A 288358-nucleotide genomic window follows, 5' to 3' on the forward strand; every position below is an offset into this window, starting at 1 on the left:
TAGAACATGTCCTTTATGTCAACAGAGAAGGCGCTGACATTTCTTAAAGGTTTCTCCTGAAAAAATTCTAGCCCAAACAAATACCTTAGTGCGAAACCATGCAGCCTGGTTACTTTTTACAAAGACTGTACATCTACGTCAATACGTCTCCGCTATGCTAAAGGTCTCTATTGTTACGCATTCCATGACTGGTTAAAGTGAAATACTCAGGCATCTTCGAAAAAGAAATCAAAACATCGAGCAGAAAAACGCTGGGAAATTAGGAACTTGTTAAGATACGTATGTCGCACGCGAAAGAAATCAACAGCCAAGGGAACCGAGCAAAGCATAGAGGAATGCTCCTTATTTTTTCTGACGGTGTTAATTAGAGTGGAAAATCAGCTTCGCTATCATTTATTTAGAAGGAACTCTTACAGTGAGAAGAAAAGGCAATCACACGTCGTCGGTAAGATCCGAACCCACAACGTCCGCATGTAAAGCGTAGCGTTCAACGAACTGGACTATTGAGGCAGCGGTCCCCCCTCGTGCTTATAAATACAGCACAACCTCGTTATAACGAAGTCGAAAGTACTCCACGATTTCTTCGTTATAGCCGTTGCTCCGTTATAACGGCACATGACATCTGCTGCAACTTCCGCACGCCAGCGGGCTTACCTGCCGCTGCGTATACCGAGGACATAATGGCCGGAGTTTAGTGTATCGCCGATGTGCGTAGCAGAAGCGACAACATGCGGACCGAGCACCCACCACGTGGCTGAACATACGCAAATGTCAGCCTTGCCAACGCGAGCCTGCGTATTCCGGCCGCTGCCCGCGTGGACTTCCAAGAGTAGGAAGGAGGCGTTGGAGAAATTTATTTATTTATTTTATTTATTTATACATACTGCAGCGCAATTATATGCGCTATGGCAGGAGTGGGAAAAACAAAAAGCAAAATACTAAAGGTAACAAAATACAACAAAATGTACAAAGTGAGCACAATAAAGTTCAAAACACACAAAAAGTAACAAACAAGAAAGGAACTGTTAATGGCACGGTAGGAATATTCAGGTATTATGTGTCTTCCATGGCAGTTATGAAACTTTGAACTGGAGATGAGGGAAATTGGATCCGGGTAGAGAATTCCAGGCTTCTATTGAAAGGGGAAAAAAACTGAATTTGAACAAATTAGTACGTGCAAAATATGGTATTAAATTTAGCTCGTGATGACTTCTTGTAGATTATAATAATGGTAGAAATAATGTCATAGAGGACGGGGACCTATTCAGGGCATTCAGTTGTGTTTCCTAGATGCTAAAGCCGATAGAGGCCGCTGCAAAAGAAGGCACGTGCAGTTATTTAATTGGGTCGGCTTCGCCGCGTAGCTCGCGAGCATGCGGGCCACAATACTTCACCGCATAACAGGAATGTCTTGTGAAGAATGCATACACTAGACCGCAGGCTATGACGGCCGCCTTCTGTTCAGAGGAAATTTCCCGGCGCTTTAATTTTACGCCGCTTGCCTCTCGGAAACTCGGCGAGACCACGATGCGGTCAAGAACGTCATTTGTACTACTAAGCGATTTTAACCGTACGACCGTAGTCCGAAAACGGAAATTACCCAACATATGGAACCAGAGAAAAAAAAGTGGTAAGGTTTTAACTCAGCTAAACTGAGTAGCCGTGCAAAAACATGTGTTTAGCCTGGTTAACTCACGGTTTTGCTCTGCTGGGTCATCGTTACGGAAGTTGGGCACCGTTACAAATGGACACACTCAACTCGAAGAGGCCAGTGGTTCGTTATACCCCGTTGTAGGAAAATTTCACTTCGCAAAAACAAGAACAAAATACATGCGCTTGTATGGAAGATTCAAAGGGGAATGGCTATCCTTTCATACATCGATTATTTAATTATCAACCGTCTCGCTATTGCGAGGTTCGGGTTATATACGTGCATTGCGTATAGCTTAACTACTGTCTTCTTTAGCGTCGAAACACTGAATGACACGAAAAGTAAGCACATTATCTCAAAAACAAAATTACTGGAAGGTCATGGTGCACTGCTAGAAACTATTAGGTTGATAAAGAATCTCGTAAAGAACGGTTTAACCAGCACAGCTCATCATGTCATGAAAGCTCATCAATTAAAAACTTAAAAAGTAAGATGGTTTGCTGATTGGCACCAAATGTCTCCAACCCTTTTCGACGCCGATCCCAACGTCAGCAGAACGAATGGATCTTACACAGAAAACAGGCAAAAAAAAAACAGCAGGAATAAGCAGCATGAAAGGGAACACCTTATTTGCATCCAGTCAACGATTATATCTAAAACATCGCTGGAAAGGATCCTTTTTTTTTTCTGCAGTAGTTATCCTTGGGACAAATGTTCCGCTTAATATAATTTGAATTTCCGAAGGAGAGGGGGTGTCTTGAATGAGAACTGAGTTTTTCCTTTGAAGCTAGGCTGCTGGCCTAGTTTTGACATTTTCTTTTTTTTTTTTGCAAAGTATGCCATAACTAATATAATGGCTTATTCTGGCCCTCCTTTTTCAACATCATATAGATACAGCGCGCCTGCCATATCTTTGTGAACTGTAGATGCCGTAATCTCTATACTTAAATGCAGTAAATTATATCACCTTTCTAATTACAATAGGCCATTTTCCTCACAGTAATATTCAACAAACTTCTTGAACGTATGTCTTGAACAGTCATCAAGTATACCTTCCACGACACAAATTGATTTGGTCACCGGGCAGTTTCCAGAGCTGGCGATATTGTGAGATGTAACTGTGCGAACTAGTCGCTGGCCTTCATTTGGTAGCTCATGTCTCATTATGAACTTATGTCACATTCAATGGCCTATCGAAAGCTTCAGACAAATCTTTGCTGAACCGTGAAATGGTGTAGTCAAGAGTTCGACAAACATTCGTCTGACCTGGCATAAGGCGTTGAAAAGAAGCAATGAAGTCACTGACCAAGTCAAGGCGAAGTACGGTGTTTCAGAACCCGTACGGGTTCCGAAAGGACGGTATTGAATTTCAATGGGCAGCCCTTGTTAAAATTCCTTTCTTGGAAAGACTCGTTCGAAAGCCTTCGTGTGCTCTTTCAATACGAAATCAACATATAAAAATATGCGTTCTCATTTCAGACGACATATTGACGAACAATCTGCGTTCCTCTAGGAATAAAGAGCAATTTTATCACATTCTGCTCTGAGGTGAAGCAGCCTTCGGGATGCAGGTGAGGTTATTTAGTCCCATATCCCCAGAATTTCAATTCACTATCCAAAAATCAAGAGATTCAGTGCTGATACAATTTTCTTTTCTGGCAGCCCTAACTTCGTACGCTGCGATAAGATTTCAATTTTCTTTTCTGCATGAGGTGACCTGGTGATATCATCACCCTATTTTGTCCAAAGACGAAAATTTAAATTGTGGTAGTCTGGATTTGCCTAAAATAAGAGCTAAAAGCATCCTAAGCCTTAAAGTATGTAAGGTGGAAAAGGAATGCAGTTGTTAAAAAGATGCTGAGTTTGTCGATTTGAAGACAGTCCCGGCTATACTTTGCAATCCGTATGTGGGTTTCGCCGCACTGCTAGCAAAAACAAGTGTTTTTTTCGTTGGCGGTTCGAAAAGCAGCTTTGCCACATTGCTATTTTGTTGACGGGAGTACCCCACTAAACTACAGCGCTTCTGACGGCCGCCAGGTGGCTCCAGCGGACGATGTCCCGGAATCTTCGGCATGAGTGCAAACTGTGCAATGGTACAGTCTGTAGTGATCTGGGGGCGCGAACTTGAATAGACTTGTCAGGAGATCTTGCAGCTTCCTTTGTAATCTACCCGTAGTGCCCTATGACACAGGTGTATAGGTCATTCTTTCCTAGCAGCTCAAGGATGTGGGGATTAAAAGGGGGAAATAAACACGTATTCCCCGTTTAAGCGCGGCTGACACAGTTCAAAGCCGCGCGGACCCCACCCCGTGGTCGCGAGCGCTACCGAGCACACGCCGACCACGGCGGGCCTTGCTCTGTGGGAACAAAGGAACGACACACTGGCTGACACAAACAAGGCATTTATTGCTATAACAACAATAACGCCAGCTAGCAACAAAATACACTGTGGAATCGAAGATGTCCGACTCACCAGCACGGCTACGAGCGAACGTTCGCCCACGGTAGGGCAAAGGGAAGATCCGAGGCCCGACGGGACGGGGTGGCGGGAGCAAGTTCCAACCACAAGACGCCCGCGGCGAAGAGCGGACCGGCGCGCGGAAACGTCCGCGTGCTTCCCTGTCCCAGGGAGAAGAGAGCCAGCTATCCCCCGCGCGCGCGCAGCAAAACGCCATCCGTGGCGCTGGTGTCGCTGCGACGCGAGCGCCCTCCTTTGTTAGTTAGAGTAACCAAACTGAGAAGGGTGCGTTGCGGGAGAGATAACTACAGTGGGGTGCAATGCTGGAAAGTTAACGCAGGGGACGAAGGCGTCCCCACATCCCCCCAACCTTAAATAGACCCACGCGCCTGCAAGTTACATGCTATGGAGGAGTCTCCTGGTCTTCATGCACTTGAGGCAGGTCGCGCAGCGGAGGTCACGCCGACCGAGTGCACGCAGTCTTCCGCGGTATTCCGAAGGCGGCGTGAAGGTCTCCGCTGGGACGACTCGCATGGCCCGCGGACTATGTGTCCGCAGGCCCGCGAAGAGGAGGGCCGGTTTACCACTGCAGGCCAGGATTCTGCAGTAGTCTGCAGGGTAACAGCAGCCAGAGGTGGCTGCTGTCTGGTCTCGCCACGGCTGCCCCGGATGGATGCGGCGAACAGGATACAGGCCGCTCCGTCGCAGCAGGCGGCAGCGAGACGATGTGCCCACGACAGCAAGCCGGAGTGGCTCCACTGGATCTGCAAAATTTCCGAAACACACTCCGCATGCCTTTAACGTAGGTCACGGGAGGGGAAACGGCGTACACAAGGGCCTCGTGGCTCAAATGCTCAACTCGCTAGCAAAACGTGTCGGGCGGCTGTGCAACGCAAAGTTCGAGTGAACAAAGCCTTTCTTGAGTTGAACGAGAATGCTCAGTTCATGCGAGGTTAAAAAAACGGGTGGGCCAGCAAAGTGCGCCCCCTCTCAATACCACGGTCCGGTGGTCGTGTCACTTTTGACAAGGTGCAGGCAGCTATGAATAGCCTTAGGCCTCACTACCATAGTGAAGGTCGACGACCCCCAACAAAAGAAAGACCCGAAACGGGTTTCGTGCGCGCAGCCGCGAGGAGACATCAGCGTTGTGGGATGGTCCTACCCCACTCACTGCACGAAGCAGCTTCTGAGTGATCGGCGCCCACCGTATCGGACGGTGTCGGAACGCCCGGTGCCGAGCTGCAATACCAGCGAGCTCGTGACGGCACCCGTGGCCCCAGGCCACCCGGCTCCCGGAGCCGCGACTCCCAGAGTCGAGAAAGAGACAGCGAGAAAATATATACAGAAAACTCGGACCACCCACGCGGCTTCCGTACTCACTCGCTTCGGGCTCGGCAACTCCGCGGGCGCTAGGCCTCGCGCTCCCTCGATGCGGACCAAGTGGTTCTTGAAGAAACTCGAGGAAGAAAACTTCACAAAAAAAAACATGCTGAGCATGTCGAAAAGTTCAAACATACTGCAACGCAATACACCTCGCACTCAAGAAAGCATGCCGCAGGTCCTAGCGATCAAAATTCACACTAGGCCTACCACTTGTCAAATCCGGACAAAGAGCGTTCCTCGAGCCGGACAGACAGTCGTCCAATGTTCCAAGAGCAGGCCCCACGTTGGGCGCCAGATGTGGGGTTTAAAAGGGGGAAATAAACACGTATTCCCCGTTTAAGCGCGGCTGACACAGTTCAAAGCCGCGCGGACCCCACCCCGTGGTCGCGAGCGCTACCGAGCACACGCCGACCACGGCGGGCCTTGCTCTGTGGGAACAAAGGAACGACACACTGGCTGACACAAACTAGGCATTTATTGCTATAACAACAATAACGCCAGCTAGCAACAAAATACACTGAGGAATCGAAGATGTCCGACTCACCAGCACGGCTACGAGTGAACGTTCGCCCACGGTAGGGCAAAGGGAAGATCCGAGGCCCGACGGGACGGGGTGGCGGGAGCAAGTTCCAACCACAAGACGCCCGCGGCGAAGAGCGGACCGGCGCGCGGAAACGTCCGCGTGCTTCCCTGTCCCAGGGAGAAGAGAGCCAGCTATCCCCCGCGCGCGCGCAGCAAAACGCCATCCGTGGCGCTGGTGTCGCTGCGACGCGAGCGCCCTCCTTTGTTAGTTAGAGTAACCAAACTGAGAAGGGTGCGTTGCGGGAGAGATAACTACAGTGGGGTGCAATGCGGGAAAGTTAACGCAGGGGACGAAGGCGTCCCCACAAGGAAAAGCCGCAAGAAGGAAGAAACTCGCATCGATACCAGAAATGACAGTCACACATAAGTGCGCTTACCCGGGACGCACGCAAGAATGGCGATCAGGTGAACTGGAGCAACGGAGAAAAATTATGCAGAGCGCGGAACCAGACGACACGCTCTTTACTGAAGTCGTCACTTATCCTAACGATGTCCGAAGCCGCAAACCGGACAGAAGGAACAACGTCACTCATCTACATTTGGTCTTTGCGACACAAGTTTGGCATTTAAATTTTGTCCACTCGTCCTGTACCCTCACTGTGATCAAAGAACCCGCACGAGTCCCCAAACACCATACTTCTCATTGCCATGGCCAGCTGGCTGTACTGCTTCTTTACAAACGTCAAATAAAAAACTTCGCAGCCTAATATCCTCAGTACCGCTCTTAAATGAATTATATGATTCGATAGCGACCGCTAGATGTTGCTTTTGAAGATAAAATCACTTCACCGTTACCTCAGCTATAACCTCTTTCACAAAGCTCCCAGCATCAAACACTTGTCCATCCAAAAACATATTTAGTTAATCTACAGCCCTCATCTAACGCCTACGTAATGAATACATTCAAATCCCTTCAAAACAAAGCTATCGGGTTCATCACCAGAGCCTTCTAGAACTTCCGGGATTAGTGGAATAAAAAGCGCTATCAGTTTACGCTGTCTGGAAAAAATGGGTCGCTTTCATTCTTCTCGCCGTTCATACTTTCAGAAGTATTGCCAGATTTATCATCCCTCTCTGCCTCTGAAGGTTGCACTATTACGCGCTTGGATCAAGACCTAGAAGTTCCGGTCATATTAACTCAATGTAGCTTACATCGTCATTCACATTTTTTTTTTGGCCTCTCATTGTTCGAACAAGCTGCCCCATAGCACTACACCGGTGCCAAACCCAAGTGAGCCTGTTCACGGATTGATGCCCTTTAGTTATCTTAAACATCACACCCTTGCCGCATTAATTTCCTGTTATGGTTAGTGACGTCACGCGGACTCAATCCGAAAAGGAAATGATGTTTGGTTTTGGTTTGGTTTTTCGGGGTTTAACGTCCCAAATCGACTAAGGCTATGAAAGACGCCGTAGTGAAGGGCTCCGGAAATTTCGGCCACCTGGGGTTCTTTAACGTGCACTGACATCGCACAGTACACGGGCCTCTAGAATTTCGCCTTCAAAGAAATTCTAGCCGCCGCGGCTGGGATCGAACCCGCGTCTTTTGGGTCAGCAGCCGAGGAAAAGGAAGTTAATAATAATGAATAAATAATATTGTATTCACCACCGCACACAGCTGATGCTGAATCACGTGTTACGCAGTGGCATCCGTACTGCAGGTTTTATTATTCAACTGTTCCTCACAACTATGTAACTCCCAATAAGGGCGTTGAGAGGATACCCAGAAATGAATAAAGAAGTAACTAAAAAAATAATCCCTAAAATAATCCCGTGCGTTTGCACTGGACACGGGCGTTTATCAATGCTCGCCTAAACAGCTGTGCTAGTTTGGAACACATTATTCAATTTCCTCACGATGTGCACAGCAATGCGCCGAAAGAGGCCATCTTTATGACTTCAGTGAGTAATTTGAATCCGGAACGCCTTAGCACCCCGCTTCAATTACTCCGGCGCAGAAATGCAGCGCGGTCGATTTCGGCGGCACGATTTCTTGGGCGGCAGTTTCCTCCACGAGCAGTAGAAAATCGCTTTGCGAACTTTACCAAGCTATCAGTTAAATGCGACGAGTGTAGCCGGCAGCCATACATTGCTCTCTTAGCCATTACTGCACGCCCCTTGTGGTTTGTTCGAAAATGAGCCCCTGGCCACACACCGCGTAACTATTACACACCCGCAGCGGCAGAGCGTGTAACGCAGAGTGCTTCCATCCATCTTCGTTTGAGAGTTCAATTTCTGCCCTGCCGCAGGAAACGATCCGGGGACAAACAGTCACGACCCTCGGACAGCCGGGCTTATCGACTACGCATTTGTTATAATAAGAGCTAATGGATCGCAGGCTTCGCCCATAACCACAACAAGGCGCGATACGCAAACGTCTGGTTTTTGACGACAAAGGCCCTGCGCGATAACCTGCTCGATGTTGTATGCAGCGCATGCCGCGGCTGCGCAAGTAGGCCAGCGTTCGGTGCGAACAATTAATTAGGGGCGGTTCGTTTGCGCGTCTGGCTGTTAATCAGGACGACAGGACCAGTTTGTTAAGTGCAGCCAACAAAGGAGGCTCGTGCGTGCCCGCATAAGCGAAACTCGTTGTCGCAGTAAACCACGTGAGCGTGTCGTTTCGCTTAGGTCGTTAGACGGCCGTCCTGTGGTTTGCCGGCGGTTTAAAAGCCGTGGAACCAAAAATACCTTAATTGGCGCCTTCTGGGACACAGCACCGAAAGCAAGCACACAAACAAGAAAAAAGCACAAGAAATAAGAAAGCATGAAACGAGCAGAAGCGCTGAAAGGAGACGTAAGAATTCACAGGCCAATTACTGTATTAAGCAATGCGTTATCAGAGTGCAGCTGTTGTGGGCAAAAGACAATCACTGCTCGAGGTAGTGACCACGTCACCATCTTTGCATTGCTAAGATTATTGTGAGATTAGTTGCAAATTTCTTGTTTTTTTCGGATTTCGACGTTGAAATCACCAGCCATAATAGCATGGAGAGGAACTGTCAACGTCGCTTGGTGATGTGGTCCCAAATTCTGAGAACCAATCAGAAGCATCAAAGAAGTCACATGAGTGATGACCAGTAACCAATCAGAAGTGTTGCACCAATAACGCGAGCGGTTCGTGGTCATGTGATCTACGAGTGGCCGCTGTTGTGACCGTACTTCTGACCACGTGGGCCCGATCAAGCAGCTACCGTGAACAATCAACGAGGCCGACAACCTCGCGACGGCGGTGGGAAGTGGGATGCTTGGAATGCCCCTCCGAGCCTCAGCGGATTAGTGTAGCAGGAATGTCAAGGGCCATTGTCAGCAGTAACCCCAGCGAAATTCCTTGAGCGGATTAGTGTAGCAGGAATGTCAAGGGCCATTGTCAGCAGTAACCCCAGCGAAATTCCTTGAGCGGAGGTGACCACTTAGCGGCGAAGGCCGGAGACGCGCCGGAGGTATTGTTCGAGCGACCACAGCGGAGGCGACGTGCCGGCGCCGGTCACGCTGGCGGTTAATTGAAGAATTCTGTGTCCCCGACTCGCGTTCTGGGCAATCGGCGGGGAAGCAAGTTCATTCACCTGCTGGAAGACTTCGGGAGATTCCTTTCCCGCAGGGCTGGATGAGTCAGCATCTCCCCCTCTCATCGACCCAGCTGCGAGAGAGTGGAAAAGCCCGCACCTGCCCAGCCGTGGGTGGTAACAAGAACGTCCCCTTCGGTCCATCCGATTGGACAGTGCTCGTCGAACATTATTCCCCAGCCAGGGATCTGGGGAATCCGAACGATATTTAACTCGGCCGTGAGTTGGCCAAGAGAAGCCTGCTAGCTCCAGTCGACTACGGTTGACGAAGACGCTCCCCTTCCACTGAGAGCCATTCTCAGTCCCGCTCTATGTAAATAATGTAAATAAGTGTATAAAGCGTTTTTCCTTCACTTCCCCTACTCTCCGTCTCCGGCCCACGTTCCTTCCTCCTTCGGCACAGCGGCGGTGCCCTTGGACCCGATGCCTGGTGGGACACGCTACTAGTACGGCAAAACATATCAACTGGTTGGCAGCGGCGGGATCTTCCACGCTTGGTCCTGGCTTCAGCAGTGGTGAGCGCTTGACTTTCTTTAAGAATCTGCCAGGCTTGATAACTCTGGAAATTTATCACTACCTGTAGATTGTTTTTCTGCACGTGCTCGCTTAAGCATTTCACGTAGCAGCTTATTTTTGAAAGTCCTTGTTCGAGAATTGCCATGGATTTGAGCAAGCTAAAGAAGCCAGAGTTGATGTTGCTGTGTGAAAAGCTGGGTACTGAGGCCAGGAAAAGTCACAGAAAGCCGCAGCTGATTGAGGCTATTAAGGAATGTGGTGCTAAGGAGGAGGGAGACAAAATTTTGGAGACCTGGGAAGTCATTCAGGAGGGAATCAGGAACGCTAAGGAGGAGGCCGACAGGGTTGAAAAAGAACGCAGGGAGGAGGCCGACCGGGTTGAAAAAGAACGCAAGGAGGAGGCTGACAGGATAGAAAAAGAACGCCTTTACCGCAAGGAAGCCGCTAAGGAGGAGGCTGACAGGATAGAAAAAGAACGCCTTCGTCTCGAGGAAGCCGATGAAAGGCAACTTGCTTTAATGCATTTGGAGTTGCAAATTTTACTGGCGAAGCGCGCCGAGAGGAATTCGACATTAAATCAGGAGGTTTCGGCGCGAAGTGAAATTAAAATCGTGAATGAAAACTGCGTGTCTTTGCCCATTGCCCGCGTCGCAAACGAGAGCCCGCTCGGGGTGCGTCTGACCGAGGCAGCCATCTCCCAAAACCTGCCTAAGCAGCATCACTCGATTTCCTCAAATCGCTCGGATATGCTGCCCAAAGAAAAGGGCCTTTGTTTTGGAGATAACGCTGCGCAGGTCCTGACCACTTCGAAGGCTCGTGAATTCGCAGCGCCAGCAGAGCACGTAGTTGAAGAGGGCAAACCTGACAGCGACTGTGGAGCTCCAAGCCAGAGCGCGGCGTTAGCTGAAAAGCGCGATGCCGCGCAGATTTCCCTTTCAACCCAGAAAGACGTAGGCGCAGCGCAAAAATGTCGTCCTCCAGAAAGCAGTCGCGCGCTGAAGGAGGCAACTGCAAGTTCTATTGTAAGCGAGGAATGCGCCTCAGCGCTGCCTCGAAACAATGATCAGTTCAACGATGAGGGAACGACAGCCGCTCGCGACCGAACACCCGAAAATGAGTTATGCTCCACTGAAACCAGCGTGTCTTTGCCCATTGCCAGCGTCGCGATCGAGAGCCCGCTCGAGGTGCGTCTGACCGATGCAGCCGTCTCCCAAAACCTGCCTAAGCAGCATCCCTCGATTTTCTCTAATCGCTTGGATATGCTGCCCCAAGAAAAAGGCCTTTGTTTTGGAGATAACGCTGCGCAGGTCCTCACCATTTCGAAGGCTCGTGAGGTCGCGGCGCCAGCAGAGCACGTGGTTGAAGAGGGCAAACCTCAACCTGTAAGCCCGAGGCCTGTAAATTCTCACGGTGATGATCTAGAGCAGGCTTCGTCACAAACAGACAATGAGGCGAACGCCGGCGACTTTACCCGTGATGGCTCCGCGTTACCTATTGACGAGCCAGCCCAGGACTTACTCACTGGTAGCACAGGGGTAAAGAGTACCGACAGTAGTGCAGGCTATAGTGAGTCTTCCGAAGCAGGCGCAAGTGATGAGCTGGGGCTAGGTGAGGAACTGATTACGAATCTAGTGTTGCCCCACTCAGATGGCTTTCTCGAACTCCTTCGTGTGGACAGGGAAACGTTCACCGCTGAGCAAGAGAAAGACCAATCTCTACGCAACTTGAGTCACCAAAGTGACATAGGTGTGTCACGGAAGAACATACCTTTCCAGCTCCGTTCTGGCCTGCTGTACCGCCAGTATAAGGATAGGAAAGGTATCCAACACGACCAACTTACTGCCCGCGTCGCGAACGAGAGCCCGCTCGAGCTGCGTCTGACCAAGGCAGCCGTCTCCCAAAACCTGCCTATGCAGTATCCTTCGATTTTATCAAATCGCTTGGATATGCTGCCCAAAGAAAAGGGCCTTAGTTTTGGAGATAACGCTGCGCAGGTCCTCACCAGTTCGAAGGCTCCAGGATTCGCAGAGCCAGCAGAGCACGCGGGTGAAGAGGGCAAACGTGGCCCTGTAAGCCTTATAAATTCTCACGGTGGTGAGCTAGAACAGGCAATTTTACAAACTGATGATGAGGCGAAGGCCAGCGACTTTACCTGTGACGGTTCAGCGATTGCTAGTGATGCGCCACGCAAACCAACTGCGAGGGTTTCCACGGAGCGGCAGCGCACAGAGGTGGCCAAACGGGAAGAGTTAATTAAGGGGAAAGTGCGGCTCTTGTTGACTGCTCGACTGAAATCCGAACCGCGTGGCCGCCCCAATTTGGCACCTCGGTGCTCAAGAGTTCGCACCCGCCCCGTGGGAACACAAGCCAAGAGAACGCAACGCGCGAACCCGATCCGAGAGAGACGGATACGCTGGCACGGCATTCGCACTCGTCCGTTCCCTTCTCGCGTTCTGCTTTCTGAGCGTCAGCCAAACTTCAGAACCACGAGACTTGGATGAGGAACAGTTAAGGGTCCCAAGCTGAAATTCCTAGCCTTGTGTCCTGTTGCACCTGCTAGAGCAGCTATCGGACCGCGGCCGCGCAGGGGGCGGCTGAAGAATAGGAAGCAGTAAATTCCTCTGATCGCAACGCCGTTTGCAGACGGATTCGAGGAATAATCCCGTCTTGAGTTGAATGCTTGTTTCTTTTGTTCATTTAACTCTCCTGTACAGAAATGCAAGCTGGAATTCCTAGCATTATGCAATGTCTCATCTGCTAAAGCAGCTGTCGGACCGCGGCCGCGCAAGGGGAGGATATGACGCATAATCTCATATTGAGTTTAATGCTTGTTTTTTGTCTTTTGTTCATTACACTCTCCTATGCGAAATGAGAGCGAAATTTTGGAGATTGGCATTGCCGGACTCAGTTTACATGCGTTGCAGTAAAGTGCGAGGTAATGGAAACGCTGATGGCCTCAGCCGAAGCTTTCCCGTGTAATGCCCTTTCCTGACTCCCCGGACGTTAATCCACTATGCAAATTTGTATTTTGTTTTTTTGCTTTAGCGGGAATCATTTTTGTCTGTTTTGTATGTGTGTTCAGCAGCTCCACCTTCCCTTTGTGCTCTCACGGGCGGTGGCTTTCTGTGACAAAAACCGTGCTACGGCACCCCCCCAAAATTTTAGGAAATTTTTCCCTTTTGGCTAAACAAGCTCTGTGTATTCTGGTTTGGTCAAACTTGGAAACTTTCGGAGGAGGAAGTAAATTTCACGCGACAGCTCATTTTCTCTAAAGAGACTTTGTTGACCGAAAACAGCTTGGCAGTTCTTAAAGTCGGTTTGGCGCTTTCTGCTTGTTGGGCTTTGGACTTTGCTGGTTGAGCTCGTTACAGCTGTCAACGAAGCAAGAAGAACCTTTGGGCCCAGCTGTGACCAAAAGCCGAACGGACACAACTCCAGGTCTCTGCGCGCAGCAGCGTTGGCTGCAACCACTACGAGACCTCTTCGGGCGGCGGACGAGCTGTTGTGACCGTACTTCTGACCACGTGGGCCCGATCAAGCAGCTACCGTGAACAATCAACGAGGCCGACAACCTCGCGACGGCGGTGGGAAGTGGGATGCTTGGAATGCCCCTCCGAGCCTCAGCGGATTAGTGTAGCAGGAACGTCAAGGGCCATTGTCAGCAGTAACCCCAGCGAAATTCCTTGAGCGGATTAGTGTAGCAGGAATGTCAAGGGCCATTGTCAGCAGTAACCCCAGCGAAATTCCTTGAGCGGAGGTGACCACTTAGCGGCGAAGGCCGGAGACGCGCCGGAGGTATTGTCCGAGCGACCACAGCGGAGGCGACGTGCCGGCGCCGGTCACGCTGGCGGTTAATTGAAGAATTCTGTGTCCCCGACTCGCGTTCTGGGCAATCGGCGGGGAAGCAAGTTCATTCACCTGCTGGAAGACTTCGGGAGATTCCTTTCCCGCAGGGCTGGATGGGTCAGCATCTCCCCCTCTCATCGACCCAGCTGCGAGAGAGTGGAAAAGCCCGCACCTGCCCAGCCGTGGGTGGTAACAAGAACGTCCCCTTCGGTCCATCCGATTGGACAGTGCTCGTCGAACATTATTCCCCAGCCAGGGATCTGGGGAATCCGAACGATATTTAACTCGGCCGTGAGTTGGCCAAGAGAAGCCTGCTAGCTCCAGTCGACTACGGTTGACGAAGACGTTCCCCTTCCACTGAGAGCCATTCTCAGTCCCGCTCTATGTAAATAATGTAAATAAGTGTATAAAGCGTTTTTCCTTCACTTCCCCTACTCCCCGTCTCCGGCCCACGTTTCCTTCCTCCTTCGGCAATGCGGCGGTGATCCTGGACCCGATGCCTGGTGGGACACGCTACTAGTACGGCAAAATATATCACCGCTAGACGGGTTACCCAACGGCACCTCTCACGCCTGGAGTGAGGCGCCAACATCTCCGCTGTACAAGTCGCACCCATCGGAAGGAGAGTGCAGTTGAGAGCGGTGTGATTATCCCGCTAAGGTGCCTTGTACTATATTCTCCCATTGTTTATTTGTATCATTACAAATTAATCATACACTACATAACATTTTGAAAGCTAGCAATATATCATAATATCCCTAGGGAAACTACTGGAAAACTTTTCTTGCCGACAAACACGACACAGAGAAAAATGGTACATTCCTACGCCGCGGGTACATTATAATACACAGTCTTTATGCTATACTTTGCCTGTTTTGTTAAATAGATTGGCAACGGAACATTTTGACCCGGCTAATCAATCTAACAAGTCCGGTAAGCGTTTTCGTCGTAACCAAGGTTCCGTTATAGGAGTATGTGATACAAAGCATGTTGCGTGCGATTGAGTTGCATTTTTTCATCGCATTGTACAGTGTGTACTGATGCGGTGACTTTTTCTAAAAGGCTGCGGTGGCCTTCAATTTCGCTGCATTGCCACATTTTTTCTAGGTACCAGGACCCTCGTGAAGCTGTTGAACACAGCTTTTCAAAAAAAAAAAAAATTCAGGGTGGCACTTTGTTGACCTAAAGTGCGGTGAGGCGAATGCCTTTGCGTTTGGGAGGCATCCGTCTGATTCGACGTACATATGCTTGGCAGGAAGCCGCGTAGCCATTAGCACGCTCAGCTGTGGAACGGAAGGTTGGTGGTTCGAATCCCATCGTGCATAAAGATTTTTTTCTGGTCTGACTAGATGAGCGTGACACCTCTGCTGACAACCTTCTGTCGACAACGATGAGGCATCAAAGGCTTTCGCCATAGTAAGCTGAAACTGAAACAGTCACTGGCTGCACTGGGGAGACACGATGTTCAGGTTCACCGTTCAAGGTTCGGGTCTTCAGCCTGTCCAGTCGTCTCTCCTGTGTCTTCCTGTGCTCGTCATTTCAGCGCACGCTATTTATTTGAAGATCGTGTATCAACAATCAAAGTTTTACTTCAGCCCACGGTGGAGTACTTCAGCCCCAACTGACGTGCTGGTATGAAGGCAACATACCGCTGACGGGACCGTAGTGCCATCTGCTGATGCGCGGAAGAAAATATAAGCCTGAACGCATGGCCTCCAAGATCACCGTTTTAAGCAGGCCTATGAGGCCTGAGGAACCGAAGAATGGTGAAAATATTCCATGGTTGACAAGTGCAATGGCGCCCATACGAATTTGTTCTCTTTTATTTCTAAAGGCAACGAGAAATGATTGGGAGATAATTACAAAAGGTAGTCAATAGCCTCGTGCTCTAGGCGACTCCTTTATTCATGGATAACGATGGAAAAAGGCAATCACGACAGATGACGATGAGGACCGAGGCTAGAGTATGGTATGGTATGGTATGGTATGGTATGGTATGGTATGGTATGGTATGGTATGGTACGGTGTGGTGTGGTATGGTATGGTGTGGTATGGTGTGGTATGGTGTGGTATGGTACGGTAAGGTATGGTATGGTATTGTACGGGTATGGTATGGTATGGTATGGTATGGTATGGCATGGTATGGTATGGTATGGTATGGTATGGTATGGTATCATCATCATGGTTCATCAGAATTTCGAGAATTGTTTCTGCGTCCTGCTGCCCACATATCTTCTCGTTTAGACCACCCATTTAAAATCAGCCCCATATTCGCGCGCACAAATTTGTTCAAATATTCACCTCTTTTACTTGGCATCTCACAATGGAACAATTTGCCTGCAGACGTCGCCTCTATATCTAATCATGCATCTTTCCTCAAAGCTTTAGATGATATCTTATGTTAGGCTGTTTTGATTGCCTTCTTGTTATTGATGGTTTTAGATTACTTATCTCGTTTTTTTTCTTCATGTACTGGGCTGTATTCATTGCTGTATTGCGCTCCCTGCCCGGTATTGTGCGTGCTTATAGCTAATTCTGTTATAGCCTTGTGTAATCGTTCAAAAATATATATCTATTGTGTAAATACACAGGTTCCAAATTATTTTATTTCTCCCTACATTTTTTTCTTTTCTATATTTCTACGGTTATCTTATAAGTGCGTTATTACTTGTGTGCATATATAACCAGTTTTGAATTGTATTCCCCCCCTATGTAATGCCCGAAAGGGCCCTTAGGGTAAATAAATGAAATGAAATGCTTGCTTGTTACCAGACGCTTCGGTTTCACGAAGGCTTAGAACGACATGGTGTATGAGGGCTCTATCGTCACAAGCGAAATGATATTGTCACGTAGTTTTTTTTTCTTCATATTGCCGCGAATCCTTGAAGCATGAACAAATAAACACAACAAACAAACGCTACAAGGATTCGCGGCATTATGAAGAAAAAAAAGAAACGCCTAGACTTTTCACTCTCTCTCCTGAGGGTAGCTACACCACATCTCCGTTAATAACAATATTAGCCAGGCTGGATACACGCCCCCATCTGTAAACAGAACATTGGTTCCCTGGTGAACCATCATGCTGCCGCATAAGACCATCGAGTTTTCCTGCTATTTTCAATAGGCGAATGTCTGGTTAAAATACTGCCATCGCGGCGAGCCATTTATGCGCGCCGTAAACTCCTCGAGCAGAGGGTAAAAGCTTCAGAGTGTCGATGACGTAAATTATCAGTGTCGCCTTCATAATGCAAGATATTGATGTCCTAGTTGATATTGATGTCGATGTAAAAAGAGTTATCGCAAATGCCCCATGTTTTAATTTCTTATTTTATTCTACTTCCTACAATGGCCAAAGGAGCCGCCGTAGTGGCTCAGTTATGGTGTTCGGCTGCTGACCCGAAACACTCGGGTTCTATCCCGGTCGCGCCGCCGCGGTGGCTCAGTGGCTATGGTGCTCGGCTGCTGGCCCGAAAGACGCGGGTTCGATCCCGGTCGCGGCGGCTGAATTTCTTTGGAGGAGAAATTCGAGGCCCGTGTACTGTGCGATGTCAGTGCACGTTAAAGAACCCCAGGTGGTCGAAATTTCCGGAGCCCTCCACTACGGCGTCTCTCATAGCCTTAGTCGCTTTGGGACGTTAAACCCCATAACCAACCATCTATCCCGGTCATGGCAGCTGAATTTCGATGGAGGCGAAATTCTAGAGGCCCGTGTACTGTTTGATGTCAGTGCACGTGAAAGAACCCCAGGTGGTCGAAATTTCCGGAGCCCCTCACTACGGTGTCCCTCATAGCCTGAGTCGCTTTGGGACGTTATGCACCATAAATCACCAGCACCGCCACAATGGACAAAGGAAATATGGAGTACGTAAGATGCATCTTCAACTCTAGATAGTGCATATATTATCCGTAACAAATCAGTACAGACATGATTTCAAGGACATCGGGTAGTGGGTCCATGCAGGACGATATGTCACCTTTAACTATGGACATAACAGACTTATCCCGCTAATTCATTGTGTGTGATACAGCGCCAACTAGACGACTGACAAAAACAAGAAAACAACACAAACGAGCGCTGAATACAGCGCATCAGAATACAGTTGAGACGTGCTAACTAGCAGGCTGGTTAACTAATTATGAATTGTTAACTTTTCAACTATTACAGTCAGGCTTCCTAATTATTGAGAGGCGAGCAGCGCAGCGTAAATGATATTCATATGAGTTTTTAAAATTTAGAAAACGTGGTTACCCTCGGCGCTGTGGCCCAACAAACTTTGACTATTTCGACTAGTTACCTGTACTGGAGTGGCTGCTTTACCTGCAAGCTGCTCGAAAGCGCATGTAGTCAAAATGGCGGGATGTAGTCAAAATTTGCTGGGCCACAGCGCCTAAGGTAACCGTGTTTTCTAAATGCTAAAAACTGATATGGATATTAATTACGGTGGGCTACACATCTCTGAATAATTAAGAAGCCTGACAGTAATAGTTACAAAGTTAAGTATTCAATATTAGTTAACTTGTTAGTACGTTTTAGCTGTATTATGATGTACAACACCGGTGATAAGTGATAACGCTATGCCAAGAAATGCGCTCTTCTAAAGCAAAAAGCATATTTTTAAAAATTATGTAAAACCTTAGGTGAAACACTCTGTATATGTGCTCCCATAAGAAGGAAGCCAACAGCCGCCGAAACCTAGGAGCATGGGGGAACGAATCCTTTTTTACGTTTGGCTTGTTGATCAATGGGAGAATAGTATATGGCATAAAAAGTTACACGTACTTACTTCCTAGAGGTAAAATGCGAAATTGGAAACGCTTCATTTGGTGGAGATTTATTTCGAGCCGACGTTTCGAGCAAAGCCTGTCCTTTCGCAAGATTGAAGTTACATCTCAATGAAGCTTATAACACAGCCTAACTATACTCACAAGATAGCAAGAACTCCTCGCACCCAATTTTATCAAACACTGCATGGTTCAGAGCGTCAGGGGCACATCATTAACCTCTCAGACGCACGCCTAAATAACAAGGAAAAATCAGACCTGCCACGTGGACCAAAATTCTGTTCAGGTGCGGGCAAACGTGATGAATACCAATTACCAAAGGATTTCGACATCTTCTCTCGAGCTCTGAGACTCCGCCAATGCTTTGCCGGCAAACAAAGCCAAAATTGCAACTCATTTACCCCGTCCCAGCAATAGTTGACACCAACACCCGTTAGAGATAAGCACCTGGACATGTATATAAATATAATAAATTGCGAGGACACTTTGGCAACTAAAGTTTTGAGAGGCGAAAGCCGAGGACACTATTCCGTGACGACTTCCGGCGGATGTGACGTCACACCGTTCCCGTGGCTATATCGATACCCAAATCATACATATTTCGGGGATCTTAAGTGTTAATTACGCTTAATTACACATTTTCCCATCTAATTTTACACAAATCTGACGTTTTTCCGACCATTATGTGACAATTTTCACTATGCCGTGACGACTTCCGGTGGATGTGACGTCACATTGTTTCCGTGGCTATATCGACGTCCGCGCTATTTCGATGCAATTTCTACATTTTATTTTATAATTAATTAACTAATTAATCTACAGACATCACACTTGGCTTCTAGGTTCATTTTTTCCTCTTCTATCTGAGGCAACCATTGGTTTTCTTCTATCTTCCTTATTTCCCGAGTTAAACGCGTGTGACACGCTTTGTTAACGGACGACAGTATGAGCCATTAAAGGCTTTCGCCTTAAAGGGACACTGAGGAGAAATTGAAGTTGGCTTGTATCGACAGAATACCAGCTCCTGATTACAAAAACGCCACTCATACTGACAACAAAGCTCTTGTAACGTAGAAAAGAGCAAGAACCAAAATACAGGTATCGCCGCCACAGGCCAAACTCGCAAGTACAAGCGTCACGACGTCATATAACAAAACAGTGTTGCTAGAACCAATGGTTCTAGCAACGCTAGGACACGAGAAGCACAAATTACTGAGGCGCAGCCAATGCATGCGCAAATCTCCTTGACGTCGCCAGATGGCGCCACGTGCCGGGCAGCTACGCGCTCGCCTGAAGCATACACGGTACACGGTATGCTAAAGGTGTCTATTTGCGAGAACTTCGTTGACGACTTCGAGAACGAGATCCATCGTAACGCTCGCAAAACGCCGGTGCAAACGTAAGCGAAGCGACTGTAGCGACGGCCGCAATAGCCGATAGATGCCTTCAACGTGCGGCCGGCTGTAGCTTTCTTTTCGGCCATGGAGGAAAAAAAACTGAGGAGGGAGCGTCCGGCGACAACCTTGAAGCCTAGTCTTAACAAGTAAAGATATAGCAAAAAAAAGAGAGTGTGTCCCCCCGTGATCGCACCACGTGATAGCGGGCGGTGAAGTCTAGCCCCGCTGCGCGCGCGCATGCGCCAATTAGCGCGGCAGACTAACTGTAGATCAACTTCCTTGCTGTAGACGCTCGCGCCGCGGGTCGCGCATACGCGCGCACTAAAACATACCGGAATCAAAACATAAAGGACCGGCTCGGAGAGCGAAAAACTGAGGGAGAAAACGACTTCAAAACACTCTGCTTGCGAACGCTGGCCGCGTGACGTCATGCTCCCTCCTTAGTTTTTTTTCCTCCATGTTTTCGGCTGCTGCTAGGCTGCACTGCTGGCGGCCAGAAATCACGGAGTCTGCATCACGTCATGTCACGTCATGTTTCACGTCACTTAGTCCTCTGTCGTCATAGCCGAATCCCAAGTTTGAATCACAGCGGCGGGAAAAACCTTTTCAACTTCGAATCCAAATTTCTTAGAAATAAATGCATTTTTCGCTGCCGGCCAAGTGGCAACAAAGCCATGACATGCCGAACTATCGGATTTTGCTATAAAAAATATATTAATAGCGCTCTCCTCAGTGTCCCTTTAATACAGCGGGGCACCCTTCCTTCACGCCTTCAAGACACATAAACCCGAACCATCCAACCAACCAGCGGACCATCCAACGGAAGAATATACTCGCGTGAGTCAGTCTCTTTCTCTCGAGGGTGGAAAGGAATGAACGAGAAACAACGAAGTAATCGCCGTCTGGCGTTTGAAAACGGACGGCGTGAAGGTGGCGCGGCAGACGGTCGAAGAACGCCTTGGAGGGAATTTAAAATCAGTGACAATAACGAACAAGAATTTGTACTGCGGCTGAGTGACAAAACGGGAGATCAGGTAACCACGATTTAGCGACTGTCAGTGTTGCTATGTGCAAACAAACTCATTGCCAGGAATTCGGTTCAAATGCTTGTAGGCTGCCATCACGTGGGGAATGGCTTTGAACATTCAAAACTAGCACTTTGAAATCATCCGCGATGCAAGAAATAATTACCGAGTGGCTGCCACTGAAACGCTATAGGCCGCTAAGCTTAACGTCATTGGCTGGACGCTGTCCCGAATTCCTGGTAGTGAGAAAAATTTGGGAGACTCTGTCGCTTGTATTAAGCATGAAATGCTTTTAGCCCCCGTTGTCGGCAGTGTGGTGACGTCACGCCGAGACCGAGAGCCATCATCCGGGCACTGAAATCCACTCATCCGCGCACTGAATTCCAGTCATCCGGGCTCTGAAACGAGAACATCCGGGCACCGTACGAGACTTCACGAGATTTAACGAGACTCTCTAAGCCCTCCTACGCGACCGGCATGAAAGCGCCGGTTGGTCTCCAAAGGAGTCACAAAAAATAACTGCTGCCAGTGCCTTCTCAATGTTTATCAAGATACCAGTCGCTGTTCGTTTGATAATGCACGGAATTATAATTTCCGATTTCTAACAACGCGTGCAAAAAGCACATAAATGCCACGATACACTTCGTTGTCATACGTGATCTCTTAGGGGCTTCGCGCATCGAAGCAAAGCCGCGCAGGCGCACAGGGGCCCGGGGGAGAAGCGCTGCGTTCAAAGGGCAAGGCATCGCGCCGAACGGGTGGTGGCGTTCCTCCCTTCCATTACGGTGCGATTCGGGTGTCCACCGAGATGGCAGAGAGAGAGAGAGAGAGAGAGAAAAACTTTAACAGGAATTCGGGGCACGCCCCAGGGTCCCCGAATTAGTGCGCCATTTCCTTTCCTCAAAAAACCTTGCGTTCAAATGGCAAGGCATCGCGCTGAACGGGTGGTGGCGTTCCTCCCTTCCTGTACGGTGCGGTTCGGGTGTCCACCGAGATGACATTAGGCCCGTAAACATTTCATGCTTACCCTACTCTCGGTTACGGGAGAGGCAGAGATTTTTTAAGCATGAAATGCTTTTAGCCCCCGTTGTCGGCAGTGTGGTGACGTCACGCCGAGAGCCAACATCCGGGCACTGAATTCCAGTGAACCGGGCTCTGAAACGAGAACATCCGGGCACCGTACGAGACTTAACGAGATTTAACGAGACTCTCTAAGCCCTCCTACGCGACCGGCATGCAAGCGCCGGTTGGTCTCCAAACGAGTCACAAAAAATAACTGCTGCCAGTGCCTTCTCAATGTTTATCAAGATATCAGTCGAGCTGTGCGTTTGATAATGCACGGAATTATAATTTCCGATTTCTAATAACGCGTGCAAAAAGCACATACATGCCCCAATATTTAAGCATGAAATGCTTTTAGCTCCCGTTGTCGGCAGTGTGGTAGCTTCACGCCGAACGGGTAGTGGCGTTCCTCCCTTCCTGTATGGTGCGGTTCGGGTGTCCACCGAGATGACAGAATTACTGCGCCATTTCCTTTCCTCAAAAAGCGTTTCGTTCAAAGGGCAACGCATCGCGCCGAACGGGTGGTGGCGTTCCTACCTTCCTGTAAGGTGCGGCTCGGGTGTCCACCGAGATGGCAGAGAATTACTGCGTAATTTCCTTTCCTCAAAAAGCGTCGCGTTCAAAGGACGAGGCATCACGCCGAACGGGTGGTGGCGTTCCGCGGACTGCCTGGCAGCGCTACAACACACTGTCGCGTTCCACTCCTAAAGGCGAAGCTTAAGCGTCATTAATTAGCAGTTTATTAGTATTTAGTCATTAATCAGTCATTACACACTAATCAGTAATTCGTCATTACTTCGTCATGTATTATGTGTGACGTAATTCAGTGGTAACATCACCAGTGTCACATACGCAAAGTGGTGCTGAAAACGCTTTCGCCTCTACGCACTTCGGACAGTTTCGAACGCGCTGCATATACATTCTTGTCAGGCCTGCGTCTCGTCGTGTCCGCGTGCGCTTCGCATTATGCCCGTAATCATTTCATGCTTACTCTACTCTCGGTTACGGGAGAGGCAGTTTTTTTTAACTAATAAAGGTGTTCCCATCTGCGGAATTTCAACCATGTCCTACATTAATTGAGTATATATATTTATAACCTTATGACAGCTGATGGAAAGCGAGACCAGTGAGGCCGCCTTTTTCCGAGCGCTGTGTTCTCGGTGCAATTCACCACGCTTTCTAAATCAGTTTTTCTTTTGCAGTGGATGGAAGGCATGCAATGAATGAAAGGCCTCTTTGATACATTTACTTCGGTTCAATTCAATTCAATTCTTATCATCCGCCCGTCTCTCTGGCTGTCTCCGGCGACAATGAATACAATGCGCAATTGAAGTGAAAAAGTAATCACAACATATATGATGTGGCATTCGAATGTTATCACTGCATCACGATCGTCCGTGGATAAAAAACTGGCTATGGGTCCAAAAAGTGTTTGTATTTCCTGTAAAAGAAATTCGAAAATAAATTGAAATTGAAATGTCACAATGCACGCATGCTGCAATAAGACCCGCAGTACAGAGGCAGCCTCCAAAAACTCTTCGCGCTCAAAAAGTGCCCGTTAGTCATGTGTGTTTGGCGACGTTCTTTTTTTTTTTACATATAGCACCTCGTATTTACGTCGACCTTTCTAATCCAAAGATATAATCTTTTTCGGGTATATCGATTTGGTGCCTGATAACGGCTGTGCTTACATGGTCCGGCGAGTGTTTCACTGCAGCGAGGAAATCTCCTGTTCGCATGCTCTTTCTGTGTGGCTGGCACCAGAAAATCACTCACTGACCTCAGCGGCTCTTCTACCTCGTTGCGCACATCCATGTTACAGCGTTCCAGAGACATATTTTTTACAGAAAAACCCTGACAACGTCTGAATGTGCAGGCGAAGCATTCAGGCAACACAGCAAACCACGCGGTTTCCCGCGCCCATTACTCCAAGAATAGTTCGCGGAGCCGCCGCAGCTTGGCGTCGATTTAGTGACAGTTGTCAACAGAACCTAAAGAACCTCGTCTATTAATGCGCTGGAATTACTGGTCGCGGCGAGCGATTTCAGCGATGTGTGTGTGTAGGTCGAATTCGAACCCGGGAATTTCTCGTGGGAAGCGAGTACGGAACCTCATATCCACGACGAGTGCTTATTTTTTTCCCCCCTTTATTGCCTGTTGCGCGTATACGTACAAAAACACTCCAACCGTGTCGACTGGTTTGACGTCAAAATTGATGGGCTTTCATTTCAACAAGAACACCCATCACTTCAGTGACTTCATCACAGAAACCTTGGTTCTGGAGATGTCACGCAGCTCACATGCATTCTCAACAAAATAACTGCACACCGGGCGGACGTCAGGATCGCAATTTCTTACTGCCATTCGAGCCCGCCAGATCGCATGCAGGCCAAGAAGAGAAGAAAACACGTCACATGGGTTCAATTCCATCTTGAGTGCGAGAAACCGAATTCCTGTGGGTGTGAGCGAGAGGCCTTTTTTAAGGGTACGTTGCAAGACATTCCAGAAGAATACCGCGTCCCAGCAATCGAGAGATACAGGTTCCGCACTCTGTTGTTTTCTACAAAGCAAAGCAACTAGTCGCCCGTGGCAGAAACATGCATCTTTCTCTTGTATCCAAGTTCTGAGAGGCAACGCATTGTATGCAGAAGGTTTTAACTTTCGCTGGGACCATCATTTTCTTAGCCTGTTTTAGGACAACTTTATGTATACCTCGGCCTCCGCTGTACAGGAACCCATACATTGGCTCTGGACAGATGATGTCTACTATATATTAATTCAACTGTTTGTGTTTCGCCTTGTTGAGGTACTGCATTGAAAATCGCGCTCTCAAAATTCTACAAGCACTGACGACTTCCCGAAAGTACCCGCTAACCGCGTATCTGAGACAGTCTTTAGAAGAAAGGATTGTGTTTGGAAGAGCAGGCGAGAGGCGCACTTGCAGAAATGGGCGAAGAAAAGGGTCGCGTTGGTTTATGATACACAAAAACTGGGACATCAATTGTTTCATAGCGAGATTAGGTAGCTCCAGGCATCCATCAGCTAAAGGCCGGAAAAGGTTGCAATGACGTGTTTTCTGGAAAGTTGATTTCCATACAAACGCCGCAAACACTCAATGAATTTTCCTTACATTCGCTCGATTACAAGAAAGAAAAAAAAAACTGGAGGGTGTGGCACAACTTGGCAAACAAGAAGACAATGCAAATAACCACCCGCTCAAATACCGACAAATCTCCACTTCCATACCTATTCCACTCCTCTTGTAGCTCCCTGGTTCTCGCGTTAGGCGCATTATTTTGATCCTGAGCAAAGGGGATCCCAAGGTAATTGCGCAGCACGCGAAAAGTTAACATTTTCGTAAACTTCAGAACGGCAGCTCCATTCGTTATGCCATAACCCATAATCCCGATTAATGCGACAACCTATCACGTCACAAAAGTCTAATTGCACTGCTAACCCTGTCTTCATCGACACAAAAAAAAGCCGTCATCAGCATAGCCCAAAATTTTGAGTTAGCGCGACTTTAATGCAGAACCTCGTATACGTTACCGCTCGCAGTTATTTTCACACAGAACGGTTCCAAGTACAGAGCAAATAAAAGTGGGGGAGAGTGGGCATCCCTGCCTCACTGCCGAGCTACTGGGATGCGTAGAGGTGAACATAGTCATTGCGGCAAGACAGCAGCAGTTGCGGCGGAAAATTTCCATGACGTCATCTTAGGTGGCATGAATAAACGGTTGACGAGATGGAAAGCTACCGCGCGCTTGCCTATAAAACCTTCGCGTGTCGCCCAGTCGCATCGGGTTCGCGCCAGACATCGACCGGGCAAAATTGGCAGTGCCTTGGCGTGTCTTAAGGACGCCACTGTTGCAAATAAAAGCTTCTAAAGAATAGGAATGATGCAGTGTGAACAAGACGGTAGTGACAGAGCTTCAGCCGGAAAGTGAATAATAGAAGGTGTTTGCAATGGCCAGCAAAAGGTGCTTGCGGTGGTTTTAAAAGTTGCCAAGCAATCGTTAGTGTGGTCAGCTGCTGCTTGTTAGCGCATTCAAACATTGCTCTTGCAGAGCATGGGCTGTCATTTTTTAGACACCTCGTTGTACATTGTAGCCGTAAGATGCAAAAGTGAAGTGCCTGGGCAGCCGCTGCCGTACTTTCAGTGCACGAGTTGTTCTAGACCAGATCAAGCAAAAAAAAAAAGCCCATTCAGATGAATAGGTGACTGAACGTGGTCTGATATGACCGGTGCTCAAAACATACCGCCCTTGTGGAATAACCCTTGTGCTGGCGTTAGGATTTCCACGAACCACGAGGAGGCTGCCATTGATGTAGGGTCCAGGACGTCATCAACAGCGTGTGACCTCCAGTGGACCAACCACGGGGCGCTGCTAAAGTTAATAATATCGGGACCCCTAAAATTTGGAACATGGCCCACTGTCGAAAATTCCCGAGGACGCCAAAAATTTTTGAAGAAGGCCCACTCCAGGAAATGGATTAAGGTGAATTAGTGAGTCGGATTAGTATAATATCATATAACATTATAATACCCATACGACCCAATATAACCAGTACCTAGTATAATACGCATATCTTCAGGTATAGGCGTTGTGCCGTACGTCTGTCTTTAAGGAGGCGCAGCAGACAACGCGCGAGACATGTAGAAAAGTGCGACTGCAGTGCTCCAGCGACATCCACGGCAGCCGCGCTAGCTAGCGGCTGGGTATGGGCAGCAGCGAAACCGTCTACTCTAAGAACTTTGCCTATGAGATAAATGGGCAACAGCGCGGCGCGCTCTGAAGCGGAGCCTCTCGCTCTGCAGTGAACTTGTCGGTGCTACTGCGTTTTTCTGCACGTTAACTGTCTATATATACTGGGTAGAGGGCATTTGCTTTGTCTTACCAAAAACAAAATGGATGGATGATAAATTTTGCCTGGTTTTTATTTCTTTGGCCGATTCGGCAGCTCCTATGCCTAAGGAGAAACATCGGATTGTTGCAGAAATGGTTCACTTTATGAAAACCAGATGGCCCCAGTATCACCACAGTTGTCGCGTCTGCGTTTGCGTACACTGAACGAAGTGAAAAAAGGAATACTGTCCCACAACATGCTTCTGTTTACTCTGCGAAAACGTGCATTCGCAATTCTAGAACTCTCTTTTAGCTCCCGGAGCGTCCCGCATGATGGTCATGTGAAGTGTCTGGCAGCATGAACTCGCTCCTCATGTGGACGGTCAGTCGCCAGCGACGTGTCACTACGCCGGCGCGTTTGGCATGCCAGAGGTGGCTTTTCGGAGTCACAGTTCTGGATAGCCACGCTGCCGTGGCTCTTCTGCGTTGAGCGCGTGAGTAGGCTCGTAGGCTAGTTTACAGACATCAGTGGGTATAGTGCGTTTTACGCCATGGTGAACCTCAGAATATTCGTCTGCGAAGTCTCCCAACGCATACGAGAAGCGAAACACAAAAGCAGTTTTTAGCTAATCCCTTTCATTTTTTTTAATGAAGAAAAAAGAAATGGCCTACAACGGCATCTTGCGGTTCTTGCAGTGCCTGCATAAAAGGAAGAAAAAACAGAAATAACCCTCTGCACAGAGGTCCGATCACAGTAGCAGCTTATGTTTAGCGATACTGCGGACGACAAGTCGCCACGCCGACTTGCTGCTTCAGCTCGGCAGCGAATAGCCATTGTCTGCCGAGAGACCGCAGGCCACAAATCCTTTCCTCTCCTTTATCCCCTCGAGCTAAACGTGAAACACTGAGTGGCGATCAGTGGCTGCAGCCGACGCCATCTGTCGCTGCAAAGTAATGAGTAGCTTCATGCATTATTTTCTTTTTTAAGTATACACTTCCAGCCTTTACGTGCAGAAAATAGAACCCAAATATTGTTCTTATATATTGAAGCCCACTGGATGAATGAAGCAGTTTTTTGTTATATTTTTACGGTGGCATCTGACGCACGATCAAAAATATGGCTGAATTTTTCTTTTCTAGTGTTCATTTCATCGGCAAAGAGCAATGGTGCTGCGCGTTTTGCAGCGGCAACTGGAGCGCAGTGACATTCTGTCGCCGCTCAAAGCCGAATCAGAACTGACATCCGCTTCTGGAGTTGAAATGACTTCAGCTTGTTCACTTCTGAGGCGTTGCATTTCATATTTAGCCGCATACTACATCCAACAGCACATGTGACCTCCGCCGCACGTGTGTCAAATCGTACACCACATGCGCCGTACGAACGTTTGTGCCCTTCATGCGTGCATAGCGCGTCCGTACTCTTGCGCCAAAGCTGTCACTGGCGTGTATCCTCACCCCCCTCCCATCCTGTTTTATTTTTTACGACGAAAACAGTGAGTGTGCGTCGTGAGACCAACTATAAAGTGAAAGCATAATTGCTTGGCTGGCAGTATATGTGCGTCCAGGCCATTCGGAGCAGCTCGACCTCATAGTGCTGGCGGTGACGAGCGCCGCAGGTCTGACTCGGAACCTCCGGTGACAACATCAGGGTCAAAAGAACAGCTCACCGACTTCGGCGCAGGTAAATCTCTTGTGATCTTGGAGGGGTTTGTTTTGCAGGGACTTCCCCGGGGCTGAACGACGTCACCCGTCTGTGTAACATGTCGTACCCAGATACTCCAGGGCTGGCAACGTGTCTCAGGAATGGGCCATTGCCAGTCCGACAGTCACTGAAGTGGGCCCGGGAAGCAAGGTTGCGATACATTGTGGAAGTTTTGCCGTTTCTTTTTCAATGTTGACTGATGTTTTGCATGATGGGAAGAAGGAAAAGCAGCTGGCACATTTTCACCAAAGATATGTTGCCGGCTGTCATAACTGTGCTTGTTCTTCGAAATAAAAATTAGTTGACAGCCACCGCCCGTCTCGAGGCGCTCCGCTCTGTCTACGTCCTCCCCTTTTATTGGCAACAAATGGCAGAAGTTGCGTCTGGCCTCTGTGAACGTGCCTGCGGTGCCTGTACACTAGCTTCGTAGGAGCAAGCGGCGAAACAGGTCAGGGCCGAAGCGATGGGAGTGGTCGAGCAGGTTGGAGCTTTGTGCTAAGGGGCAGAAGGTTCCTAGTTCGATTCCCGGCATCGGTAACCGCATTCTGCAAAAAAAAAAAGCCAATTCCAATGAGTAGTTACTTCCTTATTGCAAAAAATAAAATACAGGTTCCTAGCCTCCTAGCCCTCCTTCAGGACAAAGAAGTGACAGCGACAGATGTACAGAACCCTTTCTCCATCGAAAGTGCGCCTCCTTCAAGGACCAGTTCAGGCGGTACAATGCGACAATTCCACTTCAATTCCATTCTATTTTATCTCTTTTCTCGCTCTTCGCCATTGGCTGAAGCGACGCCACACCCCCGACATCGTGACCTTGAGATGATGATGAAGAGGGAAGGACGAAGAATGGAATCGAAATGAAATAGTTATATTACAACGGCTCTAGATTGCGTCAAAGATGTTAGGAAGCGCCCAGACCTGGGCTCACCCGGGCGACCTCATGGTTGCGACGTACGACGCCGGCACCTATAAACGTCGAGGCAACCTTTAATCCAGCTATGATGTGGGAAGACGCTCAAGTACAAAGGCGTCGATATACGTTAGAATTCCATGGTAGTCCAAATCAGTCCCGATCAGTCTAAATCAGCCTCTGTCTCTCTGTGGAAAGCGGAAACGGTTAATTATAGCGCTAGGGTTGCCGTCAAAGCCATCATAACTTTGGTCGCCCCAGTAACGGGGGTAACGTCCTCCTCATCCAACGTTCCCCCCCAGTTCCGGGCACAGGAGGGCCTGCTCCACCGGATGCATGTTTACGGCTGTTCGTATAATTCAGCGCGCAAAAACCGGCACCTGTGCGTAAAGTCAATGCACGGGGATGATATCAACTACCTATATTATATGATGTGCGGGCACAGAGGGAAGCGGCTATCGGAGGCGCTTACTTTACGCAGATGAAAAAGAGCCCTGAATTTGTTTTTACAATCTCAGTGGTGCACCAAATGCAAGTCGTGGACGGGCTTTCAGTTCGTAACGGGGATACACAGGCTATGGAGGAAGTAGCGATAGCCCTAGCCGCAACGCACTCCGCATCGAAATACATAGGTACAGATTTAGACCTTTTTCAGGTGCGCGCGGCCATCTTTCGACAGCAGCGCCGTCTTGCGTGTGGGCGATTTCTCCGCCATGTTGGCTTGGGTGGCCGCCGCTGCAATACAGGCAGCGAGTACTCGCCGCGCCGTTCAGCCTTATCCGAGTGTTGATTTTTGCATGATTTTGACCTGCAAAGTGTGGCACTGTATGCACTGAGCAACTGTGAACAAAATGGCCCGTGCTTCGGCGAGTGGCGACGCAGATGTTTCCCTGCAAGTTGTGCCAAAAATCGACATTGGAGGTGCGCTTCTACGCAAGTCTACGCAATTCATTTAACGGCTTTCTGGTATCTATAATGGAGGCATTTATTAATGCGAGCACGAAACTTGCTGAGCGCTTCTATGTTGCAGTTATAATTATAAAAGAAAAATTCAGGGGTACTTTGACTGTCTAAAGTGCGTAGAGGCGAAAGCGTTTTCCGCACCACTATGACTGCTTCTGTGGCACTGGTGGCGTCACATGTAATTGAGTACTAATTACTAAGTGACGACAAATCACTAATTAATGGTTAATTACTGATTTGTGCCTGAATATTAATTAACTGCTAATTAATGACGCTTAAGCTTCGCCTTTAGGAGTGGAACGCGACAGCGTGTTGTAGCACTGCCAGGGAGTCCACGGAACGCCACCACCCGTTCGGTGCGATGCCTTGCCCTTTGAACGCTTTTTGAGGAAAGGAAATGGCGCACATCTCGGTGGACACCTCAACCGCACCATAGAGGAAGGGAGGAAGTGGGAGTGGAAGAAGAAAGACAAAGATGGCCCGTAATGAAGAAAATGAAAATTGTATTTGAGGAAAGGAAATTAGGTAGTAACTGTCTCACACATCTCGGTGGACACCCGTCAAAACTCAGAGGGGCACTTTTTTTTACCTAAAGTGCGGTCACTGATGTGTGGTTAAGATGTTAAGCTTCGCCTCTAAGAGTGGAACGCGACAGCGTCTTGCAATGCTTCCACGAGTCCATAGAACGCCATCGCCCATTCGGTTCTATGCCTCGCTCGTCGGTAAATTGGTTTTTGAGGAAAGGAAATGTATCTGTCTCTCATATCTCGGTGGACACCTAAACCTCGCCGGAAGGGAAGGGAGAAGGATCGAGTGAGGGAAGACATCGTATTCACTAGACGCACCTTTGTTCTTCCCAAACCATAGAGCTGGCATGGCGGAGTGAATAGCATGCTCGTATCGCACTCCGAAGACCGGGGTTCGATTTCCGAGCTCGACCAATTTCTTACTCGGTTTTATTTATTTATATGGCCTGACTAGAAAAGTTAATTAGGCTAATTGAGTAATTAAGCAATTAACTAAGCTCAGTCCCACTTACTTGGAGCATCACTATACGATCCCTTCAATTGGTTGCCTGGGTACTAGCCAAAGTACAATTGGCCCCGTTTGAAATTCGCGCACTGTGACGTCACGACCGTTCCGACCAACTGAAAAGCGTGACATTTCTGTCGACAACTACTGCTTACAACGATGAGATATTAAAGGTTTTCGCCTTAAAACCGCTCCGTTCCAAGCTACTGTCAAGCGCTCAAGCGGTCTGCTCTGCGTTGCGCCGGTGACACGAACAGATTGAAACTGCGTTCTTCCGCGTCTTTCACTACATTTTCCCTCTGCATTGTCCTAAAAAACGATACTTTCTGTAGTGCTACATGGAGAAGGCACCGCAGGAGCGCATAAGCGCACAGAATTCTGTTGCGGCTTTTGGCTTTGCATAAATTTCTTGATTACTTCGTACTAACGGTAAAATAACTGGTGAAGCGTAGGGTGGTGGTGGTGAAAAACTTTAATCAAAGAGAGCTTGAGGGTAAAAAAAAAACAAAAAAACCCTGCTGCATGGTCGGTATCCTTCGTAGGGTGGTCCACTCTTAGCGTGAACATGCGAGTGTGTGGCAGCGCTCTTCGGAGCGCCAGTGCATCCGTCGGCGCCGCGCGTCGAAGCAAAGTGTCGCAGAAACAGAGGAAACTGGATTTGGAGCATCGCGCCGTCTGACATTTCGCTAAACTCGGAAAAAGGTGTAGTAGAGAGGCATCTGGCCTTCGAAAGCGTTGTAACTTATACACTCGAAACTGGTTCACCTGCTGTGACAGTTCCTGAGGGGCGTATCTGCTTGGTCCGTCTCGGGTGCGGCCTCTGCTTAATGGCGAAAGAGCGAGAAAGCGCGTGCGTGTGGTCGGGTAGGCATTGCGTGCCTGCTGATTGCACGTCCCTAATAGGCACATTTTTTTTAAACAATCGTCACTTTGCCTTATGGTATCAGTTGAAAATAGTATTTGATCGAAGCATGAGGTGTCACGATGCAAGGTGTACACGTCAAAGCTGCGGCCTTCAGTTTTTTAAGTCTTGCTGGTTTACCGGATATTTACTGCAAGCAAACAGCTATGGCATTTGTACAATGCATCATGACTTTCAAGTACTGTCAAATAGCTATGTTTACAGTGCCGTTGTCGTTAATAATCAGTCGCCAGTGTCGGCAGTTATAACAGAAGTGTTTCACGTAACCCGTAGTGCTGCTGCATCAATTACCCAAATTATTACTTATGTTTTGATTTTGCAAGGGTCACCGACGACACATATCTTAAAGACATCAGCAGTAGGTGCTCGCGTGTAATGTATGTGTAACTGAAACAGCCCGCAACCGCACTGCCGCCGTGGCTCTCTGTGTTCTTCACACTGCTCCGCTTCAAGCTGCCTTCGCTTCCGGTAGTTGTTTGGACAGCAGACGACTGCGCAGTGGTTTCCCGAAGACCTCGTTTCAGCTTTAATCGCACATACTCTCAAATCGGGCTACTACAGCTAAGCAACCGCATACAGTAAACACGGAGAACCGCAGAGAACGCACGGGATGCACGGACACCGCCTTTCCGAACCAGCCAGAGAGGAGGAAAGCAGCATGGCGGTGTTCGGCGCGCTGGGAGCGAGGTTAAAACTTAAAAAGGTCTATAGAAACTATATGCGTGGCAGAATCACGCCGCTAGCCTGCAAAATTCTTAGTCAATGTAGGACTTCAGCTGAACGGAAGGAATTAATATGGGTACCAGGTCACTAGGGAGTTGAAGGAATCGAGCGCGCACACGCTTCGGCCCGAGCTTTTCTTCCCCGGAATCCTTCTACGTCCTCCCTTACTGATTCAGGCTCCCCCTCTCCGTTAACAACATATTAAGAAATCTTACAACATTTGCGCCTTGAAAGGCAGACACTCTCGAGGCCCGCTAAGGGTCATAGTAAATCAGAAGAATGTCACCTTCGCAGGCTACAAACTATGTCTTTCAATAATCCAGCTAGGCTTCACGCCATTGAGCCCGAGTCCTTTTCGGCACAGTGCAAATTTTGTGGGTAGAAGGCAAACTTATACCATATGGTATGGGCTTGTCAGAAAAATGACAGCATTGACGTCATAAATCAGCCAATGCGGGAGGGCTGGGAGGCGGCCCTGTCCAGCTCGGACCTCGAGGAACAACGAGCCCTGGTCGCCAGAGCACAGGCAGCGGCTTTTATCAACGGCGTCCCGGACTAGGGACCCTATCAGCCTTCCCTTCAACCAGTGTTGTCGGTAACGCGTTACTAGTAAAGGCGTTACCGGTAACGCGTTACTTTTTTTTGGTAGCTTAGTAACGTACTCGTTACCATTTCGGAACTGTAACGTCAACATTTTTCGGTAACGTGAGGTGTCACGTTACTAGTTACTTTTTATTTCAATTGTTTCTCTCCGCCTCTTTTTTAAAAAACAGACGCCGAAAATAATTTTCCAAATAAACAAAATCTACCGGCTTTCTCAACGACCCTTGATGCGGCTCGCATGCATGCCAAAAAACACCTGCCCTTGACGACGCACTCAACTAAAAAAAAAGCACGAACACGCAATCACACACCTGTCTTCACCCCAAACTACTCACACACACAACTCTTTAAAGAGTGGACGCATGCCGAGCCACCAATGGATCATTTGCAGAAATCTGTAAGTCAGTTTCTGCGTAAGCTTGTTTTTCAACCAAAAGGTCTTGTTCCCAGGCGACACTCTCGCATTCATGGTGGAAGCAGTTCCCTCTTCTGAGCGAACTCAGGAATGTAGCCAGTTTACTTCAAGATGGCCCCAAGAGAGCGCCGAAAGAGTACAATGGTACAACCCGGAAAAGGGGATTGCAGTCAACCGGCTGTTTTTATCTGCAACTGCGGCTACGGTTCTGGTTATTGAGTTCCTAAGCGAGCGAAGCTGACCTTGAACACCTTGACGGAAACACTCGCATTTTTGCGATAATTATGCAGGTTCAAGTAAAAAAAAATTGTTTATGTTCGCAAATATATATTTTACAGAACTATGACATTTAAGCATTTCTTTATTGATACACAATTTCCGCGTAATTTTGTAAGCAGAAGCACACCTGAATTACTATAAATTTGTTGAGTTCAGCTATGTTTTCTTTGTGAAGTTGGAATTATATGAAGTATGAGCTTTATAAAATTATCTTGAGTTCTTACAGCGAAGACGCTCTGATTAAAATTTATGGCCATGGAGTAACGGAAAAGTAACGTGCGATACTTTTTTTCGGTAACGGTAACGGTAACGCGTTAACATTTTTTGCAGGTAACGTAGGGCGGTAACGCGTTCTTTTTTTCTTAGCGTAACGAGTAACATATTTAGTTACTTTTTTTCGGTAACGCCTACAACACTGCCTTCAACTAAGGCATTGTGGCTTTAAATAAACGTTTTCACCATCATCATCAGCGAAAACTGTTAAGCGCCCGTTCCTGAGTTTTGTGCCCTTCTAGTTGCAGTAGTAGTAGTAGTAATAGTAGTAGTAGTATTGGAGTAACCATTCACTCGCCGGAAAAAGGGACTAAGAGGGGGCGAGAGGTTTGTCCTTTTGGGGACTAACTGAAGGTCTAACTGTTGGCCCCCTTGGAAAGCGGTGCAACAGTTAGCCCCGGGAGCAGACGTTTAATGAAAGAAATGCAAACGACGAGCAATTTCCAGCTTGATTTAGAGCGGGATAGTTCCCGACAGAACTTTACACATATAACAACGATAAAGGAAACAGAAATAAACACACATGAAAACACCAGGATTCGAACCTACAACGTTTGGATTAGGAGCAGAGCGCGCATATGGCTAGGCCACTAGAGAAGACGGTGGGAGGTAGAAAACAAAAGCCTTATATGCGAAACACACACACTGTCTGTCTCTACCACTCGCATTGTTGTCAAACTGATTGCTCTTTAGAGCACAGTATGGTGATTTTGCTGTCATGATCTTGTAACCAGCTGCGGTAAGCTTTAATGCGCACGCACAGTGCTCTAAATCGCGTTCTTGGCCAAGAAAGAAGTGCGGTATTGTGTGTACATTACGACCGGAACTTCACAACCGCAACAGTTATTTTCTTTTCGTTTCTTTTTTTGCGTATTAGGTGGTCTGATTTCTGGCGTTGGAAGCTGCACATTACAACATGTAGTAAACAAATATATAGGGCCGTGGTCCACTTATTTTTTTGTTACTGGCGGACAGCGTTGACAGGGAAATGACTGCTTGCCACTCACCGTTTCGCTAAGTGTCGCCGATACGTACACAACATCACATAAGCTCGTAAACAAACGGCAACGATATGAAACTACGTGTACTCGCACAACCCTAACCTTCACAACTCACATTCGACAGGTATTGAAGTTCGTAGTATTTGTTTATGCAGCTGCCCAGCTGCCAGCCGTTTCGGTTGCACGGAGCCCTTTTCTCACGCAAGAGACTATCCGCTCCGTCACGGGCAGCGGCGGTGCTCCCACTGGCCTTAGACGACGTCCTGCGCTTCAAAAATCGAGTGCTATTGCAGTCGAGGTCTTCTCGCCCGATTTTCGCGTGCTGCTATGCTGCAATTCACACGCCGTTAGTCTCTTTCTCGGCAGTTAGTCCCTTAAGTTCGCGCACGGCGCGCATTTGTGGCAAGAAGAGTGTCGTGTGCAAATTTAGGGACTAAATAATCCGTTTTGACGACCTAAGTTTCCTTTGCTCCCTCCTGGGCCGGTTTTTTACGTGGAGTGTTCATGAGAGCACTCCCAAAGTGGTTACCGTGGAAGAAGGGAAGTATGCGGAGAGCAGAGGAATGCGTGACCAGTGGGTGGTCACCACTGGAACCTTCCGCAGGGTAGTTACCATGGGAGAAGGAGGATATGGCGGGAGAGAGAGAGGTATGGCGAAAGCGCAAGATTACGCATACAGAGGGTAACTACCGCAGAAAGAGGAGGATATGGCGAGAGCGAGGAATGCGCAACCGCAGGGTGGCTGCCACTGAAACCATCCCAAGAATGGGTACCGTGGAAGGCGGCGGGATATTATGGCGAGAACGAGGAATGCGCAACCGCAGGGTGACTGCCACTGAAACCATCCCAAGAATGGGTACCGTGGAAGGCGGCGGAATATTATGGCGAGAATGAGAAATGCGCAACCGCAGGGTGGCTGCCACTGAAACCATCCCAAGAATGGGTACCGTGGAAGGCGGCGGGATATTATGGCGAGAACGAGGAATGCGCAACCGCAGGGTGGCTGCCACTGAAACCATCCCAAGAATGGGTACCGTGGAAGGCGGCGGGATATTATGGCGAGAACGAGGAATGCGCAACCGCAGGGTGGCTGCCACTGAAACCATCCCAAGAATGGGTACCGTGGAAGGCGGCGGGATATTATGGCGAGAACGAGGAATGCGCAACCGCAGGGTGGCTGCCACTGAAACCATCCCAAGAATGGGTACCGTGGAAGGCGGCGGGATATTATGGCGAGAACGAGGAATGCGCAACCGCAGGGTGGCTGCCACTGAAACCATTCCAAGAATGGGTACCGTGGAAGGCGGCGGGATATTATGGCGAGAACGAGGAATGCGCAACCGCAGGGTGGCTGCCACTGAAACCATCCCAAGAATGGGTACCGTGGAAGGCGGCGGGATATTATGGCGAGAACGAGGAATGCGCAACCGCAGGGTGGCTGCCACTGAAACCATCCCAAGAATGGGTACCGTGGAAGGCGGCGGGTTATTATGGCGAGAACGAGGAATGCGCAACCGCAGCGTGGCTGCCACTGAAACCATTCCAAGAATGGGTACCGTGGAAGGCGGCGGGATATTATGGCGAGAACGAGGAATGCGCAACCGCAGGGTGGCTGCCACTGAAACCATTCCAAGAATGGGTACCGTGGAAGGCGGCGGGATATTATGGCGAGAACGAGGAATGCGCAACCGCAGGGTGGCTGCCACTGGAACCATTCCAAGAATGGGTACCGTGGAAGGCGGCGGGATATTATGGCGAGAACGAGGAACGCGCAACCGCAGGGTGGCTGCCACTGAAACCATTCCAAGAATGGGTACCGTGGAAGGCGGCGGGATATTATGGCGAGAACGAGGAATGCGCAACCGCAGGGTGGCTGCCACTGAAACCATTCCAAGAATGGGTACCGTGGACGGCGGCGGGATATTATGGCGAGAACGAGGAATGCGCAACCGCAGGGTGGCTGCCACTGAAACCATCCCAAGAATGGGTACCGTGGAAGGCGGCGGGATATTATGGCGAGAACGAGGAATGCGCAACCGCAGGGTGGCTGCCACTGAAACCATTCCAAGAATGAGTACCGTGGAAGGCGGCGGGATATTATGGCGAGAACGAGGAATGCGCAACCGCAGGGTGGCTGCCACTGAAACCATCCCAAGAATGGGTACCGTGGAAGGCGGCGGGATATTATGGCGAGAACGAGGAATGCGCAACCGCAGGGTGGCTGCCACTGAAACCATTCCAAGAATGGGTACCGTGGAAGGCGGCGGGATATTATGGCGAGAACGAGGAATGCGCAACCGCAGGGTGGCTGCCACTGAAACCATCCCAAGAATGGGTACCGTGGAAGGCGGCGGGATATTATGGCGAGAACGAGGAATGCGCAACCGCAGGGTGGCTGCCACTGAAACCATTCCAAGAATGGGCACCGTGGAAGGCGGCGGGATATTATGGCGAGAACGAGGAATGCGCAACCACAGGGTAGCTGCCACTGAAACCATTCCAAGAATGGGTACCGTGGAAGGCGGCGGGATATTATGGCGAGAACGAGGAATGCGCAACCGCAGGGTGGCTGCCACTGAAACCATTCCAAGAATGGGTACCGTGGAAGGCGGCGGGATATTATGGCGAGAACGAGGAATGCGCAACCGCAGGGTGGCTGCCACTGAAACCATCCCAAGAATGGGTACCGTGGAAGGCGGCGGGATATTATGGCGAGAACGAGGAATGCGCAACCGCAGGGTAGCTGCCACTGAAACCATCCCAAGAATGGGTACCGTGGAAGGCGGCGGGATATTATGGCGAGAACGAGGAATGCGCAACCGCAGGGTGGCTGCCACTGAAACCATTCCAAGAATGGGTACCGCGGAAGGCGGCGGGATATTATGGCGAGAACGAGGAATGCGCAACCGCAGGGTGGCTGCCACTGAAACCATCCCAAGAATGGGTACCGTGGAAGGCGGCGGGATATTATGGCGAGAACGAGGAATGCGCAACCGCAGGGTGGCTGCCACTGAAACCATCCCAAGAATGGGTACCGTGGAAGGCGGCGGGATATTTTGGCGAGAACGAGGAATGCGCAACCGCAGGGTGGCTGCCACTGAAACCATCCCAAGAATGGGTACCGTGGAAGGCGGCGGAATATTATGGCGAGAACGAGAAATGCGCAACCGCAGGGTGGCTGCCACTGAAACCATCCCAAGAATGGGTACCGTGGAAGGCGGCGGGATATTATGGCGAGAACGAGGAATGCGCAACCGCAGGGTGGCTGTCACTGAAACCATTCCAAGAATGGGTATCGTGGAAGGCGGCGGGATATTATGGCGAGAACGAGGAATGCGCAACCGCAGGGTGGCTGCCACTGAAACCATCCCAAGAATGGGTACCGTGGAAGGCGGCGGGATATTATGGCGAGAACGAGGAATGCGCAACCGCAGGGTGGCTGCCACTGAAACCATCCCAAGAATGGGTACCGTGGAAGGCGGCGGGATATTATGGCGAGAACGAGGAATGCGCAACCGCAGGGTGGCTGCCACTGAAACCATCCCAAGAATGGGTACATTATGGCGAGAGCAGAGAAATGTACCAGTGTCCGTCTGCGGCGCCCGCGGCGACACGTACCGCCCAAGGCAGAGCAGCGGTGGCACCGCGCGCCTGAACGGCAGGCAGAAGAGCACCGCTGCTCGAAGAAGGTGCATGTATGGCAAACTAAAAATAGTGCAGCATAACTGCACAGATATGAAGTCGATCTCATAATCTCAACCTCAATGTACTGACGCGTGCTCATGGGCGAGCGGACGACGAGGACGAAGTGGGTGTTGGTAAAATGTTGGACGAAGTGGGTGTGTGTGGCTGGGAGTGAGTCAGCCACCTTGTCGGAGAGCAGTCTTATGTGCTGTCCCACTGCCATTGTGGCAAGTGCTCGTTGCGCTTTCTAATGGAGGGCTGTTGGGCACATTCCAATTCCTAGCTCCTCACCCCCCAGAAGGTGGTGGTGGTGAAAAACTTTAATATGCAAAGAGAGCTTGAGGGTAAAAAAAATTCGCTGTGGCTTAGCTTGGTTAAGCCCGGTAATTGCGAAAGCAATATCCATACCTACGCCATGGTTCAGCTGGTAGTGTAGCTGGTGGTGGTGCTTGTGGTTAGACTTGTGGCGATGCATCTGTTATACAATCCAATCCAATCCAGTGCAATGCAATCCAATCCAATGTAATCTAATGTAATCTAAACTAATCTAATCTATTCTAAACCAATCCAATCCAGTACAATCCAGTCCAGTCAGGCCGCCGTTCATGTGCACCGCCGTCGCACACGGACGGCGCGAGTTCGCGAAGCAATGTTAAGCCGCTGGTGGTTGGCACAGCTACTGCTTTCTAGCGACGTGAGTCGAGCCTAATCTCTTCAGCATAACGCCACAATCGCGCTCCTAGCGGAGAGCGCACGAGTTAGGCGCCGGTGGTGGCACCGCCGCGGCTTGCGACGGCGCGAGTCGGTCGCCCTTCTCTTCGGCGTGATGTCACACGTGACGTCACACAGAGGTCAACTAAAGGTCAATGGTGGCACGGCCGCGCCAAGCAAAGGCTGAAAGTGCAAGTAGTAAAGCTTTCGCTTTAAAACCCTGCTACATGGTCGGTATCCTTAGTCCGGGACACCGCACGACGAGGCCCCGTCTCGCGCCCGCTTTACTAGAGCCCTTTGAGACTCCAGTGTGGAGCAGTTGAGGAGGGCAGTCTCCCATGCCCCTCGGGTGGGGGTGGGGGAAGGGAGAAGGTGAGGATTCTGAGTACATGCCCACACCATGTGAAAGATATCGCAGATCTCTCCACAGCGCGGGCAGCGCCCATCTGTGTTCGGATCGAAGTGTTTTGCTATGGCAGGACAGAGAAGAGTTCCTGTCTGCAGGCGCCGCAGAGTTCGCTCCTCCGCCTTACTCAGCCCTTTGGCAGGTACTGGGTAGAGACGGTGGCTGTCGCAATAATGAATTAGGATTTCGCGGAACCGCAGAAGCGGTTTATGAGCTTCTGAGCCAGGAGGGCTAGGATGAGGAGCCCGGTGTGTGAGCGCTCGGGCGGCCGCATCAGCGGCCTCATTGCCTCGTAGACTCTGGTGGCCAGGAGCCCAGATCACTTTTGTGCGAGTTGGATCGGCGGGAGCGTGTCTCAGAATTTGGGATGCAAGAGGTGATATTTCGCCTGCAAGATAATGTTCACAGGCCCGGCGAGAGTCTGTGATAACCGTTCTCGATTTTGGATCGGCGGCAGCGAGAGCTATTGCGACTTCCTCCGCTCGTGTTGAATTTGGGGCCCGAAAAGATAGTCCATCGACATTCATTCCCCGGTGGACTACGGCAGCCGTGAAGAATCCCGTGGGTGACGGCCCTGTGATGTCCACGTAGTAGAAGCCCTCTTTATATCCATACTGCCTCTCAAGCGTGCGAACCCGCGCTTGTCGTCTGCCTTCATGTGAAGCCATGTCCATGTTACGCGGGAGCGGAGCGACCAAGAGCATGTGGCGCCACAGCACCGCGATGTTCTCCGTCCCCTCTGGTATGCATGTGTGTTGGATGTGTAAGCGGTTTAGCAAGCGGCGCCCAGGAACCGTCTGCGATAGCCGCGTATATTGGTTCACGAGGTCGGCCTCCCGCAACTCCTGATAGGAGTTTACCACTCCCAACGCCTTCAGTTTGGCGTTGGAGGTAGCCACCGGGAGGTCCAGTACTCGCTTTGTTGCCTTCCTGATGACGGCGTCAATGCGCTCGTCTTGTTGTTTGGTGGTGCGTAGGTACGGCACGGCGTAGAGGATCCGGCTGGTCACGAAGGCATGGGCGAGCCGTAGCGCGTCCCTGCCCCGCAGACCACCCCGCCTGTTGGAAACACGGTGGATCATGCGCCCTACCTGTTCACCTATATGCTCTTGAGTTTTGCTATAGTAGAAGGCCGGTCGCAGTGCAAGCCGCCGACTGCAAATTAAATTGGCAAATTGGTTGGTAAATTGGTTTTTGAGGAAAGGAAATGGCGCAGTATCTGTCTCACATATCTCGGCGGACACCTGAACCGCGCCGTAAGGAAAGAGAGGAAGGTGGGAGTGAAAGAAGAAAGAGAGAAAGAGGTGCCATAGTGGAGGTCTCTGGAATAATTTCGACCCCCTGTGGATCTTTAACGTGCACTGACATCGCACAGCACACGGGCTCCTCTTGCGTTTCGCCTCCATCGAAACGCGGCCGCCGCGGTCTGGTTCGAACCCGGGTACTCCGGCTCGGTAGACGAGCGCCTTACCACTGAGCCACCGCGGCGGGTAGACTGCAAGGTCATTAACCCGAGTTTGGGCCCCTTGTCCCCTACGACCAGAGCTCCAGCTGCTAAGCAGAGGGCGGTTGCGGCAACTGCGGCTAGCGGCGGAAGCGGACCCGCTCAGCTCCTGGTCCTCCAGCTGCGAACGCCGCAGACTTTCCATGGCGAAGTGTTCGAGGGCACGGACGACTTGAAGATACAAGATACAAGATACAAGATACAACAGCTGGGTTGCGGAGCGGAAGCTCCACAGTGTTTACGCGGACGTGGTGTGAGAACCACGAGGCAATATTACATTCTTGGGAGCGGTTTCGTAGCCAGCTGCTGGCGACCTGTGCCAACACCGACCGACGGGAACGAGCCGAGTCTGCGTTGCAATCTAGGAACCGCCGACCGAATGACAGCGTCGCAGTGTACTATGAGCACATCACCCGCCTGTTCAAAAGGGCGGATTCGAACTTGACCGAGGACAAGAAAGTGCGCCAATTGATGCGTGGCATCACGCAAGAACTAATGCCTGGATTTGTGCTCAACCCACTTGGCCCCATTTTGGAATCTCTAGCGGTGGCCACCACCATCGAAAACACCTTGCATCAACACTCTCGCTAAACCCCGACGTAAACACCATGTCACCAGCCATCTTTACGTCAGGCTGCGGCGGCCCCGCCGACTCCCGGAGGGAGCTCGTCCGTTGTGTTGTGAAAGAAGAGCTGCGCTAAGTGCATCTCTCTGCACTGCCACCGACACCGCAGTTTCCGTCGTTAGCGGCAGTTATTCGAGATGAAGTGATGCTGTCGGTCCCTGAACCGGTTGCGGCTGCTGTCCTACCTCCGGCGCTCATCCCGCAGACGTACGCGTCGGTACTCCGGCAGGACGGCGGCCACAACTCCTCCAGTGCCAAAACAGCTGCGTTCCAGCCGAGCCTTCCCCACCCCGTGTCTCTCCGCTGGCGTTGTAGGTACGAATTGCGCACAAAAGACACACGCAGGAAGAAACACGAGGAAGACTGAAAGAGCGCAAACTATCAACTGGTTTTTGTTCGATTCAGTGCCGCTTAATAGGCAGTGTGCACACGCGCCTACAGAGAGGGGACAGAGAGAATAAGGAGGCAAATCAAACCCTGCGCGACAATCCATCAAAAATGCTCAAAAAGTTCTTTTCCGCCTTGTACAATGAAACGGAGGTGTCACACAGTTATCGCCTCTTGCCTCGATGTGGTATGCTTCTAAAAGCTCACGGGATATTTTGTCATTGCTCCTGCCCAGAATTCTGATATTTCTAAGCAGTGGCTCACAACCGGTGCACAACAGTATGCACCAACTCGCCCAACAAGTAGTTCTTAACTCTACGCTGGCCGAAGCCAGACTTCGGAAGACTGCCGTGCTGCGGGAGCCCGACCACCTTCCCCTCTGTTACGACGGCGGCGAGGCTGGAAATATGTTGTGGCTATGTCCTTGGCCTTCGTCAGTTTCATCCGAGGGCCCCGTGTCTGCGAAATGGTGAACGTCCAGGCGAAATCAACGATTACCTGTCGACGTGCCGGGATTACACTGATCTCCCTCGTCCTGAGCATTGCTCACCTACCTCCGTCCGCTATCGTTTGCCGAGCCCCCGTCGGGAAAACTAGAACCAGCAGTCTGCGCAGGTGAGGCCGCTGACGAGCGAAGAGTCGAACATCCTCCATCGCCTCTCTCTTGAATGCGTATGCTTTCAACTGAGGTTTACTGTTCCCAAGAGCAAGAGTTTTTCGAGATTGGTTTTAACAGCACGACATGATTACCGCAGATGACTGCCAGCGTCGCTATCAGCCGAGCTGTCGCAGCACCGCTGGAACCATGCAGCTGTTGGTGCTGCTCTCTCCGGATTTCGAAGCAAAACTCCGGTGTTTATCGGTTTTGTTTTCCTCCGGTTTCATGAGAACGGCGGAAGCATTTTCACGGGGAAGAATTTTCGCCTAAACACATACGTACTATACTACATCTTGCGATCGTGTATGGTGGCTATTCTAAGGATTTTACTGAACTTTACAACGTTTATGCTTTCAAGATTAAAAGCAGACGTCAGATTAGCAGGCGCATCATATCATGCACCACCGAGGCTTACTTTGGGGGAACTGCAAGCATGACGCTGCTGCCGTGTAAACGGCGGTGGTAAGCCCTTGTATCGCTAAAGGACTCGAGCGTAGTTCAATACAGTGACCATCTATAGGAGACCTCAGAGCATATAATCCCCATATTTAGGAGCCAAAATTAACCTTTCTTGAAAGTTGTTCTGTTCAGTGTCATTCGACAAAATAGTGATTCAGTAAAAATTAGAAAAAAAAAACGAATTCCTTTGAATCGTCCGCTGGACTAGGCAAAGTTTGCGGTCGCTATGACTTTAACACCGAGACACTTAGTGACTGCTTTGACATGCCTACCCCAAACCCTTCAGTGCACCTGCTTCGGGCAAAAATCAGCATGCAGAATATCGCTGGCGAAAAAAAAAGAAAGAGAAAGAAACGCGTTGATGTAGCCATTAACGGCATGCATACCAAGTGTAATCTAGAAGCACAGACTACAGAAGCACATTTAAGCACTGCGAAATTACTTGGGCTTAATGTGAAAAGAACAAAGCTAAGAATCACTAGAGATAAGTATGTATCCTGAAACAAACGTTGCACGAAAGTTTTCGGGGTGCGTACACAGGTATCGACACAAAATCAACTGAAAAACAAAAGTGCTCAGAGTGCCTTTGAAGCGATGCGCATTTTATTCGCTGTAACCCGCGAGAAACTCTTACCCGGAGAAATTTTTTTAGAGTACAGTTACGTCTCACAGCTATCCTTAGGGAGTCACTACAGGAGCTTTGCGGTTGTATTCTGTAGGAAATGTATCCCCACATGCCGGCTCATTTATACGCCGCTTGGCATTGCGGAAAAAAATATTTGACCCTTATTCGGGCATCGACAGTTGGCTACCACGCTTGCCATCTGGTCTGCGCAGTGAGTAAACATCAACCAACTTTACATACGCTACGAGCATCAAAGCTGCACTGCGTTAATCAAATTGAAGCTTGCTCGGCAAAGCAACGAACAAATTAGCCTCAACCGGATTTGCCGCACTCGCCCATCGCTTGAATTCATCTCTGCAGACGCTCTTTTACGTGCATCCACGGCGGAAATAAGTAGAAAACACTTCTTTCATAGCTCTCTGCAATTTGGCACGGGCAAAGGACGCGATATGCCGGCGGTTTCGACGTTTTTTCGTTTGCCCTTCTGCACTGACAGCCGCGGTAGCAAACTTCTTCTCACACGGTTAGTTCGCCGATGGCTCCTAGGGTGCGCTAGAAGAGGTCGGGGGGCTAATAGCGCTAATATCAGCCGATATAGAAGAAGTAATCGAGAACCGCCCCATGGAAAAGTGGGATTATAATCAGTTAGAACTGCTCATCGCTACAAAAATGAAACAAGTGAAAGGAGTAAACCGCTGGAGAGGAAAGAGGAAGCCACGAAGCTGGTGGAATATGGAAATTAAGGAGGCCATCGAACAACGACGGGTGGCTTCAACACAGAGAAGCAAAGAGGGCGCAGTTACCTGAAGAGGAAATAGGCGAAAAATGGGAATGTTATCGACAAAATGAACAGCAAGTTCAGGTCCTAGTCCAGGCTATAATGAAGCAGTCCACTGATAAATGGCTGGCTGAAGTTCCCGAGGCAAATAAAGGGGGGCCAAGAAAATTCTGGAACCATATAAGCTTGTTGAGAAAAACAAATCAAAGAACGCAGAAACAGATTATAGATGCTGAGGGAAAATGTTTAGAGGGAGGCAATGCTGTGAACTACATTACGTCATTTATAGCTGCGTCTTTTAGCAACGACAATGGGGTAATCTCCCCAAGTGAGGCGGCAACACAGGACAGCACAATAGAGAACAGCTTAGAACTGACTAGTCTTAACTGGGAAAAGGCGGAAGCGAATATTCCTAAAACCACATCCGCAGGGATAGACGAAATTCCAATTAAGCTGATTAATGAACTTGGCCCAAGAAGCAAGGAAGCGCTGATAAAAGCATTGGATACAGTCATAACAAATCAGCAAATTCCGCACAGCTGGAGACAGAGTAAAATGAATTTGATTTATAAAGGGAAAGGAGATAAGATGAACATAAAATCCTTCCGTCCGATTACGATAACATCTGTTATGTACAGGCTGGTAATGCAGGCGGTGAAATTAAAAATGCAGTCATGGGTAGAAGGTAATCGGATACTTGGAGAACTTCAGAATGGGTTCAGAAGGGGTAGGCGCTTAGATGATAGCCTGTTCGTGCTTACCCAACGCATAGAAATAGCTAAGGCGGAAAACAGACTTCTGTTTTTAGCCTTTCTGGACATAAGCGGTGCATACGATAACGTGAACAGGGAACTCCTGTGGAGCATATTGAAAGATTTAGGTATCGGTCATGAGGTAATTGATTTTCTAGAGGAAATCTACCGAGATAATGAAATTGAAATTACATGGGCAGGGAAAAAAAGTACCACAACTGTGGGGGTGCACAAAGGATTAAGGCAAGGTTGTCCTCTATCAGCGCTGCTGTTCATGCTATACGTGATAAATATGGAAAGAAGACTAGAAGAAAGTAATCTAGGTTATAATCTGTCGTACAGATTAGGCGGAAATGTAGTTGAGCAGCGACTCCTGGGTTTAATGTATGCGGACGATATTGTACTGTTAGCCGATAGCCAGGAAGATTTACAAACTTTGGTTAATTGCTGTGGAGACGAAGGAGACGCTCTAGGATTCAGTTTTAGCGCAACTAAATCAGGTGTGATGATTTTTAACGATACAACTGATCAGGTTCTTACAATACAACGCCACGAAATACCCAAAGTGGCCGAATACAAATACCTCGGGATATGGCTAAACGAAGGGCAGATATACATGGAAAAGCATGAACAGGGCAAAAGGACGAAGAGACGCCGGGATAATGAAACATAGGGCATTATGGGGGTACAACAAATATGAAGTACTAAGAAGTATTTGGAAAGGAATAATGGTGCCGGGACTCACTTTCGGCAATGCGGTTCTCTGCTTAAGGGCAGGAGTTCAGTCGAGATTAGACGTAAATCAGAGAGCTGTTGGAAGATTAGCACTAGGTGCCCACGGCAAAACCACAAACGAGACAGCACAAGGGGATATGGGCTGGGCATCGTTCGAAGCACGGGAAGCTAAGAGTAAGATACTATATGAAGAACGCCTGAGGAAATTGAACGATAACAGGTGGGCAGCTAAGGTATTTAAATATTTATACAGAAAGAACGTTGACTCGCAGTGGCGGAAAAGAACTAGAAAACTAACCAGTAAGTATGCCGGTCATGAGGACGTAGAAAGAAAGAGCATTAAACGACAGGTTAAAAACGCGGAAGTTAAAAATTGAATGAATTCAATGGAAGAGAAACATAGTGTAGAACTATATCGATACTGGAAAAGGCAGATCAGGAAAGAATTTTTCTATGACAACTCAAGAGGCTGTGCCCTACTTTTTGAAGCTAGGTCAGGGTGTCTTAGAACGCGCAGCTACAAAAAGAAATTTAACGAAGCAGATGACACATGTGCAGTGTGTGGTTGATCTGTGGAAACAATTGAACACTTCATAATCAAATGTGATGGTATCCATCCGGATGTCGATGCAGGCACAGTCACTCTTCCTGAGGCCCTAGGGTTTAAAGATAACAATGGTCATGTAAATAAATCTGCAGTGGAAGTTAGCAAAAAGCGATTGGAGGATTGGTGGCTGAAAAGCAGAGATGTGGCATAAGGTTAGAATTGTAGGAAACCGTCGGTAAAGACGATGGCGAATCTTAATGAGAATTGCCAACACAGTAAACAAAAAAATAGTAAAGAAAGAAAAGCTGAGCATGGTGGCAATTGCCACCCAAGGAGGATATATAAAACTTGCTGGAGTGGAAGCCGCCTATACGCGCCTATGCGGGAGAGTGAAGCCTTGGCGGCCATCTTGCCAGTGGCAAAAAGCAGCAGTGCGCAACCGCGCTCGTGCTTCTTCGCGCTGCCTATGAAGTTGCTCGCGCTTACAAAACAATGAAAGCAAGCGGTTGGGGTTGTAAACGTTTATTTTTCATCCATCAGCAGCCAACTGGCATGTAGAAAGCAGTTAACCTGAACAAATATTAAGGAAAAAAAGCTTAATAATCAGACGCACAGTAAAAATAATGGTGAGAGGCAACCTACTGGTGATTGAAGATAACCACCCTTGACAGAACTGGTCTGACTGATCGATACCAATCCCGAAGTGTTCGCTGTGACGGAAGGGCACCATTGAATTTGGATCGGACGTACTCGTATGCGGCTGGAGAATAAAAATGTAATGTCAGCGTGAACGCACGGAGCTCAGGTGGGTACTTGCCCTTTTGTTCGTTGCTTGCCCTGCACAGAAGTTGTTGAATGTCACTTGAAAAGGCAGATGCAAACACGTGCGAGCCTTCCTCGGACAGGAGTTTTCGTTCTCTGATTTCTTTTATGATTTCTTGTGCTGTCTCATTTCTCTTCGCAAGCCTTCGCTTCGTTTGCTGCAACATCTTAATTTTCTTCTTCAACTGTGTTATCTCTTCTTCAGAGGCACTGACTTTGTCCTTGTACCATTGTTTGCTCGGCGAAAACGCATTTGATGGCTCTCCAACTTCAGGCATTTCGCAGTCTTGATGCTTGCGCTCTGAACGCTTCCTTTTTACCTGAAATGGACACCACATATTTTTGTTCAGTCTCAAGTAAGAGAAAAGTGTAGCTGCGAAAGCAAATGGGTTTCATTTCTTACCATGAACTTAGTGCTTCATAAGACGATTTTACAGAAGGGTGAAGGGCGCTTCCATATTACCACGCAATCACAATAACTGTTACCACGCAATCACAATAACTTCTTTTCAACAACGAAGCAAAAAAATAGCGCGCACGGCACTCCTTTTTTCCACGAACACAATTTTTCAGCACAATACTAAAAAAAAAAACCACTAGCGACAAGAAGCTCAGACGTTTCCTTCCATTTGCTTCCATCCACTATCCGACAAGAACCTTCGTCGAATCTCGACTTCGGCAGCCGTATTAATGCCACGAACACTTCTCACGTGAGAAAGGCGAATAATTCTGCCTAGTGTGTCATGGTTTAACATTCTCCAGTAATACTCACGGGCTTCTGTAGGTGCTGCGGAAAAGCAGGAAACACAGAAGGCACACTTCCCGCGCGCAGCCGCGTCGTCTGTCCGGTGCGGTCAAAGCACTCGAGCGCGAAGCGTACGGAGCACAGGCGATCTCCATCTTTTGCATGCCATCTTTCACGGCGAACGGCCCGCTCCCACAGGCTCCGCAGCTCGGGATCTTTTGGAAACCTGCCAGTAATTTAGGCACTATTATTTGTTGCACACATCTACCACATCAGTTTGCGCCGCTCGACAACGCGCGCGTAGGGCTCAATTGAACACGTTTTCGTGTACTTACAGGTGGAATGTGAGGCCACAACCCTTCTTCAGCCTGTTTGCACATCCGTAGGCAACGCAAGAGGCAACCATTATCAAACCGTTGGTGTTTGCATGCCCGTCGCGTCAGCTTGCACTCAAACAGCGCGCCAAAGCAGCAGCGCGAGCCGGCGTTATGCCGGCGTCAAGCGCGCTTTCTGCCACTGGCAAGATGGCGGCGGCCGGCTTCACTTGACAAGCGCCCCCTCCACTCCAGCAGTTTTATATATCCTTGTTGCCACCAGCCCGTTTCAAAGGGGGCGCTCATATCCATCCATCCATCCATCCATCCATCCATCCATCCATCCATCCATCCATCGGGAGAGGTGGGGGGAACTTTAGCACAGGTTCCGTGTAGAACTCCGAGAAATTGTTCCGCAGTGAGCATATGCTCCCTTCGTAGAGCGAGAAGGCAAACTTCTGAGTCACTTGCACCGATATCCAAACAATGATGATGATAGCGACTGTACATATAGCGGACGACACCAATCAATTATCAGCCCTACCGGCTGCGTTATCACAGAGACAGAGGTGATTTCTCTAAGATACAGGTACTCTGGAGTAAGAAACAACGTCACAACAAATTCTTTTGTTTTCTTTTCTGTATCGACAGCTGCCGATAAGGGTGGAGGTGTAGCTGCACACGTCGGAAGCATGCCTATTCGATTCAGACGACAGCAAGCGTGCTGAGCTGAACCAGTTTCAGGAGTGGCAGGACGTGTTCTGCAGCTAATCGGTAAGCGTGACCCGACATCGAATTAATGGCGTATTTAAATCGGCGATTCTGAACAGGCCTCTCAGTCTGTAAAAAAGCAAGATGTCTAGGGAGTCTAGGGACCATACTGTCGTGGTCCAGTCAGAACTTGGCATACGAATCCGAATCGCCGTTTGAAACACGCTCTTCGGTTTCGAAGAGCAAGAAAACTTGCCCCGGATCGCCGATTGAAGTACACCATAAGAAAGGCACTCGACAATAGCGTGTAGTTGGGTTAGTTGATGCCTATTCCAGAATATTACAAGAGAGGAGTGAGTTAACGCGAGACACAGAAATAGGCGACGCGACACCGTGTCTCCTATTTTGTAGCTTCTTCTTATGTCCGCAGTAAGCACAACCCGTAGTTTCTTATCAGGTTCTTGTATTACGAAACTACCCTTTCGAACTTCGCTCACTGGGTGTCGAGCTTCCACTTGAGCCTCGTCGTATTGGCACTGTGTTAGAAGGCAACACCACCCCTTCTTTGTTCTGACACTCTTTTAGGAACTAAGAATACGTACTACTATTGTACTTAGTTCTTCGACATACAATTGTAGCCGCAATGTTCTGCAGCATTTGCAAGCGATCTTAAGTAAGTTAGCTGCAGAATATTACGCGAAACAAAAGATGTCTGGCTAATTGGTGCACTTTATGAAAAGCTGTGAAGATTTGCGCGAACTGTACGACGTACCGGTACTCGGGACGAGCTGTCAAAGTTGAGCGCACCCAAGCAAACCAGGATGCTGTGTTGTGCTGTGTTGGATTTCATGGCAGATAAGCGACTATGGCTAGAACACAAGGTTAAACTGGGATACTGGGTTACTCATATCCACAACTGAAAAGCTGTTATAAAATGTGCTGCCCCTCCCGACCAGCAGTGTTATTTGCCTTTCTAGTCAAATGCTCTAAAATAATGCAAACAAATATTTTTATTTTACTGCAGCGGAAAAACTTCTTCATATATATGGCGTTGTGGGATACCCTGCCCATCGTTATTAAATATTCAAATGCATCAAGACATTTCAAAAAGCAAGCTAAAACTGCACCCGATCTTCTCAAAATAACCACGTTTAGTATTATTCTTTTCTGCGGTTTAGAGGCACGCGGCGTGGTTCTGGCCTTGGTTGATGTAGACGTTTGCTTTTATATTTTTCTTTCGTTCTTCTTAGCAGTACTGTCGTATATGTTCGAATGCTGTTAATCTGACATAAAATTACAAACAATAAGACTTGATACCAACATTGTTAGATGGACTTCTATGTCTTCTAACGCACCTTCAGCAATATGTCACCACTAACAACGTCAACTCCTCGATGCATCCTGTACTTTCGCGCGTTCCCAAAGGCACCGTCCTCGGGTTGGTCCTCGCTGTGGCCCAAAATATTTTGACTATTTCGACAAGTTACGTACTCTGGAGGGGTTGCTTTGCCTTGAAAGCGCATGCATTTTGACGCGATATGTAGGTAAAATTTCTTGGGCCACAGCACTGAGGGTAATTGCGGTTGCGAAATTCTAGAAACTGGCATAGATATTACTTTCGGCAGGCTACACGCCTCTCAATAAATGAGGAGACAAACAGTAATAGTTAAAAAATTTAACTATTCAATATTAGTTAACCAGCCTACTAGTTAGCCCGTCTGAGCTGCATTCTGAAGAGCTACACCGCTGACACCGCTGTGCCGAAAAAAAGCGGTCTTCTTAACCAAAAGACTATTTCAAAAGTTACAGAACATCTTTGGTGAAACACCCGCTATGTATGCAAGGTGTTCTACACCAACATTGACCGTGTCCTGCCATAGCGGCGGACGTGGGACAAAGTAGGATACACAGCTACCGGTCTAATGTTTCTAACAATGCACCACTGGTGTACTTTCGGGGCCATGTTGTGTTTGATTGCTTGTTTCTTTGAAGCCTGCTTCTTGGCAGGCTGCTCCCCTTCCATTGGTATGTGGGCAACCTGCCCTGTCAAGTGTGGATGTATGTGGATATATATATATAGCGAAGTACACGCTTCGTTAAACGAAACATATTTATTCGACTCGACGTTTCGATCAGAAGACCAATCTTCTTCAAGAGTGATTTTACATTGCTGATGTTTCCCCTTTTATAGGGGTGGGCACAGGACAGGTAAGTAAGAAACACAAAGCACATGTGCTTTGTGTTTCTCACTTACCTGTACTGTTCATAGGGAACATTCGGGGGTGTGAGTAGAAGGAAAGAAAAGCGCAAGTAGGGCTTGGGAGGGAAAGTGCGAGCCTGTAGTTGTCGCCAGGTCGTCTGTTATTGTAACCCGGCCGCAGCGGCCGCGTTTCTATCTAGAGAGAGAGAGAGAGAGAGACAAAAAACAACGAAACGAAAAAGGCGCCAGTGTGCTGTGCGATGAGAATGCAAGTTAAAGAACCACATGTGGTTGAAGTTACACCGAAGCCCTCCATTACGGCACCCTTTTCTGTTTCTTCTTTCACTCCTACCTTCCTTCCTTCCTTACTACGGGGAAGCTGGATAGGAATAGGGACAATAAAACCAGTTTTCAAACCAAAAGACAGAGTTGCAGACGACAATCAGAAATAGGCAAACGAAATCTGCGAGCAACATGACTCAGAGTGATTTTTATGTGTCACCAGTTATGCTTTAAAATAGAAAAACGTTGTGTCGTGTGCTCCGTAGAATTTATTGCTTTATATAGGTCTCCACGGGGAATCGAGGAAGGCTTTTACCTCCCTATCCTTTTCCTGTTATTCTACCACTACCAGGGCAAGTGTTGGTGTCAACCGGATATAACAAGTGCGTAACACATGCGCCGGTTGTTTAGCCAGAAAAAACAGGCTATTTACCCAGACGGGCGTCTCATCAGGTAGGAGAACGTGTAGCGTTGAGCGAAAGCAAAATAGCATGCACATCCGCAGTTAACTCACGAGTCAACCCAGACAGACGTTTAAATTGAAGCACAAAATACCGACGCACATACAAAAAGAAAGCGCGTAGCAGCCGGCGACCGTACGTGGAAAAGTAGAAAGCTGACATTGTCGACGAAGCAAGGCTAACCACGCGGCATTCAACCGGTGCCCAAACTTGTGCGTTTTATGCATTTAGTCTTGGTGGTCGCAGCGGGTTACACAACTTGCTGACACGCTGGTGAAGGGCTTGCGCAGCGATCCTCTGGTTTGGATTCTGTATATATAGCGTGCCTTATATCATCGCGCCTATGACTACAGGCGCACGCAAATATCAGAATCTGCCAAATCCGTACTAACATATTCTGATTATTATCTTCTACAACCGAGCAGCAGCAAACTTTTTCGATCACGATTACTACCCGGCTCTAATGTCGTATTCCTGAACCTGCTCCTCTACCTGCCCAAATCTAGCATGGCGATAGATACTCTCCCCTCTGTGCCCGTGCTATGCTGAACAAGAATCAATGGAATATTTTCTGATCTCGTGTCGTGTGTTGCGCTCACCGATAACAGGGTTCCTGAAAATGCTGCTCCAGCAGATTGCGTTAATCAAGCTCCCATATTGTTATCTCCATTGAGGCAACCTGTCGGCCTCTTCGAACCCGGCCGCGGCGGCCGCGTTTCGATGCGGCTTCATTTCGATGGAGGCAAAACGCCAAAGCGCATATGTGCTGTGCGATGTCAGTGCCCATTAAAAATCCCCAGGTGGTCGAAATTATTCTGGAGCCCTCTACTACGGCACCTCTTTCTCTATTTCCTCTTTCGATCCCACCTTCATTTCTTCCGTTACGGCGTAGTCTACAGAGTAATGGTACAGTAATGGTCCACCTAGATATGAAACAATTACTGCGCCATTTCCTTTCCTACCGTATGCCGAGGACGCAGTCTCTCACCTACCTAGAGGCATTGAAGACAGACCGTCCTCGTGTTAATCCAGTGAACAATACGTTCACAATTAGTACTCTGGCGGGTACCACACCACAGAAGTATGTCGCCCTGAAGAATCTGCAACTCGAAGATCAGATCTTCGAGATGAGAGCCAGCTTCCCAAACACTGAAGACTCTGTCCGAGGAATCATCTACCAAGCCCACAGCGGTGAAAACTACAGGAACATAGATGGCCTGATCACCTTGAATCCGACCGTTCCGATCGTAGACGCCCGGAAGCTGCGAGAGACCACCTCGATCAACCCCGTCACGGGAACCAAGATACCCCGGTCTCTGCTTCCGAGGAGGCATGTACACCTCCCACCCATTCCATATTAAGGTAGAGTCACGTTTCAACTGTGGTAACACCGATCGTCGCATCGACGTAATTCCGAAAGCGAAGACGAATCTCTCTCACTGATGCGGGAGAAGCACACACCGAAAGACGTCCCGAGCTGCACGCCGATATGCATCATCTGCTGTGGGTCCCACATCACGGAGAACATGAAACGCGCGTCCGAAACCCAGCAAGAGAAAACAGTCAAGACCGAGATGAGCTATTTTGTGAGGGCGGCCGACGTTCCTCGTCGAGAGGAAACCTGTGCAGTAGAAGATCAAGATCCAGCTACAGGCAGCGGAACCAGACACCGGACCATGGCTACCGGATGAGCCGGAGGCGATCTACGTCCTTCCCGCCACTTTAAGGAAGAAAATGGAGACAGGAAGGACCTGCAGCGGGCAGGTCGAAAGACAAGCATGTGAGCGGGGCACAAGTAGCCTCCCACTTTAACCAAGGTACATCTTCACTTTCGTCGCAGGAAGTCCTAAGAGGCTGGAATAGGCAGCGTGGGGCTAACTTATACGCAGAATACGCTGAGCTCCACATGATCAGGGGGAACTCATCTTCCCACCGCAGCCCTGCTTACGAAAAAGACGGCAATCTCAGCAGTTAGGGTAAAGGAAATAGACTTCCTTGAGGAGAGACTAGCTCCCCTCTTTCAAGCCTTCGATTACAAGATCGAGGAACTCCTCACTGTGTTCATAGGTCACGTCAATGGCCACGTAGACGAGCGTTTTAACTCTTTCCCAGTCCAGATTAGCGGCCACGTGGATGCTATAGAAACGCGTATCAGTAATACTCAGGCCACACAAGCCACCTCTGTAAACGAGGCAAAAGCCCTGGAGAATAGAGTGCATGCCCCCTGTGCTTCGGAACCATTCGATCCTCCGCCGACTGGGGGTCCCCATCCCCAGAGAGCCAACCCCATTAACCAAGCCAATCTCCACTATCGCGGTAAACCATAAAGTAATAAGAGCATATGGCAGTGGCATTGCAGGGGTTTCGCGCTGAGTGCGCCAATCTGCAATTTTTTAACAAGAACCTTGGAGCAGAAGCTCCGCACGTGATAACTCTGCAGGAGGTCCGTTGCGAGGTGAAGCAGTCGGGTTATAAGCTATTTTCCCCCGAGACATAGTTAAACCATACAAGGGTGTCCTCGTTCAGAGGAATCTGATCGCGATCGCATACCCGCTCGACAGTACTGACTTGGACTGCCTCCTGACTGAGCTCCTACCACAAAACAGAGGCATCTTTTCCCTATACGTCCTTAATGTATACCGTAATCCGGAAGCTGACCACGTCCCAATCATCGCTGTCCTAAATTAGGCGGTCAATTGGCCAGGCCCTGGTCCTCTGCACTCATGGTGGTGGGGGATTTCAACGCATATTACACAGCTTGGGGGTACAAGAGGAATAGTAAGACGGGCACGCATTTATGGAACCACATATAAGACACAGGTTTCACCCGGTACACGAACACCGCGGCGTCTACACGGATAGCAAACAGTGTAGGAGCGAACACTTGCCCGGATCCTACTCTGGGCGAGAATATTTTGAACGTAGAGTGGATCAACACTCTGATAAATTTTGTGAGCGACCACTACACCATCATGCCCGTCATTGCGCAGGGTTCACTGAAGGGAAAGAACAGGAGACCGGCCTCCGTTGCGGACTGGGATCGGTTCAGAACTTTAAGGGAGCGAACTGCTTCTGAAATAAACGACAGCCTGGAGGATTGGGCCTCGAGTCTGAGACAGAGTGTGGAGATTCCCACCGAGAAGACTTACGCTCCGGAAGAGATCTCATCGGTAAACTGTTGTCTCCTCCATATGCGACAAACATACGAGAGCCTTCAGCAGAGATGGCTCATTAAAGAAGACAAATTGTAAGCTACTCCTTCGAATATATTGCTCGACTAGCTAAGCAGACCTAGAGCCAAGCGTAGAATGGGGCCAAGTCTGTGATCAATTTAGCGGTAAACCGCCGCGGTGGGTCATTGGCTATGACGGTAGGCTGCTGACGCGGGTTCGATCCCGACCGCGGCGGTAGAATTTCGATGGAGGCGAAATTCTAGAGGCCCGTTGTCGCGACGCCGGGCGGTGGGCCCGAGTCGAGGGTAGCGAAGACCAGCGAGGCGTCGAGGGACCTCGGAGGCGAGGAGCTCTCGTAGGCGAATTAGAATTTATTTACATCTTTACAGATGGAGATTTCAGAGAATTCTGCCTCCTACGAGGCGGAAACACCGGGTTTTAAGCCTTGTAATGTCCCTAGGTCCCTAGGCAGGGAATTTGTTGTCCTTAAGCACGCACCAATCGAAGAGCACAAATTGTCATTCTTTTCACACAGCACCATAAAGGCCCGCCCTCGAATTCCTGCACGTAAGCCACAGCACGTGAGCACACACACCACCAGCCTTCCGCCGGCAACCGCTGTTTCTCACGCTGCGAACTTGGAAGATCGTGTTCTCGGCGTGTCCGCTCGTCCTGTAGGCTTGCTTCTCAGCGATGTGTACGTTTCTCCAAACGGCGGGTTTCGGTAAACCGATCCCCGCGCGAAGCCAGCGTTGCTTGCGTTATGCCCACTCCGTCGCACCTGGGCGAGGTCGCCGTTCTCGGGTAGCCTTGTGTTGCTTCTGCCTCATCCGGACACTCGAAACGATGCGAACTTGAGCTCCGTGTACGGCCACGCGCTACGGCAACCCTCGTCGACGCGTGCTTGTTTCCAGGCCATCGTTGCTATCCGCCTTTATGCGCTCCACGGTATACTTGTCATCAACGAGACGCACCGGCGCCTTCGTAGACAGTTCAGACATTACACCGTGTAATGTGCGATGCCAATTCACGTTAAAGAACCCCAGATAGTCGAAATTTCCGGAGCTCTTCACTACGGCGTTCCTCTTAGACTGAGTTGCATTGGGATGTTAAACCCTCAATAAAACAATAAACAAATTTAGCGCTAAACTGGAACTGAAGGATGGTATACTTGCCGCGCTATCTTTTAAACCCATAGAACTGCAATTCAGCCCATAGGAAGAACATAATGCGCATCCTTCACAAGAACCCCCTTCCTGAAGACGATCATTTCGAGGAGCTGCAAAACACACTTAGACAGGTCCCCAAAAGGCCCCTCTCGAGCTATGAGGGTAGCGCCAATCATGGACTGGACGAAAAAACTACGGAGTCGGATGTGCCAGCAGCCTTTCACAGACTTCGTACTTCCTCCGCTCCTGGCCAGGATGGAGTCACTAACCTCAGCCAGCGCCACCTCGACAAGAAGTCAGTGAGTGCGCTCACCAACTTCATGAACAAGTGCTGGCGTGAAGGGGAATTCCCTCAATCCTGAAAGCACGCGAAGGTTGCCGTCATTTCGAAACCCGACAAGAAGCTAGCCTTGGATAATCTGAAACCCAATTCACTTACATCATGCATAGGTAAATTGGTGGAGCACGTGTTCTTCAACCACGTCCATAACTACATGGACGCCAACAATCTCTTCCCAGACACCATATTAGGCCTCTGACCCCATCTCTCGACCCAGAACACTATGCTTCGCGTTTCGGAAGAAGTGCTTAGCCCAGTCCATAAGAAGAGGATAAGGGCCATTCTGGCTCTTGATATCACCAAGGCCTCCTACAATGTCGACCACGAGGCAATCCTAACCTTCCTCTCCGACCTCATTGTAGGCGAACCAGTCCATAGCTACATTTAAATCCTTCCTGTTTGACGACGACTGGAATATAGCTGGTATAGAGTTACAGCGGCTGCACTCGTTTCGGTCCGCCACCGCAGCTGTAAGCAGATGCAAAACGCAGCAAGCAGAATTTTGAGAGCAGGCGCTCATCCCTAAACCTCCGCGTATCACAATGGGGCCATTACTCACGCTAGCATTGAAGTGCCGTTACAGAAATGGCGTCGTTGTACATTTGTTTTGGCATTCTACAGCTATCTAGTTTAAACGCATCAAGTAAGACTCCACTGCTCCCTAACCTGGAACAACCACGCAGAGCAATTTTCACAAGCTGATTACTTTACAGAAGCGAGTTTTGCGCATATTTGAAAACTACCATAGGCATCCCCAATATTTAACGACAGATCCATTGCGCAAAAAATATTCACTGATAAAGGCGAACCGGTTATACTGTTGTAGGCTTTTGTAACATGTCCAGAACAAACTTTAGAGCATAACAAACTCGCCTGCATATTATTGCTTCCGTAAACAAAGCAGAATTCCTATAGTTAGAACAAATTACCAGAGGCAACACGTACAGCTTAAAATACCTTCTTTACTAAATCGCAATGAAAAACTGCTAGATTTCAATAAGCCAATTCTAAGCGAAGAATGTAATAATGTAAGAAGATCTTGAATTCATTTCATTAATTTTTTTTCTAGTGCTTTGTCAGCATACATGGCGTTTCAGTGTTGCTTCTTTTATCCCTTTTGTCCCGCAAAAAAGGAAGGGAAAATTTTCACACCTACGTAATAATTTCACTGTGCATGCATGACCATGCTTATTTAAAATGGTGCTGCCAATTGAAATCTGTTTTTTTTTTTTTTTTGTCGGGCACTTTGCATGTTTTGTTCGCCTGAGAAGGTTCCTTGCCGAGTGTTCTTAGGTTTTTCCTAGATTTCTTGAAACAAGGATCTAAGGCCGTTTGTAATGCATGCACATGATTTGTGTTCGTAGTTGTGGTTTTATGTTTCTGATGCCTATGTGCTGAACTGCATACGGAGCAGAGGCCTTTGTCAGGCTTCTTGCCTTTGCTCCGGTTTCTGTAAACCAGAATGAAACAAATAAAGGGGAAAACAGAATTAAGTGCTTAATGAACGCGCTTAGTGAACTCCCCTCGCGTAACGAACGCATCCCATCTATGGCGCGCAGTCTGCTGCTGGTGATAGGGAAAGCTAGAAAACGCCTTTTTTGAGCGCAATAATATAAAGCGCCGTATGTCCTATGTAAAGACTACTATATCTCCCTTTACAGGACGAACAGCCAATAAAAATGTTCAGCGATGAATCCGAGAACCGCAAGAAACAACGCCTGGTCGCTAAGAGCTCTGCCATGTTAAGGATTGTAGAAACTGGCTGCAGCTAGGCTTTGTACTGGATGCTGAGTGTTGTTCTAGAGTGAGGTCTGATTGCTCTCTCTTCAGGCAGCATTATGGGCCGCTACTTCAGTTATAGTAAATGCGCGCTTAAGATAAAATATACTGACCATACCCTATAGCACGGAAGCCTTGCTGAAGAGTGCCTTTCGTTTTATTAGTTTTAGCGTAGCCCGAAAGCGGTCCGGCAAATGCGGCAACACGTTGCCGTTGCTACCGTTGTCAGGCTTGCCTAGTCACATTTGCCGTACGGTGGTGCTTGCCGTGTTTACCGTACGTTGCCGTTTGCAGTTGCCGTGTTTACCGTGCAGTGGGGCTAACAACTCTCGATTTTTAAGATGAATCATACCGGATGAAGTATTTGTTCCACCAGCATACTTTATGTCCCGTTTTTACCGCTTCATTATTTTTCTGAATATTTAACCTAACATTACGAACGCACATCCCAAATATTCAAATGAACTCATTTCCGCTCCGTTGGCTCAGTATACCAGGTGTTTCAGAGAAGCCCGGCACAAATTTTTAAAATAGTGTTTTTGACCTTCGTCTCAACACAACTGCAATAAATGGGTTCGCGGACTTGCAGTCGACCGCGATCCTGCAGCGACATCCTCTGCGGCATGGTTGCGGGGCAGGTCCCTCGGGTCGCTAGAATTTGATCAAGAGCCACTGCGTTCATCCGCTTCTCCTTTCGTACAGCGCCTTCAGCGTCTATCGGTGGATTAGAACGCAGTTCTTTGGCGCCCGTTGCTGCGTTTCGCGGCGTCGCCGTTGTCCCTCGTAACCAGCTCCGCAGCCGGGGCAGCGCGCTGCTCTAGCTGCGCGCTCTCCTGGCGCCATCATCCGCACGCCCAAGCCGAAAGGCATAGCCGCCGCTGTTCGCCACTGCGTGTACCCCCTCTAGCCCATCATGGCGTTGTCGGCAGCGGCGAGCAGTCTTCTGCTATGGCGTATCACTCGCAAAGCGATCGCTTTCCGCAAAACGCTTCCTCCCTCCCCTTCATCAGGCTCCATTGCTCGGCTTAAGCAGCTGTGGCGGTGGCGGCATTGAAATCCAGGACGATGCAGAAGCGTACGCGGACACGACGAGACGCAGGCCTGACAAGAATGTACATGAATATGCAGCGCGTTCTAATACTCCGCGAGCGTGTATACATCTGCCTGCCAGAGGGGGAAAAGGGCCTGAGCCAGGGTTGCCGTTGGGAATTTTTCAAAAAGAGCCAGAACTGAAGCTAAAAGTAGCCAAAAGTAGCCACGCCACCTGATCTTGGCGCCAAATTTGTAGCCAAGTAGAAAAGAACCGTTATTATAAGCAACTTTTATTAATGAACAATAAATAATATCATTTTGAATCAACACAAACACACAGAGTAAATAAAGAGCACGGAATTTTGGGCCTCTCGCTCGGCCTTCAAGTATCAGGTACGTTGCAAATAAATAAAAGTTCAGTCCGCGTAGTTTATCTAGAGTAGATAGTATTCTTGCTGGAGTAATTTTGGCACATTCTATTCAACAACTCAGCAGCAACGTTAAACGATGATGCTGTTTTTTCTTGGAATCGTAGCCCAAATTTGATTCACAGAATCGCCATAAGCAAGTCCAGCTTCATTTTGTTACGGATCTCTGTTTTCGTCAAGTTCACGCAAGAGAGCACGCGCTCTGCATCAGCATTAGAAATTGGAAGGACCAAAATTTTCAGTGCTCCTTGCGCCAGGTGTTGAAAAGGGCATCCGCCGCAAGTGTCCTTGTACGATGCCGCTGCGTGCCAGAAAGTCAAACATGATGTGCGATCAAGTGCACCGCCAATTCTCTGCTGCTGGCGTATTTCAGACTCCAGTTCGTTGGAGGAATATATGCATCGAGGACGCGCGCGCGCATCAAGGGGACCAGGACAGCAATGAGGACAGCAAAGCTTGGAAATAATTGTTATGTTCTGTTCTTGCTTGCTATTGTATGTGCAATTGCAAAAAAAAAAAATGGCTAGTAAATGCGCCAAAATAGAAGTTCAAAGTAGCCCTCGCCGAGGGCGCGCATCCAGGCACCCTAGTGAGTGCTAGAGTTACTGTATATGCTACCAAAGGTGGTAGCATATACAGTAACTCTAGTGAGTGCAGTACCGCAGCGCCATCCTTGGGGAGGCCGCGAAAGCAGTTTTTCAGCCGAAAGCCGTTCTCGCCCTGGAGCTCCCCTCTTTCTCTAAGCGGCCTTCTCTCAAAGCCCCTAACAGATCACGTATGACAACGAAGTGTACTGTGGCATGTATGTGCTTTTTGCACGCGTTATTAGAAATCGGAAATTATAATTCCGTGCATTATCAAATGCCCAGCTCGAGTGATATCTTGATGAACATTGAGAAGACACTGGCAGCAGTTATTTTTTGTGACTCGTTTGGAGAGCAACCGGCGCTTGTATGCCGGTCCCGTAGCAGGGCTTAGAGAGTCTCGTTGAAACTGGTTCATCTCGTACGGTGCCCGCATGATCTCGTTTCACTCATTCATGGTTTAAACTGCGCGAAGGAAACAAGGACAGAGACAGAAACACACGTACACACTGAGCGTTTCACTGCCCGGATGAGTGGAATTCAATGCCTGGATGTTGGCTCTCGGTCTCGGCGTGACGTCACCACACTGCCGACAACGGGAGCTAAACGCATTTCATGCTTAATACTGCGTGAGTCAGGCGTCTCCCCGTTTATTTTTTATGGTTGTGTAAAAGTAGTAAACAAACTTCATGTGCACGGCGCAGCTGTGACTCCTGTCGGCTGCCCTTACTTTCGGCGCCACATTCTTCGGCGCGCCCTCGTAGACGCCGCCGCCATAGACCCCAGAAAGAGGCGCTCGCAATCAGAACAGCCACGGCAGGAGTGCGGCGGCGAAGGCGGCCAGCCGCTTAGACCGAGCCGACGCCAGGTGCACGAAAGCGATGCCGCCTCCTCTCCTTGCGTAGTGGTGTCACGTCCGCACGGGGACGTCGGTTGCTCGTACACGGTTCGGCTCGCGTTGCGGTGACACAAGACGTCTCAAAAACAAAAAGGCACGCTGGCACGCGAAGGCCTTCTTCCCGCGGTCGCGCTTACAAGCCCCGTCCTCCGTCCACACGAGCCAACGAGCGCGCGCAGGGCTTCCATCCATCCGCGTGCATGTGGTTTTGTGCGTCATCGCCTGCGCCCCGCGCGAGGTCTTCCACCCTGGGTCGAATGAAGTGACCGGCGCGCAAGCGCGGTGTGCCCTCACCCACTTCTTCCTCCTCCGAGCTGTCTCCGGCTCCCGGCGTCTCACACGGCAGGTTAGTCCAGCGGAATCGAGCGTTGAGTTACGCGCGCAACGCGCGGCTGGCCGCATGTGTTCAGCATCTCCTGACTGCACGTTAGCGATTTGAAAAGCAGCGCGTGAGTAGGGTAGGCTCCAGTCGCAAAACAGCGTGAGAACGGGCTACCTGCTTAAAAAACTGATAACGACCAATGCACGCTGACTGGCTGCAGGTGGACGGCAGCATACATGCGTCACGAGACGGCGCTGCAGGCCAGGCTTGTCTGTACCTGCCGCATGCTATCAGACTGCATAGTTTGAGTCAAAAACATCGCTACTTCCGTGTATCACGCTGACCGCTAGTGTACGATCGAAATCTGCCAGAGGGCGCCTGCTCCTGGCCCTGTGCGACTGGAGCTAAGCCAAGGAAATAAACGGGCAAAAAAAAAATTGTAAGAACATTCGGGACGAAACGAATTCATTTATCTTTTTTCCTTTTCTCAGCGCAGATCGAACAAGAGAGACAGGTTGGTTAGAAACAGCGTTAAAGTTAAAGGGAGTGCGTTTTTTGCTTCCCGGCTGTTCTCCTCGTCCAAATCGCGTTGTTTTCGAATTGTACCGACCAGATTCAATGTCCGTCCAAAGCTCGAACAAAAATGATGCTTAGCCTACAGCGAAAGCATGGTCGGAAACATGAACACGAGCAGGTCAGTTTGATCACGTTTCACTTTAAAATGCAGCTGCCGCAGCCGGGACTAACCTTGCGTTGCGTGTGGGGGGAGTGCAGGACGCGACTATAACCGCTGTGCTTCCCTCCTCGTCACAGCGTAACGCGTGATGCTGCGTGGTGTGACACTGACTCCGCCGTTGTTTAGATATCCCCCTACGTTTAGATATCTGACAAAGCTTTTACAGCTTTCGCTGTAAAACACACGTTACACAGCATGTAGGGTGACGCCTCCTCTTGTACCCAGTCAGCTGTGCGAGAATCCCAATGGAGCATTCGATCCAGCACGAGATTAGTGAAAATGAATCTCCGAATCGCGTGCCTTTGGCTATACTAACGCTTTTATATCAAACCAAAGCGGCGATAACTAGGTTCATCAAAACCACGCAGGTCTCTTCTAAGGTGCGCGGTGAACAACTGGGAAACTTTGCGACAGGAAGTTTTCTGCCACGCGGTAAACGTGCTCCAATATTCCACTTGTTTCCTTATGCGCCTCAAGCATCAGAAAGTCCACGAGCGTGGAGAGACATCGAAACCATTCTGAATAACGACTAAAACTATAGCTCTTTCGCGAGATCAGCATTTAATCTATATATCTACATGGAAACGAAACTAAGAAGAAAAAGAAAAACCTTCAGCCTCTTTCGCCGCCCATTACTCAAAACTGACATCGACCATCAGATCAGGAATCTTATTCTGGCGATTTATTTGGTGGTGTGTGGTACAGAGGGCAAAACACCTATCCAGAACGCCTGCCTACGTTGCATACTCCGGACCCTGAAAGCAGCTGCCAAAGCCGCAAGTTTAGCCACACACACAAAATTTCTCAATATTACCTAGAAGCTAGATGGGAAAGTGGCGCTGTGGACCCGCCGCGGTGGCTCAGTGGTTACGGCGCTCGGCTGCTGACCCGAAAGTTGCGGGATCGATCCCGGCAGCGGCGGTCGAATTTCGATAGAGGCGAAGTTCTAGAGGCCCGTGTGCTGTGCGATGTCAGTGCACGTTAAAGAACCCCAGGTGGTCGAAATTTCCGGAGCCCTTCACTACGGCGTCCCTCATAGCCTGAGTCGCCTCGGGACGTTAAACCCCAATACACCAAACCAAACCAAAGTGGTGCTGCGAGAGTTGATCCACCATGAAGAGGCGCAAGTATGCAGGAAGATAAGGTTTCATGTTTGGCTTGCCTATTTAAAAACGTGTTCCACAGAATCGGGAGTACGACACAACAACAGCCGACGAGCCAGGCAGCTTGTCCTCCTTGACCCCGTCTGGTGAGTTAGCGCGACGCACATGAAAACACGCGACTGTCGCATTCATGAGGACGCGGATCACGTGCCGCCGGCACCATCGCTCTAGAGATAATGCGCTACATGTAAACTCTAGCGCGTCGCATTACCCGTGATGTTCTAGGAAATGTCATGCGCTCCTGTCGCCTTCATGTAAAGGCGGCTTATGACAGCAACAACTGCACTCTCTTTCAAAGAGCTCAGCTGTCATGCACTGATAAAGTGAAGTGCGCGAGGAACCTCCAAGTCTGCCATAAACGTCAGATGATGATGCGCTATCATTCGAAAGCAATGAACGATTACATTGTCGAACCTCGACCCTTCATAAGCGCTACGCTTTGCTTCAATGCAAGCGACGACACGCGCATGCAGATACGACAGGCGAGCAGCAAACGTGCAGCGGCGATGCTGGCGTAGTGTTCCTTTTTTATTTCTGCATATCTCTTCCTCTCGCAATATCTGGGGAACGTGTGCGAGTAATGTTTTTACGGCTAGCGTGAATATTCTCAGAAAGCTACGTCCGCATGCAGATACGCGTCGCGCTCACCGGTGAAACTGGAGTCAGCAGGATGGCTGCAGACTGTGACGACGAACTTCAGCAAAGAAAGAAATTATTTGCGCAAGCCGTGTATATTGAAAACACATGTGCACGTATGGGAATTAACAACCGAAGGCACTCAGCTAGACCGCAACGCCGTCCATTTTGTGGTGGTGGCACTGTCGACGGGTTCCAATATGCGCTTCCCGGACGTGGCCATATTTCTCGCCGGACCTTTGTGTGCATCTAGCTCCAGTGCAATGGAAGCGGCAGCAGAAGCGGTTTGCAACAGCCCAGAGAGGAGGTGTTTTTTTTTTTACATCTTCGTGTGCACGATCGAAATATTTGTACAAGCTGGCATGGAGGCCTAGCTGGCGACAAGGGCGTCCGCAGAACTTTTTCCAGGGGGGGGGGGGGGGGGGGGGGGGGGGGCCTGCACCCGATGTCCGGGGATGGGGGAGGCGGTAAGTTTGTAGTTGTTTTCAACTAGGGCATAAATAATATCCGAAAAATTCCAAACAAAGGGGGAGGGGCGTTGCTCCCCCCCCCCCCCCTTTGCCCCCCTTTCCGGACGCCCATGGCTGGCGAGAAAAGGTCGCTATGTCTTGCCATGCCGCTCCATAAGCTTTCAAGTACGGGGCTATCACCCTCAACGCCGTCATCGGGCCGCCACTACAGCTCTACAGCTGTAGGGTTGTCCGACACTGCCGCGGTTTGTTCTGTCGCGTTGTCGGCGCTCGCGGTGTAGGACGTAGCGCGCTGAGCTTGTAAGGCGCGCATGCGTGGCTTCGGCAGGGCTGCAGGGCTTTCGTTGTCTTGGAGGCGCGGAGCGACTTCAAGCACTAGAGCATCCTGTCTTTCGGTCTTCTTCCACCAGCTCTTGCCGCTTCGTGCTTTTGTGTAGAGCTATAGCAGAGCGCCTATATTTGACAACTTAATGCGAACGGAATATTTTGCTGCATTCGGTTTTGGTAATGTGTATATTTGTACAGCCGACAGCAAGACTGAGGTCGAATACGGCGAAGCACTGCTGTCACTTCTGTGCTGTGTGTAGGTTCAGAGCGTTCGGTAAACCCCTTAGCATAATGTTAAAGAAGGAGAGAGACCGTTGTATGTTATGTGTGATGCATGATTTGTTTGTCTTGTTCAGTGCAAATTATTTCACCGTCACATGTACTCATTCTATCACCGCCCGATTTCGACCGAAGCGGCGACCTTTAATCAGGTACGATAGTATGGACGCCGGGACACGCGGGAGTAACAGGGAACCAAGAGGCGGACAGGATACCTCGAGGGTACACTTATTACCGAGCATCCAAAGTAGGCGACCTCGAGGGGAACGAACCTGTACCCCAAGATTATTCGGCGATACTAAACTATTACAAGGGCTGCAGAAAGCGGTATCCACCACCACACAACTTAGCAGAGAGGACTCTGTCGCGTGGAGGCAGCTACAAACGGGCTCGTACCCGAACCTACACGTACTCAACAAAATGTATCCCACACAATACACTGACAAATGGCCTTGGTGCCAAGAACCACCCGCGCTGTACCACATAACGGGGGCATGCCAGAGGACAAGCGTGGTATTTTTCCCAACAGCGCACGAAACACGGACAAAAGGGGGAGAATCGACAACACAAGCGCTGACTTCAACTGAAATTTATTACGGAAAAGGAAGAGTATATATACATCTTCGAAAAAACAAACAAACATAAACGGAACCGTCATACAAGGCGTGAGCCAATAAGCACGTGTTCAACAACAAAAACAAAAGCACACTCTGGCCAGAGGAAGATAACACAGGACGCGTCCTTAATCGCGCTAACAATCAAGATGGGCACCCTTGAGGAAATCGAGTTCATTCTGTGACATCACTATAGAAGGCCGACTGACACAAGTGTTTCCAGAATTATGCATGTGATAAGCTGCCATTATTTCTCTAGCCAATTGGTCTTTGTGTCTAAAAAGAATGGTTGTGGCACAAAAAGCAGGGGTGCAACCGCAAGAACGGCGGTGCAGTGCGAGGTCAATAGATGACTTTGTCGAGTTGTTATCGCAGGAATTGGAGTGTTCTTGAAGCCTTCGCATCGTCCAGTCTGGCCAATATAAACGGCACCGCAGGAAAGCGGAAACTTATAAACAACTCTAACACTGCATGAAACGAACTTCGGTCGATGCTTGACCTGACATCCACCCGTTTTTCCACGTAGGCCAATGTCAGATCTCCTTTTTTGTTGTGCACAGATGCCACTCAACGTATTTGGTGCGGAAAAAACAACCTTCACGTCGTATTTGCCCCCTGTCTTCTTCAACCCATGGGACAACCTATGGACATACGGGACGACAGCAACCTTTTTTGGGTCACTGGGAGTCTGTTGCTTTCTTGCGCCACTTTTTACCAGTCTTATCACCCTTTCACACGCTATTGTTATGAGGTGATCCGGGTACCCAGTCCATTTCAGCCTAGCCAACTGCTCAGATAAGCTATCATTGATCATGTGGGCGCAGGACTTGTGAACGGCTGACCGGATACAAGACACCAAGATGCCATCTTGTGCTGGCAGTCTCGGCCACGAACTGCGAAGGCCTCGTTAGATTTTAATTCAGGTCACTCTAAGCTTGTAAAAGATGGTATCTTGGTGTCTTGTATCCGGTGTCGCTGTGCGGATAAATTGTGGGGCTGGTTTGGTGAGCATACCGATAAAGATTAGATCTTTAGAGAAGAACTAAATACTGGGAAAACTCTGCGCTTGTAATCACTGCGTGACAGTGCCATCCTTCTTTTCTTTTTCTTCCAAGGCAAACAGCTAGCTTGAACCTAACGTACTCCTTGAAAGTACGGTTTGGCTGGTCTGGTTTGTGGAGGTTTAACGCCCCAAAGCGACTCAGGTTATGCAGGACGTCGTAGTGAAGGGCGTCGGAAATTTCGGCCACCTGGGGTTCTTTAACATGCACTCACATCGCACAGTACACGGACTCGTGAAAGTATCAGCGGCACATGTAGTAGCCTAAGCCTATCTTCAACCGCATTCCATGTATGGCGCCTGCAATCTCGCAGGACGTTCCACATCCGCTGTCATGGCGTTAAGTCTTAACCAAAGCCCTAGATATAGGCTTGTTTTTTAGAAAGCTTATCAAGGTACTCTAGTCATTTAGTCACAAGCAGCGGTGCCAATTAACACACTAAGTGTATACGGTTACATATGCTTGTACACATATATACGCACCCAAGGAACTACACGGATGAATATCCACTGCTGTAGTCCACTTGGTAATAGACCACCGGACGGGAGATGCTTAGGTCGCGGGTTCACTCCCCACCCAGGGTGTTGTTTCTCCGCTACAATGAATTTAGCGCATCAGACAGACAAAACAAAATGCAGTAGTTTCCATTTTGCAATAACATTTTTATCTTTACGGGTACTTTTCCTGATTTCAATAATATTTTGACCTCTCTTTCTCGTGCTTGGATATTTATAACAACAAACGCTCAATAAATAAGCTCAGAAATGTAACCTAAGAGGGTTTGCCGCATGTCTAGTTGGTTGAGGCTAATTTTAGTTCAAAGGCGCCTGTAAGGGACAAAAAAGAAATTCGACAGAATGCAGTACTACGCGTAGCTAATTTTGTTCTCACATACGCAGAAATCTACCGTAAAGCATCAGGGTGAATGTATTCAGACTGTGAGCCATTTTAAAGGGACAGCTTTAAGGGTCCCGTTCAGCGTCAAATCCGGTGTGTTGGGAGTGTCGAAAAAAAGGAGGTGGCCCACCTACCACCAAGGCCACGTGACCTTGTGACGTCATCACAACCTGCCCACTGTGGTAGGTGTCAGCCTGCCCACTGCTGTGACGCTGTGCTGTGTGCTGTGAGCAAACTGCTTACCGAAGCTAGTGGCAGTTACTTCAATTATCGGTCGCGAGTGGTTGCTGGGGAAGAGCGACCTGCGTCTCACGAGCCTCGCCGGTGACTGTGTTCGGGAACATCCACCGGCGCGTGCACTGGCGCATCGCTCAACCGCTGCACCACTGCGCCAGGAGTGGTATAGATGAGGACTCCCAGGGATCTATGAATGTAAAGTAGAGAAGGACCAATTCCGTATATATGTAGGCATGTAGGCAGAACCTAAGCGACAAAGAAGGAGTACTTGCGCGGAGGGGATCTTTAATGCTATCGCATTGCATTATTAAGGGTACGATAAGCGTTACGCGATGGTACGTAAAGGAAAAAAAATAGTACCCGTGTCTGTGAAGTGATACGCAAAGAGGACCTCAGGCCTCTGAAGGGACCCATTACAGATATGGCGTCATACCCTTAAGGCAGAGTTTCAGAGTACCCTGAAGTTTTTGCGCCCTATGGCATCACCACAGGTCCCTTTACGAGGGACTTTTGCACAAGGTGTCAGTGAGTCTTCCTCCGCCCGTTTCTTTGTTCATAAGCGCTACCACATACAGTACACAAAATAGCCCACATCCTGAAGGCTGCGAGCAAGCAGGGTACATGTGCTGCATGTTTTCTCAACACCTAATAAGCACAGCCGGCCTTTGCCCTCGCACTGACAGATAATGAGGAGCGAGGCTGTGGGGGAAAAAAGGCACAGAACCGTATTTGAAATTCCAAAGCTGCAGTTTGCCGTCAGCTCAGCGTTATCTCGTCACCTGTTACTAAGCAGCGCATGGTCACACAACTGGTTTTCGCGTTCATACATTCCAGACTGTTTGTCTAACCTGCCTTCGTCCGTCAGTGTCATTCTATTCACTGAGGACCGCCAACATGTTGCACTAAACTCTGCAGTTTTTTTTTCTATTACTTTGTTCAACTCCTAACTCGCTTATGGAGCTTTCGCATCGCAGACGTGATGGAGGCAACATAGAGCAAGGTAAACGTTTCCTATACCTGTACGAGCGACCTGGTCATTGTTCTGACTAAATGCGCCAAGCGGAAGAGAGATGCTGTTCAAAACTTCTATTTGGAAGCGAAACCTGTGGGGATTGTGGGGACAGTGCCTCTCAAGCAATCCGAGCGCACAAGACTGCAGCTGTTTTGCTTGTTATAGGCATGCCCCGGGGCGGCCTTTCTAGTGGACTCCCTGCTAGTGTCCCCATTGGACCACTCCGAGTGACGTACAATACTGCTTCGACACGAAGCCGCACTCGGGGATCGACGGGGAAGATCAACGCTGACCTGAGCAGCAGCGAGGTGCGTAGGGTTTCCCTGCAGTCTTCCGGTCTTCGACAGGAGGGGTCTAAGTCCGCCAGTCACGGCATTTTCGCTGATTGCAGACACGCGTACCTTGTATGTTTGCTCCAGTTGCGGCCCGAAGGACGCTTGTCGCTCGCTTGTGCGGGCACGAACGCTTTGGTGTAGGGAGGTCTTGATATGGTCGGTTCGTCCTCGCCAGCCATTTCCGACGGCGATGCGCGAAGAACACCGACACCTGTGCCCTGCACACATCCCTTGCCCCCAATCTTCTTATAGTGTGAGCCTTTTAATGCATATAATCGCCACAAAGCTTTTCCACAACGCAGTGGGAGAGCTTCATTCGCTGCCAGGGGCTGCTACACCACAGCGCTAGAGGCCGCTAGCGGGCACTGGACAGACGGAAGGCCGCCGCTGGCACTACGACGCGATATCACAATGGACTCACACGTATAGTTTCTGGCGGCCATTCTGATTTCCACTATGTTCCGTGGTATACTGCGACGATAGATGCCTGGGGTTCGCTGCCTGCCTAGCTGCTGTGTCGGCAGAGGAGGAATAGAACCAAATGTCTTGCTGGTCACCGCGCAGATGGTTCGCCTTGACTAGCGACGGAGATGGGTGCGAAGTGTTGAAATGGGCCACGGCGGGAAACCGGGGGCTTTTCTTTCGAACTTCCGCGTCTGTATAACAAGCATTTCACGCAAGTTACATCATCAGTATCATCCAAGGTGCCGTCACGTAGGTGCGTGAGAGCAGGAGAAGCTCGCTGTTTGAAATGCAGGACGGATACTGATCAGGTGAAATTCGAAGGCCTCGCAGCGTACTTGTAGAAGTCGGAATTGAGACCTCGGCCGTTAACGCGACGACCTGCGCAACGCCGTCGAGAGTCCCCACTTTAAAATGACGCAGTTGTGCCGTTCATGAACCTCTCCAACATAAGTGCTACATGAGACGGCAAGTAATCAGGGCAGTAGAGGCTGTTCTCTTTAACTGCTCCCTTACCTCATCATCGGGACTGCGCCCTTGACACGCAAGCTGACTGTGCTATAGCTTTTCCTTTTATTGTTCGAAAGATACAGAGGTGAGTACGCAGGTGTAGGATGCGACATGCCAAACGGAGAATATGCATATATGCTGCGCCTGAGGACTGAAGCAGGAGAAAAGGCAACTCCGATACGTGAACAGCGGCATCACCACTACAAAATTCGGCTCTCAACACGGACAGTGCAATGAAGCATAGGGAAAACAGTGCGCATATCGCTAAGAGCTCCGCCGCGCCATATGGTGGTTTTTGTTATATACGAGGGGGTACCCAAAAGAAACCGGACTTATTTTTGTTTGAACTTCACATTTCAAGCATAGACCTTCAATCTCCTTCAAAGTATTCCTCACTTGCAATGATACGCTTGTATAATCTTTCATTCCATTTTTCAAAACAATGTTTAAATTCATCTTTTGTGATGCTTGACAGTGCCTCCGTAGTTTTTTTCTTCACCTCAGCAACATCAGCGGAACGCTTTCCATTCACCTATTTTTTCATTCTAGGAAACAAAGAAAGTAGCACGGGGTAAGGTCGGGAGAGTATGAAGGTTGAGGAATAGGGGTCATACCATTTTTGGTCCAAAATTGTCGTAGAGACAGGGCTGTGTGAGCAGGGGCATTGCCATGATAGAAAAACCAGTCACCCGACCGCCACAAATCTGGCCGCTTCCACCGCACACTGTTGCCCAATCTTTCTTTTCAAAACATCCAAGTAGAAAGCCTGGCTAACTGTCTGACCCTGCGGAACAAATTCTAAATGGACGACTCCTCTCACGTCGAAAAAAACAAATCAGCATTGTTTTGAGGTTTGGTTTCACCTGACGAGCTTTCTCGAGGTGAATTTGAAGTTTTCCATTGGCATGATTGTTGCTTTGATTTAGGATTCGATTCAGGAACACTTGAGTTGTTCCCATAGCATCGTCCTTGTACGTCTTTCTTAATATTTGAAGAGTTTCCATTCAACTTTTTCCGAGCAAAAATCAGAATTTCACCGCCGCACGCTGTTCACGAAAATCAGCCATTGCAAAAACGACATTCACACAAAACAGTCGTCACTCTAAAACTCTGCCTAAACTAGTCTGACCTCCTTCAACGATGGCACTCGGCTTACTGACTCTGGAATGTTCGTTCTATGCGCTCCTAGTGGCAAAACGCGGTACCACAGAAGCTTTGCCGACCAAAAAATTTAGTCCGGTTTCTTTTGGATACCCCCTCGTGTGTATATATATATATTCGGCTGCTGACCCGAAAGACGCGGGGTACTGTGCGATGTCAGTGCACGTTAAAGAACCCCAGGTGGTCGAAATTTCCGGAGCCCTCCACTACGGCGTCTCTCATAGCCTTAGTCGCTTTGGGACGTTAAACCCCATACAAATATATGTATATAGGTTGCTTACTGATACCCTATGCGCTAAAAATAATTGAGTGGCAGGCATCTGATATATACATGCATTTTATTCGATAACTCTTATATGCTTTGCTCGACTCCCGGTTTCGGCTCCCGGTTGTGGATATTTATTTTTTTTATCTACGTGCTGTTACGACCCATCTTGAGACCCGAGATGAAACGGAGGGAGATTCAACGTAGCGGCAATTTTGACGGGTCGTTTGACTTCAACTTGACCCCACGATGACCTCACAGAAAAGGGTGACTTTCTGGGAAGTGGCCGATGAGGCTCTTCCCACACTCGGCTCGGCGAAAACGGCCTCTCCTTCGAGAAGCAACCGACGACAGGAGAAAAAAGGGTGTCCCTCGTCTTGAAAAAAAAAAAAATCCCCGGAACGAATCAGAGGAAGCCTGCGCAGCTGTGGCTGTGACGTCAACAGGACACAATGCTATAGGAATGCGGACTTAGCATCTTCCTCGCCAGTTCCCACGTGCGGGCTCTCAACAGGTGTCTTGGCCAGCTGCGTCTGTGACGTCATCCTGCCACACCTGTGTTTGATGGACGCGAGCGGCCAACTCAGTACTTCAGTGGTGCGGACTTATCTTCATCCTCGCCGGTTCCCACGTGCGGGCTCTAAACAGGTGTCTTAGTTGGCAGTGACGTGTGGTGGCGATCTTTTGTGCCACGATGAGTTACCGCCTAGTGAGGGGGCTCAACAGGTCTTCAATGGCGGTGCTAGTGCCGATCTTTTGTGTCGCGATGGATTGTCGCCTGGTGAAAGGGCGGAGCCTAGGGCTATATAACCTGCGACCAAAGTGGGCACGAACACTCTGGACCTTCGGTAATAGGTTCATCCAGTGGCTCAGGCTCATCCAGACGCTAGACGCTATGAACTCTTAAATTCTGATTCCTTGTTCTTCTTTTTGTAAATAAGTGTCTTAGTTTCTTGCCATTAAATCTGTTTGTTTTTGTAATCTCAAACTTCGAAGCTCAGACCGTTTCCGTCATCCCGGACGAGCCCCCTTGGTGTCGTAACAACTGGCCACGCTACCTCGAGCCACAACAGTGCGTACGCAGGTGGCAAGATTTTTGGTCGGTTTTCGCGAGCTTATAAATGTTTCCGTACTAAAATAACTAGGGCGCCTCAGAGCCGTGTTACACGGTGCGACCAGAGCGAAAACTTTCGGCGCAGTCGCCGATATCGCTGTGCGGTTTTTGGTGAGCGTTTTCACACGAAACGCATATCCAGCGGATTCTTCGGAACGACACGCAGGGTTGCTTGATGTTTAACAACGTGCGGCGCATATCACGCGCACTGCTTCCACCAGTATAGCTGCAGTTGCCGCAGGAAGCAGTGTGGAACGCCGCACTGGTGAGTCACTTAACGAATACATCGACGCTGCGATTCAACTCCAAACGGACGGACACCAACCGCTAGTCGTCTGCAACTAGACCGAGCCTTTCTTTCTCCAATCGCATGTGCAGATATGGAAATCGCAGAGTCGGGCGGCGAAAACCGCAGTATGTGCCACGCGCTTCAGATGTGTTGCAACTGAACGTTCACATCTGCACGCCCGTGTAATTCCGCAGTAACTCTGATCACGCAGTCGGGGCAAATTTTTACCGCGAAACTGCGTTACTCGAGGGAGCTCAACCAGACTCTGCCGATCCTATTCCTTCTAAACGACCGCGTTTAGAGATTAAAACAGCTTAAAATGCTCTCATTGCTGCGCTCCAGACGAATGCTGTAGGAGATGTTCATGCGCTGGCAGCGTGCGCAGTTGCTTCCTGTGCTATCAGGCAGAGCACAGATTTTCAGTCGTAAACAGCGCAGCGGCTGCACCTTATGCAACTGCAAAGGGCGCGGGGGCAAAACAGCCGTGCTTTTGAGCGCCGTGTTTTGGCGCGGCCGCTGCCGCTTCGAGGGGAACTCGTTGCCTTGTTCTGTACGGCATCGGGCTGGTAACAGTTGGGAGAAATAATATTCACGAAATATGTTACCGTAAAGCGTATATATAGCAGAATACTAAGAGAAACGTGCACGGCCACCAGTACACACTGCGTTGCTGAATAATCATCCCTTTATTGTGGCCGAAGTCTCTCTACAAGAAGGGCTGGGCCCGATACTTCAAAAAAGTATCTTCGATACCAATACCCGATCGATGCCCTGAAAAACTGTATTTTCGGTAACGATACAAGTTACATTTAGGGAATTGATTTTCGATACAGATACTCGATACCGCATCTTTGATACATTATTAAAATCGTTAATACGATGATTAGCTAATTTCGCCATGGTTTCTAGGCTAGCCCGGCCGCACTAACTTAATTACGCTGCAATCTCTTCAAAGTGCACCGTCGGCGCCGCTGATTTTGTTAAAACTTAAGCACTGGACTGACACCATATTTAATTGAGCAGAAAAGGGAAGGAGCATGAGAGGCCATAACTATAGTAGACTAGCAAAATCTTTGTTTTTTTTTTAAGCTGATGTTCTTCCTACGAAGTTGTCTGTGGCCACTCAACCCCAATCGTTTCAGCTCTAAAGTATTTTTGGCGCTCTTCAGTCGTTACATGCAGTATTCGCCTCTGCCTCTGCTGTGCTGAAAGGTGCAAGATCCTGCGTTTGGGGAAGCCGATAAGTTACTTTTCCGGAAGTGGGTTTAGCAGATGTTTCAAGTTTAACGTTCAGTGTATAAAACTGGAAAGAATAGAACCAAAATGAAAGGTCTGAAAGTATTTACTACGGGAAACTTATTGAAACGAAATATGAATTAAAAAATCAAACATAAAAATGATACTTCTAATCTCTGTGGTTACGATGTTACCTTTACTTAAAAGTCTTAATCAACAGCATTTGCTCAAACCATCGGTCGGAATGAGCTCCGCGATTCGGACTTGCTATAAGCGAAGCAAATAAAAGCAGCCTTTCTAGAGGAGCACATGGGCACGGTGCCGGGTTGTACCTGATAAAGACGCGTTTTACCTACGGATAAGGGTGAAACACGGTAACGTCCTCTCGAGGATCTTGAAGGTATACTTAAGAAAGCCTAGTTTCACTAGCTCCTCTTGGGAGCTGTTGCGCTTGCTGGTCCAAAGAACTAGTCAGCTCATGCCTTTGATTCCGCAACAGTGTGTGTGGAAGAGTGCGTGACCTAACTCGAGCTGGCCAAGTCAGCAGTAGCTAGCCTGTTCTGCGAGCTCCTGAGCGCGATTACAGAAGTCTTCCATTTCTGCTGGCAGGCATCGCAACTTGAAATAGAGGTGAAGAACAGCGGCAACCATTGCATCCTTTGCGCTAGGTTTTAGCTGCAAAAGATAGTCGCACCTGTGCGGGTACAGACATCCGTAACTGCCTCCAAAAGTGGCCTGCAGCAGGCGTGGTCGGCTTCAGCATTTTCGTGAAACTTCTATTTTACTGTTCGCACAGTTCGTAGCAGTATCCCCATAAAAGCAGTCAGCTTCAGCTTGCAGCCGAGACAGTGCACATAAGTGCTATCGCATATCAATTCACATAAATTATTTAACGAATAAAGCTGCTTCTGATCTCGGTTATTTAGGCGAAATTTCAGTTTCATACCCAATGGACTGAAACAACAATTGTATTTCACTCACCTACGGTTTAGTTTGGTTTGGTTTACGGGGGTTCAACGTCCCAAAGCGACTCAGGCTATGGGGGACGCTGTAGTAAAGGGCTCCGGAAATTTCAGCCATTTTGTTTAACGTGCACTGACATCGCACAGTACAATTTCGCCTCCAGCGAAATTCGACCGCCGCGGCAGGGATCGCACCCGCGCCTTTCGGGTCAGCAGCCGAGCGCCATAACCACTGAGCCACCGCGGCGGTTCGCACATGTACGATTAACACTCGAGGGCGCATGTGTATGCTGGGACCCTGTAGTTAACTACCAAACTTGAAGAAATGCAATTGGATTAAAAGGCCGCCAGGTTTGACCTCGGAAACTATTACAAAAAACTCAGCATGACAGAGGATAAGCATATTCTCCAGTGGCCGGACTTAAAGACGGGGAGAAGAAACGTGCGTCTGAAATTCCTTTATAGCATATATGATTCCCAAACCTCGGGTCTGAAATTCCTTTATAGCATATATGATTCCCAAACCGCTATAGTCTAGAGAAATACATGGAACTACCTTCGTACGACCCCCCCCCCCCCCCCCCCCCGAAAAAAAAAATGAATCACCACTTACAAATCAAGGAACTTGCTTTTAAAAATGACGTTTTGCGGTATTCTTCTACTTCTTTTCCCCCCCTAGAGAGCGACTGCCTGGAATCTTCTACCTGATGTCGCACAAATTACATACGTTCATACTTTTTATCATGCTTTGAGCGTATAATTTTTTTTCAAATGAAATCTCGGCTGCCGTAATACCTTAATGGCGATGAATGAATGAATGAATGAATGAATGAATGAATGAATGAATGAATGAATGAATGAATGAATGAATGAATGAAGTGATATCGCATATAATATCGCACTAAAAACCTGATGCGTGGTCGGTCCGACTTCCGTCCCGTTAGCACCACCGGGTCGTAAACATGGGCCCTAAGGCACCGAGCCAGGAGTGTATTCACCAACTGGATAGACTCTCTCAGAGGTGATCGCAGAGAAGCTGAAAGCTGTCACTGGGAAGGTGCATGAAAAAAAGAATGATAAAAGAAAAAACTTGCTCCAGATGAGTCGACGCTCGCCTTATCAACAACTCGGGCAGTATGGGCCCTGAGGCACCGGGGCAGGTGTCCACCGGTTTGGTTCACGAGCTGACACTTGTTTTTTTTTTTTTTCGCGAGCGCATGGTCAAAATGAGTGTTTCTGTTTAATGAGAGAAGCATTTAAATGCGCAGACTCCTAAATAACAGCAGGTGTGGCTGGGCAAGCACCTCAGCGCCAACGCTGAGTTTTTCTAGCCTTAAGATTGTAAGAGCGATATGTCAAGTAATGGCGTATTTTCTTTTCTAATGCTGAGCAAGTAATCTCACAGGAGTTTATATTGATAAATATTGTTTACAGAAATGATCTGGAGCTTTCTGAATGTTTCTGCACTGGAATGAAAAGTTGGGCACATCACTAATGACTCGTAAAATTCTTTTGCATTCTTAAGAGACTGGTAAAGGTTTTTTTTTTCTGTCGTAGTGCCCCACACTAAATGAGAATAACATATGTAGGATGAAAATAAGGCGTAGTAAACAGCTAGCTTTGCGCACATGGAAAGATGTGACGATTTCGTTTGAGTATGGGGATCTTATGCGATCACATAAAAAGGTGGTAAGGTTTTGACGTAGTTGAATCGAGAAGACGTGCGAAAGCAAGAGACCTTGAGGGCATCAAGGTCACCATCAAGGTCACCCTCCCATTGGCTACAGCTAGCGCGACGCTCCTCCGAACTAACCCGAGCTTACCCGAGTTACTTCGAGGCTTCACAAAAGATTTTTGATTGAAACTACGTTAAGTACTGCCTTCGCACTGAATGTGTCCGGCGTAGTGTTGTGTACACCACGTGCCACCTACCACGGTTGCCAGCTTGCAAAGTGAATATAGTGAAATCCCCCTCTCCGTTTGTAGGGGAGAGGAGGGAGAGACCAGAAGGTGGCTGCCACGTGAAGTATCCAAAAGTGAAAGTGACTAAAAATAACTCAGCAGAAATGCATATGAATAAGAATGAGTCGGCAAAGATGACCCGCCGGGGTCAACGCGATAACGTCAAAGGCCCAGTTCAGCAGAAAATCCGGTGTCGGCGCTGTGAGCTAAAAATCACTGGCATAGTTCTGGCAGGTGGTCACCAGAGAGCAGCCTACAAGGTAGGTGGGCCACCTAAATCACGTGACATTGTGCCGTGATTCCAACCTGCCCACTGTGGGAGGTGGCAGTTAAATTAATGACTGGTAGCTCGGGAAGAGCCACCTGGGTGGCATCATCCCCACCGATGGCAGCACCTGCCATCGCAGGGCAGCGGCGCATCGCTTAACCGCTGCACCACTGCGCCAGGAGGGGTATGATGACTCCCAGGGGTCTATGAATGTAAAGTAGAGAATGACCTTCTATATATACATATATGGTAAATAACACAACACACTATCGCGTCATACCCTTAAAGGAAGCTTATGCGTCCTCCTCCGAATTTTTTTTTCTTTTTTTTGAGAGGGAAGCTCGCTCTTCATTTGTAGGGCAGAGTAGGAGAGGCCGGAAGGTGGCGCTGATTAACGCGCTAATTTAACGCGCTAATGTGATGGTATCCATCCGGATGTCGATGCAGGCACAGTCACTCTTTCTGAGGCCCTAGGGTTTAAAGATAACAATGGTCATGTAAATAAATCTGCAGTGGAAGTTAGCAAAAAGCGATTGGAGGATTGGTGGCTGAAAAGCAGAGATGTGGCATAAGGTTAGAATTGTAGGAAACTGTACGTAAAGATGATGGCGAATCTTAATGAGAATTGCCAACACAGTAAACAAAAAAATATTAAAGAAAGAAAAGCTGAGCATGGTGGCAATTGCCACCACCCCGTTTCAAAGGGGGCGCTCCTATCCATCCATCTATCCATCCATTTAACAAAGCCTGTAGACGGGCAAGGTGGCGCATATCTTTTGTAAAACATAGCGTAATGATAATTAAGTGCCACCGTAATATTTCTGCCACAGAAAAGTGCATTAGAATATAAGTTTTGCACCAGTGCCTGTCGGTAACTGCACAAACAGAAAAGCTCAAGAAATGGTCACAAATGCATACGACAGTGTTTTAAAGGAGCTCTGAAAGGGGCTGTAATAAAGTTTCGGTATACCTGGGATGTTAAGCACGCCGCTTGACGAAAAATGTCCAGCAAGAATTTTTTTTTTAATGCGCTTTCTAGAAACTGAGTTATCGGTCGTCAGATTTTGAATTTCACCGTCTTCGCGTCTTTCCCTCTCCTCTCGTCACTTTCTGCACGCTGGAAGGTCGGCGCACCTCCGCCGGCTCCACCTCCCGGGGCGCAGCTTCCTGACCCCCCTGAGCTACGCTTGCCGCGGCCACGGTAGCTGCCACACGCCTGAAAGAATCTAACCAATAGCGTCTCCCAACTTGTATACGCAGGTGCCAGCGACGGAGGAAGGTGGGAGCATGAAATAGTCGCCGGAAAGGGTTTGCCAACTTTCGCGCGTGATTGTGGGGTTTTCTGCTGCGTGTAGAAGTGTGTAATTTGGCTCAGGTTTTCATCACAACGCAATGCAGTGATTGAATTACGCGTCCGGTGCTCTACCAACTGAGCTACGGCGGCGGCTGTCAAATCTTCTGTTTTCGGGGGTATTTATGTTTACAAGTGGCCTAACCTTGAGAGTGTTATGTGCTCTCCTCGGAAGGTGTTTCAGAGCCCCTTTAAAGCAGCAGCCCTATGCCATAACACATCGATGCCGGCGCCGCTTCGTTGCCCCTTCATGGAGCAGCGACACCAACTGCACCTGCATCCACAGCAGTGCCCCTAGCGGCAGCTTCTGTCCCTACACCAAATTTTCGTGGAACCTTCGTGACCAATAAAAGTAATCCACCAGTGCGAATTTCAAAACTGACTGATCGGTCGAACTTCTCCTTGGGTTACACGACACGCCATGAAAAGCGCTGCGAAACATGCTGCGAAAGCCAGCACTAGCTAAATGTGCAACAACAAATGCATACGAAAAGCCTACCCAATGAATTCGCTACCGCGCACCAATTTATTTATCATCAACTTTCTTCGCCGCATTGCGCTCACGTTTTCGTGCGCTTTAGCTGGCGCGAGTTGCGGTGGTTAGTGTCTGCCGCTTCGCGGTTGCGAACCCTACTGTCCTGGCGGGCCGTACGTTTCTGCGGGCAGGCACCCTGAGCCCATTCGTGCCGTGCGTTTGCGAATAGCGTCGCGAGCACGTGCTTCGAAGACCATGCTTAGGGGAACTTGGACTCCTTCTTGTTGTTGGGCTGTGCGTTTCCGATCTGAGCTTCTAGCTTTCGGACTACGTCGCGAGCGTGCTGCACAAAACCGTTACTTCTCGTCTATCTATGCGCGCGTCTGAGCCCGAAATGCTGATACTCTGTTTTACTAAGAGAGCTTGAATGACCGTCGAAGGCGGTGTTCTCTGCTCTCCGCTACTCGTGTAGTCACCCGGGTCCGCTAGCCCGTTACTGGGTGCTGCGGCAGGGCAACGGGATGTGCGGAACTCTAAGATGTAGTTCAGCGCTTTAATGCACCTTTCTGTTTAAAATATACGTGCAGTCTCTGTTGAGCGCCTTCCTTGCATGGAGTGAGGACACTCGCACGTGGTAAGGGGTGGCGTAATCTCCAGCCTCGCTGTCTCGAACGTTGTGGGAAACACTCTCACACACGCTATCGTTAACCGTCCCAGTGATAACCCACGAACCAATACAGAAGTATGCTGGCCACAGCTGTATGAAACCCATAACAGCTCGTAGAGTGGCGCTCCGGTAATTCTATTTTCAGCTTGCCAAAATAAATGTGACAAGTACAGGCTTTGATTCTCGTGCGAAGCAATGCTGCGGCTTACGTGTGTGCACATGTCTGCCAGCACAAGGTAGCGAGTGTCGGACTTTGCGATTCAGTTTTACCAGCAAGCAACGCAGTGAAGCTTTCTATCCAAACTTTGTCAGGTCTGACATACACAGCAGCACAATAGTACAGCACCCACAGCAAACGACTTTGTTACATTCTTTTAACTTTGTTGCCTTTTCATTCTTTGTGAACGCAGAACTTTTCCCTACAAGACATCGTCAGCCCTGGAGCTTGGCAAGTTCAACACACGTCGGTGCCGCCTAGACATCGCCGTAACACAAAGCCTTCTCTGTTGAAATATATCTGGTACACAACGGACGCAGCGGAAGATCAGAGTATTTTCGATCCAGCATCTGGGGACCTTTGGAGCTTCAGAAGAAAACAGAAAAGCTCGAGACCACATCGCGTCTCTCTGGAAGCCCCCTGACAGCTGGCGCACGCGATAAAATGGTTACTGTGCCTCCTTGCGAGTGTTCCTGTTGACCAAAACGTATCTCCCTGAGCTTCTAGCAAGGGGACAAGTCCATCCCCACAATCTCGCGGACATCCGTGATAGCGGAGCCCGCCCAAACCGCACAACAAACTCTCACGTGCGCCAAGGCCCAACCGGGGCTCCTCCGAGGCCCGAAAGAAACAACTTAATTGTCACCGCACCGGCCTTCCGCGTATCTTTGCGCTGCAAGCCTGGGGCCATAATGATAGCGACGGCCACCATAAACGGGCCCTTCGTGCCCCAGCGGCAGCAAGACCCGACGCCGTTGAGGAGACTGAGTCCGTCGCCCAGACGAGGTACGGCCACTTCGGCGAAGCCGCAGCGGAAGCATCGCCGGTCGTTACCAGCACAGACAACGCGAGGGTGCAGCATCGTCGACGCGAAGAGCCTACTTCGAGTGAAGAAACACAGAGCGCCACCCGCTGCAGGCTCCATGGGGGTCATCAAGTACAACGTAGATCAATGGGTTGAGGCCAACAAGACCTACTTCCTGCCGCCCATCTGCAACAAGATGATGCACAGCGACGGCCAGCTCAAGGTCAGTGGGAACTCTGGGGGGACACATCGAGGGTGAAGTTAGTCTTGAAGGCCCTTTCCGTGCACTGCATATCTGGACGGTCGCACAGAGACACTAGTGGAAATTGCCAAGAAAGAAGTCTAGCCGAGTTTCTTTGCATGTCAAGGAAAAACAAAAACAGAAAAAAAGACGCCTCCAGTTTTGAATCCAAACAAATGAGTGGCACTTCTATTTGTCTTATAGGTCGGGATAAAAAAAAACGTGGACGCTTTGGGGAAGAAAGGAAACCTGGCTAACAACACGGCACTGCCGTATAGAAAACTCACTTTCCGTCAGTTGGCCGCCGCGGTGGTTCAGTGGTAATGGCGCTTGACTGCTGACCCGAAAGACGAGGCTTCGATCCCGGCCGCGGTGGTCGAATTTCGATGGAGGCGAAATTCTAGAGGCCCGTGTACTGCGCGATGTCAGTGCACGTTAAAGAACACCAGGTGGTCGAAATTTCCGGAGCCCTTGACTACGGCGTCTCTCATAGCCTCAGTCGCTTTGGGACGTTAAATCCTCATAGGCAATTAACCGTCAGCAGGAGAATTTAAAAGGCAGTTGAAGTGTGTTTGTCTCTACCGTTTGGTCTGCCCTGACTGAACCACAATAACCGCATATTGAAGATGTTAGGAACACCTTGGTGCCTGGCGCGGACACGAAAACGCAATAAATAAAGAGCGATGAATCGGACCGACTGTAATGAGTGCACTGCAGCCACTGTTTCGATTTGACGGATGCGCGACGCCGCGTGCGAAACGGCTTTTGTCTTGCGGCGCAGGTGTTCTACGTGGGCGGACCGAACGTACGTCCCGACTATCACCTGGAAGAAGGCGAGGAGCTCTTCTACATGCTCCGCGGGGACATGTTGCTGAAGGTGGTCGAGCACGGCCGTGCCAAGGACGTGGTGATCCGCGAAGGGGAGGTCTTTCTGCTGCCTGGCAGGATACCGCACTCGCCCCAGCGGAAGGCCGACACTGTGGGACTCGTCATCGAGCGAGAGCGGACGCCCCAGGAGCTGGACTGCATGAGGTACGGCGCAGCGTTTTGTCGCACATTTGTAACAAGCGACATGTCTCAAAATAAGAGTAAAACACAATGTGCGCATTGTCTACTCAAATGCAATTTGGATTACATTTTTCGTACGCAAAAGAAATTTATGATGCAGTCAGTGTTAGCTGCAGACATTGGACTTGCGTTCTGACTATACTGCGGGCGTACAGTGGTACGAGATGCTGAGCCACCACATTTATTATTGCTGATGCCGGGCCATGGATGGAGGCGGTGAGTCATGCACCAAGGAGCACTTAAGCACTCATGCACTGAAGCTGCGCGCTGGACAGCAAAATGGCGCCTGCAGCAAAGAATTGCGGAAAAACGGGATCGTTTAAACACATTCCGGTCGCAGATACAAAGGCCTTATGATTTGGACGTGGCGCGCGACATCTAGGTTCTACCTGGACGACAAATGCCAAGAAGTGCTGTACGAACGTTGGCTGCACTGCAACGACCTGACCCAGGGACTGGCCGACCTGCTCCACGAGTTCATGGGTTCCGAGGAGCGGCGCACCGGCAAGCCCGGCCCGAACTCCTTCCTGAGGCAGCCCGCCTACGAGCCGGACAGCCGCGTGACCCTGGACGAGCCCTTCAGCCTCGACCGGTGGCTGAAGGAGCACGGGGACGAGCTGGACCGAGACGGCGGGCGGAGGTGAGCGATTGATTACAAGTCAGCTACCTAGAGATGGTAGCATGCTGATGGGGGGCTCTTAAAAGTACTGTAGCTGACAGCGAGTTTAGGGCTAGAGAGTAGAATAACCAAAAGAATTACCCTGCCGGCATTCGCACGGGGGACAGAAACACAGAGGGTGACGAAAAGGCTTGAAATTAAACCGCGGACCACGCAGCCAGATGAGGAAAGAGAGCAAAGTGGGTAAGTGTTGAAACAGCAGGTTAAAGAGCTGAAATCAAGAGGAGGGTGTTGACATGGACAGGGCCTGTATTAAAGAGAACAGACGACATATAGTCGCGGTAACATGAATGAGATAGAGGGCTGCGGTCAACTTTTTTAGGGAAAGCGCAAAACCGCCGAGGAAGAGAGTAGAGGATGAGTCACTCCCTTCTTTCTCAAAACCTGCTCTTTCTCTCGAAAAGCCGACTCAAGACGCATTCATGCAAACGCGGCTTATGATTCATGTGGGTAACGGAGCTGATTCCAAGAGAAGTGTAGCAGTGGAGGGAACAAAATCAGGTGGGCAGATGTGCGCGCATACCGTGGCGTAGCTGGTGCAGGAGGGGCAGCTTAAAATCAACGGCAGATGCCTTCGTCCTGAAGCAGAATCGTGATAATGACGAAGTTCATGGGCTGCAGATCGTAGAACAAGTTGCGTGGGACTAACAATTAAACGATTGGGTCGTGCTCTAGGTCTTTCTCGTGTCTGTAAAACGCAGAAATGAGAAAGCGTAACATATTCATCGGTGCTTGTGTGCGCTCTGCACAACGTAACAGCACAAAACACATTCCATCGTCGTCCATCGTCGTAGCACAGTGAGCCTACGCCAGCAGGAATCTCGGCGAGTTCACCACTTCGAGATCATGCTAACTCCTGACCAAGGACAAGGGAGCATCGGCTTGTTAATTTGCATCCACGCGCGGGCTTGGGAAAAAACTCCGCAACTTTTTTTTTAGGAAGAGGGGGGGGGGGGGGGGGCAGGACTTCAAGTTTTAGCTATCAGTTTATTAATTCCGTGTTTTATTTAATTATATTTATTAAATTTTGCTTACATTTAGTTTATACTTTTTACATTTCACAATCGAATAGTGAGTGCATTTGTTGTGGCATATAAAACGTAAATTGAATGTGCAGCTTCATAAAAATTTTATAAAATTTATAAAATTTTGCGTATAGTCTGTTTTCATTCGGCTAATCATGCTCATGAACAGCGTCAATCAACGGCTCCTGCGAGGACATGATTGGTTTAGGTTACTCAAATTAAATGCTTCACGACTGGATATATATATGAAGCTAACTAGCTCAGCCCCACTGTGTTTTACATTACAACGTCCTATAATTGAAGCCTTTGTCAGAAACCTGATATAAATGTACCACCTTGAAATGATGTGCACGTTGGTCAGACATGATTTGTAGTGCAACAGCGCAACGGCACGAGGCCACAGGAACGGGGCTACAGCGCTGTGTCTTGCACCTTCTCTTCCTGTGGCCTCGTGCCGTTGCGCTGTTGCACTACAAATCATGACTGATACGAATGCAAGCAGTTAAAGACTGAAGCGGGGAGGGGGGACGCCCCTCTGCCCCCTCTGTTCTGGAGTCTCTGGGCAATGTATGCGCCTAAAAGACGGCCCTCTCAAGCAACGGTGCTCTAAGGGCAGGACAGCGACCACTGTCATTTCTTCGTGCCGGGGGGTGAGGGCGAGAAAGTTGCAGCGACAGCTGGATGCCGCCCTAGCCATGTTTCTCAGTGTTTACGGCGTCGTCGTATTACGTTTGCAGCGCAGACAAGACAAGAACGTAAGCAAGTAATAAGAAATGCAAGGCGTTGAACTTGCAACAGGTGATGGGCCAGGGACCATCTTTTGGTTTGATTTTCATCATCATCAGCTGGCTTATTACGTACAGTCATCCACACACTTGTCTAGAGCGCTTGAACGGCACGCTCTGGTGTGAATTTATGAACTTTTCGCGGCTGCCCTGCAGGCCCGATGCAGGTTTTAAGGCACGATCCATGGGAATGTGCGCATGCTCAATAAGGTTGGGTTTCAAGCCCTAGGCCCCTTGTAAATGACACGTGTACTCGCCGGTGAGGCGTTCGAGCGCTCTAGAAAGGTGTGTGGACGACTGTAAACCTAGCAATGGCAACCTCTGCAGCAAAAAATACCATTCCAGTGCAACCAAGCCATCACCGTGCTTCATGAGTGGTGAAAGAGTGGAGAAAAAGAAACTGTATTAGCGGTCAAGACCTTATACCTGCTGCTCCGCGGTCGGAGTAATGAGGTGTCGTCTAACGTTCGCGTAGGGGCATTGTGGTAGGCTGGGGGTGTGGCGGAGGTAGTGTCTGCAGCGAGTGCTGGAAGTGTGTGCACGTAATATGTAGCTTCAGGGTCCTTTTGTGAAAGTTTGCCATGTCAGCTATCGACGTTTTCATTTTGTATTCACGCGGCGTTAGTTGGAGGCAACAGCTTGGTTTGTTCTCAAAAGACCTTAAATCACTAATGCGTACTTCGGCGACGTTTTATGTCTGCTCGAAACGGCGTGCGCGGCTTATCTGCAAAGTTTCTCGCCATGGTTAAATGCCGAGCGGGAGGGAAAAAGAGTGGCTGAGCGGTCTAGCTAGTAATTCATTGCTTAATTTAAACGAAAAAAAAAAAACAGCGCCCTAAGATACAAGAGACAACCATCGCGCTCTTTTCTTTTACGCAGATGCAGTATGCCATAGTTCGCGCGCGGCAAACGGCAACAGCCAGAGAGAAGTAAATTAAGGGACAAGAACACATAAAATGATTCGAAGGACTACAAATATAGCTTGCAAGAGTGACTGACTGGGTTAGTTGGCAGTCACTGCATAGTTTAAATAAAAAATCTCTGCCTCTCCCGTAACCGAGAGTAGAGTAAGCATGAAATGTTTACGGGCATAATGCGAAGCGCGCGCGGACACGACGAGACGCAGGCCTGACAAGAATGTATATGCAGCGCGTTCGAAACTGTCCGAAGTGCGTAGAAGCGAAAGCGTTTTCAGCACCACTTTGCGTATGTGACACTGGTGATGTTACCACTGGATTACGTCACACATAATTCATGACGAAGTAATGACAAATTACTCATTTGTGTGTAATGACTGATTAATGACTAAATACTAATAAACTGCAAATTAATGACGCTTAAGCTTCGCCTTTAGGAGTGGAACGCGACAGCGTGTTGTAGCGCTGCCAGGCAGTCCGCGGAACGCCACCACCCGTTCGGCGTGATGCTTCGTCCTTTGAACGCGACGCTTTTTGAGGAAAGGAAATTACGCAGTAATTCTCTGCCATCTCGGTGGACACCCGAGCCGCACCTTACAGGAAGGTAGGAACGCCACCACCCGTTCGGCGCGATGCCTTGCCCTTTGAACGAAACGCTTTTTGAGGAAAGGAAATGGCGCAGTAATTCTCTGTCATCTCGGTGGACACCCGAACCGCACCATACAGGAAGGGAGGAACGCCACCACCCGTTCGGCGCGAAGCTACCGGCGCTTGTATGCCGGTCCTGTAGGAGGGCTTAGAGAGTCTCGTTAAATCTCGTACGGTTCCCGGATGTGGCATGTATGTGCTTTTTGCACGCGTTATTAGAAATCGGAAATTATAATTCCGTGCATTATCAAACGCACAGCCCGACTGATATCTTGATAAACATTGAGAAGGCACTGGCAGCAGTTATTTTTTGTGACTCGTTTGGAGACCAACCGGCGCTTGCATGCCGGTCGCGTTGGAGGGCTTACAGAGTCTCGTTAAGTCTCGTACGGTGCCCGGATGTTCTCGTTTCAGAGCCCGGATGAGTGGCTCTCGGTCTCGGCGTGACGTCACCACACTGCCGACAACGGGAGCTAAAAGCATTTCATGCTTAAAAAAAAGAAAAAATGGAGGGGACACACTATTTCCGCCTTAAGGGTATGACGCAATATCGTTACTGGGTTAATTACTGCCCATACATGCGGAATTGGTCTTTCTCGACATTCATAGATCCCTGGCAGTCATCATACCACTCCTAGCGCAGTGATGCAGCGGTTAAGCAATGCCAGGGGTGGACAGCGCGAGAAACTTCCGTCCCCGCTAATTGGAGAACTAGAGAAACCTCCGCTGTATAGCCGTAACTGGTCCGCCATCCGCTATGGGCGTAACTGAAGGAGGAATTGGCGCTTCTGTAAAATGAGCAGACCTAACCGCAAGGAATTTCTGAAAGGAGAAAAGATATCTCCTTCTCTCTATCCCTTTTGAATTTCTGACTCGCGCGCCGGTTACAACTGCCGCGCAAGTCAGAAATTAATCCGCGCATCCTTTGCGTGTTTCGCGAACTCCGTCAGTCGCGTTATCTCGGGAGGTGTTGCCTGCTTTGCAGCGCTGGCCACAGACACTTTGGCGTCGTTTTTCTTCATCTGTTAGTGATGTCGGTGCTACGCCAGCTACGGCGGTGTTTGGTTTCGTGCTCGTGACCTTTGAAATTGCTTAAGTGCAGCGAGAACCGCACGGATACGACGGGAACCTCTACCTGCGCTCGCTTTCTCTGGAGCCACCGCTCTTTTCAGCACCGTGGTCCACGGACTATGATTTAGTCACTGCTGCTGACGAACCAGTAATCGTTTTTGGTCTGCAGAAGAGTCTGCACATCGTGGGAACCGATTATGCAACTGCATGTTACTGAATTCCAGTGGTGTCGCATATATTAGCATAGACAGTGAAGGCCATTGCGTGATACTGGATTCCTTTCACGTGTTTACGCAAAAACACTGAAACAATTATCTACAATTGTAATAGGGTACATTGTGCATGCATTCAATTGCGTGCGCTCACTGTAACATATAGAAATGTAGTCCATTTTGAGATATACCTCTTTTAGACAAAGTAACAGGAAGGGCATATGTGTCAATAAAACCACGGAAAATATGATCTCTGTTCTCCGTACGTTGGCTCAGCGCTGCGCAACCAATTTTAGCATGCCACAACAGCAAAGAAATGGCGTTCGAAAACCTAAGTAAAGCGCGGCGCACGGCCGCGCTGAGCAGGCGGACAACTACCCGCCCACCACCCTTATCGAGCCCCATTTTTTACCAGTCCGCGCGTGAAGCAGATGCCATGAGAACTAGAACATTATCCAGTGACTGTAGCGCGACCCCTCCGCGTCCGCACCTTTCAATCGTCCGTTGTCAACCGCTATGAACGTAACTGATGGAGGAATTGGCGCTAGCGTCTATCATTCGTGGCCGCTGGGAGGTATAGTAAGTTTCACTTCCCAGGCGATGCCCCACTGCTTTGCAATGGCGGATGCTGCCACCGGTGGGGCTTGTGCGATCCAGGTTGGTCTTCTGATGCGGCCAATCATTAAGTCCACCCGCCTATGTGGTCAGTTTGCTCACAGTCCAGTGGGCAGGTTATGACGACGCCACAAGGTCACGTGACCTAGGTGGCCCAGCTCTTCTTCGGGGATTTTGTAGCGAGATCTACACTAAGCTACCCAGTCGAGCACTTCGCGAAACCAGAGAGGAGCAGCAGGTGCGCGGTGGTGGTGGTGAAAAACTTTTTTAATACTCAGAGAGAGTTTGGGGATCAGAAGACCCTGCTGCACGGTCGGTATCCTTAGTCCGGGACACCGCACAAGGCCCCGTCTCGCGCCCGCTTTACTGGAGCCTTAGGGACTCCAGTGTGGAGCAGTTGAGGAGGGCAGTCTCCCATGCCTCTCGGGTGGGGGAAAGGGGAAGGTGAGGATTCTGAGTACATGCCCACACCGTGTGAAAGATATCGCACATCTCTCCACAGTGCGGGCAGCGCCCATCTGTGTTCGAATCAACGTGTTTGGCGAGGACAGAAAAGAGTTCCTGTCTGCAGGCGCCGCAGAGTTCGCTCCTACGCCTTACTCAGCCCCTTGGTAGGTGTCGGGTAGAGGCGGTGGCTGTCACAGCAATGAATTAAGATTTCGCGGAACCGCAGAAGCGGTTTGTGAGCTTCTCAGCCAGGAGAGCTAGGATGAGGAGCCCGGTGTGTGAGCGCTCGGGCGGCCGCATCAGCGGCCTCATTGCCTCGTTGACCCTGGTGGCCAGAAGCCCGGGTTACCTTTGTGCGAGTTGGATCGGCGGGAGCCCGTCTTAGAATTTGGGAGGCAAGAGGTGATATTTCCCCTGCAAGATGGTGTTTACAGGCCCGGCGGGAGTCTGTGATGACCGTTCTCAATTTTGGATCGGCGGCAGCGAGAGCTATTGCAACTTCCTCGGCTCGCGTTGAATTTGGGGCCCGAAAGGATAGCCCATCGACATTCAATCCCCGGTGGACTACGGCAGCCATGTAGAATCCTGCGGGCGACGGCCCTGTGATGTCCACGTAGTAGACGCCCTCTTTAGAACCATATTGCCTCTCAAGTGCGCGGCGGTCCACCGAGATATGGGAGACAGGCACCATTTCCTTTTCTTAAAACCTGGCGCGGTTCGGGTGTCTAGGGTTGCGCCCCTAGGGATGCGCGCCCGCGGAGAGCGGGCGCGCATCGAGGCACCCTACGGGTGTCCGAGATATGCGAAAAAGGCATTTTCTTTCCTTAAAACCAATTTTCATACGGCGCGGTTTGGGCGTCCACCGAGATATGCGACAGGCGTCCTTGCCTTTCCTCCGAACAAGGGTACCGAGCAGAACAGGCGATGTTCCGTGGACTCCTCAACAACCCTATAACACGCTGTCGTGTTTCACCGAATACTTCTTCAATGCTTAATTAACATTATAGTCACAACAAGCTAGACAACATGGTTTGGTTGGTTGGTTTATTGGGGTTTAACGTCCCAAAGCAACTCAGGCTATGAGGGACGCCCTAGACAACATGCGTAACGAGGGGGGAACTGTAGCTCTCGCTGCTATATGTATATCCTGGCACTGCCAATTTTTTTTTTACTCACATCCATGAGGAGGACAACCCAGGATTTTCTGCGCAGCTTTAACTCTATCGCGTTAAACAAATTTCTACAAGCCTTAAAAAGATTTCTACGATTATGCTTTCGAGCAGCGCAACTGTTACATGTGTTGCATCATCCTGGCCTCCGCTGACCATCAAACCTCTATCACCAATTCTGACCTCTTTCTCATCTTTCATCGAAGCAGCCAACTTGCGCTAAAGTAGTTCAACCGAAATATCATGCCCAAGGGCGTCCGCAGAACTTTTTCCAGGGGGGGGGCACCCGATGTCTGGGGATGGAGGCGGCGGTAGGCACAAAAAAGGAACTGGTGCATAAATAATATCCGCAATTCCGGGGGGGGGGGGGGGGGGGGCACCGCCCCTCTCTTGCCCCCCTTTCCGGATGCCCATATTCATGCCGCGTAGTCACATGACCTACGAGGGGCTGGGGGAGTGCGCTCGGACGCACCCAATGAACCGCCTTATTCCGACTTCCTCATTCCGCCGCTTCTTCGAAGTGGTTTCACTCGCTCCATGTCCACATCCTCTTATAAACCAACCTAATTACTCCTTATCTGACCTCCTCCTTCATCATCTTCTTTTAAGCGCCGCTCCATGTCCACATCCTCTTATAAACCAACCTAATTACTCCTTATCTGACCTCCTCCTTCATCATCTTCTTTTAAGCGCCGCTCCATGTCCACATCCTCTTATAAACCAACCTAATTACTCCTTATCTGACCTCCTCCTTCATCATCTTCTTTTAAGCGCCGCTCCATGTCCACATCCTCTTATAAACCAACCTAATTACTCCTTATCTGACCTCCTCCTTCATCATCTTCTTTTGAGCGCTTTCTCTTCCACGGCCTCCTCAACCACCCTCCTCTTCTGGCACAAGTTCCTGCATTCAGTCGATGGCTTTCTTGTCCAGACGCCTGCCTGTCGCCACTGACATCTGTTGGACGTGCTAGGTCTAGGACATTGTAGAGGCAGGCTGACATTGGGTGTAGCGTTCATCCACGTATGCGACAGGCGCCGTGGCCGACACACAAGACTATAGCTGGCACACTGATAGGCATGCCCTCGTTTCTAACGTGCGCAGGGACTTGTTCGGAAAAGGCCATCAGTCGACAATCGTGGTTCTCGGCCGAGGTGTCCACGAGACGCAGTGCTCCGGCACGGAGACTTTCCTCTGGCAGATCGCGGGGTCGGCCAGCGTCAGCGTAGCCGGCGCCTCATTCACCCTGGCCGCCAACGACACGCTGCTCGTGCCCGCTCCCGGATACTACACGCTGGTCAATCAACTCGGCGGGCGCACCCTCGCTACCAGCATGGCACCCAAGAACAGCTGATCAATGCAGCAAAGCAAGTTTTTCTATGCAAAGTCGGCTGGAATAAAGGTACAGCTTTTCTTTGCCAGACATACTGGACACTGCAGTGGAACGGCCACAGCGAAAGGAGTTGCAAAGGAGGTGTATTCACAAGTGAACCATCTAATTAGGAAGCATATTAGTGCGAACTGAGTGACGAAAGACTATATTTACCGAGAACCTAGCCTTTAGAGCACGCATCTACCCAAAATGCAGCGTTCACCTGCGGGCCACTCAAACTTTAGAGGTGAAAGAAAAAAAAAGCATACTATTTAGGTGTGCAGACGTACTATACACCAAAGCACATCATGCGTGTGATACCGACATAAATGGCCGTGGGAAAACGAGAGCTGTGCACGAAATGCCTGTCGTGGGATAGAGTCTGCAACCATATGTAATTATAGCAGCTTGGAGCAAAACGTTTGGCCAAGCTGTATCCTAGTAGCCATGTTTGAACTAAATGTGCTTGCACACTTGCACAACACATCCAGACAAGAAAAATTTTTGGATCTGGTGAGAGTTCTTATATATGAATAAATTAGTTTTTACCCTTGTGGTTTTCCAGCTTTATTTTCTTTTGCCCATAGATGGCCACATACTGTTTCAAAACTGGTTTTACACATTAAACAATGCCGGTACGTAACGTTACGCTACATTGAGAAGCAGTGATCTGGTCACCATAGCAGTGAGCATTGATAAAAAAGAATCTGAAGCAATCATTCCGATTGATGCGATGGGGTCCGTGCTAGCAGTGCGATTATGGTTCTGTGGTGTAGCCGAGTATGAGTCAGTGGCGACCTTAGTGAAGCCCATGCATCTGCTGTCACTGACCCTCTCTCCACTAGCCCCGAGGATCCACAAGAGCGCCAAGAATGCCGGGACTTTGTGAAATGACATGACCACTGCAACTCTCTTAAGAAAAAGATCATAGAATTCATTAAGTAACTACTAGCCAGTTCACTGTCGCACAGATCACTACCTTATTAGTAACTAGAGACAGAAGAACTAGTGAAAGTTGCTACTTCAAGAAGGCAGTGAAGACCACTGAAGTCACAAACAAAAAGCTAGTAGTATTTACTAAGAAAACGCACAGAAACTTTTCGCACATAATGCTAGGCTCTTCGTACAGTGGGCTGGCGAGGCTTGTTAAATTTGTGCACAGTAGAAAAAAAATAAAAAGCTGCAAGTTCAATTTGACTAATTCCCGACGCCCACCACAGCTACCAGACCTTCCTGGCCGTAAATCACACACTTGGGCTTAGACATATTGTACATTACATGTACAAATTATGCAAAGTGATAGCCTCAAACAACCTTACTGGGCACATGCAAAGGTCCAGAATGCAAGAAAAGCAAAAACCAGAAATGGTCACACATGCGTCACACACACACTGTGCGTGCACAGGTAAATCCTTCTACGTCTTATACACTCTGTAAGTCCGACTCTCAGTTGCGAGTTAGTGACTCTTACCTGTTGAGCTAAGACACCAGCCTTAATTATGAAGCTGCGATTGTAGAAACAGGTCAGTCTACCTAACCGCACACCCCTGCAGAAATGTTTAAATACAAAACCAATTTATTCTTACAACAGTCTGTGTCAATTATATTCCTTGACTTTTTTTGAAGTTAAAGGAACGGTTACTAAGCAGGTATTAACTAGCGACCACAGTTCGTAAGAAGGTACCAAGATTTACTTTTTCTATCTATACCTTGAAGTGGGTAGTAAACAGTTAGTAAAAAAGTAGTAAAACAAAGTCACAGTTAGTAACTGCTGCACTTACTAACCTTCTACTACCTTTTTCTCTAAAAGTGTAGAGTAGCAAAAAATTGACACACTATTACAACAGTCGGTAACGCGAGATTTGAGAGCAGCTCTTCACACGCCACCTGCCGCCGCTGGTAGGGGGTGTGTTACGCTCCAAGCCACCCTCCGGGATCTTCCAATGGCATCCATCTTCCAGGTGGCGTTTCGCTCTACTACTTGGACAACCGATTTCGCCGACAACGTCGACACTGACGAAGCGGCATGCAGGAACGGGTGCCTAAGAGCTGTGCTCTAAAAGACAGCAGGCGATTACTATACTGAAGCCTCCACTGATACAAAAATGTAATGTGGCAAGGTTGTGTAACAATCTGCAAGATGTGCGCTTCATGTGAATATTCCACGAAATTTTGCTTCTATTGCTCACTGTACTGAACACCTTGCGAAGTTACACACAATGTTTTCCATGCTTTTAAAGGTAAAATTTTGGGTCGACACCACCTGCACAGTTTGACCAGTGCGAAATGCCAATATATGATCACTACTGCAGTGAATTTTTATTCACTTGACACTTTGTCCACTTTTTTCGCAGCAGTTCAACTTCCAGCAGGTAAGACAACTCCACAAAGGGTGTGTATGCTTGAACTACCGAAAGCAGAACTGGAACTACTCGAAAGTTATGAGTGGCGCATCCATGTCATCCTGTGAAATGCAGAAATGAGCCCCAAGCTGCTAACGCCCCACTGCTGCGAAAATGCTTTTTCTGTGTTCATGAAAACAATGGAGCTTTTCCACCGAGAACAGTGGAGAGCATCCTTCAATTGAAGCACTGCAACTCAAACAAGTTAAAAGCCAGGCACGGAGTCAGGAATTTTTTTTGCAAGGGGCCAACGGTAATTTTCAAGTACGCATTTGTTGCTACCACAATAAAAAAAAACAAACTTTTTTTTCAGGGGTGATTTTAAGAGAACTTCACACAGTGTGTGCACACAATGTACGTTTCCAAGAAAGCGCTTTTATTTAGTCCGGAAATAAAATTTTTGAAAGGCAGAAAGTTTTTTTTGTACATAAAATATACAGTTAACTTCTGGTGCTCTGGTTTACGTGTGAAAAAACTTGTAATTTCAAACTTAAAATGTCAAGGATCAGATATTCTGAACTTTAGAAGATTGCCCACAGGCACAATAAGAGTGCCATTAACCAACCGATAACCAGCGATAACAACGAAACATTTCCTAAACTATAGGGTCCTCTTTTAAAAGCAGACATGCTCCAAGACACTACAGTCAACGGGACCACTACATTCAGCAAGAATTAAATGTTTTCCCACCAAATCAACTTGGGAGCATTATGATACTACAAAAATTCTCTAATGCACAAGAATATTTCAGGAATTCACTAACTGTACACATTATCAAACAATTGTTGGAACTTAATCACTGCAAGGGAGAGACTACACTTCAGAAGGGACAGCAACTACCCTCGACCACAATTCATTAATGGTTAATGTTGACTCAGAAGTAATCAGAAGTAAAAAGTAAAAAAAAAGTAACAGGGCCCTTTCAAGTGGTGGCATACAGTATATGTTAAAGGTGCACTGAAGAGGATTCTGAACTTGTCTTTTTGCCGCGGGAACTCGATCTACACATTCCTAGCATTCTTAGAAACAGTGACTTATTGCCCTGTGTGGCCGATTTCCCCAATTAAATCGAATTAACGTCCGGCTCCCGCCTTTTTTTTTAAAATTCTCCCTCGTATGGTGGGCGGAGTCGACCAACGCGTGGAGCGCCTTTCACCCAGTCCCGTGGAGGCTTTGCTTTCGCTTTATTTTGTTTTTTAGGTTTCCATGAATAAATAGTTTCATTCGCAAATAATATAGCCACAAAATAAGCCCGAAGAAATAAAAATACGCGCGGACTATTTGCTACTACGGACTACTAGGTATTACTCCGCCGATGGCAGAACGGCAAGCCGCCACGGGACTGGGTGAAAGGCGCTCCACGCGTTGGTCGACTCCGCCCACCGTACGAGGGACAATTAAAAAAAAAAGGCGGGAGCCAGACGTTAATTCGATTTAATTAGGGAAATCGGCCACACAGGGCAATAAATCGAAGTTTCTAAGAAAGCTCGGAATGTGTAGATCGAGTTCCCGCGGCAAAAAGACAAGTTCAGAATCCTCTTCAGTGCACCTTTAATACTCATGACCAAAGTTGGTGAACACCACGTTTTTATTTCTGACTAAGATAGAACAGTGAAAGTCTCTATAATAAAATAACAGTGTAGAGAGGCTTGTTTCCTCTAAAACTGAATGGACAATCAAGGGAGTCATCTAAAAACGGCGCACAGAAAAAACACGAAAAACACAGGGAGAACGGACAGGACAGGAGCGCACTAGCAACTGATGCGTGGTCGAAGAAACACCTCTCACTTGGTGAGCATGAACCAGGAAATTCAGTACGTGTCAACAAGACTGATATCAAGTAACTGCTAATTATCCCAGCACAGCCATATGGCTACAAAGGAAGGCTGTGCAGCTATTTCTGAATCTTTGCGATCGAAGAAAAATTTGTCGCAATCCAAGGCTGTGTGGCTGCTAGTGATGCAAAACTATCGGAAAATTGACTATTGAGAGTATCGATAGTTTCTTTAAAACTATTGACAGTGCAAAGAAACTATCGATAGTACTACAGTATTATCGATAGTCTACTATCGATAGTAATACTATCGATAGTGTTGCTATCGATACTATTACTAGCCATAGTACCGCTATCAATAGCAAGACTAGCGATAGTGAAGCCGTCGATGTAAGAATATTGATAGTAACAATACTGATATTATGCATTTGTTGGCCAGCAATATAACCAAAAAATTTGCGATACCTGATTGGTTTCATGGTCTCATGAGGCTTAACGTCCCAAAGGGGCTCAAGCTATGAGGGATGCCGTAGTGGAGGTCTCCAAGTAAATTTCGACCAGCTGTGGTTCTTTAACCTGCACTGGGACAGTTCGGAAAAATACCTGGAACTGCATTCGATGAAAGAACAAACAGAAAAAGTTGTGCTGGCTTGCACGACACTATCGTGTACTGCAGACGTCTTGCTGACGTAACCGCTGCAGAAATGCTTTTCGCACACATAGTTCGCAGCTAGGACATTCGCACGCTAACATTTTATCCAGCAACTTTACGTAGGGGATGTCTGCAGAGCTTGGTGACGCGTAGGCTGCGAAAACTAGCGAGTCCTGTCAGTTACTCATACCATCACCTCTGTACCACACACTCAGGAATCAAGTTTAGGATGCAGTTGGTACGAGTGGTTGATTTTATAGAATCGATAGTACTATATATAACAAGTAGAATCGACACGGCTATTGATAGTACTAACAATAGAACTATCGAAAGTACTATCGATAGTGACTCAACTATATCGATAGTACTATCGATAGTTTTGCATCACTAATGGCTGTACTCAGATGGATGCACACGAGTAATTACTCCTTGACAAATCTATTTTACCTTGGGGGGAATTCCACCAAACACATAACAAGTAAGTTGCTCCTGGTTAACTGCATGTATCTGAATGAGCCAAAGAAGAGTCATTGCTCATCTCAGTGCCACTTTCATTTTTTTGAGGCTCGCCCACATCTGTGACGTGAATAAAGAACTTGAAACTGAAACTAGCAAGGTAAACCGTACAGTAAACCACGATATATTAAAAGAGAAATCATGTAACTACGGATTTCGTGGCCTCTTTTGTATCTCGTTATAAATTACCTTTGCGGTCGAACTAGGATGGCAGTACTGGAGAAACTCAGTGATGCCTTTCCAACTCAATACGAAGTGTCTCAAGGTTCTGTCTTAGCACCACTTTTACTTATTTCTGTATGTTAATGACTTAGAAAGCAGACTTGGTCACTGTAGTGACCAAGCTAATGCTAATGATTCGCTTTTGATATCTCAACATGCTAACTTTGATGAGGCAATTCTTAATCTAAAAGAAGACTCACAACAATTAATAGACTGGTGCTATAGTAACATGACTAAGATCAGTAGTTCGAAGACTAAGCTTGTATGTTTCTATAATCTATAAAATCCATTCCTGCTATTCCGCCATTTTTTCTACACTCGGTTTGGTTTACGTTTATTTTATGGGGTTTAACGTCCCAAAGCGACTAAGGCTATGAGAGACGCCGTAGTGGAGGGCTCCGGAAATTTCGACCAGCTGGGGTTCTTTAACGTGCACTGACATCGCACAGTACACGGGCCTCTAGAATTTCTCCTCCAAAGAAATTCAACCACCGCAGCCGTGATCGAACCCTCGTCTTTCGGGTCAGCAGCCGAGCACCATAACCACTAAGCCACCGCGGCAGCTTTTTCTACACTCATCCACCTTCTTCAGTTGCAGCTGTTCTGCTATTCAATACATACCTATTGTAAAATATTTCGGAATTTTTCTGGATGTGATCTGTAGTGGAATATCCATTTTGCCCATGTTTTTGTACCGAACTATGCAAAACCATCTGTTTACTATACTCAAATTGCTGTGACTTTTCCAAATTTGCAAGCAAATTGATCATGCCTTAGCTTACAGTATGGTGCAGTTCCACATATATTGCTTTTATATTTGTGGCAGTGTTTGGCATGCAAAGGTCAATTCAGTTTTAGAGTATATTGAAATCTGCATTGCATGGCACACCTAGAGACTGCTGTACAAATGTGCTCAAGTAGTATTTGCAAGTGCCAGATTTTTCTCAATTGTTCAGAGTTATCGTGGTTCTGTGATAATGTGTAAACAAAATTTTGGCATCAAGCATGCGTCTCCTCCAACAGCTCCCACCATGTGAGCAGATTTGTGGTGCCTCATGTGCACACTATACTCCGTTTCATCTATCAAGTACAATGCTGTCAAAGCTAGCGCTCTTATTTGCGATGCCAACATCTGCCATACAAAAGTAGTGCATTCCTTGTAGTTCATGAAAACTAGTAAATGCTTTGCCTGTCGGCTTATTACATGATACATTTGTCATGAACTTGATTAAATGTGCTCTTATTGTTGATGATATGCTGTTGCTTTCTCGTGCCTTAGGCCACTCGGCGACAAGCGTGGAGTAAAACGCCTCCCTTCATTTTTTCATGTGGACTACTTCCGTACCTTTCACAGCGTTGCACCAGATGTATGAAACAGAGCATAGGTATGAAGAATGCATTTATGAATATTATGTTCCTTTGGCTTTGCACATCTTGACAAGAGAAATATTTTTCCTCAATGGCCGAAAACATTTAAAGATGTTTGATCTGTCCAGACATATTGCAAATGTTGCATATTGCTTCAAACCACACTTTCAGTAACTGTGCATGTGTGCCAAGCACTGCCCTTCAAGCTCTTGTTTCACTTCAGCAGGTTAGAATACACAAACAATTATTATTTTTATAAGTGGCAGTTGCTCAAGGACACATGATGCTACGACATAGACTTCCATAGACTAATAGCATTCCTTTGATGTCATGCCAGCAAATTACTTTCCATGTGTCATTTCACCTGCATTTAGTTGTCTTTCCCGCTATTTAACCGCTAGGAAAAAACATGTTGGAATTCCTAAAAAGCAAATCCCATAGTCTTCGACTCAGCCAGTCATCACAATAATTCGTTTCCATTATGATACTCAGTCAGATAAACCCTCATCAAACTCCCAGCTACAGTGTCTTTTACTTAACTCTTTCGCTACCGCCACAGGCCATCGGACATATATGACTGACAATTTAAACCTGCCGCCAAAAAATTCGTCAGTGCTCCTGGACAAGCTGTGTCATATAGTTTGCTTCTATAGTGCCAACTCTTTGATTTTAGTTTTGTTTTTCCATTTTCCAATGCAAGGAGGTGACATGAAATATGAAACTTTGACCAGACGTAGTCTGCCGCTCGCCTATCATGGCATCCATTTCCCCGTGTGCTACTCAAGGTGAAAGGCTACACCGAGCACTTTAGTTGGTTTCGATGCAGTCTTATTAAGGTGAAAGCCTTCTATGGCTCATGAGTGGCGTGGACAAGATGTGTCATGTATTCACTAATCCATAGCCATCCAACAAGCCAATCCATAATCCACAATCCAATCAATAATCCAAATCATAATCCAAAATGGCATGAACTATCAATGAAGAAAAATAAAAAAATCAAGTTTGGGTCTAGGCGGGAACTGAACCCGGGCGTGCGGTGAGCGAAACGGGGACGATTCCACTGCGCCACGATGGCTCAACATTTGCAGGCGAATAAAGGCACGTCCAGTGAATGCAGAGTTGTCTTAGAAGCGCACATGAGTAATTATGAGCATATAAATTACAGAAGTCGCAATTAACTGAGTACAAAAGTACGTTTCTGGTCGCTTCCTGCTAGGCGCATTGTAGTGCCATCACATGGCACCCACTGAAAACCCCCCTCGCAATGTACGACGCTGGCCCAGCAGATGGTGCCATAATGCAAGCACAAATGCTTTCGCATTACCACATATAAGTCGTCGTAAGTACCTCCTTGAATTTTTTTTTTTTAGAGCAGAAGTGGTGAGTTAGACAACGATGTGGAATTATGAGGATTTCAGTTCCGATAGCGAGACTTTGTCTCAGAGGTCTGGAACATCAGCGTCTGCTCACACATTTCATTTTACCATTCCCGGGACATCAGCGTCTGCTCATGCATTTTATTTTGCCATTCACGTTGGATTTTATGTAGTGCACTCGATTTGTAAATGATGAGAGTGGTTTTATTTGGTGTTTAAGAGACTTTGCAATATACTGCCAAGATATTGTTACGTGACTGCAAGCGATGAAGACAGGACTGCATGACCTATGGTGATGATATGATTTAATGTCTGCGAGCCTAGCACGGGCCTCCTGCCCATGCCACTGCCCGCTTCGTCATCTTCTAGTCCGTCACAATATTTTACCAAATGTGCCAGCAGAATCTTGATTATGATGATGCCGAGGAAGCCCACGCACCCTTTTCACCCACAGAACCCATTCATTATCAACTGAAAAAAAGAAAAAAGAGCTGCAAGCTCTGCTATAAAAACATGAACAGAACTCGGAGCAAGCGTGATGTGCAGCACATGTCAGATCTATCTCCACCTCAAGTGATTGGTTACACTAATGGCACAACAGTCATATTCCCCACCCTGAAAACCCACAGAAAGTGTGGTGTATTGCATATGTAGCTGAAAATGATAAGAATGGTAGCTAAGAACATGTGCAACGTTTTGTATATATCATTTCCTTTTAATGTCTGGCTGAGTACAGTGACTTATTTTTGTCTTGCTTGTATTGTTTCTTTGTGTTACCAGCATATTGAACCAATAATTTTTCGCAAAGTTTTGCACACACAACTGGTGTTCTTTTTCGTTCAGAAGTATAACTAATAAGCTACAGTTTGATGCCTTTCAATGCACAATGCATTTTACACTTCTTGAAGAAATCATTTTTAATTTAAAACACTCAAAATCTGTCATTTTTTCGCAGTAAGGAAAGAGTTAAGAAACCTCCTCGACTTTTCGCTGCCCTCGGGGGAGGAAAAGGTGGCAGCAACAGCTGTGGACCCCCCCCCCCTTCTTCTCTCTGCCAAACCAATGAGGGGGCCAGGCCCAGTCAGAGCACATGTCCCCACAGTGCCCCTGTTGGGCGTGCTCACCCTCATCCCATCCAGATAAAGGCCACTGGCCAACAACTGAACACAGGAGTTTTTCGTCATGACAAAGTACACTTATGGTCGAGGCACCATTCACTCCCTGGTAAGAAACCTGCAGTTTTCACTGTAAAATCCGCATTAAACCCTCTATGGTGTATTTTCCATGCTGTTCATTTCAGCTGGTCACTTCATGTAGTGTGGCTCAAACAGATTTAAAGGTGTACTGAAGAGGAATCTGAACTAGTCTTTTTGCCGCGGGAACTCAATCTACACATTCCGAGCATTCTTAGAAACCTCGACTTAATGCCCTGTGTGGCCAATTTTTCTAATTAAATCGAAATAATGTGCGGCTCCCACCTTTATCTTTTTAATTCTCCCCGTACGGTGGGCGGAGTCGACCAACGCGTGGAGTGCCTTTCAGCCAGTTCCGTGGAGGCTTTGTTTTCACTTTATTTAGTTTTTAGGTTTCTGTGACTAAATTGTTTCATTCGCAGGTAATATAGCCACAAAATAAGCCCGCAGAAATAAAAATGCGCGCGGACTATTTGCTTCTACGGACTACTACGTATTACTCCGCCGATGGCGGAGCGGCAAGCCGCCACGGGACTGGGTGAAAGGCACTCCACGCGTTGGTACACTCTGCCCACTGTACGGGAAGAATTAAAAAAAAAAGGCGGGAGCCGGACGTTAATTCGATTTAATTAGGAAAATTGGCCACACAGGGCAATAAATCGAAGCTCCTAAGAATGCTCGGAACGTGTAGGTTGAGTTCCCGCGGCAAAAAGACGAGTTCAGATTCCTCTTCACTGCACCTTCAAGGTTGCTACTGCAAGATCTCCAGAATGCGCAACAATTTTGTGCTTATAAAACCTGTTCACCGAAACAGTTATTCACACAACACTTTCCTTAGAAACCTTGCTTTGTAGTAGTACTTCAAAGGCCTACAGGCAGGCGTAAAGCGTAAGCATAGTTCCAACTGCACATTTTGATTGCAGTATGTTGCAGCAGTACTTGATTTATTATTCACTGATCCTAACTGGCCATCGATTCTCCCTTGATTTCTTGTTGAAATGGCACAAGCTAATTAAGTCACAATATTCATATAGTCGAATTAGTTTATACTTGAATTAGTAAATAAACTCACATCTGCCACCAGTCGCTTCCCCGTTATTATCACAGTAAACGTTGAAACAAACCAGGTGCTACAGGGACTTTAATTGCAAACCATTTCACATTGAATTCAGTTTGTAAGTATAATCCTGTCGCAAAAAACACAATCTGCATGGCCTTACAGCAATACTGCATATATTTACCGTATTTTCCGGTGTATAAGGCGCACCCTTGCATAAGACGCACACGCCATATATGCTGGCTGTCATTGAAAAAGTTGGCATATAAGATGCACCCGTGTATAAGACGCACCCCAATTTACCCAGTTAGGCTAGTAAGGCTTAATTAAACATGCTTGTGCGACCATCGCGAAATGCACCGCACTTGTGAGAAGTTCTTGAGCAACGCTAAGTGATCGAAAAAGGCAACACTCACGCCATACCCGCCTATGTTTTAGCAAAAAAGAAAAAAAATTAAAGAACTCTCTTTATGTTCATAACAAAATTTTATTTTTACTTAAAACCTTCGAAGTCTTAATCTTCGGATGCGCTATCAAAAAGTTAGCCCATTTCTGGAGGCAATGCGGCTGAAACATTCTCTTCACGCTACGTACATACTATGTACACGGAGCAAACAAAGTTGCAAAGGGTGAATAAAAAAAAAACGCTGGCTTGTCTTGGCTTGTCTTCACAATGGCGAGAAGCGCGATTGTCGCCATCGTTTGGCATTTCACATTACTTTTGCTTGCGGCCTCCGAAACGGCCGCATGTTTATGAACTCAGACGTCGTCATCCCCGCCGTTTCATGATAAAGTTCACCTAAAAAGGTTGTGCATGGCAGTCCCCGTAATGAAGTATTAACCGTGTTACAACTGCGTCATTGGTAGTGATATTTTTCCTGTTAAAAAAGCTTGAACATGAACCTGAGTAGTTTCTGAACTCGCAAAAAAAAACCAAAACGAAAAATTAGCGTACAAGACGCACTCTTGTATAGGATGCACCAGCAAGATTTAAAAAAAAAAAGCCGCGTCTTATACACTGGAATATACGGTAATGCCATTTCTGGTGCCTTCTTTATATATCCATGTTGTAATGATTCTTTAAATATTTCTGATTAAGATATACAGACATAATTCTCCAGCAGAAGCAGAGGGCATATCCACATGACAACACACATCTGTGTACTGATGTGATACATGCTTGACTTGACATGCTGAAGAAGGATGGCCAAAGTGCAGGTCTCAAATAAACCATTGCAGTGCATCTTTCTAAGGCATCTGAATTCTGTTTCAATAACGGCGGTGCATGGCACGCATACAACTTTCTTTATAAATATGCATGCTAACACCAACCATTAACCCCACATGCTATTCATCTATGAAAAGAAACCTGCACCTTGTTTCTATACATGTTCCCCTGGATACACCCAAGTCTCCCATAGTAATTGCAACATGTTGCCCTTTTTGTTCAATGGTGCATTTGATATTAATGCTCGCGTGATCCATCCAGTATGAAGAGATGAATTTTGCTGTGAACTTCAGTTCCTATAAACTTAAGCAGCTAGCCAAGTGCACCAATGTCCCCATTTGTGAGTAAAGAATTATACGACTGTTATAAAAAAAGGACTAGCAGGGCTGCTCGCTCTATCCTGGAAGATGGCAGCACCAGTTTGAATAACAAGTTAATTTTTCTTCGCCTCTGTTTTGTACACAATTGCCATTTTTGATTTCTACCTGAAGAATCAAGTAAGTAAGTTTCAATGCTCAGTGCATTGTTTAACAGAACACGCCACAAAATGAACTAGAAAGAAAGTGCAATGCCCTTATACATGACCTTACAACTATGTAGAAAGTATGGTGCAGAGCAAGCACTGCATCACAACACACAGTGAACATGCAGGGCTGCCAGTTCAGTCGCTCAGAGCTTGAAACCAGAGTGAATGGCAGCAACTCCATTCATTAGATTTTCATAGGTGACCTCCTTGAAACCTGCTGCCTGGATCATGTCCTTGAAGAGCTCCTGCATCCATGCAAAGAAAGAAACAACCACAGTGACCACCTGTAACAAAAAAAAACTACCTCAATTTTGTTACCTAACGATACAATATATGACGCCCAGTAGGTACAGTAAAACCTGGAGCTGACACAGTTACAAGCATGCAAGCACATGCGATCATGGCATGGATATGGCAATATGAATCAGTACTGCCGCATGCCCTGCAAGCTTGGAACCCATTGACCACAGCATAACTTTCCAAAACAGACAGCACACCAGTGTGCCAAGGCATGTGCTTGGGTGCTCCCATTCATAGCATTTGTGCTGACTGCATGACATATTTGTTGAGTGTGAACTCTGGTCTACATTTTTTGTACCACTTTTTCGAGTGGGTAGGTCCAACCACTGCACTTTTACCACACTCCGACACTGCTGCCTTAGGAAGAAAATTAATTATGGGGGTTTAACGTTCCAAAGCGACTCAGGCTATGGGGGACACCGTAGTGAAGAGCTCCGGAAATTTCGACCGCCTGGGGTTCTTTAACGTGCACTGACATCGCACATCACACGGGCCTCTAGAATTTCGCCTCCACCGAAATTCGGCCACTGCGGCCGGGATCGAACCCATGTCTTTTGGGTCAGCAGCCAAGCACCATGACCACTGAACCACTGTGGCAGCCCTTAGAAAGAAAATGAAATCACTGACACAGAAAGAGTAGAAAGAGAGAGCAGCATCAACTATAACAAGTCAAATGGCACTACTAAAGAAAAATCGCATTAATTAGGGCATCAGCATGCTATTGCTAGTGGTAGGATGATTTAAACAAAAAAAGCACCAATAAAAGTACGTTAAATTAATTTTTTTCGATTATGATTTCGATTGAAAAAGATCAGGATCTTTGAAATGCGTGCCACAATCAGCTGGCTATTTGGTACCAGTTACAGCCAGTCACAGGAGAAAATTTTAGCGCTAGAACTACGAGCACAGTGACACAATGGTATTGCTGGATTAAGTACCATGGTTATGGGTTTTAAAACATTGCTCTGCAAAATCAGTTGCACCATTGCAGATGTGCAGGCTACATCTCCTGGTCAAGTACTATATCTGCTCACAGACTGTTTAACCCTTTTAAGGCTCTCATCTGGCCCACTCACTGCATGTAAGGACACTGGCAACTTTTGTAGCCACAACACGCCACCATCAATATAAAACCCTGCATACACTGAAAAAGTGTGCTGAAAAGCTGTTTCGTTGAACACAAAGTGCAACCAGAACAAACCAAGTGTTTAGAACTAAAATATCTTTCCCGTTCTTGTCTCCTGGATCTTTACTTTTTGTTTCAATGACAGCTCCTTCTGCAAGGACACTGGATTCCATAGTGCAAAAAGCAGTGACAAGACAGAACACAAGCGCTAACTTCCATTGAACGCTTTATTGGCACTTAGAGTGTTTAAGAAGGTACGGTCAAGAGCAGGGGGGACCATATGAAAGGTTATCAGGCTGACGGTGCGAAATCAGACATCTCGAAAGCAAAAATCAAAACTAAGCTAACTGCCACCAAATAAAAACCTAAAGACATGTAAGCGTGCTTCACAAGTTCACATAGTGCCCTGCATCCAAGAAGGCAATGTCTTTTGCTGATAGCAATAAGGATAGACTGCTTACACAATTTTCAATCCCAACCTTTTCCATCGCAAAGGCTTCAATTATCCTTCTCATTTTTTTAACTCCGTCTTTCCCTATCACTAGGCGTTCTTCGAAGCTAGGTTTTTACTTATGAAAGCGGCACTGATGTGCCAAATAGAACATACTCGCAAAGGATACGTGTGCTTAGAAAAGAAAAACCCTCTCCCCTTGGTTATTAAAGAGACACAATGAAGCAGTAAAAAACGGAAAGTCAAACTGCTGGTTACCACCACCTCCCAACGTATCAAGGAAAAATTAGAGAACACACTCACAAAGGATATGTGCGCTTAGAAAAGAAAAACCCTCTCTCCTTGGTGAATTGAAGTAGGCCTGTATCCATAGACCACCAAATAGTAACGAAAAAGACAATACTTTTGCTAAAACGAAGCTTTTATAAGCTAAAAAAGCCAAAAAATGAAATACCTACACTCGTGCCTCGTCAATAAGGACACTTTGGCTCCCGAGCAAAGTGTCCATAAAGCGAGTCAATGAATTGTGAAGAAAAACAAAAAAAAATATTCAGAAAAAAAAATGCTTTACGAGTACGGACTGCTTTTGTGCACAGTGGCGGGCAGCGAAGCGGAAATCAAACAACCTTTGAAGCTCGAGATATATTACTGTCATTGCCATTATCATTGAAATGGTGCGGTGCAAACTGAAGCATGCTTGAAGCGTCTGATGGCCCATGAGACGCGTACTGGCACCTCTTGGTATGATGAAGTGTCTCCTACTACAGCTGTTCACATCCCAAGAACTCTGAACTCACTGGGTTGACAGCTGCCAAAGGTAGCTTTCAAAACAGCGCACAGAGAGAATTTTTTTACAGATATTTATGCAAAGCGGGAAATGGTAAGGTGCGTTGACCGGGCCTCTCGCCATAACAATGCATGAGACCACAAATATACAAAAAGGTCATTACTACAGCGTCTGCCCTTTCTCACAGCCTTTCGCTGGTGTTCTGCACTAAAAATGCAAGGGGCGGAGCACCTCGCAGAGGCCCTCGAGATTTTTTTTCACATTGCTGTCCATATTAAAGAGACAAATAAACATGGGTCCCAATGGGCTCCGTGCAATTTCACCCTATCCATTGTCCGGACAGCGAGTTTTCATATTAACAAGGTGCAAATACATTGAAAAAATATTGCTGAAGGTTTAACTCTTCTAAACCTAGTGATACAAAGCAAAAGCGGCCGATATCCGCGCGGGGGGAGGGTCAGATGTCGCTTGCTGACGATGTTGCAAGGTCCTCTTTGTAATGTTCCGAGATGGCTCAGCTTCGCTCAGATCCATGGTGAAGCGCGCTGTGCCTAGGCGAGCGGTGCGCTCCTCTTTAAACCATGGCCAAGCACGCGACGAGTCACGCGGTCTGACAGCGGGATAGCACATGCGCAGCAGCTTCAGCTGTGGCGTCAGAACCACCGCGGCGAGTGAAGTGGCTAGTCATATGGTCGAGCTAGCACAGCTCTGGAGCATCAGAAAATAGCTGAAGGTCAAAGCGACGGAGTTGGTGAAACTCGCAGAACATGGCACAGTAAAGCTTTTGCTTTAAAAGTTTGGTCCCCAGGAGAACTGTACGCAATTTGAGTCATCCATAATAACGGGGGTCGTATTAACAAGGTACGACAGTACAGCTGTCAGCATCATTGGCCGATTCTGCAAGTGAACTGCAAGGCGCTGACAGTTTTTGGATGCGGATTCCTGAGGGCAGGCTACACCTCCATTCACTCCAGCATGGAGATCATGGAGCCCTTTTTTGGTGTAGAAGTCACAAGTTTGAATCGAGTGGTGGGAAAATTAAAGTGCCATTTTCTCAGCAATGAATGAGCTGCTGTCAAACAACTGCAAAACACCTAGAAATAGCCATCGAACCAATTTTAGAGCGCAGCTCTTTGGCGTCCGTTCCTGGGTTTCGCGTCGTCGTCGGCGTTGTCGTCGGCCTCGTAACCAGCTCCACCCCCCTTTCATCCCCCCAGCGCTAGCAGCGACCGACTGATACCGCTGGATGCCGCTGACGCCGCTAGAGAGTCAAGATAACGTGACTGCATAGAACACCGTCGCCGCCATGCAGAAAGAGGAGGAAAGGGTCCCCCCCCCCTGTTCTTGTGTGGCGGATAGGGTGCTCTTCAGTTGCCGACGCGCCGGTTATTTCACGTAGGCCCCGGCACGTCGACGAATACGTGACCACCTTCCCACGGCTAGACCTGGTTCTTAGCGCTGCGGAAGCGAGGGTATCATATTGTTTGTGTCGGCATCGGCGGCGTTGTCCCGGAAACCAACTCCGCAGCTGGGGTTGACTCACTATCGGCGTCAGCGGCATCAGTCAGTCGCTGCTATCTCTTCCCTCCTCCCTTTATCGTGTTGTCCGCTTGCTGCGCGCGCTTCTGCCCCATCGTTTGCCGCTGGGTGTACACGTCGCCCCCCTCCCCCCTCTTCCTGCGAGTCTCCGGTTGTCAAAGCGGCGGCTCGAACTTAATTCCTTTCTTCGCTCCTCCTCCAATGCAACCCCTGAGCGGTGGCAATCAGAGACCCAGATCGGTGGCGGCGGATCTGTATATGTGCACCGCCCGAGCCGAAATTGCCGCTGCCATTCGCCCTGTGCGGTGGCAATCAGAGAGCCAGATCGGTGACGGCGGATCTGTATATGTGCACCGCCCGAGCCGAAATTGCCGCTGCCGTTCGCCACTGCGAAATTATCTGCCAGTTCTTTCTGAGCCATGAGCGAGACGACCGATGGAAGGAATACGTGTGAAAAATAAAAAAAAAATTCTGTGATAGCGCATACATGTGTTGCTCGATTTCTTTGCCTCAATCTATCGAAAAGGTGAAACAGCTTATTTGCTGCGCTCAAATTTCGCATTAGGAAGTAACGTAATCGTCGGTAATTTTTTACTGAGAACATAAATTGGATGGAGTAGCCTTCAGTGTCCCTTTAAGGACATCATAGATCAATGCAACCAGCATGATGCAGGTGCACCTCAACCACCCCTCACCTATTGCACATCATTTGCAGTATGTGGAGCAGAGTGCAGCACAGTTCATAAAAGATTATGCGAAGATGTGCATATGGATGATTATGTCAAGAAGCATTTCTTGTCCACATCTGCTTTGGTGTACTAAACAGGAGCTGAATGTCATGCCTGCAGCGTTTCTAGTGATATATCTTCGGCTGGTCATCTCAAAGCGCTCTGGAGCGCTCCGAGAGGCGACAGCATGTTCGGCTCGACAAAATGAGGAGCTCCGACTATATTCAGCTGGATCATTCAGAGCGCTCACCTCCAGCTCAGAGCGCCCCGAATTTCTTCTCCACAGTGGGTCACGAGAGTGCTTCCCATCAATATCAAAGTGGTGCCCGCATGGCAGCAACATACGATGCAGTGGGCACCGGTGGCTGGCGACGAAATGGCTCTGTGACAGTGTTTTGATGTTTTTGAACTTGAGTTGTGCACAAGCTTCAATCCAACAATGTAAATCAGTATCTGCCACAGTTTCGGAGCATTTCTTCGCTGTGCATAGCAGCAGAGGTCACCTCGCTAATGTCCGTGACTGCACCAGCAGCATTTGCAAGTATGGAAAAGGCCTAGTACGAGGAGCCTCCTGCGGTGTCTTGGCATGTGCATTCTCGATGAGACAACTTTGCAGCTCCGCTCTAGTGCCTGTGCAAATGTAGTGGAGATGTTCATTAGGTTGTATGCTGAAAAAATTTGTGTGTGCACAGTGACAGTGCAATTTTCTTCTACCTTATAGTGGCAGTGTTAGCCGGCAAGCTTATCTGACGATGACAATGCTAACCAAGCTGGAAAGCCTTGTTTAGGTGCCAATGAAACAGCTCTTTGTCAGCGAGTGCTCTGCGGATGGAAAATGGATGTGCTTTGACAGGAAGATACGGTGCAGAAAAAAAAAAAATGCACCGAATGTCACTAACAGTCGGTGTCAAGAAAAATTATGGCAAGTTTTCTTTGTCACGTTACTACTCTCAGAAAACCGCGCATAATATGGCTTGACGGCGCCTCCTCCGACTTGGATTCGGGGCTTGCCCTATCTGCGTGCACTGGGCCAGAGGATAAGAGCGACCAGTAGAAGATACTATAAATGTGCCACTCCGGTTTGAGCCCACAATTTTGAGCAGCTGAAAATTAAAAAGGCACAGCAGCATACCACTCGAATTGCGTGAATAGGCACCACAAACAACATATTAGTGCAACTTGGAATGCATTCACAGGAGGTATAAACACCGCGCAGTGCATTACAAAACCATACCTGGCATGGGAACTTGCGGATACTCTCAACAAGATACTGATAAGATTTCCAGTCCCGTGCAAGCAGCAAGCCCATGACAGGTATCACTTGGAAGGAGTAGTTGTCATAAAAGCTACAAAAAAATAAGAAAAAATGGAAGGAAGGAAGGCAATATAATTACCAATCTACAACAGAAACCTACCACTAAATGTATAGCGCAACAGTTCTCACAAGCATTGCAGAAACTCAAGTGATTATGCACAGTAGGGGCCTTCAGACTAAACCCCACAGGGCATACCCCAGACACTCTGCACAATGGCTTGTGGCTAACAGCAGCTGCCATAATGACACCAAGCCATGAAATCTCAGCTATCACTGGTCGTGTTCCTGCTGTTGTGGTTGCGACCCCTTTTTCACTTTTTGCAGTTGGTGCACCGCCAAGTGATCCAAACACCTTGTTTCTTCCTTTGTTCAAGAGATTCAACAACAGTTGTAATGAAAATCCGTCAGTTCCAAGCCTTAAAAAAAAACGTTTTAACTTCCAGATCACCCTCTAAATATGGTCATAGTTCGCTCAAAGAAAGTACAAAGTAAATTAGTTTGTTTTGGTGAGTAACAGTGTGAACCTGGCTGTGCTGGACAGACTGACTGAAGCAAGGCTCGCGCTTTCCTGCAAAGAGAGCTCAGAACCTGAAGAGTTGGTCATCATCATCATCATCAGCCTGACTACACCCACTGCAGGGCAAAGGCCTCTCCCATGTCTCTCCAATTAACCCTGTCCTTTGTCAGTTGCCGCCACTGTATCCCCGCAAACTTCTTAATCTCATCCGCCCACCTAACTTTCTGCCGTCCCCTGCTACGTTTGCTTTCTCTTGGAATCCACTCCGTTACCCCTAAGGACCAGCGGTTATCTTACCTTCGCATTACATGCCCTGCCCAAGCCCATTTTTTCCTCTTGATTTCAACTAAGATGTCATTAACCTGCGTTTGTTCCCTCACCCACTCCGCCCTCTTCCGATCTCTTAATGTTACACCTATCATTTTCCTTTCCATAGCTCACTGCGTTGTTCTTAACTTAAGCTTAACCCTCTTTGCTAGCCTCCACGTTTCTGCCCTTAGGTGAGTACCGGTAGGATACAGCTGTTGTATACTTTTCTCTTCAGGGATATGGGTAAGCTGCCATTCAGGATCTGAGAGAACCTGCCGTATGCGCTCCACCCAATTCTTATTCTTCTAGTTATTTCCCTCTCACGATCCGGATCTGCGGTCACTACCTGCCCTAAGTAGACATATTCTCTTACTATTTCCAGCACCTCGCTACCAATTGCGAACTGCTGTTCCCTTGCTAGGCTGTTGAACATTACTTTGGTGAGGCAGTGCCAAACATTGCAAAGAAAATTGACTCTCGCAATGAATGAATAGGTAGCATAGAATGTACAACATTAGACAGCTATCATTATGTTGACCAAAAGCCTTACGCAGCTGTTTGCCCTCAGAAAACTTTTGAAGTGAAAAAAGGGGGCAGGACCTCTGTCAATCTTCCGAGCTTTTAGTCCTGTCTCCTTCTCTAATATAGAGAAAATAAAAGGCTTATTGATTGATTGATTGAAGCGCTTCACTTTGCCCCCACCTGGTGCTATACACCTTAGTGTATCTGTGACTTCACTTGCAAGCATCAGAGTAATTCTAACAAGCAAAAAGCAGCAATGAGTATCAAGTGGTTATCATGACAACTTACTGTATAAACTCAAATAAGGGCCGAACTTTTTTCTTAAATTCGAGTGTGAATTTTTAAGGCGCGGCCCATACACAAATTTTTAAAAAAATAACTGTATTTTTTTCCTCAGTTATCAAGTCCAAAACAGGAAGTGTGGCCCATACACAGGTGTAGCCTTTACATGGGATAATATGGTACATGTCATGGATGCTTGGGTGACAGAGCCAGTGGCTGATTTCCTCTTCATTTTTTTAGAGGGTATCACTCTAAAACTGTGGGATTGAGAAATGCGAGATCAAATGGCTCAAGCTGAAACCATGAAATGTTCAGTTTGCCCTTGATTGACCGCTGCTGAGAATGCACACAGCACGACTTCACCCCAACTGGTTCTGACTGGAATCAAGTCAAGTGAGCACATTATGCATGAAATGGACAATCACCGTTTGACCTTCAGCTCGTCCCAGGTAAGACCTGCTTTCTTCAGCTCGTGTCCAACTAGGAACTTTTTTTCCAGTTCCTGACACTAGTTTCATTGAGCTTCCAGCAGATCTCCAGTGGAAGTCATATGACCCGCAGCAGTTCCAGAGATGGGACTGGCTACTTTACAGAGGGTGGCACTCAAATGAGACTTCCGTGCACAGTTACTAACTGGCACCACCAGGTTTTCAGTTGGTGCCAGATGATCCCAGCTGGTAGCAAATGAAACCAATCGAATTCTCAGCTGAAGATTCTTCCGTGGGTATAAAAGAAAGCTATCAGCAAGATGCAATATCCATCACGAGGTATGCACGCCTGGCAGAAAAGAGAGCCACAGCTGGACACAGGGATGCTTTAAGAGCTCAAACAGGAGAAAGAAACAGAAGAATGGAAATATCTTTTTTTCCTGCAATACTAAATATCATCCGACATACTGCTGCTGAGGAAAGATCTCACAGTAGGACATAACATGTCAGTCTTCGTGTGGAGCTGTTATGGGGAATCACCAATTAATTACAACACAATCCCAGCAGGTCTAAGAAACACAGTATTTCACATGGGTTGCAAAAATACGAAAGACAAGACAACAGCCCCAGCACAAAGAACTACAGAATTATTGAGGTTCATAATGTCAAACATTGAGCTCTGCACGTGCTTCTTAAAAAAAAATAATGCTTTTTTTACAGCTCTTGCTTTTAAATGTTCTATGTAATTGAACGTTCAACCCAAAATTGAAGTAACATTTATTTATTTAAAAATGCAAAATAATGCCAAAAATGTCAATCAAGGTTTCTTTGCAAATGACATACAAATCAATGGCTTTACAGGAACCTAGAGTGAGAAGCTCAATAAAAGTTGTTGAAAAGGGACTACTTATCAACGAAAAGTGCGTAAGTGCATGAGCAAACAGGGGAATCTGCAAACCTCATTCTAAATAACACAAGTTTGAAGAAAGAGATAAGATTACAGCCCTCTGTAAATAAAACAAAATTCAGCTCGCTAGCTTACACATGCAATGTAGCATCTCAAAAGATGCAAACAAGGTAAACTCAATAATGCAAAGCATGTTGAGTGAAAAATGGTTAAAACAGCATGAACAACACATATGGCGGCAAACACAGCATGAAAGTGCCTAAGACGGAAAGAGAGCACAAGCAATTAAGTCAGGCTTCCACAAAAAACAAAATCCCTTACCTGCGCAATAGTGGATTCTCTACTCTGCTGAACTCTAAGCACAGGAACCTTCCTCCAGGTTTGAGAACACGATACGCCTCACTAAGGACCTGTTTTTGGAAACACAATGCAGCTACTGGTAAAAGGCAATTTGGAGCAATTTTTGGAGCACAAAAATTTCCAATCTAGAGCACTTTAGAGCAGCCTGGAGAACTAAGATTTCGAATTTCGAAGCAATAAAACATTGATTTAGAGGCATTCTGGAGAATGTAGCTTTTAGTTTCCAGATCTCTTAGGTTGGCAAAGAACGCTAGAAAAGTGTGAGAGCAATGTAAAGGTGCGCTACACCATTTAAGGTTGGAACATTAAGATTGTAATTACTGGCACATAGTTACACCTGAGAGGTCTTCAATTCTAAGTTTACACTGTATGAATGAAGAGGGGACACGTTTGCGAAATATGTCATACAGTATTTAGCTGAACAGCCCATACATACACTGCACATACTTTCGAGCATGGTAGCTTAAATGCGCAGATGTGTGGCTCTTCACTTTTCCTTACGAAGGTTAAAAAGCTTTAAAGGGACACTGAGGAGAGCACTATTAATATTTTTTTTGCAGTAAAATCCGATAGTTCGGCATGTCATGGTTTTGTTGCCACTTGGCCGGCAGCGAAAGATGCATTTATTTCTAAGAAATTTGGATTTGAAGTTGAAAAAGTTTTTCCCGCCGCTCTGATTCAAACTTGGGATTCTCCTATGACGACACAGGACTAAGTGACGTGAAACATGACGTGCGCATGACGTACCGCAGACTCCGTGATTTCTGGCGCCCAGCAGTGCGGCCTAGCAGCAGCCGAAAAGAAAGCTACCGCCGGCTGCACGTTGAAGGCATCTATCGGCTATTGCGGCCATCGCTACAGTCGCTTCGATTACGTTTGCACTGGCGTTTTGCCAGCGTTACAGTGTATCTCGTTCTCGAAGTCGTCAACGAAGTTCTCGCAAATAGACACCTTTAACATACCGTGTACCTTGTTACCGCTAGCGGAATACCGGGAGCCCGCCTACCGCCGGAAAACAGGCGGTGATTGGTCCCGATGCTTCAGGAGCGCGCGTAGCTGCCGGGCACGTGGCGCCATCTGGTGACGTCAAGGACATTTGCGCATGCATTGGCTGCGCCTCGGGGATTTGTGGCTTCTCGGGTCCTAGAGTTGCTAGAACCATTGGTTGGTTCTAGCAACACTGCTTTGTCCTATGACGTCATCACGCTTGTACTTGCGACTTTGGCCTGTGGCGGCGATACCTGTATTTTGGTTCTTGCTCTTTTCTATGTTACAAGAGCTTTGTTGTCAGTATGAGTGGCGTTTTTGTAATCAGGAGCCGTTATTCTGTCGATACAAGCCAACTTCAATTTCTCCTCAGTGTCCCTTTAATATCCTCCACATCAAAACACACCCCGAATCCCACATCAATCCCTTGGTTTTTCATTTATGACTGCCACTTCAGTCACACTTTCTTGAGCACTTATGCTTGTCCACTCAAAAGCAATTATACTCGGTCCCCTCCTTAGCCCTATGAGACAGGCAAGTTTTGATCAGCTGTGCTGGCTGAGGCATCGTCTACTTTTCTGCCAGTAGTGCCCACATAGCTTGCACTAATCATTCTTCCCCCGGACCGCGAATGACTGGAACGGCCTTCCCCGAGAACTTGCTGCTATCACGTGCCAATCATTGTTCATCGAAGAAATCACGCGTGTACTTGCTCAGTGATAATCTTATATTTGTATAACTTTCAACTTATCTGTTAGTCATTCTGTTTTTCATTTCTGTGTGCCCCACCCCTTATGTAATACCCTCTAACGAGGGTCTTTAAGGTATTAAAGTGAAGTGAAGTGAAGTAAGGGGTATAGGGCTCCATTTTTTAAACAAATGGCAGAGCACCAGGGTCACCATGTTGCACAACTGAAACAAATGGCAAAGTACCAACACCATGCCGCTGTGCCCATTTATAACGAACACTGGCCTAGCACGAATGAGATCGACACGGCAGTTACAATGCGCATTGTGGCTATGGCACTGAGCCGGACAGGTTGAAAGCCCCCGATGTGGTGATAGGTTGGAACAAAGGTACAGAAACCAGAGGCCCATGCACGGGAACACGCGGCGTGGCTGCGGTATTCGTCGCAAACATGAGCATCAAAAGCATTCAGCGCATAATGCGAGAATGACGGGCATAACATATATGCAACAGAAAGCAGGAAAAAATCCTCCGTGCGAGTCCAGCATTGCCCACTCTCGCAAGACCTTCAAGCTCACTGCGAGGCTACCCGAGTTACGTGTCAACCTCGCTGCACTAATGCAGAGTTGATCGACACTACAGTAATAAAAGCTCGTTTATTTAAACTTCAAGGAACCGGAAAAAATGTCCCAACATTCAAAGTTCAAATTATCGACTGAACCCGATGAAACTGATAAAAACCATTTTATAGAGGCAAATTTTTTTTGGTTAAGGACTGCACAATGGTAGTCTGCTGTTGAGATGGGCCCAACGCGACAGTGACTACTTTTCATGTTTCCATCAATGCTTTATTGCGTGCCCACTGCCAGGAGTGTCAATCGCACAACAGCTTCAAAATGATAAAGGCCCCGCGGCACCTTTCACGGTGCAATGCGGTTAGTGATGAAGCCCTCTCACAAGCAGGCAAGCCACGAACGAGAAGGCACGCAGTTTTGGCACCCTCACTAGAATCACGTGGATGGAAGCGAGCGGAATGTGCAGTGGTGTCAATCAGCATCTGAAACGGGCCTGCAGCTGTGCTCTGATGGCTGGCTGATGCGTGGCCAACAGCCGCTGCTGTCACTGCGGGCTGGCACAAAGCTTAGAAAAGTGGAACCGAAACTATGGAAGTGGTCAGGACTACTCTTGGAAAAGGGGCAGTTCGTGTTTCATCGTGCCTGCCACAGTGTGCACATCAACAGCGCGCCAAACACCACAATTCAGATTTTAGCAGAGCTATATTGCCACGCATCAGTGTAGTGTCCATTCGTTCGCGCAAGGCCCCAGGAAAGGGGTGTTCTCGTTTGTGTTCGTGACGCGAGAAGCGACCGGACTAATCTCGATTGATCACAGCCATGCCGAGCTGCACCTACGTGTTTCCAGATTACTCTAGATGATCTTGACCTGTTATCTCGAAGTTTCCTTGCCGGCTTTAAATTGAACAATGCCGCGAGCAGCAGGTATTCATAGTTCGACGACCGACGAGCACGTTTGTTGCTTACGCCGCCGCCGAGTGATTCAGTTCTTTTGTGGGCGCAAGTCAGCCCAAATAAAGAGCTTCGTTTCCAAGACTGGTTGGTGTCTTCCTGACCACTGGACTGCCGTCACTACAACGTGACAATATTGATGATCCCTAGCCATGTTGGTAACACCTGAACACGGCCTCCTTTTGAATTGTAGCATCCAAATGAGCGAGTGTCCAATGCCGTAGACTGACATAGGTGCTGGCGGAGACCACACTGGCAGTTAGAATTACAAAATTTCCGAATTAACGGTGGTTGAATTAACGAGCTGTGACTACAATGCTTTGCCAACGCTTTTTGCAGTTCCACATCTCTTCCTTTCCATCGTTTGGCTCAGCTAGGCGTAATCAGCCGGCCAGTCAAGATCACACCGATGAAAGGTCGATTCTCGAGACACGCAAGCAAATTTCGGTGCCTAGGAAAGAATGCCGCATGACAGTCATGCTCATTATAAGTGCGCTTTGCGCTTCAATGGACCTTAACCTTTTGAAATGGCAGCAACATCTAAGGTTATGTCTGCCTGGATAGTCAGTGCATGGCGCCATCCAATTCGCAAAAAAAGAGTGTTTGGAGCAGTTTGGCTCAATTTCCGTGACTTTTGTCAGGATGCCGTACCTTATCTGGTTCAGAGAAGTTTGGTTGTCATGAAATTTGAAATGCCCTACTCAAGTCCGAAAACCCTGCATCTCTCTCCCCAAAATTGCATGCATCATAAAGCCAGCGTGGCATGCAAAAAAAAAAAAATTTGCACTAACATGTCCAGCAGCTCTTCGCTGCAGCTCCTCTAAATTGTGTGTATGTAGACTAGAACAGATGCCAAAGAATGACCTGTTAAACCTTTTCAAAAAAGAATTGTGAAAGTCACTGCTGCCTCACATGGAAGGAGGCTTCCATAGCCAACGAAAAAAAGCTAAAATTTAATTCAATTTAAAATTTAGGCCACTCTACCTGGCAGATTATTTTTCTTCATCACTTCTCCTAGTAATGTGTGGTTAGATTCTCTACTTCCTGAAAATCCAGGCTCAAAGGTCTTTTTCTAGCAGTGAAAATCACACAGGTGCACTCAGAACACGGCACCATTACGGGCCTCGTAAGTCACCGGCATGTACGCCTCAATCCAGCAGTGGAAATAACGCCGGTGGCTGCGGAATGTGTTCTTACGAAGAAATGAAAGGTAGAAAAAATACATGCTGTGTTATGGATTTCAAGAACTGCGACAAAGAGTTAAAGGTGGGTGATGCGATCGTTTGTGAGCTTCACGGAAAAAAACTGCGCAAGGATGTACTGCCCCTGTTCGCGCACGCTCGCCATCCACCCTTTCAGAACGGGCGAAAGCGACAAACACATTCGGCAGCGCTAGATAGCCAATATAGAAAGAAAGGTTTCGACCTTGGAAAATCTATGAGGGTAAGCGCACAACATATCCGCATGACAAGCACCGACACTTCGTGCTTTCATTTGCTGTGTTTTGTGCTGAGACCCCATTGCTCGTAAGTTAAGGTGTGCGACCATTCGTAAAAGGAGCACCCGAGGCCGAATTAAGCACAAAAAAAAAAGACGACTTATGCTCCAACATACAACTACTGTATATTGTGCAGTGCACAGCAGTGCGAGCGGACTGAACTTACCATCAGTCTGTGTATTACACGTCGTTTTGGTGCTACTGTTGAACTTCACTCCAAGTAGCGCGATTTTCGTGGACCCTAATCGCAATAAAGCATTTACGTCACAGCTGCTGTGCTTAGCGGTAGGCACTTCCTCGCGGTCCGTGCGAGGCAGTCACTAAAAGTGACTCCGGCTCAGAGTGAAGCTGATTACTTACAACCAAAGAAACCTCGAACATTTTCATTTTCACATATCGAGCATGGAGAGTTCCATAATTTTATATGTGAGGCTTACACAGTTGTGAACTTCGTGTAGTATGAACGCGTTGCCATGTGCACATTGTAACAATTATATCGCGGAATCCTTCGAAACGACTGCACGCCAGCTTGTGAAGGGTGGTTGATGCGTGGTACTGCTTACATGATTAGTTACCACTTGTGTGTATATGTTTTTGTTGCCTTTCTATGTTTAGCAAACCAGTATAAAATATTTTAGGTTTCCTCAGCACTGTTAACAGGTTGTAAACAAATGCGCACGGTGTGCAGGTGAGCATTTTAGAGCGGAGTGTGCATGCATGTAACAATACGACAACGACCTGCGCTGCCGCAGGAGCATCAAACCTTGCAGTTTCAGATAAAAACAATAAAAAGCATTAAGCAAAGCCTTAAGCGGATGCAAAGACAAGCATTTAGGCGATCTACCCATTGGCTTGAACAGGCGGAGAGCTGAGCGGCTCTCTGTGACATGAAGCCCGATCACATTTTCATGCCTAAAGTGATCAAATTAGGATTCTCGCATGTCCTTCGAAGTTTTAGATAAACCACAGTGCCATCTTCCAACTCCTTTACAACCGTTTCAGCCATAACACTGCCTGTCGGAACTGAACCATGAGACGCAGCAGACGTCGCGACGAGGCACGCCGAGCGTTCAAGAGGCGTGTAATGGCGGCGTGATCACGTGATCAAACATGGCAGCCCCCGTGATACGGCGCTGTAAAGCATCTATAACACACAACCAGGAACACTAAGTAATGCCGTCAAATAAGCTCAGAAACAATGTAGAGCTTAGTTCAACAAAAGTGTAAAAGCTTACCATGTCAATATGTGTGACATTACGAATCCCAAATGCAATTGTGTATGCGTCAAACTGATTATCGCCAAACGGGAGCTCCTCTGCATCTCCTTGTGTCCAAGATATATCTGAAAAAGTTTTTTTTCTTTTAACAGTGAGATGAGGGGCTTACATGCATGCTGCTCTTTATTTAGTACAGCAAGCCTTCTGCAGGCACCCAGTGTAGTTCACATGTGACCATGACAAAATTAGCAGCCCAATAGCACCACAATCAATAGCTGTGAAGACACGTGAAATATATATGAACCAAATTTCCAGCCAAAATTGAACCAGCATGTGAACCAACATTGTGAACCGAATTTCAGCCAACCGTACAGTAAACAACCACCGACCTGGATACAGAAGATCATTCCGCCGTTTCCCAGCTTCAAGCATTTCTCTGTTGATGTCTACAACATGGGCACGTGCACGCTCGACAAACATGCCATCTGCAATATCCATACCATTTACTTGAAGCTCCTGGTATCTCACAGCTTGGATGAACCTTGTAGAAATGTCTCCTGCAAAGTGACCAGAAGGTACTCCCTATGAGCAGCTTCAACAAGAAGGCACAAAGCAACAAACAAAGAAATGAAACCACAATGAACTAATACCACTTTTTCAGTGCTGCTTACTGTCAACACTCGAAAACACGGGTAGAGAAAACAGAGAACACAGTTGGTGGCGCTGTATTTTATTAGCACTCGCAATGAAAAGACTGAGACAAATATTTTGAAGGATGCATCGGCAGCACAGCGCTACAACCCCCCTCTTCTGTCTACCCAAGTTTTACAACTCATTACGCTGCCACTGCCCATGCGTGGAATAAATCTAAAAAAGCCCAGCTTCCCTCCAGACTGCGTAATAAAAGTTTTGCAGCGACTCACTTCCGCTAAAGCAGCCGGAAACACTTCGCGCTAGGTGATAGTTCGAGTGTTCGTTCGTTCTAGCTGCCTCAGCGTAACTTATTTGGCATCAGTGTGGGCTGAAACTGCATTACTTAAATTCTGTTCGCGACAGCTGCTAGTACAACTTTTCAACATGCTTTACAACGGACCTACCAGTGCCTCCAGCAACGTCAATGAGCTGCATGCCTGGCAGCGGGCCCAGTACAGAGATCAGTCTGTCTTTCCAAAGTCGATGTATTCCCGCGCTCATGGCATCGTTCATCAAGTCATATTTTTCGGCCACTCGGCTGAATACTTGACGAACTGCGCAAGGACGGCGAAGCTCATACAAGGAAGTCAGCGTAAAGGTGCAGACAGTCAACTGATGCTAGAAACGCAGTGCAGTACAGCTCTCACCCTTTTCGGCCTTCTCGTCCTCCGAAACTTTCTCATACCCAAAGTTTGTGTTGTGCTCACGCAAGGCATCTTCTGTGTGGGGAAAACTCTGCGGGCCTCCACTGACAGACCTCACAAACGCGCCGACTCGACCTTTTCCCGCGATTCTCCCTGAAAACCGCAGCCAACAGGAAGCGGCCATCTTAGTAGCTGCCCATTGTTAACCGACCAATACGCGAGCCCACCAAAGCACGCAATGAATATACCGGCATCGCCCTTGAATGGGGCTTTTCTTGCGTTGACGCATTATTTTCCAGCAGCTCCCCACTTCTGAACCGAACAGTGGTTTCAGCAAAAGGCAAATTCACCGTTACTTCTAGCCTGATTTAAAAAAGTTCCAGACGTTCGAAAACGCTTTTAGAGCGTTAACTCTACCGGTTGCGTCTCAAGCCTCCGAGTTATGCCACAACAGAGGCTAGAAGATTATTGAACAAATAAATATGTTTTCAATCAATCAAATTAATAACCTTCTAGCCTTCCACGGATAGAGTTCAAGATGGCGGCCTCAATAGGTTCCTCCGCCGCGGCGACACGATTCGCTAGCATGTGAAACAGGCTTTAAGCTCTAAATATACTTCTCGCATTTCTGGTCTCAGCTTTATTTACGCAAATCGTAACCTAGTAGTTGCCATGGTAACCGAGGTGGTTACATGATGGAATAAAATGACAGGCGGCAGCGTGATGTCCGAGCACCACGATCCGGAACTAAAGGACGTCGATCCGATATATATATATATCCGTCTGGCAGGCGTCAAAGTTAGCCCACTCAGTCCTGACATTCGTATAAAAATTGTGCGCCAACAGTTTACCGCAGGATGTTCTGGTGTCATACGATTCGGTAGCATGAACTTGCTAGTTATGTCTTGCTCGCGGCAGCGGTTCGAACCGGCTAACATGTTAGGTGTACTAACGCTCAATATTCGGTTTATGGTGGCTTAAACGTCCCAAGCAACTCAAGACTATTAGGGACGCCGTAGTGAAGATTGCTGCCTCAGCGTCTGCGCATTTCTTTGCTACACCAGCTTAACAGCTCACCGTGCCCTCACCGCATTATCAGCTTTCCCGCTTTTTTTTTTTTTAGTGCGTTTGGTAAAAGCTAATACTACTTCGGATTTGCACAACCAAATACCACCACATTGTGCGGTTTGCAATGGAAGTTTGAGGCATCAGAACGCAATTTAGAACAAAAACTCGCGAAGTAAATTTATTATGCCATATACACACACACACACACTCACGCACTCATTTTGTGTAAGCTGCTATACAAGAGTAGGAGAGAGAGAGAGAAGGAAAAGTGATGAACGCTTGACCACAGCAGTACATGTTCTCTGTATGTAACAACCAACAAAATGAAATATTTTGCATGAACTGTTCTCACTTTCTAAGTAAGAAACACATGAAAAAGAAATGATCGTAGCCTTGGTGGCTAGCACAGGTCTGAATGTCAGAACGGAGGGAAAGGAAGGACAGGTGAGCTGTTGAGCGCAGCCATACTGTGGTCGCAAAGTGTACAAGGCGGGCAAAAGAGACAGCAAAGCAGTCTACAGGGACATTAGACTGGGTCAGGGACAGGACAATTTCATTTTCTTTGTGCGGCACAGAAGACCATAATAGCTGTGTTACATTATGAGAGAAAAGAGTCAAGCTGCTGTAGTGACAGTGGCCAACTGCCAGTGACAACCCCTCCTCAGAAAAGACCGGTCAACATCTCTTGCTCCCATGACAAAAGCACCAGCTTCGGTAGCACGCGACAAGGCCACAGGCAGCAAAGCTGCCTTCAAGTCCCTGATGCATCCAGTCCTGTCATCCCTTCTTGAGCCTCCCTTCCCTGCCGGCTTCCACTTCCACCCATTGCTGACTCAGCCAGACTTGAAAAGCAGAATGGCCACCTGGCCCAGGTAGAAGTAAATGAAGTGCTTCGTCTCATGGGTCACATAGGAGCCGAAGTTGCGCCCAACGATGCAGTGCCAAGTGGGGTTGTACTTCTTGTCGAACTCCTTCTTAATGTAGGCAGCAATGTCCTTCTCAATGTTGTACTTCTCCAGGGCCTGTGTGGCCACATCCACAGCGTCCTGCTGCATCTCCTCGGACATGTCAGCATTCTTGATCACTGCCTTTTTCTCAGTCATCCTGCGCCAGTAAGAGAAAAAAAAAAAGTGTTGTAAACAACAAGTTTGAGAAAAGGGGGCAGCCAGCACCTCCCAAGTGAAAGCTTCAGGCTTCTAGAAGAAAAGTCACTCAAGCCACCACCAGACCAAGTGGTAGAAATCTGGCATAGTTCCCAAGGCTTTTGAATGCACTAAAGAGCAATGGAGCAGTACAGAGCAGAACAATGGAGTTCCAGGGCTACCACAGTGACAAACTGCCACATGGTTTGGGAAGAACTAGTTAACATACAATTTAAACAAGAGAAAAGAATATACTACTCGCCACAGCATACTATGAAGGGCAAAAACCAAAGGTGTTTAATACCCGTCACACGGCATTCCTCGCGTGCCTTCTCAACAACAGAACCTCTTTTCACAAAAGGACTGAAAGGAGCAGTGACGCAGCTACACTGGGCAGCCCAAAGGTGAAACAGACACTGAGGCTTAGAACCCGCTGCTGTGTTTAAAGCAGCTAAAGTGAGTTTTAAAATTGAAGTGGGTATTCTGTTCATTTGTTGAGCTCAGACAATTTTTTTATTCTGACTGCTCCCTTAAAAGAACTGCAACAGCTAATCTCATCAGCAGCAGCAGGCTTTGTGTGTTGCCTTGGCCACCAGGGGCACTCTGTGTTGCTGCAACACTTTTACCGTCTTAAAACCTTGGCATAAAATATAAACCCCCATGAAAAAAGCAAAACCAGGCAAAGCTTTCATATCTTTAAAACATTTTTTCGAACACTTTTGGCTGCATCTATATTTTCTTTTTTGCTTTCATTTTTTGACGTTTGACGGCACTGTGATCGCAGGTTCTTGAAGGCCGCTCGCCTCCGAGGCCCCTAGCGGCAAAGGCGCAACATTTGTACCGCGTAGCTGCACTCAACGCCTTTGGATATAAGGACCTGATTCTCAAAGGCCTTTCCAGTACCCATCTGACAGGGGTATGAAACAGAAGTCAAGTGGCTACAGTTACTTAAGACCACTCAATGCTACAGTTTTGTTTGCGAAGGTTTTTTTATTCTCCAATTAGCAAACTTAATATTGTATGGTGTTGGTGACAAATTGACGGGGCAGCTTGACAGCACAGGAATACACCAAACAGCTTGGCAGCATGTCCTTCAAGAGGGGAGCTACATTGTTAGTATTTATTTATTTATTTATTTAGACCTCAAATGACCCTTGGACAGGGGTTTTTATGCAAAACTGCCAGTGCTCAGTCAATCACGAGTGAGTGCACCATTCCATTTTTGCTATTTTTAATGACGTGATCCTTTGTGCTCAGCTGTAGAAAAAAAATGCAATTGTAGAAACAAATGCACAAACAGCCAAGAGATTTTCCAGCGCTGCAACAATGAACAAATGCTATTTGCATCGATGCAAGGACATGATTCTCACAAGGCTTAAATCAGAGAAGCCCCTTGGACACTTCAGCCCACATTCGTAATGTGACTTGGTCACTACTAAATGCTCATTACAAAAGACGAACTATATAGAGAAACATAACCAGCAGGATGTACTGAAATCTGAAAAATATGCAGCGTCACATGCAGGCAGACTAGCAAATGGTACGCAAAAAATCTTTACGATTTCTATCTATGACTGCCTGCAGTTAATTCGTTTTTGCCAGCTTTTTTTTTGCAAACACTTCCACTTCATATAAAAATTAGTAAAAAAAAATGTAACTGAAACCTTGAAAGCAGCATTAGTCACGACGCGGCCAACACATATGAGACCCAACAAAAGCTGCATAATTCAAGAAGGTGGCACTTTTTTCTGCGGATCTTGGCGTGCACCTTGTAGAAATCAACTTCACCGCACTGGATAATCCTGAAGAGAATAAATCAGCTCCGTGAAAAATTCAATAAAGCACCGGAAATTTGGCGGGAGCGTATTTCTGCTACACTTCGCTGCAGCAAAATAAAACTGAAAAATTTGAATAACTATTATTTGTATTACTCTGGGAGCAATTAAACCGTAAAAAAAAAAATAACTAATGGACGCAGCACAAGGATGCAGGCAACACTGCCCGTCACGCGTCCCGAACTTCACAGGGAGCTTCGGAGTCTCGAGACAAAAAAGATCACCCGAACAGTGGCCGACGGCCCTTTTGCCGCGTAAGCACCATCGCATGCGTGAGATGGCAAGGAATGCGGGCTCAACGCAAAGAGGCGTCTCGATTCGTTAGATGATGCCGCTCAAGACGCTAGTCAGGACGTGCAAATAGGCCTGCCAAGCGTATCGGTGCGACCAGGCAGAGCTAGAATAGGCGATGCCAGGTAGCGAAATATCTTCGCCAGCAGGAGTAGATCTCCATCTACAACTCCTGGCGCCAGTTACAGCTCGGCGCACAGCACGCCCTCTCCTTACATGGCCACACACACCACCACAATACCTACGCAACACCCGCGTTAGCGCATCGTGGCTGCATCTGCGGCGAATCAACCGCAACCATAAACAAAAACGGAATGCAATGGGCACCGACTTCATTTTATTACAAAGGCAGCTAGCATACCAGCAGCTGAGGTTTGTCAACGAAAACGCCGGCTAAGGCGAGCGACGTCAGTACGTGTCAGGAACAACGCGTCACTGCACGAAAAAGGCCTACATATGACTTAAACCACGCAACCAGTAGATAGTGTATATACTTCCTCTCAGAATTAAGTCATAGCATAAGCGCACGGTGATGAGAACATACTGAAGTTCAGGGTCAGACGACCTCACGTTGTATTGAGGCACACGTCGGCTCGACGAAGCGAATGCGCTGCCGGTCTTCTTCCTTTGCGAATCAGTGAATAGAGCTAAACAGAAACTGCAACATCAACTCACCTGGCGTCGTTTTTCTTTCACGCAGGCGTGAAGATAGGCTTTTCGAACTTGAAGCGTCTAGCAAGCAACTTGCACAGCTTCCGACCGCCGGTAAACGCCAAGCTCCTTCGAACACAGAGTCTCGAAGCAATGTGCACGTCCTATTTCCTACGGGGATCCCTGATTGGGCCACAGAATGAGAGAGCGGCCTCCCGATTGGTTTGCAGCTGGACTTCTGCCCGGACTTCTATCAACCCAGAAGGCCTTGCGGCTATGGAGTTTGCTGGAGTTCTTGTTTCGTTTTTGATGCTTCACCGCTTATCGAGAAAGAAAATATCTTTTTGATGCGTCAGAAACCAAAAAAATATATTGTTAACTTCTGTTAATAAACGAAAAATGTGAACTTTTATTTTACTCACGTCGCTTTGAATACATTTTGCTGTAGTTTCAGTAAAGCCAGAGCAGCCCTCTATTTTTCCAATGCCTTCCGAGTACAGCCGATATGTGGGGGAAAGTGCCATCTGAGAGGCGGTGACAGCGGTTTATTTTTAAAAATAAGAAAATAAAAAAAGGTGAAGCAAAAGAGCGTTGCCGGCCGCTTACGCACCCGAGCTGCAACTGGCGGAAATGAAAGGGAAAGAGAGAGGATAGTGAGGAGAGTATAAAGGGGAGTGATTGCAAGAAAGGAAAGGGAAGAGCTTTGTACACTATTTACAAAATATCTGAGTGGCGCCTGATGACGAAAAGCGGACGAATACAATTCTTGAAACGTTCTCTCTCCATGAGGAGGCGCTCTGCAACTCTCATCATCATCAGGCTGCCTGTCAGGTATTACAGTGAGTGCACTGTACAGGTATGTTAAAGCTGTTAAAGTCCCTAGAAGAGCTTTTTTTAGGAAAGCTCATACAGAGACTTAAGGTATGTATGGACCAACGTTACTAGATGTATGGACGCTCGTTCTTTCCTTCCTCCATGTATGGACGCGTCAAATCACGTGCCGTTCGTGGCGCTGCCAGCGCTGCTCATCGTGGAACCGCGAGAGGCGCTGGTTTTGAAAGGAGCCACAGTGAGCCACAGGGAGTGCGGCGCCAACGTTGCGGCGCAGCGGGGTTTGCGTTGCGGCGCAGCGGGGTTTGCGTTGCGACGCAAGGCTGCGGCGGCTTGTTCGAATCATGTTGGTCTTTTAGCTCCAACGCTGAAACATAGTGTTTGGATATAAAATCTTTTTTTTGCATGTAGGACTGGAGTCTGTCTAGTATGACGTGCTGCACCAGTTTTCCTATGCAAAAAGCCTGCTTTAGACAACATTTATCAACAAAGGATACGATGCTCAGACTAGCAAACGAAGTCCCATCTCAGGAGCAAGAAAGGAGCACCGGGGCAATCCTAGCTGCAGACTTAACCAAAGCATTTGATGACGTCAAACACAAGCAATCCTAGAATCCCTTTCACCGTTGAATGTAGGTGAAAGAACTATAACTACATCAAGGACTTTCTCTCCGAAATAACGGCTAAAATCCAAATTGGCGCAATCAAGTCCGACACCTTAAGATCAGGAGACAGAGGAGCGCCGCAAGGATCGGTCCTCTCCCCCTTCTTATTCAATATAACCCTCATCAAAATGGCACACGAACTCGCAAAAATCCCAGACCTAGTACACTGTTTGTAAAAACTAAATTGAACCAATTTTTATACTTTAAATAGTTGGATAAGTTGATTAAAACATGCTTAATCAGGAAAAAAAAAAGGTTGTTACAGTCCTGGCTGCTGATTTTTTTTTAAGCAAGCTGAGGTAGCTTGCTTTGGCTGCAGTGCAAGGTATAAATTGAAAGTAAGAATAGTGCCGAAATAACAATGCAAATCCTGACCAAAGTGACTGGCATTTTGAACCACCTCTGTCCAGTTGAGTCAGAAACCTGATGGATGTGCATTCAGATTTGCCTTTACTACTTCCAATAATTTTTCTTTCTAGGCAGGATAATGTTGCCGTGAAGCGAGTACGAACACACGCACAAAAATACAGGCAGCGCTGGTAATGCCACGAATTTGTAGTCAACAGAAATTTCCAACTTTAAATGCAGCAAGGCAAGACCAAATATCGAATGATTGAAAAATGTGGAATTCTTTAATTATAACGTGTTTCCATTCCCAGGACATCACAAGTGATATTTACCAAGAGTCTAGGTTAAGGCATATAATATCGTGGGTACGTCTGCAGCTTTTCCACGAAAAAAGGTTCGTAAATAAGACGTATCAGAGATTATGCCTCGGTACGTAGATGTTTCGACTTAATCCGGACGTTTCTGGGAGGTTTGTGGTTTGCTGGGCTATGCAGCGTAATCGTCAGAATTCGGTGGCCTCCGGTTTACGTTTGGCCGCACTGGTCTCCACTCATTGAGTTACTGCTACCATGGCTGTGCAGCTCTGGAGGCCTCTCCCTACCTCAACCACCCGACCTACACCGGCAGACGCCGACTCCGGGCGCCTGTGTACGTTAGTGTATTTGATTGTCACTTTTATAGCGAGAATACCGCTGTGTCGAAGTGTCACTAGGCTCTGCGTGTGTTTCTTGTGCAGCAGATAATATATTTGTGTTCTTGTTTGGCGTAAAAGGCACCCGTGTGCTATACGATGTTAGCGCACGTTAAAGATCTCTAGGTGGTCGAAATTATTCCGGAGCCCTGCACTATGGCACCTCTTTATTCCTTTTTTCGCTTCCACCCTCCTCACTTCCCTCAGGGTGTGGTGGAGGTGGCCAACTAGAAGCGAGACAGTTACCGGGCCCTTTCGTTTCCTCAGTACCAACCAACCAATTTGGGTGTAATGTCTTAATTATCGCAGCCACCTTACTCTCTGGGGTTAAACATTAATCAATTGGTGAATGAATGAATGGATGAATAGGCTCCTCCAATACGAATTATAAACATTTTTCTAAAGAGACGATTTTTAAAATTATTTCTCTTGAAAATTAATGTCGAATATTCAAGTCAAGTGAAAAACTGCTTAGAAAGCGGGAAAAAGTGCGCCCGTCATACATATTTGTGGAGTAGTAGTAATTTTGTTGCTTTTCGTATTGCAGGCACCTGCACTTTCTTGTATCGCCCGGCCTCGTTGATGCACGACATCCAAGATCTGGACAACATAAACCGGAATGGCAGATGTCGGACTTCTTCGCTCGTGCTTCCCCTATCTCCGATGCATACATCTTGTCAATAACAGCAGTCTAGGAAGCAGGTAAAGACGGGCATTTTCAGTTATGACATACAGTACGGAGGCGGAAGCGAAACAGTAATTACCCCGGAAAAGGACGTCCCTCGTTGCATTGCTGTTGTTTTAGAACGACGTCCTAACAATGTCGGCAGTAGGCAGTGCCGCATAGCGGTAGCAAGGCAAAGAAGCAGAAGAAGAGGCAGTCACGCGGAGCTCTGTCTCGCGGCTTTCTGGTTTGCCGACCAGCGCACCGTGTAGCCGTGCCTCGGAGCTCCTTTTCCAAGATTATTGGCGAAGCCACACGATCCTCGTCCTCCTCCTGACCACCAGACGCAACGTCGGCCATGGCCTCGGAGGTCGCCCCGCCGACGATGTCTCCGAGCAGCGAGCGGTATAATCCAGGTGCGATATTTTATTTGCCGCCGGCTGGTTTCAAAGGTGATGCACTCTGCCTCAGAGTCATTTCTTCGAGCTCGTCCCAGGGTCTGCGTATTTCAGATGTGCGAGAGAAGCAGTCACCTCTAGCTTCTTTTAATAACAGTAACTGTATGAGCAACGTTTTACGGTTTAACAGCGCTGTTATCGCCTGAATAACGTCATCGCTCCGCTGCCACGCGTTCAGATTCTCTGCATTTCAATTGAGCGTTGCTGAGTTGGCCTGCAGGCTTGTGATAACACCTCGTCGGTGGTGTCATTGAGGTAAGCCTCACCCGTGTGTGCCGTTCCTTTAGGAAAGAAGGGTGTCAAGTGTGATGAACCGGTTTCTTGAACTGGTCTTGGGTCTACGCTGGGCATGAGAAGAAGGAAGCGCATACTGGAGAAATGGAGTTTAGATAGATTTATTCAAGTCAACTGGCTTCAACTGGAAGATATTTGTGAAGCGGCATCCTTTGACACCTTAGCTAGGCATACCGCAACATTATTGAGAGTCCCTTTCTGAGCCCCTTTAAGGGAAGGATTGTAGGAGGGAGAGCAAAATGAAACAGAGAAAGAGGAGTCGTATATAGTCACGCTGCATGCAAACGTACGTTACATTGATTATAATCTTAATGTGACCATAGCAACGCACAAAAATGCCACGACGCTGCACAGATGGAATACCCAAAGGCGTTGAAGTATATGTATTGGCCATCTGGCTACAGTCGCTGTTGAGCTAACAGAGCCGGTAGGCTCCAGGTGGCCCTCTGGGTGCTTGCTTGCGCAGGCGACGGTATCAAGAGAGGCTCGACGACTCAGGAGGCGGAGATGCAGCGGAAGGATCGCAGCTTCCAGGATTGCATTGAGTTGCTCATGCCCGTCTACCTGCTGCCTTTCGTCTTCGGAGACAAGGTAGGAACAAGAATGGGTGATGCAAGCATAGACGGTTAACTTTTTTAGGGGTTCAGTATGAGCGTGCATGTAGTGCCAGAGTATCTTAGTAGTACTTATAGGCGAATTTGGAATCGACACTTGGGGGCGCTGCGCAGAGCACAAGACGGCAGGGAAAAGGACGACGCGTCTTTTGAGTCAAGCAAATTTGTACTGTTCGCTGACTGAAACACGCAAGTACTGAAAAAAGAAAAACATGGCAAGCATAAAAATCTAAACTTCAGAAAACGAACGTAAGCCTCCTCTTGGTTTTTTTACATATGGGATAAAGGGAAACGAGCATGGCGGATATTGCAGCACGCACACAACCCCAAAATATAATATAATAAGGGAGTAATTACTCATTGACACCCACCCAAGCGCAGCCATACGGCTACAACGGAAAGCTATACAGCTTTCTCAGAAACTTCGCAGTTAAAGAAAAATTCTACTCCATCTTGGGGGATTCCCCTAAAAAAACATTTGAATGTAATATAATGCGTATAGTCCACAACTCTTTGCAAGACAAAGTCATCAAAAGGCCCCGGGAGCCACTGACGGTCTGGTTAGGACATAAGGATACAAAACACATCAAGGAGCCAATATTGAAGCCGCAGGAGAACTGTGCACACAGTTACCATTTCTATGAAGCACGTACCTAACAATTCTGGACAAAAGCATTTTTGAATGGGAAAGAGTTATAAGCGGAATTTTTTCATATATTGTAAGATTTCACTGCAACAATCAACATGACCGCAGATCTTCTGTCGGCAGGCTTGAATTTTTTTTCCTATTAACGTTTTTGCTATCGTCAAAAGTCTCTGGCAGTCTTAACTGCTCTGCGTTAGTGATGGAAACACTATAAAAGAATGTATTACTACAGGACCAAAAACATTAATATTTCTGTACCAGTAGCTTAGAGTTTTCCAATATTCAAAATTTTGAATGTTGAACATGATGGCGCTAAGTAATTTAGCGAAGGTTGGCTAAAAGATTTGCTTATACATCCGGGAGTTCACCGGTTACGATCCCTTCTCATGCATGAAAAGTTGCGTGAATGGTGCCGCTGGTAAGATGACTAGCTCTAGCCCTACTCTTCGGTTCTTGGACAGAGATCTTTTTCAGGGTTTCTCCTGAATGCGAAGCATTTGATGTTTCAATCATGGCAAGAGCATTCGCTTCTGCTCCCCATTCCTTGCTTGGAGAATCTCTTGGGTATGGAACGGAAAATAGGCATTCATGGACAAAATAAATGAGGATTGAGGTGCAAGTACAATGCAGGGCGCAATCGAGGGAGTTTGCTTTAGATTAGCTGCACTTGTGAGAACGAAGCATGCGTTCTCTTACAATACAATGCATTAGCGCATTTTCGGGTGTATTTTAAAGCTGCGGTGCCTAATTCAAAACATAACAGAGGGAAATTAAACTTGGTAGGATTACTCACTGCGAACATGACCCGTTTGAATTCCATTGCGCACTCATGAAGAATTATTTACAGGATTATAAAGACGCTAAGACATAGGTGAAGGTGCTCGCCAATATACAGGTATTGTTACGTCGATTACGCTGCGTGGCGCTGCGCGCAGGGTAGACGAGAACGAAGTTGAAGCGCGAGGACTCGGGCTGTGGTTAGCCTGACGCTGCCCGTTCCCTGCTTTCACCCATTTTTTCGCTCATATTATAAGCAAACCCATCTCCGTAACAGTATGCACCGCTTAGTGAAATATGCGACAGCTTGCGCAAGACAGGCGTCCTAAGCTGTCCACATAACGTATAGAGAGCATGCAGTCGCAAAATGGCAGCGCGCATACAGCATGTTTCGGGGCGCACGCAGGCGGGCACCTGCATCTACTGCGTCCTGCTGACAGTGGTGGGCCTCATGGGCCGCGTTCTGCCGTCGGCCGTCGCTGCCATGGTGCCCGTCGTCGTCCTGCCCTTGGGCGACGTCTGCGGCGTCGACCAGCTGGCAGCGGCCTACCTGGGCGTCAGTATATCAAGTTATGGTTGCACTGACTGCACCACCGCAGCAAGTTTTATTACACCGATGATTCTGTGGCAACGCGTTTAGTATTTTGCATCGGGCACGTGAGTGCATGACCGCCATCCCTTTCAGTCTCTCCCCGCGAGCCCCCACGTGAGGATGGATGGAGAAGAGGAGGTTACGAGCGCGAAACGAAGACCAGCAGCGCAAGTAGAGGTCCTTGATGCCCGCGCCTCCGCCCATCTAGGCACCCGAGAGGAAAGACGATGGCAGCTCCTATGGTACTCGTACAGCTAAACATCGAGTGAAGAAATGCGAAGGTCACTGAGCGGGGGGCTTCTGTGTCATTAACCGCATCTTTCCTTACAATCTCCTCATCCTCGCTGAACGCACCTCAGCACGAGTGCCCGAGTGCGCAGCTGAGTCATAGTACGGCAGGCGCGGAGGAGGAGGAAGAAGAGGAAAGGCAGGGAGGTTAACCGGAAGAATAATCGGTTTGCTAATCGAATCACACTTTTGGAAGCCATGTAAGGCATGAACCCTGTCGAGCAGGCCTGCAAAGAAATTCGCCGAGCTATGCGTCAAGAACCTCCTGAGTATCAAAGGGTCGCTAATTTTTATTATACCCCTTTTGGTGCAACCCGCCGTTCACGTTACCATAGCTGCCGCGACGCCTTGCGTGGACAACCTCCTGTGGTCAGCGCCAATTATTACTGGGGGCAAACGATTGCGAAGAAAAAGTCTTTCACATCAACGCCTCAAGGTTCGGAGCGTCATGAGCCACGGGTGAATATGATGGGTACAACGCGAAATGAAGAAGCTGCGCGCCCATTAGGGTCGTTACCGATAGGATGTACCATTAAGATACAACTAAGCGCGAATGGTAGAGTATGTGGCTTCGCTGGCATTTTGCCTGTATTAGTGCATTTACTACGGCCAGCCATCACGGTGTGCGTCGCAGCAATGGTCGCATGACCGAAACGTAGCACGACCTCCAGAGGCTAGGTTAGGTTATTATATAAGGACGGATATACGTACAAGTCCCTCCAATATGATGACTCAGTGGTTGAGGCGCTCGACTATTGAGCCGTAGTACCCGGGTTCGAGTCCGGCCGCGGTAGCCGTGTTTCGATGGAGGCGAAACGCAAAACGCGCCCGTGTGCTGTGCGATGCCAGCGTAAGTTAAAGATCATCAGGTGGGCGACATTTTTCCGGGGCCCTCCGGTACGGCACCTCTTGTTCTCTTATGCATGCTCAGCCGCACGGATAGTTGCGTGGATGGCCACAGTGAAGCGCCGACACCTAGATGGCACAATGTGGCATATGCGAGCAATCCTCATATCACTGAGGCGCATAAATGTGACAACATAGCGCAAGTTCGGCATTTTATTCGGCTGCTCAGTTTTGCGACTGACAGAGAGCTCAGCGCTAACACATGTATGTACAGTCACGGACAAAAGATTACGGATCGAATCCACGAAAGAAAAGAAAGAACTGCGTGGCATTGCTAGCCAGTCAGCTGGTGATCGTTCCAATAGATAAACACGCATTCTCCTTCATGCTTCTATGCTTTTTATTGTCTTGGTTTGCCTGATCGCGTAGAAATAACTTTTCCGCGAATCTCATAGAGCAATCTTTTTTTCTATGACTGCACGCAGATAATATTCGACAAAGACGTTCGGTGGTAAACTTCCTCTCTTGCAATACGAGCTTACACTGCGATATATGCTATGAACTATAGGCGTCACCATCGTAGCTGTTCTTCTTTAAGGGCACATAAATGCTTACTTCACTATAACTACGGAGGCGCATCCTGTTCACGGGAATTGTAGCGCCGAAATTTAGATGACTCTTAGCATGCTCTCCCTTCAGGAGCGAATTTGCATATCGCGAATGTCGAAAACCGAAAATCTCATCCAACAAACCATTCACGTCGTGCTTCCACGACGACACCCGTCTTGAACCACATCTTGACGACACACGCGCCGTCCTTCATCGACGGTCGGTACGCAGGCTGCTCTCGAAAGACTGACCTCGGGGTCATCGGTACTGCGGGTGATCATCATTTTCATGATGTAGCCTTCTCTGAAAGCACACCCGTGAAGGCCTTGTCGGATGGCATAAGTGTCGGCCGGCAGTCCATGCCACGCATAAAATATTTCATCATGCTTATGCATCGCCGTCCATCTCGTCTCGAAAAAATTGACTTGAAAGCCGTTGTCTTCAATCATTGGTCTTTCCCGAAGGTTCAGTCGGCACTAACAGCACTAATAATAGCGAAAAGGCTGCATAAGCACTCCCGAATGCGTACCGAGGCGTGAACAGCGGCTGTGTTTTCCAACCAGTAGGCGGTGTCTTTATTTCTCCGATGGATGGCGCAAGTTATTTTGCAAGTTGTCAATTTCCTCGTTAGCGTTCTGCACACTCAGGACCCGTTATTCCGCTAAGCACGCAATCACCCAAAGCCCGCAATACCAAAACTCTCTATTAACGGGACAGCGTTAAGGTTCCCGTTCTGTAGAAAATCCGGTGTCGTCGGGGTCGTCCGCGTCGTTCGCGTTGTGAGCGAAAAATCCGGATTGTGTTACCTGCCCACCGGATTAGGAGAAAACTGTTCACCCTGAGAGGTGGCAGGTACATTAATGATTGGTCGTAACAGGTTCAGGAAGAGCGACCGGGATTTCATAAGTCACACCGGTGGCTATGTTTGAAACAAGGTGCAGCGGCGCACCGCAACCGATGTACAGTCAGGAACAAAAGTCTCTGGACCACGTGTTCCTCAAACAAAGCTTATAGCTCTACTATCAGACTGCGGCTGGAGACCGCACTTGTGAAGATCAAAGAACAAAAATTTAACTTGCACCTCCACAAGTGTGGTCTCCAGGCGCCGAATAATAGCAGAGCTATCGGCTCCTTTAGAGGAACACGTGGTCTGGAGCCTTTGTCCCTGACTGTACCACTGTAGGAGTGGTATATACGAGGACTCCCCGCGATCTGGATGACAATTATGCATATAAATGCACGTAGGCAGAACCTTGGCGATAGAGAAGTACTTGCGAGGGAAGGATCTCTAATGTTATGGCATTGCACTCTCAAGGGTACGCTGAGCGTTGTGTGATGATGAAAGAAAGAACAGTGTCATGTCTGCGAAGTGATACGCAAGGAGTGCCCCAGGCCACTGAAGGCAGCCATAAACGCTATCCCGTCATAGCCACAAGGCGGAGCTTGAGTGTTCCCTAGAGTTTTTCTCACAGATGATGGGGCACAGACGTTTTCTTGTCCTGCAGTGTTTTTTTGTTTTTCATAGATGTGCATGCCCAACAGGACAGGAATAAAGTTTATTGCCCGAACTGGTATTCGGCAAAATTTTGTCGTTATCTGTACATGGGATGGCAATACCTAGTTGTGACGTCAGTGGCGATGTCATAAAGAGCGTCGCGTGGACATCACTTAGCCTCGTGGCGTGAACCAAGGTGCGCAGAAGGTGAACGGGGCTGCAGACCAGCGCGCTCGGAACAGCGATTTACGCTGCATTGCGCAAACATTACGTAATTTTCTTCCTAATGAATGCACCCAGTTCCCTTCAGGACCTAAGAGAAATCTCTCCGTAGAATTACTTCGTCTTAATTCGTGCAGCCCCGCGTCCTGTCGGTTTCCCTGCTGTTCGCCGTTGCCATCATCGGCGACGAGACGACCATCTTCTTCCGCCTGTGCCTGTACGCGCTGGAGCGCTACGCCCTGCGGATGCAGCCGCTCTTCGTGTGCATGCACCTGCTCGTCTTCGCGCTCAGCCTGATCCTGCCCAGCACGCTCATCGTGGTCTTCAGCACAGTATTCATCGAGCGCTTCGTCACCACCATCCACGACGAGATCGAGGGGCCCGACCAGCGGGGCGGAGTGCGCATCCGGGCAAGCTCGAACTGCGCCGACGCTGCCAGGCGACCGCGTTGCGGCCGCACCGCAGGCGCGGGTGCTTCGGGGAGGAGGGTCCGGAGTGTCTCCGTCGTCAGCGAGGCCAGCGAGGCGTCCGGCAGCAGTTCGGTCGTCAGGCAGTTCAAGATGCATCCAGACTTGCGGAGAATCGAAGCACAGGATGCTCCGCGGGTTAAAGTAAGTATATACGCAATTCACGCTGGAAATGTCCGTAGTTGGGGAAACAGAAAGAAAAAAAACTTATAAACTAGTCAAAGCCGTTTGCTGCTGTGCACTATTATCTTGCGTTAACGATATATTCGAAATAAAAAAGAAAAGAAATGGGCATACGTAGGGCATGTAATGCGAAGACAAGACAACTGACGGTCATTAATAGTAACAGACTGGATTCTGTCAAGTGCGTAGGCAGGAAATGGCAGGGTTGGGCGGGCAGATGGAATTGGGAAGTTTTTAATGATATGAAAAAAAAAAATGAAAATTGGTTTTTGAAGAAATGAAAGGGGGCAGCAATTGTTTCAAATCTCCGTGGACCCCCGATCCGCGCCGTAAGAGAAGGATGGAAAGCAGGAGGGAAAGAATTCGGAAGAGGGAACTGCTGTAGTGGAGGGCTCCAGAATAATTTCGACCACCTGGGGTCCTTTAACTTACACTGACATCGCACAGCACACGGGTGCCTTTTAGTTTCGCCTCCGTCGAAACGCGGCCGCAGCGGCAGGGTTCGAACCCGGGAACTCCGGCTCTATAGCAGAGAGCCCTAACCACTGAGCCACCGCGGCGGGCAGCTATTTGGTGGCCATGGGTTTTTGAGGAAAAGAAAGACGCAGTAACTGTCTCACTTCACGGTGGACACCTCAATCGCGCCCTGAGGGGAGGATAGGAAGGTTAGAGTGAAAGAGGAAAGAGGCGCCGTAGTACGGCTTCGGAATAATTTCGACTACCTGGGGATTTACGTGCCCTAGCTCACATCGCATAGCACATGGGCGCCTTTTGCGTTTCGCCTCCATCGAAACGCGGCCGTCGCGGCCGCAGCTGGTACGGGACAGGGTTAATTGGAGAGTATGAGAGCAGCCTTGTTTATGAAAACTTTATTGTTCACAAATGCAGAGGGTAAGAGTGATGGGGTCAGGCGGACAGCAGTCCTTGGGCCCCGGCGGCTGCCGCTTTCTGAGCTGCGCATCAGTGCCTCCCACTGCTCCATATTTTCGATATTGCTATGCCCTTTTGGGAGATTTCAGCAACCCCTCATGATATTGATGAGGTTGGCTGACTCAAGGCAAAATTTCTAGATGCCGGTGTATCTATGTAGATAAATATGCGTGAATATATTGTGGGGTGAGGGTTTATGTTTGTCTGCAACCAAAGTCCGGTATGTTGCTGGACCTTGATAGGTATTTGTCACCAGCGGGCACTGTTTGCTTGCGTAATTTCTTTATGCGTGGCCAATACATCCTTGTGAAAGGACAAAACCGCTTTCTCTGTCTCCTGCTGCCAGGTAAGCTAATTCTCGGGCAGTGTTATGAGCGGAACCGTTGCCTGGGAGAGAGGAGTAGGCGGGTGCCCAGGCGATGCTGACTGTTTGAGCAGGGATCAAGACTCGGGGGAATAATCTTGCAGTGGATGCAGTTAGGCTAATGATGATGGCTACGAGTATTAACAGGCGATAGCACTTGCGATGGCACAAAAAGACTATATACGGCCTAACACGATGTCGAAGTAACGCTCGTAATTTACTAATACCCTTTTAATCGCTCGTCCACCCGCTTTGTACAGAATATGAAAGAACTACTTGGCGCACCCGGTTATTATCATTGCGCAGGTAGTGAACTTAGTGTGTGTATATTTCAACAAATGAATGCTCACTTGCGCAGAAAGACCCTCGAAAGACATCATTCGGCGTTTCGGAGCCTCGAAAGACTTCATTCGGCGTTTCTGAGCGTCCTCAGCGTGGCGTTGACGGTCGGCCGCTTTTCCTACCCGTGCGGCGCATCCGCTCACTCAGCATGCAACCCAAGCGGCCGTCCTCCATCCTCAAGCGCAATAGCTCTGCAACACCGCCGCCTCCAACGCCTCAGTCGTTACCGCCGACTCCCCCGTGTCCGCTACCGTCGCCATCCGCAGTAGCCACAGGCGCAGACGAGAGGAAGAGCTCCTTTCCGACGGCAGGCTTCCAGCTGACGCCCCCGTTAGGTTTCTCGGAGGGAGAGGAGAGCCACGAAGTTCGCGACCAGGCGCCCATGTCGACGACGCGCTCACCGCAGTCGTCGTCGGCCGTCGCGTCGCCGTCCGCGCCATCTGCGTTCACGCCGCTTCAGGTTACTTCTGTAATGAGCCCCGAGGCGAGCCACAGTATCGTGAGGGATGGTTCGCTCGCAGCGTTGACTTCACCAGTGGCCGACCGTCCCAGCGCAGCCCTAGCGGGAGTGTCTTCACCGTCAGCCAGACGCAAGGGCGGCAAGCATCGTTCCCCTTCTCCAAGGAGGTCCAAGGCCCGCTCCAAGCCAGGCCGCGACCATGAGGCCGATGCTCCGACGAGGACACGCGAAGAGAACGCGCAGGTACTGCAGCCTGTCACTGAGCATTCGGCTCGCATCTCGTGGAAGTAAAATGCCTACGCTTGGTACGGTGGCCTGCGAGCAGAAGGCGAAGCTTAATTGTCGTGGAGCAGCCCAGCGAACAACCTTCCTCAGTGCAGACCCCCCCCCCCCAAAAAAAAAAAACGAAAAAATCGTGAGGTCCACCGTGTGCTTCGAGTCATACCTACTGCATGATGAATATGTAGTTGTGTTACATTAGTGCCACAGTCGCCGAATCCACCCAGTAGCGAATAAGGCCCGCAGTTAGATCATCAGTACACGGTTGGTTGAAGGAGTCACCGGAAATGCGTTCACGATATGCGCATGCACGCAGCGAGCTTCAAAAATTAAGAGAGATAAACCACCGCGCTGCAATATTAGGCGTAAATAAGAACAGAAAGGAAGGCCAGAATTAATGTAAGCGTGAATAACTGCCAAAGCAGCCCATGAGTTCTTTTTCTAACATAATCGCCTGAAATACCTGCCCGCACTTATTTCAGGCACTCAGCCCGGTACAGAAGGATTCGGCGATTAACAGCCCGGTGCCTGGCCAGACCGTTCATCACTCGCGCGGCTTGAAGGCTATAGGGACTAAGCGCGAAGTGCGCGAAGCACCCTATACGTCTAAGTCAAAGGAAAAAACAGTGCCCGATCCAGATCCGGAGAAGAAACCCGACACAGCGCCGGCGCGAAAGCCTGCGCTTCTGTCGGAGCCGAGGACGAGGCAAGGATCCGTTGCAGTGGAGAAAGAACAGGAACCACGGCCGGAGGTCCGCGGAGTCCTGAAGAAGCGGTGCCCGTCCATCCAGCCCAGCACCGGTAGCCACAGCGGCAGTATGCTCAGCTGGAAGCGACTAACGCCGTTCGATAATGACATTGGTAATCCCGACTCCAGGACCACACCACGCGGTGAGCTGAGCGTGAGGAGGTTGGCGGTTTTGTGAACTAACCGAAAGCGCATACGGAATGTGGTTCGAATTTGCGTCAGTGAATTCATTTGCGCCACCTTGTGGCGTGTTTTCATAATGTGTAACGCTCTTCTTTTGACATTCAGAGTAACGAAATGAATGCAGCGAAGTGACTAATAATGCAACGATACTGTTTTCCAGCATGTCGTAGCAAACCTGCCGTCTTGCAGAAAAAAAAAATTGGTTCTCCCCTTGGTATCTCCTAAAGCAGACATTGCAGTAATTGAATTACTGTAACTTAATTACCTTTCCGGTAGTTTTTAACGTAATTAATAGACTTCAGCTCTGGTAACTTAGTAATGTAACGAATTACTTTAGAGCAGTAATTGTGCAGCAAAAGTAATTACTTAATTTCGAAATTACTTTCATTGAAATACACCACTGATCTTTGTATTGGAAGAACTTTGGTCTAGAGCGACGAGCGGCAAGCCTGGTTTAACGTAAAGGATCGGCAAGTACAGACAGAACTTAGTAGGACTGTGCGTCCGAGACCGCCGATGTCCTCTGTAGTCGGGTGTCTACCGGCGCCTATGTTACGGAGCTAAGTTGGCGGGCCGACGAGCTGATGGCCTTCAACCTCTCACATCCGCACAACTTAGAATTGGTTTTCTCCTGTTGTTATTATGCAAGTGGTCCATCCGGTCGTCCGGCAGTTTTAAAACATATTGAAACTGAGGTACAGCGGCGGTTAGGCGACAGCCAGGAACCAAGAGCATGGGAGGTCGCGTTGTTGCCGAAAAGCGGAGCCCACATGCGGGCCTCTCGGGTTTGTAGAGGAGCGTGGGTTGTAGCAGATCGACGGCGCACCGCGCGACGAAATACTTATGCTCAACAGAATGGAAAGCTGGGCTAGTTGTAGGTTGTTCATGACGAAAATTTGTGGGCGCGAACAAACAAAAGACAGAGAAGAAACCACAGGACAAGCGCCTTAAGGCGCTTGTCCTGTGGTTTCTTTTCTGTCTTTTGTTTGCTCGCGCCCACAAATTTTCGTCATGAAAGAGTTATGCTCAAGATATTCACTTGAAGCAGGGGAAGCGTGGTTCCACACGTGTGTGCGCAGCTCCGGATGCATGTTAGTACTGTTGCTGTTGTCGATGTCCTTTTGTGTTTTGTGCTATATGTTGTAACCATGACCTGGAATGCTTAACAGCTTCGTATAATGGGAAGAGAAAATGCGCATGGCATGATGCCAAGCGTAAGCTGCGAGGTCGTTTCCTGGGGCAACTTTCAACCTTGGGCTTGTGCAGATTTGGGCGTACTGTCATATATAGCAGTATTCGCATAACATGGTCATATATGATCTCTCCCATATATGCACTACAGCGCCCGATATAGCCTGATTCGCACCAGGATGTCAAAATCCAACAATACAGATGGATATATAGGAGTTGTGCATATTTGTATATAAGAACATATGGGCCACTTTTATGTATGTCTTGTGTGATATCTTTACAGATATGTATATTTAGCAAGAGGGCATATGTGTACCTGATTTGTCCATGCATACGTATCTCTCAGATATGACCTCTTCGATTACGCATATACCGGGTGTTTTTTTAACTGTTTACAGACATTGATTTCAAACCTTGCGAGAGATAGGTCGGTGCGGTCTGTGCAGGCGGATTGCACATGTACTATCAGCGTCAAATGAAATGTGAACAAAACACCTGAAACGCGAGCACAAAAAATCAAGCATATTAGAGGCTGGAGGTGGAATACAGGCGTGGGCTATTTACATTTCAGAAGAGCGGTCTTTTCGGCTTCGATGGGAAAATCAACTGCTCATGTATTTTGCCTCCCTAGTATAATATCTGCGATTTGTGCAGTTCGCGTTTCAATTGGCTTGTTCGCGTTTCAATTGACGCTGACAGTACGTGATTGAACTCAGGGATTAAACGATTAATTGACTAAAATTACCTTATTAACCTCTTACTTCTTATTTTAGGGGTCAACATTACATTAAGTAATTGAAGGCCGTCAACATGAAAGCTGGGTCCAGTTAAATTTTCTTTATCGGCAATGCATTTCGAAATATTTAACGTCAAAAACACTCATTTTTTAGCTCGCAAAGTTGGCTTCACGCAATGCACATTTTTAAAATGGCGTCGCTGGCGTTTCAATTACAACAAATATGGGAGCAGTTTGTCTATTTTATGCCGTAGAAGCAGTTGCCATGATTTCTGCGACAATACTACACCTAGCGACGCCATTTTAAAATTGTGCATTAGGGAGAGAACTCAACGAGCTAGAAAATGCGTATTTTTGACGTTAAATATTTCAAAACGCATTGCCGGTAAAGAAAATTTAAAACTGGACTCAGCTTCTATGTTGATAGCCTTCAATTTCTTCATACCATGTTGACCCTTGAAATCAAAAGTAAACAAGTTGATTAGTTAATGTTAGTTAATAAATAGTTTAATCTTTGAGCTCTATCACATACATATTGTCCGCCTTGCTGTACAATTCACCGACACAGACCGCACCGATGTATCTCTCGGAGGGTTTAAAATAACTATCTGTTCACAGTTAACAGAAACATAAGGTACAGGGAATTGTATATATATGGTAATAGGTGGCCTGCATAAATATATATGCTCGTATACTCCCAGTGCCCTATATCGATACTTTGACTTTTTATTTAAAACTGGATATGGCGTTTTCGCATGATACACGTCACGTAACTAAGCGGGGAATTTCTATCGCATTAAATGGTAGGGGTTGTGTTGGCCCCATTGACATGAGGAGTAAATGACACGATATGATACCAACGAACGAATATGATCGCTAATTAACAGAGGATAAATATTGGTCACTTTCGGACTTTAGCTGCGATTTGTGAATGTCAGTCTTTGCAGCGGGATTAAGCGTATCCATGTGACAGCATCGCTATCGCCTTCTTGTCTCGAACCTCTCTCAAAGGATTCATGTTGCATGCTTAACATTTTCGCTTTTATTGCGAAAGCAACACTACGCGAGTCACCGAGGCCATACTGCGCATGCGCGAGGAGCAGTGACGTCACACGGGGCACAGCTGGCGCGCCGCTTCCGTCGCTGCGCGGGTGACTCAGAGGTGCCGCCGCCGCGCTCGCCAGTTGCGCATGCGCAGTAGCGGCGCACAGCTAGCGTGCCGGGGCCGCCGCCGCTGCCGTGCGCTCTCCATCGCCTCTCTCGGTCTCTCCTCGTTGCTTTCGCAATCCTCCAGGTTTAACCAGAGCTAAACCACTGCCAATTTTATTTTCTCGCGATATGAGACACTATTCTTGAGAAGTCCTGCAAAGTGCAAAGCTTACGTTGAGCACGAAGCATATTATATTCGATAAGAAATGAAGCATACGTAACGCCTTCTTCTCCTGACCGTTCGACAACATGTCGATTCTTTCTGTCGCAGGCGCCATTGGTGCCGAGCAACAGACATCGTCCCTGCGCATGCGGGTGTAAGTATAACTTAATTGTTCAGTCAAGTGTGGCTTCTGCGTTCCCGAGTTTCATCCTTTACCTGCAGCCTCACCATGGTAGCGCGGCCAGCGTTTATTGCCGGCGCCACCTACACTGCAATATTCGGGAACATCGCCAGCTTCAGCACCCTGCCGACGCGCGAGACTGTCCTCGTCACCCTTGACTGGTAATGAGCTGCCACTGCCTTTCTAAAACAAGGGCGCTGGGCGAAAATGAAGTTTAATGCTTTTGCAAAACGTACACGACCCCCGCAGCATCGCCTGCAGAAAAGAATTTTCGATAAACTGAACGATAAGACTGAAACTCGAAACATGTTTGCGTTGAACAGTGCTCTTGGGAAGTTTATTACAGTGTGTGGAAGTATGCGAAAAAAAAAATGAATTGCTTAAGGCATCAGCGCGACTGTGGGTTTATAGAACTTTAAAAATGAAGCGGGGAAGTAAACTGTACAAGCTCCTGTTTAAACTTGTGAAGACAAAGTAAAATATAAAAGTTTTAATATCGCGGGAAATCGGTGCTGTGCTAGCGTTTGCCAGCCGAGGTTTTCGGTAATTACTGTAATAATGCTGATGTTTTAATTATCAGGAAATGAGCTTGGTAGATTTTCTGTAGTTACTCTAATAATGCTGCAGAAGTTTTATCAGAAAAAAAAATTGGCAGCGCGCTTTGGATGCATTTGACTTTTAAAGTTTTTTTACATTTCTGCACATGACGTAGCCGTCTTCGTACGTATAATCGCACATTGCACTGAAGCGCTTGTACAGTATCAGTTATACAGAGTAAAAATAACAAGGACCCGAAGACAGATCTTTGAAGCACGCGACAAGCCACAAGTGAGATGAGATTATCAGCTGTATTGATCAAAACATGCTGTCTCTTTCGTCGTCACTGCCGATTCGAATGAGACACAGAATTACGATGCTCGCCCTGGTGCAGTCGGTATCTTTAAGAGTGAGGATTTAGCAAGAACAGGATACCTACAGCAGGATTTAGCGGAAAATGTGGGTCGTTTGTGGGATCTGACTTGCCGGGCCACGTTGCGCTAGTGCAATTCGCCTTCGCCAGAAGTAGTAGGATAGTAAAGAGAGAATCTTCGTTGAGAAGAGTGGGGGGGGGGGGGGGGGGGGAAACACCGACTTATAAAAATGGTAAATAAAAACGTGGTGTGATCATTTCGACGGGACCTGGTGCGACGGCACAAATGATGCTGTTGCTGCGAAAATACCAAATAGAGGCAGCAGGTGCATTACCTTGCCGGGGAACCAACCCATAGAGGGAGTTAGCCAGCGTGGTGTTTTTCTCGTGACCTCAGCAGCGACGACGTATGCCCGGTGAACTGGCAGAGCTGGCTAGCCGTGTCCTTTCCCGTGGCGCTGGTGTGCTGCGTCATCTGCTGGACCTCCATCTACTCTGCCAGCCTCGTGCGCTGGTAAGCACACACCGCCATTTTCTTGAGGATCCAGTTATAGCGCAGTTATAAACCCGGGATCTGTGACAGTGCACTGTTAGCAAAAAAAAAAAAACACCCAAAAGGGAGTAAATGGCTTGTCCTCTAACGCACACCCAGAAGGAGGTTTTTTTTTACTCCATATGTATGGAGTTTTTTATTTACTCCCTTATACAAGGGAGTTATATTGGAGTGAAAAGGGAGTACATTTTTTACTACCCACAGAAATGGAGCCCAAAAATGGCGTCATGTTTATTTATCCTCATTCAGGCTCACTCTTACAGCAGTGACAGCGGCGGAAACGGGCAGTAGCTCTGCGGGCCTCCAGCAACCCAACTTGGGAAACTGCGCTGGCCTAGACCCCGCGTCACGCATTCTTTCCGCTGTCTGCTAGCCCAACGGCGGCGTACGCGGCAGGAGTCGTCTGCTTGTCGTCTCCTTTTGCTGTACGAACTCGTTTCGTTGGCCATGTTCGTAGATAAAGGGATGTAACATTATAATCAGTACTTCAAAACTGAAAAGGAGACGCTGGGAAGTTTTCACGGTCATGCACCACGCTATATTTGACCCAAAACCAGAGCAGAAAAGATGAAAATACACCTGATGGTAGTTTGGAATGGCAGTGTCTGCTTTCATATTCACTTCATTAAGGCTTGGATTTTAAACATGGCTGAGGAAAAATGTGGCCTCATGAGCTCAATCAAGAGCTCAGCGTTCACACTATGTTCTATCACAGTTCCCTGTTCATGCAACACATAATCTGCTGCAACACATTGCGAGGACCACACTGAAAAAAAATTACCGACGATTACGTTACTTCCTAATGCGAAATTTGAGCGCAGCAAATAAGCTGTTTCACCTTTCCGATAGTGAGTCAACCCCAGCTGCGGAGTTGGTTTCAGGGACAACGCCGCCGATGCCGACACAAACAATATGATACCCTCGCTTCCGCAGCGCTAAGAACCAGGTCTAGCCGTGGGAAGGTGGTCACGTATTCGTCGACGTGCCGGGGCCTACGTGAAATAACCGGCGCGTCGGCAACTGAAGAGCACCCTATCCGCCACACAAGAACAGGGGGGGGGGGGGGGGACCCTTTCCTCCTCTTTCTGCATGGCGGCGACGGTGTTCTATGCAGTCACGTTATCTTGACTCTCTAGCGGCGTCAGCGGCATCCAGCGGTATCAGTCGGTCGCTGATAGCGCTGGGGGGATGAAAGGGGGGCGGAGCTGGTTACGAGGCCGACGACAACGCCGACGACGACGCGAAACCCAGGAACGGACGCCAAAGAGCAGCGCTCTAAAAAGCCTGTGAGAATTAGGCCTAAGCGGGGGCTGTAACGGGTGGGCGATACAAACACAGGAAAGTTAGGTATGGTTAGAGCACTGGAGGCTTCACAGGAGCAATTCAATTATGTACGTACTGTAGCGGAAAACGGCGACAAGCCGGTATCTTGTACCGCGGCTGGCGCCCGTGAAGGAGCAGAAGACAGCAGAGATCCGGCGACGATGGTAACCAAGCGGTCTTCACTCACCGCCGTTATCAGACGACTGACCAGAAGTAGACGAGACGCTAGGTGGCGGGGCGGATTGCACAAAATGGTGTTTTTTTACTCCATTTCGGCACTGTTGGAGTATTCGGCACAATTAACTCCCTTTCTAGTTTGGAGTAAATGCTGGCAAATCCTCATTTTTACTCCCTTATTCCCTCATGGGAGTAAAATGGAGGACAGTCCACCTTTTTACTCCCCACTCATGGAGTAAATGTTTTCACAAATGGAGTAAAAAGGGTGGCCGCCACCCTTTTTACTCCCTTTTGGGTGTATTTTTGTTTACAGTGTGGGATGAGTAAATGCATTGCTGCTCAATTACTACCGTTCACAACCAGAATACAGATACCTTAAGTAAAAGGTTTGTGGGTTTCTAAGTGGACACAGGCCACCACCCACCGCGGGTTCGAGCTTCGCGCGAGCCAAGGGCCCCGATCAGCCGTCACCACACACACACTGGGACACCGATGCGGTGCACTCAACCTCCGCTGGGAGGAGAGCGATTCGCCGCAAAGAAATAGGCCTCCAAGTTCACAAAGGAGACGTTTATTCACGTCGTCCTTCAGCAGTACACACGCACTCAATCGTCACCCCGTCCCGGGGGCGCGCGAGGAGCAAGGCTCCGCTGCGCGCACGAAGCGACTCGAGCAATATGCGCCGCTAGCACGCCGCTGCAGGAGAATGTCCCCGCGGCAGTGCTGTGATCTCTCTCGTGCCGACCGTTGGGCCGGTTGCGAGAGAGAGTGGGCAATCAACGCAAGGTACGCCTGTCAGAGGTCGCTGGACCCCGCTGGACAGGCTCGAGCCGCTGCAGGTCAGAGGACACGTGCGGGCGAGCTCGAGTAAGCACTCGTCCGAGCGGCAAAGACCGGCAGGGACAAACAGTAACGTACGCACCTTTCGCTGTCTCGGAGGGATCCCTCTCTCTCTGGGCCCCGCTCGGACGGTCGCGCGGCGCGCGGCCGCCCAAAGCGGGGTCCCGAATTCCCGCCAAAAGGCGCCAATGGCAAAGGCCCTTGGGGAGCCGGGGCGGAGCTGTGGCTAAATGACAGTGATTAGTCACCCAGCCGCCTCTCCACCGCCTGAGGCGGGAGCAAGGGAAAGAGGAGAAACAACGCGGGAGGCCGGCTAGCCGCGCAAAGGCGACGGCGAAAGCCAGGATTCCCACAGGTTTTAGGTCGGTTAGCTAGTGTGGCACACGAAACACTGCTACGTGATTAAAATGATCGGCATGTGGTATGATTATGGTCTTTTTCGCGTTTTGTGCTCCTACGGCATCTGGTAAATTGGTTTTTGAGGAATGGAAATGGCGCAGTATCTGTCTCACATATCTCGGCGGACACCTAAACCGCGCCGTAAGGGAAGGGAGGAAGGTGGGAATGAAAGAAGAAAGAGAGAAAGAGGTGCCGTAGTGGAGTTCTCCGGAATTATTTCGACCACCTGGGGATCTTTAACGTGCACTGACATCGCACAGCACACGGGCGCCTCTTGCGTTTCGTCTCCATCGAAACGCGGCCGCCGCGGTCAGGTTCGAACCCGGGTGCTCCGGCTCGGTAGACGAGCGCCTTACCACTGAGCCACCGCGGCATCTGCAATTATTGATTTCGTATGCAGGCCAAGGGACGCGCGCTAAAAACGAAGAGCTTTAGCCAGCGTCTACCATTATACCATGATGTCTCGAAATGTTCTCAGTTGGTGTAATGAAAGGAAGGGATGAAAAGAAAGCCTCGTTAAACGGTCTTTACGACGTATTGATATGCACCTAGCCATTGATGCTTACGCGACATCGCAAGATTGGTACTAGGATTTCGCAAAACACTCGCCAAGACTGACATGTAAACCTCCCACTTACCCCAGAAATATGCGCCTGTCTTTTTCTGTAGGGACGAGGACACTGAAGAACGCGTGCACAATGACGTGTCAAAGTGTGCTCGTCTACGTCACCGAAACATGAAGAGGCACACGTAAGTTAGGTGGCTCTCCTATATACGGTCTCTTCACTAAATTTCCTGGTATGGAACTGAACATTTCTAGTACCCGAGAGGCCTTGGTTTTCTACTGGCTCATGGGGATCCCTGTGGCCTCCAGCGCATATGGAATCCAACATCCTGAATGGTGAGTACCTGCAACAAGCTCTGCTTATTTTTCTAGATCGGATGACGGTAAGCCGGAAAGAATGCAATAGCCGAAATATATTGTAAAGACAAACACCAGCGCTTGTGCTTCAGCGCACAGTTCATTGGCACTGAACAGAAGCTGGCGCATTCAAGCATTCGAGGCTGCGCAGGAGAACTATAGAGAAGATTGTCTCTTACACCATGCTGTTTGATGTTCTGCCTTCACGCAAACACAACAGCCTTACTATTGCCTGTTAATCAAGCGCAGGTATATAGTGCATGGGAATGGTTTGGTTTGTCTCGGCTATTGAAACCACTTTTTATTTACAAATACTGCTATCCCATGAATTGGGACATTGCAGTAGTGGTACAGAGGATGGAACATATAGATAAAATAGTAGGAAAGTGCATAATTACAAGTGTGAATCAGGGATTTTACATAAACAATAGTGTGGTATTAATAAGAAAATACATGATTAGGCAATTCTTGCGCAAAGCGGTCAACAGACATCTGACGTAATGTGACATCCATATCATTCCATAGTTCTACTGTCGAAGGAAAAAATGAATATTTGAAGCAGTCTAAAAATGGCATAAACGGCACAATGTTAAGCGGGTTGGTACGGCGAGTGACACGTGCTGAAGAACTGGCGAAAGAAAAGAATAGCGGGGTGTCAACATAAATGCATTTGTTGATGATCTTGTGAAGAGTGATTAGGCAATCACATATGCGTCTGTGTTGAAGTGTGTCAAGTGATAAGGTGCGGGCATGAGCTGTGGGAGAGAACTGGCGGACTTCGGTGCCAACAGATTCCGCACAGTGGACGCCTTGCGGTGCGGTGGGTTTCTCAGGCGCGTTCATGGGCGTGCAGGCACCTGGAGGCGCCCTTCTTAGGCCTGACCGTGCTGGTACTCAGCGTCGCGCCCGGCTCACTTTGGCGCCACTGGTGGTCGAATCGCGCGCTCAGCTGGCGTTCCCTGTGCTCGCGAATGCCCTGGAACATCATCTTGATGCTGGGCTCCGTCATGGCACTCAACAGGACAGTCGAGGTGAGAGGCTTCTTTCATCGCATCCACGACAACTTGCTCAGCGCGAAACGACACGTACTCTCGGCAACAAAATAAATGCGAACAGCGGAGCGCCTGGACAAAGGTATAGTACATACATTTGGCGCCTTCGGTCTGTCGCCATCGGAGATAGGCGCGCTCTTGCGGTCTGCGATAGTCCCGCTTCTGTTTTCTGTTAGGTTGTTCTCGCTTTGCCACTGGAGCGCCACTTTCTGGTGGCAGGTGGGCGATAAAATTTTGCTCACTGCCACGAGCAATCGATTCACCAACGGCCACGTTAGACACCGACTACCACCCGGCCGGTCTTTTTTACTGTCAGCATCGCAGCCAGACGCCGATAACCGGGTGATGAAATAAACAAAATCTTCTTCACAACTTTCTTGCCGACACTGGCCTCTCCCTCAACCTCTCCAAATCCTGATATATGTCCATGTGGGCAATAAAGCTGGCCGCCGTATTTTCAAAGCCACTCCGTTTGTGCTCACTATTGACAATGCACCACTTCCTGAAGTGGAACATACCAATGTTTTGGGCCTGCACGTTCATGCTTCAAGCAAAGGCACGGCTTGGTTGTCAGCTATGCACAAGAGTGCTATAAACACACTTTGCCTCATCCGCAGAATAGCTAATCGCTCTGGAGGGGCCCGTTCAGATACAGCTCATCGACTTGTTCGCACTGCCTTTCAACTGCGGCTCCTATAACGGGCTCAGTTTCAACACCTTACGAAACGACAGTGGTCCACAATTAGCACTCAACCACGAAGCCATGCGAGTCATTACTGGCCTACCCCGAGCAACTCCTATTTGTCTGCTGCACGAGTATGCGCAGCTCAACACATTGGAAGATTTAATTACCCAGAGACAAACCAACAGACCACGTAAAGTTTCTCTTAGTCCGATATTCGAGCCTCATCCACCTCTATGGGACTACTGCCACATTACATCAAACAAGCCTGCTCGTCATAAGAAGTCGGAGTTCTCCTCACCGCCGTTACCAGAAGCTTTTTCTACACAACATGATAGCTTTATTCTTTACACAGATGTCGCCATAACCCCAACAGGAGGATAAACTGCTTTTATAAGCCCGGCACACCCTCAACTCTACAGCCCACAAACCTACTGTACTGCAGAAGAGGCGAAATACGGGCTGGTTGGTACATGTTTGAATAATTGGATAAAACAGCGTAACGGAAGACGAGACAGATGTACAAGTCCAGATGCACGACTACAGATGTGTAATCTTATGTATACAGGTTGAAAGCAAGACCAATGAGGTCATCTGTTATCGTGAACTGTCTTCACGAAGCAATTAACCACCCCTTGTGCCCTCAGTTTGTTCGTGTACGGTGTATGGAGGCATGCAATGAATGCAAGGCTGCTGTGATATACTTATTTTCATTCAATCCTATTCCGTTCTTGCCATCCGTCCGCCTGTCTGATCCCAGCGGCAGCGAGTGCATTGAGCATTCGAAGTGAAAAAGCAATCAGAATAATTATATATCACTCCCTTCTGTGGATTAGAAAGCACCATGTCACCATATACGCCTCTGCAGCTGCAGGGACAGTAGCACTAAATTCATCGCGCTTGGAATGCGGCATTTAGAGGTGCTCGGCGATATTTTTTAACACGTAGCGCCACGTATTTACATAGAACCTTCTGGCCAAGGCAAATAATGTTTATAGAAATATTAGGCTGTGTGCCGGATTTGAACTCTTTTGTCATGGTCCCACAGGCGTTTTCCTGCAGCATGGAAAACTTCTGTTCGCATGCACCCTATGTATTGCTGGCACCCGAAAAATCACGCGATGACAGCTATCTCGTTAGCTTAGAAATATCCATGCATCGTCGTAAAGAAATACTTCTGCAATAAATTCTGACAGTGCCATCTGAATCTGCTGGCGGACTGCTCTGACAACGGAGGAAACGCTGCTGTTCCGCGCGCCGATTCATCTCAGAATAAATCGCGACGCTGCCGCACGTGGCGTCGATTTCGTGAAAATGGACGATAAAGCGCCCGACGGTCTGTTTTTGTCGAGCCAGTATGAAAAGCGATAAGTATTAAATACGGTTCTGGCAATTATTCCCGTATGTTTGCAAGGCAACTTCAACGTTATAGAGGTTTTAATACAGAGCCATCGTTAACGGCAATTTCTTGATTCTAGCTGTGCGCATGATCCAACTTCAGCGTAGGATAACGCGTGCGCGTTGGATGCACTCACGAGCGCAATGGTGGCGCAGGAGTACCGCCTGGTGGAGTTCGGTCTGAACAAGCTGGACGACCAGTTCTGGGCGCAGCGATCTACCAGGTCCAGCCAGTTTATCCTCGTCAGCGTGGCCGCTGTCCTCTCAGAGCTGGTGGTCGGCGAATCCCTCGCACAATCCATGGCTACTACTGTGGTCCGGGTGGTAAGTGCACTTGATTGCTTTTTATTTTATCGGCATCTAGCCCAACGAGGCTGTAGACATCATCTTATTCATGCCAGTTCACGGTACGTTCCATCTATTCCTCCCCCAAGCGCCTCATTTTGCACCACTTCCGCGGCAGAACCTGCTCGCCACGTTGCTCGAGATGGGAATCCTGCTCCGTATGTCCGCTACACATATTAATGGCACTGCCATGCGCCGCAGATTTCGCAACCTCAGTTACCCCCTCCCCTTCCTTCCCTGTTCTCGTAACTTTCTGGGAAGTCTGGCTGGTTTCCGTCATTCTACAGCTCTTGCCGTAAAGATCAGCCATGCCATGGAGGGTCTCGTACGAGACGTAAGACTGTGGCAGAAGCCAGCCGTTGCCACTGGCAACGATGGCCTGGACCTAGGCTATTCAACCACTACGTGGCGATGATCTCTCTCTTTCTCCGTTTAACTAGCGCAGTTCGCTCTGGCGTAAGCTAGTTCCAGCATGCGCAAATCAAGAGCTGAATGTACTGAAGCGTTCCAACGCACGTAAAAAAGATGCACTGCTCGTCAGTTGTTACCCTACAACGAGCACTTGCGACGTGTTGGAGCAGTTTTGCGGCCTTTGTTTCAGGCTGCTCTCATATCTTCACCTAATACATTTAGAGTACTGAAGAATTTTTTCCTTCAAACAGAAGCGTCTCAGTGAAGCGACACTATATGCGTCTGTGGCGTGGCATAATACCACTAATCTATTGAACGTGGCAATTTGAATGTAGAATGACATTTATTTTTTATTTGGTTATATGAATGTCATACGATAGTGTTTCAGTCTGTATTTTGTATTGTATTTTGCATTGCAATTGTCTCATTCTACACCGACAAATGTTTTTTTTTTCCTCCTGAATCGTCAGTAGACTTATTTGTATTCATTTTGGGATCCACGACTAGCCTCTGGCTAAGGATCCTTGAGTGTCTTCATGTAATTACATGTGTACTTTGAAAAAAAAAAGAAAGAAAGAAAGAAGAAACCAAGGGACAGAGGATGCACTTCTTGGCGCTGTGTGCATCGTACTTTGTCCTTATCTCCTGTCTCGCCCGGGCAGTTTTCAGCACTGGGGATTCTGTTTGCGAGGAGGTGACTCCGAGTTCCCGCTTCCATCCTGCTCCTTCACTATCGAAAAGAAGTGCAGCGAGAAAGTGTAGACGGTCGGTGCGATTAGCGCGGCAGAAATGCGTTAGCATTAGGCAGATTCTAGGCGTACAGTCGTGTCGTTCACAGACCTGTCTATTAAGCGCTCGAACTCCGTGCCGTATGCGCTCTGCAACGTGCAGAGTGACGTCTAGTGGCAGCGTCTGGTTCGAGATAGTGCGTGTCTGATGCTCAGACGTTGCTCAAAATACGAGACTTTGAAAAAAAAAAAAAGCAGAACACATTTTTTCATTCAGCAGATTTATTTTGTAACTCAGAAATATGTAAAGAATTCTCACAAAGATGCTCGAAACGTTTTCAGGAATAGATGATGATGTATTGCATGCAATACAATCGACGCAAAGCACTGTATCAGACCGATGGGTCACTGCTGGGTAGGGAAATGCTTGCTTGTGCCCCTTTTCCCACACTGAGTTTCGAGTGCCAGTGTATAAATTTTTGCACGAGCTCACCCACAAGATTGCTGCTCCACTTCGTATGAACATTATCAAACTGCGATCAGTTCCTTTCACATGACGCTGACTAAGGGGGAATTCGGAGCAGCCGACATGGGACTGACGTCAGCGGCTTTGTTGCTACAAAGACCTTGCCGCCACGTGGGGTTTCAGATGCTGAGCACTCTCCAAAAAAGCTCATTTAGACCATATCTTACAGTGCAGGCGATAACGTGCCAAAAAATTCGATTACGAAACTGGCGGTTTTTTATCCTTTTTCTGGGCTAAGAATAAGACCGAAAGAAAACGCTTTTTTTTGTCCGAATTTTCAAGGTTTTTTTTCAGGCACTTACATCTTTAGTTGTAGCAAAGCATGTTGCTTGCTGAGTGTCATTGAGTGTTTGCTGAATTTTTGGCTCAAATCCTAGAGTTCAAAACCCAGCCCAGGAGCCCAGTACATCGTTCTGGGCTAGGCCTTGATGGTCTACTTCTTGGCTATGCTGAGGAGGGAAGTTTTCTCTGTTAGCTAGTGCAGTATTGTTTTTCATTCTGCCTAATATGTTTTAAATTTGTGCAAGCCTTCTTTACATGATAATTCCGTTCATTCTCATCACTTCCCTTTATTGAAAATTGTCATCACTGCACTATCTCGGACGGGGCACCTCTGGTGCGGTAAGAACCACCATTATTTCCTGGGGGCTACTCAAAAATACGAGAAAAAATTAGCACACTGTTTAGCATAGCTAACCGCGGAATATTAGGCAGTAGCACTAGTTACGGCGGTCAATTAAAATCCTTAAGTGCTAAAGGCATTTGACCTAAAGTAATTTATCATAAAGGCCTTATAAAGGCCTTTACCCGGAAGGCATTTACCATGAACGCCTTCATCGTAAATGCTTTAGACATAAAGGCCAGGCCTTTGACTACCACAAAGGCCTTTTACCTAAAGCCCTCTACCCTGAAGGCATTTACTTTGAAGCCCTTCACCCAGGTGCACGCTTCACCCAGGCCTTCACCCAAGTGAAGGCCTTCCAGGTGTAGGGAAGGCCTGCCAGATGTACGCACCTGACGGGCTGCCCACGACGCGGTGGGCAGGCGGGTCAAAGCACAGATTTCTAGCTCACTTTTAGCCGCAGGAGTTGAGCCTCACGTCAGTTTTGAAGTAAGAAATGTCATGCGCAGGCCGTGGTGACGGAGACACCGGTCTCGTTCTACGTGGTGCCGGTCAGCATGGCGGCCTCCATCAACGTCGTGCTGCCGGTCTCCCTGCCGCTGCTCGTGATGCGAGAGTACCTGCACACAAAGTCCGCCCAGATGGTGAGGGTGCGATGGTGAGAGTAGCTTTCGGCGCAACAGCTGGGATGAGCGGGAAGCCTGCCTAATACAACGCTTACAACTCATGCGGTGACATTTTTTATCAGCTGCATGTCGTCCAGACCGTGTTCGCACCGACCCAAGAAACGGCCGACATTTCTCGGGAACCTCATTCCTTATGGGTCAGCACAGGAAGTGTGCTGGAAGCAGGCATTCGCTGGCCCGCGGCGGTGCTAACAAGCTGCTGAGAAGTGCTGAAAGACTGCATCAAAGTTTATCTCAAGTTTATCTCAAGTTACCTGATGTTCAACCATGAAAGTGAATACATGGTTGATAACGCCGGAAAAAGACAAGAGGTCGTTATGATGATTGCGTAAACTGCGGGCGTTAAATTGTATTAGCGATAAAGCTGATAAATTTTCCTTTAATATCGACGTTAGCTGGGGGCAGGGAAATACACTGGAAGCAGCCATGGTGAAGCTTCAGGATTGAAAAATAAGATCAAGAGCAGAAATGAATTACGTAAAAATTCTAATATCCCTCACGCTTGAAATGCGGTAGACACGACTGTCATCGATCTTTCTGGCATGGACTGCGCAGTTAGTCGTTCACAGATGTTTCAAACTCTTTTCTTTCTTCAGTTTAAGAGCCTGTGCAAACACGCATTGCTTTTCGGCCGTGAGAAGATCATTGAAGAACACAGGTTGGTCCTTTAGTGACTTTTAGTGAAAGTTCTTTAAATCCCCTTGCTGACGTGGTCACTAGCGCTATTCTCTCCTTGTTAGCAAATTCCATCTTTTTTGCTCTCGAGCAGAGCCGTGCAATAATGTTGATTCCTTTTCTTTGATAGGACATGGTGTACTGTGTCAATAACAGTGGTTGAAGCAGGGCACTCCTCTTTTCCACCGATTGCCTGAACTATTGCGAGACAATAGCCCTGGTAGGTGTCTGTATCGTCGAACGTGTAAAAACGACGTCTCATGTATTCGGAGGGCTGGCAGCGGCGGAGGGGATGTTTGGTGCTGATGGTGTCTGATTATTACCGCGTCTACAATATGTGGATGCTTCGGTTTGGGGTTTTTTGCCCTCTGCCTGGGGATGTCGGAGGTCAGTGCGAAACCTGTTCCGGCCTTGCGGGTTAGTATTTGTGCTGTGCTGGCCAATTTATAGTTTACAAAGTTTACCAAGCGTGTCATTGTCACGCGTGTCCTCCAGGTGGCGTACGGTGTCTTCCTCAAGTGCATCGCCGTGGCCGCCATATTCGTCTCCATGAACACCATTGGCCTCGTCGCTTTCCAAGGCGACCCGCTGCCGAAGGCGCCAGCAATGCGCACCCTTCACAATTCCACTGACATCAACAGCCTATAACACCCCACAGTGTTCTCTGCTTTGTATATAGTTCCCACGTTTAGTTCTTTGTATTCCATTTAATGTCATATGCATTAACGTAAAACTTCTCGGTGTACCTGCTGCGACAGTCACAGTTTTTTGTCCGATCACGTCCGCTGATTATCGCCTTGATGTCAACGCTTATTAACCCGTTTGTTGAGCTCGTGAACTATCACATGCATGTAGTTTCTGAGCGTGCAATATTTTCTCGTCATGAGACATTGCTTTTTTCGATTAAGTGCGGTGATCACCTTTGCGTGCACATATGTACACCTTGTTCTGCTTTTGTGATTTGTCAAGCTGTGCAAATTTTTGTGTATGCAGCATCAGTGCAATGTTCTACCCTGCTGTCCTAACTCTTGTAACAAAGAACTGTACAGCAGTGACCTGTGCGCCGCAAATATTTGTCACGGGCTCCGTACGACTTTGAACACTTAGAGCCTATATAAATGACGCAGTCTTGTGGAACGCTTTGAAAACAAGGTGTCGGTGAACTTTATTTTCAGTGGAAAGGAAAGCGGAGTCGCGAAATCACTGTTTAAGGCTCGTAACACCCGCATACCAGAGGTGATACCCTGACAATTCTCTGTGTGGAGGCCAGTTAGCACTGTCACGTGCACAGTACTCCGTGAGATTGACTATCCCTCTCAAAATATTGTCTCAACGCCATAAATATCTCGCTTTAAGCGTTGTGGAGTGTTAGACGGTAAGTCACAGAACCCGAGATCAGCAGAAATAAATGGCGTAGAATCCGTTTATGGTTTATGGGGGTTTAACGTCACAAATTGACTCGGGCTATTGGGACGCCGTAGTGAAGGGCTCCGGAAATTTGGACCACCTGGGGTTCTTTAACGTGCACTCTCATCGCACAGTACACGGGCCTCTAGAATTTCGTCCCCATCGAAATTCCCAGCCGCGTCTGGGACCGAACTTCCGTCTTTCGGGTCAGCAGCCGAGCACCATAACCAATGAGTCACCGCGGCGGTCTCCGCGTTGGAACGAAAGAGGAGGTTCATGACATTCAGTTTTATTAACCCTGTGGCTATAACCGCACTTAAAATGTTAAAATTGTTAAAATTATTTGAGTAAACTTCGCGTATCTTAGGAACATGCACCCCCACCGTGACCAAGGTCGCAGGAAGGCGCGCACGGCAGCGCTGCACAAATGGTACGGGCATGAACCCGATGCTGTTTCAGTTGATGCCGCCTGCGATGAGCACGGTGCCACTGAGATTGTCCACAACCACTTTCGAGCTTCCTTCAGGCACCACCTCTGAGGAAGCCCAGGAGACTGCTATAGCCATTGCTCTGGCATTCACAGATGCCCGTTGCATTATTAGTGACTCTAAAACCGCCATTCTAAATTTTACCAGGGGCAGGGTTCATCCCCCTGCACAATGCTTGCTGCACATGCCCCCTCTCCCCGAAGCGCTGAGCTCATCTGGGTGCCTGCGCACTCGGGAAACATTGGCAACGAGGCAGCCGGCTCCTTAGCCCGAGGGTCTAGAAGACTGCCACAGGCGGACCGCGTCAGGGATTTCTCGAAGGAGCCTATGCACTCGTTTGCTGAGCTCACCGCAAGCTCCCACGCTGAGCGCCTAATCTACCCGCCACCCCACGCATCCCTCACTACCAGAGAACAGTCAGTCTGGCGTCGCCTGCAGACGCGAACGCTGCCTATACCAGAAAATCTTTCTAAATTTATTCCGGTACCCCCCCATATGCATCTTGTGCTCCCACCTCAAGGCCACCCTTACCCACATACTCTATCTAGGCCGGTGCCCCTCCGAACCTGGGAGGACTGGGAGACCTCACTGTGGTCTAGTGTCTACGTCTAGCGTCTTCGTACTGCCAAGATGTAGGGAACACTTCTTGAAGGACCTGCAGTGCTCTACCAATCGCACATCCTCGTTGTTCTCTAAAATTTTTCCGTGCTCCATTATTGGTCGTAGGCGCATCTGCCAGATCGGCCGACAAAGGCTTTTTACGCACGACAGTGGTATCTCGTACACCACTCCTGACTGCCACTGCACATAGAGACTGGTATGCATTTTTCCACATCCAGTATTCGTGGTCTCCTTGCTGGATATACGAGTGCATATATCGGTCCTTTCACCTTCCCTCGTCGTTAGGCTCGTTGTGCGCTCCTTCACTTTAAGGCGAAAGCCTTTAATGGTTCATACTGTCGTCCGTTAACAAAGCGTTTCACATGCGTTTAACTCGGGAACTAAAAAGGATAGAAGGAAACCAATGGTTGCTTCAGATAGAGGAGAGAAAAATGAACCCAGAATTCGTTTGATGACTGCATATCAATTAGTTCATAAATTATAGGCAAAAAGGTCGAAATAGCCTCGAAATAGCACGGACGTCGATATAGCCACGGGACGGTGTGACGTCATATCCACCGGAAGTCAAGGCAGAGTGAAAATTTTCACAGAATGGTCGGAAACACGTCGGATTTATGTCAAATTAGATGGAAAAATATGTAATTAAGCGTAATTAACACTTAAGATCCCCGAAAATGTATAATTTCGGTATCGATATAGCCACGTAAACGGTGTGACGTCACATCCACCGGAAGTCGTCACGGCATAGTGTCCTCGGCTTTCTCCTCGCAACACTTTAGTTGCCAAACTGTCCTTGCAATTTTTTTCCGAAGGGTCTCGGCAACAGCCGCTACGACCGACGGAGCGTAACCCAAAGCCAAATCCTTGGCAATTGGCTATTAAAGCTGGCCTGTATTTTATGTACGCATGATTTCTCAAATGTTGATTCCAGGCACAAGTTCACAATGCATATTTTTCAAACCTTTGCATGTGCAGAATTAGAAACAAATGGTCGCTCCGCGTTGGCCTAACATACACGATCCTCACCAACCATCATACGGACAGCCTTTGCCAAAAGTAACCAGGCTGCATGTTTTGCTTCTGATTCGCATAGTAGAGCGCTTACAGCTTCCCTAGAGGTCAAGAAGTCCTTCGAAAATGAGGACAGGGGTCCTCCTTACCATACAGAGATTTAGAGCTTGAGGGCTGGCATAATAGCTTTAAAATATGACTGGGAAGCAAACTGTGCAGCCTGGTTACTTTTGGCAAAGGCCGTACATGTAAAAACTGAAAGACATTCTGATTCGGTGCTCCACAAGTGAAAGTCGGTCCCTTTGGATGCTGCTTTGAAAGCGTCCAAAACTGTATGAACAGTTGCGCAATAGTGTAAAAGGCCCTGCATGTCCAACATGATCAAAAAATCATGGACGTATCGGTATGCTTTTATGACTTCATCCGGATTAAAAAGGAGGCTAAAATCTGGTAAAATATAAAAGTGTAAAATATCCCATCACTTAAAATTGGTGTAATGCACAACCTAATACATATTCGTTTAGTTTTCAAATAGTGCTGGTTCTTAAAATCGATAAAAGTACATTAAAATTAAAATTCTAAAACTGGCTAAAAAATTGTCAACAGTCATACCAGCTGAATTCTTGAACGGGGCGACGCCAGTGCTGTAAATGCATTGTTTCAATGATGTGAACAGCTCTTGGTGATGCATGGGACGAAAGAAATCTACATGTACAGAGAACGCGAAACCAATTTTGGGTTTAGTCTTTAGGAAAGGGAAACTGCATACGTTTTAGAAATCAACGAGCTTAAGAGGGTCGAATGTGTGAAACTTGCAGGTAAAGCATGCGCAGTCTTTTTGGGCTAGCACTTGAAATGGTGACGTAACCGCTGAATAAAATCCGGGCGCCCTTAAAGCTTCTCCGCAGCGCACAACGCCAAGTGGGGGCGCATGATGACGTCATTGAAGGTATCGGTACATTTCCAACGCACAAACGCCTGTTTTAAAGGAAAAAAAACCAACGCCACCGAAGGCAAACCCCTGCCGAGAGTTGTTTGGCAGCGTCTAACGACTCAGAGCAGTGTGTGGCGGACGAGAGTGGTAATTTGAGATCATACCTCCATGACGTCAGTCACCCTGAATTTCTCTGCACTGCTTTGGTGCACTGAGGAGAAGCGCAAAATTCAATTGTCGATTACGTCACTATTTTAAATGCTAGTGCAAAAACACTTGCTATGCTTCACCTATAGCCTATATAGATTTAAATTCTCGAATATCGTGAAATTCTCAAAAAAGTGCTGCAGTTGCCCTTTAGGAAATTACTTTTTTTTTTTAGAATTCTTAACAAGGAAAGAGTCACTAATGGTCAGTTGTTTCAAGATTCTCTCAGCAAACAACCATAAAGGTTGAGCTTGGTTGTTTGAGTAATGAGTAGTTACTTTCCCACTGTAGCTAATTTATTTAGCCGATGCCCCTAAACTCATTTGGACAAGCTTTAAACTCTGTTGCCCGTCTTCTGCGCACATGTGTGTGCAGGTGACCAAGCTTAGGAATAGCCTGCACGACAACACCGGTGGATGAAAGTACAAGCATCGTGGGGAACCAGTTGTAGCCCCTGGTAACTCGGATGGTTCATTGTTCGTTCAGCGGTACCGCTGCCGCTCCTAGGGCAGAATATGAACCCTCGGTTGCCGCCACTGGAGGGATTCTTGCCTACGCATCCACTGGGTGCGGCCCCTAGCTTCTGCCTTGGCGTCAAGCTCCCTCACCGCAAATGCGTTGAGAGAACCACAAGACCGCTGTGCGGCCGCGCTGTCATTCGCGTCTACGAATGACACTCTTTTCGCTGAATAATGTACGGCTTAAGTTGATAGTGTTAAGTTCGAAGCAGTATATGCCGGAATAGTTATGGCGTTTCGTTTTCGGGTAAAACGCTTTTAACCCGACTCTTGCACCCTTCGAAAGAGTTCTGCAAAGGAAGTTAAACACGATTGCTACTGAAAAAATGCACCTTCTAGATAAAGTATTTTTTCAGTGCACAAAGCTGAACACACCACATGAGAATTAGTGGATATCTTGTGCTTATTTCAGAGGTGGTGTGGTGGCGATGTGACACTTTTATTAAAACAGCCTTTATGTTAGGCGTTAAATAGGTCCTGGGCCAAGGTGACGAGGGCGCGTTGCATTTTTAGATCCAGGGATGCGAGCCAGATGGGTGATGGTGGGGGGGGGGGGGGGGGGGGGGAGGATAGGCGGGGGACTAGAAGGCTACGTGGCACTGTGTAAGGCAGTGTTATATGTCTACATATGTGTGTGGACAGTTTGAGCACTGTGATGTGGAAGTGTACCGGTACAGATAAAGTTTGGGTAGTGTATGTAGAGATAGATTAAACTGTATTCGGCGAAGAATGCGAGCTTCACGGATCGATAAGGATGGGTGTGGCGGTGGTAAATCAGCTAAGCCCAATTTTTCCTGCGTGTAGTATTCGTCACAGGAGTGCTTTCAGTTGACTCACGATTTGAAACTACCTCTAACCCTCACTATTCATGACACATATTAATTCGAGGGTCACCAAGAAAACTAGCTCACAAGGCGAAAGAAGAAAACGCGGGTAGTGGCCAGGCGTCCAATTGGCATCGCTGTACCAAGCGCTGCCAATGCTATCGCAGCCCTGCTTTCTCTTGTGAAGATGTTTTCGCAGTGTAGAAAAAAAAAAAGGAAGTCAGATCGTGCACAGACGCGGTATTGGTGCGCAGATGGTGATAACGCACGCGACAAAGTAACTGTAACGAGACAAAAGATACATGTTAATTCGCAGTCTGTTTTGCAAAGTTTCTCTGGTTACGTGTATGAATATGACCAAAGCAAAATTTTGTCGCATACAAAAACCAGCGCTTATAGTAATTTTCTTTTGCCGCAAAACATGGCAAAAACGCATAATTATGAAAATTCTTTGAATAACTCTCTTGCACTCAAATTTGAGTCCAAGAAATATGAGCAGAATTTTACTCCCTGAAATCTTAACAAAGGACAGTATAGTTAGTTCATGCCACCCCGCGTACTTTATTCTAAGTCACAAAAGGCGTCGGAAAAGAAACACATTCACGAGAAGACACACGCTCAAGACGCTTTCACCTCTGTCAGTTTTTTTTTAAAACCATGCACCATCTGGCCCAACAAGCAAAGTTTAATTCTGCGAGTCGGATCAGGGCTGTCGCTGTCCATCCCATTAGCAGGATACAGACATAGGTCCTGGTTGTTGTACTAACGATTACTTCAAGGTCTCATGTGGAGCTCTAAAAGACGCATTAGTCCTGAGCATCTCACTACCGAGACAGTCCAACAATATTGCATCCGAGGTACATAAGTTCGCAGTAAAGAGGAGTCCGACAGCCCAAACGTGAAGTGTGAATGCCTGATTTAAGTCAGCATTAACAAACTTTCTATGGACAATAATATGCTGGTCGCCAGACGTTATACACAACACTGTAGGTCCTTGCCGACATCATCGTTCACAATATGCAAAATTATCTTCAAAGGATTTCGAATACCAACAAGACGCATTTTATAGCCTCCTGTAGGAATAGGAGCCACGCATGTCAAGCTGAAAAAACTTTCTTCAATTATGTTATGTATGCAGGTTCAATACAAGTCAAAATACCTTGGGTTCGCGCTGTGTTCCATTAAGAGAACAATCGCAAAACTGTTCAGTGTATTGTATTGCAGCCGCGCACATAACTGTCCGCCTGGGCAAAAAAAAAAATCTGCTGCGGAAAGTTGTCCACACGTTCACAGCATTAGAGTATCTACACAGTGCATATGGGAGTTACATCGCCTTCTGAGTACACGAGGGAGTACGTGCTCGGTTAATGTTGTGGAAAAGCTAAAACACTAGTAAAGATTTCAACAGATAGTGCAGAATATTTAAACACACTCCTCAAGGGTGTCGAGGAAGACGGAGATATAAATTAAATAATCCTGGAAGTGGTGCTTTCACCAGTGGGGCCCACTGTGCGGTGCTGGGGCGTCTGACCGCTCCTCCAGGTCGGTAAATTTCGGCGCCAATGTGCGGCTGCGTGACAGCGATCGGCCCGATGACGACGACGACACTGACACAGACTTGGACCTTGACCTCCGTGAGGAGCGCCTGGACGACTGGAAACCGCTCTTGGGACTCCCAGGGGGCAACAGCGAGGCCAAGATCTCCGCTTTCCTCTCTTCCTCCGTCAGAGCGCGTACCTTCTGGGGCCTCTTCCCGGCGAATATCTCCGGCAGCCATTGGATGGCCAAGGCACTCAGGAGAGCCAGAAACGCAGTGGTGAAGTCGAGCACTACGTCGGCGTCGCGCGGTGTGCCGCTGTACTCTACAATGAAGGCAGCCGTGAGCACGGCCAAGCGGCCAAACATGTACGACACGGTAAGCCCGATGCTGCGAATCACAGTGGGGAACACCTCGGCCGTGTAGCCGTAGTTGAGACTGAGCGCCGTAGACGCGAAGCTCATTACGACGGCGCCCACTGCAGCCGACAGTCGTGCTACGTCCACGAGGGACGAGCAGGCGTGCGCGACCGCCGTGACGCAAAGCATTCCCAGCAGCACAGAGAGCGTCCCGCGCTGGCCGTGGCTTCCGATGAAACAGCAAACGCCCGCGTAGAGCAGCGTCTGGAAGACCACTTGTATCGCGCTCCAAATCGTCTGGTGCGGCGAGTGGCGCAAAACAAGTCCGTAGTACGCAAGATTGACGCTAAACCACGAGATGATCACCGAGACTGCTTTCCTCTGGAAAGCTGGGTGCTGTATACAGCTCTCATTGCCCATGGCGCTTCCTGGGGAGTGGACTGCAGCATCGTGCTTCAGGATTTGAGTCTTGAGCAGGTGCAAGGTGTCTTGGGCTTTGGACAGATCTACGCCGTTGCTTTGGGCCACAGACAGCACAACCTTCTCTGCGGCACGAAATTTGCGCGTCGCGAAGAGCCAGCTGGGTGACTCGTCCAGCAAGTAGCACCAAAACAGGAGCGCGGCTGATGGGAGCAGCAGAAAAGCCTGTGCCAGGTGCCACCGTGGCTGCAGAAGCGCCACCCCGTCCAGCACGGGGGGCACCAGCGTCGTACCGATGGCTGTGTCCAGTACGCCGTACACGGCCCGCTTGTGGCTGGCGGTCACCTCGTAGATGAGTATGAAGACGAGCACCTGGACAGAACAGCTCGCCGCGGACACGAGGAACCGAGCCACCGTGAATACGACGAAAGTCTGCGCGACGCTGGCGATCACACTGGAGGCGAGCAGGGCCACAGCGCTTGCAATGATGACAGGCTGGCGGCCGACAATGTCGGCGGCGTAGCCCGCGGCGGGAACTAGTAGCATGGCTGCCAGCATGTTGGCCTTTGACAGTTCGAACATCCATCGGCTGCCGCATACCAGGTTCCATCGGCTCACGATGCTGTCGCTAACGTCCCTAATATCGTAGTCCCACCGATGGCAGCGAATGGCGTGGCGGTCCTCTTCACCGTTTTCTGGCTGAGAGAACGAAAATAACCATCAGGGTCAGCATGGCAGTGAAGGTCTAATTAGTCTGATAATTTTCTTCCACTGTCACAGCCGCTTTGTTTATTGTTTCAGCCAATAAAGGAAGCTAACGCAAAAATGCAGTGACACCACGCAAGATGTCATTCGAATAACGTGAGCAGTTGGGCTAGTTTGTTCGTGTTCATCGTTAACAAGCGAAAAAAGAAGACGATGGTGAAGGCTACAACACATCACAAGTGCTCCGTCATTCCATGCCTATGTGATCTGCTCACACGAAGATTAAAAGATGACTTGAAGTAGACACGACTGTGTGTCACAGTATTTCTGAAAAAAAAAAAATCTCAACATGTTCAAACGGCACCGCGATGCCTTTCTCAGTACGATTAATATCATTAAATAGATACATCATGCGTTCCAGAGACCAGTGCAAAAAGAATTATTGAAATCGGAGCATGCAAACGAATGTTATTCCTCTTTGAAAACTCAAAATAAAAAGACCAGACGAAAACGCATTTCACTCACTCATTTCCCTCACACAGTACCGAGATTCGCCGCTACCAATCAGAAACACGCCTAACGCACACACAGCAGAAGCTTGCAGGGAGTTGAACACCTTTGTCGGGGCAGCACACAGCCGCTCATTTTGATGACATCGTTCCCCCGTGTAAGCGGCGCCGTGGACAGGACAGGGATGTCTAGCAAAAAAGGAGGCTCCCCGATGTTTCTTTGTTTTTAGGAATGGAAGGCTATCGCCTGTCCCCCCCCCCATTTCCCGGCTCCTGTGCAGCCTTTCTGTTCAATTTTTGGGCAAGGTGGGTCGACTGGTTTATTTTTTTTTTTTTTTTTTGCTGTCTTCTTGGTGTGGTCTGAACAGCGCTGGCCCCCACGAAGGCTTGAAGCGGAATGGAAAATGTCGGCACTGGCGTTATTCACAACACTTTTCGTTCCCTTTCACTGCTTTTTTCCAGTTTGCGTGGCATGCGAAAAGCTTTCAGTACGCACATACATAATATTGAAGTTCAGAATGGCGCAAAAGACACACACACAGGAAAAATAGGGGATGACACAAAGAGCGCCTATGACACAAAGGCGCTCTTTGTGTCATCCTCTATTTCTTCTGTGTGTGTGTCTTTTGCGCCATTCTGAACTGCAATCATGAACCAACTAGCCTCAAAGCAAGTTCTTCTGCAAGACATAATATTTCGGATCCATTTAGGGAGCGTAAAGGAACAATACTCAAACTGGACGCCTCAATCAATCGGAAAGGCCGTGCCCAGTCTGGATGCCACCTCATTTCTACTGCCAAATATGGCCCTTGCGTCGCGACACCATCGGCTCAAAACTAGCATTTCTGGAGAAGATTAAGATATTAGATATTACTATTTCAGCAATCTATCTGGGCGTACAGGCGTCCCAATATCCCTTACTCAGCATACAGAGAATGCAGACAGCATGCTTTACGTCGCAGGGACCCTTTAGCCCTTGTCTCCTCTGAAATATATCATATTGTCGGTTTCCACCTGAAAGCGATTATCGTAAACACCGTGCATACCGCACTACTTTCACGTTGCAGAGCATTGTTTGCAAGCAAATCCCGTATTATAATGCATCCTGCATAATTTACTGGTGGCGAAAAAAGTTGGCGATGCTGGAGTCTGGGTTCCAGTGGTCTGGCGTGGCGAAAATTCAGCATATGGCAACGCGATCGAGCTGCCCGCTTACCAACGCCAGCGGCGGATCGTAGACGGTGCAGCGGCTGACGCTGCCGTCAGCCTCGATGGGGATGGCCACGTTCTTCCAGACGTGCGTGGGTATGTGGCGCAGGTTGTCCGGCGGCCGGCACCAGTGGTCGACGTTGCGGCCGATGAGGATGTATGCGAACGTGTGCATCAGCAGCACGACCACTGAGAGCACGCCGGTGCAAAGCACCCGCCTCTGGAAACCGCCGTGGCCCAAGGCGCAGTACATGGACTCCTGAATGGTGGTGCGGGTGTCGCTGCACGCGAAGCTCGTCAGCAGGCTGCCCACGGGCCGCGTCCAGCCAGTGACGCTCATCTCCGGTGCCTCCTGCTTCTTCTCCGCCATTTGATGTCGTCGCACAGCGCATTCACCGCAGCGCTGCTCTACGCGATGGTAATATTCGGGCTAGGAAGAGAATGGGTCGCAATCGCTCGCTGGCTCCGAACCTCTCGCCCTCACGCGAGCTCGGAAGCATGCCACGCGATTCTAGCGCTTCTATTTCTTCGCCTCCCTGAGGTGCTATTAGGGTCATATGATTTGGAGCAGACAGCGAATAAAGGAAGCAACTGCATTCCCTTTGTACTCTGGGAAAGGAACATAAGAATGTGAGGGAATAACTTTTAGTGAAGAAAAGAAAGTGACGAAGCTGTCCTGTGTAGGAGGGCCTCATGGTTCAGCAACACTCTGAAGGCAGCCTGAGCCGGGTCCGGAAAATCAAGCTGATCTGGCTCTCAAGGTCCTTAGAGGTCCGTGGTCCGCAAGGCTTTCTCCCATGAGGATGTGATTGGGAGGGAATCGGGCAGACTGCCCTGGACACGCCCATACGTATAGTGATACAGATCCGCTGCCGTATGACGGCATTGGCTACACACAGACAGTGCGCCATCATCATCATCATCAGCCTGACTACGCCCACTGCAGGGCAAAGGCCTCTCCCATGTCTCTCCAATTAACCCTGTTCTTCGCCATTTGTGGCCACCGTATCCCCGCAAACTTCTTAATCTCATCCGCCCACCTGACTTTCTGCTTCCCCCTGCTACGCTTGTCATGGAATCCACTCCGTTACCCTTAAGGTTAACGGAGTGGTAAGTGAGTGGCAGTGCACCACCACTGTGCCAACGTCGAGCGAGAATTGAAAATTAATCGTCACCAGCGGCGGCCCACTGTTAGCGTTCAGGGAAAGCGCTACATTTCTGAGCATTAGCTTGATGTCCCGGCCAGCATACGGCCAGCGTACGGTCGACCGACTTCCCAACGCCGACATGCGACATTACAGGTTTCAGACCTGCTTCCAAGCTTTCACACACGGTCATCCGCCTTTATAACGTTGGCATGTAACCTTCGGACATTGGCATCCAATGTGACTCACTGGCATATGCAACCCAATGGCTAATCCCAGTATTCAAAGCAAAAAAGAAAACATAAATACTAGTGCAGACAGGTATTCACTTTGAGATTATAGCTATGTGAAAATTAATAAATGAAAATTAAATCGAGAGAACTATGAATTTTTACATTTTCGAGTCCTTTGATTGAATGGTTCTTTTCATGACCGGCGTCTTGGGTGTACCATTTTACTTATAATTTGTGAGGAAGGTATGCATCAAATGAAGCATCCATGTTATGACCTCGCCAACAGCATTAATAAGTAATTAAAGCAACTGCACCGGGCTTATCCGGTCGGCGTTGACACTCTCTTCGCCATCGCCGTGCCTTCCTTACCTTCCGATATGCTCCGCGTTATACTGAACTAGATAGTATTCTAGTTCACTATACTCCGCGTTTGCTCTACCTTCGCGCTGCTGCTCGTTCGCTCTGCTGGTTGCATGCGCCGAGATCGACGCCGTTCAACCCACGAAAGGGCGCTTAAGAGCTGCGCCCTAAAATAAATAAATAAACCAGTCGGTAGGTCGGTAAACAAACAAACAAACAAACAAACAAACAAACAAATAAATAAATAAATCAGCCAGCCCGCCAGTCAATAAATTTTATTTTCACAAAAAAGATGCATGGCGAAAAAGGGGGCAGGCGAAAATGCTGCTGATCAATTCGCGCTACAAGGAACATACACACGGAAACACAAACGGACGAAGCGCATGCGCTTCATCCGTTTGTGTTTCCGTGTGTATGTCCCTTGCAGCGCGAATTGATCAGCATGAAGCACCAACTAGCCCCCGCTCTTGCAGTGTTAAAATGCTGCGCAGTAGCAGCTTCACAATGCTACATTTACCCGGGCAACAATGACAGGGTTTAATTGTTTAAAGTTGAATTCTAATTACCAGGCAGAGTACGGAAAACGACGGAGCAAAACCGGTATGCAAAAATCAATGAAAACCACAACATTCTCTTGTTTCAACTAAAGATCGTTGCAGACATAACTACATAACGTCACTTTCGTTCCCTGCCATTACAGCTATGTGCTGCTTGGCGAAATCTCAGGTAGATGAAGTTGAGCTCCAATCAAGAAGCATGCGTGCAGAAAGGAGTTACGATCAGATGGCCTCGCCGCTTGATGCAGTGCTAGATGTCATGTACAAGTGCAAATAGGGATGGACGCATTCAGTTTGGCCACTGCACCATGAGGCTTTTTTTTTCTGGGTTTTCTGCATTTCCGGCGGGAGATCCTACATGAAGTCAACCAAACCCAAAAGAACTTGCAGACGGCAGGAATCAGGTTCCAACACCTCACCGTAAAGCTCAAACCGTAAAGGGTGTTCCTGGAAAAGCACCGCGTTGAAGTGGCGAAAAAGGCCATCGCCCTACCCACGGCAGTGTGAGGAGATGGGCGACTAACGCACAACAACGCGTTAGACATCGCAATATGATTTCAGAAGAAATAACAATGTCTGAATGCCTTGACCGCTTCCACAAAAAGAAGTACACGTACCTCTCAAAAGCTGTGGAGAAGGTGAGATCGGTTCTCAGCGTCATTGAGCCTGTTTCCATAATGTTTGAGACCGTTGAAACGCTTGAAACCTTGACGTGTAGTATAACTCAAAGATATGACGAGTTTTCATGCGATAAAATCGCTACAGATCCTTCGGCTGCCAAGACATCCCAAGGCGCCAGAAAGCAGCCTGATGCCACGGAGGCATGGATCGCACATTTCCTGTAATTTATCGCCAAATGAAACTTCCTTGAGTTTCATTTGAACGCATGCTCTGGCGCACAAATGCAACTGGCACGTGTGCGCCAACTGCATCATCCGAAAGGAACTTTTCCATGTTAAAGTTGGTCAAGCCGTCTTTGCGCTCCACTATGAGAGATGTTAAGCTGTCAAATTTTGCGATACTGACCACCGAAAAAGAACACTGAAAATGTACACAGTCGAACCTGGATATATCGAACTCTATGGGGATCACGAAATTGTTCGATATACCGATAATTCGGTGCATAACAAATAACAGGCTTATCTGTAACCTAGAAGACGCTAGAGACCATAGTGAACTAAAGGCCCGGAATGCGAGACGTTTTACCTCCGCCTCTGCATGTCGGGTGCATTCTTCCGCTTCGCCGCTTGGCGCAAGAAAACTGAGTCACCACTGACTACGTGGTGGTCATTTTCGAAAGCGGCGACGCAAGCGTAGGCGCTTGCCATGGTGTAGTGCAGCAGGAAGCTCGCATTTGGAGCCGTAGTTACTTCAAAACGTCATCAGTGTGCTTTGCGCTTCCACTTCCACCGATCTTCCTTGCGTCTAATATTGTTGTTGTTAGTGGCACTTTACTAATAAAAAATAACAGTGGAAGGAAGAGATGTTGCTAGCCGCGGTATCTGCCATCGGGACATGAAACACCTGAGCTGCGGCTAGCAGGGATAAAAGGACAGGGAGAGGACATGGAGAAAGAAAGAAAGAAAGAAAGAAAGAAAGAAAGAAAGAAAGAAAGAAAGAAAGAAAGAAAGAAAGAAAGAAAGAAAGAAAGAAAGAAAGAGAGAAAGAAAGAAAGAAAGGGGGAGCTACAGTAAGAAAGGACAGGGGTAGGGCGACAATATACGCGCTCAGGTTCTGTTTTATGCAGAAAAAAACGCCTGGCTTCCTCGCGCTGCACATACCTAGAAAATGATTTGATCGTTTCAAAAACAAATATGGCGGGACCTTGTCAATGCTATCGGGCTCCTCTCTGGTACTACGAAATTATATTAATTAGAGATCTAAACACTGAATTCAAGTTAATTATCTACATAGGAAGATTTAGTGCGAAAGCGCTATCAGCCTATTACCCCGAAAAATCCCCATATGGACGTGAAGCCTCTGAAACAGTCACAAAATGAGAGGAAAGGTGGATAACTGGCTCCCTGGATCAGTGGACACCACAGCCGCGCTTTCAGCTGCGTGGCGGTAGTGGCAAATGTGCGCTGCATGCGTTGGCGTTGAAAACGTTGCGTCAGAAAAGTGGCACTGGAGCTATAGACCGCCGGCGTTCATAGGCGTTGGCAACGTTGCAGACTCCGATAACTACGAGGAAAGTAAAGGTGCATAAGTGGCTCCCTGGGTCAGCAGACGCCCGAATCGCGCTTTAAGGTAGGTGGCGGTAAGTGACCCACAGTAGGTGACCCCGACAGTAATATCATATGTTCATCGAATGTCCCATAATCTAGAAAAAGTGGCGAACAAGCCCAAAATGCCGTTTTTTTTTTTTGTAGAGTGGTGTCTTCTGGCCCCTATCCCATGGTGTGGGCCTGCCCCTCCAACCCGGCCATTCCCCCCCATCCCAAACCCAACCCGGGAGGATTGGGAGGCGACCCTGCTCGGCTGCCACGATTTACAGGCCCAACAAGCCTTAGTCGGGCGCGCCCGGGCGTCGGCCACCGCCACTGGGGTCCCAAACTAGGGACCTCCCCTCCACCTAGTGCTTGTAAGGACCGATCCCTTACGGGCTGATCCTAACATACGTCCTGTCCCTTCCTAATAAATGTTGTCACCCCCCCCCCCTCTAAAACTTGCAAACTTGTGCCCCCACATAGTAAATGCAAAAACGAAAGATGTTCGATGCGGGAAGCGCCATGTTAACCCATACATGAAGTGGGCTAATGGTGTTCGGTGAACTGCGTCCTTCATGCAGTAAGGTATATATTGGACAAGCGAGCAAATGTGTTAATGATAGGGCATGCAAGCACGAGCTTTCAGTGCTGAAAGTTGCAAACCTACATCTGCCAAAGCACTGAAAAAAGTGTAAATGCAAACCAAAGTTCACCAACATAAAGATTATAGACAGAAGTCGTGAGACTGCGGCAGGTGACCTACTGGGAGCGTTTTTCATCAGAATAAGGGTGACATGTGTATCAGCGACGCCTCAGTTTGCTTGAAACTAAAATGACATATTTTGGTGGCACGAGTGTCGCAAGGATCACAAGAATGAGATCACTAGAGAGATAGGCGAGACATCAGAAGTCATGAAGCTGGATGCGAAATGTGTCAGCACACTGTCCGTTGCCATTTCGATGAAAGAGCATCACTGCCCGCTTTGCCCCAATAAATGTACTGACGAAATGTTTGCATGCTCAGAGTGGTATGAACTGATTTACATGTCACTCTTCTCTGTTTTTTCTACGATGTTGGAGTGCGTATGGCGATGCATGCTGAATAAACTTCTGCTGTCACGTCTGTCAGAGCTGTGTTTGTCCCTTCGTCTATTCTAGGCCTCGTGCCATTGCGCTACTTCGCTTGATATACCACAGCGGATGCTCAAACATTCGCAATGCACACTCGTGAACGTCCTGCGGTTTTCTTCCTCTCATATTTAAACAATGTAACCCGGAAAGTTGCGCAAAAAAATACTACCCGATGAAAAACTACTTCTCTCTGCAATTATTTCGTCGCGTGCTTCACCACCTCCTGAGCATCGATTCTGCGTCCGTGCAAGGCCTGATTTCCGTTGTTTGCACGCTGTAAAAACATCCATTCAACATGAAGAGGAGCAGGATGTCGTTCACACGGGCAGCGCTTGATACAGTGACGCCAACAGGACGTCCGACCACTACCCGTGTTTCAGCCTTTCTCTTCTAAGACGCAGTTTTCTTATTGACCCTCAAATTAAGCTGCGTAATGAGTAGCACAAGTTTAAGGCACTTTAAAATGATAAACTATTTTGAAAAAGCTCATTCGGAATAAGCACAAGAAATCAACTAATTATTCGTGTGGATGCTTCAACTTTATGTACTGGAAAACAAAGTACTCTAGAAGCCGCATTTTCGAGTAGAAATAGGGTTTATCTCGATCATTAAGAAATCTTCCACGAAGTGCAATACTCGGGTTAAACCAGATGTGTATTAGTAACAAAGGGCCATGACTATTCCGGGATTATGCTGTGGCCTTATTTAGCATTTTTAATTGTGTAGCAGAGTCCAATGAAATTCATGGCGCACATTCTGCAGCGACCAAACTGTCGCCTCATCTGTCTTGTGCGCTTTGGAATACAGCAGCACACTTACCAGTATCGGATGCTTGTTCGGCATGACTCATCTAAGAGTGTGGTCACGGTTTTCTGTATACAGGGTGTTTCACCTAAGACTTTCTGCAATTTTTAAAAATAAGCTATTTGAATTAGATGCGCGCTTTTTCTGGCATAGCATTGTCAGTGGTGTAGTACATCATAATGCAGCTAAGACGTGCTAACTATCAGGCTTGTTAACCAATATTTAATAGTTAACTTTTAAACTATTACCGTTGGGCTCCTTAATTATTGAGAGGCATGTAGCCCACCGTAAGTGATGTCCATATCCGTTTTTAAAATTTCGAGAACGCGATTATCCTCGGCGCTGTGGCCCAACAAATTTTGGCTATTTCGACGAGTTACGTGCACTGGAGAGGTTGCTTTGCCTGCAAGCTTCTCAAACCGCATGTATTTTGGCGCGATGTAGGCGAAATTTGTTGGGCCACAGCGCCGAGGATAATCGCGTTCTCGAAATTCTAAAAACGGATATGGACATTACTTACGGTGGGCTGCATGCCTCTAAATAATTAAGGAGCCCAACGGTAATAGTTTAAAAGTTAACTATTAAATATTGGTTAACAAGACTGATAGTTAGCACGTCTTAGCTGCATTATGATGTACTACACAACTGACAATGCTATGCCAGAAAAAGCGCGCATCTAATACAAATAGCTTATTTTTAAAAATTGCAGAAAGTCTTAGGCGAAACACCCTGTAAAGTACCTATCACATATCACCTCCTTAAGTGCGGCTTATTAGCCTCAGCTGCGGCAGGACATCACGGCAGTCCTGCGCTTCATGCTGCTCAAGCAAAAAAAAAATTGGACACTTTGGCAACGAAAGTATTGAGGCAAAAGCCGAAAACACTATGCCGTGACGACTTCCGGTGGATGTGACGTCACACTGTTCCCGTGGCTATATCGATACCCAAATTATACATCTTTCGCGGATCTTAAGTGTTAATTACGCTTAATTACATATTGTTCCATCTAATTTCACACAAATCCGACGTGTTTCCGACCATTCTGTGATAATTTTCACTATGCCGTGACGACTTTCGGTGGACGTGGCGTCCCATCGTTCCCGTGGCTATATCAACATCTGCGCTATTTCGACGCAATTTCGACATTTTTGCCTGTAATTAACTAATTAATCTACGGTCATCAAACTTGGCTTCTAGGTTCACTTTTTCCTCCTCTATCTGAAGCAACCATTTGTTTTCTTCTATCTTATTCAGTTCCCGAGTCAAACGCGTGTGACATGCTTTGTTAACAAACGACAGTATGAGCCATTAAAGGCTCTCGCCTTAATAGAATGAAGCCTGCTCTGTTTTAGGAGCGTGTTATTTCGCATGTACGTTTATTACACTATTTCATAAACGCGAATGAAGGCTCGGCCACGCAGCCGTCTTGAGGCTATCTCCACGCATTTGTGGCGATGGAGCTTGATACCAGGTCAGAAGCTAGCGGCCGCACCCAACGGCTGCGTAGGTAAGAACCCCTCCAGCGGTGGCTACCAACAGTCTATATTCTGCCCTTGGGGTGGCAGCGGAACCGGTGAACTTGAACGAACGGTAAACCACTCGGGTTCCCAGGGGCTGCAGCTGGCGGAGGTTTCCAGCGATCCTGTACTTGCATCCACCGGTGTTGGTGTACAGATTGTTCCTCAGCTTGGTTAGCTGCACAGACATGTGCGCGCAAGACGGGCAGCAGAGTTTAATGCTTGCCCAAATGAATTCAGGGGAATCCCCCAAGGTGGAGCAAAGTTGCAATGCGAGAGTAATTACTCATCACAACTACCCAAGTTCAGACACATGGTTACAAAGGAAGGTTATGCAGCTGTCTGAGAAACTTCGCAACTGAAGAAAACTTCGTCGTGGTTCGGGGATCGAACCCAGCACCACCGCATGGCACTGGCCGTTTGGCTGAGCTTAATTGCATTCTAATGAGTAATCACTCCCTTATTACCGATTTAAAAGCTGAGCGGTGATGCAAGACAGCAGAAATGAACTGTGTTCATAGGAACTACTTGCTTTGCAGCGTACGCTTCGGTATGCAATGTGGAAGGATTTTTGAGAAAGGTAATAATATTCTGACCTTAGTATCAGAACTTGAAAAAAAAAATTAACCCCTCGATCTTTTCAGCTCTTATCTCAGTAATCCCACTGTTTCCGACTTAGTTTGCAGCTATCGCTACAGTTTGTACAAAATATTGTACTTGCCTTCAGAAAATTAAAAGTTGGCATTTTTGTTAGCATGTAAAGTTAATTGGCGTTCTTGCCGTCTGCATAGATTATTTAAGCAGACGAAAATGTCGTTTAAATACAAATGGCGATCGGCGTCTGAAACGGCTATTCTTCGTGGCAATATACAGGGCGTCCAAGCTAACTTGGACCAAGATTGATAAAAAAATGTAAGCGTTCTTCAGGACTGAAACCGTGTGTATGTTGTCAGGGTTTATTTAAAGTTACAGTACCATTTTTTTCGCCCGTCCTATTTGAATAATTAGTCGAGATAAATAAATTAACTTTTTAAATATAGTCTGAAACATTCAGACGTCAATGGGAAAGTTGTGGAGCTCCACAAACATTGTCCAACCCAGGCACTTCCTACGAGGTAGACTTAGCGTGGCCGTGTGTATTCGGGAAAAACCAAAGCTCGCAGAGTTTAAAAAATGCCACGTGACAGCGTGCTTCGTGCGCCCGGATGCGCCTCGATTACAGCGCTGTCATCCTTGCTTTGTAAAAAACATCCCTCGCTTCGCGCCTTTCGGGCTGCCCAAGACAGAGCTTCGCGTTGTGCTTGGTTCCAAGATAAGCGCCAGTGGGTTCGGGCGGCAACTGAATAAAAGCGCGGCGTCCTGGATATTTATTGCAAACTAACCATTCCAACACTGCTATAACAGCTTCATCTCAGGTTGGCATCACTTATCTTTTGTGCACGTAATAATCGCATTGTTCTTAACGGCTTTGAATCGTCAAAACTCTTTTTTTTTAACGTCTTTATTTCTGCATTTAGTAGGCCGATACCTTGCGGCAGAACTAAGGTGCTTCATGGAGGTTGGGGTGGGGGAGTGGTTAAGGGTGGGGGTGAGGATGGGGGTGGGGGTGAAGGTCGGAGTGCGGGTGGGGGACCGGTGTCCGCTTCTTCCTCGAGGTAGTGTCGTCCCGAGGTCGGCTCCGCGAAGTGATGGCCTGGCCCTTCATCTTCCTTGAAGTAGGAAAGAAAAGTTCGCCAGAGCTGGAGTGCGTCTGATGGCCCGATGTGCGATGGCGGATCGACCCATTCCTGCAGGGTTCCAGGTCGAAGCCCGCCGAGGGACTTGAGTGCTCTCTCCCGTACTGCGTCAAAGGTAGGGCAGCTCCACAGGAGATGTTCGGCCGTGCCTCTGGCAGGGCACGTCGGGCACTGAGGAGTCGGGTATGAGCGCGGGTTTATGAGATGCAACTTCGCTGGTGATAGAAGCTGGCCGGTCTGGGCTCGGCGAAGGAGCACTGCCTCCACTCTCCGGAATGCGCTATGTGGACGGCGATATAGTTGCTCAGGGTTGGCCAAGTGCTGTAGTATGCTGCGACGATAGCGTTGTGCGCGATGCCATGTCTCCGCCCTATCCATATGGGGCGACGACGGGTGCGCAACGTCATTAGGGGGCCAGGAAGCGGAAACGAATGTGGATCCAGGCAAAGGTGCGGAAAGAGCTGCTGCGCGCGCTGCCTGGTGTGCCTTTTCGTTTCCAGTGATTCCTTCGTGTGCAGGAATCCATTTGATAATGACAGTGTAGCCCTCCTCTCGCAGGCGACGGGCTTCTGTTCGAATAGTGTTGAGAACGGCATAGTCAGCTCCCCCTGCGCGGCAGGCGGTGTACGCTGCTTGTGAATCTGTGTAGACATGGTAGGTGCAAGGAGCCGGATCTTGCCTTTCTACTATTCGAGTAATGGCAAGTCGTATGGCAATGAGTTCGAGATTGGTGACGGTGTGTTCCTCGGAAAGCCGTTGAACTACAGAGGTATCTGACACAGAATCGTGACAAGCTATAGCGGCGCAGTGTTGAAACTGAGCGGCGTCTGTGTATAGTTGGATGGCTCCTTCCTGGGCTAGCTTGTATGATGTCTTCTCGTGTCGTTTGGCGGCAGCTTTGCGCCTTTGAGGATTAGCCGAACTCATATTCTTTGGTAATGGCATACCGTCTACTAAGTCGATCAGTTCCCATGGCGGCGCAGCGGACGAAAATGGCTCTAAGTTGTCAACGTTGTAGCCTAATGCCCGCAGGATCTGTCGGCCAGCCGCCGTTGTGGAGAGACGGACTCGCTGGGCTAGCGATTGCTGCTCTGCCAGATCCTGCAGGGCATTGATTTTGCTGCAAGCGTGTAGGTTCACTACTGGGCAGTACTGCGGCAGACCAGTAACCAGCCGCATCGCCTTGCGATTGATTCGCTCAAGCTGAAGGCGTTGGGTTGCGTTAAGCCGCATGTACGAATATGCGTACAGGATTTTTGATGTTATGAGTGCCAGGGTAATCTGACGGAGCCCCACCTCCTTGATTCCCCATCCACGCGCAGAGACGCGGCGCATAAGGTGTAAAGCCTGATGACAGCTATGCATCGTGTTACGAAGCCAGCTTTTGGCTCCTCCGTCCTCGTCAATAAGCATGCCGAGTATACGGATTGTTGGTTTCCGGCAGATAACTGAGTGCCCTAAATGAAGAGAGATAAGTTTGCGTTCGACCTCGGCTCGTACTCGCGAACCATTTAAGACAACCACAAACTCGGTTTTTTCGGGAGAGGTTTCCATTCCACACTTCTTGATGTATTCATGGACGGCATAAGGCCTGTTTGTAGGGCTAGTTCTTGCTCTGCAGGGGACCCTGAATTAGTCCACAACGTTATATCGTCCGCATACACGGCAAAATTAAGACCGGGTATCGACGACAGCATTGGCGGGAGACCTGACATAGCAATGTTAAAAAGAGCCGGTGATATGACAGCGCCTTGGGGAACACCTGTTTGGTTACGTTGCCATTCACCCTGAGTATCTCCAACCATTACTGAGAAAGTTCTTTCTGCAAGAAAGGCTTTCACGAAGCGGTAGAGGTTGCCGCCTATCCCCACTTCCTGTAGCCGGCGAAGTATGGTCGAGTGGGGCACGGAATCGAACGCCTTTTTGACGTCTACCCCAACAACCACTCGGAGCTGTGCGCTGCTAGGGTATGCGAGAACGTCGTTATAAAGCCTTCTGAGAATGTCTTGGGCACAGAGCCCTCGACGAAAACCTACTTGCATAGGAGACAGGACGTTGTGCTTGTCTAAGTACCATTCAAGTCTTCTTAGAGCCATACGTTCCATGACCTTACAAAGGTTGGACGTCAGCGATATTGGCCTGAGGTCTTGTAATGTTCGACTTGGCTTGCCAGGTTTTGGAATCGGTATTACCACTGACTTCTTCCAGGCAAGAGGAAGATCACCGTTGGCCCAGTACTTGTTCATCTCTTTCAAGAGGGCAACTTTATGTGACTTGGGAAGGTTCAGGAGTGTTGAGTAGCGTATATCATCCGGCCCTGGGGCGCTATTATGATTGGAGTCATACAGGGCTGCCTCCAGTTCGTCTAATGTGAAGGGAACGTCGTAATCGTTTGATGTACCTGATACGGGGTCCGCAGGCAAGGCACCTGCATTTTCAGGTTGGGGAAAAAATACCTTCCCTGCTTGTATAGCTAACTTCGCCGGGGAGACATTCAACTTCAAGGCCATGCATTGGGCAGGGGAAATTGGCTTCTTGCGTCCAAGGATGGCTCGAAAGATGTGCCAGGCCTTCGATAAGTTAGCTGCTCCATTGAGTGAGTGGCACAGCAGCTGCCAGTCTTGGAGAGCGAGCTGCAGAGTATACTTCTCAACTTCTTGACTGATGCGAGTGAGAGCACGCCTCCGATGGGGTGTCCGGCCTGATCGGCGATACGCCTTGAGAGCACGAAGCCTACGATTCCACAGACTCAAAAGGTGGGAGTCCGGCTTTGGGGCATCAAACTTGACTGAAAGCTTCGTTGTAGCTTTCTTCTTGGCATCGCTGATCTGAGTAATGAGCTCGTCTAACCCTGTGGGAACGTTCACCGTACCGAGCATTCTACGAAAATCGTCCCACGAGACATGCTCCTCTATTCGACGGCGTTGTTGCCGCTGTAATGACTTTCGCCCTCGAGGAGCCCATGAGACCACCACGGGATAATGATCACTGCCCATGACATCATCAGCCCTCGACCATAGGATCTCACTGGGATGAGACACTAGTGTCAAGTCTGGGGAAGTGTCTTGTTGACCTTTGTGCTGGCCAAGGCGAGTAGGTAGCGTGAGGTCGTTGGCTATGGTCAGTTTCGCTCTGACAATTTGCTGCCAAAGGTGCCTTCCCCTAGCATCTGAGTGATGATATCCCCAGCTGCTGTGCATGGCGTTAAAATCACCCCCAACTACAACGCGATCCTGGGGATATATCCTTAAGAAGTGTTCTACAAAAGACATATCCACTCGATATGTCGTAGTACCGAATGATCGCGCATAAATTGAAAAAACTAAGGCTTGTTGGTCGCCATCTAAGCTAAGGCGTACTCCCGCTACCTCCTGCGTCTGCGTGCACCACGCGGAAGTATCTAGTTCAGTGTGGGCCGTGCGCGACAGAACAAGAACGCATGCCTGCCCATTGGCCATTGGAGGCGCAGATCGCGATCCTGGCCCGGGACGCCGGTGCTCTATGGAAGGGGTGCAGTAAGGTTTGTACCCTATTAAATTGGGGTTATTAAGGCCAGTCTCCTGAAGCAGGATAGCTATAGGAGGCGTTGGCGTGATGGACAGTCTCCTCTGAAGTTCCGCTTGTTTGCGACGGATTCCCCGGCAGTTCCATTGCAAGAACCATATAGGAGAGTCCGAAGCAAAAATGTCATGTGGTTTCGCGCTAATTCCTGCCATTATTAAACTGGAAGGTACGCGGGAGTGAAGATGATGTATGCCCAATTTCGGGCTCTTGATTCGGAGAAACCTGTGACATTCCCAAGAGTGGGAGCATACGCTTGATCACCTCGGCAGTGACCAGTTCGATAATGCGCGTGAGCTGGTTTTCATCTAAGTGTAGCGCACGTGAACTATCTTTTGCAAGATTCGTTTGCGCGCCGCGTTGCGTATCACGGAGTGTTTCGGCGTAAAGCCGATGAATGCGCGCTTGCTTTGGTGCCGTCGCGGTATGCTCAAAAACTGCGGCTAGAGATGAGGTGGCATTCCTTTCACTATTGCTCTCAGATTGTGTGGAGGGCTTGTGCGCGCCTTGCCGTTTAGATTTATGTTCGCTGTCTCGTGTCTTCTGCTTCGGCTGACTTTGTAGTGGAGGGAAGTCCTGATTAACAAGCACAACTGACTCCGAGGCTGATTGCTGCGTATTGACAGGGCTCTTGTGCACCGACGTCGACACCGTTTGGTTACCACGTAGAATCTCGGCTTGTTGTTTGCGTTCTTTTCGTCGCGATACTCGGATACGACGGAAAATGCCATTCCTCAATGTTTTTGTGGCCTGCCGCCGAGCAGGGCACTTTGGGTCCGTGGCTACGTGGGGACCTCTGCAATTGCGGCAAAGTGGTTCCGTCGGACAAACCTCGAGGTTTCCATGTGCAAGGCGACCGCAGTACGAGCATCGACGTTGGTCGACTAGTGGACACGAAATTGCCCTGTGTCCGATTTTGTGACAGGTCTCGCATATGATAGACTTCGGGTGATAAGGTGTCACCGGGAGGAGTATGCTGTACAGATGAATTTTTCGGGGAAGTCTGGAGCCCTCAAACGTGATTAGAGCTGCTCCGTTCTTGCCCATAGGCCTGGCGTTTATTATCCTGCACGAGTAGCACGTGAGGTTTGCCATGAGCTGTTCGCTTGTTAACCCGTTGGCACGATAAATGACCCCACGGATCTGGCCGGGGCGTATGGTTTCATAAGCTTGAATAGGTGTCTCCTTTCCAGAAATTAGGAGAGACTGCAGTCCAATTAGATGGTCTCTGGCATGCATATGCGATATGTCGACAGCAAACTGATTGCTGCGTTCAAGAGGCCGTACTTGAAAGCCAGAGTGAAAATGAATTTTTCGAAGCTCATTGGCAACAGCTTCGTGCAGCCAGTGTGCGGGGAGTGTCCCTAGTTGTCCAGGTGAGGTTAGCTTAATTATCACAGTGTATTTAACACTGATTGGATCGGCGGCTGCGGCCTTGTTCTTTCGCCTAACAGGCTGCCAATCATCTTCTTCAGTATGTTCATTATCAGCCAAGTGATCGATTCTGCCCATTGGGGTGACTATGGACGCTGAGGCACAGCCTAGCGATAGATAATGCGCATCCGTGAAGCGAGCATTTATAGCTATCGGCGAGTGGGCATGTTTTACGCCGTGTCGTTTGTTCTCAAAGCGAGTGCTTTCTTGGGCCATCCGCGAGGTGCCTGACCCCATCCTAGGTTGCTTGGCAAATTTCGAAAACGGAAAAGTGCAAGATCCTACCTCGGAAGGGGCGCTTCCCGGCTTGTTTTCCGTGGAAAGAACAGAGAATGGGTTGGAGACAGGTATCGTCGCAACCACTTGAATGGCTTCGTCATCCGCCATGCTTTCGTCGGCGCCGAGCACGGCGTCAGGTTCGGCCGCTGCGTTATCTGTGCCGCTGCAAAGCGATGTTACCGCGGCGTCTTGCCGAGGCTGCTGCGAAGCCATGTTGGCGGCTTCGGCGGTAGGCGTATCCGATGCATCCGGATGGTTTCCTGGGGTAGTCGTTGACGCGGAAGCGTTGAAACCGTCGTCCACAGGTGACGAAGAACACGATGGCGGTGGCCCATTCATTTTTGGGAGCCTAGCCCAAAAACGTCCGGGCCAAAAAGCTTGAAAGAGTCGGAGCGATGCGAACGTGCGTCTGTTCGAGACGGCTGCTTGCAGCGCCACCCATGAAAAAAATCGTCAAAACTCTTCAATGACGCACTAAATCTGATGAGCAATTAAACCTACTACTAGCAAAAGTGTACTCTAATTCTGGAAAGCAACCAGCATACTTTTCACCCATTTTGGGGTGGAATTCATTGCCATCCGAAATAAATCACACCATAATTTACATTAATTTCACCACTGACTAAGGTCTTCTTGTTTTCTACCCTGGTTTTTGCTAACTACTGCATTTTTTCCTCGCTTTGTACACCCTTTGATAATGTTAACGTTTCGGTTAAAGTATTGCATGCGTATCTTACCCGTAATATTTTCATTTTGTACTTTGCTTTATGCTTGTTTTTTTGTATTATGATGTTTTCTTAAATTCCATTCCGGTATTTTTTATATACTACCATTACCTTGCAGCTGTACCACTGTAATTTTCCACTTTCACATAGGAGGTTGCCGGGCAGTTCTCATTTAGGAACTTCCTTCTGTAACATCAATAATCCCAAGCATTGAACGTACCGCTCATTGAAATAATTGTGAATGTAACTTTCTTTCTCTTGCGGCGACTAGCGGGCTGTTTTTTCTTCAAATTTTTCCCGCGCGTACGGCAACTGCTGCTAACCGCCGACAAGTAGCTCTCGGCACTTTCATTCGCAAAACTGTGGCGGTCTGAAACTTAGTGCTATGTGTTAAATTTAAAAGCCAGTAGCCGATTGTGCGCGCCATAGGCCATCGATCGCATATAATCGATTCAAATCGCCCGCGCAAAAAAGCTCATTTTGGAGAGTCGTGTACGTGCTCCGCCATCTAGCTAGCGAGCTCAACAACTGCTCTTTCGATTGCAGCCTTGGTTTCAGTGTTTTGACATGAGGGGGCGCCGTGAAAAATAAAACTTTGAACGGCCGCAGCGGCGTCTTTCCGAACACCCGAAAGTGCAGCAGCGGAAGTTCCGGTTACGTCACTCTAAACAAAAATAGTAAGAAAACAAAACGCACTACGCGCTTATGTTTCTTCGAGTATGCAGTGTAGTGTATAAACTAAAACGCTTCGCTATTAAAATATTTTTCTTCATGAACGCTTACTCCGAGCAATGCACTATATAAATCGCCTGCGTGCGTAGCGCCATCTCTACGCCAGCCGCCGGCGCTCCTTGGCTGGGCGCGCTTGTCGAAACCCGGCGCGCACGTCCGGAGCACCCGAAGGCTCGAGATTTCTTCGGCCGAGTATCGCGGCCACAAAACCGGCGTCAACGGTGAGCACAGCTACAGTTTTCTTATAGAGGTGGTACAAAATGTAAGTGAGATCTTAAATTTTTGTTTTGCTTCTCTCTGGCAGGTTGCTGTGCCGTGAAATCGATGTCACCTTGCTGACTCGAACAAGGTGGCGAGCTGACGCAACACTAAGTTTGTTTGTTTGTTTGTTTGTTGATGGGGTTTAACGTCCCAAAGCGACTAAGGCTATGAGAGACGCCGTAAGTGCAAGTTGAGGCCAAGAAGATGAACAAAAGCACCAAAAAAGAATGACACTTTCGTTTGCTTAGCCTCATTCTCTTTATGCTGTCAAGAGCTGAGGCACCGAGCACGAGCACAATTGCCCAGTTTAAAGTGCTGATGCCCCAGCTGCACACAGCAGTGAAGTGAAGGCACTGTTCTGGGAGTACTACACTCAGTTTTCCACCTCATGAAGCCTGCATACACAGATGATAGCAGACTCTCTATTGAAAAGCATACTACACGCTCGTGGTGACTCCCTAACAGTCTTGTAAACCCACCAAATAATACCGCATACATCTGCAATGTATGGCAACGAAACTCTGCAGCACCATTGTCGGTGTACTGAAAAAACTGCAAGAAGAACTTCCCTAATATTCAGCGCGCAGTTCAAAAGCGAACTGCTTTCACCCCGGTGCCCTCTCATCGACAGGCAGCTCTGACAAGAGCTGTTTATTCACGTACACACACACACACAGAGTATGTGTTTTTTTTAATTAAAAATCTCTTAACAGACACATACACTCTAAATGTATGCAGAGCCTGACTGGCATATATTGAAATTATGGGGTGAAACATGCCAGTGCAGAGCAGGCAATGAGGCATGGTGCAGCGCAGCACCTTGGATTCGTGTTAAGCATGTGTGTTTTTGGATTTATGGAGCATTAGAAACTAAGGCTATCCATGTGCCAAGCACAGGGTTGAAAAGTGGTTGCTGCGGTCAGAGACCATTAGCTTTTAATGTGCTGCAGTTTGTTTATGATATTTCCTTCTTTTAGGAACTTAACTTACTGTAAATCTGCTGTGGCAATCAATTGCTAACAGTAAATTAAGATTCAAACAGATACTTTTATGTAGAAATTGTAAAATGCTTTTTTTTACTTCTTCGGGCTTTCTGCATAAAAACATATGTCTTACCGTAACCAATTTTGCATTTAATTCACAAACAGGTTTTCCTTGTTTTATTAGCATGAAGTTATGTGGGTTGTGGTTCATGGGGTTTAACATTCCAAAGCGACTCACGCTATGAGGGACGCCGTAGTGGAGGTCTCGGGAATAATTTCGACCACCTGGGGATCTTTAACGTGCACTGACATAGCACAGTACACGGGCCTCTAGAATTTAGCCTCCATCGAAATGCAACCGCTGCGACCAGTATGGAAACTGCGTCTTTCGGGTCAGCAGCCGAGCACCATAGCCACTGAGCCACCACGGTGGCCTGAAGTTATGTGTAAGGCGCATACGTCTGATGTGAGGTGGCATAAGTTCAATAAAGCATTCTTTGGTTTCGACGTGACTTTGATTTGCCCGAGGTTCTGCTTTACCAGGTGTACCTTATTGTTGATTGCATTATCTGAAGTGGTCCGCTATTTCTTTTGTAGCTTACTATCCACCAGCTTCAAGCAATCTATGCAGAATATTTACTTTTTCTAGTTTCTCGTCATATGCTCATGCAGCACTCCCTTCAGCTCTTTTGCTACTGCATATGCTGACTTGGCTCGGGACTCAGCATAATTTTATTGTTTTCCATGTGTTGTGGCTGTTGCTGTATGGTGCTTGGTATCTTCTAATAACAATTTTACTGAATTTTTTGGAGTGAAGTGCTTTCAGCACGCTTAGAGAGTCAATGCAGTTTATGCTGCTCTCAATGTTCTCACCTGGAGTTGTTCGGTGTGCTTTAAAATTATGTGCAGACTGGGATTTTCGTACTTAGTCTGCAAGAGAAATCCGTACGTACCACTATCATAGCCATACCATATTGCCGCCATATTCTGCCCATCACACTTTTGTGCGTGCTGCAATGTCCTATATCTTGTCAATCCCAGTCCCTAATGTAACACCCTAAAATGGAGTCAAGTCTGTTGTTGTCAAAGTGTAGGAAAATATGTATGCCTGCAGAAGCAATTGCTATATGTGCTATCTTAAGCTATGGCTGGGCTGTGACCAGCGGAAATAAAAGGGATAGGGAATATTTGCTGAAACACAGACAACAGAGATATCAAAAAAGGATGGGGGCAAAAATGTATGCAAATATGTACGTGAGACCAGGAATCAAACCTATATCCTGGTTCGTGCAACAGAATGGTTTTGCCGCTGCATTACCACACAGGCCCATTCACGTTTAAGGTTTCATTCAATTAGTTAAACGAAGCGGACATGGCAAGGAGACCAATGACAGAGAAGGTGAACACAGAAGAGCAAAAGTAGCGAGGAGAGCATTTGATGTCCATATAGCAATGACTGTATAAAGAAGCTACTTGCACCACTATGAAGTAGTGTGTCATTGCATACTAACGCTGAGCACAAAGCTTGGAACAGTGAAGCACTCTTCATGATGCTGCGTTGATGCATAAAAATCATCGTAATTAATATTGGTGAGGAATTTCTTCCAAATACCTATACTGCAATTATTATTATACTTTTAACTGCTTTATGAAAATAATTAAGCGACCTCAATAATTTACTTTTGGAGGTGACTTGAAAGTTGCATTGACAAACACTTGAAATCAGAATTATTTTATTTAACATCATGACGATGTTGGGTGTGCCGACAAAAAGCCAATGGAAAAGCTTGATGAGGCCGACACACCCTACAGAGGCATTGCAGTCGTACATAACATGGCACTTTTGGAAAACAAAAGAAACAGAAATAACAAATCTGGTATTAGGTGTTAATCATTTTGGACTCCTTACTTAAATGCCATGGGAGAGTGCAGCTCAACATTTGACAACCATAATTTGTTGGTATCCTTGGTACATACCATTTTAATGTCACTCACGTAGGGTATTTTTGTTTTCCGCATTGCAAGGCTGACAGCTTTAGCGTTGGACAATTAGTTTTGTCAACACGGGCTTTATACTGCCGTAGAAGTAAAGTTTCAAACAGCTGTGGCAAACGTATAAGTCTAAGTTCATTGAAAATCGGTTCGGAGTGTTCTAGCCGAGGAGCATTCATTACATTTCGAAAAGCTTTCTTTTGAAGGAGATACAAGCGGTTAATATTCGTAAAAGACGTGGCACCCCATACCAAAAAGCAATAATTTACAACAGAAGAAAACAACGCACTGTACAACATTTTCTTAATCTTCGGCATGAAAGATTTCAGTCGACACAAAATACCGACAACATTTGAAAGCTTGTTCACCACCACATCAATGTGATCATTCCAGTTCAAGTTTTCATTAAAAATAGCACCAAAGCTTTTTACCGCAGGGACTGTTTCTATAAAGTGACTAACCGATCCTTAAATAGAGTGGTGGCATATTTGTCAACTTATTACAAGGCCTGAAAAGCACAGCCTTCGTTTTGGCAGTGTTTATATTTAATAAATTATTTTCAGACCATTCTAGGAGCAACTGCAAACATTTTGTGCCTTGTTTTTCGAGATATGGCAACTGTGCAGCTCTAAAGTGGTGTCGTCAGCATAAATGACGAAAATTGGAAGTCTACTAATACAGACAATGTCGTTAACATAGAGAATAAACAGCAATGGCCCCAAGATACTACCTTGCAGTACATCTGAAACGATGTGCCTAGTATCAGATAAGTCATTGTTTATTTTTACTTGTTGCAATCGAGAACTCAAGACTGAATTATGCCAAGAAACTGCCCGCAGAAACCCCAGTGCTTGAGCTTAGCTAGCATTATTTTGTGGTTGATGCGGCCGTGGCCTCGTGGCAGAGCACCCGCCTCGGCTTTGGAAGGTGGTAGGTTCAACCCCTGCTGCCGGCTGGGTACCCACCAGTTTTCTCAAAATGGGTGCAAGTCATGCCCCGGCCTGGTGCTCGGCTTCCTAGGGTTGCATTGCTTGGGAAAGGAGCCTGCGCCTTCAGATCCCGTCACTGTGGGCTTGAAGACAGGTACAAAGCAAACTTTGTCAAAGGCAGAGAACTTCGTCACATTCATGAGAAAAGGGCCACAAGTCGGGCTTCTACCACACGAGGCGGATTTAGGGTTGCTTGAAGGGGGAACATATCTCTGATCCGTCAAGGCAGCTGTGGCCTAGACCCTTTTACCACGCATCTCAGCCCACATGCGCTGAGCACCAGGCCAGGGGAAATCTTGTACCCATCAAAGAAACCGGTGGGTACCCGGCGGCACTGGGAATGGAACCCCGCAACTCCCGAATGTGATGCGGATGCTTTACCACAAGGCCACCGCTTTAGTGAAATGGGTGCATTCAGGATTTAACACTCGTCATCGTTGCGTTCATGGGCCCAGTGCCCAGGCAGCACTGCAATCCATCTGTTTCACATGGCCGCTCTGTGCACGTGCATCTCGCCTCCTTGAGCTGCTTCACAGGTTGGAAACAAACCTTCATTGGTGCTAGTGCAGTTCATGTTAAAGACAGGCGCAGGCAACAGATAGTGGTTCTTGCCACTTTGCAGGCATAGTTGGCACCTTGTGGAATCAGACCGCGCCTGTGTCACCAACGTGCATTTGTTTTCAACAAATTTTTATGGGTGGCAACGAGTTTTCACGCCCTCCCTGTAAGGTCTCATGAAAAAGGAAGATTGTTTAAATGTGCATCTAAAGCCTGCTGCTGTCAGCTGCTTTGGCAGCAACCACATTATGAATGATTAGATATGTATGTTTGGCTGAAAACATCCCTTGCCTAGATGCTCTCATCTTAGCGCAGTCAGCTGGCATACATTACATGTGGCTTCAACAGAGCACACATGCTCATGCCTATAAAAGCGAGCAGGTGGCATGGAAAAGCACCACAGGTGCACCTACAAAATGCTTGCCCCTCTCGCTAGGCTGTGCTGCGGCACTGCAATCAACGCAGTAGGCTTCATCACAGGTTGCCTGTTAGGAATTGAAATATAATGCAACTACTTAGCTTCAAAGTGAACTCTGAACACACCCCTCAGCAGACCTTACACTACCTGCAACTCACATCTGGACATGTCAGTCCTTCTGTTATTGCATTTGTCATGAGCTGTTATGAGCCAAAATTTTATTTTGAGCTCGCAATGCTGAAATATTGCAGTTTTGTGTGTTTCCTATAACTTGTGCTGAAAGATGGGATAGCCACAGCTTTTAGAATGACAGCTTGCATGAGTACCCCATATGCCCTTTAACAAGGAAAGTTTTTGCTATCTGTAGTGTTCATAGTTTAGTCACGAAATATTAATACTGTTCATGAAGAATGTGCACTTCACGAGAATCAAGTGTGTGTTTAGTTAACACACACTTGATTTTCGTGAAGTGCGCATTCTTGAGGTTGGTACACTAACATTTATTTGGTCGAATGCATAGTGTGCCAGTGTTAGGAAAAACTACAGTGGGAAGGCACATGTGCAACACAGACAGGTAACTCATTTCAACTTGTTTAATGAGTGGCAAAGATGTCAAAGCATACACGCTTATAAATTGGCGATAAACAACCAGAAGAGGTTTGTATTGCATACTGCGTGCCCACAGCACAGCAAAAATTCGACCCAGCCAAACAGCACGTTCTTCAGCACAAGGTGACCAAAGCATTTTGCGGTTCTCCAATTTGAAGTCGGTACGAATATCTCACCACAATGCACGTGCTAGGCACTTGAGCATGTCCTGACAATGTAACAACACCAAAATTTAATCCACCTCGACAATGGTCCACTAAACCTTATTTGGCGTCACAGCTTCCACTACGTGCCACCACCACGACCCCCTCTGGCCACCACATCACGACGGTAGTGTTTTGCGGTGGATATCTGATGAGGGATACAGAGAAGAGTAGGTCGTGATGAGAAGTCACCAAATACCAGAAGTAGAGCACACAACAGGTCTGCTACTGGAGGGTAAAAAATAAAGCAATTGCAGACCAGCAGCGGCGGACTGTATCGCTGAAATCAACGTTTTTAGATCCAAAAACGTTGGCTGAAATCGCAATGCCTATGCGATGAAGCGCCTGTAGAACGAAAGCATTTGCGGGGGCTGACTTCACACATTAAGAAGAAACGCCTCGTCATATTACAGAGGGAACTGCTAGAAATCGCTGCTGAAAGACTGCGAAGATGCAGCCAAGCAATGTGCCATTGAGCAATGCGCATAAAAATTTTTAAGAAATGCATCTTCCACCCTGGAGGCAGCCATCTTCGACCAACAGGCCAACCAACAAAGCAAGGTCTGCCCAATTTGGCGGAGTAATAACACAAGCAGTTTTGGAACAATTTAAAAAAAAAAATGCACGCAAAGTAGTGCATCTTGTAAAATAAGTATAAAATAAAATAGGTCGCAAAATTGTAGAACAAATAGGTTACGATTAGTGCCAGTTTTCCATCGATCACGAAATTGACGCGGCAGCAACATCGTGATTGCCATCAAGTCAGACGTTGTATTCAATCCAATCCAATCCGATCCGATCGTATAATCGTATTGGCGCTCTGCAGCCTCTGCAGTGTCGGTTTAAGTTCGCTGCAAAATTAATTTATTTCCTTCTTTATTGTTTCAAAGTTATACTATGGAACTTAATGAAGCACTTACGCTTACCACGGTTTGACCCTCGGCGACTGCGATCAGCGAGTCGAGCTACGTAGGCTCGATGTGCCCCACACAGCGGACTCCATCCTCCATGCAGCGAAGAGCCCCGCCACAAGAGATGCCCGGAACGAAGCGTAGTTTTTCGCTTCGAACGGCATGTGAGCGTCATCGCCGGGACGCCACGACAGGTTCCTCGAACCACAGTTCATGTCCAACTCAAGTGTACGCGTCTGGCGACAAGGCTGCGGCGATAACCAACCAGCGAAAAGGTAACCTGTCAGAAAACCCAACACAGCCGTGTGAAAATCTAAAGCATTAAATTTCCTGCAAACTGGGCAGCGTCCCTTATGATGTTAAACACTTAAAATATACGGTGCCTCTTCAACAATGGGTGCCAACTAAGTGCGACAGTCAGAACTTGCACGCCACAAATACGATGTTGAAGCACTAGCTGTGGCAGTCGTTTAGTCGCGGATAGGATGGAGACGAAGGAGTGGAAGCACTGGCCTTAAATAAGCTAATTTAAAGGTTGGATGTTGGGAGCTTCGTTCACAGTGGGGCGTACCAGTACCTTCGACTCTGGGCACAAGCGTACGGAAGGGCGCTGTTGCTTGCTACTGCGGATGTGCTTGATGGTTTGATTAATCCGTGATCCAGATATAGCTCGCACTGCAGGTTGTTTTTGTTGTTTCCCGCTCGTATATATATTGTGTCGTATAGTTTCAGTATACACGATTCTGCCATGGGCACACTATCACGGATCTCCCCGAGAACGATCGGGCCGAAAGAATGGACTAGGCGACAGTGTACCTACACAGACGCACATTTAATCCACTCTACGCGACACAAACCCTAGCACACAAAACTTACTAACAAAGCTAACACAAAACATAAAGACTACCACTACACATGACCCTGGAACAGCCAGTCTACTAGTGTTTGGCGTATGTGCTCACGGTTCGGTGCTGCTGATGCATCATTGCATGGGTCCAATAAGTGGCATCTAGATAGCTGGAGTCGAGGCGGCGTTCGAAGTGCTCAGGCTGGCGTCGCTGGTGGCGGCGTTGGCGTCGTCGTACGAGCTCCTGGTCCAAGTGCTCGTGGAGGCGTTGCTAGCGATGTTGGCATGGAGGGCACCACCCGGATGGGTGGCAACAGTGCTGGAGGCACCCCTGGCCGTAGCAAGTGGTTCCATCAGCCGTTGACCCCCGGAACGAGCTTAGGAATGGCAGGTAGTCTACGGTGCGATGCCATAGAAGTCGAGATCACCGGAGCAGTAGCCGGTGTTGCTCTCTTCCAGCTAAGGTGTTCCTGACCCGCCGGAGCCTCCACTTCTCTGTTCTTCCCTCCCGTGCCACGTTATCCCTCGCGCTTTTATAGCCTCGTCGTTGGTACACGTCATCCTTGCCTTCGTCGTCATCTCTTCTCCACCAATACCCGCCGCGGTGGCTCAGTGGTTATGGCGCTCGGCTGCTGACCCGAAAGACGCGGTTTCGATCACGGCTGCGGCGGTCGAATCTCGATGGAGGCAAAATTGTAGAGGCCCGTGTGCTGTGCGATGTCAGTGCACGTTAAAGAGCCCCAGGTGGTCGAAATTTCCGCAGCCCTTCACTACGGCGTGGCTTGAGTCGCTTTGGGACGTTAAACCCCAATAAATCAAATCAAATCAAATCTTCTCCACCAATCAACTCTTCCCACCTCACCGAATACTTCTTCTTCATTTTCTTTATTCTGGGATTAATACACGTCATGCTTATCGTCATCCCATTCTTCTTTTCCAGATTTTAGTTCATGCTTCTGTTTCCAATTTCCTAATATATGTGACACGCACAGGCACACTCAGACTGACGTAGCAGTCGACAGTCACTTTGCAGCTGGGACATTGTCTGCCACACTGCGACACAGTGAATAACTGCGCTTGGCCTTCTTTGATGGCCTGCCTGGTGGGACACGTTTCGAGCCTTTGTGCAGGCCAGGTCGTCTCCTTGCGATGCTTGTTGGCTGCACACTTATCTTGCCTCGGCACCTTGAAACCCTGCAGACTGCAGCTGACATGTTTATTAGTGCTGTGACAAAGCTCTGCTTGTTTGGAAGGCTTTTCAGTTTTTTCGCAAGTCTGGCTGTGTGCTTCATGCATGTCTGGTTGTTGTTAACTTCAGCCTTTAGGTGCCGAAAGGCGTCTATGAGGGCTTCAAAAGGGTCTTCCTCCAGTTCCTGAAACACACACAAAATAAACTAACAGTTTTTTGCTTAAAGGCTGCTGTTTGCCTACCCATGGGCTGATTGTTATAATCTGTTGCATGCAAAGAGGAAGCTGAGCTGTGTGATTCTGATACTTGTCAAAGATACTGGCATGACACAGTTTGTTAAGCTTTCTTCCATCGAAAAATGAGCGAAGTTTTGTGATGCATATGTGGTAGAAGTAACATATTATTCATAAACCTTCTTTATGGTGCCAGTAGCTACAGAATCATGGTTGCTAAGAGGCAGCGTGCCATTCGGCGTGTGTAGGCTGTTGCTGCTGTGGGCAACAGAGAGGCATGGGAGAGGAGGATGATGAGCCATGCAGATGGGGCAAGCACATCGTCTGATCGTGGGGTGGCTTCACAAACAGTGGCATCTGGGCCTCTCCACTAAATTTAAATTTACTTCCTCCATGGTCTAAAATATGCATGAACTGTTGTTAGGTCCGCTTGCTTTGGGGGGAAAATTTCATAATTAAGAATTTCTGCAGAATTCTTGTTAGTAACCACAATTTAGTTTTTTGTTATTGCAGACACCAATCGGAGCGAGAGAATGATAAAAATGTGATTGTTTTTTTTTTTAATTCCCATGAAAGCCAGCCTATTGTTGCACAGTTTTGGTGATGCCGTGACATGCTAGACCTCTGCATATACATAAGCAAGTGAACGTGTCGAGCTTGGCGGCTGTAGTGGCAACGTGTTCACAGTCCTGTATAGGAAAAGTCATGATACTGTCATCTTTCGAAAGAAGCATTAATGGTAGTGACAAAAAGTTTCTAGTTTCGAACAATGCTCAACATCCATTCTTGGGTTTTTATCTTCTATGGTACCAGGCTTTACATTGATGAGTGAGGGAAGTCCGAGGCCAGACTAATGCACGGCTGTGCCTGGCTTGCATGCATGGTCACAACAGCATGTGTAGGATTGTGCACCATGGCAGACTTAGAGAGATAAATCAGTCACTGGGAGACATTGTGTCAAACAAGCACCATTCTTCAGGTGGAGGGAATACCAAGTATTACCTGATGGTGAACTACAACCAGCACATGCTATTTTACTGAAGGTACATTTGAAGTACAAGGGTTTTTTTAGAAATAAACGTGTATTTATTTTGTGTGTTATGTTTCCTGCAAAATGTTGCACATTTTTCTTTATGATTTCACAGAATTTTAAATTCACCACAAAAAATGTACCGTATTTTCCGGTATATAAGATGCGGCTTTTTTTTCAAAAATCTTGCTGGTGCGTCCTATACAAGGGTGCGTCTTATATGCGAATTTTTCGTTTTTTTTCTTCCGAGTTCAGAGATTACTCGGGTTCATGCTCAAGCTTTTTTCACCAAAAAAATATCACTACCAGTAACGCGGTTGTAACACGGTTAATGCTTAAATACCGGAACCGCCTTGCGGAACTTTTTTTTAGGTGAACTTTATCATGAAACGGCAGGGATGACGTCTTCGGGAGCACAAACGTGCGGCTGTTTCGGAGGCCCCAAGCAAAAGTAATGAGAAATGCCAAAAGATGGCGACAATCGCACTTCTCGCCATTGTCAAGACAAGCCAAGACAAGATGTACTCATGGGGAGCTCATTCGTTTTTTCTTTCTTTTTTGCTAAAACGTGGGCGGGTATGACGTGAGTGTTGCCTTTTTCAATCACTTAGCGTTGGTTAAGAATTTCTCACAGGTACGGTGCATATCGCGATGGTCACGCAAGCGGGTTTAATTAAGCCTCACTAGCCTAACTGGGTAAACTGGGGTGCGCCTTATACACTGGTGAGTCTTATATACGAACTTTTTCAATGACAGCTTGCATATATGGCGGGTGCGTCTTATACACCAGAAAATACGGTAGTCACTTGTCATCAATGACTATGGTTTATAATGACTCCGGCTAACATAGAGTTGCCGTAATTTGTCTTGCAAATGTATAGCGCCATAGCAAACCTGGTTCAGTGGTTGAGCACTGGAGGTTTCCCTACTTTCTGGAGGGCTGTACTGGGTAGTTGCAGCTGTTGAGGTGGAGGGAGTGTTCCAAGAACATCGGTGGGAGCCTCGCCGCACACAGCATTTTGCAGCGCTTGTGTCTTCTCATGGAGGCCTTCGAAGAAATCAATGCCGGGGCAGTTGTCTCCGAGCGCAAGCTTTCCAAGGTTGTAGCGACCTTCTCTAGTCAGCAGAGGTGCATTTGGGAAGATCCCACCAAACACTTTGTGCACGAGTGCCTGGTGTTTACAAAATGCACCCTGCTGTCCAGAGCTGCAGGTGCACAGGCCGATGTCAGAGTACACCGTGTAAAACTTGCTCTCTGGACTGCCACTTGGGGCGACATAATGCCCATCTCCGTCACACCTGATGTTGTTTTCGGTACCTTCTGGCAGTTTCTTCAGAAGCCTCTCATATTGCAGCATGTGCCCAGTGAGTGGGCATGGTCAAGTATTCTGTGCAAGAAATACTTTTCCCACACAACTGAGAGGAACTCAGCTAGGGCCACAACATTAAATGCTTTAGTTCTATGCAGGATTATGTCTTTCAGGACCCTAATCGAGGCCTCTGAATAGTTGTTGGTGTTGTGGCCCCGTGTCTTTGCTGACAGTCGGAAGAGCAGCACCCATTCTTCTTCCTTCTCCAGTAGCGCCTCAGTGAGGGTGATGAAGCCCTCGTGCTTTTGGGAGCGAAGGTCTTGCTTGGTGGCCTCTAGTGCCTCTCTACTATCAGCGTGCATGATCTGCAGGGTTGCCAGAAAAAGAAAAAAAGGAATAGCGCCGATCAGAAGCACTTAAACACTAGTGTAGTACATAAAAAAACTTCATATTTCAGTTATGAACCAAGTTATAAGAAGTGCATTCCAAACATTTACATGCAGTCTAAGAGCTTAGCTTTATTATTAGTCACTGTCCAAAATTTTCATCACTGGTGCTGCCATTTCAAGAGCGGTTGCTGTATTGCAGTCCAGCAGCAGGAGGAAACACTAGTGTAGCTTCAACGGGATAGTAAAAACTTCACTCAATTATGAACAAGAACAAAATTGCTGCAATTATTCAAACGTACATTGAGTTTGTCAATTTGGTCTACAGATCCCAGGAAGAACGAGCAGGTGCGTTAATTTTGGGCACACATTAGGAAAAGTTTCATGAAGGCCTTGGCAATGATTGAGCAAGCATTCATGCAGGATTGTAAGGCCTCTACGAAACACTGTTACCAAAATTCAACTTCTTGAATTGGTTACAAGCACGGCAGCAGATTTTAACTCTTGTTATGGGTCATTTTATTGCCATATTTGTGATCCAGATTCTGGCCACTCTTCAGAACTGGGAGGGAGTGCATTGACATCTGCATGGAGCCACATAGGGTTGTCATAAATGTACAAACTTTTTGTTCCAGGTCACTGCTGGGGCTACCTGGTGTTACACTTAGGACCCTGAGAGAAAGCAGCCATCTTCTCTGGGCAGAGTCCATACTTGCCGTGAATGGTGAGACAGGTGTAAAGTCAAGTGCATGTTCAGGACTTTCCTTGGCATCAGTGGGATTGTGTAAAAAAAAGCTGACACCAGAAGGACGAAGAATCAGTTCCACCTGCTACTGTGCCATTTTGCAGCACCTGGAGACATAACCCTAGCAGGCCTACTGAATCATTTCAAGGCTCTCTTTTCCAGATTTGCTGGTTTTTATGGATAATTTGATGCCAGCCATCTGTTCAAGTTTTCCATTAATTCACAAATCATGAATACAATCTAGCCCACTTATAACGACTGCAGTTATAACTAACAGTTATTACAAATGAGGTAGAGCTACCGTCAAAAAATCTATTAGGGCTATGACATTGCATCTTAGATAAAACGAACAACCTTGGCTATATAACTCTGTTATAACTAACAAGGAGGCGCTGTAAGCTCACTCCCACAGCCTCCCCGCTACTGTGATCTCCCAAAGAAAATGTAGCTGTCTCTCCCTCCCCCTTCCTCCCCCCAAATAAATAAATAAAAAAAGTGGATTTGAAACTTAAACTACCGGCCAGGTGTGCTCCAACAGGCTACAGGGTCAGTCAGTGCTTGCGTGCACGCCTGTTGGGTAAAGCATGTAAAGTGGAAACAGAAGCATGGTAAGCTCTAGACAGGGGCAGTGTTGGAAGCAAACTGCTGCACATGGCCGGTGCCTAGTCAATAACAGCGATTTGAGAAGCTTGAATACCAGTCACGAGGTATGCCTTGCAGGCATACCTCGTGACTGCGCGGCTGTCTCTGCGCGGCTGCCGCGTCCAGGCAATTCGTAGACAGCAGGTAGCTTGTGTCACCCTTGTTTAGAGCTCTCGAACAGTGTGCGCCGTATGATTGAAAGTAGCAGCCATTGTTTTTTGGTAAGGTGCTATTTCCCATCTAGTTTATAGGCCTATTCGACTGTATTCTGGTGGAAAGATTGCTTCAAGACCCTAGTAGTCACGGCAAGCTATAGCTTTATTTGGAGCTCTATGCGTTACTTGAGAGCTTTACAGAAGGGTCGTGTATACTGTACATTATGAGTGCTCATGCGCTGCAGTAGCTTTGTCGCTGCACCCTGACAACGTTTTTGAGGATTGGAGACGAGGGCTTTCACCAGTTGCCGTGAGTGCCTCATTTACTAACGGTATTACCACGTCATTGAAACAGCTCGTCTGCTGCTTAGGGCTTGGCCACGAGCACATGACCGTTCTGGAGAGCTTAGAAAGCGGTTTGATAGGGTCTGCTTCGAAGAAACAGGCATGCACAGCAGACCTTTTAAAGAAATAACTTTCACTTTTCTCTGGCTGTATTTTTGAGCTGTAATGGGGCAAGTCCACTGACTACAAACTTTGGATTTAACGAACCCAATCCACATGACCGTCAAGTTCATTATAAGTGGGCTCGACTGTATACCGCTATCTACGATCATGAGGTTATGTAGTACAGCTCCTTATCTGAACAGTATTATTGTCTCTCGCCACAGTTGCAAATGGTCTTTGTTATGCTTGCTTTTCGCTGATACTTATGCTGCCGCTACTGTGCTGCATAAGTAGCCCCACAATTTTTTTATTGCATCTTTCATATGCTGAATTGAGAGGCAAAAGCTCTGCTGTGTTTGGCTGTACTTTTTGCAATTACTTAGTGTGTGTTTGATGCCTACAAACTGAAACACAAGTGGTCAATGCATTGGCTGTGTTGTCATGCACTGGACATGCTATAGCACCCATTCTTCAACCAAATACCATAGGCCTGCACAGCATGCATGCACTATGTGACTTGTGAGACATCGTCCTGTGACGTAGTATCAGTGGCACAGTACCTGGCCTTGCCACCGCTGTGGCTCACCGGTTACGGTGCTTGGCTGCTGACCCAACCATCGGATGTGGGTTTGATCCCGGCCGCGGTGGCCGAATTTAGATGGAGGCGAAATTCCAGAGGCCTGTGTACTGTGCAATGTCAGTGCATGTTAAAGAACCCCAGGTGGCCGAAATTTTCAGAGCCTTTCACTGTGGCGTCCCTTATAGTCTGAGTCACTTTGGGACATTAAACCCCCATAAAACCATAAAACTTTTTCTTCTGAATCATTCACTCACTGCTGTTTCTGTATGCATTCAAATTTTAGATCACTGATTATGAATAAATTCCATACCTTTTGAAAAATGGCCATCAATGACTTCCTTTCACTTGGGCTGACACCATGCTTGGCAAGCGTCAGCCACCACCACTCAGCCTGTGCCACATGAAAGTGGCATAGGAGCTGCCTGGCTTCTGGCCAGTTGTCAAGAATTGCTGCTTTCTCAGCAGCACTGTTGTCAGTCATGAAAGTCTCTGGTGCCTGCAGACAAGAAATAGCCACATACTGACAGCTGTGCAACAGCTAAGTCATTCCCATGACAGATATATGCGGGTGCCGGATAAGTTGATAACCAGATAACCTTGGTACATTACCCTGTGTTGCTATGATGATATTTTTCACTTCGGTTTTGATGGCATTACTGAAAGGGTCCTAACTCTGTGCATGCATAATCTATATCCAGCTTGATATTTAAATGTAGAGGTGACATTTACACAGTGTAGTTCACATGTCAGACACTTCAGCTCTACAGCTTGTTCAGTTTGGCTCAGATTTTAAATTAAATGGACTGCTACTGACCTGACAGGTTGGGCAAGCAGGAGTTTAGGCAGCATTTGGTATGGGCTTGCATTAACTCAGATTTTTTTTTTTATCAAACAAGATGAAAAGTCCAAGATTTTGAGGTTTGCAGAGTGTCACACCTCCTCTTGCAGCAAACAGCTGAAGCTTAAAAGTTGTAGGCGTGGCTTGTAGCCAATGCTGATATTGTTAAGAAGTGCCTCTTGGAGCTTGCAGAAAGTACAGGCTGGAGCAGACCCATATTCTGAACCAATGTTGCCTAACTCGTGTAATCTGCAATTACCTGGCATTCTTTCAAACAACATGCAGTAAGTATGATTTGCAATTTTCCTGTGCCCACCTCGCAGCCTCCAAAGCAAAAGGGGTAGTTGTGCTTCAGGAGCTCGAAGCTAGCTGAGTAGCCCTGAGTAGTCTGGCTGCTGTGCACAATGACTGCTATGGGTACAGCACCAGCTGATGTCGCTGTCAGCATAACTGTCACGCTGCTTCTTGTTGAGTCACATGACGCCGTGGAATCAACGAAGATGACTTCAGAGGATTATTCAAGCAGCTGGGCACGCCTCGTGATTGGAGTTACCAGGAGAACTGCCCAGCTTCCTGCCCCTCCCTCTGAGTGCACCTTCACATCAACTCCTGCATAAAAAGCGGGTTTTGATGGTTTGGTATGGCATAACATGAAAGCATAGTTTGTGTTGCAAAACAAATTATCACCTTTATGAGACACTGAGAGCAAATTGAAGTTTTCCTGCATCAATGGATTACTGTCATGTGGACGAAGAGCATATTTTCAATGAAAACAAAATATTTTTGTGTGGTAGGAAGGACAATAAAATGAGAGATGGGTATTGTCAGGTGAGATTTTTTGTTCTATAGAACAGAGGGTTAGGTGCCTGAATAATCTAACTTTTTGTACCGCTACTAGCTGTCCACTTTCATCTCACCAGGAAAATAAGACAGCTAAATGTGCAGAATAAAACTAAAAGAACTCTCAACACATTGTCATCAGCACCATTGCAAGTTTTTATGAAAGTGCTCCAAAAATACTCCACTGTTAACTCTTAATTTTTTTTTTTTTACCAAAAACATGCTTGTATTGTATGTTCTCTAAGTTTGGTGGCGATGCAATATTCCTTTCCAGCGCAAATATTTTTTAAAGTTACCATTTCCGTGGCCTCTGTTCAGGTGATGGCTGTATCACCTATAATCAGGACTGCATTTTTGGCATCAAAAACATTCCTCATGCATTAAAACTTTCTGGCCACTTCACTGACAAAATTTTCATGCTGTATTAGGTCATCCTAGCATTTTATGAAAGGACTCGTTTTCAGTCGGGCTTTCAGCCATGCAAGCCAGATATGCTTGTTCACATATTTATGCTCACTGCCTGCTAGGTGGATGTGCTACATTGTAGATTTCTAATAATTGGCTGAAAAAGTTTAGGGCATATTGCTTTTGTAGTGCACACAACAAATATTTGTCACTAACTTGTTGTGTTAAAGAAAGCTATCTCCTGACATTATAGGCCTGAATAAATTTTTGGCATTAAATAGATTGCTAAAGGTGCACTATGGTAGGCAACATTTTTGGCATCTTTGTGTAAACAAGGTGAGAGCTGGAAAATTTTTCTCTTATTTATTAATAGGTGCTTTTAATTCCCAGCTGGGGTATTGCTATGCAGTATCTATGTGTCGCAATCGGGAAAGCGATCATGCTTTCTACATTGTTGCTGTTTATTGTCCACCCTCATCAGTACATTCAGTAGGCTAATGAGACACATATTTGAACTTGTTTCACTTCTTCCAGGGCAGTAATAATGCATTTAGCTTTAAGTATGTGTCTTCTTACAACAACACAACCTGGCAAAAGTGACGACCTTCTCTCTTGTTCTCATATGGTCTAATGTTGTGTCCATAATTATTGATTCTCAGTTCAGCTCTGCACTTGTGCTGAGTGCGCCAGTTTGTGTTGAAGTGGCACAGAATAAGAGACTGCTGGAGGACATCACAACTCAGCCTGCTTTTAGTGATGAGAGACAAGAGGTCCTGCTGTATTGCTAGTTTAGCAGCATTGTGCATGGATGCTCCCGTGCTATGGTGTGGTCACTGAGCAAAGCAACTGGACTGGAAACTCTTACAAAATTGGTTTAGCCTTCATACTGACATGGCTGCTTGTTAGCCACAGGGTGATATACATAAAGGAACCCTTGTGGAGGGTCAGAAATAAACTTCCCGAAGCAGCAGAGCATTTCAGGACCTCCTCCTGTTTTCTCTTACCTTGTTCAGCATACTCAGGAATCTTCTCCTGCAGCCTCCCCAGTGGTTCGGAAACTGTGTCGTAATGCTCCTGTCGCCAGCTCTTGTACATATGGTAAGCAGCCCTTTTGTTTGGGTTAAGTGCACCACTGGCAAGTTTCAGCAGGCTTCCAGTGTCACCTTCAACACACAGAGATGCTTCGTGAAGGCGTATCGCATCAGCCGGGGTAAGTCCATCGGCAAAGTACTGATGGAAAAGTTGTTTTGTGCCTTCACTGCATCGCAGAAGGCGAAGAGCAGCTGCACTTGCTGTTGCATGATTGTGCAACTCGATCACTGCACACAGCGGGGGGGTCTCTTCGCAGATATGCGTCATTCTTCTGCGTGTTATAGTTGACTTTTTTTATCTTTATGTCGATCATTGCCTTGCAGTTTGTTGTTCACTTGGAGGATTTTTTGTTCTTGTTGAGGTCATGGAGGTGGCACCTCCAAACTTTGTGACACACCATTCTGCAAAGGACACATGTTCATTCTATAACACACCACTTTCTTCAATTTTCTAGGTAGCACATTTAGATTCTAGCTAACTGTTCAGGTTTGGATTGGACAGTTAACGTTGACTAAAATAATTTGCAGAGAGCAATAATTAAATTGCCAGGCAGTTTGTTATCTTAGAGGATTTTCATGAACTACTAAAGAGATTTTTTTTTAATGTGTTGCCAAACTGCAGGAAGCGCGGAGTAAACAATGCAGACCTACTTTTGACATTTTCCCTCCTTTTGGGCGCTGCAGATGATGCATGATGTGTTCGCAGCAGCACTGTAACATTTCACCCACTCCGAGGCCCTTTCTTCGCTGGGAATGTCGCTTCGCAAAACGACAGTGCCCGTTGTCGAAGCAGAAACATCCCGGAGGCATTGCCAACCGAAGCTAAGGTCTTCATTGGGAGGAGCATTCATTCATTCATTCATTTTGAGTAGCAGGCCAGATATTCATTTTTCCGGCCAACCTCTCTGCCTTTCCCGTCAATAAATCCTCCTCCTCTGCCTAAAAAAAAATTTCGTTTTGTGCATATATATAGGAGCACAGTGGTTGGCTTATTGCAACGCAAAACACAGCGGTTACTTGTGCTAAATTTCTAGTATGGTTGGAAATTATTTATCAGGTGGGCTATACCTGAGCGATTATGTGATTACATTGACACAGAAAAATAATGTTATGGGTGATGCATGAGCCCTGCCTGCACGAGTGCATCGAAAACATGCTACAAGGTACGTACTGCTTTCAGAAATGTTTACAGCGCTCCCGAGTGCACATGAACGTGAAAATATGAAACTTCATTTTCATTGGCATGTATTTTTAAAACAGCGGTACCCGGCAGTCAGCTTAGGCAGGAGGTACCGGGCGGGAGTGCGACGCATTTAAACAAAACTTGCAGGTATATTTTTATCATTTCACACCCTACCTATCAAGGCGCTCGTTCGTTAGCAATTGGCGAGTGCTTTGGAGAAAAGTTTTACAGAGTATGTAACGCCATTTAGAAGCTATCTTTTTTTTTTAAACGTCACGATGAATGTGGCGAATGCGGGCATGTTCCCAACAGGCGCCTCCGCCTGCAGGGTGTTGCACAAACTTCTCAAAGTCCGACGTGCTGCCAGTGCTGCCGCGTATGCCAGATTTACTCGCTAATGCGATCATTCAAATTAGACAACCTACACAGCTTTACACGAAAAGTTCACAAATGGCGCGGTCGAAAGCGAAACGCGTACCGCAGCAGACAACAGAGTAGACCACGCTGTTCCGTAGGCAACTCTAGAACGCCCCCTATGATGTTTGCAAACACTGCCTGCTGTTTCCACCTTTCCTTCCATTCCATTACTAAAGCATGTTTCCACCTTTATTCTGAAAATGCCCTACGAATAGTAAAAGTACCTTTTTTGTCAACAGAAAGTCCAACCTTGTGAATCACACCACAACGCACGCGAGTTCCTTGCTGCTTTTCTTTTATTTTTCAACGCAGTAAAGGCGGCGCGACAAACGCAGCCGATGTAGAAAGTCGATTGCTGGGAGCAAGTTTTATTGCAGCAAAAACATTTTCTGAACAAAGTTTTTTGGTTTACATATGATTCCATTATGTTTTAACATAATTCCAATACGTTTTAACAAACATATAGGATGTAACTTTTGTTTTCTTACTATTTATGTTTGAAGTGACGTAACCGGAACTTCCGCTGCTGCTCTTTCGGGCGAACGGAAAGACGCGCCGCAGCGGCGTCAGCCGGAAAAAATGGCGTCCGCGTCGCCGCGCGCTCCTCGAAAACGAAAGCTGACACCGAGTACGTCGGCCGGTTTCGGTTTCGTTTTTTGCGACGAAAGCAGCGGTTATTAGTCGGGCAACAATGTACAAACGTTGGATTTCGGTTTCGACAGCGAGACTTCGCCTCGGGAGCCTGGAACGTCAGCGCGTACTTGCATGCAAGTTCTGTTTTCGTTCGCTGTGGGTTTTCTGCTGTTCATATGGTTTGTAATTGATGAGAGTGGTTTATGTTTGTGCTTCAGGGTCTTGACAACGTATGGCGAAGGCAGTTTGCCAAATGCTCAAGGTCGCGTCGCGTTTTTCAACCAAGACGACAGCTAGGCGTCCATATCGGCACATCGCTGCGGAGCGGCGCTCGGAGATTAGCTCGACTTCTCGACCTTTTTTTTATGCTCTTCACGGCGGAAATGATGAAGACCGTGGGCGGAAACACTAATAAGTATGCATAGATGAAGATTTTCAGCAAGTTCGGCGTGACGGCTCATGGGAAGACGTGAATCTGTTGGAGATGCTGATGTTCATTGGAATCATCATATACATTGGAATTGTTGACCTGCCGCGACTTTATTTCTACTGAAATACCAGAATAATCTATTCTGGCCCTCTGCCATCAAAAATCATTTCTCAAAATTGGTTTTTCGCTTTTTTTGTTTGTTTTTTTTTTGCACGTAACGGACCCGGATGCTTCAGTGGCGGCAGCATCTATTGGCAAGACTTGGAAAGTGTCCTGGCTTTCGAACCACATCGCTAAAACTTATTTCATTGATTCTGATGTTTTAGAGCTTGCCTAAAATGCCAAATTTTATCAGCTGGCTTTCAGGGAGCAGCTCATTCAAGAAATCTTAGGGTATGATGAGGGAAATGATGTCCACGCCCCCAATCCTCCCATAGAATCCATTCAACACCAACCGAAAAAAATTAAAAAAAGAAGAAACTGCAAGCTCGGCTATCAGAGAACAAGGGAGGAACAAAGATAAAACCTTATGTGAAGCACCTGTCAGTCTACCTCTGCTTCACATCTTCACCCCTGATTGCTCTTCACAGTGGCACCACAGTCATGACCCCTGACTTGACAGGCCATGGAAAGTGCAGTAATTTTTTCTCATAGCTGAAACTGTGAATAATGACAGCTATAAACATGTGCAACAGTTTGTATATTCCAGTTTTCCTCTAATCAAGTTCTGGATTAGTGCAGCCGGTAATTTTTGTTTTTGCTATATACTTTTTTTGTGTTTTTAGCAAATTTCACAAATAAATGTTTATTTATTTTCGCACACACAACTATTCTGTTTGTTTCATTCAGAAGTGTAACTAATAAGCTACAATTTCATGCATTGCAATATGTGCTGGGTGTATTAGTTCTTGTGAAAAAAAATTTTCTTTCCGTACATTCCAAATTGTCCATTTTTCTGCGGTAGCGAAAGAGCTAAACGGTACAGCAGAATAGAGTGCTGACATTGCTACGGTCGGGGCAAAAGCTTAATGCGGCTAACGTTTAAGGACCCTTTGCGGTTGTGCGCAGAGCGAAAGTGCAGCCAAACAAGTGCTTGCCTGTTGTTCACCTATAGCGACGGCGCTTTTGAACACCACGACGAATGCGTCGCTGGTGCACGGAGGGAAGCTGAGTGAGCCCAGGTAGATGTAGTAGTCCTGCGTCGTGTTCGGCAGCAGGTAGGCGAGCGGCATCGAGACTTCGGATTTGTTACCCCGGTGGGTCATGTGCTCCGAGGCGTTGACGAGTGTGTCCAGGAACGGGTTGTTCTGCTCCCTTTTCTGCGGGCCAAATATCGACAGAAAAACGCCTCGCGCACCTCTGGGTTATCCGTGCAGCCGGATGTTGACGCCAAGCGCTCATATAGCATCGCTCCCATTGACGACCGTAAGCGACCTGACGGTAGTAAGACTGCAATGCAATGGACAAGAACTATGCGTTCCCTGAACTGTACTATCAGCTCTGGGTCGCCCAACCGCTTCAAAACTGGGCACCAACTGCTTCCTCGCGCCTTTAATAATTAAAATGATGATTTGAAATCAATACCACGCTACAACTTCACCGCTTATTATTGTAATTATTCTTAGTAGGACACCGTGCAATAAGGGAAAAGGCTGTTCAAAAATGTGTGCATGATCTCAGGGATGACACCTATTCTCACCTCGAAAAGTATGACGAAAATGGCCAGGCCTTGGCCTCGCCGGACGCATTCAGTGGGCGTGGGCTTTTCAGAGGACACCAGGAGTTGGAGCTGCGAGTACATCCACAAGAAGAATCAATTATACTAACGTTCTCTGCATGCGGGAAGAGCGGCGCCCAGAGGGAGCCCAGTGACGTCGAAAGACAAGGCACGGGGAGCGAGATGAACATACACAGCGGTGTGTGTGTCCATCTTAGTATACGGACTTTCCTGACGTCACCAGTTGCTCCACGCATCAAGAACACCACTTCGCCGCGCGTTTGCTCTGATTTCTCGTCTCTCTCACGGCTCTGTAGGCCTGTAGGATGCTGAGACTACCCGGCAGCCCGACTAACGAAGACGACGGCACGCACCAACCCACCTGCCTGGCGCGAGTAGTTCAGAATCCGGCAGCGAGGCGATGGGATGCGTTTGGCGACAGCTCCGCTCTCTCATGGCTGAGCGACTGCATTTAGGATATATTTTGTGGAGGCCAAACACCGGCTTCTGTCTGGAATTCCCTTCCACACACCGCATCAATTTCGGATTTGGCTTTGCTAAAGTTTGCGGGAAACGTGGATTTGGAATTTAAACACAGCTGCGACCGATGCTCGTCACTTACATACGCCCCACTGTGCATAGGTTTCATTGCCTCTGTCATAGATTTTCCACTACTTTATTAAATACGCTGCTAGAAAATGATTCTGACGAAAGATTCGCAGGAGGTCTGCTGCGAGGAAAGTCGTTTCCTCACAAGTGAATCCGCATTCTCGGCCAGTTACACTGCTGGCATTCCTGAGGTCGCCGAACGATCAAAGCGCCTCTCTTCCCATTCAGTAACATTGAGAAACCATAAGCCTCTCATGCGCTCTGCTGTGAGGACGCAGTCCCTGCCTCGGCGGCGTAGTCCCTCTCGTCGATGGTGTGCTCAGAGCCCCGGGGGCTTGTCTCGTTGCCGAAGTGAAAGACGCCCTTGGACAGGTTGTAACGCGCGGGCAGTGGTCCCCCGTACGACTCCAGGTGGGCGCTCAGGGGTGTGATGTAGACTGCGGAGAGCAGAGCGACATTCGGACCAACAATCTTGATTGTGCCCGCAAAGCCGTGCGTTAAACAACTGGAAGTTGTTGTAGGACACTCAAAAACTAAATAATTAACTACTTTACAGCGTATTTAAGTACGCATGTTTGTATTTGTGCATTCCTGTTTTTATTCATTTGGATCGCTTAAGTGTGTTCATACTATCACGAGTGTTTGTTATGCTTGCTTGTTGATGTTCAGAGCCGCTCGCACGCTGCTTTGTCACAATTTGACGTGACATTCTACTAAATTTATAGCCAATGATAGCAGCCATCCACAACTTACTCTACGTCGTTCAAGACTGTGATGATTGCTTAGCGCGCTGTACCTTGAAATATCGTTGTCAGCTTTGTGGGAATCCTGGCTTTCCGCCGTCGCCTTTGCGCGGCTGTGCCGGCCTCCCGCGTTGTTTCTCCTGTTTCCCTTGCTCCCGCCTCAGGCGGTGGAGAGGCGGCTAAGTGACTAATCACTGTCATTTGGCCACAGCTCCGCCCGGCTCCCCAAGGGCCTTTGCGATTGGCGCCTTTTGGCGGGAATTCGGGACCCGCTTTTGGCGGCCGCGCACCGCGCGACCGTCCGAGCGGGGCCCGGAGAGAGAGATCCCTCCGAGACAGCGTAAGGTGCGTACGTTACTGTTTGTCCCTGCCGGCCTTTGCCGCTCGGACCAGTGCTTACTCGAGCTCGCCCGCACGTGTCCTCTGACCTGCAGCGGCTCGAGCCTGTCCAGCGGGGTCCAGCGACCTCCGACAGGCGTACCTTGCGTTGATTGCCCACTCTCTCTCGCAATCGGCCCAACGGTCGACACGAGAGGGAGATCACAGCACTGCCGCGGGGACATTCTCCTGCAGCGGCGTGCTAGCGGCGCGCATTACTCGAGTCGCTTCGTGCGCGCAGCGGAGCCTTGCTCCTCGCGCGCCCCCGGGACGGGGTGACTATTGAGTGTGTGTGTACTGCTGAAGGACGACGTGAATAAACGTCTCCTTTGTGAACTTGGAGGCCTATTTCTTTGCGGCGAATCGCTCTCCTCCCAGCGGAGGTTGAGTGCACCGCATCGGTGTCCCAGTGTGTGTGTGGTGACGGCTGATCGGGGCCCTTGGCTCGCGCGAAGCTCGACCCGCGGGGTTGGTGGCTCTGTCCACTTAGAAACCCACAACTGGCGCCCAACGTGCTGCGCTCACGCCTTTGATGGCGCATTAGCCGAGCAGGTCGCCTTGACGATCACGCTTGCGCACCATGTCTAACACCCCCAGCGGGGCACTCGGCAGCTACATGTCGGCTCCCTACGGAGTTATAGCGTCATTTTATCCGCTGGCTGCTGTTCCTTCGAATAGGTAGACAACGTGGTTGACCGCGGCCCCCATTGGGGTTTACGGCGACACAACCCAAAATGTCGACCACGCGGCTCCCATTGGAGCTGTATCGGAAGCACCCTGCGGTGCATCCGCTGGTCACATGCCTCAGCTGTGCAAGCTTTCCGCCCAGTGCGAAAGCAGTTCGTGTCACGCTGCCGCAACCGGCAGTTTCGAACAGCAGCAGCCGTGCCCCGCGAGCAGTCAATTCTGCTCTGGAAACGGCTAGGCGCTGGCCCGGTTCCCTGCGGAAACCGCGCCGCTCATCGAACTAAGAGCGTTGCCTCCCTCGTTCGTGCAACCCGCCCAAGCCTCCACTGAGGCAGGGGCGCAGTCGCTGAGGCCGGGGCTCCATTGAGCCAGATGCGGAGAAACTTCGAGCCATACTCGAATTTCCCGCGCCCAAGGACGTACGCGGCCTGCGCCGTTGTGTGGGAATGGCCACTTTTATCGTCCTGTGCCCGCGTGCAGGCACCCTTGACCTAGCTCTTGGGAAAGACTGCCGCGTGGCGATGGGAGCCCGAGCAAGAGCGATCCTTTCGCCTCCTGTCTAATGCCATTGCCGAGACAGCGCAGCTCAGGCTACCCGACCTGACCAGACAGTTCGTAGTCCAGACTGACGCGAGCGATCTGGGTTTAGGAGCAGTTCTCCTACATGAATTCGATGGCGTGCTGCAACCGCTGGCCTTTGCCAGCCGCTCCTTGCTGCCCTCGGAGAGGAATTATTCCGTGACCGAGAAGGAGTGCCTCGCCATCGTGTTTGCACTGCGCAAATTCGACGTCTACCTTGATGGAACGCAATTCGTGGTGCAGACAGACCACAGTGCGCTCAGTTGGCTGATGCGGCTCCGCGAGCCTGCGGGTCGGCTGACGCGCTGGGCTCTCCTGATACAGCATTACGACTTTTCCGTGCAGTATCGAAAGGGGAGCACGAACGTGGTAGCTGACGCGCTATCCCGTGCCCACTCGCCAGCGGCGCCTTGACGCCTGTAGGCGGAGGGGGCGAAACAGCGGACGAGCCGCCGGGCGGCAAGGAGGGGGAGCCCGCAAACGGGTTAACCCATTCCGCTAACCAGGCAAGCAGCGCTTCGCAAAGCGGACGAGAGGCAAAGCTCTTCGTGAGCGCCTCGGAATTGCCGACGCGAACGGAAATTTTGGCTGCAAACCTGAGTAGGGACGAGACCAGGCTCCCCTCTGGGATGACTGGAATCGTTTTCAGCCGTAAAGAGCTACTGAAAGCCCAGCAAAATGACCCGTTTTGTCGCGAGGTGAGCGACGGTCTCAGGGAGATGGAGCGCCGTGACGCTACTTGCATTGTAGCGGGCGCAGGGGGGCAGAAGCCAGCGTGTGTCGCGGCGAACCCCGGGGATTCATATTTGCTGGACCATGACGGGCTCGAGCTGCAGTACATAGCCACCGATGACGAGTCCATCGACCCGTTCAAGGTGGTTATCCCCAAAAGTCTGAGAGGCGCACTTTTGCGATTCTCTCATGACGAACCACTGGCCGGTCATCTGAGTGGCTCCAAAGTTTTTGCAAAACTGAGTCAATCGGTGACGTGGCCCGGCATGAAGCGTGACATTTTCCGCTATTGCCGTTCCTGCCATGTCTGTCAAGCGGTGAAGTCACGGGGCGGCAAGCCGTCTGGAATGATGAAACCGATTGACAGTGTGCGTCCGTGGCAGATGGCCACCTGCGATTTGATGGGGCCTTTCCCCAGGAGCAAGCAGGGGTTCATAGACCTGAAGGCCTACGCGTCACGGTCTGACGAGCTTGCGCCGGTACCCATTGGTATCAAAGGCAAGCGCAAAGGCACAACTGGTGCTGCGGAACGCAAGCGTACGGAGCACCGGTACAATCTGAGGCGACGGTCACCGGTGTGATTGATGCCGGACGGCGGACTTTTCCGCAACCGAAGGCACGCAGCCTCAGCTAGCTGGCGAGCTTTCTCGTCAGGCCCTACCCAGGCGAAGCACGGTGTGTTATTTTTTTTTTGTTGTTTTGGCAGCATGCTCTGTTCCAGCCTTGTGTGTTTATCAGTTTATTTATTTGTTTGCTTGAGTCAGTTTCTAGCCACTTTCGTTTCCCGCTTGCTCGTCTGTTTTTTGTTCTAACGTACCGAGATGTACATAGGCAAACTTCAGCCCGCTCGTGCTCACTGGGCCGCGCCAGTTGTGGGTTTCTAAGTGGACAGAGCCACCAACCCCGCGGGTTCGAGCTTCGCGCGAGCCAAGGGCCCCGATCAGCCGTCACCACACACACACTGGGACACCGATGCGGTGCACTCAACCTCCGCTGGGAGGAGAGCGATTCGCCGCAAAGAAATAGGCCTCCAAGTTCACAAAGGAGACGTTTATTCACGTCGTCCTTCAGCAGTACACACACACTCAATAGTCACCCCGTCCCGGGGGCGCGCGAGGAGCAAGGCTCCGCTGCGCGCACGAAGCGACTCGAGTAATGCGCGCCGCTAGCACGCCGCTGCAGGAGAATGTCCCCGCGGCAGTGCTGTGATCTCCCTCTCGTGTCGACCGTTGGGCCGATTGCGAGAGAGAGTGGGCAATCAACGCAAGGTACGCCTGTCGGAGGTCGCTGGACCCCGCTGGACAGGCTCGAGCCGCTGCAGGTCAGAGGACACGTGCGGGCGAGCTCGAGTAAGCACTGGTCCGAGCGGCAAAGGCCGGCAGCGACAAACAGTAACGTACGCACCTTACGCTGTCTCGGAGGGATCTCTCTCTCCGGGCCCCGCTCGGACGGTCGCGCGGTGCGCGGCCGCCAAAAGCGGGTCCCGAATTCCCGCCAAAAGGCGCCAATCGCAAAGGCCCTCAGGGAGCCGGGGCGGAGCTGTGGCCAAATAACAGTGATTAGTCACTTAGCCGCCTCTCCACCGCCTGAGGCGGGAGCAAGGGAAACAGGAGAAACAACGCGGGAGGCCGGCACAGCCGCGCAAAGGCGACGGCGGAAAGCCAGGATTCCCACAGCTTTAAATTGCGCGCGGCCGAGGGCGACGGTGATTCTTTTCTTCGACGACTGCCGACAACGTTTTCGGTTATCGGCGCCGCCAAGTTGTTCAGTTCTTTGAGGGCAAGTAAGCCAATTAACAAATTCATTTCACTGCCACTTCTCGTTCATTGTCTACGGCGTTGTCATCACCACTATATGAGAGCATAAGGGCGCACAGCCAGCGAAGCCTGTAGCACCAACTTTGGGCAGCAGCTTGAGTTTTGGTTGAGGTATGCGTCTGACCCGAATAGTGGTAATGAGCAGGTAGGCTGGCAAAGCGCACAGAGAATGTTGTATTAGCAGTGATAGAGCTAATATAATAACACTCGAGGGAAATCGACGTACGGCTCTCACGGCCGACCGCTCCACATTTTTGTAAATACTGGTGGCAGCCATTATAGTAACGCCTTTTGATATCGTGCCGCTCCGACGGGAACCAAATTTATTTATTTATTTTATTTATTTATTTCAGATACTGTCAATCCCTTTGGGATTTTTACAGGATGGGAATATAGTAAGGTACAAATCGATTACAAATGGAATGGTATACATTAAAAACACTGTTATTTGCAAGTAATTACTTGAGTATGGGAAAAAAAACAGATAACAGAAAATAAAACACATAACGAAAGAGCATTTTTCACAGAAAAGGGCGCAGTTTTATACATTGTAAGTAATATGTTCATACAGATGCTGTTATATGTAGTGATAGAGTGGTCTGTTGTACTTGTATAATTATGATTTAATTATCTATTTAATTATCGCGCAACTGTTCTTCTACCAGAGTTACAAATTTCTGCAAAGATGTATTAGTAGCGATAGAGGGGTTCAAACTATTCCATTCTTTTATGGCAAGCGGTAAAAATGAATATCTGGGGGGGGGGGACCCTTTCCTCCTCTTTCTGCATGGCGGCGACGGTGTTCTATGCAGTCACGTTATCTTGACTCTCTAGCGGCGTCAGCGGCATCCAGCGGTATCAGTCGGTCGTTATCAGTCGGTCGCTGCTAGCGCTGGGGGGATGAAAGGGGGGCGGAGCTGGTTACGAGGCCGACGACGACGCGAAACCCAGGAACGGACGCCAAAGAGCTGCGCTCTAAAAAATGGCCGCCATTATCAAGTGCCGGAAACGACGAAGAAACGGACCACTTGGCCCAATCAGTAGCTGATCGGCCTCGTAGTGGTGGGATTTCGGAGGCTCCCTGCTTCCCGTAAAAACCGCTTTGAGAGGGCACGCGGCCCAAGCCTGCACTGGTAGGAACGTAGATGCCGAACGCAAGAAATTTACAACGCTGCAAACCACGCACGCGAGCGGAGACCGCTTTTTGTTTCAGGGCATCTGCTTTTGTCCTTCTGTCACCGTGCGGACATATAGCGCTGCTATTATAAACTTTGCACAACCCTTTTTTTCAATCAGAATCACGACAGAAGATATTGGCTTTGGATTCATTTCAAACAATCGAGGGAAGCACCTCAGCAGAACGCCACGAGCGAGGAAATAGATCGCCATATGCCGCACAATATTCGCTGTATGCTGTCCTTCAGAAACGCATGCGCCTTGAGCGTTCGCAAGATCCTTGCCCCCCCCCCCCCGTGCGTCGTTGCTACGGGAGGCTGATTCTTCTTTGTCCAGTGTTCGTTCTATGCACTATAGGCTGTAATTTGTGATATGTACGGTGTGTTAAAATAAGGTCATGGTGTTTCTGGGTGGCCACCCACTTTGTATACATTTGTGCGCCGCCGCGGTGGCTCAGTGGTTATGGTGCTCGGCTGCTGACCCGAAAGACGCGGGTTCGATCCCGGCCGCGGCGGCTGGAATTTCTTTGGAGGAGAAATTCTAGAGGTCCGTGTGTTGTGCGATGTCAGTGCACGTTAAAGAACCCCAGGTGGTCGAAATTTCCGGAGCCCTCCACTACGGCGTCTCTCCTAGCCTGAGTCGCTTTGGGACGTTAAACCCCATAAACCAAACCAAACCATACATTTGTTTTGCCCTCGGTCATGAGTGTGTTTCCAATGTTTTGTTTGTTTGCACTGTTGAATAAACTTCCCTTTTATTCGTGTGCTTCGTGCGCGTTAATGCTCCCGACGGTTACATTGCGCTTCCGCATGGTAATCTCGTATTGAACACTTTTGCACAGTGCCACAGTAGGACTGAAAATTGAAAACACGTTTTTGAGGAAAGGAAATGGCGCAGTACCTGTCTCGCATCTCGGCGCACACGCCGCGGCGCAAACGAAGGGAGAGAGGAGGGAGTGATAGAATAACGGAAGAAATAGGTGCCCTATTGGTGGGCCCCACCGGTGGCAGAACCTGCATCTCAGGGCAGTGGTGCATCGCTTAGCCACTGCACCACTGCGCCGGGAGGGGACTCCCCGCGGTCTATGAATGTAAATTCGAGAACGACCAATTCCGCATATAAGGACATTAACCTATTAACGCTCTCGAGGCATAACCTTACACATAAAGGCAGGAAATATTTCAATTTCCGGTGCGCAACATATGAGTACGAACACGTAACCGTGGTCGAATTTTTCTACCCGCGACTGTATAAATGTGCGTCCTGCGAGCCGAATATATGCGTGAGCACTCACGTGCGTGTCCTCCATTCTCGATGTTGAAGCGGAAGGGCACATTGTACCCGAGGAAGTAGATGGGCTCGAAGCTCTTGAAGCTGGTCTGCAAGAAGTTGATGTTGACCGGAGACTGGCCAGGGCCCCCGCACGCGCTCTCGAATGCCGGCCAACCAGCCTCGCCTGCGCAACGCGTCTCTTAATGTTCTCGGGTATGCCCTGTAACTCGCCTCTTGCAACGAAACTTCACTACTGTATCCATTGATTGAGTGCAACATATAACGTAAAGTGCGCTCTCCTTGCAAGTGTCAGCGAGAAAGCAGCTAATTTACTTTAATCCCTCTTAATTCCCTTATTTCAATGCAACTCTCCCTTGCTGCTTTCCTGGTATATTACATTTTTTTATCGGCTTCTTTCACCAACGTTACTTGGTGTTACAGCTTGAGCTAATTTGCAACCGAAAGTTAAATTCTCCAGTTCCGGCAGCAAGAAAAATCCCGCGTGCATTAGCGTGAGTATTTTCGCGTATCTTTTTCCGAAATAAATAAACCCGCTCACTTTTGGTATTGCTGGCGTCCATCGCCGTGGAGTTCCCGCACTGCGGCGTCTTGTAGGCCCACCTGGTGCCGTCGCAGTACTCGCCCCCTGAAACCGGTGTTCACACGCAAGCACGTCTTCACTTTTGAATTCAATCTTCATATCCGGTTTACTAAACACGAAACACGGTAGTTTCTGCTAAGGCGAAAAGTATGTGCAATAATTAGTTACGTAAAAGTTCAGTGGCACCGTAAAGGAGTCCTCGGTCAGCTAGACTCACAACGGGGCTGCTGGCCTTCTTCGTTATTGATAAGGTAGCATTTAGTTTGCTGTCTTCTAGAAGGAAGTTCTCTCATTGGTCACTTAGGAGATGACGTCATCAAGGCGACGCCAACCTACAGGAACCAATCAGAGAGCTCAGCCAAATTTGAAACTCCGAAGAACTCCCAAAATTTGGCAGTTGGCAGAGAGCACTGCAAAATTTGAAATAAATTCCGAGGGAGCCCCAAAATATGGCATCCCCCCCCCCCCCTCGGGAAAAAATTGGCACTTGGCCCAACGCCCAAAATTTGGCAGCTGCGCCACCGCCATCATTTGAGAGTTGGCCCACAACCAACATTGGACAATTGGACAGTTGGCCAGTCCCCTAAATTTCGCAGTTGGCCCACTTAAGATCAGTCAAGTTGAAAGAGTGGGTGGATTTGCAGTTTTGGCGCGATAAGGTGGCGTTATGTGAGAAGGGCGCGGCAAAATCTGGTTTCTTCTGGTTTTGGCGGTAAAACGTGGCGTGCTGGGAAAATCATATATATGTAAATGTAAATTGGTTTTTGAGGAAAGGAAATGGCGCAGTAACTGTCTCACATACCTCGGCGGACACCCGAACCGCGCCGTAAGGGAAGGGAGGAAGGTGGGAGTGAAAGAAGAAAGAGAGAAAGAGGTGCCGTAGTGGAGGTCTCCGGAATAATTTCGACCACCTGGGGATCCATAACGTGCACTGACATCGCACAGCACACGGGCGCTCTTGCGTTTCGCCTCCATCGAAACGCGGCCGCCGCGGTCGGGTTCGAACCCGGGTACTCCGGCTCGGTAGACGAGCGCCTTACCACTGAGCCACCGCGGCGGGCTGGGAAAAATCATAGGAAAATGTGGTTTCAAGCGGTTTTTGGCGGGAGACGATGCCATATATATGTGCGGTGGTGGGGCGCCGAGCGTCCGTCTGCCAGAAGCTCAAGAATAGAGAGGACGCATGTCGGAGTGTCTCTGAAGTCGTTCTTTGTGAATTTGTCTACGTAAAATAGTGATCTTGAAGGCCACCTAATTTAATCGCAGGAAACACATTGGAATTATCACTTACACGACAAAACCGACAACCTAAATGCTCTCGCACTTCCTTCTTTAAGGAATCGTTATGGCGGTCCTTAATTTTTTTTCCTTCCCAATTTTTTACACTGTACTGTTGCATTACCTGAACAATAAACTGAAGCGTGTATGCTGTGGATCCTTAAAGATGGAAAAGGGCAGAGAAGGGGAGGTAGTGCTTTCTTATTAAGCACGTGTACGTTGCGTTCGTCGGGTGGGGTTTGCAGCCTTCGGGCTGCTGCCGTGTATCTGTTGTTTCAGCCAGCGTCCGTTCCGGCGGACGCGGTTGTTGCGACGCGCGTCTTTACTCTCTCTTTTACTCTGTCCTCTTATCTTTCAACTCTCTTTTATCTACACGTGGCACCGGTGGTGGCTCGGCTTGAGCCAGTTGGCAGGCCCGTGCACTTTTCCTTTTCATCCTTCTTTCAGTCGCAACCAACCAACCCGTTCGTCGGGTTTTTGCGGTACATAGGCAACATGGGCTATCTTTCTTTCTCTCTTCTTTCACTCCCGCCTTCCTCCTTTCCCTTACGGTGCGGTTGTGGTGTGCACTGATATGTGAGACAATTACTGTGTCATTTCCTTTCCTCAAAACGCAATTCTCTTTCTTTCTTTCTTTCTTTCTTTCTTTCTTTCTTTCTTTCTTTCTTTCTTTCTTTCTTTCTTTCTTTCTTTCTTTCTTTCTTTCTTTCTTTCTTTCTTTCTTTCTTCCTTTCTTTCTTTCTTTCTTTCTTTCTTTCCTTCTTTCTTTCTTTCTTTCTTTCTTTCTTTATTTATTTATTTATCTATGCTCCGCGCACAGGGTTTATATCTGTCGATCGGTTGCTTAAAGAAACTATACCATTTTTCAAAAGTGACAGTTTATGTAAAACGGTAATTTTTTGTAATAACTTAAAGCCCATGTAAAGTCCACCATTGAATTTTCTTATATAAGTAACAATGAATAGGATTCTGTTCAGTGAAAGACAGGTAGAAATGCTTTAGACAGAACTAGCGGCAAAGGCACAAAACTGACAAAGTTTCTTTTCTCGTTTGCAGTTAAGGTTTTAGTATTTATTTAGGGGTGGGACTTCCGGTTAAAACAAAAAAGAAAACGATAAGTCGAATTAAAATGCTGAAACCCGATTTTAACCAAAAAAAAAAAAAAGGTCAGTGTCCACGACATGCACGCCCCAGCTAGCTGGCTGTTTAAAAGGAAAAAATGGCTGAGGCTTAGCTAAGGTTAAGCCTAGTCAGATGCGAAGCATATTGATGGCTAGGCTTGGTAATACATGGCTTTCCTTGGTTGAATACTTGGTCATTTTAACACAACCACTAGAAGTGTAGCAAGGATTGCCGTGGCAGCTATATACGGGATCATCGGCGAATTCAATGCAGAGTGTACGACCGCTGCCCCAGCACCGGCTACAACAGCATTCTTGGCACCCATGGAAAGTACATTGGAAACACCCTTAGTTATTCCACCACCGCTACCATTCCCTATAGACTGTATTAATGTACCCCCAGCAGCAGCAGGCAGCGCCTCTGATGTGGAGCCTCCACCGCCGCGGCCGACCGCGCGAGCCGGCAGCCCATCTCTCCTCTGCTGTGACGTCATGTTGTCACGTGGCGTCACGTGGTCACGGTGGTAGCTCCACCGCCGCGCTCGACGGGCTGTAGTGTAGCTCTAGTCATATGCTTCGCATAAAATAAAATCTGCAAGACACGGTGAGTATGCGGCAGCGTTGGATTGAATAGCGCCGTCTTGATCACTCCCCTTTTCAGGTCGGGAGGCTCACCTTAATCGTCAAACGCAGCAGAAAAGCGCGAGCGCATTGTCCTCACCAAACTCGGACATTTACTTCGTTAAGTAGGTTTCTTCACTGCAATTAAGGGCAGACGCGAAACCGCGCATCCACTCACATCCCAACGGCGACATGAATCGCCTAGCGTAGCGCCGCAGAGGCCCCGCGCCCTGTGCCGTTCCGAAGACGGATGCGATGAGCAGCCAGGTGGCCACCGGAGCTGTGGATGCATCTCGCTTTTCGTGGCGAAGGTCGACTGAGAAAGAAAAGCAGTGCTCGGCTACAGAGCGATGAAGCAGTGTTCGTGGCTTGAGCAGCCGATCTTCACCGATGTGTCAGAGCTGTTTACGCTCAATGATTAAGCTCAGACAACCAAAGTAATGTTCAACAGTCTCGAAAGGGAACAGCAGTTCACAGTCACTAGCGAGGGGCTGGAAGTGGTAGGAGAATGTCTGCTTAGGGCATGTAGTGACCGCTGACCCGGATTATGCGAGGGAAATAACTAGAAGAATAAGAATGGGGTGGAGCACATAAGGCAGGTTCTCTCAGATCATGAATGGCAGTTTACCAATATCCCTAAAGAGAAAAGTATACAACAGTTGTACCTTACCGGTACTCACCTATGAGGCAGAAACGTGGAGGCTAACAAAGAGGGTTCAGCTTAAGTTAAGGGCAACGCAGCGAGCTATGGAAAGAAAAATGATAGGTGTAACGTTAAGAGACCGTTAGCGGGCAGAGTGGGTGAGGGAACAAACGCGGGTTAATAACATCCTAGTCGAAATCAAGAGGAAGAAATGGGCTTGGGCAGGGCACATAATGTGAAGGCAAGATAACCGCTAGTCTTTAAGGTTAACGGAGTGGATTCCAAGAGAAGGGAAGCGTAGAAGGGGGCGCCAGAAAGTTAGGGGGGCGGATGAGATCAAGAAGTTTGCGGGGATACAGTGGCCGCAACTGGCAAATGACAGGGTTGATTAGAGAGACACGAGAGAGGCATTTGCCCTGCAGTAGACGTAACCAGGCTGATGATAATGACGATTTAGCACAGAGTTTGTTCGTTATAAAGGTCAGTAGCCTGCATTTATGCTGCAATGTGAAAAGGCCCGCCGGGACCACAAAATAATAGATGCCATGCTCGAAAGCTCTCTGTCCCTTATTGCTCAGGCGTGTGGACAGAAGCTGAACACGGACATAAGTAAGCGGTTAGGCCACTACGGCGCTGTGCCGTCGCCATTCGCAGTGGAAACAGATATCGTGCAGATATAGCAGCGATAGGAGCAGTGCGCCACTCACGACGAGGTAGCATATCTCATGAACGGCTTGGGATCGCTTGCTCTTCGTTCGACGAGCTCGGGAACAAAATGGACGAGCGGCTTGAACGAGATCGTCTTCTTCTTCGTCATGTTTTTCACGTGAGCAGGTTATGGTGGTGTTGATACTGGGAACAAGCCAAGGCAGTCATGATCTACTGTGGTACCAACGGATACAGACTTAGCTTTATGAATTTACGTTCTGCTCCGCTGGGAGCCACCCAGTGGAGCGCCAGCGGAACGTAGCGTGAGTAAAGAGTATTAGCGCAGCGTCTAAAATGCCCGAATGCTGTGCTTCCCCACCTATTGGTGAAAAGCGGAGTTACGCAGAAACAAATACCTATCACAGCAGCGAGGTTTCGGAGAAGTATTTTCATAAGCATGATATCTGGATCTATTTTATGATCTGATGATTTCCTGCATCCTAAGTATTCGCGGACCAGGAAATCGTGTCATTCACGACAGCTTGAGGTCTCTCTAACTAGGGTGCGCTGCCGGATCCCACCCTTAAATTTTTATTTGAACAAGTCTGGTTTGGCGGTGTCTCCCGTCTTAGCATTCAGTGGTCAACAAGAATCAATAGACCATTTCTTGTTGTTTTGTCTACGCTTCTCCATGATGAGGTGACGGTTTTTAGAGAAACCACTACAACAGCTTGGCCTTAGTTTGAGCAGCCCGATCATATTTTCGTTTGGCGCCACCGTACTTGGATACAGCCACTGGTCTGTTTTCACCGCCATTCAATTTTTTTTACTGGAATCCTATCGGTTACCTTGGTAACATTTTTTTAGTTATCATTATCATGTTTTTTCTTATTATTACTTTTATTACTATTATTCTTGTTTCTCTCTTCCCTTTTTAATCCCCTCATTCCCTTCCCCAGTGCAGGGTAGCCAACCGGAAACCTTTCTGGTTAATATCCCTGCCTTTTTCCCTCTCTGTATCTCTCTCTCGCCGCGGTGGCTCAGTGGCTATGGTGCTCGGCTGCTGACCCGAAAGACGCGGGTTCGATCCCGGCCGCGGCGGTTGAATTTCTTTGGAGGATAAATTCGAGGCCCGTGTGCTGTGCGATGTCAGTGCACGTTAAAGAACCCCAGGTGGTCGAAATTTCCGGAGCCCTTCACTACGGCGTCTCTCATAGCCTTAGTCGCTTTGGGACGTTATACCCTATAAACCAACCAACCAGCCAACCAACCTCTATTCTTTTTTTTAATCCCTCGGCTACAAATCACACAGAGTCCATCTCCCGCGTGCGTTATGCATTTCCCGTTTCTTTTTAGTATTTCTGCTTTCTGTTGACATTTATCTTCCCCAGCAACTGTATTTTTTGTCCACGGGAAAAAAATTCACCACAGGAACTCTCTGCGCATGCTCAGCGGTACGTTCCATTGTTTTGGCCGCACATGACATTAGGAATATCGGTCTGAGGTTGGTAAGTGTGGCTGCTTTCCTGGTTTTGGGATCATGATAATGTGGGATGTTCTCCATTCCTCTGGGAGGGAGCCCTCGCTCCAATGCTCGTCGATGTGTGAGAGCAGCGTTTCTTTGTCTGTGTTAGGCAGGTTGCAGGACAAGAGTATATGTGATACCGTCAGCGTTTAAAAGTATTCCAAAACATTAAAAATTATTATTTTTTTTTGCAGTGGACGATGCAAAAAGGGGCTCGGCGTTCAACAGAAGTTTTTACGGTGTGAAATGCATGAAGCTTATGAAATGTGGGGTCAGCCCTAAGTAACAACTTTTGAGAATGGCTGTGGCAACGCGAGAGCTTCTAGCGGCTTCTTTTAGCGGCTTCTTCTGTGGTCGGCCACGGAAACACACAAAGAACGTCAAGTTTCATTTTTTTTTTTGAGCACCTACGAAGTTGAATTTAGCGCGAATAAACATTCATGTTGCGACCAAACGTGTGGAGTGACGCTGGTCGCACACTGGAACGTGAAGAACTTAAGGATAACACTGCGTTTAGGACTTGGAGGCTTACAGATCTCGTTTGGATTGTTTATTGCTATCGAGATTTTAGATGATTTTCGTCAAAAGAAGGTTACTTTTTCACTTGATGCATTACACTACCACACCACGTAAAATATGTCCGAGTGGCTTGTTCAAAGGTGCAGAGACGTGAAGACATTGACTACGTCACTGCGCTTTCTCTTTTCTGTTCAGTCTCTAATTGGGAGTTGTAATTGTTTATCTACTGGGGATTATAATAATTATTCTATGAAATAATTCGCTTACTCTCTTCTTCAGCTTGCTTCGACTTCTCCAACTTACAAACTTACGTCTATCGACGCTAGCCTGACAACTGTACACAACAGCCTTAGCTCAGCTTTGTTTGTGTAAATTCTGCTCACTTTTTCTTGCCCATCTGCATCACCCGCGACCGCAAATGTAACAGCCTCGAACCCTCCTAGTCCGGTGAATTATGACAACAGTGCTAAAACTCGTCAAGAATTTCTCAACAAAGACCACAAAAAAATAGCGAGACATGACATGGCGAGGTAATAGAAACGTGTATTGAGGAGTCGCCGCTTTCTGCGGTCACGAGGGAGAGGTAACGAAAGCCCAATTCTAGCGCCCTATGTCCGCATCGCTGCTCCAAGTGTGTGGGTTGTGTCTGCTGCCAGGTTGGCGCAGCAAGTATGGATACCACGGCTCCCAACGCAACGCAACTTCGAGCAACACCGGAGAGTGTCCGCAGCTCGAAATGACGCCTACGGCTTTCCCTGTTGGTGCAAAAGCACTAATTCAGAAGTTGAGAGCCTAGCAAAATCGTCTAGTGCATGTCCGAGGAGCTGGCCAAGCGCGAACGTTCCATCCCACGCCACTTCTCGGCTCATCGTCGTTTTCTACGTGGCACTAATTCGTGCTTTCGCAGTGATTCGAATGTAATAAAATACATGATTTTTTATGTTTTTACTTCGCTTGAGATTCTCTGGATGCGTACAGCTGCGTGAGCTGCGCTTATCGCAGTTATCTTATTCAAGCTTATCGCAGTGTACGCGAGCGTGAGGCTGCGGGTTCTCGAGCACCGATGGGTGCAACTCGTGTAGCGATGTCGCCGTGGGACATTGCTCTGGTGACAGTCACCGTCGGTGCTGTCAGCATGACGGATGATGGGGCTGACGCCGAACGTCGGAGTGTCACCGTCTGAGCGTTACACCGCACTTTTCCTCCTCGCTTGACTAGCGCTGTCAGGAGAGAATACCTGAACAGGCGCGCGCAGAGACCCCTGTATGCACAGACTTCGTTTGCAACCTACGCAAAAAAATACATTTCTGCAGGCATGCATACGTATTAGTCGTGGACGTGATTAACGGCCTTTGCGGGGCAGCTGTTGTAGTGCCGGAGCCCACATTTCGCTGGCTGGCCTCTTTGGAAACAAGCGCTGCGCGCCCGCCGTCGCTCAAAGCAGGCCCAGACTCTCTCGGACATGTCGCGGCGTGCAGCGTGACTCATCCCGCCAGCGCGGCGCCGACACGGACCCTTCCTCCTCCCCTCCTCTCCGTCGCTGCGAACTCCTCCGACGCTGGCCGGCTCTCGACCATTGGTCTAATTTGAACGGTGGCCAGTGATTGGAGGATTTGAACGGCTGGCTGCCGTAACCGTTACCAGCGGCTATAAAAACGGAGCCGCGCTGAACCCGAGCAGCAGACGGGCAGCAGAAGAGCCATCACGCCGGAGCTACGCTCGCCGCCGGGGCCGCTCTTCTTCTTTGTGCTAGCCCGTGGTGCTCTTGGACCTTGTATCGTGTAAAAGACCTTGTACATACTGTACATAAAGTTCATTTTACTCACCGTCGCCTCGACCGTTTCCTGGCTCGGACTCCCAGTCCCAACAGTGGTGGGATGCCTCAGTCCTAATAGTGGATGGCAGCTGCGGGATCGACCGGCGTCAGCTACCTCGGCGCGGTGAGTGCCTGATGTTTTCCCCCCAATTCGCCAGACTGCTCTAGCACACGTGATTGTAGTTTAGAGTAGGGCTGTGTGTTGCACTGGAGAGAGCTTTGCTGTTTCGAGCCAAGTCGGAGCGCTTTGAAACGAAAGCTGGTGCAGAGGGAGTAAACGAGGCGTTTTAGAAAGAATTACTTGCGCGTGTCATACTAGTAGCGCTATAGTAGTGAACGGCAAGGTAATTCTAAGAAAAGGGCAAACTACAAGAGGCTATTGTGCGCGATGGAGAACTACAAAGTGAAGGAACTCATCGAAATTTGTGAAGAGTTGGGCATTGATATTTGGGCCCCGCAAAACGAAAGCATGCGATTCTTGAGATCATGCGGAGGGAGAATGTAACGGCTGAGGAAGCCAATGAGGCCTGGGAAGAGATCACAGAACGCCGTGAGCGCGAGGAGGCCAAAAGACGCCGTGAGCGCGAGGAGGCCAAAAGACGCCGTGAGCACGAAGAGGCTGAAAAACAGAAGCAGCTTGAGCGCGAACAGGCAGAACGTGAGCGCGTGGAGGCAGAAAAACGGAGGCAGCTTGAAACAAAACGGTATGCTCGCGCTAAGAAACTGATGGACCTGGAGCTTGAAGCGCATCAGATCGATTTCGAGAGATATAAAACATTGTCCGCTCTGCATGAGACTAACGGTCAGCAGCTGAGAGACAGGCCGCAGCCCTTCGTGATCGCCGAAGATATGGCGAAATATTTGGCGGAGTTCGAGCGCGTCTGCGAGAGAAAGCGCGTTGAGCGGAATGTTTGGGCACAGAAGTTGGTATCCCTGCTTTCCAGCGAAGCGTATGACGTTGTCAAGCGCCTGTTGGACGACGGCTTGGCGGACTACGATGAGCTGAAAAGCTTCTTACTGGCGAGATATAACGTGTCACCGCTGGACCTTCGCCAAAGGTACCTGCGAGAGAATAGCACCCCATCCTTTAACGATTTTCCGTACCAGTTTAAAGCCGACATTTTAGAGTGGCTCGAAAATGCTGAAGGGTCGGATGATCGTGACACAGAGGTAGAGTGCGTAGCTGTAGAGCAGAGCTGCCAGTGCGGCACAGAGGAACGTAGTCCGTGCTTGGCAGATGTAACTGCTGCTGTAACAGTGGGAATTGTCCCGCATTCGCCAACCGAGAAAACCTCTATGCCATCGGATAAGGTAGTCACAGCATCGGACGATGCATTTACAGAGGTCTCGCCCATTGAAATTGTGGCGGAGTTACCGGAAAGCGAATCTCCTAGCGTGTCGAAAGCAGGAGAAGTTGCCGAACAGGGCAGAGAGGACGTCCGTCTGGACATGAATGAAAACGCCTGCGCCGACGCAAGCGAAGTAGATGAGGTCGGCACACCGTGTTGTGAAGCGCGTTCGGCAGAAATGCAGAAACCCGACACTTACGATCAACGGATGCGGACGCATATAGAGTTTGCGGACGCGGAGTTGTGCGCTAGTGTTTGCAGCGAGCGATGCGAAACGAGTCCCGTGCTTTCGCTCTGCTCTGAGCTTTGCGACTTTCCAGAAAGCAGCTGCAGTAGCGGGAACACCGCGACTGAGTGCAGAGCCGACCCTCATCCGCAATCGCCTAAAACCCGTCAGGAACACGACGAGAGCTGTATGCCAGCACTCATGTCAGGAGAAAACACTGGTTCGTCAGTGCCTGAAGAAGCTAAGGCGCTGGACGACAGTGGACAACAGAACGTTCCAGACTACATAGCGGCGGTAGACGTCAACCCGTCCGAGAAAGATGAGGACGAATGCGCACTCAGAGACGCTGAGCAGGAAGAGCGCAGCTTTGAGGAACTTAGTGAAGGCGCCAAAGACAGGTCTGATCTAGGTAGCGCACGTGAATCGGCTGAGAATCATAGTGACATTGTCAGAGAACAGGAACCTAGGCGACGAAATCAGCATGTGCTTCCTCAGGAGAAAATGATAGGAAAGCACGAGAGAGAAAGCTGCAACCGGAAGGAAAGTAACAGCCAGTTCCGAAAAGTGAGCTATCACCACAAGTTGGCCGACAAACAGTGCTGCCGCCGAAAGGACAGTAAAGGCAATCTCAAGAGAGAGAGCTGTCACCGAAAGACAATGAAAGGCAGGCAAAAGAAAGAGTGGTGCCGCCCAAAGATGAAAGGCAGGCATAAGAAAGACAGGCGCCGCCGAAAAGAGAGAAAGGGCAAACGCGCGAAAACGGGTTTCCACCATCGGAAGCGCCAACGTCGCCGGCAAAATGACTTCAGTAAAGTCAGTCACGTTGTCAGCCCTGAAACTAGCGTCAGAACCAGAGCTAAAGAAATGTGCGAGGCATTACTATCGCGCAAAGCGAAGCGCATAAGTGTGTCGGGGCACATAGGTCTGGGCAGTAGAATAAACTGCAAGAAGAAATCGTGCAAACATTCGCGGGGAAAAGTGCAAAAAGGCACCAAACCGAGATTCAAGAGAGCGCTGCCCGGGAGGCGAAAAATTAAGGAGCGGGACAAGTGTGAATCTTGCCGCCAGCACAGAGAGAGCGAGACGCGCAAAGGCACGTGCTCTCATGCGGGCTCTCGCTTTCCGCTGCATTCACGGGAGAAACCGCGCTCCCACAGAGAGCGGCACGCGCGCGGAAGGAAAGCGCGTGTACGGCTCAAAGAGCGAAAGATTGTACGAGGCCGCAGTGACAGGGGCAAGAAAATGGCCAAGAAGAAACCGTCTAAGCGCTCAGCCAAGCACAGTTATCGCGATAGAAAGCCGCGATTCGAAATGACGCCACTTAGTAGGCGTAAAATCAAAAGGCCGTGTAGAGGCGAACTACACATCGAGCGGAAAGGCAAACGGGTGCGCGAGAAAGTCAAGACTCGTGCAAGGTCTGACTTGCCCCCACGACAGAGAGAAAGAAAGAACGGTCCCATCGGAAGCGCTGCGCACTCGCTATGGGACGTCGCGACTGGCGCGCGAAGCGCAAAGAAAGGGACAAGTTGCCAGTCTATGAAAGCGAATCGCTCTCGTACTGTAGCTCCCGTAGAAACTGGAAAGACAAGTACAGAGAGAAAGAAAAACGCGTATACTGCGAAAGAGGCAGAGACATTAGCTACCGCGGTAGTAGAGAGAGAAAGAAAAGCGCGTCTACCGTGAAAGAGGCAGAGACGTTAGCTACCACGGTAGTAGAGAGAGAGAGAGAGAGAGAGAGAAAAGCGCAGCACAGCGAAAGAGGCAGAGTCACTAGTTTCCGCTGTAGCGGGTGTCGTTTACCGTCCGCTAGAAGCGAGGAAAACGCGAACGTAGACGCACTAAGCCGTGTGTTCTAAGCAAGGCTGGCTTCGCCTCCTCGTGACCTACATTTTGTCTCTTCGCGAACAGCTGTTTTAAGTTCGCTCGTAGATCGGGGAAAAATTTATGTCCTCATTTGTGGCCTCAGCTGTGTGTTCTGGCCGAGTGATCTCAAGAGAGCGAATTTATTTTGCATTCATTTCATTCCGAGTGTTTCATGTGTTTGACACTTTGTCTGAGTTAATTACTTTGGAGTTCTTGTATCCCACATGCGTCTCTTGTAGAAGAGGGAACAAAAAGGGGACAGAAATATAGCCAGCAGAGTTTTGTGACTTTGAGTCTGGTGTATTGACGGGTGACAGAGGGCACTTGCTCGTGTTGGGTGTTGCCTGTTGTCGGTCGGTTCTTGGCAACATGCAGAACGATCAACGACCGATGCTGAAAAGCAAGCTCTTCTAAAGGACCGAGCGAAGCTGATCCAGTCACCTGGGCGACAAAGCTGCGGAGCAGTGATCCTGTCCTGACGAGCGGGACCTGTTCACGGAAAGGAGCCTGGAGCTACCTGCGGCTGAACACGGGACGAGAACTTGGAGGTGCCTGGAGTACGAGCGCGCCCCGCATCCGAGCCACGCGGAAGTAGCTCGTCTTCGTGGCGCATTGTCTGGCGGCGGTGGTGCTGTAGTGCCGGAGCCCACATTTCGCTGGCTGGCCTCTTTGGAAACAAGCGCTGCGCGCCCGCCGTCGCTCAAAGCAGGCCCAGACTCTCTCGGACATGTCGCGGCGTGCAGCGTGACTCATCCCGCCAGCGCGGCGCCGACACGGACCCTTCCTCCTCCCCTCCTCTCCGTCGCTGCGAACTCCTCCGACGCTGGCCGGCTCTCGACCATTGGTCTAATTTGAACGGTGGCCAGTGATTGGAGGATTTGAACGGCTGGCTGCCGTAACCGTTACCAGCAGCTATAAAAACGGAGCCGCGCTGAACCCGAGCAGCAGACGGGCAGCAGAAGAGCCATCACGCCGGAGCTACGCTCGCCGCCGGGGCCGCTCTTCTTCTTTGTGCTAGCCCGTGGTGCTCTTGGCCCTTGTATCCTGTAAAAGCCCTTGTACATACTGTACATAAAGTTCATTTTACTCACCGTCGCCTCGACCGTTTCCTGGCTCGGACACCCAGACCTAATACTGTGTGGCCAGCTGATCTGAGATCGCACGGAATGCAAGGTAAGAGTATTCCTCGGGTCGGTTTGTGTGGTCTTACTTCTCATACCGGCAGTAGTGACGTGGGCACATGGAAAACCTTTGATGCACCGTCTGCTTTAGTACTCTTCATCACCTGGAGCATAGGCGGGACACCCGCCAAGCAAAGACGCTGGACAGACGGAGGCCCCTCTGTCTTACTTAGCATGAAATCTGCACTGATAAGCACTGCCACTCATTCATCACAAAAAAAATTAACGCAATGTTGATGATACTGCTGTTAAATCCTTAAACTGGTCGAAAGTTTCGAACGCAAAGGGCTAGCGCCCAGCGCCTCCTGGTGTCTAAGATTCCTCGCACCGCTCCTTATTACGGAAAGTTACCGAGCTAGTTGGTACATGGTTTAGACGTTCGACGAAAACAGCGCATGAATTGCACCCAGAATACGAAAGAGAAAATTCCTGTCTGTCGCACGCTGTTTTCGTCGAAATCTCTCCTTATTTCCGTGTTGTGACGTCGCTATATCCACACCACTGTGTTCATGCAGCGTACACCACTGCCTGTACACGCGCCTAAGGAAACTCGTTTGTGGCTTCCATTTGAAGGCATGGCGTCAGCACGACGTAGAGGCCCGTGCGCAAACTCATTGTCCTTGTCCTCGTAGTGCCACATCAGTGTGAATTCGAACCAACTCGCCCAATTCTCAACCCTTTTGAACCGTATTACACCCTCGTTTGTGCCCTCCTCCTCACCCTCTCGCTTAACTCCATCAAGGCGCTGCTCTGCCTGTCTTTGTGTCATCAGTAAGGGAAGCTTGTAAAATCTGGCTACGCGTACATATCCATACAGCCAGTTAGTACGGTCGGAGCCGACCGCCTCCTTGAACTAAGACGGCCATAACAAGACACCAGGAAATGATGCTCATTTCGGTAGTTTCTTAGCTGGTCTCTCAAAGTCTGCTTCATGTATTTATTTATTTATTTATTTCAGGTTCCTTCATGGCCCTTGGAGGGCATTAGAGAAGGCAGTGAGCAGTTTACAAATACGTACAGAATATATACACAACGGGTTATTTAAAACAATAGCTAACGCGCGTATTTAGCAGCATCATTACACAAGATTTCGATGTTAAGAGAATACAAGTAAACAATATTGCAAAAAAGTATGAAACGCGACAAAACTTTAGGTTTGAGAAACAAAAGTATACAAAGTAGTGTTAAGGCATAAGGTCATTTAGAAATACTCATAACACAAGCTATAATACAAAGCAATGACAACACAGTTAGCAACAGTAAGCGGCAAAAATAACGAAAATGCATGTTTAAAATTGGCGAAATCGCTGTATACAGGATACCAACGTGAAAATAAATAAAATGACCATTTTATCTAATCTACGACAAAATGATCCCGCAACCGTTTTTTAAATTCTTCAATGTTGTTAGTAGTAAGTAAGGCTGCAGGTAGGTGGTTCCACTCCGATGACGTCCTGGGAATGAAAGATGCCAAGCAAGCAGTAGTGCGGCAGAGTGGGATGCCGACCTTCTGCGGATGATCAACGCGTGATGAAATGTATGTAGGTGGAGTGAACAGTGCTCTTTTTAGGTATTCATTCGTGTGAAAAATTTTAAAGAAAAGGCTCAGTCGTGACACTTTTCTGCGCGTCTCAAGGGGCGGTAATGACAATGCATTTTTCATGAGTGTCACGCTATGTGAACGATTATAGTCTGAAAAAATAAAACGGGCTGCTCGATTTTGTACAGCTTCAAGAGCTGTTATCAATGATTTAGTTTGCGGGTCCCAAATTGAAGAAGCATATTCTACCTTAGAACGCACCAAATATTTATAGAGTGTTAGTTTGACAGAAGAAGAAGCGAGAGAAAAATTTCTTTTTATGTATCCCAGCATGCGATTAGCGTTGGCGACAATGTGGCTGACATGATCATTCCAAGTGAGGTTTGGGGTTAGATACACACCAAGATATTTAAACGATGTAACTGGTGCTAAAGATGTATTGTTAATAGAATAGACTGGATAATTAGCCATTTTACGACGTGAGAACCGCATCACTTTGCATTTAGTTTCATTAAGGGTCATTCGCCATTTAGAGCACCAGATAGAGACTGCGTCCAGTATGAGTGCCCAGGGCGCCATTTTCGCGTGCAGTTAATGCGAACTCGCCGAAAACTTAGTGCTACCGTCGATAGTTTGAGCAGATTCGCCTTGCAAGTCAAAAGTATGACGTGGTCTCGCTGATGTCCGCAGAAGGGCTGCGATGAACAGTCTAAAAAAATACAGACACTTACGCTTTAGAATTTGCGCGGCCAAGCACGGCGGACAAAAATTAATATCAGAATGAAACTGCAACATGTTCTCAAACTGCGGTCGCTAATAAAGCATGCTTCCAACGTTCTTTTGGCATGCATTCGAATGCGCCGATGCTTTTACTGAAAAAATTAAGGGGCGGCTACAAGTGTCACTGCGAATTACAATAGCTGGTCGCTTAACCCTGCATCCTTAAGATGTTGCCAGTGAGTGAGGCGGTTACAAATCCAGCTTTCTTGCACGTCACTTTTAACTGTGAAGCATCTGTGAAATATTGTAAGATACTGTTATGAATACATTGATGCGAATGGTCTAACCTTCGAATACGTAGCAAATTCTTGGTTTTAAAGTTTGTCCTCCGCTCGCACCGAGGTTTTAAAATTGCCATAAAAAACCGATGGGGTGCATTTTTGGTAGTAAATATGAGAAAATTGCGAAATATTGTAAGATAATGTTAATAACATAATGATGTACATGGTCTAATCTGCCGATGCGTACCAAATTTGTTTTGAAAGTTTGTCCTGGGCTCGCACTGAGTATGTGAGGCTGCCATAGAAAACCAATGGGGTCCACTTTTGACAATAAACCGCAGAAAACTACAAGCGCCCCGAGGGGGCTTCTACGGGTATACTGATAGTTGTTATGCAATCATAGACCACGAAAAAAATTGCGATCATAAATAACTTGGCGTTGAAAACGTGCGTTTGTACATAATTTTTGAGTATGTTTTTTGAACAGATCAAGCTCACATTTCCCAAGATTTGCTCCGAAAGCTTCATAGAGGTCTGATGTGTACTAAGCTCTAAATGAAGCGAAAGAGAGCAAAATATGACAGCTCTGCGATGTTTCAAAGCAAAGAAGTCGGTGTACTGAAAAAAACTCACTCTTAGAACCGTTAGAACACCCGCTGTTCAAGAAAAATTTATTATCCTACCTTCGACGCCTCAAGAGCCCGAGGAGGGCTGCGAGCACAACATGATACGCCTCCGTTTAGCAGTCTATTACTACCAGCAGAAACTTCCGCAGAGTCCCGCAAATTGGCGAAAGGCAGGAGCTGTACTGCAGTGATCGTACAAATGGACACACCAGAATTACTGCACAAGCAAGCCAGACTGGGCGGTGACGAACAAGCAGCAGTGCTCTTCTTACCTTGGCGCCCCAGGCGGTCATTTATGACTCGGGAATAGCCATGGTGGATGCTCCGCTGTCCCTACTTGCACTGGTAGCATGCACTCCCAGACACGGCTACGGCTTGGTGTTGCCTACACCAAACACTATCTTCACAAGATCGGCATCGAAAGTAACCCAAATTGCGCACAGTGCCACACTCCAGAGACTATTGGACACCTTCTTTGCGAGTGCCCGAACTATACTGCTGAAAGAACAACATTGGAGGCGACCGTGAAACGACTGGACTCTCGCCCTCTCTCTGAGGAAACTCATCTGGGCGCCAGGACGAGACGTTCTGATTGGTGCCGTGTGACAAAGGCCCTGCTCAACTTTTTGTGTGAAACAGGCCTGGATACTCGTCTGTGACCGCCTGTGCACAACCTACATGGTTAATGACATGTGTCGGTGTTTGTATTGCTGACACCAGTTTTATGAGTTTTATGAGCGTCTACTCACCGCGATGCGAGTGCCAGCCAGTGTGGTGTGTGTGGTGTGTGTGTGTGTAGACATCACCCGAGAAACTCATTGTATTATGTCATCATCAGCCTTCATTCGCACTTTCCTTTTCCTCCTCTTCCCTTTCCCCTGTGTGGAGTAGCAGGCCAGGGCCATGTGACCACCGGCCGACCTCTCCACCTTTCCCTCATTAAAATTCCTCTCTCTCTCTCTCTCTCACTCCCAGACATCCTTAGAGCGTGTGGAAGAAGCAGTTCCGGTCCCTCAGGAGATATCTTCGACTCAGCATGGCAAGCTCTGCCAGAAACCAGCCACCAAATGACAAGGGGGTTGGGCGTTTAGTGCCCAGCATTTACCAGTCGCAAGCCAGGGAATGGATCGGGGACAAAGGCTCACAAACAAAATCAAGGTTTTTATAGCACGACACAGAGGAATTTCTAATCATTCGCAAGAACGCATACAACGTGATGTACAGTCAGGCCGGAATGAAACGCGAACAGAGCATGTCAAGAAAACAAAATATTTTACCTGCCTACTTTCAGCTGAAGTGCACAACTAGCCTGATTCATGTGCCTGGGTAAAGGGCCTACTGAAATGCATAATCGAAAACAGGTTGTAAAGGAATATCTCGCTGGAAAGCACAAATGCATGACATCTGCGTGTTCGCGTTTCATTCCGGCCTGACTGTACAAAACAATGCAATACATGCAGAACAATAGCAGAGCGAGGCTAAAATACAACGAAAAGTTGTGCAGCAACAGTGAAACACAGTTTGTTCACCAAGCATAGCGACAGTCCGAGTATACCGGAGGATCCCGACGGCGCCGTCCCGAAGTCTAGCACGCGCTCGCCTCTCGCCGCTTCTCTCGCTTCGCTTTTGAAGTTTTGTTTTGCAGACTGTGTGGAATGCAAGAGTCACTACCCCCCCCCCCCCCCCCCCCCCCCCCCCGCAAGAGGCGAGCGCACCGTAGTCGTGAGACCACGCGTGCGCCACCGGGAGTTGGGAGAGAAGGCACTCCTACTCTCCCGCTCCCAACAATGACGTGAAGTCACGACAGCTCGCTGGCCACTTAGGGAAGGGTACACTCCTGAGCTCGTGAGTAACTAATTGCTCCTATGGTTAGGCAATACCCGAGGGGTTGAAACAGGAGCTCGTGGTGGGAAACACTCTCTTGCCTCTTGCCAAGCTGCCCGGACAAGCCTCTTCCTGCCCGCCGATCCACGGACCAGACGCCGGTCGAAAACGAGGACTTGGTGAGCCTACCGAACCTCGATTTTATCGGATAGAACATTCTTCCGCAGTCTTCTCTACCTCGCGTTAGGTTAATAAACTATTTCCTTGCGTGCTCTGCCGTTGCCTGTTTCGTCCGAACCTGCCGTGGCTGCGACTCTGCGCCACGGGTTGGGGAAACGTGTCGCATACGAGTAACGCCTGCGTGTAGCTGGCACGGAAGCTCGTCTTCCCAGCCGGCTGGACGGGGAGTGGCCCCATAACTGTGAAACATGAGTGCCTAGAATGAACAGACACTAATGCGAAAAAAATTCGCTGATTCACACAAGGTCCTTTAATTGCAGCTTGTGCTACGACGAGGTACAATTTCGCGTGGGCTGCGGTTTCATTAAAGGGAGACTGAAGCACTTTTTCTGAAAATCGGGCTGGCAGCGGCATCCTATAGTTATTCATGCTGTATACTGGAATATCGCATCCAAATAAGGCAAAAACAAGCGCGAATTGCCTTTTTTTGCCGAAATATGCGGCCTGTGCCGCGGGGCACGCCGCGCGGCGCGCCGCCGCCCGTGATTGGTCAAGAGAGGTCGTGACGTCACTTTGAGGACTGGAGAAGCTGCCGATGCGGATCCGGCGCTGCGTTGAGGGCAGATCGCAGCTTCCCGTGTCGTTGTAAAAGCGAATACGGCGACTATTTTTTTTTACTGACCACGGAAGAAAAGGATACTACAGTTTGCTCATTCCACGTATCGCCTGAAACCAAAAAAGACACAAGAAAAAATTCTATGCCTAGCACAAGCATACGCCAGCATCAAAGACGCGATGCAGACCATGCGTAAAAGGTGCCAGCACAACCTCGGCTCATACTCTCGGAAAGGAAGGGGTGCGAACAATACCCAAGTCAATTACCACCACCGGACGCCTCTTGGCTCGCCCGGAAGAGCGTCATCCTAAAGAAAAGGCCCTAAGCACTGTGTACAAAAAATCCTGTTCTCAGTGCCCGGCGTTGCAGGTTGGGGCAAGAAAGTATTTCAAGGAAACGATGAAGGAGCACAAAGTTGGTGTCAAAATTAGCGAAGCGCAGTGCATTGGCCAAGCACTGCGAGGCATGTGACCACAAGATAGTGACGCAATCATGGTGCGCTGGAAACCAAGCCAAATAGGCGCACAAATACGCTTCACTCCTGGCGCGTTCAGCAGATGCCAGAAAATATTAATCGCTGCCTCGGAAACGTTCGCCCTTCCTAGATTTGCAGTTTAGGTTCAGTGAAGTAGTTGCCTACTATATGTGTGTTTAAAAGCCAAGCTAGCTGCAACTCGCCTGCTGCCACAACTTGATGAAGAAACCGAGTAAGGTTGCGGTGTTTTTTTGCAAAAACTCGGTTGGCATTAATTTCTCTCATAAATTTGCATCCGAAATCAACGTCGAACGCTTTCATTTTAATTGCTTAGCTAGGATTAAACGAGATGCCGCATATGAAGAGCTTCGATGCTTGCTTGCTTTGCTTTATTGTGCTTTGCTCTGCTTGCTTGCTTGCTTGCTTGCTTGCTTGCTTGCTTGCTTGCTTGCTTGCTTGCTTGCTTGCTTGCTTGCTTGCTTGCTTGCTTGGACAAGTCGAAATGTGTATAAAATCACTAACCGAGCCTTGCTGAGCACGTCTCAGGTGGTCTGGCCGCACCTAAGCTGAGGAGAGCGATACATGCTTAAGCCTCTATAAGGTTTCTTCAGGGGCTAAGTGAGCATGTTTCTACTTTTAAAAGAGGCGCTTCTTCGGAATGGTCGGAATGGGGACACGCCTCTTATGCGCGAGGAAATCGATGAAACGGTGTCATGGTTCAGCCGCGCCTTTTCGACAGAAATCTCCAGAGATCACACTAGGACAAGCTCTGCCTGTAGCCGCTGTTACGAAAGTGTTTCGAGCAGAGTAAGCTTGCTTTAATCGGCTTGAATTCTTCGTCACAGCAGCGAGAGGTTGCGCTGCGAGCTTGTGATCTTGCGGAAAACAGTGGAAGACGACACAGTCGCGGCCGTAGTTGTTCGTGGACACGAACGCAGAGTAGTACCTGTTGAATCTGATTCTCAAGGTCGGCTGACACGCTTTGTACGTCACAACGCACGCAGTACGGGGAACAACGCATGCAGCACGAGAAACAACGCGCGCTGAAAGCGCGCTCGGGTGCGCCGAAGCATCCCCGGCTCCTCAACATGACGTCACGCTGGCCGACATGGACGAGGTTTCCCTCTCCGCTGTTCCCCTCTCCTGCGCTCGCGCGGGGCGCGGGAAATTTAAACACCGCGTTTTTAATTGGTGATTGCGCCACTGTTCTAGCCAAAATCGAAAAACTAATTGCACAGACGTCATCAGCAATGACACTACTTCAAAACCCTAGAAGGTTAGCTGATTCGAAAACCGCCTCAGTATCCCTTTAAGGAAAAACCCAGCCACGATTGTTACGTTGGTCACTAAAACCAATTGAAACCAAAGAAATCTATAATGGTACTGAGTCCTTGCCTAGAAAAAGTCGTCTCCCTAAATACGCCGCGAACTCACGACCATCGACGCTGTAACTGGCCTGATAATCTGCAATTTCTGCACCCGTCTTCTTTTCCGGACTACCAGCAGAAGTTAAGCAACGGAATGATACCTCCTGTTTTTACCATCTCGCTGTCGTACAAATAGGCACGCAGCAGTGGTGCCGAGCCTTCTTTCTGTTACGACGCTCCGAGGACGATATCCGAAAATACTTGCTGCGCACAGCACCAGCGGCACGAGGCACCAGTCTACACGGCGAGTTCTCCGTAGATCGCTGCAGTGTGGGACGTCTACAAGTTGCGAAAATTGCCAATAATTTTATAGAAAAACCATGACACCAACGCCTCAATGCGCCAACGAAGCGCTCGCAAAGGATCAAGCAAAACACTAGCTCGCGGCGCGCGCATACATTTAAAATGAACAGCTCAACCACTCTTTCACCTTGCTGCCGAGGCTCGCGTCGCCGTCCGTAAGGCGAGGAGAGAGTTTTCCAGAAGTCTTTAGTCACTTCTTTCCGATGTTTCGATTATTATGAAATTTTAAATGGGAGGTGTGTCGGGAGAAATTAGAGGGGACACTTAAGCTCCGCCTTCAGGGTATGACGCGATAACGTAATGGGCTAATTCTCATACTGTGTAGACTGTCATTCTCTACTTTACATTCATATATCCTTGGGAGTCCTCGTATAGCCCTCTTGGCGCAGCGGGGCAGCGGTTAAGGAATGCACCAGTTTACCCTGCGATGGCAGGTGCTCCGAGCGGCGTGCCTTGTGCGGCACATGTTGCTCAATTTAACTGCCACCTGCCACGGCGGCACTATTTTTTGCTCACTATAATCTGGTCCAGTTGTGATGACTCCGGAAGGTCACGTGACCTAGTTGGACCACCTGCCTTTTAGGTTTCTCTCTGGGCCCCACCTGCCGGAGCTATGCTCATATACGGCCTGCCGTGACGTCAGACCAAGCCCCCGAAGGTCATGTTAAGATTGTTAAGATACAGCGATACCCGGCTTTACCTAGCAGAGTTAAGCTATCGCTTCAAAAAGGGGAATGCACAGCATTATAACTGTCTTCCTCAGGCAACACTGCACCGGGGCTATGCTTGGTGAGGGGTGTTATAGAATAGCAGAGGGGAGGCAGGAGAGGACGGGGAAGGGAAATGAGGGTAAAGCAGGGCAGAGAAATAGCGAGCTGTTCTACAGGAGCGCGCGGAGATTAGTTGGTTCGGCGAAAGTCAGCAAGACTTTTTCAGGGCGCGCTAAAGCGTTGGGCAGGGCCACGGGGGATGAGACTCTGCTGTAGAGAGGAGCCAGGAAGTCCTAGTTTTCTGTACCCCTCGAGTAAGGCGGCGCGTTCATTGTACAGCACTGAACATGCACATCGACCCGGCGCCGCCACCCGGGAACGAAGTGAATAGGGCATCACTCAACACACAAACGGTTACGCGCTCTCCGTCGGTAATGAGCATAATTTTCTCCAAGCTTCTTCATTCGTCTACGGCGCGCGCGGGCGAGATTCCTTTCGCGCCGCGCCGGCTTTCCAAACGTGCGCCGATTTTTGTGACAGCCGTCATGAGGGAAGCATTGCCTGGACAAGCGGAGGGCGCCTTTGTGCAGAAGCAACGCTAACTGTGGGCAGACGGATCGCGGTGCTTGCAGAAGGCACTTAATGTACTTCAGGTACGGGAACCTCGTTCGAGCGACTGACACTCACCACTGCTGCGAAGTTGTCACAGCAAGTAACCGCTACTCGCCGTGAAAGCTGTTATACAAAGTTCACTCAACGGCCGTCGCAATCCAACCTTCTTGAAGGCCGTGTCCAACATCCTTGGACAAAATTTTTGATGATTGGAAAATTGTGAAGTACTATTACGGAAATATCGAAGGCAATGGCCTATTCTTCCCATGTGTAACAAAATCATTCTTTTAATGTTTTTCAATCGCTCGCGGGGAGCAGTTAATAGTTCCATAAAAAAAAGCAATGGAGAACACTTTTGACCATAGCAAAAACGTTAATTACAAAAAAATGCAAAACTGCCGACGGGAGATCTCCGGATATATTGATTGTTATTGTGAAATCTTACATTATACGAAAAAAAATGCGTTCATAAACTTATTCCTGTTCAACAATGTTTTTTGTCCAGAATTGCTGGGTACGGTCCCAGTAGAAATGACAACAGCTATCTCTGCACAAGCGGGGAGGGGGGAACTAACAACAAGAAAAAGAAAAAGTCGTCCGGACGCATATACATGTACGATCACGAAACGGTGGGGTTGTCGACTGGGCTGCCGACGGCATACTTTCGTATTCGGACACGCATGTGCGTGATGAAGAAAAGGGAAGCGCTTGCGCTCGCAACAATCTAAGCAAGTGTTTTGTATTCCTTTCGCTTATTTTGTATGACGCCCGTAAGACAAGGCGAGGCGCTGGTCACACTTCAATAGAGAAATATCGCGCATATTCCTCGTCACGTGATGCTCAAAACATCACCCGTGCCTGCACTGCAAGCAGGGCGTACGCGTGGTGCATATTTTTAGACTGTACTGTTATTAACGGGGTAAGCAGTATATATAAGCACGCTGTTACAATTGGTAAAATTTTGTACCGCTAAATAATTACAGTGGTAATAATAAAATTTGTCTACCTTTCTTTTTGCCATATACCTGTAGGAATAGTAAATTACAGATTTAAGGTGCGGCATGGAGGCAACGTGAGAGCGTTTCCCGGGTGCTGCTTACAAAATGCATAAGCAGCGAGGGCTGGTAACGCCATTTTTCGGAGGCTCACTAACGCCCTTTTTCTAAGGCATGAAATTTTCTAGAGGCTATAGCCTATTCTACGCGACTACATCCGTCACGTTTTGCATGTTTTAGCGTGCGCATGCACCATTCGCGTAAAAGTCAAAATTCTAGTGGAGCTTAAGAAGATTGAAGTGGCAGTAGGTCAGGCATGCTAGAATGACTAAAGTGGGCCTAAACATGACACCGGAGAAGAGGCGAGTAGAGTAGCGTCCGCTCCTTCTTCGTATGTTTTTGAATGAGTCTTTAGCGCTATTTTCGTTGTTCTAGCGAAAATAGTGATATATTTCGAGCACAACATACTTTTTTTATTAAAACGATAGCTTAGGGCTCCCGTTCAGCGGAAACGTGGCGTCGGCGTTGTGCCGAGAAACCGGCGACCTCCGGCGTTTGTCTGATTTGTCGCACAGACCATGGAGAGCATGGTTGAGAGCGTAACTACGGCAGGAGAGGAGGAGAAAAGGGTGTGACGTCACGCGAAGCACAGGTGACGTCACGCGAAGCACAGGTGACGTCACGCGAAGCACGCGCCTGGCACTCGGCCAATCACAGAGGTAGGAGCGGGACCTCCTCTTGGCAGACACTTGAGCGTAGGCAGACGCACTTCGCGCCTCAACAAGGACTGCTAGACCGGGCGTGTGATGGGCGCTCCGCTGGAAAAACGCCTATACAGCATATCATCTGGGTGCCAGCTCACGCAGGCGTAGCAGGAAACGAAAGGGCGGACAGCCTGGCTCGAGGGCTCACTTACCGAGCAGGCTTATCGGACGCCCCGGAGTTACGGCTACTCACGTGCGAGGGAGGCTACGCAGAGACCCTACAACTTTATAGGGGAACTAGATTGAGGTATCCACCACCACACAGAGCACTGACTAGGGAAGAGGCTGTAGGATGGCGTAGGCTACAGACGAACACTTTTCCTAACCTGTACATATACAGCAAAATGTCACCAACGCAATTCAGATCAGACTGTCCCTGGTGCGGCGGTACACCTACACTCTATCACATTACCTGGGAGTGCGAAAGAAACATAGCATTCCACAATTATCAAACACCGAGTGAGGAGCAATGGGAGAGCTGTCTCTCCAGCAGCGAGCTCGAGGTCCAGAGGGCCTTGGTACAGCACGCTGTTGAAGCGGCACGACTCAGTGGAGCCCTGGACTGAGGGCCCACCCTTGCTCGAAGACTCAAGTCGCCAGCGCCCAAGCAGGACGACCAAGAAGTCTTAATCTCCGCGAATCTCTTGAAAGAGCAATAAAAGTTTTCTCTCTCTCTCTCTCCCTATAGATGACGGCGTTCGCTCCTCGACAAGTTCGCACCTGTGGCGCGCGCTCCGTAGGCGTTGACGAGGTTGGCCCCTCGGCAGGCTCGAGAGCGTGTTACATGATCCGTTCTCATTGACGGCATTCATTCTTTACAAATCTTGGACGTAGTATTCGTGGTGCGTGGAGCTCGGCTGCATCTGTGTGGGTAGGTAAAAACTTTTAATTTTGCGTCCGTGTCGTCAGTCTGGCGTGAAATCGAGCGTCATTAAGGAACCGAAGGGTGGCCAAGAATCAACGGTAACGCATTTCCGTCGCATTAAACGTTAATCACCCCCATATTTCTTTTTTACTGATTTCCTGTGAATATTTTCCTCGAACAAGCGCGTTGCGCTTGAAGATGAAGGGCGATTCGATGGCACTCCACTGGCAGTGCAATCCCGAAGCGTTGTTCAAGCGTCCGTCCTCAGGACTTCGTATATCCAGTGCATGACGGCATTCGTGACGTCATCGGCTTCGAATTCCAGCTCGGTTGAGCCATGGAGGCAAGCCTGCGAATTGGCACGAGTTACCCTCTGCTCCTTGCACGGGATGCATAGTGAAAGAAGTCAGCAGGAATACTCCATGCAAACGCTACAACTTTGCTATTATAAAGCACGGCGTAGTGCAGGGCTACGAAATTCATTACGACCACATGGAATTTTTTTATGTGAGCGCAAATGCCAGTACGCGAGTGTTTATTGGTGCGATAGCACTTATAATGGCATTCCCTGTATTCAGCCGTTGCGTGTTTGTCTTCCAGGCAGGCTACCCACCGGACTGAGGGCGACCTGCTCGGTGTATAAGCCTATATTTCAGGGAAGCCGGCCACTAATTTTTCAAAATGTACTTTTTGAGATATGAAGACGGCTTCTGCAATACCAGTGTATGCGGACTTCAGGAAACAGATAATAAAGTTAACTTGTTAGTCGAATAACGAATATCTGATGGCTAAAATTTTGAACCGTTGCAGTTGGACACCTGGTTGCATTAGGTATTTGTAGCGAGATTAAAGAAGAAAAAGAATAAAGTTGGCCTAGTTCGCGCCCTTGATCCACAGACTGCGACATACTGCTAGCGCTAAAATACACACAAAGTACAGAGAGCAGAAACAGCGTCTGTCCTGTGTGTTTCTGCTCTCTGTCCTTTGTGCGTATTTTAACGCTAGTAATATGTCGCAGCTTTGTAGCCGGTCGATAATAATAGCCATATCAGTTTTTAGAATTTCGAAAACGAGATTACCCTTGGCTCTCGAAATTTGGCTATTCGGACTAGTTACGTGCACTGGAGGGGTTGCTTTGCCTGCAAACTTTTCGAAAAGGCTCAATTTTGTCGAGCCACAGCGGCGAGGGTAACCGCGTGTTTAAGCATCTAAAAACTCATATGGGTATTAAAAACGGCCGGCTACAGATCTTTAATTGCAATCAGGTGCCTATCAGAAATATTTAAGAAGTTAACTATTGGAATTTAGTTAATTACTTTACTAGTTTATATGATTCGCCTTTGAACCGCCAAACTGGTTTTACTATGCAGCAAAAAGCTTACATACAAATCTCTTATTTGTCCTATCCAAGAATACGAGTTTAATTAAGAATTAAGAAGTTTGCGGGGATACAGTGGCGGCAACTGACAAAAGACAGGGTTAATTGGAGAGACATGGGAGAGGCCTTTGCCCTGCAGTGGGTGTAGTCAGGCTGATGATGATGATGATGATGATGAATACGAGTGCGCCGTTTGGAATCCCCGTAAGTTAGTGGACCTAAATAAATTGTAATCGGCTAGAAAAAAAAAAAAAAACGGGCCGTTCGCTTTAGATTTCATCGAAAAGAAAAATTTTTTGCCTTCTTCTCACTCCAATCCTGTAGTTTACTGTGGTCATTTTCTCCTTCATTCTTGTGCAGACAAAAAAGGTCAGTAATATATTCCGCTGTTAATTATGACTGCAAATGTGTGCGAACCAATGACAATTGCAAACGTCTCTGGCGACGCCCTGCCAGCTTTTAACTGAAGGGAACGTTTGAAAGGGTGACTGCTTACCATCATTTTCTTGATGACTTCGATTCCTTCACTGCCGTTAGTCGATTCAAACGTAGGCTGGAAAAAGAAACAAAAAGAAAGACAGTGTGGTTTCATTTCAGTAACCACTCACCTGAAGAACTTTTTAAAACGTTATTGATTGTCATCAAACCAGTTTGCTGCGAAGCCAAAGTTCAGCAGATAGTGTTGTCAGCACGGACACGGCCTATGGTATATCAGCTGCTGTTGAACGCAGATGCGGGCAGAGGAACCCGGAGCGAGACCCTACAAAATGTCATGAGCGGCGATGTTCCCCGGCTCAGGTTCGTAGCTAGAACGCCCCCGCCTAACCCCGGCCCCAGTGCCGACACGAGCGCTCGAAGCTGCTCCGGCCGCGTCTAGACAAAGTTGACGACATCCCATTGTGCCATGTCTTCTTCACTGGCGAAAACTGGTAAGATGCTGCCCGCGCATGTCTTTATCGCTCCGGTACTGACCTACGCATTGGATTCTGTCCGCTGGTCTCTTGTACCAAGGCAGTTCAAGCATCATGATAATCGTCCACATGCCTCCTCAAGGATGCCCATATTTGCATGTAGACGACGCACTGTCCATGAATTGCCTTCTCCCCTCCTGAGCGCCAGTTTGGCCTCGTTTGCATTTGGTTAATAACTATTGCGAACTTAAAAATGTAAAACTGATTGAATAGCCTGCGGCACAAATAATACCATGATGTCGGTTCCCGTAACTGAATTTTTAAAAGTTATACATTGCATCCGTTCCTGTTAAATGCACCCTTGTACCCACTGTAGTGACAGTGGCTTAGATGTGTGTTGGTTTGTTCGTTGTAAGCTGTCATAAAATACCGTGTCTGGAGCACGACGACGGTCATGCTCCATGCAAAGCACACTGCTGCAGATAACACAATCGGGACCACATGCGCCTCTCCGCGCATGCGTCGATGGTCCTTCTTTCCTTCTTTCTCTCTTTTCTTTTCTATATATATTTCCGAGCTGGAAATAAAGGGGCGTCTTTTCTGCTCTGCGAATCGGCCTGTTTTCATCACGTTGCTGCCGGCCTTTGGCCGGTGGAACGTAACACACACCTAAACCATAAGTGCCCGGGCGGATCGAAACGGGGAGTTCGCTGACCTTCTTGGTCAGATCTCCGAATAAAGTTAACACTAACTACGTGGACAGCGGTCGCCGGGACACGGCAGCGACGGCATGCACCTTCGTTTGGGTTGCTCTCGAACTTTCGTGTCAAAGCCACGAACAGTGAAGTGTTCGTCGCCAGGTGGAAGGGTCGCGCAGACCAGGGTCTGCGTGCTCCTCGGTAGTTCCTTCGACGCCGGTGCAATACAGAGCGCCTCCCCATCACGGAGTTCCTTCCGGCCTTGCAGCGTCCCTGCCTGGCGATTTCTCTAAGAGTCGAGAGTTCTAACTGGTGAGTGCTTGGGCCCGATCAAATGCGTTCTGCGCAGAGTACATTTTGCATGCTGAAAGGAAATATTTACTCGGCGAATGGGCGGTCCAGTATGGTACACGCGGCATACGATATACAATCTACGGACTGACTACCGAAACTGACCGATAACGTAGGCCACGCGCGCGAACGCATTTCCATGGTGCAAGATATTCCCCAAAGTGACTACTGCTCGCGCATGAATATGAGCCCAAGCATTCCTTGATGACTGCGTGAGCAGGTACATAGTAAACTGTCGCATAAATATTGCGGTTCATTTGGAGCTCTCTAAACGCGGTGACCATACCACCGACGGTTGACAGTTGGTGGGTTGGCGAGTTCCCGATCACTCGTTTGCGCGCTCTGCAGGCGCGGAGCAAGTCCGTGGGCTGATCAAGTCATTGGGACCAGGTGAAGTCTTTGGCGTCTCGGCGAAATTATAGTACCTGCTGGGCTGCTTGGAGAAAGAGTGTGAATTCCGCCTCCGTAGTGTCCACATCCTCGCCAATCAGGAACGATGCTCTCAGTTGTGGGATATACAAATATCCTTCATCGCCCCCGCGCCGCCGGTTGTGGGGAGAGGGGGCACCCGGCCATTCTCCTCACTCCTAGATCGGACGTGACGTCACGCCTACGCTCTGGCGTCTTAGGGAAGGGGTGAACGACTCCTCTTGATTGCAACCAGTTGCTCAAGGGGGTGCAATGTCGTAGGGGTTTAAGGAGAGCTCACGCGGGAACGAAGACTCTCGAGTCTCTCTCTCTGGCCGCGGCGTGACTACCCCATTGCCCCGCCGACCCCGATTCCTGCCCGCGCCTCTCCGGACTATCCATCGCCGGTCGACGACGACCTGGTAAGCTGCTGAACCATCTATTATCGGATAGAACATTCTTCCGCAGTGTGCTTTGCCTTGCGCTAGGTAAATAAACGGTTTCCTAGCGTACTCTGTTCGTTGCCTACTTCGTCCGAACCCGCCGTGGCTGTGACTTTGCGCCACGGGTTGGGGACACGAGAACGCCCGCGCATAGCTGGCACGGAAGCGCGCCTTCCCGGCCGGCTGCACGCGAGTGACCCCATACAGTGCAACGGGTGGCGTCGAGCCACACCATTGCTCGCGCGTACTTGGTATAGCCTTGCTGTCGCTGCCCTTGAGAAGCAGTGTGTCCGTCATATTTGTAATGTCATGAAAGGCTATGCGCAAAAAAAAAAAAGACGACACGAAGACAGAAGACACGACAGGACGAGCGCAAAGTAATGCCTTTCATGGCATTACAAGCATCAAGCTAACTAGCCCGACAATATATCTTACTGAGGATCTCTGTCATATTATTGTAAGCTCTTGTTTTGGGAGAAAGTGCTACCTGCGCAATGCTACGCATTTCAGTCTTGGAAAAGCGCTTTTCTCGCTCCGAGTCACCTGGCCATGACTCCGCGGCACTGGCCTGCCATCGGTGTGCGCAACCACTGGGTCTCACGAATGACGAAAATAACTATTTGGAGAACAGACTTTAGTGCGCTGCCCGTAACCGCTAGACATTACTAGAAAATAATACGACATATTTCAGTTTCTTATGTATGCAATGAGTTGATTGTTACTTGGTACCAAAGCTGTCCCAGTCTGCACACACATACGGTTGCTAATTTCTCTACCCTCTTGTGTCCTCCCTCACCAATGACGAGACAGCGTTCTTCTAGTCAAACAAAATGTGCTCTGAGCAATGAACGGAGCAGCCCCACATCAAACAAAATCCGGCTCCTGTTGGAACATGGTATTGAGAGGCGCAAGCGATACAGCCATTACCCTATAAGTTCTTTCATTCGTGTTAAAGTATGAAGACGGGCTAGTTGGTCTTGGAAAGAAGAAGGCATGAAAAGACGTAGGAAAGAGACACGCGCAGGACAAACACTGAACTTCAGTTGATGGTTTATTGACATGAATCGCAAATATATATGTGCACAGAAATATATACGCACATTGAGCTTATGTATTTCTGGTTGTTATCAATAAACCATCAAATGAAGTTCGGCGTTACTCCTGCGTCTGTCTTTTTCGTACGTCTTGTATGATTCTGCACTGAAAAAAATGCATTCCATGTTCGCTTTTCAACGGAGGCGAAAAGCAAAAGGCGCCCGGGTGCGATGACAGTGCAAGTTAAAGTTCCCCAGATGATCGAAATTATTCCGGAGCCCTTCATTACAGCACCTCTTTCTCTCTTTATTATTTCACTCCCACCTAACTCCCTTCCCTTACGGTGCTGTTCGGGTGTCCACCGAGGTATGTGACACAGTTACTGCGTCAATTCTTTTCCACAAACCCAATTTCAATTTTTCAATTTCAAGTATTTCATACTGACATCTACTCTCGGCGACAATAGTATATAGAAAAGCCGCCGCGGTGGCTCAGTGGTTATGGTGCTCGGCTGCTGACCCGAAAGACGCGGGTTCGATCCCGGCCGCGGTGGTTGAATTTCTTTGGAGGAGAAATTCTAGAGGCCCGTGTACTGTGCGATGTCAGTGAACGTTAAAGAACCCCAGGTGGTCGAAATTTCCGGAGCCCTCCACTACGGCGTCTCTCATAGCCTGAGTCGCTTTGGGACGTTAAACCCCATAAACCAACCCACCAACCAATAGTATATAGAAAGAGAGGGAGCAAAACTTTAATAAGCAAATAGGATGAGCCGGCGCACAGAGTGAATGCCAGCACCATCTTGGTCCGCGTCCCTAGTCCAGGATGCGGCAAGATCCCGCCGCCTCGCGAGCCCGGCGTGCGAGGGCAGCTTGCGCCGTCGAACTCGAGCACTCGAGGAGGAAGGTCTCCCAAGCCTCTTTAGTGGGGATGCGAACAGCCTTGACAGGCCCACACCATGTGGGATAGAGAACAGAGCTTGTGACAGTGTGTGCACAAAGGACTAATTTTCGGGTCATATCGAGCAGTCATTGCGGGGCACCAGTAGGTGTTCGTCTGCAGCTGTCGTAGAATGCTTTCGTCCGCATTTCGACAGCCCCCTTGCCGGTGGAGGGAACTGGCGATGCCTGTTTTTGTATTAGTCGATAATTTCTATAAACTACAGAAGCTGTTGGCTAGGCTCATCGGTTGTATATTTCTTAATCCACTTCATTCTTTACTCAAGGTGTGTGGCAGGAGCACGCCCACTGAGAGACTTACCAAGCCTTTTCATGCTTCATAAGCAATATTACGTAAGATATAGCAGGGAAGAAGTCACACTCACATAAAGGTTCGCGAATTCCTTGAGCAAACATTCACCTGCGATGCCTCTTCTCTTGAGCATCTGCAATGTCGGAAAGTCACACAGCGCAAATCTCTGTTAAAGGGCAACTGCCTAGGGCCCGGACATTTTTGAAAAACAAGCCCAGTGCATAGATGAGGCATCGAAGATAACCTCTGCAAAATACTAGAGCCATGCGTGCCCCGAAAATCTGTAAAAATTCAAATCAAAGCCCGCTCGTTCTTTCCTCAAACATCCTCGTCCTCTACTCTGGCTCGTTTGACGTCATACGGAAAGCTTTCGCTAAAGGCATTCCATTGGTGTGTCGTTATTACTGACGGGCGAAGGCTGGGCGTAGCCGGGGCGTCGCGTCGTGTGCACAACGTTTTCCGCAGCGCCTTCTGTTTTGGCACAAGCCTACAAACCCGCATGAAGGAAAAAGAAAACTGAGTAGGGAGCGTCCGGCGACAGCCTTGAATCCTAGTCATAAAAAGTAAAAAATAGTAAAACTGAAAAAGTCGCGAGGACACCGCGAGGAGACCCGAAGAGCAAAATAGAAAGGGTTTTGGGAGACCCGCCGCTCTCCCCCCCCCCCCCCCCCCCCCCCCTGAATTAGACCGGGTAGCAAACACCAAGAAAAAAATTCTTTTCAAGGCGGGAGCATGACGCAGACATGTGACGCACTCCACCAGACACCACGCCTCCCGCTAGCATCGGAGGAGGAAGGGTGCTTTTCCCTTGCGGAGCCTACTCGACGAGGCGCGAGAGAGAAAAATCTCGAGGAGGGAACGGAAGGAGAGGAGCACGGCGGAGAATCTTGATTGCGATGGCATTAACTACGCTTTCGACCAGAGGCTGGTCAGTTGTCCTTTAACGACCGAAAAAGCATCCTGTTTTTACTGGAAAGAAACACTGTCGCTGATGAGCGTTTAAGGCCCCTAAATACCGAAACCAATGTCAGCAAGTTTTTACATGACAGTGATCGCCAGTCTTCTCTCATGAACTTCGGTTTCGGCAAAGCGGGCTCCGTTACGCAATCAATTAGATTAACTTTCTGCTTGTAACTATATATGTTTAAAATACACGCAAACCACATCCAAGTGGTTGAAAACAGCTCTCCGACATGGGCTGTATATATTTATTTACTTATCTATTAGTGCTCAAGGCCGTAGGCGTTGCAGAAGGTAGGACAGGAAGGCAGTAACAGGCGGTAAATTGTTAGCACGAGAAAAATGCTTGATTTACTCCAACTGCCTAAATTGCGAGAGCATGTATATGCGCTATTACTCAAACACGCCCTCACAAGAAATGACATTGAGTTTAGAATAATGTTTTATTGAGTTCTTGTGGAAGTTGTAACAACTGAACAAAAATGAAAGCAATATTTTGTTCTGTCGCTAGAAGTGTTGAATTTATGCTGATATGTGTAAAAGGGAAGTCAAATGACAAAGTAAAATTAATCGTTCGCCAATAACTTCATGCCTATCAATCTATGGAACGCTAAATAAACAGCTCCTCGTTAATCGATGGTGTACAGTGTTTGAGCAATTATCATGAAGCTTTTGCTTTTAACATTAACCAAACGTTCCTCACTAGGAAAATGCCCGAGACCGCACACCATTTTCAAGCCGCTATTTCAAACACTGCGCCCGAACTTTTTACCGCTGGCAGTGGATGGGGTATAAAGGATAGGATGGGATTGTTATAAAGGAGGGGGTATAAAGGACCTAGCAGAAAGCTGCAGTCCTTTCTATAAGTATTCCACTGACATAAATACCTAGTGTCATAATTATTTTATAAGCAATTATATTAACTAATTATATAGACTAAATATATTGCATCGCAGGTCTACAGTGCATATTTCATGCCTTCCCCCTAAACTAATGCCCAGAAGGGAATTGGAAAAACAGCGCAATCAAAGACGAGACACAAGAGAAGGACAAAACACCAGCGCTGACTAACAACCAAATGGTTTATTGCTTCAGGCAAGGCAGCATATATATGAAATGGCACGAGTAAAAACACAAAATAAGCATGAGAGAAAGATACCGCACAACCACACAACTTGACTAAAAAAAGGCACGTCACTGATTAAGATACGCAAGTTCCTTTGAGAGTAGATTTATGGATGGGCTGCTGATACAGGTGTTACCGAGCTTTCTGATATGGCAAGCCTCCGAAATGAGCCTTGTGGTCTCATCTTTATAACGGGCGATGATAGTGGTCCGATTGAGGTGCGCTTCGCAATCTTCACACTCAGCACAGTGCACAGCAAGGTGGTTTCTGCGAGACTTGTTCTCTATATCTTTTGCATGTTCACGCAGTCTATCGTTGATGCATCGTCCCGTCTCACCGATGTAGAAGCTGCCGCAAGAGGTCGGGATCTTGTAAACGACACCAACACGACACTGAACGAACTTCCGCTTATGCTTCTTCTGGCAGCCTTTTTTGCTTCCAGCCCGAGATAAGCTTTGTGACCGGTTTTAAGTTATTTAAGGTGCATAATATATGCTATTGAGCAGCCATAGAGAACGAAACGTTTAGTGCATTGATTTAAAAGTATGCAGCGTACTCGTGAAGACGCTCAATCGCGCCTCGTCAAAAATTCACCCAGACCTCAATTTGATGTAATGTGTTCGGTCAAATGAGGATGGAAGCAAAAAAGGCTGCCAGAAGAAGCATAAGCGGAAGTTCGTTCAGTGTCGTGTTGGTGTCGTTTACAAGATCCCGACCTCTTGCGGCAGCTTCTACATCGGTGAGACGGGACGATGCATCAACGATAGACTGCGTGAACATGCAAAAGATATAGAGAACAAGTCTCGCAGAAACCACCTTGCTGTGCACTGTGCTGAGTGTGAAGATTGCGAAGCGCACCTCAATCGGACCACTATCATCGCCCGTTATAAAGATGAGACCACAAGGCTCATTTCGGAGGCTTGCCATATCAGAAAGCTCGGTAACACCTGTATCAGCAGCCCATCCATAAATCTACTCTCAAAGGAACTTGCGTATCTTAATCAGTGACGTGCCTTTTTTTAGTCAAGTTGTGTGGTTGTGCGGTATCTTTCTCTCATGCTTATTTTGTGTTTTTACTCGTGCCATTTCATATATATGCTGCCTTGCCTGAAGCAATAAACCATTTGGTTGTTAGTCAGCGCTGGTGTTTTGTCCTTCTCTTGTGTCTCGTCTTTGATTGCGCTGTTTTTCCAATTCGTAAAACATGTACCAACCAGCCCGTATTTGCCCTCTTCTGGCCCAGAAGGGCGCTGTAGGATCCTGTATAAATAAAATAAAAAATAACAATTATTGGGACACTTTTCTCGGTTGCTACAAAGTCATGAGGCCGAGGCACTCGGGATATCACTTCGAATCTGGTGAGTGTGTCAGTGAGAGCTGAGCCAGTTGGTACGTAGTTGTAAAAAAAAAAATCAGCAGAAGGACGCAGGCACAGATTGTCTGCGTCCTTCCGCTTGTTTTTTTTTTTCTTCAGAAGTGTGTCAGTGTTTCACGTATTTGGGCTTTATTTTCTACCCAATTTTTGACGTCGCTGTTACTTGTTCTTTGCAGAGCGTTAATTGAAGCTTTTAACGGTCACAACTGCCTTAGTGCCGCGCATTGTTCGTTTTGTGGATGATTGAAGTACGTTTAGGGACGAATAAGCTTACCTTTGTTGTATGATGTTTCAGGAACGTTAAAAAAATTATATTGACAAGATTTCATTGCTTTCGACCAGAAATAAAAACAACGTGTTCATAACATTTTGATGCAACACACAGAAAGGCTGCAGCCCGAGATAAGCTTTGTGACCGGTTTTAAGTTATTTAAGGTGCATAATATATGCTATTGAGCAGCCATAGAGAACGAAACGTTTAGTGCATTGATTTAAAAGTATGCAGCGTACTCGTGAAGACGCTCAATCGCGCCTCGTCAAAAATTCACCCAGACCTCAATTTGATGTAATGTGTTCGGTCAAATAACTCTGAACTACAACCCAACTGATAGTTTCATTAAAGACTGAATCGCTGATTTGTTACGGGAACACAATATAAAGGGTCATCAAAGAACTAATAGATTCTCACAAGGGTGGAGTGTGCAAACTCAGTAGCCTTTTTAAGTAAAATATAAAAGTTCTTTGTGTTAGGGCACACACTCTTCCTTTGAAGTCGATCGCTTTTCACATATGAAGGAACTAGTCGCTCAGATATTTTCAAAATGTTGCTCCTCTACCCATTCTCAGATTATCATCAGAATATTTTTCTTTTCCTACTGGTATGTCCTGACTAGAGATGTGAAGGCCTGAAAAAAACACTGCAATTTTGAAAAAAAAAAACGTTTTTTTTTTGTTTTTTTCAGATGAGAAAAAATTGAAAAAAACGAAAATTTCACAATGAAATTTCAAGGTTTTATGATTGCTTGCTTTTAGTTTAAGTTTTTGTTTTTGCTTTGAAAACCATTACAGCGCGCATCGTTGAACGATTAGAGAGAAGTCATCGCCGGTGCCAGGTAGTGCTTTTAAAACGTTCGTGCTGCGAGTATGCGGTTTGAAGGCCAAGTCACATATAAGATCCAGGCTTGACTTAAAAACACACTAATATTTGAAGTCACGGCTGATGTAGAACAAAATGGCTGCAAATTCTATAGCCCGACACACACGGCATAAATAACATAGGCTGCTGTGCACGTAAGCGGTTCTGCTGCGCGTAGTGCCGCATCCAGCGACAGTGACTCTGAGTCCGATATGGAGTGACTTATAGATCAGTTTTCATGTTCCCTTTCTCGGTGCAATAGAACAAGAAGTTCGTTCCACAAATATGATATTTATATCTCCATATTCGCCTGAAGTGCAAATCATTATTTATCTTCTCGGTGCAAACGTTTCGTTTCACAATATGACATCTATAACTGCATATTCGACTGAACTTCGGAGCATTATCATTGATCGTTGTGCTGTTGAAAATAAATCTGTTTGTGTCACATTTTGCAAAATTTCCAATTTTTCATGAAAAACCCCAAAAAAATGTTTTTTTTTCATGCCATTCAAAATTTCTTGAAATTTTACATCTCTAGTCCTGACCCCACTTAAGTTGACATTAAAGGGAAACTGCATAGGTTTTAGAAATCACCGAGCTTAAGAGGGTCGAATGTGTGAAACTTGCAGGTAAAGCATGCGAAGTCTTTTTGGGCTAAAGGTAGAAATAGTGAAGTAATCGCCGATTAAAATCGGGACGCCCTTCAAGCTTCTCCGCAGCGCACAACGCCAAGTGGGGGGCGCATGATGACGTCATCGAAGGTATCGGTGCATTTCCAACACATGAAAGCCTGCTTTGAAGGAAAAAAAAAGCAAAGCCACAGAAGGCGCACCCTGCCGAGAGTTGTTCAGCAGCGTCTAACAAGTCAGGGCTGGGTGTGGCTGACGACAGCGGTAATTTGAAATCATACCTTCCGTGACGTCACGCTGAGTTTTCCTGCACTCCTCCGGTGCATTGAGGAGAAGCGCAAAATTCAATCGTCGATGGCGGCACTATTTAAAATGCTAGTGCAGAAACACTTGGCATGCTTTACCTACGGCCTACATAGATTTGAATCCTTGAATATCACGAAATTGTCAAAAAGTGCTGCAGTTGCCCTTTAACATACGAGACAACTTTACCGCAAGATGGCTAAAGGCCGATGCCATGAACGCTGGGTGGCCACTGGGGAAGCTTGCTCATATAACTCCGGGAAGCGAGCATTTTTGGCTATAAACTCGCACGCAAGAAAAGCGCCCAATGCTTTTCACTGCAAGAATTTAGGAGCAGTATGTGAGCGCCTTCGCGCACAATATTAACGAGTCTTTCACCTTCATAGCTCAACCTGCAAAATGCATGCAACGGCCATCGGCCGAAATCAGAAAGGATTTTACTCACATCTTTAATGTCCTGCAGCCCATGATAGCAATCGGCATGATATTCGCAGACCACGGACACCACCTATCCAGGAAAAAAAAAAAGGCAGCTCCGCAGTTCCCTCTTCCATTACCGCAAAAATTGAGGGGGCACTTTGGCTCTCTAAAGTGCTGCAAGGCGAAAGCGTTTCCTGCGCCCTATATTCTTATTTTTCATATGCTTTTTATTTTTGTTGTTCTTTTTTTATTTATTTTATTTATGAAACCCATGCATTGATGCGCCTTTATTCATGCCCAAACCCTGAGCCTTCGTGGAGGAGTGGTAGCGTCTCCACTTCAGATGCCAAAAACCCTGGTTCGATTCCCAGCCTCGACACAGTTATTTTTAAGTAGTGACGCCGAAACGCGGACACACTTGCTAAAATAACTTGGTCACGACAGTATGAGGCATTAAAGGCTTTCGCCTTAATATATGAAAAGCAGAGAAACGGGGGTGTGGGGCTACCCGCAGTGGAGCCAAGACTGGGTCTTCATCAGAAGGCCCTCGTCACCTAATGATGGGCTGTACCAATGGATCGCTCGAGCCTTGTTAAAAGTTTCGAGGGTGAACTGATTTCACTGTTCTTTTTGCTGCAATCACTCAATGCCCAGGGATTCATCTTAATTTTACTGACCCCTCGTGCCTCAACAGCCCGGAAATCTTCGCCGATTCTGCACACTGTCTCTTCGACTGTCCTGTCGCTCTTCAGATTATTTCTACCCGCTACCGCTTTCTCGACGAAATTCCGACTTTTTGACTATAATTAATTAGCTAGCTAAGCTACTCTCACCAAACTTGGCTTCTAGGTTCATTTTTTCCTCCTGTATTTGAAGCAACTATTGATTTTCTTCAATCTTTTTTTTTGTTCCCGATTTAAACGCGTGTGACACGCTGTGTTAACGGACTACAGTATGAGCCATTAAAGGCTTTCGCCTTAAAAGGTGCCCTTGTGCTTTGCGATATCAGTGCACTTTAAGGATCCCGAGGTTGTTCGAATTATTCCGAACCCTTCCTCAACGGCACCTCTTTCTCTTCACTTATTTCGCTCCCGAGGAATGCAAGGTACGGTACACGCGTTTTGTAATGCGATAGCTTGAAATCCTTGACTCACACATACGCACAATTTTCCAAAGTTATTTCCCGGAAAAAAATTACTTTAATATATTTGCCTCAAACCTCATTGCTCGTCCTATCCCCCCCCCCCCCCCCCCCCCCCTCCTTTTCCCGTCTTTTTTTTTTTTTTTCAGACTGCGGCGTCGACAATTACGGCTCACGAGCGGCCCGTGTGGACAGCACACTTGTGCAAGGCGTCACCACAGCCTCTTCCACGCTTTCTCTCAGCCCAGTGGCTTACCTTAGTGAGGAAACTGGCGTTTACTCTGTGCAGGATGAGTACATCAGCCACGCAGTCCAGTAGGACTTTGGCTGTCGGCTTGAGCACCTTCAGCATTAAGGACGCCGCTGCGCAAAAACATGCCTGACTTTGGCGCTACTTCACAGTTAAAACACCACAGTTTAAAGGTCCGCCTTGATATGCTTTATTCAATTATACACGGAAAAAAAGAAAATTTGAAAAAAGGAACATTAATCTGCTTTGCAGCTTGCATAAGCGTATGTTGCAGGCACATTATCGCGCGTACTCGAAGTTCCCTGCTATGAGCGTCATGAATTAGACCTCAGAGGATGTGAGGGTTGAAATAAGGTATTTTCTTACATGCAATACATATCTTTCCGTAGCAATGAACAACTTTTAAACTATTGCACCTTTTCGCGTTTTCCAAAAATCAATGCCTTCGACGCAATGTTTGAGCATGAACTGATCCCATTAGGAACAAGTGTGTGGTGCCAACGGGGCAGTTAAAAGCAAACTCAGATACACAAAACTATTTTTTAGGCGATGGTAGAGAGAGGGCGTGGTAGATGGTCCTTGGCGATCACAAAATGAACAAGGGAGGGGAAAACCTCAGGTTGCTTGAGCCAACGTTTCGACAAGGGGACTTGTCTTCGTCTGGGCAAAGCGTTCATATTGGCATGGATTAAATAGGGCCTTCGCTCCGAGGAGGAAGGCTCCGGGGGTGGGGAAGGAAAGTGGTGTGAGAGGGGATGCGTGTCAGGAAGGGGAGGGAGGTGAATCTTGATTCGTTACGCTGCAATAGTGGAAAAACTTATATATCCCGGTGGTGTGTAATGAACAAAGGCTTTGAAGGGGCTGCGACGGGGGTTGGTGCTGGGTGGACCTGAAAAACTCAGATAAGAGGATTAGTCAGCGTGGTACAGGGAAATGAGAACAAGGCAAACAAAATAGGCTGGCACTGGAAGGAGAAAGAAAGGGGGGTGGGGGTGGGGGGGGGGGGGGGGGGGGGGGACGGCGGGAATGGCTCGAGTTCAGAGAAAGCCAAAAGGTGGGGTCGCAGGGGGTAACAGGAATGTCATGGTTTCCGAGAACTGATAGTAGGGGATTAGGAGAAAGAAAAAAAAAAGGTGAACAAAGGGAGAGGGTGAGAAGGCCGGAAATGTGGTGGAAGATATGACGTGGGAAGGGTGCAAAGAGCGATAGTATACTCAGAAGTACTTGTGTTTGGGCGTGTTGGTTCATAACATTTCAGGAGGACACAGGGCGCAACAAAAGACAGGGACATAGAAGCAGACAGGGACAAGCGCTTGTCCCTGTCTACCTCCACGCCCGTGCCTCCCATCGCGCCCCTGTGTCCTCCTGAAAAGATAATATACTTATGCGAGGTTCTAGGAAATGGTCTGAGCACGTGCAAGACATTTGTTAAATTAAAATTATGCTAACCCTGGAATGTACCTGATAGATTCCAGGTTTCCTCTGGACATGTTAATCCCTGTCGGTTGCAGTGTTTTAAATTTGTGGATTAGGAATGCTTCTCTGTAACACCCTTAAACAGCTGTCATGGTATTTCCAAAGCTGTAGTTAATCAAGCAGATCAATAATCACTATCAGATAAAAACGTCCCGATCTTAAACGGTTGTTTAAATGCATGTTAAATGCATGTTTAAACGACGCACAACCGAAGACGCGCATAGATTCAGGAGGCCATGAAAAAAAAGAAGAAACAGCGCACCTTATTTCACACTGTACCGGTGGCAATGGCTACAATGTGATGGACAATGCTTGATCCGTCTGATAGAGTAAGGCTGACTCAGATGGTTAGTTTACGGCTACAATCGAGTAAGAAGTGACGGACAAGCTGCACCGCGAATCAGCGTGTCGGCATCTGCACGCGTGCTGAGCGCGTAAAACTGGTTTACTAAAGCACGCAGTGCATGTTCAACAGATTTCTCTTGGAGTCAGGAACACTTTTACATACCTATGTCACCAGCAGCGAACTGCCGTTAAGCTTGTTTCGCAACCCGAAGGGTGCGAGCTTGAAACGTAATGGCAGAGAATACCAAAAGTGAAATCTGCGCTTGCGGCTTCTCTTCTCATGGCAATCCGCATGAATCTGTGTTGCATGACGCGAAATTTGCTGCTGACGGCGCATTCTGTGGTGCAAAGGGCCCAACGTAGCAAGCGCTGCCACGCCTATTGATTTAAAGTCTGAAGGTTGTTTAGTTGGTCGCATTACGTTACCTGGAGGTTTCGCACACACGTTCACTGCCGACGCGAAGGGGGCAGTCGGCAGCACGAGGGCCGCAAGCACGCAAAGCGCAAGCTGCATGGCTGGGTCCTGATTATCCCGTCAGATGCTATCGGTCGGCTCCACGGCAGGACTGTGCAGCGGATGCCCGAGTTGACTGGCGCAGGTGTTGACCCAACTGCTGTCGAGATCACACGGGAGATGGAGCAGCTCCATACCGTCGTCGGCTCTGTAGCGTAAGTGCAGGTGCGCCCAGCTGCCTGCACGGAGACCGTATTGAAGCATTAATTTTCTTCGCTCTTCGCGGGGAAAGGCAACGAGAGGGAAAGCTACAATGTGCACCAAGTCCTAACCTTGGAGAGGCACCACCTATGTTTTCCCCAAGAAGATATAGCCCTGGCGCTTGATTCATTTATAGCAGCGACATGTTCTGTCTCTCATGGCAAACAATGGCGGTGACGACAGACGGTTATTTTGTAGAGCCGCAACACCGAAGAAGAAAGAAAAATAGATTTTCATTTGGTTGCGCATCCATTTTTCCTCCGTTTGTCCTGCAGACGAATAGTGGCGAAAGTTAACATTGCGCTCGCCCTGCTGCACACACTAAGCAAAGTTTATCACGGCACTTCATAGGCACGTGATAACTGAACTGCGTCGCTAAATTTAAAAAGTCCACATTACGTATTAACAAAAAAAAAAAGCGTTGTGTACTCTCGTGATAAAAATAAATGCGAACAGCGCGGCGACTACGCGCTTCGCTGCTCGCATTTCTTTTCATCGCGCTCGTACGGGGTTGTTAAAAAAAGACGCTAAAGTCGACCATTATTTTACCACGATTCTATGATGGACGACTCTAACGTCCTTTTGCTATCATCCAGTTACAAGCGCGATGAAAATAAATGCGGAAAGCGTAGCGCGTACGCGCTGCTGTCAGGCCTGACTGGGAATTCGTGGAAGCCTACGAGATAGCACTGGCAGGATATGAATACGTATGTATGCCGTCTGTGGCATTATCAAGAAAAGAGGCAGATTCCATGGTGCAGACTGCTGACCAACACCTTTGCGGAGCTACGCGAGGCGCACTTAAGAATCCAATACTTGCGGTTGAACAAATTGTCAGCCGGCAAAAGCCGCCTATACCGCCTGCACGTCGCCTACAAAGGACAAGCAGAGGATACGACCGGGGATTCAGAGGACTAGAGCCACGCGCTACAGGTCGAACCTCTGCCACAAAACATGACTGAGAAGACTCACGAGGGCCGTCGAACCGCGCGCGCGACGGCCCTTAACATACAGCTCTCTCTACGGAGCCTTCTACACAGATTCTGCTGGCCCACACCACGGGGGATGGCATACGACCGCAGTGATTCACCAAAACACGCACGTTGAGGGCCTCACCTTCCGTGCCCCAAACATTGCACACGCGGAGGAGGTCGCCATAGCACTCCATAGACTCCCATAGGTCGCATAGACTCCCGGGCTATCAACACCGACTCTCGGGCAGCCTGCCGGAATTTAGACCAAGGACGCATCTCTCGACGCGCCGCCAAAATTTACATAGATGCGAGTACCGGGATCGCCCGGACACATGTTTCGTCATCTGGACCCCAGCACATGCGGGACTAGAGGGAAACGAGGCTGCAGACGCTTCAGCCCGCGCGCTCAACCACCGGGCATCGCCTCGGCACTCGCCGCCTGAGGTATCACAACCAAAACCAGGTATCACTTACAAAGAGATTGTTCCATTATATCAGACCCAGCATAGCCGCCTTCATCCCCCTGCGAGAGGGCTGAGCAAAAGCGAGGAGCGTTGTATCCTTCGCTTGTATACCAACACGGTACTGTGCCCGGCAGTGCTGCAATATTTTAATCCGGGGAGTGCCCGCATTGTGGGTGCGCGTTGTGGGATGTGTGCCACATGGCGTGGGCATGCCCCTCTAACCCCGCTTACCCCCTTTCCCCTTGCCCCGAGAGAAATAGAAGGCTGCTCTGCTCGGCTGCTCTACCTTAGAGAGCTAACGAGCTCTCGTGGCTAGGGCCCGAGCAGCCGCGCAAGCCACAGGGGTCCCGTACTAGAAACCCCTTCTCGAATTTGTAAGGGGCTGACCCTTTAGGCCAGTCCCCACTCTCTCCTGTAAAGAGCCTTCCAAAATGTTTTTCACCCCCACAAGACAGTTCTCATCTGCGTTTTTTCCCCCCACGTTCTTCTTTCGTTCTGAATTTCAGATGTGTATATATACAGGGTCTGTCCTGAACGTAAGGAGACAAGTCATGGTGTTGCGCTCACATGCACCTGATTGGGAAAGCGGTTATTGGGGAAGGTGTGGAACCTTATACCCCTGTCACAGGGGTAAAAGGCCTCGAAGGCCTTTCCAGCAAAGGCACCTCTTTTCATCAAAGCAGCAGCGCGCCGACGCAGCTACACAGTGCCGCACAAAAGGGAAACAGTCGTTGCGGCTTAACACACGCTGCTGTGCTTGAGAGGGTTGAAGTGAGAGCTTTAAAATTAAATTGGGGTTTTTATTAATTCGCTGAGATCGGGCAATTTATTTATTCTTACTGCTCCATTAAAAGAACAGCAACAGCTACTCTCATCATCAGCAGCAGGCTTTGTGTATTGTCTTGGCCACCAAGGCCGCTCGGTGCTGTTGCAACAGCGTTGCTGTCTTGAAATCTGGGCGTAAAATGTAAAAATCCGTCCAAAAAGCAAAACGAGGCCAATATTTCGCATTTTTAAAGATGTTTTCAAACATTGTTAGCTGCATATAATTATTTCATTGCTTTCACTTTTGGACGTCGGACTGCACTGCGATCGCAGGTTCTCGAAGGCCGTGACTCTGGGCTTCAGAGGTTTGGGACGGGCGCCTTCGCCTCCAAGGCCCCGTTTTATAAAAGGGTGCGCGCTAGAGTACAGCTCACCCCCTTTTGACTCCCATAGAGGCGTATTCGTGTTTAGAGTGTAGCTGCATTCCTTACGCTTTTGAACGTAAGGACGTGATTCTCAAAGGCCCTTGCCGTGCCTGTGCGACAGGGGCATTAAAGGTGCACTGAAGAGGAATCTGAACTGATCTTTTTGCCGCGGGAACTCAATCTGCACGTTCCGAGCATTCTTAGAAACTTCGATTTATTGCCCTGCGTGGCCGATTTCCCTAATTAAATTGAATGAACGGCCGGCTCCCGCCTTTTTTTTTTAATTCTCCCTCGTACGGTGGGCGGAGTCGACCAACGCGGGGAGTGCCTTTCACCCAGTCCCAGGGCGGCTTGCCGCTCTGCCATCGGCGGAGTAATACGTAGTAGTCCGTAGAAGCAAATAATCCGCGCGTATTTTTATTTCTGCGGGCTTATTTTGCGGTTATATTATCTGCAAATGAAACTATTTATTCGCGGAAACCTAAAAAACAAAATGAAGCGGAAGCAAAGCCTCCACGGAGCTGGCTGAAGGGCACTCCACGCGTTGGTCGACTCCGCCCACCGTACGAGGGAGAATTAAAAAAAAAAAAAGGCGGGAGCCGGACGTTAATTCGATTTAATTAGGGAAATCGGCCACACAGGGCAATAAGTGGGAGTTTCTAAGAATGCTAGGAACGTGTAGATCGAGTTCACGCGGCAAAAAGACGAGTTCAGATTCCTCTTCAGTGCACCTTTAAGCTACAACGCGACGAGCTCAGTTGGCTTCCAACAGGCGAATCGAGAGGACGTTCTTAAGCGTGTGCCCCTGCTTAACCGCTGCGGTAAGGAAACAATGCAACGAACGTTGGAACAGCGTCACTCGGAGACATTTTGCTCTAAACTGAGGAAGTCCCTCACCGGAGCGTTCGACATGATGAAGACAGCATATATGACAATGATGCAATGTGCAGATTGCGAGCTTTCAAATGGCACAAAGACTTTAGAGACGGCCCAGGCTTCCACGACGAGCAATGATCCGGGCTCCCGTCGACGACGGTGACGGTCCGGACGGTAATGTTGATTGCGTGCATTGATTGTTGATTAGCATGCTAGGCGCATAACCAGGCAGACCACTCCTTTATTCATTAAAATTTCTCTCTCTCTCTCTTTAGTGAACATTGATTGACGTGTAAGTTCCCGCGGGATTCAACAAGAGCTAGGGATTCCTGAAAATGGAAGTTCGTGAAATTGTGACTGAACATTGAAATGTGCAAAGCGTGCGCGAAACTCGTGCCTCAAATTTTGAATCCTGTGCAAGTGGAGACACAAATGACTGTGCTTCCGCCGAATTATTGCGACGAATCAACTGTGATGGAAACTTTCTAACGCACGTTATTACTGGAGATCAAACATGGGTGTTTCAATATGACTCAGTGTGCCGCTGCGCGTTTTGTTGAACTCTCTCACAGCTCAGAATGACACACCAGGAAGGTGCTGGTGTCGAAATCCAAAGTGAGATCTATGTTGATCGCGTTCCATGAATGCCAGAGACTCGTTCATAAGCAATTTGTTCCCTCCTGTATGACGATAAATGAAAGTTTCTATGTGGAAGTCCTCCAGAGGCTGAGACAACGTGCCCTGCGCATGCGCCGAGAGATCGCGACATCATGGGCTCTGCTCCGTGACAACGCACCATCCTTGACGTCGCTCGCTGTAGGCGAGTTTTTAACCGGACAAGGCATAACGAGGCTTCCCCAACCAGCATGCAATTACGACCTCTCTCCCTGTGTCTTCTTCCTGTTTCCGAGGATAAAATGCGCTTTGAAATGACACCGACACGGCACCGTGGAAGACGTCCAAAACGTTGCAACGAAGGTGCTCAATGCTATTCCAGAAACTCACTTCTAAGACGCTTCCGAACCGTTGGAAACTCGCTGGGCTCGCTGTGTTCGTGCCACAGGTTCTAAATTTGAAGAATACTGGTGTATTAAACATATTTATGAAAAGAACCGTGTTGTTTTACACTCCGTCTCCTTATTTACAGGACACGTCCTGTATATGCGCCGGATCCGCAAAGCCTTAGTTCTAAGTTAGCGCTTGTCTCGTCGTCGTTCGCTCGTGCTTCCACGCTGTTTCTCGCGTAACGCTCAAACATGGCATTTATTCTTTCGTTCCCTCCCTGCTTCAGTCCTTCTTCGGATGCTGAGCCAGAGGACGCGGGAAGAATCCTGGCCGGGACGATTGCGTTTCGATGAAGGAGAAGTGCAAAGGCTCCCGTGTGCTTTGCAAAGTCAGTGCACGCTACAGAACGCCCTATGCGGCGTGTCTTTCTCTGTTCCATCTTTCACCCCCATCTTCATCATTTGCCTCAGGGCGCAGTGCGCTTGTCCACTAGGAAGTGAGACTGCGCCCTTTCTTTTCCTTAAAACCAGCCAAAACAACCAGTTTGAAGAAGAAAAAAAAATAATTCTGAAGGCTTCGATGTTCAAGTACAGCACGGTCCATTCTTAAAGGGAACAAGCGATCGCGTGCCCTCCGCGCTTCACGAAGCACTGCCGCCTAGATGCGGCGAGAATAGGCGGCATCAGGCGCATGCGCGGAATGACCAGCCACCATGCTTACTGCGCATGCCTCTTGTGCCGACAGGTCCCACAAGTTCTCGGCAGTAACGCTCCGCGAAGTGCAGAGGCCGCGCGATCGCATGTTCCCTTTAACACTGGACCGTACAGTACATTACGTAAAACTAATGATGCAACGAGGGCTTCTCATAAATTCCCCATTAGAGCCACTGGAATATGTCCCGCGCATGACAATCCGGTGAAAGTGCCCCTCGGCGTGAGCGAGTTTTCAGTGTTTTGCGCCATATTGTTTACTTTCTTTCAGTACTACGTTGCCTTCGCACACTTAACACTGACCTCGGCACACGGTGAAATTTATATAGGGAAATTCGTTTACTTGGAAAAAAGGCGCAGTAATTCACTTCTGGGTGGGCACCTGAACCGCGCCATCAGGAAAAGGATGAAGGAAAGAGTGAAAGAAGGAAGAAACGTGCGCAGCGGAGGGAAAATGTTACCTTAACTTCGTGGGGTTCTTTGACGTGCACTGATATCTCACAACGCGTTTAAGAACACCAGGTGGTGCCTCCACATCGAGGGAACACTCCAGCGCCTATAATACAGAAGAGGACGAAGAACGAAGCCTATACCTGCCGGCCAGCGTGACATCGTTGATCTGCTTTCGCTGCCGAAGGACTACCTGTCGAGATGAGGCTGTGAGTGGCGCAACTTTCACATTAGGAGTACTCAGGGCACTCAATATTCGCGTGCAGCTCATTGCTCACAGGAGTTAGAATACACTGATAGGACGCAACACACACTGTTCTAGCCAGGCATGAAAAAGTGCGTTGGCCTTTTCGCCCCGACACTATCGTTCGTCATGGTCTTTAAAAGAAGCCATCGTCAGTGTGACGACCCCACATAATGCGCAGGTCCACACGGGACGGAGAGGCAAGAAGACACCGTATGGCTCAGTTTAAACAAAATGATGTATTCAATAATTATACATTGTACACCAGAGGCTGGGGCGTCCGAGCTTACGTGGCGACGCCTTCATGGGGGCGATGGAGGGGCTCCGGAGTTGCGCTCCGTCGGTGGCTGGCAGAAGCTGCGCGCCGTCGGGCTTCGGCGCTGAAGGACCCTTTTCGTGAACGATTTCGTCCTGAGCGTGCCTTTCGTCCGCACTGGCCAGCTATATCTGCTCCGCCGGCCACGCCCGATCTCCTGTTTTCCCGGCTGGATTGTTTCCTTCTTCCTCCTTTCCACGGCGGCGCCTGCGGCACCCCCGACCTCCCTCGTTGGAATGTCGTTTGTCTCCCGCCGGCAGCTTTCTTCTCTTGTCGGGTTGTCAGCCTCCCCTGCCGACCTACCTCGTTGGGATGTCGTTTGTCTCCCGTCGGTAGCTTTCTTCTCTTGTCGGGTTGTCAGCCTCTCCTGTGTCCTTGTACGGCCAGGCAGCCTAATTGGGCTGGCTTTGCCTCCCGCCGGCGTCTTTGTACCATTGTACCCCTTCAGTGGCTTTGCCGCCGCTGGGGGCTCCGTCTACGCGGCGCCGCCGAACCCGGACCGTACCCCTTCAGTGGCTTTGCCGCCGCTGGGGGCTCCGTCTACGCGGCGCCGCCGAACGCGGACCGTTTAAGGGGAGACAAGGGAGTAGGACGGTTGAGCACAGAGAAGATTCCGCCGAAGATATGGGCCCTGGTAGCTCACGCACGGAACGTCACACTCGCTCACCCTCCAGAAGAATGTTCTCCGAACATTTGAGTCCATGCAGCTCCCCTTCTTTTTCTGAATCGCCTCGCACAGTGCGTCCGACAAAACACTTTTCGCTGCACACAACACCACTGCACAGCACCATATGCCTCAGCTGTCATAACTGGCGTCTCCAGGGGCAGCACTGATCTTCTTTCACAGATAAACATGAAACTCGGCACCCAAGCCTCTCCTTGCTAGTCCAAACTGGACGAAATAAATTTACCACAGTTACAAAGGAGCTCCCACTTCCAGCACAATCACGGCACAGACAAAAAAAAAAGATAACGAAAGGAAGTCGGGCATGTTCTGCATCTTGTAAAAGTGTTACTTAATGACAGAATGGCTTAACTAGCAACTCCGATATCTTAACACATAAGCACATAGCAATGTTATGAGCTGCAGCATTACACAATCTTAACCAGTCCCAACTCCGCTCTGTTTACGCCTTAGTCCGACTTAGCTTTCCGATTTCGAAGCGGATATCGGCGTTCATGAGTCGTACCAAGTAATTCTGTGACCCCTTGTCTGCTTTGAGACTCGCGAGGGCTCGTGGCAGGAGCCTCTCCTGGCGTTATCTGCGCGGCAACCTCGCGCGCTTCTTCCTCCAGCAATGCATGAAGTAAATCCGGTGGCATTCCTGCCGTAACCTCTGGCGCTTGCCGAACAAATGCAGGAGAGGGCGTTTCTTGCGAACTATATGCGCGCTCCGCTTCACTTCGGTCCCCATCAAAATCCGCGCTTTCCCCCTCCTCATTTCGTGAATACTGAACCGGTGCCGACTTGAGGCGATTTGCGTGTATCCTTATCAAGCGGCGGTTCACGTCTCGGATTCTGAAGTTTACCGGAGAAAGCTTCTCGACAACCTCGCACGGTCCTCTCCACCTCGTCTGGAACTTACGAGCCAACCCAATCTGTCTTTGGCAGTTTTCGATGTACACGCTGTCCCCCACATCAAACGGCGCGTCTCTAGCACCGCGATCGTGCACCTCCTTCCTGCGCTTCGCCGCTTTCTTTAAGGCCTCCTTTGCGATGTCCCTCGCCACTTGCAAGCGCGATTCTAGCTCAACCTTATAGTCGTCCAGTGAAGCGTATGGGACACGACGGGGGCCCTCTGGCACTTCACTAGGCTGGTCCGGGTCTCGGCCGTAGAGAAGAAAGAATGGCGATTCGCCCGTGCTCTCGTGTGCTGCGGAATTGTAGGCAAACATTGCATACGGGAGCCACAAGTCCCAGTCCCGCTGGTCGCGCGAAACAAAATGCAACAGGAACCCGGCCACGGTTTGGTTCAGTCGCTCCACCGCGCCGTTGCAAGCCGGATGGTACGGTGTTGTCTGCTTCTTAGTGATCTCAAGCAGCTCGCAAACTCTCCTCATTAGCTGCGACACGAAGTTTGTTCCCCGATCTGTCAAGAGTTGCCTCGGAGATCCTTGTCCGAGCACGATCTGTTCGACAAATGCTCTTGCAACCGTGTCGGCTTTCTGATCTGGGAGTGCTACCGCTTCCGCGTATTTTGAAAGGTGATCGACAAATACTAAAATGTACCTGTTTCCAGAAGTGGTCGTGGGCAATGGGCCCATTATGTCCATACCTGTCCGCTCGAAGGGAGCCGAAACCTCAGGGAACGGCTGAATTGGTGCTGGCCTGCGTCCCTTGGGTGTTTTTCTTTCGAGACAGGAATGACACTTCGCACAGTAGTCTCTAACATCCTGTCTCATGCCACTCCAAAAGTACAAACGCTCCACACGCCTGCGTGTCTTCGCTACGCCAAAATGACCGGCGCATGGTGCATCGTGGAACGCGCGAAGAACCCTTTCTGTCCACGACCGAGGTATGACGACTCTTTCCCAAGCGGTTTTCTCTGTTCTCCCTTTCCTGGTTGGCCTCGTGCGCCGACAGGGTGCCGTCTTTGCCAATGAAATAACCTAGCTGTTCGGGGTGAGATGGTGCGCCCTCTAAGCTTTCGATTATTCGCTTGAGGTCAGGATCTTTGCACTGCTCTGTGCGTAATTCGGCGGGGTCGACTACGGGGACAAACTCATCTATAGCTGACACGGCAGCTGTACGGCTGAGCGCATCAGCATTCAGATGTGTCTTTCCTGACTTGTGCTCCACCTCAAAGCAGTATTCCTGCAGCTGTAGATTCCATCTAGCGAGTCGCGAGCTAGGGTCCCTGACACTCATCACCCATTTCAGAGGATGGCAGTCTGTGACTAGCTTGAATTGGCGGCCGCAAAGTTAGCATCTGAAGTGCTTTACTGCCCAGACAACGGCGAGGCACTCCCTTTCTGTAGCTCCGTACTTCTGCTCTGTGGGGCTCAGCTGTCGGCTAGCAAAAGCCACGGGATGTTCTTTGCCCTCGATAACCTGAGATAACACAGCACCAACTGCGAACTTTGACGCATCTGTGGCCAAAACGAAGGGCAAATTAAAATCCGGGTGGCGCAACAGCGGTGCACTCATTAGCTTCCTCTTCAGGGCCCCAAAAGCATCCTCCTCGTTTTTGCACCAGCGAAAGGCGACATTTTTGGCTGTTAAGGCAGTGAGCGGCTTAGCGAGCTTGGCGAACTCCTCTATGTGCCTTCGGTAGTAACCGATCAGGCCGAGAAACTGCCGGACCTGGCGGACACTAGTCGGGGATGGAAAATCCGAGACACACCTTAGTTTCTCAGGGTCCGGTCGCACGCCGTCAGCTGAAACAACGTGCCCGAGGTATTTCACCTCGTTTTTGAGGAATTGGCACTTAGAAGGCTTCAGCTTGAGACCAGCTCCTCTTAGTCGCACCAAAACCTGCTCAATATCGCGCAAGTGTTTCTCAAAACTGTCACTGTATATGATTATGTCATCCATATACACGAAGCACAGCTTCCCCAGAAGACCCGCCAGGATAACATCAGCGGTTCTCTGCCAGACAGCAGGGCTGTTGACCAGACCCATCGGCATTCTTTTCCATTCATAGTGCCCTGAGGGCGTGTTGAATGCCGTTTTCTCAGCATCTGCCGGATCCATTGCTATCTGCCAGAATCCCGCCGCCATGTCCACTACCGTGAAGTACCTGGCAGAGCCCAGCTGAGAAAGCGTCTCCTGTATATTGGGGATGGGGTATGGATCGATGCGAGTTACGGCATTTAGTTTGCGGTAGTCCACCACCAATCGATACGAGCCATCTGGCTTTTCCACCAATAGTGCCGGTGCTCCCCATGGTGACTTTGAGTGTTCGACAATGCAGCGATCAATAAGGTCCTGCACCTGCCGCTCCATCTCCTCACGTTGGGAGTAAGGAATCCTGTACGCACTTTGGTAAACGGGCGATGAAGTGCCGGTTTCTATCCTGTGCTTTATAACGCCACAGCAGCCCAAATCCAGGTTGGACGCGGCGAATACCTCTGAGTAGTCGTTCAGCAAACCAGCCAGAGCCTCCCTCTCCCTGGATTTTACGTAGGAAAGATCGAACAACGCATTTAGAGGAGCCGAAGGACTAGCATGCTCCACAGTTGCGAGTACCGTATCGGTGGGCTCACGTTTCTCTGTCGCAGAGGTGAAGAAAGCCAATGTTTTGTTCTTGGGAAGGCTCAGTGGCTGCTGGCTACAGTTAACCACCCGTAGGGGCACTCTGTGGGCGTCATTAACAGTCACGAGGCACGCGGCTGCCTTCAGGCCATTACTAAGAGAGTCGACCGGTTCAAGCACTCCCACGGCGCCGCTCTCTACATCTGCAGGCACATAAGCGAACAAAATGTGCTCCGACCACGGAAGGACGACCGCCTCATCGACCAGCTTTACGGCAACCCGCGAATATACCTTCTCTAATGATCCCAATGTTTGACGGGTGTCAATATCGGTACTGCGAATCTCAGCCCTGCTCCTGTTCAAAAACGGAATCTTTGAGCCCCCCGCATTAACTTCTTCCTCAGAGAATGAGACTACTACCTTCCCTTTTCTCAAAAAATCCTGCCCTAATATACCTGACACTCCGTTTGGCAGAGACACCGTGTCCGGGCATACGTAGCAGGGGTGCTCCAATGCAATTCCGCCGAGAGTGAAGTGTAACCGGTAGAGCCCACTTATGCCAAGAGGATCCCCCGTTATGCCTACAAATTTGGTTGCCATACCACCAGACGCTTCCAACACCTCGCGGTCCCCTTTCCTTCGAAGCGTGTTAAAGCTGCTTTCCTTAAGCAAGGTCACCTTTGACCCCGTATCTATCAATTCCATGCAACAACCATTTAACTTGCAACGCACAACAGGGCATGCCTCGTCGGCCATACAAACCACCACCACCTCATTACCCACTGCTCCCTCCCCACGCTCATCAGGATGGGGAGGACAACCTAGTTTTTTATCCCTGTATCTGGAGCCTCGCTGTAGGCTTGCTTCGGGCGTGTCTCGCCTGCTTCTCTTTGTGGCTCCCCACGGCGCACGTTTGGGCAGAACCTTGCGATGTGTCCGCGACCCTGGCACGCAAAGCACACGATTTCTTCAAAACCTCGCATACCGCGCCTGTAGCTTTGTGGCGGTCTCCGGTTTCCAGCGAATGGGCGCCGTTGAGCGCCCGCTTCAGCCTGGCGTTCCACCTGCTGAGATAGCAGCTGCTCTAAGCGATCTAACCGCTCTGTCAAGAGAGCAACCTCAGGGTTGGGCACCGCTCTCTCTATGACGCGAACTCTCGCTGCGGCCGCCGTTAGCGCCTCATTTCGTTCCTCATCCAATGCGGCCGCCACGGCTTGGTCGAAATTGCTCGGCTTGCGTGAGAGCACGAACCGGCGCACGGGGTCTTGCAGGCCAGCCACAAACAAAGTGGTCATTTCCTCTTTAAGTAGATCCTCCGCGTATTTCTTCTTTAGCTGGTCTCCTTCCTCCTCCCTACTCAGCGTATCGCGCGCTAGGCGCTGAAGCCGCGACGCAAACGTTCGCACGTCCTCCCCTACCATCTGTCCGGCGTCACGGAACCTCTGTACCCGCACATGACGTGGTTCAGTGTCGAAATGCTCGAACGCGAGCTTCTTAAATTCCGCAATTGATTTTGTGGATTTTACTTTTTCGTCTCGCCAAGCAAAATCATGAGCAGCTCCTGCCATCTTACACCTCGCCATTCCCAGCATTTGAGCATCGGACCATCCCCCCATTTTCCCAATCTCTTCTAGCATGGAAAAGAAATCGCAGATTGGAACCCCTGTCTTATCTCCCGTAAACGTCGGAATGACGCTTCCTAATGCCAGCATGCTTGCTCCGAGCGACGGCTGTGGAGTGGGAGCTCCGTCAGTTACAGATATTTTTTCCGCTCCAGCCCTCCGGTGCCTCAAGCCTCTCAAATGGGGGTCAAAGTCCCACAATCAGTCCCGTGTTTCCCCTTTGATTACAATTTTGAAGTCATGAATGTCGCAGCATTCAGAGGACATTTGCTTTTGAGTCCCCACTCCTGACACCAGTGTGACGATCCCACATAATGCGCAGGTCCACACGGGACGGAGAGGCAAAGACACCGTATGGCTCAGTTTAAACAAAATGATGTATTCAATAATTATACATTGTACACCAGAGGCTGGGGCGTCCGAGCTTACGTGGCGACGCCTTCATGGGGGCGATGGAGGGGCTCCGGAGTTGCGCTCCGTCGGTGGCTGGCAGAAGCTGCGCGCCGTCTGGCTTCGGCGCTGAAGGACCCTTTTCGTGAACGATTTCGTCCTGAGCGTGCCTTTCGTCCGCACTGGCCAGCTATATCTGCTCCGCCGGCCACGCCCGATCTCCTGTCTTCCCGGCTGGATTGTTTCCTTCTTCCTCCTTTCCACGGCGGCGCCTGCGGCACCCCCGACCTCCCTCGTTGGAATGTCGTTTGTCTCCCGCCGGCAGCTTTCTTCTCTTGTCGGGTTGTCAGCCTCCCCTGCCGACCTACCTCGTTGGGATGTCGTTTGTCTCCCGTCGGCAGCTTTCTTCTCTTGTCGGGTTGTCAGCCTCTCCTGTGTCCTTGTACGGCCAGGCAGCCTAATTGGGCTGGCTTTGCCTCCCGCCGGCGTCTTTGTACCATTGTACCCCTTCAGTGGCTTTGCCGCCGCTGGGGGCTCCGTCTACGCGGCGCCGCCGAACGCGGACCGTACCCCTTCAGTGGCTTTGCCGCCGCTGGGGGCTCCGTCTACGCGGCGCCGCCGAACGCGGACCGTTTAAGGGGAGACAAGGGAGTAGGACGGTTGAGCACAGAGAAGATTCCGCCGAAGATATGGGCCCTGGTAGCTCACGCACGGAACGTCACATCAGTACAAAGCAGCCCTTTCACTCCCAAGCTTTCGAGTAATAATATTAGTACATTTATTGCTTGCTGGCCAGCTTTTATTACACATGGCCCAAGCGAATAGATGATTCTTATTAAATTGAAGAAAGTCTACGTCTGACTTAAGTTTTTTTTTAGCCGATACATATAAAAAATCTCTTCCGCATTTCATGGCATCGTGGTAGTATCATAGGCCTTAAATACGTTTTAGTGTGCTAGCATTTATATTGGCCATTCCCCGCATTTAGCCGTTATGTATTTCTTTGTGTGAAGCTTGCTCTGTGGCAGGTAGTCCACCTGACCTCCGGGTTGTGGGCAACCTGCCCCAAGAGTGTGTTTGTGTGTGTGTGTGTGTGTGTGTGTGTGTGTGTGTGTGTGTGTGTGTGTGTGTGTGTGTGCGCGTGTGTGTGTGTGCGTGTGTGTGTGTGTGTGTGTGTGTGTGTGTGTGTGTGTGTGTGCACCTGGTAGGTTGTGATGACTTCACAAAGTCACGTGACCTAGGTGCCAGGTGGACGATAAACATGCAAAACAATCTCCACACAGCGCTAGCGCACCTAATTCGGGTTTGGTCTAACTCCACAAATCAAACGCCATTTTTTATCGTATCTTGTTCTTGTGTCAAAACAGCAAATTCTGACGCCATTATTCACTGGTCACGTGGAAACCTCTTGACCAACTGTAATGGGGCATTGTCATACTCAAACGTAAGGCAGTACGCTTGTACGGATTGCAGTCACGCGATCCAGTCCATATACGTTTGGTGCACATCTAAGTATTCCCTAACCAGTAGCGGGTGGGAGGTGGTACAGTTTTTGGGAAGCAGCATTTTCGGCTGTTTAGGCCACGATACCACTCGATACTTCTGGCAAGCATCGAAGTTATTTTAAGTGCATATTCTGACATCTCATGTCCATGCGAGAGGCCTCCGCAGTCTTTTGGGTCAAAAAAGGCATCTCTCGGTCGAACAATGGGTGTGCACCCTGTTAGGCATCGAGACACCATCTACTCGATGACGTCACTTTTTGGCAACGAGGGGAAAGCTACAGGGGCAGAGCGTCTGTGGCTGTGTAATTCCGCCAAACAGTGCGCCTCGCCACCGGCAGCGTTGCCCTTTCCGCGGTAGCTTCATTCCGTAGCTTTAGAGCTACCGGATAATTTTAGAACGGAACCATTACTTCACCGCCAAAGCAGCAAAAGCCAATTCATCGCTGAAGCCTTGACCTTGACTTTGAATAAATATTGCCGCGACTGGGATTCGAACCAGAGGTGGCACGGACAGATCTCCTTCGCTGGCCACTGCACAAGAGCACTATGCTATCACCGCAGCTGCTCACCCCTTGTGTTAAACTGCAACATAACTCTCGCGCTGTGCATTACACATCGTCGTCGTCATCAACTTCCATCTGCGGCGACAACAGATCAGATCAGCTTAACCTCCATCAGAGCTTAACCTGAGTCTAAAATCGTCGCCAGAGTGCCGACGACCCAGCAAGGCAAAGCCAATCAGGCCGGTTTAGGTTTTTGAGGAAAGAAAATGGCGCAGTAACTGTTTCACATAGCTCGGTGGACACCCGAACCGCGCCGTAAGGGAGGGGATAAAGGAGGAAATGAAAGCAGGCATTGCGGAATCAGGGTGTAGAAGAGTCATGTGAAAACTCTGGAAGACATCTATAACGACTGCACAGCTGCCATAGTCATTCATAAAGTCAGCACTAAAATTTCAACAAGGAAGGGTGACAGGCAGGAAGACACGTTCTCGCCAATGCTATTCACCGTTTGTTTACAGGGGGTGTTCCGAGGCCTGGATTGGGGACAGTTGGGGATAAGAGTTAACGGAGAATACCCAAGTAATTCGTGATTCGCTGGTGACATTGTCTTGCTAAGTCACTCAGGAGATGAGCTGCAAAGCATGATCAATGTGTTAGGTAGAGCAGAACGGTATAGCCTTAAAATTGTAATGCAGAAAACCAAAGTAATGTACAAAAGTTTCGCAAGCGAGCAGCAGTTCACAATTGGTAGCGAGGTGCTGGAAGTGGTAAGAGAGTACGTCTACTGATCCAGATCATGAGATGGAAATAACTAGAAAAATACGAATGGGGTGGAGCGCATATAGCATGTCTTTCTCAGGTCATGAACGGCAGTTTACCAATATCCCTCAAGCAAAAAGTATACAACACATGTGGGCAGAAACGTGGAGGCGAACGAAAAGGGTTCAGCTTAAGTTCAGGACAACACATCGAGCTATGGAAAGAAAAATAAGCGTAACGTTAAGAGACTGGAAGCGGGCATAGTGGGTGAGGGAACCTTCGTGGGTTAATGACATCCCAGTAGAAATCATGAGGAAGAAATGGGCTTGGGCAGGGCATGTAATGCGAAGGCAGGATAACCGCTGGTCCATAAGGTTAACTGAGTGGATTCTAAGAGAATGCAAGCGTGGCTGGGGTCGGCAGAAAGTCAGGTGGGCGGATGAGATTAAGCAGTTTGCGGGGATACGCTGGCCGTAGCTGGCAAAGGACAGGGTTAACTGAAGAGACATGGGAGAGGCCTTTGCCCTGCAGTGGGTGTAGTCAGGCTGATGGTGATGATGAAAGAAGAAAGGAAGAAAGAGGTGCCGTGGTGAAAGTGTCGAATAATTTGGACCACCTGGGGATCTTTAAAGTGCACTGACATCGCAGAGCACACGGACGCCTGTTGCGTTTCGCCTCCATCGAAACGCTGCCGCCGCGGTCGGGCTCGAACCCAGGTACTCCGGCTCAGTAGACTAAACACATGCTTCGCACGTCTACTCGGTTTAACTACGTTAAAACCCTACCATTACATGTTAACACACCGGAGACGTATTAGCGAAGGCGTATAGCGTTTCACCGGACGCTGGCTGCACTCGCCGCGGTGGCTCAGTGGTAAGGCGCTTGTCTACCGAGCTGGAGTACCCGGGTTCGAACCGGACCGCGGCGGCCGCGTTTCGATGGAGGCGAAGCGCAACAGGCGCCCGTGTGCTGTGCGATGTCAGTGCACGTTAAAGATCCCCAGGTGGTGGAAATTATTCCGGAATCCTCCACTATGGCACCTCTTTCTCTCTCTCGTCTTTCACTCCTACCTTCCTCCCTGCCCTTACGGCGCGGTTCAGGTGTACGCCGAGATATGTGAGACAGATACTGCTCAATTTCCTTTCCTCAAAAACCAATTTACCAATTTTACGCTGGCTGCGCACGCGTTCAAGCTCCACCCGGCTCCACCCTTGTCATTGCGCGTGCGCAGGAGGCACCAGCTAATCCAGTACACGTCTCCGGTGGTGGTGAAAACTTTATTTACAATTGGGGAGTTTGGGACACACAGGTCCGTGGGCCCCCGCACGGCCCCACTGCACTCAAACGTTCATGTCCTGGAGGCTCATGACGCTGGCAGCCCGGCCGGGTCCTCAGAACGCAGTAGGGTCTCCCAAGCCTCCCAAGTGGTGAGGTGCTCCAGGCCCCGCGGGGGAGGATCCGCCAGGCAGAGGAAAAAGATATGGTCTAGAGTGGCTTTGGGGTGGTGGCAGAGGGTACAGGAGGGGTTCGTGAAGACTTGGTGATAGCGCGAGCGTATATAAGGGGAGGGTGAGGTACGTCCCCGCTAATACATCTCCGGCAGGCTAAAAATTGGCTGAGGCTTAGCTAAGGTTAAGCCTGGATATCTCGAAGAGAAAAGCTGCGGTGACGCTTATGATTTAGCCTATGATTATGCTTTATGATTTATGAGTAGTAGTAACAAGATGATCAGCGATAAACATTGCTGCGTCGTTTAGCGAGACGTTCTTCTCGTTGTTCGGGTGTCTCGGACGCTCGTTGAGCTTTCAGCCTTTCATTCCCTTAGCAAAAAGTAATACGTTTGGAATATACGGTGGACTATTTAAAATGTATTTTAAACATATTTTGTATTCATGAATGCACTAAAAATATGTCGGAAATACGTTTCTGAAATTTCATGCTTGGTATTCGAAATATATTTTTAAAATGTGCCAAAAATACCTCACTTAAAACATACTTCGAGCACTTTTCAAATACGTGAAAAAATATGTATGCAGTTTTAGCATCTTGTCTGTGTATTAAAAGTGTATTTTCGGAAATATGAAATTAATTTATCGAAAGTATACTTCAATTCTAGAAAACGGGCAGCCCTTGTAAACGTATATGTATGCAGTTTTAGCATCTTGTCAATGTATTAAAAGGGAACTTTCGTAAATATGAAATTAATTCATCCGAAATATACTTCAATTCTAACAAACGGGCAGTCCTTTTAAACGTCTTTGCACACTTCTATAGCTGCCGTTGAACAGTCGAGTGCTCGAAATCGCGTTTCGGGAAATGGCATTTGCGTGTCGTCAATCTATTTGAAGTGTACTTCCGTAAATACGCAATTAATTCGTCCAAAGAACACTGAAATTCTAGCAAATTGGCAGTCCGCATTAGCACGTTTGCAGCGCACTACAAGCTGTCGTTGAACAATCTAATGCTCAAAATCGAGTTTCGGGACATCGCATTTTGGTGCTGGCCATCTATTTAAAGTGTACTTTCGTAAATACGCAATGAATCCGTCTGAAGTATATTTAAATTCTAACAAATGGGTTGCCCGCGTAAACATATTTGCATTACACTTCAAGCTATCGTGGAACAATCTAGGGCTCGAAATGACGTTTCAGCGAAGAGTGAAAACTTTCCCTTTCTTGTCATCCTTTCGTTTATGGTAACTTCTAGCAGGAAGGTGATCACCACTTATACCCCTGCTACACGGGCGCTTCGAATGCCTTCCAGCCGAATGCCATCTAACGATGCTACACGTGTTCTGTCTAAGGGAGTGCTTGAAGATAATATTACGCCAATGAATATTAACCGCGTCAGCATGAAATTTCCCCGGGAGTGCGCCGATGAGGACGACTGCACTCATACTGTTGTTTACATCGCTTGTTTACATAACATAAAACGCAATCTGCGCTTTCGTTCTATTAAACAATCTGTTTTATTTTTACTGGTTGTACTTGTGCTTGTTTACGCAGTGCGACAATGTGTGGGAAGCGATGATGCGATCGCACGCCTGAGAAAGCCGGGTTGTTGGCATCGCGCAGGACTGGCGCTTCTCGCTTCTTGTGCCGGCTTTCTCCGACGTGACCAGTACTTTTTTTTAAACTACTTTATCCAGAAGTATGTCTGGTGACTGTTCGCTTTAACTGAAACGGCCTAACTTGTTATCCACAAGCTAGCGACGGCGACGACTGCTGCTGGCCGTAAAGCACGGCTCGGCAGTCTGGGTCACACCGGCGATTCCCGTTCATCGTACGCGTGCCCTGCGATGTAAGCAATAGTTGATTTCAGGTCACTGTTGCCAAAACTACACCTGGTGACCATTTGCATACCCTAAAGCTTGTGATTCGCTCTTCACAACCGCCGAAATCACAGATCCAACCCTGCGAACTCGCTGGGCCTAGCCGTTGCGGAAGGGAACAGAGCCGTCGTCGATTGAAATTGATTTCGGAAGCGCTTATCGCTGGTGAGTGTTCAGGTGTGCACACGTGAAATATAGCCGTTCGTTTCGCTCATTTAGAAGCGCGAGCATATACACACCGCCGCCTCATCACCGTGCTCTCGCTCAGCCGCCGACAAGGCTGACCGTCCGCCGACCGGATTCGTCGGTGTCGTTGGCCTGAAAAACGTGTCCCTCTAGAATCATATTATAGTAAACTAGATATTTCACTATAATTACATGCTGTTGTTCAGCGTGATATATACTGCCGTTGTCGGACGAGTGTGACCGCCGTCGTCGTCGTCGTCGCTGTACACTGAAAACGAGCTGAGGCTTTCGAATGCGTTTCGAAAGTGTCGTGCAGCACCGCGGTAGTCCGTCGAGTCCGAATGTCATTCCTATTCTCGAATCTCATTCCACTCAATGTCATTCGAACATTTCCGTGTGAGAACGTGATAGCATTATACAGCAAAAGCGCCTTGGGTACTTCTGGGTCCGAATAAGCCAGCGGAAAGGACCCCGTCTGGCAGGGCAGACCGGCTCCCTTACACGCCCATGTATCTGTTGGTTGACAGTTCGACTCCTGACCTGGGCCAGACGCAAGTTTCAACTAGCAATTCCGTTCTCAATTAATCCCAGATCTGAACGCGACCAGTAGGGTACTTCTGCGATAATTTGGCAGCCCACAATATTTGCGCAAAAAAAGGCCTCACCGTGCAAAATAGTGCGTCGCTTTCGCTGGGTATATATACCGCAAGCCAAGCATAGCGCTTGTAGGATTTGTTGTGTGCTCTGTCACTGTCGTCTTGGTATGCTCTGTGTGGGTATCTGCCGTTCCCATTTAATCACGTGAGCTCATAATATCAGACTCCTGTTTATTAATGATAAATACCCGTGTACTATTTGTTCTGCAGGTGAAGAATTAACCCGTGCCATTCCATGGAGCCGCCCAGTAGACTTTCTTTTAAGCCCGAGTAAACACATTTTTAATGTATTAAAAGTATATTTTTATTATATTTTTAATGTATATTTTTATTATCTTTTTAATGCATTATAAATATGCTAAGCGGGCAAAAATGTACTTTTCACATATTTTTAAGAACGTTTAAAATATTATTCCTAGTATACTTAGAAAGCATTCGTTTTGCAGTTTAAGCATAGGGACAAAAAAATGCGAAATAAATATGAAATTAATACAATACGTTTGAAGTGCATTTTTAGCACATCCTCTTTTTCGCTAAGGGTTTCTTCGCTCCTTTTCAGCCAACTCTCGGGGTAGCATTTCTGTATCGGTAGTATCACTCTTTTCTCCTTCCATGTTGAATGCCCACGCCTATTCTCTAGCAAGCGGTTATATAGCCGGCCTCCGCGATAAACACGCACTTGCGGTGAACGCCAAACGATGACGCATAGCGCGGCAGCGTGCGCCTGTTCAATGGGCAAGCGCGCCTTATATTCCCCTCCTTTCAAATGTGCACTGCACACGGCTGCGGCGAAGAGAGAGAGATAAAACTTTATTGTCGGAAAAGAAGGGTTCCTGGATGCTTAGCAGAAGGGCCAGGTGGCCGTTAGCTGATAGCTGGCGGCGACCTCTTCGGAGCGCTCGATGGCTCCTGCCTGGACGGCGGGGTCCGAGCTCAGCACTTCTTCCCAGGCGTCTGGTGAGGGAGCTTCTGTAAGAGCTTCCGGGCGAGGATCCTCTGGGCAGTCCCATAGCATATGATCGAGGGTGGCAGTGCTACCGCAGTGTTTGCAGGTGGGGTCTATGAGATCGGGGTAGATGTGGGCGTAAATGTACGGGTTCGGGTAAGAATGGGTTTGAAGTCTTCTCCAAGCCACCTCTTGGTGTTTGGAGAGTGACTTGTGCGGGGGAGGATAGATTCTTCTAGAGAGTTTGTAGAATTGGCTAATGTCGTGGTATACGAAATCACTGCCTCCATCTCGGATACCCCTGGACGAGAGCCCACCGCTCGGCCGACAAAACCTCGAGCGTGTTGGTGGGCTGCTTCGTTCCCTGGGTTCCCTGAATGGGCAGGAGTCCATGCCAGTTCTATTTCTCGTTGCAGTGTAATATTTGTGAGGATGTTTCCAGCAGTTAGGGATATTTTACCGCGCGAGAAGTTGCGTATGGCAGTCTTGGAATCACTGAGAATGATGTCAGCGTCAGTATTTGATATGGCCAAGGCTATGGCCGCTTCTTCTGCTTGATCCGCGTACTTGACCGTGACCGAGGCCGCAGAGATGCACTCGCTTCTTAAATGTAAAAAAATGTAAATTGGTTTTTGAGGAAAGGAAATGGCGCAGTAACTGGCTCACATATATCTCGGCGGACACCTGAACCGCGCCGTAAGGGAAGGGAGGAAGGTGGGAGTGAAAGAAGAAAGAGAGAAAGAGGTGCCGTAGTGGAGGTCTCCGGAATAATTTCGACCACCTGGGGATCTTTAACGTGCACTGACATCGCACAGCACACGGGCGCCTCTTGCGTTTCGCCTCCATCGAAACGCGGCCGCCGCGGTCGGGTTCGAACCCGGGTACTCCGGCTCGGTAGACGAGCGCCTTACCACTGAGCCACCGCGGCGGGTACTCGCTTCTTCCTGCTATGAATTTGGATGCGCAGAAGGCCCCTTGGCTGAAATTATAATCGGCTGCATCGGTGTATACTGCTCCAGGATGAGGTCAAACGGTAGCGAGGAGGAGAAGCGGCCGCGCACATGCGCAGTAGCCTGCGCCGTGCGTGACGTCACTCGTGCTTGGACATATGCCGGCTGACGCGAAGCGCGGTGTTGACTAGCGTTTTTTAGAGCGCAGCTCTTTGGCGCCCGTTTTTGCGTTTCGCGGCGTCGCCGTCGCCGTTGTCCGTTGTAACCAGCAGTGGACACCTTAGTCGCGCTTTAAGCTGCGAAACCAATGGCGCGGGAGCTTGGAAAGCAGAGGGCAAAATTCGTAAATTGGTTTTTGACGAAAGGAAATGGCGCACTGTCTGTCTTGTACATCTCGGTGGACACATGAACCAGAGAGAAGGCGCATAACAACCCTCTTCGAACAGTGGACACCTCAATCGTGCTTTAAGCTATGTGGCAGTAGTGACAGATGTGGGCTGCATACGTTGGTGTTGACAACGTTATGCCAGAAATGTGGCGCTGAAGCCATGGGCGTCCGGAAGGGGGGGCAAGGGGGGGGGGGGTTGCCCCCCCCCCCCTCTCCTGGAATTACGGATATTAGTTATGCACTAGTTCCTTTTTGGTGCTAACCTACCGCCGCCCCAATCCCCGGACATCGGGTGCACACCCTCGAAAAAGTTCTGCGGACGCCCTTGGCAGAAGCCATAGGCCGTCGACGTTCGTTGTGTTCATTGGCGTTGGCGTTAAAACGTTTTACACTCCGATCATTTTAAGGAAAGGAAGTGCGCCTGAACTGGCTCCCTGGATCAGCGGACGCCTGAATCACGCTTATAGGTACGTGGGGTGATGAGAGAGAGATGTGGGCTATATGAGAGCGCTGACAACGGTGAGCGAACTCGCGATCAACCATTACCTGCCAGGTTGGCAGGGTGGGTGAGGACTTTAATGTACATATGAATACAAACAAACAGAAATTCCTTATTTCTCATGTGGGAGAAGATCGCGTTCTTTTCATTCGTAACGCCTCTCACGGCTTTGACAACCTCGCGAAGCACTTGCATAGACCTCTTCTTTGCGAACAAGGCATTAGTGCAGCAAGTCAAGCATATATTTATCTATTTCTCGGACCACAAAGCTTCCTTCATGACAATCAAGAACTATTAGCGGAGTGTTTCTTGTAGAAGAAAAATGTGTGAAAAATAACAAGTTGTCTGTAATTGTACATACATGCCTAGCTCGAATTCTTTGCCTCAATCTATCGAAAAGCTGAAACAGCTGGTGAGCTGCGCGCAAATTTTGCCTTAGGAAGTAACGTAATCGTCGGCAATTTTTTTGCAGTGACTCTACGTCGCTGTAGTGTTATACAGGAACACTAATGCCGTCTATGGAAGCTTCTATCTATGGAACACTGGCGCCATCTATGGAAGCTTCTTCTATCAAGACGTAACTTAGCAAGTAAAACACGTTTTTGGGCAGGTTGGTAACATTCTTGATTCATATTGCAGCGAAGAAGCACACACACACACACGCGCGCGCGCGCGCACACACACACACACACACACACACACACACACACACACACACACACACACACACACACACACACACACACACACACACACACACACACACACACACACACACACACACACACACACACACACACACACACACACACACGGAGAAGGAACACGCAAAAAAACACGGACGAACGCTGCAACCTACCTAGCAAATTTGTTGTAATCGAAGAAACTTTCTTCTTAGTCTTTATAACGTTAAAATTTGGCAGTTCTGTCAGATTATGTTAGGAATAGGACTTTAATAACAAATATATACAATTTTATATTATGAGAAAACTAAAAAATTCAGTGGGCACTTTGGCTCTCTAAAGCGCTGCAAGGCGAAATCCTTTCCTGGAGCACTATTTGGCATTGACTGCGAAACTGTTTGTGCTGTACTAGTGCTTTCTTAGACTACACACTTTGACTACACATTAAAACTAAACACTTTGACTGCTTCTTCAGCACGACTCTCTCCCTGCTTCGATGAGTTCGGTTCTATCCATGGAGGAAAAAAAAAACTATAAAAGAAAAGAGGAGGGAGCATGACGTCACGTTGACGTCACGTGCTCAGCCTCTACAAGCCATCCTCCTCTGACGCCGCTGCCGAGGGCCCTTTTGCGCACTGACTCTTAGGAAATAGGCCATCCACAGTTACTAGACTGCCAACCAGCTTGGATCGCGGTGCTTTTAGTGAACGTCCGTGCTCCGATGTAGCGCAGAGGCGCAGCGCCTGTCTTGCAGTTTTGGCGGAATGCGTACCGAGCTCGAGGTTGCCAGAAGGCTCCGCGCCTCAACACTTCAGTTGATTACACTCTTGAGTTTTTGGGTGCACTGTAGAAAACTGCAGGTAAACTTTTCATCAAAGGGTTCGTCGGTGGGCACTGCGCATTTGAACTAACGTCGCTGTGCGCTATATGTGTACGGTACTCCAGTACCGACGTGAGGAGGCGTTTTGCATGGTCTCGCTAGAAATACAAATTGCTCATGCCCGCTTTGAATGTCGCTGGAATTCAGAATTTTTCCCAGCAGCGTGCGGCCGCGACCTCGTCACTGTTCAACTGTGGTTCATAAAAAGAATGGAAAGGAATTCCTTTCGTTGTTATACACACATACGGAGCGTTTATTTCAGCGCATGCTCTAAGCGGAGAACTCGAGAATAGTCGAAGAAAAAGAGCCTATAAAAATGGGCGCAGCGGCTTCCAGCGCGCTCACGGCGGACGGACGTGTTTAAAGAGCGCTCCGGCGCGCTGCGCAAGATTCTATTTCTCGGGCAGGCGGACTTCGGCCCGCCCATGGGCCCGCCGTTCTCCGCTATTCTCGAGGCACAAGTCGCGCCAATATGCTCGCGCACATACGCGGTTCCGGCGTGAAATTCAGCAGTAATTAAGGTATTTCTCTCTATCGCTATCGACAGAGAGCGCCGGCGGCTTTACGTCTGCCCCTGCGCGAGGTCTCCCGGCCCTCGGCGTTAGCTTGTTTGTCGGTTTCGGAGCCGATGCTCGGAGTTGACGCAGTGCTGTGGGCTCACGCCGTTGCTCGAGAACTGGCTGCCCTTGTCGGAAGACGACGGCAGATACCGTCCTATAGAATAATGCAGCTTTCGTTACTGCGACCTGACAGAAGCTGTCATTAGTGACAGTAGCAAGAGTTTTCTGTTTGTGATTGTGATTGTGATGAGGCCTCCAGGACGGCGTTCTTCCGTACGGTTCCTGCATCCCGGCACGCAGCATTTCATTGCGCAGCTCAGACGACCCAGCCGCACTTCGCGAAACCCATGGGCGCACTGAAGCGCTGGTCACTCGGCACATACAAATCTCTAAGCTCCATGGCCTGTGTGCGCTTCTCAAATTTCGAGCGCAGTCGTGTTGGTCGTCTGAAACAACACAGCGAGAGAGCGAAACCGTAACCGAAATCCGGCTAAGAGCTACCGCTGCCTTGTCACGTGAGGGCCTATTTCCCAAGATGCTTTCCATTATATTTGTTATGAGCAGAGTCCCTCAATAAAGGTATTGAGGGACTCTGGTTATGAGTAGGCTTCAAGATTCTGACGTCACGTTCCCTCCTAGTTTTTTTCCCTCCATGGTTGCATCCATGGCTCTGTTCGCAGCATGGAGGAAGGTTCGCAGTAATGAGGTATGTAATATGGCCACCCATGGACGCTTTACGCCCCCTGTCGGATCGGACGACAACTATATTATTAGTTGTCGTGTGCTCGAAAAGGGGGCGTTAGGCATCTGTGGGTGTCCTCATTACTTCGAATCCGCGCACTCTGACGGTATAGCTATTTCGACCAACCGAAAGGCGCGACACTTCTGCTGACAACCTTCTGTCGACAACGATGAGGCAGTAAAGGCTCTTTCCTTTATAATAGCGAGGGGGTCCTGTATTCCGCTGCGCAGGAAAAGTGCGTGTTTCGGCAGCGTATCTTCCCCTCCATTGTCAAAAGAGTAGTCGTGGAGTACAGTGAATTTGAGCCCAGGGGCCTCATTTTGAAACAGTTCATTTCATTTTCTACTCACCTGCCCGCCTTCGATTGATCGCGAAATGCTGGCGACTGCGGCATATGACGTCAAGTTGACCATGGCAGAAGCATGCCCCTGCTTTCGTAATCAGCCGAATTCTTTATTCGGTCCCTTATCTACACTTGCGGAAGCACGACGAAGACAAAGTTGAGGTAATACTCCGTAAAATGATGAAGAGGGCACTTGACCTTCCTGTCTCCACCTCCAATGCGAGACTTCTTGCATTGGGAGTGGTGAACACCTTTCAGGAGCTCAAGGAAGCCCATCTCACAAATCAATACACGAGGCTAGCCCAAACGAAGTCGGGCCGGGACTTGCTAGCCCGGCTTCACATCCAACACGATTTCCACATTCAGGAGCGGGTCCGAGTGCCCGAACTCTGGAGACGCGCCGTCAGAGTTCGATCCCTCCCCACTAAGATGGATAAGGAAGACCATAGTGGTCGTCGCCAGGCTAGGGCGGAAGCCTTAGCGCGCCACTATGGCAACAAGCAAGGTGTCTACTACGTAGATGTAGCCGGGCCGACCCACGGGGGGTGGTACACTGCCGCGGTCATACATCAAGAAATACAGGTGGATGGTCTCTCCTTTCAAGCCCCAGGCACAACACAAGCTGAAGAGGTTGCTATCGCCCTAGCTGCTTCTGATACCAAATCAAAACACATCATAACAGATTCGCGTTCGGCGTGTAAAAATTATGAGGCTGGCTGGATAACTTCACTAGCTGAACGAATACTAAGGAACTGCAGCCGAGACACCGATCCTACTCCCCGCTGCATAGTTTGGACTCCGGGCCATCAGGGCCTAGCAGGAAACGAAGCACCTGAAACCTGAAGGTGGCTCTTTACTCTCGTTCAAAGACATAACATCTTATTATAAGGATAGACACCGCGTGTACCCAGCCCCTGCAAAGGGACTGGGGAAAGCAAACGAACGCGTTCTACTTAGACTATTCACTAACACAATGCTGTGCCCGGCAGTATTAAAACACTTCGATCCCGCGTTCACTGGCAGGTGCAAACACTTTGGCGAGGTGGCTGACACCTACCACATGGTTTGGGCTTGCCAGCGCAACTCAGCTCTCTCCCCCCACCCCAACCCTACCAGAGAGGAATGGGAGGCGGCCCTGCTTGGCTGCTCGGACCTTCAGGCCCAAAAGGCTTTCGTCAAGAGGGCTAAGCTGGCGGCTTCGACCAATGGGGTCCCGGAATAGGGACTCCACCCATTGCGGGGCTCTTTAAGAAAGCCTCACCTCTTTTATTAAATAAAGGCTTTTCATCATCATCATCATGCCCCTGCTGCCATGTTTCTTTTAATTAACTCCGCCCATACTGTCATTCGTTTGCATAAACTGTATTTATGGTGCGCCTTATTTACCTAGGCATTCACATGGCTCTATTTTAGTTGGCTTGGTGTCAACCTCATTTCAAAAGAAAGAAAACTGCAACGCCGTTGAGGCTGCGGGAACCTGCCGCTCTGGCGTTCTCTCGATGGGCGCCGGTCCCGCTAAGTGAGCGAACATGACGACGCATTTGGCATGCGGTAAAAAGATCAAAACAAAATTATATTGAACCACGGCACCATGTGGTCGGTTGTTTGCTTCCCTACATCCTGTCGCTGTCGTCAGGACTGACATCCCAGCCAAACGACGTCAATGTTCACAAAATGCTGTTGTTGGGCTGTATAATGATGCTACTTTCGTGGTTGCATTGCATGTGTAGCAGTTTACTTTTTTTCGTTTGCCTGATGTGTTATTCCCCCCAGTGTAATGCCCCTTGTGGCGCTGTGGGTATTACAATAAATAAATTAATAAATAAATAAAAATATCGCTCCACGTCCTCCTACGAGCGTGTGTCACAGCTCAGCCCGATAGATAAGATGAAATGCTGTCGATTGCACCACAAGCTAGGCAACAGTTTGGGAAATACAAAAGGTGTAAATACTATGGATACATCTAACACATCAGAAAAACGACAGACTTCCTAGGTACGTCATGCGCCGTTTCAAATCGCATGAATAATAGGTGTCAGCTGGGGACACCTGCTGCGTCTGGTCTGTTGCTTACATGAGGCAAGGGTGCATGGTACCGCAGCGGTTGCACAAGTAGTAGTAGTAGTAGAAAACTTTTATTGAGATCTTTTAAGAGATTCGCGGATTCGAAGCCTCCGTCGTCTTTCGTGGCGCCGGCGACTTGAGGCTTCTCTTCAGCAAGGTTGGGCCCCTAGTCCAGGGCTCCACTGAGTCGCGCTGCATCAGTAGCGTGCCGCACTAAGGCCCTTTGGGCCGCGAGCTCGCTGCTGGTGAGCCGGCTCTCCCATTGCTCCGCACTCGGGAATTCGTGTTGGTGGAATGCTTTATTTCGTTCGCACTCCCATGTGATGTGGTATAGTGTGGGTGTGTCTCCGCACCAGGGGCAGTTTGCTCTGTATTGTGTTGGTGACATCTTGTTATAGATGTACAAGTTGGGGAAGGAGTTTGTTTGTAGCCTACGCCAGCCGACTGCTTCCTCCCTCGTGAGGGCTTTGTGTGGTGGTGGGTACTTGAATCTAGTCCCCCTGTATAGTTGTAATGTCTCTGCGTATCCCCTCTCGCATGCTAGTAGCTGAAGCTCCAGAACATCTGACATGCCTGCTCGGTATGTAAGCCCTCGAGCTAGGCTGTCTGCTCTTTCGTTCCCTGCTACGCCTGCGTGGCCTGGGACCCAGATTATGTGTTGTATGGGTGTCTTCTCAGCAGAGGCTGCTGCCCCACTGATTATCCTGAGGGCCATGCCGCTAATTCTGCCCTTCGTATAGTTTTTACACGTGTCTTTCGAGTCTGTTAAGATGTTTAGGGATCGGCCTTTCCTATAGCCTTCTGCTACCGCCAGCGCGACGGCAATTTCCTCGGCCTCCGTTATGCCCACGACCTCCACTGAGGCGCATGTGGCCATGTCTCCTGTGCTATTAACTACCACCGTAGCGGCTAAGCGCTTCCCTGCATGTACGTACATGGAGGCGTCCGTATAGACTGTGTTCTCTGATCGGCCTAGCCTCCTTTCTATCTGCTCGGCCCTTGCTTTTCGTCTGTCCTCGTGTAGGTTAGGATCCATGTTTTTAGGCAGGGGTCCTACATTAAAGGTCTTTCTAAGGTCGTCCGGTACGTCCGCGTATCTGTCTACCAGTCCGCACGTGTTCCGACCCAACCTTCTCAGGAGCGCCCTTCCCGTAGAGGAGCCTCTGAGTCTGATGAGTTGTGCCCCCAATTGAGCCTCGGCAAGCTCATCGAAGGTATTGCTGATTCCGAGTTGGAGTAGCTTCTCATTTGATGCGTTTCTGGGCAGGTGTAGAGCAATCTTGTATGCCTTCCTGAGTATACAGTCGGCTTGCTCTCGCTCCGCCTTTGTTGTTGCGTGGTAGGGCAAGGAGTACATAACTCTGCTAACGATTAGGCTGTTGACGAGTTTGAGGGTATCTTCTTCTTTCATCCCGTACCTTCTCTGAGAGACTCTACTGATCATTCTGCCAACCTGCTCCGCGGCTCTTCTCAGCAGGCTGATGGTATGGCTGCATTTTCGGCTGCTCTGCAGCCACATGCCTAGGATTCGTACCATGTTCTGTTCTTGGATCAGTTGCCCCTCTAGAACTACTTCCAGCGAGGCTTTGGTAGGATTTCTTCCGATCCTGATGATTTCCGACTTCTCCGTCGAACATCTCAGGCCTCTCTCCCTGACGTAGGTCTCTACGCAGGTCGCAGCTTCTTGTAGTCTGTCTTGCTTCTCCCCTAACGATCCTTGGGTGACCCACACCGTGAGGTCGTCGGCATACATCGCGTGTTGGATGCCCGGGATTTCCTTGAGTCGTCTTGCTAGCCCGATCATCGCCATATTGAACAGGACGGGCGATATCACGGAGCCTTGGGGTGTTCCTTTGCAAGGCGTGGTGAAGACGTCGCTTCTCAGCTCGCCTAGTCCCACGGTCGCTGTTCTGTCGCTCAGGAAGGCCCTGATGTAGTCGTGGGTTCTTCCCCCGCAGTTGGTGTTGTTGATGCCTTCCATGATGGCGGCGTGGCTCACGTTGTCGAAGGCTCCCTTTATGTCGAAGGTCATGACAACGTTTTCGCCACTTCTCGGCATTTTCTCGAGTACTTCCTCCTTGAGTTGGAGTAGTACGTCCTGCGTAGACAGGTGGGCTCTGAACCCGTACATGCTGTCTGGGTACAGTTGGTTCTTCTCTAGGTGCGACTGGATCCTTTTTGTGATTACTTTCTCGTACATCTTGCCCAGGCACGACGTGAGGGAGATCTGCCTGAGGTTCTCGACCTGGAGTTTCTTGCCTGGCTTCGGGATCATTACCACTACCGCGTGTTTCCACTCGGCCGGCACTGTTCCTTCTTGCCAGAGCTTGTTGAAGTAGGCTGTGAGCTGATCTATGGCTCCATCGCTGAGGTTTCTTATGAGCGAGTTCTTGATTCTGTCCGCCCCCGCTGCTGTGTTTTTTGTTGCCGACCTGATCGCCTCGACGACTTCCTCTCTCGTTATGGGCCGATCCATGGTTGGATTCTCTTCGCCCTGGTACTCTTCTTGGTAGCTTTCGACCTGGTCTCTGCCGTAGCATTTGACCCGGACTTCCTCGAGTAGCTGTTCGTCCGTGCCCGTGTACTGGTGCACCAGCCTCTGAATCGATTTGCCGCTTTCTGATTTGTTCTTGCTCGGGTCCATGAGGGACTTGAGGATCTGCCACGTCCTGGCCGTGTTGAGGGTGCCGTTCAGCGCGTTGCTGAATAGGGGACACAACCTCGGCCAGAGGGCGCCGCGGACGCCAGTGAAAAGCGCCCTCTCTGAGCAACTCCTCGTAACTGGGCGGGCAGGACGACCAGCGCTCCTGCTCGCTTGCGTGTCGACGCGCGGAAAAAAAAAGCTTTGCGCGCGCGCGCTCATCCTCCTCCGCACGCGCCGCTCGCGCGAACATGCCGTTGTTGAGAGAAATTTGATTTTCGCGCGCGCGGGCTTGCGCTTGGATGCCGTTGTCGGAGAAATCTCTTTCGTGCTTGCGCTCCTGCTTTGTTCGCCTGGTCTTTCGCACCTCTGTGAAAGCGGCCTGTTTCGCACGCGCGCTTGATACTCGTGCTCTTTCGCTCGCTCTTGAACACCGTAGTGCGTCGAGTGTGCAACGATGTACACACTTAGATGTGGTGTCAAGAAAATAGTTGACAGGGAGTGCTTTTTTCGCAGTGCGAACATAAAAAGGGAGAGCTGCTGGTGGCCCATGTGCACTGCGTTGAGCAAATTGTTGAGGAGAACAGTGTACTCGTAAAGGCGAAGTGTGTGTCACAGGTGACTGACAACATCGTTTACGACGTGGAATTTGAGGTAAATCTTTTTACCTTTCAGCATGAGAAGTTTAGCAAGAGTACGTTCAGCTTTGTATGTACGGCGACCGCAACCATTTGGTGCGCTTAGTTTGGATGTGTGTCTCGGTCGTTGCACGCGAAGAAACAAAGTAAACAAATGTGGTTTAAGAGCACTGTTAAATACCTAAAAGAAATAAATGTGTTCGTGAGGGGCATCAGTGCCGAACTTCGATGTACAAATGATCATTGCGCACGACCATCCAGAACAATTTTTGTGCAATGTCCACCAGTTTCCATTCCCTTGTCAGTTCTAGCCTTGCTTCTTTATGTCGAGGCCTTTCCTATCGATGACATTTCTTAGATACAGTGGCACGTGAAGTAAGAGTTCAAAAGCTTTTCCGATGGAAAAGGGAGGCCTTTCGGTTGAAGAGCTTTAGGTGAAATGCCTTTAGGATGAAGGCCGTGGGGCCAAATGCATTCACCCTGAAGGCTTGGGCCTTAGATTAAGAATTTCAGCGTAAATGCCTCTGACACAAAGGCTTTCATGCTAAATGAGTGACCTAAGGACCTTAACCTAGGGTTATTTAACATAAAGGCCTTTAGTGGAAAGGTCTAGAAGCTGAGGCCTCTAAAATGTCATTAGTTGCGAACTAGTAAACAAATATAGCTAAATATATATAGTAGCCCACAATGAGACAAATCCTTCCGCACTCAGAGAATGTAAGTAGTCTCAAGTGCCCTCCGCAATTTTTTTTTGCAGCTTGCATGGTCATGCCCTCTAAAACGCCAGCTTACAATTTGCCGTGCCAAGTGCACTTGCAAGGCTGGTATCAAGGGGCACTGTAAGCACGCTGCTGCTGTGTGCTTTTTCATCAATTCTTATGAAGAGCAGTCATGCACAAGCCAGCCTCAAAAATGGGGCAAACCAAGCAGCAAGAACATAAGGCCTTCATCAGACGACTTGATGGACTTATTGCCTAGTAAGTTTGCTTAGCCAGCCCGTTTCAAAAAGTTCCTCATTTTCTTCTAACCACATTTCTGTGGCCGGTCATACGTATTTTGTCAAATAGACTTTCATATAGTTAGTCCTCCGATAAGGCTAGTGCATTCTGCCAATGGTGTGTTCTGAACACTTTTAGTTTGCAGACACAAAGTGTGACATCATTTCATCTTCCTCGCATTAATAAAAAGGTCAGAAAGCCAGGTACGTAGATGTGAAGCCTGCCACACGTACTGTGCTGCTCAAGTATCCAGAGATTGTGTGTCCACTACAAGAAGTGCTAGAGCTCACGACCCAACACACAGACGAATTGATCTGCAAAGAAGTCCTGGATGGCATTATTGAGAGAGCTTCGGAAGCTGTCGAAAGAGAGCTCCTGGAAGACCTGTTGGCGCCGATGCTGACGAGGCCAGTCTACCATCACCTTGAAGTTATAGACGATGAGAAGACGAGACCGCATGACTTCTTATTTGACCTCAGTTTGGATCAAAAAGAAAAATACAAGCAAAAAATACTGGTACATGGGAGTTTTGCCGACCTGCCTATTCTTACCCAGGGCCAGGCGAACTGTGCGAGGTATAGTGGATTTTAACAGAGAAATTGCACAAAGCGTGAATATCAGACCGTCAACATTGCGTATTTCTCTTTTGTTATCTAGGTGGCATGTGGAACGGAGGCTCATGATCAGCGCTTCGAAAGCTCACGCAGTCATGACAAAAAAATGTGATGAGGGTCTTCTCAAGGCTGCTCACCAACTTTCAAAAGTGACCTCCTACACAAGTCCTGCAATGCGCTACGGTTGGCTTCCTAAATCCATGATAACCCGGTAAATTGGAAATGATGTTCAAGTATGGTAGCCTATTGCCAGTCGTGATTTGTTCGCTTATTGGAGTTCATGTGTGTACTACATTTTTAGTACTTAACTATCATGCGTTACTATTTGACAGGCATCAAGACAGAAAGCGCAGCGCGACAGAGCTTGGAACAGAAACTTGAAGCACGTATTGTCCAGGTGTGTAGCTGCTTTGTTTTGCAATCCATGCCCTCCACTTTTATTAAACAATGTGAGTATTGTAAATTTTTTTAG

General features: G+C 48.4%; 8 protein-coding genes, 1 long non-coding RNA gene and 2 pseudogenes across 9 annotated transcripts; 4 read left to right on the plus strand and 7 right to left on the minus strand.

Annotated features, from left to right (window-relative positions):
- Window positions 1–28676: 28676 nt before the first annotated feature.
- On the plus strand, window positions 28677–93383 carry LOC149365068 (3-hydroxyanthranilate 3,4-dioxygenase-like). The gene is made up of 5 exons (XM_089575147.1): window positions 28677–28793; window positions 81966–82800; window positions 83600–83850; window positions 84269–84526; window positions 92560–93383. The coding sequence occupies exons 2-5, from the start codon at window positions 82465–82467 to the stop codon at window positions 92807–92809; spliced, it is 1095 nt and encodes a 364-aa protein (XP_089431273.1). The 5' UTR covers window positions 28677–28793; window positions 81966–82464; the 3' UTR covers window positions 92810–93383.
- Window positions 48176–49873, minus strand: LOC149365069 (THAP domain-containing protein 2-like). Its single transcript, XM_089570241.1, has 3 exons — window positions 49709–49873; window positions 49401–49599; window positions 48176–48948 (listed from the first exon to the last, which is right to left on the minus strand). Exons 1-3 carry the CDS (start codon window positions 49777–49779, stop codon window positions 48445–48447), a joined length of 774 nt encoding a protein of 257 aa, XP_089426367.1. The 5' UTR covers window positions 49780–49873; the 3' UTR covers window positions 48176–48444.
- Window positions 93384–103453: 10070 nt separating the features above from the next.
- On the minus strand, window positions 103454–123043 carry Coq5 (ubiquinone biosynthesis protein COQ3, mitochondrial). The gene is made up of 7 exons (XM_089575148.1): window positions 121969–123043; window positions 121726–121875; window positions 121018–121185; window positions 120647–120753; window positions 114674–114762; window positions 111307–111418; window positions 103454–105386 (listed from the first exon to the last, which is right to left on the minus strand). The coding sequence occupies exons 1-7, from the start codon at window positions 122147–122149 to the stop codon at window positions 105285–105287; spliced, it is 909 nt and encodes a 302-aa protein (XP_089431274.1). The 5' UTR covers window positions 122150–123043; the 3' UTR covers window positions 103454–105284.
- A 526-nt stretch (window positions 123044–123569) lies between these two features.
- LOC149365071 (dynein light chain 1, cytoplasmic) lies at window positions 123570–127135 on the minus strand. Its single transcript, XM_089575149.1, has 2 exons — window positions 126977–127135; window positions 123570–124137 (listed from the first exon to the last, which is right to left on the minus strand). The coding sequence occupies exon 2, from the start codon at window positions 124134–124136 to the stop codon at window positions 123867–123869; it is 270 nt and encodes an 89-aa protein (XP_089431275.1). The 5' UTR covers window position 124137; window positions 126977–127135; the 3' UTR covers window positions 123570–123866.
- A 3374-nt stretch (window positions 127136–130509) lies between these two features.
- LOC149365072 (uncharacterized) lies at window positions 130510–157481 on the plus strand. Its single transcript, XM_089568780.1, has 15 exons — window positions 130510–130567; window positions 131370–131494; window positions 133347–133496; window positions 137130–137603; window positions 139295–139981; window positions 140500–140908; window positions 144356–144401; window positions 144470–144589; window positions 145736–145852; window positions 149300–149380; window positions 149451–149531; window positions 150406–150583; window positions 152841–153008; window positions 155826–155960; window positions 157173–157481. The coding sequence occupies exons 1-15, from the start codon at window positions 130510–130512 to the stop codon at window positions 157323–157325; spliced, it is 2982 nt and encodes a 993-aa protein (XP_089424906.1). The 3' UTR covers window positions 157326–157481.
- A 6697-nt stretch (window positions 157482–164178) lies between these two features.
- Window positions 164179–167796, minus strand: LOC149365073 (solute carrier family 22 member 7-like). The gene is made up of 2 exons (XM_089568781.1): window positions 167434–167796; window positions 164179–165702 (listed from the first exon to the last, which is right to left on the minus strand). The coding sequence occupies exons 1-2, from the start codon at window positions 167794–167796 to the stop codon at window positions 164179–164181; spliced, it is 1887 nt and encodes a 628-aa protein (XP_089424907.1).
- Window positions 167797–175345: 7549 nt separating this feature from the next.
- LOC149365074 (carbonic anhydrase 1-like) lies at window positions 175346–218869 on the minus strand. The gene is made up of 8 exons (XM_089568782.1): window positions 218857–218869; window positions 217685–217822; window positions 214445–214531; window positions 213908–214069; window positions 206787–206938; window positions 205875–205964; window positions 205273–205494; window positions 175346–175561 (listed from the first exon to the last, which is right to left on the minus strand). Exons 1-8 carry the CDS (start codon window positions 218867–218869, stop codon window positions 175346–175348), a joined length of 1080 nt encoding a protein of 359 aa, XP_089424908.1.
- Window positions 190653–198185, plus strand: LOC149365075 (uncharacterized). The gene is made up of 2 exons (XR_016289257.1): window positions 190653–191049; window positions 196405–198185. It is a non-coding gene; the product is annotated as an uncharacterized LOC149365075 (long non-coding RNA).
- On the minus strand, window positions 192644–201717 carry LOC149365076 (uncharacterized; annotated as a pseudogene).
- A 20205-nt stretch (window positions 218870–239074) lies between the features above and the next one.
- On the minus strand, window positions 239075–255497 carry LOC149365077 (uncharacterized). The gene is made up of 6 exons (XM_089570242.1): window positions 255276–255497; window positions 253035–253141; window positions 251663–251725; window positions 245760–245819; window positions 241089–241145; window positions 239075–239563 (listed from the first exon to the last, which is right to left on the minus strand). Exons 1-6 carry the CDS (start codon window positions 255361–255363, stop codon window positions 239465–239467), a joined length of 474 nt encoding a protein of 157 aa, XP_089426368.1. The 5' UTR covers window positions 255364–255497; the 3' UTR covers window positions 239075–239464.
- A 31738-nt stretch (window positions 255498–287235) lies between these two features.
- LOC149365078 (uncharacterized) overlaps window positions 287236–288358 on the plus strand; it is a 2686-nt pseudogene continuing 1563 nt past the window's right edge.

Source organism: Amblyomma mixtum, chromosome 2, assembly GCF_055824585.1.
Source record: "Amblyomma mixtum isolate Tamu chromosome 2, ASM5582458v1, whole genome shotgun sequence".
Taxonomy (NCBI): domain Eukaryota; kingdom Metazoa; phylum Arthropoda; class Arachnida; order Ixodida; family Ixodidae; genus Amblyomma; species Amblyomma mixtum.

Coding starts and splice junctions, on each gene's coding strand:
- LOC149365069 (XM_089570241.1), bottom strand. CDS start 49,779: ATGGTTGCCTCTTGCGTTGCCTACGGATGTGCAAACAGGCTGAAGAAG. Junction 49,600..49,708: donor TGTGGCCTCACATTCCACCT/GTAAGTACACGA, acceptor AATTACTGGCAG/GTTTCCAAAAGATCCCGAGC. Junction 48,949..49,400: donor CGCAGCACCTACAGAAGCCC/GTGAGTATTACT, acceptor TGTCCATTTCAG/GTAAAAAGGAAGCGTTCAGA.
- LOC149365068 (XM_089575147.1), top strand. CDS start 82,465: ATGATAGCGACGGCCACCATAAACGGGCCCTTCGTGCCCCAGCGGCAG. Junction 82,801..83,599: donor ACAGCGACGGCCAGCTCAAG/GTCAGTGGGAAC, acceptor CTTGCGGCGCAG/GTGTTCTACGTGGGCGGACC. Junction 83,851..84,268: donor CAGGAGCTGGACTGCATGAG/GTACGGCGCAGC, acceptor CGCGACATCTAG/GTTCTACCTGGACGACAAAT.
- Coq5 (XM_089575148.1), bottom strand. CDS start 122,149: ATGGCCGCTTCCTGTTGGCTGCGGTTTTCAGGGAGAATCGCGGGAAAA. Junction 121,186..121,725: donor TGACGTTGCTGGAGGCACTG/GTAGGTCCGTTG, acceptor GTCACTTTGCAG/GAGACATTTCTACAAGGTTC. Junction 111,419..114,673: donor GAGAATCCACTATTGCGCAG/GTAAGGGATTTT, acceptor ATTTTTTTGTAG/CTTTTATGACAACTACTCCT.
- LOC149365071 (XM_089575149.1), bottom strand. CDS start 124,136: ATGACTGAGAAAAAGGCAGTGATCAAGAATGCTGACATGTCCGAGGAG.
- LOC149365072 (XM_089568780.1), top strand. CDS start 130,510: ATGGCCTCGGAGGTCGCCCCGCCGACGATGTCTCCGAGCAGCGAGCGG. Junction 137,604..139,294: donor AGGATGCTCCGCGGGTTAAA/GTAAGTATATAC, acceptor TCACTTGCGCAG/AAAGACCCTCGAAAGACATC. Junction 153,009..155,825: donor CTACTACTGTGGTCCGGGTG/GTAAGTGCACTT, acceptor TGTCATGCGCAG/GCCGTGGTGACGGAGACACC.
- LOC149365073 (XM_089568781.1), bottom strand. CDS start 167,796: ATGGCGGAGAAGAAGCAGGAGGCACCGGAGATGAGCGTCACTGGCTGG. Junction 165,703..167,433: donor ACGATCCGCCGCTGGCGTTG/GTAAGCGGGCAG, acceptor TCGTTCTCTCAG/CCAGAAAACGGTGAAGAGGA.
- LOC149365074 (XM_089568782.1), bottom strand. Junction 214,532..217,684: donor ATTCATGTCGCCGTTGGGAT/GTGAGTGGATGC, acceptor CACCGGTTTCAG/GGGGCGAGTACTGCGACGGC. Junction 214,070..214,444: donor GGACGCCAGCAATACCAAAA/GTGAGCGGGTTT, acceptor CGCGTTGCGCAG/GCGAGGCTGGTTGGCCGGCA.
- LOC149365077 (XM_089570242.1), bottom strand. CDS start 255,363: ATGCAGCTTGCGCTTTGCGTGCTTGCGGCCCTCGTGCTGCCGACTGCC. Junction 251,726..253,034: donor ACGCCAGTTTCCTCACTAAG/GTAAGCCACTGG, acceptor TTTCCTGGATAG/GTGGTGTCCGTGGTCTGCGA. Junction 245,820..251,662: donor GGCTGCAGGACATTAAAGAT/GTGAGTAAAATC, acceptor CCGACATTGCAG/ATGCTCAAGAGAAGAGGCAT.